Here is a 249,805-nt window from a genome sequence, read left to right as displayed (position 1 = left end):
CAACCTCTTCACACATGCTTAACATATTCTTGGCTGGGGATACAGGTACCTCCTTACTCTGCCTGTGACACAGGTAGCATGTGAGAGAAGTTTCTCTGTTCTCAAACACATAAAAAGTAGAATAAGAAGCACACAGTTGCAAGAACACCTGTAGGCATTCATGCTTATGACTACAGAGAAAGACATCCTCATGTCCCTTGACAATGACTTGGTCATAGACAGAGTTGCAGAAAAAAGCGACCTGTTGAAGAAAATACTTATCCCCCAACATTGAGTAAGGTGAGTATTCAAGTTAACCTGCATACTAAAACCTCTTTACTTTGTGATTTATCATAACTCATACCGTACTATGTGTTGTGTGTTTCAGATAACTGTTTTGTATTGGTTCAGCCAGAGGGACTGCAGTATGTTGAGACCTCCATTTCTATATGAGTATTCAAGTTAATCTAGCATAATATTCTTTTAATACAACAACACTTTGGTGACAGTGGGAAGGAAAAACTCCCTTTTAACAGGAAGAAACCTCCGGCAGAACTAGGCTCATGGAGGGGCGGGGCCATCTGCCATGACAGGATAAAAGACATGCTGTGGAAGAGAGACAAATATTAATAACAGGTATGATTCAATGCAGAGATGTCTATTAACACATAGTGAGTGAGAAAGGTGACTGCAAAGGAAAAACTCAATGCATCATGGGAATCCCCGGCAGCCTATGTCTATTGCAGCATAACTAAGGGAGGATTCAGGGTCACCTGGTCCAGCCCTAACTATATGCTTTAGCAAAAGGGAGGCTCTGCCTCCCATTCTACTTTTTAAATACTCTAGGAACAACAAGTAAGCCTGCAGAGTGAGAGCGAAGTGCTCTAATAGGGTGATATGGTACTACAAGGTTATTAAGATAAGATGGGGCCTGATTATTTAAGACCTTGAATGTGAGGAGCAGGATTTTGAATTCAATTCTGGATTTAACAGGAAGCCAATGAAGGGAAGCCAAAACAGGAGAAATCTGCTCTCTCTTTCTAGTCCCTGTCAGGACTCTGCAGCATTTTGGATTAACTGAAGGCTTTTCAGGGAGTTTTTAGGACATCCTGATAATAATGAATTGCAGTTGTCCAGCCTGGAAGTAATAAATGCATGAACTAATTTTTCAGCATCATTCTGAGACAGGATATTTCTAATTTTAGAGATGTTGTGCAAATGGAAGAAAGCAGTCTTACATATTTGTTTAATATGTGCATTGAAGGACATGTCCTGGTCAAAAATGACTCCAAGGTTCCTCACAGCGTTACTGGAGGCCAAGGTAATGCCATCCAGAGTAAGAATCTGGTTAGATACCATATTTCTAAGATTTTCAGGGCCGAGTACAATAACCTCAGTTTGATCTGAATTAAGAAGCAGAAAGTTAGCGGCCATCCAGCTCTTTATGTCTTTAAGACATTCCTGCAGTTTAACTAATTGGTGTGTGTTATTTGGCTTCATGGATAGAGTTGGGTGTCATCAGCATAGCAGTGAAAATGTATACTATGTCTTCTAATGATACTGCCTAAGGGAAGCATGTATAGTGTAAACAGAATTGGTCCTAGCACTGAACCCTGTGGAACTCCATAATTAACCTCAGTGTGTGAAGAGGATTCTCCATTTACATGCACAAATTGGAGTCTCTTAGATAGATATGATACAAACCACTGCAGCGCAGTACCTGTAATACCTACAGCATGTTCTAATCGCTCTAATAGGATATTATGGTCAACAGTATCGAACGCTGCACTGAGGTCTAGCAGGACAAGCACAGAGACGAGTCCACTGTCAGAGGCCATAAGAAGATCATTTGTAACCTTCACTAAAGCTGTTTCCGTGCTGTGATGAGCTCTGAAACCTGACTGAAACTCTTCAAATAAGCCATTCCTCTGCAGATGATCTGTTAGCTGTTTGACAACTACTCTTTCAAGGATTTTTGATATGAAAGGAAGGTTGGAGATTGGCCTATAATTAGCAAAGACAGCTGGGTCTAGAGATGGCTTATTAAGTAAAGGTTTAACTACTGCCAGCTTGAAGGCCTGTTGTACATAGCCAATTATTAGAGAAAGGTTGATCGTATTTAAGATTGAAGCATTAATTAATGACAGGACTTCTTTGAGCAGTTTTGTAGGAATGGGGTCTAAAAGACACGTTGATGGTTTGGAGTCCACGATTTTAGAGTGGCAGTTAGTACAGTATTGCACACAGTAAGGGTTTTTATTTTTATTTAAATACTAATAAAAATGGGGTGACCAATGCAGAGTGTAGTATGTACCTGTGAAACTGTAGGACAGCTTCTGTGTGCATCCTGTGGTGTGTGTGTTTAAGGGTTGTGGTTGAGGTGTCCAATGGCTTGGTGGTAAAAACTGCTTTTAAGTCTTTTAGTCCAAGCAGACAGACTCCTATAACGTCTCCCAGATGTTAACAAAGAGAACAATCAATGTGCTGGGTGGCTGTGGTCCTTGATGATGCTGTGTGCTTTACGGAGGCACTGTTGAAGATAGATGTCCTGAAAGCCTCATGCCAGTGATGTGCTCTGCTGCTTTCACCACCCTCTGTAGTGATTTATGGCTGCTGGCAGAGCAGCTTCCATAAAAACTGTGATACAGCTCGTCAGCAAACTCTTGATCACACACCTGTAGAAATTTGAGGTGATGTTGGCATTCATGCCAAAGTTCCTCAGCCTCCTCAGAAAGTAGAGTTGCTGGTGAGCACTGATTCCAGTGTCTCTGTGAACTTATTAGCAAGGTACTGGCAGGTGCTTAACCCTTTCACGCACAGTGGTCACTACAATGGACAGCTATTCAAAGGCTGTTTCCTTGTATTTGTGTCAGGGTTGATGGTATACTTGCACATAAACCACTACATTGGACACTGATGTGTCACTTCATACGCATCAGTTGTCCACCTAAGTGGACATGTAAAAAACTCTTTGGAAAGTACATGCTTTTTAAAAAAAATTAAGTTAAAAAAATCTTTTTTTCATGCCTAAAGATTAATAAAAATACTTAAGAAAAAAATCAAGATTGAGGTTGTCATAATTCATGCATGAAAGGGTTAATTCATCATAAAGCATTATTCCTCCTTAGTATGTCATTTTATAAATACATATATATGAATATGACTATGATTATGACTATTACTGGCAGTGATAGCTGTACATGTTGTAACAGTAACAGATGGATAAACATATCTGTGTTTGTAAATGACATACTAAGGAGAAACAATGACACATGCATGATGAATTAAGCACTTGCTAATACCTTACTAATAGTGTGACATTAGTGACATGACAGAACTTTCCTTTCTGACAAGGCATATAGTTGGGGCTGGATAAGCTGACCCTTAGTTATAACACAGTCGACCAGGCTACTGGGGGCTTTCCATGATGCACTGAGTCTTTCTTATTCACTCAACTTTTTTTCACTCATATGTGTTCATACACCACTCTACATTTAATCACTAGGTCTTATTAACCGCTGACTCTCTTTTGCAGCATGTCTTTGTCCCGTCTTCCTCCCCTCAGGCAACTGAGTTGCCCGCCTCTCCCTAAACGTCGTTCTTCCTGTTAAAACTGAGCTTTTCCTTCCCACTGTCACCAACGAACTTGCTCATAGGGGGTCATTTGATTTTGGGGGTTTTCTCTGTTTTCTTTTTATTATTGTAGAGTCTTTGGCTTAAAATACAAAGCACCTAGTGGCAATTTATGTTGTGATTTGTCTCTATATGAATAAAATTGAATTTAACTTATTTAATTCAGTCACCATGGTCACAAAGTTGTTTAAATGTTGTTATTAGTTGGTTGAAATCTTGATCCTAGCAATTAACTAATTTCAAGCTGTAAAATAGTCAAACCAGAGTAACCAGGTAAACCATAATACATGACCTGTATATTGTTTTTTATTGTTATTTTTGTAGTATTCAGCTCCTGCACCTGCAGTAGGTGTATTACTATCTCAAACCTTCGAATCTTCAAATACTGTGTACAATGTGCAAAAACCAGCGAAACCCTAAATAATTCAGAGGAGTTTCCCTGTGAAAAGCGTGAACCTTATCGACAACCACGTCAGTGGTAAGAGGCAACACCCCCACACATCACGGCCCCTCTTTAACATTAACATTTTTATGAAAGTTCCCGTTTAAGAAATTCCTAGTCACACATCTTCTAGTGACACATCTAAGCGACACAGAAACTGTGAGGTCACCGAAAAATGCTGAGGAATAGTCTGACATAAATATACACATATGTATTATTTGTGTGTGTGTGTGTGTGTGTGTGTGTGTGTGTGTGTGTGTGTGTGTGTGTGTGTGTGTGTGTGTGTGTGTGTGTGTTAAAACTGTGATGACAGGAGCTAAAGAGAGAAGAAAAAAGGAGGGGTGCCCATATCAGTTTCTCTGACTCTTCAAGCATGTACTTCCTTTTACTTGATGAAACCTGCTATATCTGTATATAACTCTCTCAGTCTCTCTCTCTCTTTCTCTCTCTCTCTCTCTCTCTCTCTCTCTCTCTCTCTCTCTCTCTATATATATATATATATATATATATATATATATATATATATATGTATAGACACATTATTTCCTGTCTCTGCCAAGTGGGACACCACATCACAGTTCCATCCTACCACGTATATATTTTGGTGTCATTTGCAGTCATCTTATTGGTTACATTTGTTTTTGTCAAAAGACCACCTGCACCAACCAGTGGAATTTAAAATGTAGTAACCCTCTGACACAGAGAAACAACGCATGCATTTGATTTCTCACTATGATGTCAGCTTTCTGCATATGAGGGCTGTGAAAGAAATGATAATAAAGCTGGTTCTTTATACTGGTTATTTATAGATAAATTGCATCACCTCCAGACCACATGCAATACACTGTACCAAGCCTGTGAAGACAGCTATGCTCATTTTGCATTACACAAGTTGTAGCTTTTTACTCGCTAAACCAAATACAAGTAAATTCATAAAGTAAATGTATTTACTTCATGAATTTATTGTTTGCAAAAGTTGAAAGATAACAATCTGTCTGCAATACTGAGACAGAAGTGAAACTTTGGGGCGCTATTTTGAAAAAAAAAAACCAAAAAAACTTTTGACATACAGTAATCTTTTTTTAAACGGTCGCATCTCTATGAAAAAAAAGAAAAGTAATTTTACGTAGGTGTGTATGGGGTTTCTTCCGCTTTCCTCCTATAAAACGCATGGGCAGAGGTGCTGATCACATCAGTGTTACAGCTGAACGACGCTACTGAGGAAGAGAGAGAGAAGCTGCTGCAGTATGATGAAGTGCGTCCTTGTTCTCGCCTTGTTGCATTTCTGTGTCAGTGTTAAGTCAGACACTAACTTGATTACTGAGATCATACATGGACTCGAAAGTCTCAGCAAAGTCAACTTCACATATGTAAGTACTCGAAATGTTTATCGCAACTTGTTATTTCACTCGCAGCACTATGTTACAAAGTGTACCGTGGCTTCACTGATGTTTATTACAATGTTATAATATTCAGTTCATAATGCAATTAACTGATTTATTTTTCTGTTTCTTCAGAATGGTAGTGCGACCATTAAAGTCCCTGCAGGATGGTCATTAAAAAGGCCTGTAAGTTAGGCACATTATCACCTCCTCAGATGATAGATGCATTATGTTTGTTATGATAAATGAACTATGCCTTATCATTTTACCATTGCAGCACAATTGTTCAGGTGTGGTCATTAAAGAACTGGAGAAACTTCTCAGCAACGTGACTGTGCAAGAAGAGGACAAACACTATATACAAGAACTTCTGCGAAACTTGAATATTCTGCTAGATCGTCACAATGATGCCAACGTAAGACAACCAGAACAACTCTTAACAAGATCTGTTTAGATCTGCTTGTTTATGTCAACATCTCCATCCAGATGACATGCAATGTAATAGCTTCTTTTTTCCTTTTCCAGAATCCCAGTTGCTGTATGAAATCTGCAAGCATGTCCAATCAAACCTTTCGTCTCTACAAAAGCTTCTTCAAGAAACTGAACACCAGAAAAATCTAAACCTGATTTCGCTTACATGCAGGTCAACTTTTAACATAAAATTATGGCAACTTGGAATATATCTGAAATATAGTCTAAACTATCCAAAAACACCAAGGTACTTTCAAATAATATTAAAATCTTGAAAAGCACAACAACAGCACCTCAAGTGAAGGTAGCTTGAGTCCAGGAAGTTTTCCTTCCTAACCCTTGACGTATTAACTTTCCAAATTTCAAATTCTGAATATTTAAAAAAAGCTCTTCCATATATTTATGTATTTATTTCATCATATTTATATCTATTTATTTAAAATTCACTGTTTTGTATGCAACTGACGACCTTACCTCCCAGTGATACTGTTGTAATATTCACCATGTGAAAATAGTATAGAGAAAGGACTGCACTGCTGTCTTCAGTAAATTAACTTGTCTATACTTTATTGTCTATTTATTTATTTATTTATTTATTCAACTAATTAGTTTGTTTAAAAGCCTTTATTTAAAACATGGTAACAGTTGACTATGTAACACTGTTTGCTGTTTTGCCTTTTCTTGTCTTTTTTTTTAAGCACTGAGGTCTGTGGTTTTCCTTGAACTAATAGTGAAAATTTTGTGGAATAAAGAGTTTAGAAACAAAGAGTTGTCTTTCTGAGATTTACCGCCTCCAGCTGAGAGCGTTTACGAATAGAAAATTTCTGAAAACTTTGCAGTGGCCGTCTCTTCTTTTATAAAAGGAATTATTGAGAGAAATAATACTGTGGGTGAACACTGACATGTATGCTGCAGTGTCTAGTTTGACATCATGATGCCAGAGCTGTTATAAGCCTTAAAAAGTCACAACGATATAGAGGTAGTTCTAACTGGTTTGGTTTGGTTTTAACTTGACATTGTACTTTTTAATGATAACACTTAAACTAAAGATCGGCCATAGACTACCTAAAACCTGGTTGTTAATGCATCACAATGAAAGTCCAGTTTGGAGTGCATATCACACAGCATACTCATTGCCATGATATTAGTCATTGAAGTGTAAGGTCATTGTTCGAATGACAGTGTTACCTGTCAAGAAGTCTGGTAACGAAATCCAAAGAGATGTGGGACCATGGCCGCCTAGGAGCAGGTAAAGGTTTTAGGAGTGCTGCAGATGGATTGTGGGCAGTCTTATTCTGGGCGCACATGGTGCACTCACCGATGTACTCCCAGAAGTCTCTAGATTAGGCCATAAGTGCCACTGCAAAAAAACGAATGGTCTGCTGGACCCCAGACAATTATGTGGACCTCCTCTGGGATCAGGTTTGTTTTTTCTGTGCATATTGGATGAGGGTCTCGATCTCCCAGGTAAGAGACCCAATGACACATGAGGAAAGTAAGATCACGTCATCTTCCAAAGGGGCATCTAGAGGAGCAAAGTGCCGGAGTCTTGTTTGTTACTGTGATCTGATTTAAACTGCGGTAATCTATGCAGGCATGGAGTGTTCTATCTTTTTTCTCTACAAAGAGTAGTGGCCAAAGGAGAAGAAGATGGCCAAATGATACCTGCTTTTGTGGAAGTATTTCTCCATTGTTGTAAAGACAACCAGTGGGGGGAGGAACACCAGGTAAGGCATCTATGGCACAGTTGTATGATCTGGGGGGAGGCAAAGAAAGAGCAAGGTCTTTGCATAAAACATTTGCATTTAGGTTTTTCAGACTGAGAGCAGATCAAGTTACTAACTAACAGCATCTCTCCTCAGCCAGTATCCAGAAATTCACTGAATAATCAGCCACACTAAGTTTACAGATTGAGCTGCATCAGCGCTGGTTCCCTTAACAAAAATACATTTCAATTTATTCAGTAATTCAGTAAGTTAACTCTTCTCTTGCCTGTTCCCATAATAAAGCTCTGCCTTGCTTCAGATTAGTTACAAGCGCAATCTAATCAGAGGCATACATTCTAATGAACTGTTTATATACCAGCATAGTGTTAGAAAGCCCTAGGCCTTTACTAACTCATTCGTGAAAGGCTCTGGTGGGGATAATGCTCATTCCGGAGGCTCAGGGGGCTGTGAGGTGTCAACGGAGAGGTTGGTGAAGTGGGCAGAGAGAATGAGGGGCCCTTCTCAGGAAAGAGCAGAGGTCAATGGTGTAGAAGCAACAACGGCAGTGGTGAGAGGAACTGAAACAAGTGGATTCTGACCAAACAACAAGGAAAAGCATCCAGTCAAAATTAAAATGCCTTCTGCTGTGGTGACCCATTGGGATCATTAGTAATACTACATCTGTAGGTATGAGTCAAACTATACACACAGTACAGTTTTTATGATCACTATGTTTTATGTATTGTACACTATAGCAGTTACGTTCTGATGGCATCTGCATGTATAACATTTAAGACACAATTTTACACTTTTTAAAAATTAATTAATGATTAAAAGAATTCTGGTGTAATTTATTTTGTAAAAACTCTTAATGCTATTTACTTAGCATTTCGTATTACAAAGGTGTAATAAAGGTTTATTGCTGATCAGTGAGCCAGTTCACATGGCCAGGTCCTTAGATAATACCACTCTGTCAAAGGCTACTGGTTTGTCACAGAAACCCACAGCCCGTATCACTGATCCTATGACGCATGCATAGGTTCAAATGTGTAGTCTTGCTTATCATATTATAATTTAAGCACAATCATTTCCAAAACCTAACCCAGTTCTTTTGGTGTAACTCAACCACTAACAAAGTGAAACCACTGATTCAACCTTTTTATAACAACTGAAATAATGAATATAGATGCATCATAGAGTACATTTTTACCATATAAACCTGGAACGTGTTGGTTTAACCCTGTCAATGTTAAGCCAGTTGTTAAACAATCAGTAAAGCTACTTTAGGCTACTTTGCTGCAAAGAGTTGCCACATTTATTAATAAAATTTTATCTATTCTCATCTTATAATCAGTCTCATAATCCCTCTTGTAAAATAAGTGTAAGAAAAAAAATATTGCAAGTATAGATGATAAAAGACTGTAATTAAGAAGAGTGGGAAGGGATGTGTTGGAGGATAGAATATGCAGAAAGTTCCCCACCCCCATTTAACTCGGTGAAAGGCATAGTGGGAAAAGCATGACAGAAGTGCCTCTTTTTTTAACTTCCCTTAGAGAAGTAAAAGTTAACAAGCTTGCATGGCAGGGCACAAAACACGCACGCACAGGCATGAAGTTGCACAGACAGGCATGTCTGATAAACACGCAGGGCTGTATCACACATGCACTCACACTAACACACAGGAGTGTGATAAGAGGGCTGGGGTTTTTTTGGCTTCCTAAAACGGCAGTTTTTTTGTTTTTTTTTTGCTCTTAGCCATCTTACTTATCGCTTTTGCATATTTTGTGGGTCATCACCAAGCAAAAAAAAAAAGAAGAAAGAAACAAAACACTCTGGAGCCTTCTCACGACTTCAAAAAAAAAAGCTCACAACTTTAAAAAGACTTTAACCCAAGATCTCATGATTGATAACTACATTTCCTTAGGTTCCCACAAGAGCACATCAAGATTGCGAAAAGGAGATCTACAGATGACTTCTGCTAATCTAGTCTCACACATTTTTAGTCACATCAGGTTTTCTGAAGAGTAACTTAGTGACTCATTATATTGCTAGAAAAGATAAGTAAGATAAAGAGGTTATCGTGGCACTTGTCACGTGTGGGAAATCACACAGTACAGACAGCAGCAACCTTGGAGTGGCATCCATGTCTTTGAAGTATACATGAGTTAGACGAGTAGCAGGTGCACCTTTGAACACAGAAAACCAACAGAGGAGGATGCAGTGAGAGAGAAATGTAGGCAACAGTGCACCTCAACTTGTCTATTTATTCTCTGACCCTTTCAACTCTTACCCCTGCCTGTTGTGTCTTTAATTTCCTGGCAGCCAGGCAGAGAGCCTGAGCCTCAAAAGAGATGAGAAAGGAACAAAGGAATACACTTAAAATATCCTAATCTAAATGATTTGTTTTTAAATTAACCACCTGTGAACTAATACTAATATATGGATAATCATAGATAATAGAGAAAAGAAAGGACCTCAGAATTTGATTTATCTACATCGATTTGGGGTCAGTTTAAACAAAAATGGATATACTTTAAAAGCAAATACACAACTAACATACTTCTTTATCTTAATGTGACGAAAGAATGCAGAAAAAAATCCTTATCAGGATGCTGCGCCCGCATTTCTTTTCTTTCTCCAACAGGTGGCCTCAGCGACCCAATGTACTTGAACGGACCTTGCAATGATTTTATAATCTACCTCTTCATTTGAATAAACTTCACCAGATTTAAATAAGACTCTGGAAAATAACTACAGCAAGGCTTAACGGGGAACGGGATGCGTGATGATTTTCTCGTGAAACCTGTTGTGTCATAAAGCAGTGACCGAGATCGGTCGCCAAAGGGCCACAGTCACGCGCTTTCATTCCCATCGCACTTTCTCCTGAATGGGACAACGTCAGAGCGCCGGTGTGGAAGCGAGCCAGAGGTCTTCGGGATCTGGCCGCAGATGCGCACTGTGGCTGCAGGAGGACGCAGCGAGAGCGCTGAGTGACATTTGAATCCGGTGGTGTGTACTATTAAATCACAGCAACAGTCAGCGAGCTGGCTTCCAGGGAGGACACAGGACTGTGCATTTATTTGTGTTTGCAGGAAATAGGGTCTGGATGCTCCTTGGAGGGACTTTACACTGGGAAGTTCGGATGGAAGCGGTGGGACGTTTGTTTTTAGATGTGGTATCAAGCTGCAGCTGACCGCACACTTTATCTGTAAGTAAGAAGTGAATTTGGTGCTAAAACAGTAAAATAGAGAAACCGCAAACACAGTTTGTATATATGTAGGAGGATGTGACTCTTGTTTTGAGTCACGTCTTAATAATTACAGCCCGCTCACGGGAAAATCCTGCTCTCACAGCTCCAGCCAGACAGTGTGTTATTCTAAATCGGATCATTGGCAATACAAATTACAGCTGTACGAGGGTTTATTGGGGCCATTGCAAAAATAATAATAATAATAATAAAGTAATAAATTTAGTGAACACACAGGAAGATTGGAATAGTAATTAGAACACTGATTAAATAATAGTAAATAATACTTTACAATTATATTTATGCAAATAGGTCTTTCCTTGATTCAGCCCGGATTTACCACATTATGAGAGGTATCCGAATTCTACAAATACATAACTATAACTGGAAACTATTCAAAAGGAGACTGATTTTGATGAGGTGAAATTTGGGGCATCAGGAGCTACAAAGAGATATGCAAAGGTATGATTGGTTATTATTGTCCAAACTGTGCTCTATCATGGGCCATTTAATGGTGCTTGGGGTGTGATGAGGCTGAATGAGCCCCTTCCCCCCAAATCTTTTTACCTTTTACTTACAACAGCCCTGATATTCTTTTGCGTAATCAGCTATATTAACAATCAGAGCTATTATATAAACCACAACACAACAAAAAGATATATAACATTTAGAAAATCATGCATATTTATGATTACTTTTATCTTACACAATATTGAATTTTTCTAGACTAATTCATTTCTTTTAATCCCCAGGGCTACTGATGTGTTCTGTAAGCAGACAGAGGATTCCTGCGATTACATTGGGTTTGGGGCTAAAACAGAACAAGCAGAAGAGAATCAGTGACTACACCACTGCACTGAGGAATTAAGGTACAACTACCTCTCCATCAGTGCAGCTCAGATGATGTCAAATCTATTTTACAGGGTCAGAGGGCAAATGTCTGTCCCAGAGAGCATTTGCCTGAAATGTCTCATCTTTCGTCATTTATCAGACGATAAATTGATGGAGACTTTTTGCAGTAATGGAGAACAGGAGCCTCATAGAAACTAGTGGATAAAATGTAGCAAGACTCTTCAGTATGACATAAGCAAAGAACCCCCTCCTCCCCAAGCACACACTCACTTTCAGGGATGGATCCCATGAACTTTACAACTGTCATCGACAATGGGTTTTTGGATGAGGCGCCATCGAGTCGTGTCCTAACTGGCTGTTTTCTCTCGCTGCTCATCCTCACCACCTTGCTGGGAAACACTCTGGTTTGCGCGGCCGTCACCAAGTTTCGCAATCTGCGTTCTAAAGTGACCAACTTTTTTGTGATCTCGCTGGCCGTGTCCGACCTATTGGTTGCCATCTTGGTGATGCCCTGGAAAGCAGTGACGGAGATCGCCGGATTCTGGCCGTTTGGCTCTTTCTGCGATACCTGGGTAGCTTTTGACATTATGTGCTCCACGGCCTCAATTTTGAACCTTTGCGTCATAAGCCTGGACCGCTATTGGGCCATCTCCAGTCCTTTCCGCTATGAGAGGAAGATGACACCCACAGTGGCCTATATTATGATCAGTGTGGCCTGGACGCTGTCTGTCCTCATTTCCTTCATTCCAGTGCAGCTCAACTGGCATAAAGCCCAAACCAAATCTTACACTGCTCTTACTGGGTCCTCTGTTTCACTGGCATCAAACGCTACATCTTACCCAGAGAACTGTGACTCAAGCCTGAATAGGACCTACGCCATCTCCACCTCTCTTATAAGCTTTTACATCCCTGTGGTCATCATGGTGGCCACCTACACACAGATTTACCGCATTGCCCACAGACAAATCAGGAGGATCTCTGCTCTAGAGCGGGCAGCCGAAAGTGCCAAAAACAGACACGACAGCATGGGCAGAGGCTCCAGCATCGCAGACTCAGAGAGCTCCTTCAGGTTGACATTCAAGAGGGAGACAAAGGTGCTGAAGACGCTGTCAGTGATAATGGGGGTGTTTGTGTGTTGCTGGCTCCCATTTTTCATCCTCAACTGCATGGTGCCCTTCTGCGAGCAGTCGAGCGGAGGGGAAGCTTTCCCCTGCATCAGCCCCACCACGTTTGATGTGTTCGTGTGGTTCGGCTGGGCTAATTCCTCCCTAAACCCCATCATCTATGCCTTCAATGCGGATTTCCGGAAGGCCTTCTCCATCCTGCTGGGATGCCACAGACTGTATCCAGGAGGCCACGACATAGAGACGGCCAGTCTAAACAAGAAATGACTCACAACTCTCTCACAGCACTGACTCATCCCTTAATTCTTAAAACAGTCCAAGAGTTCCTGTTGTAGCCAGTCTGATTGACTTGAAATGCAAAGACTGCTTTCGTGCGCTAACTCTTATTTTGACTGAAGGGTACGACGACCCCACATGCATCCATGTTTGCATTAGGTGAATGGTCTGCCTTTGCGATGTCTACCATAGCGGGCTTGCTGTGCTCGCCATTGTCTCTACACTGTCTTCAGATGGGAGAAGCTCCTGATAGAGGAGAGAGGATTTGGGATTGAGATTAAAATCCGCCGCTGTTGCACCAGGGATCTGGGAGAGCAGCGGTGCTGACAAGCTCTTGGGATAGATAATCCCATGACTGGGCAGCACACACCCTAATGATGTCAGACACTGCTCTCTTCTATATCATCAAACACACACACACAAACAAACACTGTCAAAACATGCTCCCCGAAATACCATGTAGCACCCAGCATGCACACTACAACAACAAATTCCATGACAGCACACAGAAACACTGTTAGTCTTTACACTGACATTTCAGGACCTGCAAAGACTCCAGCAGTAAAGCATCAAGCCAAATTATGTTGAACATATGTACAGGTAAAGTACATCCACAAGTGACTTAATATTACAGCTAGAATGAAAAGTGAATAAATTCAAGTGTAAAAGGAAATCCCTAAGAAGTGGAGACGTAAAAATGTGATCTGAATCCGTATAGGATGCAGAGATGGGGAAAAACAAGCCGACTGCCTCGTTACTGGTTGAAATGTTATTTATAAATCATCGACATTTGGAATCATTATAACTTTAAACCAAATTTACAAACTTGTGACCTCCGAAATGACACCAGTCAGCAGCAACATTAAAACCATTTGCCTAATATTGTGTAACACTTTGGGCCCTGTAGGGTTGTGAGGTGGGGCAACGGTGGATTGCATCCTGGAGATGCTCAACTGAAGATCTGCTAAGTTCGGAGGCCAGGTCAGTGCCTCGGGCTCTTCTTGTGTCGAGTCATCCATGAGCAGTTTTTGCAGGGTGGAGGGGTGCCTTGACCTGCTGTATTCAGGGAATAAGTTGCCACTGGGTTGTGTTTGTTCTGCCGCTATGTTCATGTGGGTGGAATATGTCAAAGTAACATCTAGATAAGTGTTTGAGCCCAAAGTTTCCCTGCAGAGCATTCCATTTTTACCAGATAAAGAATGTTATTCATTTTACCTGTTTGTGGTTTTAATGTTGTATCAAATTGCCTGATTTGTCCAGTGCTTGAAAGTGTTTTATTGGCAGAAGACAGTATTGTACCTGCTATGGATGGGATTATTATGGGATTATGGGTTCTTTATGTGAAAACTGAAATGGGTTGGTGTAATGTTGTTTTATGTGTTGGAAATTTAACAGAAATACAGTGTCAACTGGTGACACACTTCCTTTGTGCAATAAATTGCATAGTGAAAGCACATCTAAATGACAATTGTGTCATTTTTTGTGACCGTTATTTACCATGGGTCTTGTTCTCACTGATTTCGTCACAGTTCTTATTGGTTTGGATACATTACTGAATTTCTCTGTGAACTCCAACAAGGCAATGAACACAAGATGCCAGACAATCAGCCAGCCTACAGTTTCGAGCATTAAAACTACTGCTTTTCTGAGTTAAACCTAACAAGATGGACAATGCAAAAAAGCAACTTGTAGCACAAGAAAACCGCATGACAGGCAACGGGACTCTCGTACAAAATATAAGTTAGAAGGAAACAGAGGGACACCATAATTTGTAAGAATTAATTAAAAACCACACAACTCTATTGGGAAATAAAAGTCCACTTATCAGCTGTTTTACTTCACTTGAAACATAAATGAATTTTGGTGTAATAAAGATGTTTTTTAAAAAACGTATTACATCACATCATTCAAGTTGCTAGTTTGACATGAAATGCATTAGACCACAGTTTAAATTATGCTTTAGACTGATTTTTACATTTATTTACTGCTGTACTTAAACTGCAAATTTAATAATATGTTTTCTATATCAAATGCATCTTTTCATTTCCACTAAAGCCCCCCAAAATAAAAAATCAGTAATCGTCAGAAGAATTTTGCTCATCAAAGATGAATAAAAAAGACAAATCTTAATTATTATTATCTTTATTATTTTAGTGAGGCCACTATGTTCCCATATAATGAATAAAAAATGGCTCATGTTTTGGAAAATTATCTGTCTGTTCTGGTTTCCTGTCTGGAAATCTTTCATAAGTAGCAGAACCCCAGGAAGTAATGAAATAGTCCTGCACGTGTTGCAATGTAATATAAACACTTTTTATACCGCAAATCAGAATTAATTTTAGAGGTGCTGGTAAATGTTCTTTTTAGCTTTGGAGAAAGTTAGCATTTGTCACTGCTTCCAATCTTTTGCTAAGTGAATTTTTCTCTTTGTGTAGGCTAAAGCTGACTTAGTTTGCTAATGAGCTTTAGCTTCTTCTTCTTCTTCTTTTTCTTTTTTTTTTTTTTTTTTTTGAAAATTACCTGTAGAAGTATTAGTAAACTTTGATTTTAGCTTTGGAAAAAAAAAACTTTAAACAAAGCCAATTAGCATTTTTACTGCTTCCAATCACTGTGCTAATAATTCTGTTTCTGTAGGCTTTAGCCACCATTGCATTCAACATTACCTTAATTTTTCAGGCCCAGGGGTTCATCTGACAGACATGAGTGGTGTTGACCATCAAATCTAAATCTTGGCAGAATCAATCATGACTGATAGATGTTGTGGCCAAAACTGTGAAAATAAGACCCAGCAAATATCAGAGACATAACAAGATAAAGAACATCATCATTAAGATCTACTGCTAATCTGTTAGCCAGAGTGAGAATTCACGACAAGCAAAAGCTGTAAGTGTGTTGTGAGTGAATATGCAGGTGTTATATTGGTTTTACTACTGTATACATGTTATGTTACATTCAGAAGTGTATAAAGCCATCAGAAGAAACAGCTGTGCAGTGTCTGCTTGTGCATGTGGAAGCATCAGTGCACATGTTTATAAATGTATATTTGTCCATTTTCATGAAATCCACAGGGTGTGTGTGTGTGTGTGTGTGTGTGTGTGAGAGAGAGAGATAAAGAGACAGAGTGGCTGCACAGCCTTGACCTCCACACATCAAATTACCTAAAGCCAATTTCACACCAGCATCCAAAGAGCAAAACCTAATGGGATCAGCTGCGCTTCACATCTAACATTTCACTCTCACATAACCCTGGTGTTCATGTGTTTGTTCAGTCCGGTGATGTATTGCCATCATTTGTAAAGTGAAGCGCCTAATCAGAAGTTGTGAATAGCCTGGCATAATAAAGGAGTGCAACCATTGTGGCACCTCTTTATCCCCACTGTTGGCTTTGTTTCTTTCTTTGATTGCATTACAACATTTCCCACTCTATCAATTTTTAAACAATACCAAACGGCTAAACAAGAACTTTGATTCCGATGCACCTTTGTCGCCTCCGTGTTTCAGTTCCTTGTTAAAAGAAGAGGATAAGGAGGATTGTAGATTTTAGTTTGCGGTGGTTCCGCTGTTATGGATTTACCTGTGACAAGAACCTAATCCACTCAGATGCTTCAATGGGGAGTACGAGGGAAATTGAAGTAGTTGAAGTGTGAAAAGACAGCAGAGCAACGACAAGGACGAAATAAATTATATTTGGCAAGACCCAGTTACACACTCTGTTCCACATTAGCCTGCTGCGTCGTCTTAAAAGATAAATCACACTCAAAGATGGTTTGACATGAAGTTCATGTTCGGTAATGTTAATGAATATCTCTGTAGATGCGTCGTAAAAATCAGAACTTGATTAATTTTTCTGTAGAACTGTTGCTTCGTCTTGCAGGTCAAGCATTTTAAAATAATTACGGGGCAATAAATCCCTCTCAATAAGCAGCAAGTCTAAGAAGTGACATCGTTCAGTTGAATTAAGTTAATGCTCATTATAAATATGTAAAAAACTATATACTGTGAGAGAAACTCTTCCTCTCATGGGCTAACACACAGACACACACGCACGCAGAGCTGTCCTTTAAAGGCCGCTTTCTCTTGGCTCTGGACTGTCCTTGCCTCTAAGAAACCTCCTCAAGCGTGCCACGAGAAGGGAACAGCAATTAATTTGAGTGACATCATTCAGAGTGATGGCTGAGGTGGCAACAAGACAGTGTGTTTGTGTGTGTGTGTGCGAGGGAATGTGTGTCTATGATGCAGTGCTACGACTGCTAGCTCCAGTGCCCAACCCAGAGTCCTTGCAATGTCATGTGCACTCGGCGAACACAGAAAATTTCTGTTTGCTGCCCTTTCTTTCCCTCCTGTGGAACTTGTGATATTCTCAGAGCAATCCTGCCTTTTTGGATTGGCACTTCAGAAAATGGATGTTAGATGTGGTAACTTTAGATGATGCTAATGACTGGCCTTAGGGAAATGATTTACTGAGACAGAGAGCGAGAGAAAAAAGGGACAAGGAGACAGACAGTCTTATGTAAGAATCAAGCAATGGCAACTTAAAAAAAGAGACACAGCGGATGCTGTGTAAATATCACATAACCCACCAGAAAGTGTCATCAGTCTGACTGCCGTCACATATATAATGAAGGACCCTGTAGTCACATACTGTTTGCTTCAATAAAGATACACCTGGTGGATTTTTAATGTCATTAATGATTCCTCTGTCACCTCCCCTCCTCAGGGGAGGTGATGGAGAATTAAAATGCTATTAAACAGTTTGCCATAATCTGTATCACTCTCCATTAAATATGTATTATTCAAAACTGTCAGAGCTCTTATAATTGCACTAGAGCCTAATGCATTTTTAATACCTCGCACAACACCAGGATAAGCAAAATTGAGAGCGAATGTGTTGGTGGCTGCAGCCAAAGTGCATCAACACAGTTACATGCTGAAAGTCATGAATACACTTTGCATGTTAAAAAACGCTTTTTAACTTTTTTTTGTCTGCGTCTGGTCTCGCTGGTGAAATCACCAATGTTCTATGATGATTTTCGATTAGTTTGAGGTGAAAGAGCATCAGCACAATCACAACACACACCCAGCCACTCAAATTCTCTTTGTGTCGGGGTCGATGGAGGCTCTCTTTGCAAATGGCACAGCAGATTCAAAAAGCTTGTCTGATTTTGGCAAAAGGCTGCTCTTCAAAAATAGATACATAAGCTTAAGCCAAAGGTTGCCCCGCAAATCTTTTGACCTTTAGTGCCCGTTCTTTGCGGCAAGCCTTTCATTCATCTTTCTGATTTTGCTCTTGCTCACCATTTCTCTTTCTTATCACACTCCTCCGCTCTCTTCCTCCACCCTCGCACTGTTTACTGTTCGTGCTACAAACCCGCTGGCATTACTGCGTTACCATTCGTCACTCTAACTGGCTCCAGTGGAAAGGACATGCCCTCTGACCCCACCACTGGGAAAGGACCAAGGGAACAAAGAGAAAGGAATGCTCACACAGAGAACTTCAGAGAGATAAGAGAAAAAAATATTTATGCGAGGGAGGGGTGCACAATAAAAGACTGGTTTAATCTTAGCAAACAACCAGCTTACCAAGAGTTTGGTCTACTAGTTTGGTTAAACATAGTACAGTATACTTTTGCACAATACTGTACAAAAGCCTCAAGCTGTGTATTCTTTATATTTTTATAATTATATTTTGCAATTTATAAAAAAAACATGCAAACATAAATCAAACAGTATATAAGGCCAAAACAGGGCTTTTTACAATTCCAACAATATTTGATATGACCATGTTTAATTCTTCAGTACAGCCTTAACTCTCTTTGGGAAGCTTTCTTCTAATCTCTTTTTAAGTAAAATTCAGGAATAGTTCTCTAGCCTTCTTGAAAGACATTCAGACCTCTTCTTTGGATATCTGCTGCCTTTTGTTCTGTTTTCTGTCAAGATATTGTTGTAATATGACTTCACCTCAAGCTACACTACATGAGCCCTTTCTCCCTTTCTTAAGAATGGCTTCTTGACAGACTCCTTTCCACTGAGATCATTTCTGCTGAGACTTCAATGAACAGTAGATGGATCCGCTGAAGTGCCAGTTGCATCTCTCTGGTCCTGTGTCGGGTCTTTGGTGGAGTTTTTCCTATTTCTTAAGCCCTTTCCACACCAAACATGTAGACACAACACTGGTTCATGCCTTGAGTTATGTGCATTTTTATGCGTGAGTGGTTATCATGTCAGTATTAAGTAGATCAGGGGTGTCAAACTCAAATACACAGTGGGCCAAAATTCAAAACTGGAACAAAGTCGCGGGCTAACGTTAATATTTTTTGAAATATATTTATTCCTCCAGATATGAGAATGAATCTTTTCTTATGGACTCAAACACGTTTTGCTGAAAAACTGAATATGGAACAAGCAAAGCTTAATACTAAACAATATATATATTAGCTGTATAATACCAGTAGGCCAGCTCTAATAGTAATTTGGTATGGCTTCGCGGGCCAAATGTAATTAGGCTGCGGGCCAAATTTGGCCCGCGGGCCAGAGTTTGACACCTATGAAGTAGATCAACAAAAAAAATATCCTAAGGTACAAAGACTGGTCTGAAAATGAGTGAAAATTTACAATTATCCAAGGCAAAGAAATGTGTTGCGTCACGAATGGCAGAAAATTTTAAACAGACCACAGTGGAAGACAAAGTGAGTAAAATCTGGCAGATGGCAAATAAAGGTTGTGTTTTTGTGGCTCAGGACCATGTTCATGCTGTTTGCACCATAGAATGTTACACTAGGACACTTCGTGACTTTCTTACCCTGGTCGATGAATTCACACACACAAAAAAAGCCTAAAAACTTGCAAAAGCATGTTTGGTTGTTTTTGTTTGTTTGCTTGTTTGTTTGTTTTTAGCAAAAAAAACCCAAACAAAATATTGGTGTGCACAAATATGCTGTCAAGTATCACAAAGAAACTGAACATGAGTACTTAGAAGTCCTGCTGATTTTCTGCTGCTCATGTATGTCTGAGTAGTGATGTGCAGAACAATGTTAAGTATGTAAAAGTGTGGAATTCTCCGTTTCTGTATCCCATCTGAGCTTATTCTAAAACCTAGCCAGAGATTAGTTGATGCTGCTGATGGTGAAGAGGTGTATACTTTAGGTAATCCAGATTCTAGTAAAATGCTTTCCGCAAAATGCCATCACCACGGCTTTGTAGTCGCATCAATCACATATAAATCTGTGATGTCAAAGCAAGTTTTAAGATATTAAACTGTCAGATAACAGAAGAAAATAGTCATACTCATTTCTTTCTCTATTTGGCTTCTTTCTAGCAATCTCTCTTCAGGCCTTAGTAAATAAAAGGAGTACAAACACTCTTACCATTTAATTTTCATATTTTTCAAAAGTGCATGAGAGCAGCACAAGCATGACTCAGCACATGCAGTCATCAGCTCCAAAGCTCTCACATTCAGCACTGCTCACTGTTTAGCTCATTTAGGCCAGACAAACAGCAGCCATCATTAAGCCCATGAAGCAGGGCAACTATCTCCCAGTTCCCAGTAGATTTGGCAGTAATCACTCAGTTGCTCTGTGTCTGGCAGCTCATTCAGCTGATGATGTTTTTTAAAAAGACATCTTCTCCCGCACAAGCTAGCTGATTAGCATTAGCATCACCACAATTCACCTCTGGGGCATCCTACCAGCAAGAACATCAACATTAGCATCATTAATAGCATTTTCTCCACTTAGAGCTGTCTCTGCCAGACAGCACCTCTTCTCTCCCCAACTAAGCTGCAGAGCGTGGCTGGAGTGGACAACATCCCTGCTGAGAACACTGTTCACCCTCCAAACTCATTTGCACCCAGCTTATTATTCAGTGTATAATTTGATTAGCTTCCACTGCTTTGGCTTGTTACTCATTTAATATGCTTCAGCGATGTTTCCTTCTCCACCTTAATGACAGTTTGTGATATGCTACCAAGGCAATATAAGCCATTTTTTAGCCAACATTAAATCTGCTTTCTATAGTGGATTGGGTCAGGACAAATCAGGTCAGTTTATTTTTTTAGCTCATGTCCCCTGGAGGTCACTCCATGAGACAAAATGACCAACCACTGGTTTGTGAAGTTCCGATCTGGAACCTCAATGTTAGCAACATGGCTGCTTTTGCGCTGCCTTGCTAACACCAGAAGCGATTGTATTTGGAAGAAAAAGTGGAGTGCTAAATCCTCAGCTAATGATAGCAAGCTTGATTAACCGGGTGGTCTATGGAGATTAACTAGCTTTTGGAGTCCGCCTCAGGACTGCCTCACCTGGAAATGCCATTTTTGGCACCAGCCCCGGAGGTTGCTGCCTGAGTCAGATATGACGCTGAATAATAATACCATCCACAGTACCTCTGTATGTGACTGAATAAATGCTTAAGCCTTGATTAGACTTTGACTACATTTGGGGCGATCGTGGCTCAAAGAGTTGGCAGTTCGTCTTGTAACCGGAAGCCCCGGCTCGGACAGTCTCGGTCGTTGTGTCCTTGGGCAAGACACTTCACCTACCGCCTACTGGTGATGGCCAGAGGGGCCGATGGTGCGATATGGCAGCCTCGCTTCTGTCAGTCTGCCCCAGGGCAGCTGTGGCTACAACTGTAGCTTGCCTCCACCAGTGTGTGAATGTGAGAGTGAATGAATAGTGGAATTGTACAGCGCTTTGAGGGTCTCGAAATGCGCTATATAAATGCAATCCATTATTATTATTTATTGGGGTTAGGTTAATTGGTGATTCTAAATTGCACACAGGTGTGAATGGTTGTCTGTCCCTCTCTATGTTAGCCCTGTGATCCTTGTAATCTGTACAGGGTTTACCCTGCCTCTTACCCTATAGTAGCTGGGTTAGGCTCCAGTAAGCTGGATAGACTTTCTGCATCTGTAAGTACGCTAGGGTCCACTTGTGTCCGAACGATGGAAATTTTGTCATCGGATGAGTATGTGAGGGTCTGTATGGATATGGGTGTGCTGCTAATTTTTCTTTGTTTTTGTTGTTTTTTTCTGAACGCGTGGACTTGACTGACCACAAAGAAGTTACATTGTAATGCACCAACTACAGTGCATGCCAAGTGGTGAACATTAAGCACACTTCAAGCGCTTTACTCATCTTAACGTTTTCAGTTAAAAGTAAAAAACACCACAAAAAAAACAACCCAAAACTAAACGAAAGCATTAAGCAACCTGATGGATACAAATGCACAGACAATGCTGTGCAAGTTAATGTTACATAAGATGTAGCTCAAAATGTAGTTTCTAAAGTCAACTAGATAACAATCACTTCTGATTTTGCTTGTAAAATGAGCTGTTTTTTGCTAGTAACCACTGAGTCATTTGCTATGTCTACATGACAAAGAAACCACGTGTTTTGCTTTTGCAAAAGGAAAAGATGTTTCACAGATGGGTAATGTGTTACTCTTGCACATAAGTGAAACATATGAGGTGGTGAGAAATGCACTCTCATTTGAAAGCAACTAGTTTCTGCTTTCATTCACAGTTTCTCTAATCTGGCAACACGAAAAAAGCAGTGAAAGCATAGTTTGACATTTTCATCAATTGTACCAGTTTCTTGTGAACTTTTTCATTTCTCTAGACCCATACCATTCTTATTTATAGTTTTCAGATTTTCGCTGGCAATTAAAGGGGTTCTCCACTATTTCACACATTTAGTTCAGTTTACTCATTACTAAGGTCACTGTTACAGCAGCTGTAATAGTAACCTTAAGGAGAAGTGGAGGGGCAGTCAGCTTTGATTTTAAAATTTTTGTATTAAACTTTATTAACCTTAACCTTAATAATAACCTTATTATTCATCATAATTAAGTATGTATAAAGGAAAGAAAGCCTATAATGAAGCTCTATAATGAACTGCACAAAGCAAAGGGAAAAGCTTATTTAAACTGTTTTCAAGAGTCAATGTATTACCTGATAAAATGTGAAATATGAATGACAATTTTTTAAAGGAATGACTGAATTAATGGCTGAGCAAAAAAAGTTATTATGATAATTATATAAATATGAGTGTTGTATATATATTATATATATTGTCATGCATGTGACACAAAAAACGAATAGCGAGGTAAGGGGATGAAAAACAACAACCCGAATGAATGTAATGCCAGGCATAAATTTTAAGTCCTGCTCTATGCATGTGAAAAGGAGATTAACAGAGCGGGAGGACAGTACAGGCGACCACTCAGCAACAGACATCCCACTCGAGCGATGGCACTGTGACAAGCTGAACAAACATCCCCAAGAGAGAGACAGAAAGAACAGGAAGGAGGAGTACGGGGGGAGGGAGATAAGGACAACGAGATGAAAAGACGGTTTGAGAATTAAAGAAGAAACTGGGAGCAGATTGAGGCAAGGTCTATAATAAGAGAGAAAATTACAGGGCTAAAGAAGTAAAGAGTTAATCGTAGAAAGAAAATAAGTGGCTTTTATTGTATCTGTGTTAACTTAGTTGATCCGGATCCATATGCTGGTCAGGGTAAACGAGGAGTCGTTTACGCTTTAGTACAATACTGCCACCATAAAATGTTATCGTCTTCACTAATACAGTGGTGTATAGACAGAGGGGTGAGATAATATTGAACTTGTGCAAATATTTTCTTCTTTAACCTCCATAACTGGAGCAAATGTGTTCTATTTGATCACAGGGTTCTTTTTTTCAATCATTTAATTGGAGTTTGAAAATGCAGGTTTTACTCATCGCTACTTGGCAATATATATATATTATCCATCCTTCTTTTCACCATAACACCTGACGCAGACCTTGTTGATCGGGCGATAGCCGGCATATATATCTCCCGCTATTCGGTAGCTCTATATGTCTATAGGACCCTTACTGGAACGCCCATCAGATCTTGCTCCGGGTTCCAAAGGCGTTAGTCTAACCACTAGCTATACTGTGGTTAGAGGAACACGGAGCTGGAGGGGCTGCAATCGGAGGATAGGTCGTTGGCCCGTGTATCGATATCGATCCCAACTAGGCGAGTGGCTCAGCAATAAACATTAGCTTTGTCGGAGCGCAGTCTGGACAGCTGATACTCGCGGACCCTCATACCCAGGCCTCTGGTAGAGGGATCTTTATCGAACAAGGGCGTACGGGTTTTTTTTTTTTTTTCTATATTATTATATTTTTAGGGGTGCAATTCGATACTTATCGATATCGAAATACAGTTTTCGTTCGGTACGCATTCGAACAATACAAAATTTAAATTATTTATCAACTTTCTTGTGCTGTGTGTTGAGAGCTCAGTGGATCTGGTTTGACTACTCCGGCCTAGGCTGCACTGTCTAGCGCAGATCCACTGAGCGCAGCGCAAGCTAGCGAGACAGAAGCTAAGCTCGTTGCAACATGGCAAATTGAACCTCCCCCACCCTCATTCATATCTGGCATTTGGAACTATTTTGGTCTTCATGTGAAGTATGACCCTGAAGGTAAGTGCGTCATGGACAAAAGTAAAACAGTATGTCGGATGTGCCACGCAATGCTCAATTACATGGGTGGGAACTACTGCGTTAGCGCAGTTAGCTCGTTAACGTGTTGACACCGTCCAGCCCCACGCACGGGGCGATCCACGGTAGCTCATTAAAGGAGATTTGCCGTGTTGTGGCGTTAATGTCATTTCAGATTAACGCTGACAGCACTAGTGGGAACACAATGAATATGACTGCACATTTACGCTGACATCATCCTAGTGCAAAGACAAGTGGAAGCAGACAAAAACAACAAGCACGCATGCTACAAACTTTACCCGAGTCATTTAGACAGCCGTTAGCACATGATTCTCCTCATGAGAATATACCCCAGAAGAAGTGTATAGTATAGCTTTTATTTTGGAAAGAGACATTTCTCTGTAATAAACTCTCTTTTCCAAAGATGAGTGATTTCTCGATCCGATAGATTTATTATTTTATCCCCTTGTTGTTTCAGCAAAATTAAATTTAAAAACTGTACGTTTGAGTTAAAATATATATTTATAATTTTAATAAATGACAAATTAAAAAAGCATGAACATTTTTTGTATCGAAAAAATATCGAACCGTGACACCAAAGTATCGAACCGAACCGAACCGTGAATTTTGTGTATCGTTGCACCCCTAATATCTATCTATCTATCTATCTATATATATATATATATATATATATATATATATATATATGTGTGTGTGTGTGTGTATGTGTGTGTGTGTATGTTACAATGTTTCTGTAGTAGTATTTTTAAAACACACAATATTTTATGCAGTGACTGAATCAAGACACCAGGATTAATAATGAACTGAGTACAAGATATGACCAAAGAGAAGAGTCAGGAAAACACAGTCTCGCTCAGATGGGCCAGAAATAGAAGCATGTCAAACATTTATTTTTGCAGTGTGATGGTACGATGGCTGTGCAACTGTGCTTTTTTTTTTTTTTTAATTCCATAGGAGGGAAGCAGACAGCGGACACAATTTTGTCTATTTTAAGAAAGGACTTGTCAAGCGCAGCAGGAGGCTCTTTTACCCTGGAAAGTTCAGATGGGACCACACGAGCATAAACAAATGTGCGCACACACATAAAGAGAGCGGCACAGCTGGGGGATTGTGGGAACAACGATTGCAGAGCCTTCTTTTGGTCCTATCCGAGTACCATAAAATGCTTTAACCCTTTCACGTAAATATTTAATGGCACATTGCACTCCAGCCCCCTGAAAACTCAGGATATTCTCTCACCTTCATTTACCTTATTACAAGATAAATTTAGACAGGAGAGGACGGCTAACAGGATGTCGATGGCATCTACCAAAGAGCATGATTTTATTATTACTAAGAAGTGAAATGAAGTTCCCATAGGAGAGACTACCTCAGCCATCTGTTCTGTGATTCAGCAGCAACATGACAGAGAATAAAGTAGAAAATCCCAAACAATTCACCAGCTCACCAAATGGGGCTTTAACCCATATACCTGCTGTAAGCCACGTCAGGGCTTACTGTGTAAATAAGAATGTAATAAGACTCCTATACGGAAAGAAATCCAACTGCTCCACCACAAAGAGGTCAAAGGTTGGGGTCAGTAATAGAACAGCCACTTTCTTCTATTACAATGTGTTGCTCAAGGACAGGAAGGTGAGTACTTCAAACCTCTTCCCTTTCCTGATCACATCACTGTGCTGCCATTTTTACTCTACTGTAGGTTTCTGGTAAAGCTGCTTCACCCACTGGTTTGCTGCTTTTCAGCGGACTGATTTCTTTTAAGATGTTTGTCACTACAGAATCACTTCAGGTCCTTTATTCGTGGCTAACAAGGTGTTTAAATGAACAGAGGTTGAACTGTAACCCTTTTTTTTAAACAAAGCATCTGTATTCAAATGGTTTGTATGAACACCGGGGAGAGGAAGTGGAGATGAATGGTTTTTCTGTGGACTGCATCGGTCGTCTTTAATTGTCCCAGATTGAAGTCTCCCCTCCTGTTTAGACCACCTACTGTCCATCAATAATTCAATATGTGAATCCCCAACCATGCTTGCCTCATTATATGAATTACCAGACTGACCAGTGACCTGACTACAGCTAGCATATGTGTACATTTTTAATAATAATTGTAGATAAAAAAAACAAGGACACACTACTCACAGTCCTTTCGTGATGTTTTACTACTGCCCACATGGTCCAAATTACTCTAAGTTGGATTTTGAAGTCTGCCAAGTTTCCATAAAACCATTACATCAGAGACATGGCTGTGGCAGCCTTATCTCCTTATCTTTACTTCTCCTGCCATCTAAGGCTTGCAGAATGACTCATGAATGACTTTTGAATCTGTATTTATTTTTTTAATGTAAGTCTACAAAACATTTTAGTTAATTATTTTAGGCCACGCACTCAAATTGAATTCTACATTTTTCACTTTTTTCTCTATCCTTTTAAACCTTTTACTCTTAACGCCTAAATTACATATTGCGTCTCAGTTGAAAATCTTTACCAGGTACGCTGTGTAATTTGTTGAGAAAAAAATGGTGACAGTGGAAACCCAAATTATCAACTCTTTGATTGATTGATTAATTGATTGAATCTTTATTTTGAACATGTTGAAAAAGTACAACAACATAGAATTAAAAGAGACAAACAAACAAAGCAAAACAAAAGGAAAATGAGCAAACACAACTACAAATAACTTTTATGTTCAAAAAGGAGCAAGAAGAAGCGTAAGCTTATTTAATCCCACCCCCTTTCCACTATCTAGTAATCAATAGACTACAGAAATACCTCATTGCAATTACAATGTTACATTTGCAATTGCAATTATATGTTACATGTTTTTTTTTAATTTATTAATTATACATATATATATATATATATATTACCAAAAATCAAAGTCAGATTTGTTCATGTGAACCCTTACATTAGTGAACATTATGTACATTTAAAAGCCTGATTTAATTTCGTTGTTATCTAGTTGAGAAATATGTTTTAACCATAAGGGCTTATTCTTTCTGGCCCATAAGCCAGAATTGGCACGCCAAAGACTCCAACCCAGCCCACTGGAAAATATGAAGGAGGACATAGATTTTGGACATATTTTCATAAGCTTCAAAGAGCTTTTCCTACTGATAAAGACTCCCCAATTCCCATTCATATTGCACAAAAGTAACTAATTAACAGATTAATATCTAAATGATGATCTAATATAGAAATGTCTATTTTTTACTGTTGGTCCACAGAAACTGAATAAAAAGCTTTGCTACCAGAACATTTTTACACATACAGTTTAAGCTCAAAGAGCCACAGTAATAGATTCCATTTATTTACTACAGCTGCATTTCTCCATCATGTAAAAAACTGCTGTTGTAATTGCTAAAATATTTTTCTTCTGTGTAGATATCTGATGACTCACAGAAAGAGGAGTCAAAGAGGTCACGGTTGGCCATATGCGCATCCCTGCTTTAATCAAAAGTCAAAACAGAGTAAAAAGTTATTACCTAGCTCGCCCTTATCCATAATTACCATTAAATACATATAAACCAGCCTTTGTGTTTCTGTGTATGTCATGACACCTAGTGCGTTACTAAGTTATCACAAAGAGATGGGCAACTAGGCCTCCTTTAGTACAATAGAGCCCGTGGGGAAGATTTATGAGTCACAGGATCTCAGGAGACAGCAAGGAGAGACAGATCTGTGAGGAAACACAGACAATGGTGAAGGCTAAAGATGTCACTGCTCTAAAAAGGCTCAGACACGGGGTATAAACCTCCCACGGGGCAATGTATGGATGTCACTGGGAGATGCTAATTCAGTTGACATTAGTGTGTCCTATCTGCAAGAGTTACTTCAGAGGAAACAAAATAATCTAATCTTAGACGCACAGCATGTTGTAGGCTTACAGTGAAACAAATGAGGAGAAAAACACTTTGTAATCTATGTGCGAATACGATACAAAACTGTAACAAACGCGAAAGGTTGTGCTGTTCTTTCTTTACAAAGGTCAACAACTGTAGTGCTGATTCCAGCTTTGTTCACCTCAGTGCTTCAAAAGCGAGCTGGGGCTTGAAAGCAGAAGACCTACACGAAACAGTGTCAGGACACAAAACATCAGGCTGCTGCTTTATAAGGAGGGAAAGAGCAACGATAACCTGGGAAAAAAAATGCACAGCAGCAGAGAAAAAAAGCTCCAAGGTGAAAAAAGGAATAGGTTTAAGGTTAAGTTGAATATATATAAAAAGAATATCCTAGAGGTTTTTTTTGTCTCATTTTTAATTACTTTTTAGGTTGTCTTGTTGTATGCCCCAGATCGTCACAAAAACAGTCATAACCCATGAGAAGCTTTCTGTCTTATAACCTTAAAGCCAAAGCTTTTAGGTGTTCCTTTATGTTTAAATAGGTCATCCTGTTTGGCCAAACCTGCTTGGGGGCGATATCTCTTGAAAACCAGCTGAAAGAACGAAACAAAAGACACAAAGTGCTAGAGGTGGAATTACTGGAAGGATAGGACAAGGTCTGCCTCTGTGCGTGTTTGTGTGCATGTGTGTTTTAGTTAAGATCAAGTTCCACTGATAAAGAACTTCTGAACTTGTTAGTTTATCTAAGCCACAGTTTGTGCAAGTGAATGGGAGTCTAATTACACAATGACTGCATCATCGTACACCAGGACTGAAAAAGAAAAGGAGGCAGTAAAGCAGAGGACACAAAAGTGTTCAGAGACGCAGATGAGAACCTAAGAGTGAACGGCAAAGATGAAGGATAGAGCGGGGTTGTTCAGGGAAACACCTGCCTGCAAGCTTTGAAGACAAGATAAAAGCATGCCATGTCTTTCACTGCACTTTGAACAATACAAGTGCCAGTGTGCGGTGACTCTGAGTGCATGCACCCCAACTTTTAAAGAAAACCGATAAAAATACACAAAACAGGATCAAAAATATTCAGGGATTTGACAACACCCGCAAAGTATTCAAGTGAAACAACACAACCAGATATAGGAATGCACTGAAAATACAGAAAGACATCATGTGATCAGTGTCAGTAGCTGCATGAGTCACCGACAGTCATGCCTTAACCGTGTCCGTCTCTGTTTAGTGTCAGTCTGCACTACACTGTGCTATCTCTATTTTCTTTTTAAATGCTCCACGTGTTGTCAAATTGGTGAAATGTTTTCTTGGTTTGCTTGTGTTTTTTTTCACATGAAGCGTACTGAGCTCTTAGGGACACCAAGCTATGCTTTTAACTCCCCTGACCTGCAAAGTTTGTACCAAAATCAAAAATTATCACCACACTCTCTCCCCTCCATCCCACCCCTCTTATGTTTGTCATAGCTCACATTTCTGCTTCCCTCCTGAGAAGTGATCCTTACATTTGTGTGTTTTTCTCGTGTGCAGTGAAGCAAGCACTGTATACCAGGATTGAGTGCGCAGCTGAATCTTAAAATGTTGATCTTGGATTTCAGTTTGCCATACAGGCAAAGACAGCAGAGGAGAGATGCAGGGAGAAATGCCAAATTAAGGTTTCTTTTTTTTTTAAGGAATGGATCTTACTGCTTCATTTAGCCTAAAACAGATTTTTACCAAATTTGCAGCCATGTTTAATACAGTACTGTGCCAAAGTCTTTAGCTACCCCTCATTTCTTTATATTTTTCTAGAAAAAATGGGAAATAGGTGCAGCAATTTACTGAAACATGCAAACATAAATTGATATATAATAAGGCAAAAACATGCATACATTATACAATTCTAACAATATTTGGTGTGACCACCTTTATTCTTTAACACATCCTGAAGTCTCTTAGGCCACTTCCATCTAATTTCTTTAGTTAGTCTTTAGGAATAGTTCTCTGGGCTTCTTGAAAGCTCTTCTTTGGATGTCTGCTACCTTTTGTTCCATTCTCTGTCATGAGATTGTTGTAATATACCTTCCTTTTATATTACTTATACTACTACCTCAGCCTTTTCTCCCTGTTTCCCTTCCTTTAGAATGGCTTCTTGACAGCCACCAAGACCTTTTCTGATGAGCCTTCTGCAAACAATGGATGGATCAACTGAAGGTCTACATGCATCTCTTGGGTTCTGTGTCAAGTCTTTGCTGGATTTTTCCTATTTCTTAAGGATATAAGTAACAGATACTGTTCTTTTGCTATATATAGCTCTTTAGGCCTGCCACTTCTGTTTCTGTCCTCCCCTTTCCGGTTTTCAAAATCTTTTGAGCACACACTGCAGACACTGCCAAGATATGGCAAGGTTTCAGCTAATAGCTTTTTGAGGATCATCTTTTTGGTATTTTGTGCCTGTCAAACTGTTATTGTTGGCATTTTTCTTAGATTCAGCTAAATAAATGCACACATTATGTGTTTTTCTTTTTTGACAGATTGCTGGTAAAAAAACGATTTTACAAAATCAGATTGGTTCTTTGCTAAGTCGTCTTTGCTAAGTCATCTCCTATGTGCAGACACAACAGTTAGGTGCCTTTTTATGCATGAATCATTCATAGGGTAGTGCTAAGTGGCTTAAACAAACAAATACGTTCCTCTGAAAATGGTCAGTTACAAAGAAAAATCAGCCGAAAGTCCAAACAGTTTTAAAGACCTTCAGAAATCCTAAAGAACTGCTGATAAAGACCTTTGAATTATTATTATTATTATTTTTAAAAATACCTCCTTAGTAACAAAAGTTAAAGAAGTGATGGATGGCTAAAGACTTTTTGCACAGTACTGGACCTGCTTAATAGGTATAATTAGACAAATGCCTATTACTGCTTATATCTGTCAAAATAAAAGTGTGGAGGGGAAGGCCACTTATTCTCAATCAAATTAAATCTCACTCTGTGTGAGCAGATCCAATTCAACAGTGATGCAGTTAAAAGGATTGCCACACTGAACTCTAGAAATCCCCAAAGCCCAAACTTGTGCATTTTACTAAAGACACAGTGGAACAACACAGAAGAGTTTCATCTTTTATTTACCAGGTTACTCATGATGAATTAAAAATACATTATCTAACAGCAGTTACATAACGTGCCATTTTCTATCCAAGAAGATTTGTCATCAACCAAAACTATTAAAAATTATCCTAAATGCCGAGAATGAATTTACTGATATTGTTATTAGAATCAGAAGGACTGTTTGGTGTTGTTGGTTTCAATGAGCAGCAATAGATGGAAAGCTGCTACACCTAGTGGATTTCTGGCAGAGCTGCAAAAATATTAGGTTCAAGTAACAACACCTATTGTATGCAGTGACTTGCTGACACAGTCAAGGTGTTGTTTGTTGATAGTCCTAAGGTTTTACTTAATCGTGATCAATCATTTAGATCTTACCAGGATCTAAACTTCTTAAATACAACCTCAGATGAGAAATAACACATGGCACACCACACTATGTCATTACTTCTTATGAAAGATTAAGCCAAAGTTCAGAAGCAGCATGATTTAATAACATGTAGAACCACCTTTGGCAGCATTACCTTGGAGTAAGTGTTTTCTGTGTGACTTTATCAGTCTCTCACATCACCGTGGAGATATTTGGGTCCATTACTCCATAAATCGCTGTTTCAGTTCATTGATGTTTGTGGGCAGGTTTATGCAAAGCTCTCTTAGAGTAGTGCCACACAATTTCAGTCAGGCTGAGGTCTGGACTTTCACTGGGCCATTGCAACACCCTGATTCTTCTCTGGTTCAGCCATTTCAGCCATGCAGTAGAATTCTTCCTGTGCTTGAGCTCATCAAATCAGCTCGCGCTTCATCAGCTATCAGACAGATGGCCTCACATTTGACTCTAGAACACTTTGGTATACAAAGGAGCTCATGGTTGACTCAATAACTGTAAGGTACGGAGATCCTGTGGCAGTAAGACAAGATCAAAGAATTACCGGCCCCCAAAGTCTGACAGTTGATACGAGATGTTTGTGCTGATATGCTTTGTTTGGGTTTTGCCACACATGGCGCTGTGCATTATGGCCAAACATGTACACTTTAGTCTAATCTGTCCAAACATTGCTTGAACATTTTTTTCAGAAGTCTTGCCATTTGTTTTTCCCCCCACCACGAAAGGCTTTCTTCTGGCAATCCTTCCAAACGAGCCATACTTCTTAAAGATCATTGCTGAGGTTCTCTATGGAAGCTGTATTAACTGTTTCCCAAACCGCTTCTGCGTTTTGGCTTAATTTTATATGTCCTGATATGTAAAATAATTGAAATTGAAAGACAAATTCAAAGAGGTTCTTTCAATTTAACTTGTTTTGTTAAACTGAAAGAACATAGTGTTAAACATAGTGAATATACTGGGTCTCAGGGGGATGTTGACCAATAGATTTTACTTCACAAAAATATTAAGTAATTAAAAGCAATATGCAGACCTTTAGAGGTTATAGTCTTGTTTGTCTACCAGTGCATCATCAGAGTTATTGGTTGTTTGGTTGTCAGATGTGTCCCTTGTATTCATATTCTCTTATTCATACCGACTCTAAAAAAAGGTCTTCCAAACACACTTAAATGTAAACTATGAAGGGTAAAACTGACAGCGGTGGGTTAAAGCAATTGTAAATGTAGGTTCCTTTAAATTTCTAATACAAAAAAAAGAGTATTTCAGTGAAAAGTTCAATGCATATATAAATATGTGAGTATTGTTTTAACATGTGAAGTGTTTGACCCTTTGCTCTCTTGGCTGAGGATATTAGAAAGACTGTATGACCCGAGCCCTCGCTAATTACCCAAGAAACTCAAATTAGCTTTGTAAGAATGTAAATAACCCTCAAGGCACATTTCCATGAAAATAACATCATGCTTTGTCAAATTTGCACATCTATCTTGTGGCGATTTTCATTTACATTTGGTGTTTATAATGATTACTGTTAATGTATCTATTCATTATAAAACATAACGTCTCTGTTTCTTTATCCGATCTCAAATGGGCTGTGATAATTTCTTCTGCCTAAGTTTCACGCTGAAAACATTTGAAACTGGAGACTGTGGCCAGTCAACGCTATTAAGGGCCTTCCTATCAGCTTAATGCCGGGTTTAATTTCAAAATGGAGGGAAGCAAATGGACTGTGAAATATGTGCTAATGGTAACAAGACTTCTCCAAGTTTGGTGAAGGAAAGAGGCACAGAGACAGAGAGACCATGTAATGCCCCGTTCTGTTATCACTGAGTCTGCACATATAATTTCACAGAGTTTTGGAGTCAGAACTCTGAGACAAGCACAATTAAACTACAGGCTGCAAAGGGACAGCCTGCTATAATGCTGTGTTAGAAAGTTCACAGAGAGAGTTCATTTAAAGTATACAGTTTAAAAATAAGGCTCACATCAAGCAAATAAATCTCTACCTCTGTGAGATCCAAGAGCAATATGAAAACACATGTTTACAATTAAGACAATGTGAGACGTGCTATTTGCTGAAAGCATTCATTTCTGTTTATATAATTTCTCATCTTTAGGGGGAAATTTGGCTGAATAAATATTCATTAAAGAGTGCAACACCTCTTCCCTTGGACCACCCCGCTGTATATCCACCCATGTATAGAAATTGCTACTTCATTATTCTTAATGCTAGAGATTAGCTGGCAGCTGTAGTTTTTATGCCGTGCTTTCATTTTTGAAGTGCAAATCCCTGAAGCACATTGGTAAAGTGAATAGCTTGAGTAGTTTGTTTGATTGGTCACACACAAGTTTCTTATATCAAAGAGTCCGTGAAAAATAAATGCAGAAATTCAAGATATTGTTAAAAAAAATAAAAAGCATATTTTTCCTTGCATAATAGTTTGGAGCCCAAACAGCAAAAGAGCACAAGACATAACACATTTTAGGGATTTAAGATTACAGCGCTGCTTTTAGGCCCAAATAAAGACGCTAAATGCTCCAAATTCTTGCCAAAAGTTGAAGTTTATGATGCCTCTCTATAGCAATAAAGCAGCTAGGATCACTTTCATCCAGAATGGAACTGAACCATTTATGATCAAAAGTTAAAATCTCTCGTGACGCATTGATCTTTTTACAAGATAATTTACACCCAAAACAGCATAAGTGAGAAAAAGAAATAATGATATAATGACGACTTTCTGGGAAACAAAGACAGTATTAGTTAGATGGTAGAGCTCACAATGCATTCAGAATAGGGGAAGGAAATCAGCGAGGGAAATGTTATTTTTGTGTAATTGCAGTTGAAATATGTTATATTTTGCACTGACCTTAACATTTCTGTAGAAGAAAGCATATGAGGCGTGTTAAACGAGATGAGAAGAAAAGAGCCTCTTCCTGCATGTGTGGTAAACAAAAGGAGGCCACTGAATTTCAGAAGCAGATGGGCCACCAAACAAAGAACTAAACACAATTTGGGTACGAACAGAAGACCACATCAAAAGAAGCAGACAACTGCATTAAAGTAACCGCACCAAGTTACCAATTCTACCTTGTGTTGTATGCAGGCCACAAATAAAGACAGCAAACGAGGGGGCGTGCTAAGGATCTCAATTTAATATCATATACATAAAATATTAACTAATGAAAATGAAGATATGTAACATCAAGTATGTGACTCTAAAACTATTACAAATAAATATGTGTGACTTGAGTATTCAATGATTTAAAGGTGCAGTGAAATATCCCTGCATGTTGAAGGGTAACAAGTGAGAAACACTTTAGAAAAAGGGCAGAAAAGACAATCTGAACAATATGTATTCTGGTATTATGTTTGCAAATGGCAAAGAGGGACCTTCGGGATGCTGTATCCTTCCATAGTCTTTTGCAAATAGCAGAACACTTGTAAATCCTTCTTAAGACAAACAATGAAGCTTAAAGTCCACTTCAGGTCACATGCAAACAAGTTTTGCATAAGGTGCATGATTTAATGATACACTCTTGTCATCCCTTTTAGCACAATCTGTCTGTATATTTCTTTTTCGTCTCAGGAGAGGTGGAAAAGGCTGTAGCCGACCTGTGAGGCGTACATAGCCAGATGTGCAGCAGGGAGAACAGGGGTGCGGCCGTATGAGTAGCCCAGTCCATAGAGCCCTGCCGAACCAGCGTGCAGGGGAAAACCCAAGGATGAGTATCCTGGGTAGAAGACAGCTTTGGAGCCTACACCAGCTGCTAGTTTGAGTTTCTCTACTTCAGCCTCCTGAAGCCTCTTGGCTTTGGCCCGTCGATTCTGAAACCAGATCTTGACTTGGGTCTCGGACAGGGACAGTGAGGAGGAGAACTCGGCCCGCTCGGCGATGGACAGGTACTGCTTCTGACGAAATTTCCTCTCCAGGGCCAGAAGCTGCATTGTGGTAAAGGGAGTACGAGGCTTACGGTTGGTTTTGTGCTTCCTCAATGAGCAGACTGTCGGACTAAGCTGCCCTACAGGATATATGGAAAACATGAAACTAAATCAGCTGTCAAAGCAAACAGACCTTTAATTCTTTCCTTTTCAGTGGTTTAACACCAAATGACTAAACAGGAAAAGTAATGATCAGAAAATTAATACTGATGGAAAAGCCACGCTTCTCCTGTATCCTGCTTCTTAGAGTATTTACTACTATCTAAAATTTTAAATAATGCAAGATGATTATCTTTAAACAATGTGAAACTGGTGAGTAGAAAAATCATTATGCAAAATTCTTAAAAACAAATAAATATATTTCTCTTTTTATTACTCCTTCTTGTTCTGTCAAAAATGTTTGATTTGTCTATTGATTCAGTATTAATTATGCATAAAAACTGTTTCTTAAAATTATGAACTTGAAGCCAGCTGTGGGACTTTTCCTCCAACTTTACACATTTGCATTACAAAAGCTTAAACTGGATGACTTACAGTACTCGAAGACCCTGATTTAAAAAAAAAAAAAAACCCTGATTCAAAACTGAACCACTAACTAGTAATAAAACTGGATTGGAAAATGACTTACGTGGGGGAGTAGACATCTTAATGGAGCTGGATATCCAAGAGGGAAATTCATGTTGTTCCAGTGGCTCTGATTTAATAGATATTAAGTTTTGTGTGCACTCATCTGTCCGCTGCGCCTCATCCTCCTTCAAATCATAATTTCCCTTTTCTTTGCTGGTCACAGCCAGCGGCCTCGTCTCCGACATGAGAGCTTCAACGCTGAAGGGAAGACAGGATGTTTGTGCCATGCGCCCGAGCTTCAGCTGCGTTGATCCTGCATCCTCTTCTGTGGAAAACTCATTTCTTGAGTCCCCAGACGCAGACATTTTTTCTTCTCTTTCTTTTCAGTATTAGAATTTAAGTACAATCCATAAGACACTTTTCTGGTCCCAGAATGAGACCGGTCAGAGAGGAATCTGGAGTAGCTTCTCTTAAGCTGTCACAAAGCTGACAGAGTTAGTGCTGGAAAAAGTCTGGCGTGCATTTGGGACTTTCAGCCAATGATGAGTCTTGATCCCAGGGTTTGGGGGAAGACTTGTGATTGGACGTTGTGTTTAGGGCACTCTGCCACACCCCTAACCAGACAGCAGGTCAGCTTCGCATCAGCCTCATTTAGCAGTAATTACCATGGTGGAAGATTGTTTCCTGGCTGTATTTCTTTCACTCTGCAAACTGCATACCCTTAGTTAACATTGAAAAAGCTTGCACATAGTCATGCTTGATGTCTTGAATTAATGCAGAATCATTTTAAATGAGACAGAGGCCGAATACAAAACCTTACTAATATATGTAAATCGATTCCCTGCCTGCTAAGCTCTGTCCCGTACAGCAATTAGGCTGGTAGATTGGCTTGCCGTGTCTTCAAGCATCAGCGTCTGTCTGTAGAGCTGCATTTCCATTTGACAAAAGCTGACGACGCTCCTAATTCAAGCCCCAACGCGCAGACCCTGCCACACCGACTGTTGGAGTAATCACAATGGCAATCAATAACAATCATGGTGCTTTCAAAATTCAGACATCACACAGCAGTTACACACTTAAATGTGAGAGTCAGTTGGGCGATGGATTATGGTTTTGGGCAGGCTTTAAAATGACTGTCATTACATTGTTATTATTAACACCTTGTAATTAGGCCTGTGGAATCCGGTTCTTTTAAGCAGGATTTAACGGTAATGATGGAAAATTGCTACCTTCCTGAGGTGTGTGGCGCCCGCTGCGATTAGTCCCAGTCTCTGCTGTGTGGATGGAGACAGAGGTGTCTCGTGCCTGTTTGAAGCTCATACCTGTAGGGCTCCAGAGTATTAGGAAACATCACGAGAAGTAACGGCGTTCCTAAATGCAGCCTCTAGCCACTCAGTGAAGAATACCAGCGCAGTGCATGGGTTTTACAAGTGACACAAAAAAGTGACACACACCTAACTTCATGCAAGATGAATGTGCTTGCTGCATACTCTAGCTCTCTCTGTCTGTCTCTCCCTCACAGACACATGTCCGCACATCGCAAAGACCTCCTGTGAAGTGACTGGTGTGTGCTGCTGTGTCCAGTGCTCTGTGATCAGCCCTCACAGAGAATGTGTGCTCTCTGTAATCATCAGGATTACAGTGGCATCAGGGTCTCAGCTCCCCAGCTCCACAACACAGTTACTCTCCATGTGAAGCAAAGTGCTCACACAGCACGAGCTTAGTCTCCTGTAATACGCACGTGCATCTTAACAAAGGAGCCTCTCTGTCATTACAGTGCTTTTCTACCGATTCCCTACCTACAGGTTTATAATGTGCACGGGTAACTGGGTGTGAGCTTATATTTGAAAATCAAACAGAACTGTTAGACTTTTGGGAATCAAGAAGGGTATAGGTGAATAATGGTGAGAAACATCATCACATACCATCATATTTTATATTAAAAGCGGGACACATAAAACTGATAAAACTACAATAGTGTTTAAAATTCTAAATGATTAAAAAATAAGCATTCGCACGCATGTTTCTAATAAATAATAAGAAAGGAGGACAGAGGGCCATGCACTTTAAGGCGGGACAACAGCCCTGTTAGGCTAATATATGTAATTGAAGGAGCATTTGATAGCCAACTGCTGGCATATCCTATGTGAACACTTCGCAACTTCAATTAAACCATACACAAAAATCATCTAGAGTATTTTAGTTACAATTACAGAAATAGTAATAACAGCATCAGCTGTAACCCACAGAAGTTTAATGCATTCAACACACAGTGGGAAATGTTTTAAAAAAGGTACCACCGTATTGACTTAGAAGCAACAAAATAACTAAACCAGGTTCAAGGACAATGCATGCAAACACATGTAAACACATGTAAAACCCAGATTTTCGTGAAAAGAGCTTATCTTGAGGTCAATCTCAAAATTATATCATTGCCCTCAGTACTTTATTTTTCCAACATACATAATGCCTAAATAAATTAGGACATAACCCAGGTATACCATAAAAAGAATACTTTTATCCTGAGTATCAAAGAGTTGAGAGCTTAACTAGAGGAAAAGAAATATCACAGCTCCATCTTACAAAGAAACATTTGATAGTTAACCTTCATTTGCTTTAGTCGTTTTTTGTTTTGTTTTTTTTGTCTAAAAAAGAAAAATTCTTAAAATACAGATAAATGCCCTATACAACATGTCACCGAAACACATACAGAAATTTAATTCTGTATGTGTTTCTTCAAGTGATGAAGCCCATGTTACTGACGGTGCCACAGACAGTATATAAGAGAGTCTGTTAGGGAAAACCCGTTTTAAAAGCCTCAAACTGAGTGTTTCATTCTCACCATCACCACCAGCAAAATAACTGCTTACACTTTAACAACAACTGAAGTAACTTAACCATTTTCTCTTTTTTGTTTTTAATTTACTTGAGCTGCATTCGTTTTGCTGCAAGTTTCGGGTATAGATGCACTCAGACTCAGATATTTGCCCTTTCCTCGTCTTACAAACAACCACAGCTCTATAGTAATGAGTAATAGCTTTCTGAAGTCACCACAGCAACACCGACACATGTAAGCTGTACCACACGCCAGCATCTCACAGTGACGAAATAAGACAGACGACAGCTCACCTTTACTTCAGTCAAAATAGAAAAACTGTAAAGCTACATGCTTTTTTTTTAGCAGTAACACAATTTCCAGGACTTGTAGCATAATGTTTAACGGCTTTATAGTTAAACACACTAACTACAATCCACAGACATTAGTCAAACCAAATGAATATTCCAAATTAGGGTAAGAAAAAAAAACCCTCAGAAAACAACTGTTCGATTTCTGCACCGACATTTGAATGATAGCCTCAACTGCATCACAGACTAGAGCCATACTACCTATATCAAGATGGTAGTGTTTCTGGGGGCACAGTCTGGGAATCATTGTACCAACTAAGAACAGCCTTTATGGCCACAGTGTACCCATTTCCTGAAGGCTGTTTCCAACAGGATAATATACCATGTCACAAAGTTTAAATCACACCAAACATGACAGCGAACTCATTGCCACAATAATGATTCCATAAATTTTTCTGTAGTTAACTTGTAGCCATGGAAAACATCAATAAATAAAATCCCCTGAGTAATTAAAAAAATCCCCATCTCACCACAAGTTACAGCTTCCCTATATGCTAATGTGCATGTGACACTCTAAGTCTTACAGGAAGTCAGCCTTTAACCCACATGTGCTGCTAAATCAAACCACAACAAGCATTCAGTAAAAGTATCTCACGAATTTCACCACAAATCCATGATGCACCATAGTCTTAAAAGGTATGATTCTTCTGAACACGGTAGCAGATGGGAAACATCAGCTTTTAGTGTGATCACGATCGCAAGTGGCAGAAATATTACGTGAAAGAAATAGTAGAAGCGAGTGTGCCGATGTGTTAAACTTAGCACTGCATATTACAAACAGCAATGAAGTCAACTTTCATGTTCATCATGTATGTAGCAATTCCTACAATACCCACCAACTACAAATATATTTCATAAACCTGATTTACGTTTCCCATTGTTTTATTTGGGGCTGCTTCAACTTGGTATGATTATTGACTCATTTACCATTTATTTATTTACTTTTTTACTAAACTTTAAGAACAAATGAAAAAAAATTACTACAAAATGTATTTGATATGGAACAAAATGGTTTATCACTTTAGTGTACAACTGTATGGGCTTTATGGTACCTATGGCATGGCATTGCTAGCAACTCCAGGCAGCACAATTTGTGAGGTCATTTTTATTTATAATTGACCATAATCACACTGTATATTGTCAACAATATATAGATATAATGAACAAAAGCACATCTTTGCTGCAGTATGGGGTAACATTAGGATCGTGGATTATACTAAGGACTTTTAAGGGAAACGACAGAGATAAGAGTGGACTGCAGCACTGTAATAAAGCTGTAGATGATGATCACTGACTTTCTGTTGCATTACAAAAGGACTTAAATGGCTACCCTGGGTCTGTGTTTTAGGCTGATAGCAAATTAACGCGCAATACTTTAAAGTGATGGTGTGACATTTAAGCATGGTTCTGTCTGATGGCCAAGTTAAGAGCAAGCAGTCACAGTACCCCAAATGCCAAAAGCACACAGCTGCAATTTACCATCTTGTCAGTGCGGTTGTAACTTCTGCTATCCCAATTACAAGCTAGCCATTGCATAATTTTTCTACTGTCAGTGCAAATAAAAGCAGGAGAAACCTAGAAGATATGTAGTTAAGTGATCTAATGGTCAGGCGCCCACCAGAAAGTCCCCAGAGCTATTTGGTCCCAAATACCTTCATCTGTTAAATTTTCCACCCACGTACCCCTACATATTTGAGAATCATTGGCCAACAACAAAGAAATCCAGCAGCAAAATATCAATCTAATCTTCAAAAATGTAAAAAGGAAAAAACAACAACTTTAACCCACTTTGGTCTTATCTTTCTTGCCACACAGTCAGTGCTCAAATTTGCTGACAGTGTCAGGCGCTTTTTCTCACATTAAGCTGTCTCAGTCAGGATGTGGCATAGAAGGTGTTAAAAAGTAATGAATCATCCAACATCACGAAAAAGTAGAAACACCACTGCAATGCCATCAAGGGTAATAAGACTTTGCATTTTATAGAAACTAACACAGGTTTATTTTAAGATAAGCATGAATTTAAAGGCCAAAGAGTACATATCGCCAGTTCCTGCTAATAGTGCAGCGGATAACTGAAACAATCTACAAGCACCAACATTTGCATATTTTTCCTCCTTTAGCCAATAATTTTAAAAAAGAAAATCACTTTAGCCCCTTGAATTTTCAAAATGTCAAAACTTCCCAATTCAGTCGTCATCTCTATCTTAGAAAGCAATTGTTTGACTTATAGAAGTTTGTACTCTTGATTTATATGCTTCTGATCAAAAGTAACCATAATCTATAACTATAAAATCTCTCTGCATGTATCTGAGTGTCTTAGTTTCAGGTAAAACAAAATGATTGAAATGAAAAGATTTTCCCTTCCCCCACTTTTGTAGCACTATGATGCATACAGCTAGGTTCAGACATTCACCCAGCGCCAAATTCTTCCATCTATTTCAATGAATTTCATGTATTCAATGCATAAAGGTTGATTGCTCAGCTTTCTTATGTTCACTCTCACTTCATGAGAGGTTATCCCAGACATTAGGTATGAAGTGGGGTTCAAAGCTTCTTCTTATGAGGTTACTGTTCAACTAATCTAACTACACCATCAGATTTTCATGCAAGTGTCTGCTAAACTTTTAGAACTTTAGTGTTTGCTTTATTCTTCAGTCTACTATTTTAATCTATGGTAAATGCACTTATGCAAACACAAGCTTTTGGGTTCAGTATCTTGCCCAAGACATGCACTGCAGGAGTCAGAGATCAAACGAAAAACCTTCTGAAATCCCTCTAAAGCTGCATCCACACTACAGGTGATTTGCAGCAGTGTGGCGACCTCAGCCTATAAAAGATTAATGACATTTGTGTCTTAAATCGACCACATTAAAAACCCCAGGGGGTAATCCCAAGATTCACTTTTCTCAACACTGAGGAGAGAGGCTGATGTAACTATCAGTGAGAAGCAGAACGCCATTGACTGACATATGATCAGTAGTGAATATATCAGAAAATACCCAGTTAAGCAGAGCCTGAAATGTCCACTAGCGACCAGTTACCAAACAAAGCAACACGTGACCAGCTTCCTGTGTGGATGCAGTTTAAATCCTATGTCACTATACACAGCAAGCTATTGGGGGGCCACGGGTAAGACAGGGGTAACTATTGAGGAGTGTAACAGGCCCACCAAGTAGATGCGAGTGAAGCAAAAAGTATAACTTGTACTACTACAGCCCACTCCCCTGCTAGCAAACTATTATGAAAAAAGGCAAACTTCTGAATAATATCAGACTTCCAAACTCAACTTCCACATGGTAAAGTATATGAATTGGCTAAAATCATTAAAAATGGCAACTCTAGTTTACATTATCTGAAGAATAAATAAATAAATAAAGCCATGTTGAAAATGCCCACTATCTTGAGTTTTCAGGAGACTAAAGGATAGTCATCATAGTAAATATGCCACTTTGGGCACTTGTATCCACTTGTGAATGATTTCCCTGTAATGTTTTTAGCTGTACTCAACTACATTATTTCCTGAAATAAAAGAAAAGCGCTGGTTTTAAAGTGGACTGACATTCCAACGCCTCTGACCATGTAAACAATGCGACTAACCAGTGATCAACAGGCTTGGCAACACCGTCTGAAGGTACAGCTGCCAGTCTGCCGGTCTCCTCGCAGACCGCAGCTCTGATTGTTTGAAGGCCTCTATACCACCCCAACGCACATTTATCCTCCATGCTTTAAGAACACCCTCAATAAACTGCCTGTTTACTATGTTCAAAACCACACGCCCTATTTGCTACAGAGCACATCAAATTATGAACAGAGGTTATTCAGATTCAGATTCAGAAGACTTTATTTATCCCCAAGGGGCAATTAAGAGAGTAACTTTGCCGATCGTACATACAATACACAAACATCACATGGGGGAGACAGGTCAGGCTAGGTAGCTGGCCGGTCAGCTGCACAAGCAGCGACCCGGAACCGAACAATGGAAAAATGCACAACATCGGGAAGGACAAGGAGAAAAAAGAACTCCCTCCAAACTGAGCATAACTGAGATATGTGAACAAAGTTAGGCCTCTTTTTGTAGACTTGTATTGACATTGTGCCTAAATCGTGTTTTCAAGCTACATTCTTTTAAACCTGACACAGTTATGATCCTGTCAATTGGGACTCTAATGTACAAAAACTTGTGCAATTTTTGTTGTGGGGTCTTCAGAAAAAAAGCGTTTACTTTTAAAGGGCTACCTTGTCATCAGACTTGTTTAAAATGACAGGCTGCTGGTCTAAGAGACACATGTTTGAATGCATGTGTTCTATAGTTTGGCGGCTGAGAGGTGATTGAATGTATACCAGTTTAACCCACCGATGAGCACTTTGCATTCAGACCTTCACCATTTAATTTCAAGGTTATACAGCAACATAGCTAACAATCTACTGTGTAAAAATTTGTGTCACACGCAACATCATGTTAAGACATTAAGAGCTGTATTTTTTAGCGCACACTATGGTCGCAGAGACACAACTTTGCTGAACTCTTGCTGAGATTGCTGACACGGCTGCCCTGATATGTGTGGAGGGAAAAAGGGTAAAACAAGTGACCTCTGAACACAGAGGCAATGAGGCTCATCAATCAAAACATTAAGAAACTGCGGAACAATTTAAATTAAATTGTGCGACTCCATGGTTTAACAGCAATTATATTACACTTAAAATAATCACTGCCACATGCCTCTCAAGTTGATATACTAATATCAATCCTGTCAAAGAGAATCAACTTGAAACGTTTGGTTCTAAGTTCAACATTGAAACCTGTGGGGAACCAGAAGAGGTCAATACAATTAATAAAATTCTTATTTTTTCCTATTTCTACTAATGAAAAAATGTTACTTTAAACTAGTGAATCAATCAATGAATACAGTGAATACAATTTAAAATTTTTACTTTTGACTTTTTTGTTTTTTTTGATAAAACAATCACAAACTATCTTCTTTCTCAAAATGTAAAATAACAGGCGCCGAATGTGCTCTAAAATTTGAAGCTTTTATTAAACATTACAAGCAAATTCTTAGTCTGAGCAAAACAACTCTCTCAAGCAAAGCACAAGCCCGTAGCCCAACAAAATGGTAACAGAAAGCCATTTATTAACGTGGAAATCCTTTCTATGATTATTTTAAGTTCACACATTAGAATTAAAAAGAGTTATTTTTTGGAGTGTTTGACAAAGTCTAGATTCTACTTAACATGAAACTTGTCATATGCATCTTTTTTTTCCTCGAGTTGAATAGATTTATAACAAATTTCACAAAGTTGTCACTCCACTGATCTCTCCCGCTTGTCATTTTCTCTCATTAACTCCGGGGTGTTGTAGGACGACAGGCGGGGTACACCCTGGACAGGGCACTTGTCCTTAAACAGGTTAAACCACAATAAATAGCAATAGCATACATGTGGTGTGTGTACGCTTTTCTGCCTCAGTGATTTTCCTGCAGTTTGAAATCTTGTAAGATCGTGTGATATCACGAAACCAGGCAACTAACCACTCTTGCTAGATTGTATCATGTCATTTCAACAAGAATATATTTGACAAGTGTTACGTTGTTGAATTGCATGCACATCATACATGATTTAATTGCATTCACCATGTTTATATATTCTGATTTTGTTCAAATTACAAGTTAGACTCTTATAAATTTAATAACCACCCAATTTCTCTTTTTTGAGTGTTCCTAATACAAGCAACTTAAACATTTATAAGGTTTCCTGTTTTGGTTATAAAATTGTTGCTGCTGAATAACTGAAAACCAAAAGACCAACAAAAAATAATATGAGAGGCAGTGGTGCCCTCTGGTGGATAAAGGTAATTCCTGCAACATCCTGGACCATGGATGAAGTCGGGATCATCAACTTTGATATCTCTTTTAAAGAAAAAAAAAGCAAACATGTAAAACTGTGGGGTTAAGCGATGCGGCTGAAAAATTTGGTTGCACCTAAGAAAATCAGTGCAACCGTGGAAAAAGGTTAGTCTAGAGCCCTGTTAAAGGCGCTGTCATGTTATGTAGACTCAGTTAACATCTAGTCAATAAAATATATATAATTTGAAGAAGACTTCTGCACAATTATTTCACTGACCCATTTAATAAGATAACAGTTTCAGCTAAACACAGTAAACGGTGGTTCTCTCTGAGAAATGCATTTCTATGCAAACTGCTTCAAGATCCAGCAACCTGACCTTTAACAACACTTCTAACACACACCCAATGCTTAACAAAGTAAATGTGGCAACCGATGAGAACAAAGATTTAAAGAAACACTTGTGCTGAGTACTAGCAAGTTGCCTACTATGTTTGTGGGCCACTATGATCCTCGCAGACTCATTTGGTCTTAGTGAGAGCATCCAGTCGCTGTCTGATAAGCTGATTCTCCTCCAACATCTTGGAGATGGTCCTAAGGACAAATTGCTTCGCCTATCCAGTGAAGGGGAAAAAATCAGAGGAAAGGGAAAAGAGAAATGGTGTAAATAGATCTTGCCTTATTCGTGGGTCTAGAGGACACAAAATACACATATAACTTTTGGTACATAAATATGACCCAAAACATCAGATTTCTGAATTAATTTCTGTGACAAGCAGAAATTAACATGACCCTCAAATACTGACTGTAAATTTGGAAGTACATTAAAGGCAGGTGTCCTATCAACAGGACCACAACCGTGTGTAAATTATTTTATTTGAATAACATAGACATTAAGTGATCTCCACAACTCACATTTGACGAAAAGAATAATTTTTTTTGGTTGGTTTTTACATGCTGTAATGTTTTCAGTCATATTTTTGCAACAAGAGAGAAAAATTCAAAGGGTTCACAAACTTTTTACTGTAACTGCATGACTGTTTAGAAGTCCTGATGCACAGTTTGAGCCTTTATTTAACTTTTGAAAGTTAGAGTTTAAGGAAAGATCAGTCACGCTAAAGTTAAATTACAAAGTAAAACATAAAGAGGTTTTCAATATACAGTGAGCCTGATAGAAGACAATTTTTTGTTTGCCATTAAACCCCAAGCTATTTAAAATTACACTAATTTTAACTATATAAACTTGTTTGGTACACATTGTTACCATTTTTCTGCTGCACACTTTGCACACCACCTACCTTTTCTTTCTCGTTTGTTGCTTTGCCAGTGGATCTTTGGGAGAAAAAGAAAACATCTCCATCTGCAGTGTCAGCACCTGACCGCAACAATGACAAACAGGATGAATATTAGGCTTTTTTTTCCTTTTATAATAATAAGGGATCGCATTTATATAGCGCATTTCGAGACCCTCAAAGCACTTTACAATTCCACTATTCATTCACTCTCACATTCCTACACTGGTGGAGGCAGCTACAGTTGTAGCCACAGCTGCCCTGGAACAGATTGACAGAAGTGAGGCTGCCATATCGCACCATCGGCCCCTCTGGCCATCACCAGTAGGTGCCCGAGGACACAACGACCGAGACTGCCCGAGCCGGGGCTCGAACCGGCAACCTTCTGATTACAAGACGAACTGCCAACTCCTGAGCCACGATTGCCCACTTTCTATTTCTTCTTACAGCTACTCTCTTTAGAAATCACCACTACAGATCATCTGCATGCATCTCACCCTATCTCACACATCCTCCCCTGTGAAATTAACTCTCTGCATATCCTTCTTCACTACATCCATGAACCTGGTCTGAGTTCTCTTTTCCTCCTGCCAGGCAGCTCCATATTCAACCTCCTTTGTCCAGTATATCCACTATCCCTCCTCTGCATATGTCCAAGTCATCTCAGCCTCGCCTCTCTCTTTGTCTCCAAACTGCTCAACCTGAGGTGTCCTCCCTATGTACTCATTTCCACCGTCTACAAACCGTCTCACTACCATCTTGCACACCTTCCCTTTCACTCTTTCTGCTATCCTTCTGTCACAAATCACTGACACCTATCTCCAATTGCTCTACCCTGCCTGCACTCGCTTCCTCACCTCACTTGTGAACTGTCCCTTACTTTAGATGGTTGATCCCATTTAAACTCATCCACCATCACTTCCACATATGATCATCATATTTGACTTGGCCATGATTTGACGTCAGATGCCCCTCCTGATGCAACAATCCCCATTTATCCAGGCTAGGGCCTGACACTAAAAGAACACTGGCTTTGTGTTAGACTTTTACTTTCAGTCTAGGTTTATAGTTTCACCAGCTTGATATTAAGGAGGCCAATGTGAAATGAGCTGGCCCTGGGGGTGGACATAACAGCAAAAAGCTTAATACAGTTATGTAAACAACACTAACACTCAAACACAGTCAAAGACAAACTTCATACAAAACACTTAGTAATGGAAGCGGCTAACAGAACAATACTAAAAATTACTGAAATCATTCTGTAAAAAATACAGTTTTAAGTTGTTTTTTGTGTTAAGGAACACTGATTAATACTGGTGAAAGCCAAAAACAACTATAAATATACTGCACATATATTTCTTTTGCTATTCACTCATCCCTCAGTGCTGTCTTTTACATATTTTTAAACTGTATTTTGAATAATAGGACATCGCATGAATTAGGACATTTAGAGAGCACAAGACATAAACACAGCCGCTAAAGAAAAGAGGGGTGAATGTGAGAGTGAGCGCTCTTATTTCTGTTCAGTCCGGAGCAGTATCAGTATTATGCACAGGTCTTGGAGGTCCAGGCCCATGCAGTCAAGTCACTGTGGCCCTTAGCTAAATTGTACTGAAACTTTCAACTGTAAGTTACACTAATTCATACAATTTGGCACTGAAAAATACAAACCACATCACCGACAGGCTTTTGCAGTGCAAACTCAAATTAGGTATTTGGTTTACAGTAGTTAAGTGTTTCTGCAGCAACTGAGTGAAGAGGACACTGAAATGGATGGGCAGGCCGGACTTTGGGAAGATCATTCATCAGCTTGCGCAGCTAGTTTTAAAGCATAGCCCTACTTGAAAATTGCAAAACAAATGTTACACACGGCACACTTACACTCAATTGTCCTAGTGTGCGGTGAGCTCACTGATCTACTTCTGCATCCAAAGCAAATTTTCTCTATGAGTTAACTATGCATGCATGGTTGTAAATATATGTGTTTTATATGTAACCTATTTACTTGTATTGGTAAATAGGCTGTAGTCAACATTATTTACACATTGGTACTGTATATCTGTCTATATATACATAAACACACAGACGTACATTACGTGTTTTGTACGTATCTTTATGACTGCATTATTGTACTTGTACTGTGTATTGTGACAGGAATATTCTTTCTGGCTCCAAATTATTTACCATCATTATTATTCATGAAAGACATTTTTCATAGATTATAGGCCAACAAGTCATTTATACCTTGTTTTTATTTTTATACTAATTTTGGGGAGCATATACCGGAAATCACAAGACCTGTGCTCTTTTTTAAGCTAGCAACAGCTCACTTAACTGTTCAGCCTTAATAAAGCTACATAGTTAGCTTATTAGCTAAAGTTACCCAAAATACTACACTGCCTTTCTCCTCCTTGGTTCATTGCTGCCTTGGTATCATTTACTGCAGGCTCCAACATCGACCTTGCCGGCGTTTTGTTGTCCTTTGTCACTTTTCCGAGCAAACTGTGGCTGGTGAGTCTGGGTATTTTTACTTTCAAGATGGACCGAGGCTTTGCGCGTTTGTCTTTGCGGCGCTTGTTCCCAGTCTTCTCCCTCGGGGTCTGAGAAAGGGACTCTGTCTTATCCGATTCAGTTCTTTGACTCGAGCTCTGCTGTGACCCAAACTGGGGGACATACACAGTCTTGACTCGCCGCATCTCTCTTTTTCACACCTTCTCACACTTGACGGATGACACTTTGTGCTTACTCTGCCTTTTCCTGTATTGTGCTTGTAACGACCAGCAGGTGGCAGTGTTATTCGAAAAATGTGGATGCCGAAAATAGCCAGAATACTATCTCTTGAATTAACCTTTAGATGTATCCACACAAGAATGATTCTAATGTTTGAAGTATTTTGTATTTTTAACTTCTTTTTTTTTTAACATTTTTAAAATGGGAAAAGGAAAAAAAAATACACAACAGCAACAGAACGATGTCAAAATTCGTTTTGTGTGTTTGTGTGAGACAGTATATACATGTGTGTGTAATTGTCCAGACAATTCCTCTCTCTTTTCTAGCCTTTTCCGTCACTGAATGTAGTTGTGACAACCACCTGTTTCAGGCTGTAATCCCTACACACAGGTACGTTGCATTTCCCACACAGACATCTGACTTTACAATCTTCATTACTTGAAATTTTGTTCTCTTGGCTTGCCCTATCTGCTTCTTCTCCTGTGGCCAAGTTGTGGTTTTTCTCATGCCACAGCTTCCCATTGCTTCAGTTATCGATGTTTGCAGTTGGGAACAACCATCCAGTCGACTTCTCATATGTGGTGTGGCAAGCTCCTTTGAGAGCTCGGTGAAAAAGACCCGTCATGGATTTACAATACCATTCTTGAATTTGGGGCACTAAGCCATGGAAAAGGTGTAGGCATTCAGGGCGGCAGCGTCAAGTTGTACAACAGCACCATGGGCCACCTCTAGGTTCTACACTGGCAGATATATGTGCCATCTGGTCCATAGTATCTACACCTCCTTTGGTCTTGTAGAATATGATCAATTGTGTCCCCCCCCCCCCTTTCTGGTATTTTTATTCACAATTTAATTTTGATACAATGTGCTCAGGAGTACAACACCCATTCCTTTCCTGTTGACATAGCTGACCATAGTAAGTTTGAATCCTAACACTGTGCCAGGACTCTGAAGGCTTCATCAGAGGAACGATGTCTGCCTTAGGCACACTGGTGAGAAAGTTAACTGTGGTGATGTTGCATCGTGTGTTTCTGAATCTACTGGACAATGTTTTCCTTCAGATTCTATTGAATTTGCCTCCCTGTAAACCATTCCAAATACTGCAAAGAGGATCCTTGCATCACAAACCCAGAAAATCTTCTGGTCATACTTGACAAGCTTGTTTGGCATGTGCAGTAGACATTTGAAACCTCCCCCTGTAATGCACAATCACTTCTGATGAATTACTGTCTGAATGCTGAATGAATGCTGTCTGTCATTTGTAAAATAATCTTAAGGACCACAAAGAGTGTGGTCCCCCCCCAATTCTTTTTGTTTATATAGATATCTCGATCTATAGATCTCTCTAGATCTGACAGTTACAAATCATAAGTTCCCATGAAATTCCATAAGAAATGAATGCAGGTCATTATTGACCCACTTATGGACGTTTGGAGTATTATTTAAAAAAAAAAAAAAAAAAAAAAAGTACATAAAAAGGTTAGAGGAATAGCTGGAACATGAAACTTAATTAGATGTTGCAAGATAATAACTACAGGTTTAGCCCAAGGACAAAAATCATTACAGTCTGGAAATAATTTGTCTAGATTTGCAGTTTGCACTAACAATCTTCTATGCACCCATACTGTCTGCAAATTTTCCACTTGAATAAATTTAAAAGGAAAACAAATGCAGCTACACAGGCAAAGATTTTCAGGACAGAAGACTAAACAAGCAACAGTTTTTAAATACTGCTTAATCTGAGCAGATTTAACCCATGGCTGTGTCCCCAAAAAAAAAAAAAAAAAAAAAAAAAAAAAAAAAAAAAAAAAAAAAACACAACAACACCCCACACACACACACACACACACACCCTATCACAACAATGGCAATAGATGCGCGGTTCCAGTTTAGAGAATTTCCCGTTAACACACAGGACAGATTCTTCCTCACAGCGTTTTTTTATTCGTTCAACATCTCACATTACAAATACTTCAAATGTATGCATACAGTTACAAACAGTTGGCAGCAAATGAATATATGACATTAGATCTTTGTTTTACTTCAGTACTACAAACCAACTATAAAAACTGACGTCTGTATTGTAGCGCAAATTAATCAAGAAAATATAAAAATTGGAACTTACATATAAATGTGAAATGACTTTTAAAAAAAAATCAAAATGATATCAGGTAAAAAAAAAAAAAAAAAGTTAATAAATATAACCTTCCCATCATTTAATTAAAAACTATTGAAATTTTGCAATCAAGTAATACTAACAGACATAATCATTTTTTCCCATGTGAAAATGTGGAGCACAGATACAGCAATTAGAAAAACTAGACACGTCAACGAGTTGAACACATCACCCCAAAAAAAAATATGACAAAGAAAAAGAAAAAAAAAAAAAAAAAAAAAAAAAAAACTGATCAAAATGATAGTAATTCATTTCAACTGAAAATATAGCAAACGGTAAATACATTATCGACCTATTATATACACAATGTTTTCAATCACAGTAGCATGGTTGTAGCAAAATATGTTAATAAGCACAAAACTAATGTTTAAAAATAAATTCAGGTATAAATTATTTTTTTCCTTTTGCAGACATCAGCATGAACAATAGGAAACAAAGGTGTGTAAATGACTGCATGGTTTATATGGACTGAATGACTTACACTGCAGAGAACTGTTTCTGGAAAGAATAAGTATTGCACATAATGGCTCAAAGTTAACTTGCAACATTAAATCACATTCAGGTTATGTCCCAAAGCATGCCACATCACAAAGGGGGTCAAAGTGATCAAGTCTCCTCACCTATGTCCTACTGAGTGTCCTCTATGTTACAAAAAAAACAGACCTAAAGTGTTGTCACCGTGTAGATTGCATAAACATCACGTCTGTGTAAAGGAAGGCAGACTCCATCATGTAAAGAGAGGCTACAAGAGAGGCAATCTCAAAGAGAAATAAAGAAAGTCAAAGAGAGAGAGAGAGAGAAAAAAAAAAAAAGGAGATCTAGTGCATTACATTAGGTCCTGCATTATCACTAGTCATTTTATTTCTTATGCATGCCAAGAATAAGTAGAACTCACAGGCAGTCCCAGAAAGAGGATCTAAATATTCAAACAGCTGATATCCACTCCGGTGATAGAAGGGAAGATTTCACATTGATCAAAGCCAAAACATTTACCCTAATGATAATCTTAGTGACTACACCTAGGAGCAAAATATCAGATTATATGCATTTTCAAGACTATCAAAATCAGTTTAGAAAGGTCTTGCCATGCCTTAGGATCCTGTAATGATGTTTATTAGGACAGAGGAGAATCCATATATGACTGGCTAATGATAGCTTTATATATTTTTTGTTGTTTTGTTTTTTTAAATCTACAGAATCACACCAATGCACCAGACAATTTTCAGATTTACCAGCACTTAAATATATAAAAGCTAATTGAAAATTATATTAATATCATTCTTTTTTTGTTAAATTAAGTTTACCATAAATGCAGATCTCTTAGTAACAAAGGTACAAAATTATTTTTCACCAAGTGAAAAAAATGAGGTATTGCAAAAGGAGTTCTCCCATCTGTGAAAAATGTGCCTAAAATGACTATTGAAAAAAATATTTAGAAAAGTAGTGCATAATAAATGTATATATGTTCATGACAAAATAATCAGCTATAAAACACTGTACAAAAATCAGCAGGCCATGTATAAAATAATATCTTTATCTCTGTGACAGCAAATTCTAGCTACTACCATATCCAACCACAACACTTGTGAGAGAAGCTCCAGTCACGGTAGAGCGTGCAGTGGTACACCATGAGGACAACTCAGGGAGACTGGACTGTGCATTCCCATTAGTTTGTACTACATTAGCATGTTAGCTTCCAGTGCTAATATCCCTGACAATATAAAGTGAGTAAATACTACTGCCAATACCTGAGCCCTGAGGGCTGTGTCTTTGTTAGCTGAAACTCACAAACCAAAACTCCAGCCATTCCTTCACTGTACGAGAACGTTATCCTGATTACCCTCAGATCAATGACTGTTTTAGGTGATGTGTTTAGGCCAATCTTTGGTTTGCCCTTTCTGGTTACAAAGTGTTGACTTTTAAACCAAGACCTGAAAACTCATGCTGACAATCTTAAACATGTGTACTGAACTGAGGGGGAGATTTTTTTTTTTTGTCTTTTGTGACGTGGCCAGATGCTATACGCTGAGCTGCTTGGAAAACTCAATCATCCATCCATCCATCTGAAACAGAGTTCCACCACTGTTCACCTCAACCATTTACATTAAACCTTTGGTAAATTGTACAGTTGTTCTCCAATCCTGCAAGCAAAAAGTAAGAAAATGCACCCTTCCTAAACTCCCATAGTTAGTATACTGATTTAGGTGTGATGAACCTCACTTAAATTTTATGTTACTCTCATCAACAAATGTAAGCAGCTTTGCCAGCTAATATGAAAAAAAAAAAAAAAAAAAAAAAAAAAAAAGATAGTCAAGTCAACAAGAAACACAAATCCAAATATAATGCATCCATATGCTCATGCACACTGAAAGTCAAAACATAAATGGGATTTCACTCTTCTTAGCATTTACTTTTTGTGGGCCCAAGTTTAAAAAAATAAAAAAATAAAAATAAATTATCAATATTACCATTTTTTTTCTCAACTTAAAAGAAAAGTGCATTTATTTTTCATCATAGCCCATACCCCGCCCTTAACTACCCCTTTCTCTCAGTCCCTCCCAGGTCTCTTGTCTCAGTTCCAGCGGAAGGAGATGTGTCGTGGTCGGTCCCCTCCTTCCTTCACCAGCGGCTTGTGGAACTCGCGGCCGGCCCGGGAGTGGATTGCTGCCCAGCAGTACTCACAGTAGTACTGCAGACAGGTCACATTGGCGCAGAAGAAAGGAGCAAACTTCCCTCCGCAGCGAGTCCCCTGGCACTCATCGCACAGCTGGTCATCCAGGACGTATGGCTTCACTTCCACCTGGGACGAGAGAGAGAGAGTGTAAAATGTGGTTAAATGGAGTCTGAGAACGATTAGAATTCATGCGACATGTCTGGTAAGTGGGAAATTTATATTTTTGAAACATACCATCTACATTTTCAGGATATGAATATGGAACTAGAATCGGATCAACTCACCCGTTTATCAATCTCCCCGTGCTGCAGTTGAACAAATCGGGCACTAATGGCTGCAATGTAGCTTTGCTGATTGGAGAAGGCCACTCGCCCTGCCCCTTTTGGATACTTCAGTTCAGGATCTGTGTCGATCCCAGCATAACACACTCCCCCATACAGACGGTCCATGATCATGGCAAGCTCAACTGGAATAGCAATGAAACTTAGAGTGATTTTAACAGTTTGAATCTCAGAAGCTTGATACATTTATTAGTCACTTCAAATGTATACCTGCACGCAGGGGACGAGGGACACCTCCTACAAAGATAGTCTTCCTTGGGTCCAATGGCTGAGAACCATCCATTACAAAGTCACTATCATTTAAATTCCAGGGCCGGATCTGGACCTACAAAATTTAAAATGCATAATAATTTCCCCAGTGTCCTACTTGTTTCTGACCAAGATACATTTAGAACTGATAATTTTAAGGCCTTTGTGCTCATGTAATATAGATTATAACAGTCTGAATAGTCTTGTCGGTTGCGGCAGGGGCTTTCTACAAGAAGCCTCTTGTGTGCTGCATTTAGCATACAGCAGAATGCAAAACATTTGTAATGAGGATAGACAAAAAAAGCCCACTGCATCTACGCTGGAAGTGATTCGCTTGTTTCACAACTTTGAAGTTGCTGGCTGGTCATTTGCAGGCTCTTATTGCAGAGTTAACCCCTCTAATGTATTTACTACTGTTAATATTCCAGTCAGTAATATTCTTCAGTCTGGAAGTTGAGGAAAGATTGTTAGGTCCTGCACGTTTGGCAACGACATATGTGCGATCCACATGATTGCAAGTCACTTCTGGTGTGGATGCAGCTTTAATGCTAAAACTCACCGGTTTGTCTTTGATGGTGGGGCTGGAGACACACAGGTAAAGCTTGCCATCCTCCTGAATGCAGGCATCAATCAGGGCCTGAACAGAGCTCTCATCTTGAAACAGCAGGAATGCATATCCTGGAAATATTGGGCATTCGGAACAATGAGTGCTCATCAGAAAATAACAAATTTTAATCTGAACGGCACAAAATATCAAATTAAACTTTTCTGATGCACCTTTGGGTGGAAAATAGGACTTGCTTTCTGCCTTATGGGGCCAGTCCACGAAAAGATGACCAAACCGACGGAAACTGGCAGTGATTTCATCTAGAAAACAAAAAAAGAACAGTAGTCAACAAGCACATCAGCAAACCTATTTAAAATGGCACTGCATATCACTACCATGCCACAGGACACCATTGATACAGTAGCTGAAATATAACTTGTAAATATATAACTTAAATCTAGAAATGCCATAAAACACGTGAAAACACAAAAAAAGTTGTTTATATTTCATTATTGTAAAAACTGCAGTTAGTCAAGGACCCCCTTCAGGTTTAACATGACTCACCTTCATCTATGTCTGGGGGCAGCCCTCCAACAAACACCTTGCGCGAATATCGCTCCACACGTTCACCATTAAGGGATGCAAAGCAGTGGCCTGGACCGAGGCCAGCAAGCCCCTGGTCACCTGACTCATCATCTCCAAAAGAGCGCTCATCCTCCATGGGGAACAAAGACGAATGACCTAATCGAGAGAAGGATCTAATTAACACAGTTTAACTTCCAATCAGAATTAATCCAAATAAGTTCAATCACAAGAAATAAAAAAGGACAATTGCCACTTCTTATCCCACAATAAAATTAGGATTACTATTAATACTAGTTCTTGATGGACAGCCTGCAAAGGTGTAAACTCCCTGAAGAGGAAAAAAAGATCTCAAGCAGTGAAGACAGAATAATCAGTGATGCAGACAAAAATCAAGCAGACAAACAGAGGCAAAAACAAAGCAATCATGTCAGAGGCAACTGATGCTCTTTAAATCACATCAAAGAAATCAAAATGACAGACATATGACATTAACAAGCTTTACCTCGTCTTCTCCCATAACTTCTTGCTGCATGTAAAACAAAACAAGACACTTAAATTGTTTTTAGAAAAACATCACAAGATAAAACACAAATATATAGAAAATTTCTATCAACCATTTACAATTAGTTGTGAAGGTCTGGACTCCAATTTTAAGAAACATTTTTTTTTTAATCTTAGGACACTGTTGTCTGCTATGCTGACTTCAGCTGAAGTATTGCATATCATTCAATGGTAGAGGTGAATGTCCGCCCTAGTGAAAGAAGCTGAAGTTTACTGAATGACACACAAAAAAAAAAAAAAAAAAAAAAAAAAAAAAAAAAAAAAAACCCACACAACAGGAGCAGCTTCACAAAACTGAGAGATGAAATGATGCCCAAATGGAGTAGGAATTCTATTAATTCCCTTCTCTCATGTCTAAATAGCTGAAATGATGAGGGGGGGGTTCTTCATGTACAGGAAAAGGAAAATGACAGCATTTAGTAAAAAAAAAAAAAAAAAAAAAAAAAAAAAAAATTTAGAAAAGGCCACAAATGCAACTCACATTGTCAGTACAAGTAAACTAAATGTGCATCTTGGTGCAATATACATTAAAATGAGGCCAAAAATGTGTGTTAAACCACTTCGTTTCACCTCTGTGAATATGACCACAGGAATATGATTTTGATTACTGAGAAGCCAAGAGAGATGGAAAAAAAATTAAGAGATGGAAAACATCCTCATTTAAAATGGCATGTATGACTGTATAAAAGATCAAAGACCAGGTTTTTAAAAAAAGGTACGTGCATCCACGCTCTCGAATTAGCATTAACAGAACTGGCTGTGATGCAAAATGGCTCCCTTCTGACTGATGGTGACAAAAGGTAGATGTTTTATTAATAAGGGAGTCTGCGTCGAGATCAAACAAATGCCAGTGGAAAAATGCTGCATATGATTGGTTTCATAACTTAATAGAAGATGGGTAATGTTCTGCACTGAGAGACTGAAGACTGCGTTGGCCTCATTCACAGTGTACGTGGTTAGATTTTAATGCATGTTTGGGGGAAACCACCAAGGCATTTATGTGGCTTTGTAAAAAAGTAAAAAAAAAAAAAAAAAAAAAAAATCATATTTGACTTTGTGCCCTAGTGTTAATTTATGGTTATCTAATTCACTTAGTCTAAGCCGGTCTTCGTAGCCCACAATAACTGCACAAAGGAATTACCAAAATGGCTGCCGGGGAGCCATGGAATTGTTTTGGTGCTGAAAGGTTGCAGTCAAATAGTCTTTTACTGGTTGGAATTTTCACAACTTTAAGGAAAGGTGCTGCTCCTAGAGTTTAACACCCCCCCCTTCTCAAAAAAAAAAGATAAACAAATAAATGAATGAATCTAAATAAATCATGGAACAATCTATAACAAAAGAAAGAGATAATGCTCCGAGGGTTCATGAAAACACCCGATCGATATGACCAACGAGTAAAGCTGGGGTAGTTTTAGTGGATAGAAAAATCATGAGCAACACCTGTAAATCAGTGTTAAATTTCTTGCAGCAGCTCCACCCACAGCAAGCAGTGGTTCCACCTTTGACCCCAAATTATTTAAACTGGGTTTTTATACGTAGGGTGGACAACCTACACGAAATGACACGGTGTCACATAAGGTGAAGCATCTTCAGATATGGGTTTTTGTAGGCCACCTTTTTTAGGAAGATTTTAGCTTCACAATAGAAAAACCACATTGACAACATTAAGGTTGCATAATTGCACAGCTAGTCTAAAGTGCACTCTGATTATCTTGGCACCGTGGTTGTCCTTAAGAATTTTCCTTCACATCCTGCCTTGACCTGATGTTTTCCATTAAGGTTGTTGGAAAGTGTTCAGGGAAAGCTACATTAACTTTTTGGGGGGTTTTGACTGTCTGACTGCAACCCAAGAATTGAAAATGATATAGGCATCCATATTGGAAAGGTCAATAATATCCAAACCTACTAATGCAACGGTTTGCCTGCAGTAAGCACGAATTTAATAAAGCTGAATAATATTTGTGGGTAGTCCCATTAACATCAAAGCACAATGCTGCAAGAGAAACATTCAAACATAACATATGCAATTACATATGCATTTTGCTACTCAAGTCCTGCAGGGGATATGGAAAAAAATTCCTACGTGTCGAATAAACACAGATTTCTGAATACATTTATTTACAGCCAGCAATGAGAAAATCTAGCTAGGTCTCACTGTTGTTAGTGTGGGAACCAACCTTTTAAGGAATCCTGCTCAGCCCTCATAATGTCAATCAGAGAGTTCTCCAGAGATTGCATACTGAAACCATCAAAGGACCGTGTTCTCTCCTGCTGAAAGGAGGGGAAAACAACAATTAGCTTCCTCACTTCCCAAAATCACCATCTAAAGCAGTATAAGCTGTGAGATACCCATGATGCTAATAAGTATTAAAAGGAGAAATAAAAATTCATTTTTCCCCTGTGGTGACATCCAGCACAGAGCACTAAACAGAAAATGGAGACAAACAAAGTATGTTACAAAGTCATCTGCATTCGCTTGTAATGTGACATCTTTCCACTGAATCTGATAGCATCTGATAGGAAGATACACTGCATAAAATGAGCCGGTGAGAAAAAAAAAAAAAGAAAAAAAAAAAAAGCTACTTTCGGTTTTACCACATTGCAATCAATACAAATTCTAACCAAAACTGAGGAGAGTTGGATTTTTAAAAATTCTAAAAACAAAGAAAATCTGTGAGCAACACACAACTGGTGATAAAGACTACATAAGTAAAAGTGTGTCACTTTATATAAAAGCATATCGAGTGTGTTTAAAGCTGCAGCAGAGCGTAAGACAACTCGAATCAGGACAGTAGGAAACCCATGTGATCAACCAGATGATGAGACAGCTCTCTTTTAACCAAATGATCTAGATAAGATCTCAGTACACAATAAGTTTGAAGTCATCCGTTTAGCTGGCTTGCCTGTCACGTCTCCCGTTTTGCTCAATGGTTCATTTGTTACATTTGATACAGTTGAGCAAGTATGACAGGATTATATACTTAATTAGTCTGTTAAAAATACACAAAGCACATATACAATCACAGTCCATATCTGTTCATCATTTCTCACAATACCTACTGAACTTAATTTAGATATTGAGTAATTCCCTTAACAACAGCCTGTGTTTTATTTTAGCCTGTATGCCTACCTGGAAAGGATAAACACTGTCATTGCGGCTCATGCTGTCCTCCACCCAGCCCTTGTGGTTAATGCCAGAGCTATTTCTGGGGAACTTTTGCAAAGGAACCTGGAGAAAATGTTAATAATTGTATGACAAGTCTCTTTTATATCAGCAAATGCAAATATCTACTATGAATATACATAGTATGAGATTAACCATGACAGCCCCGTCTACCTGATTGTTAGGGAAGGACTTCTTCAGTGGCGAAATAGAGTTCAGGCCTGACATCCCGCCGCCGACACCCCGTCGGTAATCCCGAATCCCCTGTGTACCTCCCCAGCCACCATACCCACCTGGGCTCCACGAGGTGGATGTGGGAGTGGAAGGGCTCTGGTAGCTTCCCCAAGGGGAGGGAGGTTTGTTCTGGGTAGGAGCAAGGTGGGGCAGCTGTGTAAATGGTCCAGTGCGATGGGGATGTGGAGGGAAGGAAGGCTGGGGTTGATGAGGGCTAGCTGGGGAGCGCCTGTGCTGCTGTGGAACCCCTTGTCCCTGGGGATGGTAGTGCTGAGGGTGAGGTGTGGGAGGGTGATGCTGGGAGACTGGCCCAATCTGTGGGGAGAAACTACCTCCTGCTCCAAAGCCAGGGCCAGCATGGTGGGAGAAGTTGTGGAACAGCAAATGTGGTCCATTAGCATTGGAGCCAGCGGGACCAAAGAAACCTCCAACGTCTTCCCCAACCACAGGAGACTGGGTAGATGGGACAGCAGGAGACCAGTTGTTGAAGCTGGTCAGAGAAGATGAGGAAGAAGTGGATTGTGCACAGCTTGTACCCATTCCCAGGGTGTCCTGGTAGTCAAAGCCACTTAGCACCGGAGACTCCATCCTCAGCTTCTCCTTGCCAGCACTGCTCTCCAAAGTACCCTTCTCCAGGGAGCCGTCGTCAGGTAGAGCTCCCTCAAGCTCTCCTAAGCCTCCACCGGCCTCCTGCTGGCCTGGAGACAGGGCCTGAGGCTGGGCCTGGACCTGAGATTTCTCCTGCATATCCTGGAGGTCCAAGGCCTTGGACTTTTCTGACTCCAGAATCTCATCTTGCATGTTAGTGTGCGGGGTTACTGCAGGGAACAGCCAAGCACTTCCCCCATTGGTGGAGCAGGTGTTGTTTACAAAGGAAGGGGGGCTGGGGGGGTTGGAAGGGTGGTGAGAGTGCTGGGGTTGCAGGTGAGGAGGGATCCTTACAGGGAAAGTAGATTTGTTGCCACTGCCGTTCTTCACCAGAACTCCAAACCCGTAGTCCCCCATTTAGGACACCCAGTAAATCTTAAGCTCACTTTTGACTTACTCCGTCTTCTTTATCCTAAAATGTGGTAGAAAATGTATGACAAAATTTCAAAAGATTGTTAGAGTTGGCACCTACAAAATATGAAAAAACACACACACAGCCTTGCAAACGCAGTAGATGTGCTTGGGCTGCACCCTGCCTGGTCTTGTGATGCAATCAATGAGATTAAATCATTGACTCGCTTGGCTATGGGAGGCCTCAGATGAAATATAACACTAAAGCAGGAAGGCAACCACGGAAAAACAAGCGCAGGCAGCTAACAGTCTAAGCTTGTGAAGCTGACGTCTCCAAAAGGTCGTTACGCAGCTAGCAGCAAGCTAACAGCTGCTCCGCCACCTTCCATGTGCCCCATTAATCATGCAGTCACTTTTAAAGTACGTTTATGCATTGCAGGCTAACCACGAACGCTCAAGAGTCACGGTGACCAACACCACGAACACCTACCGAATGATCTCCCTTTTCCAAGCAATGACCTCCCCATAAGCAACCACTTAAATACAGGAAAATGTTGATGACGTCTCCAGTCTGTTCTGAATGTAGGGTAGTTCCCTTCACCGAGCCGCTAGGCTAGGATAATAGCCGATAACCGCAGAGACGTTGTAGCATACTGGCACAGCAGCCAGAAAGCAATAAACCAGTTCAGTCGCTGCAACGTCTCCTCGAATTTCCGTTAGCGTCAAAAACCTCAGAGTTTTTCGCGACGTGACATGTTGGAACCGGTGTGTGGCTCTTTAAACGACCTCGTCTGTTTCGTGTCCTGTATGTTCAATGTCACACAGCCTACCAATCCTTGTCATCATTTCTACATCCCGAAATACCGTGACGCAATTTCGACACCTACTCCAACGTAACGACAGACGTGTGTAAGCGTCGACATGTCGGGCATAGCTACCTTTAGTTCGGCGTCATGACCTTATCGTTTAGATGTTGCCATATTTTAGCGTTTTTTCCTTTTTCTGCATTTCCTATGCAGCCGGTGTAAATGGTCTCCACTCTCTTCTAGATGACAGCTGGACCAGTCGGAAGACACTTCCGTCTACAAGCCCTGCCCCCAGCTCCAACAGCTAGCCAGTGTGTGTCAGGATTTCCCTCCGTAGCCCCGCCCAAACAACCCTAGCTCTATTAGCTGATTGGCTAATTGCTAAGAGGAACCACCCATCATACGCCTTCTCGATGAATGGCAGATACACCCAAGACGCTCTAGTCCCAAATAAGGATGTCTTGAAATTGTAGGGAAAAGTATTTTATATAAGGAAAATTATCTGTATATTTTTTTCTGTCTAAACCACAATGGAAGAGTTAAAAAAACATATTAATAATTTCAGTGACTTTTAGGCTTTTAGAGTAAAAAGCCAATATTTGCAACCACCTTTTTCAAATGCAGATGAGATTATTTGGCTAAGCAAATGTTTGTAGTATTATATTGGCCCTGAAAAGCAGCGTACTTTGGTAGCAATAGATAGATAGTAGGGAGATTTTATTGATCTGCTGCAATCCCTATCCACAGCATAGTCCCGCATAGCAATCTCGTTAAAATAAGCTGCTGCTATTTTCAGAATGTAATCGAGCTTGAGAGGTTCATTCATTTCACTTTGGCCAGTTGTCCTCTGATCATGCCATCATATCATACCTTCACTTACTAGATCACATTTTTACACAAGAATGTCATCTTCTACACCCATTATCCTCCTGCAAACCAAAAGTTTACATAGGTGTTTAATTTCCCTCTGGAGAAGCTGATTCATTAACAATGTAAATGGCCATTCAACAAGAGATGAAAGGTTGTCCTGTTCAAAAGGAGTGCACTTGTTTGCACAGCGTATACATTACTCTTGTGGTAGTAAAATTACTTTTGTTTAGGCTAAACCTACTCAAGAAAAACAGGGCTTGTTTTTTTAAGAACACGTGCGCTTACATTCATAACCTTAATGGTTTTTATAATAGTATCCAAACAAGCAGACATAACTACTCCATTTCACTTCCTTTCCAACCAGATTACAAGTTAATGTTTGCCTTTACAGTGTTCCTAAACCCCCAAGGCAGACCCACCCTTCATTTGTAAGTGCTAACAGTAGTGACACACATCACTTCTTCCCAACCATGTCCTGCAGGGCCTGTTGGGTTGGTTTAACAACACTGCATTGTGTGTTGAGCTTTTGGAGTCTTGTGAAAAATAACAGGCAGCTGATCCGAGTGTTACTAGTTCAGTATTATATTAATGTTATATTATTTGTGTGTTTTAATGTATGCTGCACATTTTGTGCAACCATCTGCTACGCCATTGTGCCCATCAAGAGGTCAAGCAATATAAATGGTATCATTTTTTCTGTCTGGAGAGCAACATGCTCTGTATTGACAGTATAAGAAGAGGTGGAGCCTTCAGCTATGAGGCACCTCTGATTAGGCTTAGAGCTGTGTTATTTGGTAAACATTATAGTTTAGGTCGGCTCAGATGACCCTGGATGATCCCTTAGGTATGCTGGTATAACTCAGGCCTCATATGCTATTTCCACATTACTATTACATGCAGTTATCTTTGTGTCCTCTCTTGTTGGTCCTTGTCCTCTCTATCCTTTCTTTCCCTGGGACTTTTTCAGGTATTTCTGGCTCATTTCCGTCCTGGCCCGACCAGCCTGCCGAATGTTTATTAGTAAAGCATGTATTTTCTTCAAAGTTAAGGCCAGCGACCACAATTTCTAACTGCCTCAAGATAACTGTTGTTCTGAATTACTGTTATATAAAAAAACTGACCTGAATTAAATTTAGGTAAAGTGAATTGCATCGAATTGAAAGTGTATTGAATATTTCCAAATGAGAGTAGGCCTTGCTGCAGAGGTTTCATGTGTTTCATGCAGCTCAGAAAATAGATTGGTTTGTTTGACAGCTGTAGCACACACATACAGGACATCTGTCTTTTTAAACCCAACAGTAGAAGGAGGTGGTGTGCACACTTTAACCCCAGATGGTTCTTAAATGATTCATCCATGAAACTTGGGCACCCAGTCATTTATTCATTAGTTCACATTGGAGCACACAGGGCAGACGTTCACAAAGCGCCTGGAACCAGCTTTCTCAGGTTTCGCAGCTCGGAGGCACATCCTCTCTTGCTTCTGTTCAGTCTTGTCTGAGATATGACTGTCGCTTCCATATTGACAGAGCTCAGTTGCCATACCAACCATGAAAGCTGGGAGATTTCTGGTCCAGTCAACAGCCCATTGTTTGTCCAGGAGGTCATCCATCTCTGACTCAAAGCATGGTTGTAAAAAGCTTAGCGTGGCACCGCATAATCTCTCTCATGCTCTCTAATCCTGTTTGACGCCACACCGTACAGTTAATGCTAGCAGAAATGTTTTATACGCCACATAAATATAAAATCAAAAGTAGGGAATATGCTCACTGTACATACTGATATGTGACAAATGAAAGAAAAAACACAAACCCCCTTGATCCCTACTAACTTGATTTGGGTCCACTTGTCCCCTTAGAACAGGGATGGGCAATTACTCTTCCCGAGGGGTCACATGAGAAACTGGGTCTGTTTTTGGAGGGCCGCACCAATAAGCTGAAATGCTCAATATAAATTATTTATAAGCTTAGTGGTGTGGCCCTCCACAACAGTCCAAGTTTTCCATGTGGCTCCTTGGGAAAATGAATTTCCCTCCCCTGCCTTTGAAGAAATCCTCACTGCAAGTCAGTTAAAAGAAATCTTTTGAATGACAGTCTTTATACTATGATGAAACATTTCTGTTATTACGGGAGTTATCGCTTCTGGAATCATTTTCTTTTAATCTGAATGATAAGAGGTTTCAACATATAGTTTGATAAGTATGAAGAAAATGGCGCAATGGCCTTTGGAGTCACGATTATGGACTGACACATTAGTCAGCATGCTCTACCATCAATATTATCACTGGCAAAAAACAAAGTGTGTAAACTGTCCACATCTTACTTGGATAAGCAGTTAAGAAAATGGAAAAATAGAAAACTGGAAAAATAGAAGTCTGGCAGAATTAATACCACAGTGCATTAGACCTGTTCTTGAAACACACTGTGGCACAGCATCTTACCTCTTGGGTGTGGTATGAACTACATATGAACATATGGAGAAGTTTAACATATAACATGCAATGATCTGAAGGTGACTCTTCTTTCTAAAGAAGGGACATTTTATGATTTGCAATGAAACCTATATTAAAAAAACGAAAGACACATACCTATTTGAATAAAAAATAAATAAAGTGCAAAAACAAGATACATCAATGAGGTTGGTATCAGACATACACAAACTCACGATGGTTTAAATCCATGTTTTAAGTCAGAAATTAACTTAAAGCTAATGAAGAGGTTAAAGCTGTATTCACATTCTTGACATTTAGACTCTAATCCTGGCCTTATGACGACTTCTCTGTATGCTGCCGATGTCAAAGTAAAATGTAAACCTGGAAATATTTTGTCTTTATTTCTTTCATCTATAAAACAATTTGTAGTTTCCTTTCAGAATCTCAACTTTTAATAATCAATCACCTGCTTCCTCCAGTTATTTCTGTGTCAATAAGCAGAGATGTCGCCACCCAGTGGTTAATCCCTATCACTACCAACTGAGAAATGCAGCAGTGCACAGTGTGCAAAGCAGAATCACACAGAACTGCAGAGTGTCCATATCTGAATTAAGCCAAATTATATAGTATCACAGACATGCTGCTGCCTTTCTCCCCTGCCACACAGTAAGACAAATGGAAAAATAGAATACAGGATTTGTGTGACTACCACCTTTGTGTATGACCTACAAGTGACTTTAGAATGATTTTGAGCACCTGAATAAAAGGTGAAAGTCTACCTTTCAAATCAGAGCACTGTCTAAATGTTTGGTGAGGCAATGTACACTGTTGGGCCTTCTCATAAAAACTGACACCCTAAACCCAGCCCCGGCATTGCATACAATCCAGAGCTGCTGACGTAAATGTTTGGGCCCTTTCAAAAGAGAGGATATTTCCAGTCCTTGAAACTTTAAACACAGTCCGTATTTCACTGTCAGAAAGGAGGCAGCAAGTCAAATGAGAATAGGGTGTCTTTTAACCTGTGGGTACACCTGAGACGTCAAGGCCTTCTCTGCTAACTTACTTAGAGCTGAGTAAATGGTTTGCCTCTGGTTTCTGTTTGCAGTTTTATGCAACTTTAACATTGATAAAAAGAAAGAAAATTGCCTGGAAGAACACAAAATGCAGACAAAAATATTTTAATGAACAATGTTCATCTGACTTAAAGAGTCCAAAGATACTTCAAGGGTTATAAACCCAACATCACCCAAGTAAGTTACAAGTCTCTAGATGATGTCCTGTAGTTTGAAGCAGTGAAAGCAGAGACTTTGTGCTTAACAGAGGAAAACCTGTGATGTAGTTATGGAGCACTAAGAATACAGGAAACCTGGTTAGTTTTATTTTCCTCTGAACACATACAGGGCAAAAAAAGCCATTCAAGCCACTATAGTATTACAAAAAGCCATATCAAACCTAATGACAGAGCGCTTAACAGATTGTCACGTTACAAACATACAGTACATTCTCATAGGATTAGCTTATGTCTTATGCTGGGATGTCACAGGAATCCCAACTTCCACAAAAAAATAATAATAATGATAGTAATACTAATAATGATTAAAAAAAAGCCTCAAAGTTGCAATTAAGATCGTGTCTAAATGAGTGGGAGAATAAATCTTTATCTTTAGTATGTAGTAAAAGGAGAAAAAACTGTGAAAAAGCTTTAACTGAGCCACAAAATCTGAACATGTCTTATTTTTATTTTTGCACAAAGCACTCCTCAGCATGTGGTGAAATGTGTTCATAAACTGCACTTCCACAACTGAAGCATGTGACTGGCCTGAAATGGTCAAAAATCTGCATGTCTGTGCCCTAAAGGAGGAAAAGAAGAGTCCTCGGAGAAGGAAAGACAGAGTGAATCATCACATTTAAGAAAGAAAGAAAGAACATTGGGCTCGTCTCACTCCTTGCTCCACTCGTCTCTGCCTCTCTGTTTTGCTGGCTCTTGGCTGTGACCCAGAGGAATTCTCTGGTGGCCTCTGTAAATATAACATTTAGAATAACAGCGCCAGAGCCCCCGTGTGTGGACTTAACCCAGTTCCTGGGTCCTCGCTGTGTTGCTTGCGGCTCTAACGGGTAGAATAACAGGCCTTCATGTCTGACCTAGGTATGGGACCAGAGATGAATAAGGACTAATTTATAGGGGCCAGGAGATCTGGAGGGTTTCTGTCAAGCCTCTTTCCTACCCACTGGGACACCGAGGAAGGGCAACATGGCTCGACCTGGTTCAGTGAGGATGCAGGCCTTTTTGGTGCCGTCGTCGAGAGGAAATCCAGGCTGCTTAAAGGAAACGGTCTCTGGCTAGAGGGTGACTACTGAGCTAATGTGGTCTTATTTCTCAAGCTGCACTGGTCAAACACAAACCGACAATGCAAAATCCGAGACTTTGTGGCTCAACACCTTCGCAAAATAGCTTTAACATTAAAACCTCCCTCATGACACAGTATCATCATTCAATTAAAATCACAGAGAAGCGGTCACGGTGGACATTAATGACTTTAGGCACGCTGATTTTTGTGATTGGGTTTTTTTTTTTTTGGGGGGGGGGGGGGGGGGGGGGGGGGCATTTGAAATCGAACATCCTCTTTGCCGCTGATAGCTGACAGTCACACATTTGACATTTCAGCTGCTGTTTGTGAACATGAGTGACGGCTCCTGAAACCAAACACACTGACACCGATCTGCAATGTCTCTGACACACAGTTTCCAGAGCTCTATTAACAATGAATGAGAGTGGTGTGATACTTGCATTTAAAGTAAGACACGTGAATAGAATATATCTAATACTCGTGAAGCATACAGATCCCCATTGACTGCTGCCCAGAGAGCGGTGCCAGGGTGACATCGACGAAGCATCTCTGCGCTCTTATTTCTAGCTTTGCGAGAGACTTATCGATACATACAAGTGTGAACTAACTGCTCATATTTGTAGCATTACGTTTGCATTCTCTTCCGAGTGGACTTACACTTTGAAGAATGCACACATTTAATGGCCGTCATGCACTACAATTCATATGTGCCAGAACTGGACTTAAATCCTGTACAATTTGTATTAATCATCAAGTATCTATAGTTATAATACATATCTCCACTTTGAAAACAGCAAATAGTGTATGTTACATATCTACAGACCTTTGTGTGATGGGTGCAATACTGTGAAGAGAATGACAGACAGCACACCATATACTATGTCACCTATAGTATATCAGTATTGCATATTGTAACTATATTTATACATGTTCATATAAATATAGATATTCTATGTACATATTGATATTTCAACTTTGCATAAAGAATAAAATAAATAATACAAATATAATCAAATCTTACAGTAAGTATGATTTGAGAAAATGCTATATTAGAGCCAAAATAGTCCTAACAGCTGAAATAGTCAACAATTGTTATTCATTTTTAAAATAATAATAATAATGATAATAATAATAATAATAATAATGATAATGTGGCCTACAGTCTGGCATGAGCTACACCATGATTACCCTGCACATTTACCATGTGGGACTGCTGGAATGACTAGAAAGGGCGGAATAAGGATAGGAAAAGTCGGGGCTTGTTTCCTTCAGCTCAGTCTATGGGAATTTGTGTGTGTGTGTTGAAAGGTGTGTGAATATGTGTGTGTTTGTAGTTGTGTGAAGGTGTACACAAGTCTGCAAGTGTGGCTTTTAAATGGTGTAGGAGGTCAAAAGTCCATTTCCTGAGCTTTCACCTCCGGATGTCGGTGGCCTTGGGGTCTTCCTCCTCAGCCACCACTCCAGCTTCCGGACTATGACGGCGGGGTCCCTGGCTGCGGTTACGTGGGTGAGAGCTGAAGCCTGCCTTACCAGCTTTCTCCTTTTCACCTTGCCGCGGCAGGCGAGGGTGCTCCGGTTCAGGCTGTGAAGGCATGGGGTGGCGGCGGTTTTCGACTGGGGTGCTGGCAGGAGACGGGGCCATTGAGGTGCAGAGGCTCAAGCTGTCGCAGAGGGCCCCCCAGTTCTGCTCACACTGTAGTCGGACGCTGCGTGACAGCGCCTCCTTCACTTCCTCTCCACAACTCAGGAGAATATTCACCAGCTCTACATATGGACTGAGCAGAGAGAGGCACATTAGGTTTGGAAGTACAATAAGCGTCTAGCAAATGGATAGACTTCACTGAGATGCATCTTTACAATCAACAGAAGAACAAATAAAAATATCCACAGAATCGTAATTTCTTTTTAAAAAAAAGATCTGGGATTAAAGAGAAGGGACGGCTTAGAGAAAATACCGCTCTAAACCTGGTCCAGATCAGTCCCTTACCCTTTGGGGAATAGATCTTGGAAAATGGATCATCTCCACCATGACGGCCACGTTCTCCTTAGCGGCAGAGCACAGGTTGTGTTTGATGTAGCACTCTCTCTGGAGCTGGAACACCATCTCCTTAATGGACACACACTTTCTGCTGATGCAGCCGAACTTGTGTCGCAGACCATGCGCCATACATTTCAAAGCATCCTTGATGAAGGACTTCCCCTATGTACACATAAAGACGGGTTCCCTTTAAGTTCCTAGAAAATCAGCTATAGAGCAAGCTCATGTGGTGTTCCTTCTCTCTTGCATGTATAGTACTTACACAGATAGCTTTGGCATTTTGTGGGTACCGTACATCTATTTTAGTAGTTTTGGAGTGTATTTTTGGTTGTGTTCTATAAATGGTAACTACACTTTATTCACAAGGAAAATGGACATGTAATTCTGTAATCAGTAGTCAAATACCGCTGTTCTTCTACTGAAATCTTCTGAAATGTAAGTTCCTAGTATGTGACCCTATAGGCATATTAACACCCCAGTCAAGCCTGGGTTGGCAGGGTTTCAACCTCTGCTATGTATGAAAAGGGAGCTCACTGGGCTTCTAGCCAGCTGGCTCATGACGCTTAGTCCTAACTGTACACACATCACTCCGCTGAAAGGCATGTGAACTTGTCAAGAAAGGGAAAAAGAAATACATGATTAGTTCAGGGCATGTATGATCGCACTTCTAAAAAGAAAATTGATGATTCAGAAGCAATGGACTAATAAAAAGGAAAGCTGCCTCTTGTTTTACCATTTTCTTTTTTGCAAACAGACAGATTAGTTTAGTACCTGAGAGTCAAATTTGCCGGCGTTGTGCAGGAACGTCATGCAGATTTCCTGTAGCCCTCGTATCTCGCAGGAGTTGTTCTCAAAGCACTCAAACACACCGCAGCCGACATCCCCTGCACTCACCAGGCAGTGCTGAATCTCAGCTGGAAACAGAGAACAGGTTAGAGGAGGGACCTTATCATCTGCTCTCAGCATAGAAAGCACGCAGCCCGTTACAAGCGTGCTGGCAACGAAGACCATACAGCTTGGAGGCACAACTCCACTTCAGCACCGATTGCTGCACAAATCATAAAGCTGATGTGGCGTATAACTATTTCCACAGATGCTGTTTGTGTGCGTTCTCTCTAATAGAGAGAGAAAGAATGCAGGGGAGGGTGTGTGCAGGGATGAGAGGAAGTCTTAATTTCCCCAAGCTGAGGGGTTCCTGCAGAGGAACACTTGGTGACAGATATTACTGTGTCATTCTGCACCACAATCCATCTGCACTGCCTAGCATTGAGATAGGATGGTGCATTGCAGATACAGCCTTAACTACTTGTGGAGGAAACACAAGCAGCCATTTCAGTGTCCCCCCTAAATGTGCATCAACAAGTCTTGCACTCTTATATTTGCAGAGCCAATCAAGTGCATACTGAAAATGCAACAGCAGTGATGCAAGCACAAAAAAGAGAACTTTTCACATTTACATCAAAGGCTTGTCTCTTTCCCCCTTTCTTTCGTTTTAACTGCAGGCATCAGATACAAGTATCAAAAAAACAAAAAAAAGGGCAGAATCACATCACAAATCACAGTGGGACCCCGTATCAATTTTAGATTAATGTGGCAGATGGCAAGTTACCTCGTGAGGCAACAGAGCATTTACAGTTCAGTCTGGCTCTGACAACCGTTAACTGTTAACTTAAGTAATACATCATTACACAGGTGATAAGTTTTGGAGCTGGTAACTGATGGGCGTGAGAACAGTTTTTGTCTCACAGTCAGAGTTGCGCCCTGTTTGCAAGAAAAGGAGACTCTGTCTCGACCACAGCAAATAAAGGATTAAGTGTGACTTATTAGAAATCCCGCTTGTCAACAAAGAGCCTCTTTTTTTCGTGGTAGTGGTGGTGGTGAGGCTGTGTGTGTGTGTGTGTGTGTTTGGAGGACAGAGGGGCGGGGGCTGCTACGGGGGTTTTGTAGGCACTGAGTTGAACTTTAGTGCGCAGGAAAAGTGAGCCGCTGTCAGCAGTGCTTGTTTTGGCATCACGGGAATGTGCTTGGATCGTACGAGCTTGGCCGCAGCTTGCATTGAATTACACAGTGGTGTTACCAGGGTCTCTGCAGAGAGAGAGAGACCTGCATTGGAGTTTGTCCCCATTTTTTTTTCAGCGTGGAGGAAAGATAACAACTAGGCTCTAATATTTTGACACAGGTTCACATGGTCGGTCTCGACCAAGACTTGGGGTCTGTGAGGGTAAAAATCACCCAATGTAAAGTGCAAGTTCCAGGGAAAGAGCAGCAGTCCGAGAAGGTGATGGTGGTGGTGGTATTGGTGTTGGGGCTTTGTGTTAATTGGGTGAAGCATACTTCCCCCTTTTTTTTAATGGTATTTAATAAGCACTACTGCCTCAGAGGATTGGTTCAGTAAATTAACTCCAGCTTGCCTTCAGCGCAGACCAAGCACCGCACTAGTGCACTCATTACCGCTCTACTAACCTGCACACCTCACCCAGCACTGATATCAGGAGACAGCCTACACAGCGCAGACATACATATTTACATGTATTTTTTTAAGCAGCTAACCACTGAAATAATCAGCTGTGGCACGCGCGCACACATTAACAAGCGCGCACGCACACCCAGATGCGCTGCCGTATACGTTGCCTATTACCTTGCGCCGTTCTATTAATAGTTTACTAACATACTGAATTTCTATCTGAGTATTTACAAAATATCGTCTTTCGCAGGTATCGAAAAACGTCTCTCGAGTGAAACGTCGGGATTTAAGTTAAAATAAATACATAAAAATAAAACATTTTTTTTTTAAACGGATTTGCCAAAACCGACTGAACGTGCCTCCTGCATGATTTAATTGTGCAGCCACGAGAAACACGTGTCCGGTCAAACCCCACGACTCTTACCTCTATTGCCACTCATTTCTTACCTGTGTTCTGCAGCGAGAGGCGTCCTTTCTGGCTCGCAGGTTTCTCCGGGGGGGTGTCATAAATGTCAATATTATCCGTTCCCACTACTTGCTCCAGTATTGACAAAACCAGCAGCAGCAGCACGGCCAGTTTGACAAACATTGCTTCTCCGACAATGAGCTTCTATCCCCACTGCAAAGATCCGGCGAGTGCGAGTGTCTCTGCGTGGGTGAGGGTGCACCTTGGATCGACGGAGCTGCTGCTCGGTGGCTTATGGGGCAGCTGTTGGACTGAATGCACGAGCTGGAAGTGATGCTGCCTATATTTCTGAGAGCCCCGGGTGTCAATTTGGATGAAGGAGTTAAGCAGGTGTTGTCGGTCGGGGCTTTACAACCAATCAGAGACGCAGAAATCCACGTCCAAGGTTTTAGGGGAGTGTCCAGCGAAAAGTCCCCTTTTTGCCATAAAAACTGGCCCTCTAAGGCAATATTCATGAGTAAGCTGACTTGAATTCTACAATCAGCATAACCCTCAGACATCCAATATCCCAACCAGACGTTTAATAGTCTTTATCTAGTTGATTTGATCTAAGATAAGCTGCAGTTCCTGCTTTTTATTGCAGCAATGAAAAGTAAACAGAAAGTCTGCTTATGCCATGGAAACACTTACATAGGATACACAGAGCAGTGGGAGATTCAAGACGCATTACGCTTACCAATATGCTGGAAAAAGTAACATGTGTAATGTCCAAACACTCTGCAATAAAAAAGCAATCTGATGTCAGTGGATCTGCAGCTTACTACTCATTATTCCAAGGCAGCTTTTAAATTAAGCGCAGTGTCGACAACATGTGTGAGAACACTGCTTCCACAGAAGGTGGGTGCAAAGTTTGCTGTGACAGAAACGCTTAATGAAATTTAACTGCCTGGCAATTGCACACCAGCCTATTAATAATATACACTGATTTTAAGGTCAGATTATAATAACTTTTATGACTGACTGCTGACTGCTATAAATAGAATTCCTTAACTTTTTTTTATGGGGAACTACATACAGAGAGCTCTGTTACACAATTCCCAGTTTAGTCTGTGACAATGAGTTCCTACTCACTACTACAGGGAGTGATCTAAGAATAGAGGACAAACACTGGCAAGGTTGCGCATTTGGAGACGCTTGAGGAATCTTTTTCAAGAGCAACACTTGAGGATGCCATGTGGAATGACTGCAAGCTCACTGCAGAAGGAACATTAAGTCTCCATATTCTGAATTTTTCCAGTGACCTAATGGCATTGCTGCTTTTCAGGTAAAGCCCTCTATAGGAGTCGGTAGAGTGATGCAAGCATGGGTGCATGGCTTGGGATGCCAGAGGGCTGCTACATGTGGAAAAAAGAAATGGCAAGGACAGCAGGAAATGACCATCAAGGTGCAGCATGTGGGAAATGCATTTATATCTGAAGCCTCCAGGGGGCCCACTGATACTAATTGTCTGTTCCTTTTCATTTTTAATTACAGCACAGCACTAGGGCGACCATTCTGCAATGAACCCAGCTGTCTACACTCACACACAGGAGGATGAACACACTCACATCCACAACCTGAGCAACTCTCCTCTTTGCCTAACGTGCAAGGAAAGGAGACCTCCTCAAACCACAGGCATCGGTTGACTATTAAAACCCAGAGGTGTGTAACAAACTACGTTGGGGGTGGAAGGGTGGGTGGTAACGGCCCATCCATCTACGACCAGAACCCAAGGTAAATACATTACGCCACTGCTCAGATGCCCCATAAACTATTGGAAGTTGTGTGCATGTGTGTGCATGTGTGTGGGAGAGTGAAGGACAGACAGAGGAAGAGACAGACAAGCATGCATCTGATTGTGGCAGCCCAAATTTCATAGATCTGTAACTTTGAAATCTGTTTATCATAACATTTAATTTATTTTCAGGGAAAGAAAAAATCATTTTCCTGGGAAGCTCTGGCTTTGACTGTTGGAAAAAACTAAAAGGAAAAAAAGGAAACTAAAAGAAAAAAAGAACCTAGCCTATATTTAGACCATCAATGAAATTAGCCTAGAGTGGGAACTGGACTCCCGCTTTAACCTAAACCAAAATGATGATCACTTATAGCTCTAAATATAGATAATTATTGTCTCGAGACTGCAGTATCTATCGTTTTAATTGAGGTTTTTAGTCAGTGGAATGAGTTTTGGAGAAGTCACCACAGCTGAGAAATGGGAGGTATTTTGGCTAGGAGATGATGCAGCACAGAAAACCTCAGCATTTCAATATTCCCATTATATTCCTCTGGTGGATGTGGTAGACTTTTTTTTTCTGCCATGAATTTATGACAATCTTGCCCCACTCTGTCTTCTCTACTTGTCGTAATACTCGATTTTTTTTGAATATGCTATTAATATTCAATTCAAACACACAGCTATATAGACTGTACAGTGATACATAGTATCAGAAATTGGCTTAAGCTTGATGTGCACGGAATGGAAATTGCAACGCTCCAGTATTTTAAAAGTCCAGCCGACTTCCATCACGTCCACGCAGGAGGGTGTATAGCGCGCAGTGGCACGTGTCTGGAGACGAGCTTGATCAGTTTCCAGTTGTGTCTGTACCACAAAGTGAAGTCTCCTGCTCAATTCACGTCTGTTAAAAACTGCCCACGCTGTCCACACACCCTCGATTTGGCCCAATCAGGGCACTGAAGTGGACCACAGGCTCGTAATAGCGTGTGCATCACCGCTGCCTACTGATGCTGCATTCAGGCCGTATGGGAAAAATAACCCCTGGAGAGTTTAGGCACAAAAACCTAACGACCTTTCTGCTGTGATCATTGGCATTTTAACAGCCGCAGTCACTTTCAGCAAAAGTGTCACTCGTGGCACGTGCACTTGCTTCTTTCTGCAGCTTTTTCACAGGAATACCTGAGTCCTCAGCGAGTCAGTGCACATCAGCAGTTTGCAAACTTCTTCTGGCATGCCTCGCTTTGGAAGCAGAAACAACTTCACTTCGTTCACCATCCACCACATTAAAAAAATCAGTCGTTAAGAATAAAAAAAAGGATCAAAGTTGAATAAAGTGAAATATTTAGGCAAATACAATAGCATCAACATTTGTTTCACTTAGTTTCACTGTGTACACTCCATTTGCAGTGGCTCTATGTGGAGCCTAGTTGGGCCTGTCATACAGTTTCAGAAACACAGACAACAGAGAAATCACCAGCTGATGGACACCTACACATGTAATTTTTTTTCATTTATTTCTTTTACCTACAAGATAAATGCAGTTGATGCTAATATCGCAACTCAAGAGATGGTTCACAGGTTTTGTGGCATTTTCATCCTTTTCATATAATTGTGCATCCCAGTATTTACAGATAAGATAACATAAGACTTTATTGATCCCACGACAGGGACATTTTTGCATTACCTCAGCTCAGGTACAGATATCTGAAGGAAATACAAAAATACAAATAAGTACAACCAATGAAAAAAAAAGTTACTTGGTGAATGGTGGAGAGACGAGGACCTCTATCGCGCAATGCATATTTAATGTTTTACTTGAATGCAACACAAAACACCAAGCATTGGCACAGAGAGCCAGAACATTCAGCGGTTTGACAAACCAAATGAATGACATGACTTAAAATGTTGTGCACAAGGTTAAAGATAATCTTATGCTATGATCAGACATTGTCCAGCTGCAGTATAGTTTCAAAACACAGCTGTAAATTTGACTGAAAAATCTCACATAAACTTCCATTTAGTGACTAATCTGCACCTTTAGTCCAATCGCTTTGTCAGTAGCAGGTTAGGTTTACTGCTTGGTACCCGCTACAGAGGTTAACATACTATGTTTTAAGTAATGTCTTCCCATCTATAAAGTCTACAGTGCTGATTTGAGCTATTTTCACATTTTGGGGATGTGACAGTGATGCTGCGCATCAGCCTCCAAGCACTTGTCATTTACATCTTGACTGCACACTTGTATATCTACATGCATGCATGCAGAGCAGTGACGGTGTGTGGATGAGAGACATCTAAAGTGTGAGCATCATTGTGGTCTGGTTCACGTGGCAGCTAAAGCTGTTATTTTTACTTTTTAACTGTGTTTTGTTTTTGGTGTATTAAGAATATTTTTCATGTTTACATTGCACAAAGGCATTGTCTTCTTGCGGTGACAGCGTCCAGAAAAGAGACAAGTGTGCTTTGACAGCCGTAACGTTCATTCACTTTGACTGCTGTACTGTAAACATACAGAAAGCGGACATGTGTTCTGAGTTGGGACCCCTGGGGCCCTGGCAAGTGACCGACCAATGAAACCACAACAGAGAGGCCAAGCTGGGGTGTGTGTGCAAGTGTGTGCGTATTTGTGTGTGAATTAGGGGGACGCTTCACTGCGAGAGAGGCTTCTGTGACAGCAATTAATGTTACTAGTTTACAGACTCTTTACGATGCTTTACGGGAAGCATGTGTGTGTAATTTGGTTACAAGTTCAGGCTTTGTTGTGGAAAACTGCCGGACAATAACTCCTGAGTGACCCCACCGAGGATTGATTCGAAACCTTACGGTATCCCGTGCTGTCAAAACAGTAACTTTAAAAAAAAAAGTCACCTCAGGTGGTATTATTTCTGAACGTGCAACTTGTGTCTTTTTTTTTCTTTTTAATCTACACGTAAAGTGCAGTTTTATGCTGACAAAACGAGGTTCCCCCGAGAGCGTAATACAAGACTATCTCACTGTTTTTCTTTCTTTGTGCTAAGTACAGACATGTGCACAAGTGGTGCCAGTCTTCTCAAATAACTCCCAGCAAGAGAGATAAAAAGTAAACTATGCCTTTAAAACCAAAATATATGCTAATAAAACTGCTATATAACAGTTTTTAATACTGAGTTAGTCGCTTGTGCAAACCAACCCAACCAGTGAGCCGCTGGAACTGTGTGATGACATATGACCTCTATATCACTGACATAATTCTACTCAAGCATACCACGTCTTTACTTGCTACGTTGTCTGAGGGCTGTTAAATAAAGCCACAAAAAAACCTTAATAAAAACGATGCTGTAAAAAAAAAATCTAAGCAGTAAATCAAAGCAGAATCTTAAACTTTGCTGTGTCAACATAACTCAGTAACTCTCTCAGAATAGAAAGCGCACGAGAAAGCAGGAGTGCTGGGCTGTGAGAAGAAGAAGCTGTGAAATATCACATACCAAAGTCTTCGAGGAACCTGAATATGATATCTTAGTTTCTAAATCTGGCTCAGTTTATGGCTGTGTGCATTTGTGTGTGTGTGTGTGTGTGTGTGTGTGTGCGTGCATGAGATGTTGCCTCCTCTCCTTGCATCTCCCAAACCCTGACCAGATTCAAAACTTATTTTATAAGACCATTCCGAATTTAGCGGGATGACAGTGCAGTTTTTTTCTTTAACCACGAGATCATTTAGGTGTGTTTAGATTAAACTTTTTTTGTGAGTGTGCATAAAAATTCGCAGTATTTCAGCAGCAAGCTGCAAAGCTTTTCCCGGTCTCTTGGTGTGTTAACTCACCTGACTCGTGAAAAGAGAGGTTTTACTGGCCCAGCTCAGCAGGCCAGCTCTGGGCTGTGACTCCAAGTGGTGTGAAAGCACCACATCACAGACCATCACTTAACTTGCCTCAAACAATGTGCTATTATAGAGTTTGCTCTGTATGGGTTATATTGCTACAGTGCTGGCAGATTACAAAGTGCCCCGTCTCATTACTGTCCATATAAGCCCACAGGCCTCGCCAGCACAAAGGAGTTATTGAGTGATAAGGGGAAAGAGATGGACTGTAGCTGCCTGTGAGAGCCCTCACCTTGGATGCTCTAACCTCGATTAGGTCAGAGGTGATGTCATCATGGCTAGAGACACAGGTGGGCATGCTGGGACAAAACGAGAGCAGCTGGGACACAAAGGCCCCGTTTAATGAGAGTGAGACATGAGGCCAGAGTGGACTACGTGGGTGGCACATAGTGTCATAGCTGCTGAAAAGACTGGTGAGCAATTAATCATCTGATTCAAGAATTGGGCAAAGTGCTTATTATGTAAGGTCAGCTTTGACATCATCGTCGAAGCAGAGGAAGTCTTTCTGGGTTACACTTCTGTTTGATTGCACTGATCGCCCAAAATGTCCTTGATCCCATAATATTGGAGAGATGCTATATTTATCGTGTTGGTCAGGTCCAACAATTGTGCAACATAATATGACACACTTACCCCTCATTAGAAATGAAGGGTCCTTTGTGGCAGCCTGACAATCATTAAAACTTCTCCTCTGGCTTGGCTTGTTTACTCTCTGGTAATTACAAGGTGATTGTGTAGCCTGTGACCCATATTCAGAGTCAGGTCAGCCAAGACATGGGGGATATTCAGAGAAGTGCACGTAGAGAAAGAGTGTTAGAGTGGATAGTCATTTGGTGCTGCCTCATTAGACTGTGTTAGAAGACAAGCTGGCTCACAGTATTCTTGCATTGGAACACTGTAAGACTAAAATGCTGGTCCTGGCATATAAATGTGTTTGAGAGGGCATATGGCAACCTCATTTATCAATTTATTCACTTGCTGGTAATATGGAAGCTACGTGAATGAGCTGACTGTGTGACGTATGCATATATATTTGAGGTGAAATCATATTGACTTAATTTAGTTTCTGAAGGATTTTTCAACCACACAGCTTCTTCCGTGTCATTCATTTCATCTGTCACCACATCTCCTGGCAGCACGCCTACCATGACAGATCACTGCCCTTTAATAAAAATGTGCACACAAAAAATACACACACAAACCTACACAAACATAAACTTCTTGCAGTCCGTGATCCTGTGGCATATCTTGCTTCGGTACAATTAGATTTTTGCTGTCATTACATCATTATTGTAGAGTCTTTAACTTGAGGTGACTGTTGTTGTTATTTGGCACTATATAAATAAAATAGAACTGAATGTAATTGAATTACAGAGGCCTTTGTTCAGTGGCTGAAACCTCACCTTGATGGATTTATAAATAGGGTTTTGTATTAATGCTGAAATACGTTTTACACTTTTCAGTATGTTTATTGTGTAATTATCATCACATAGTAACACCAGCCTACACGGAGGCCAGTGAAACCTGATGTTAGGCCAACCTGTGAAAAACTAATAGGTTGGATGTCTCCAGCATCACTAAGGCTGGCAAACTAAATTGAATTTGGCCGTGTGTTTGGATTTTTTACACATAAGGGCACTGTGAGGTCTTGGGCACTGGGTGTCAATCCAGGGCTATTAAAAGGTATCCAAATGTGAAGGGACATTTAAATCAATTTCATTACTCAAAACACAAAGGAAACAACTCAACAGAGCCCTAAACACAAGGCTCAAACAAGATATTCCAAGAAATGGCACTTGATCAACTGCTGATCAGCGGCAGTTAAATAATTGGCAACCAAATGTAAAGATACATGCATTTCTCCCAGTGCAAATACTCTCGCGTTACACGACCTTTGGACAAACTGACATGTCAGAAATGTCAGTACACCTTAAAAACAAACCTATTAGTCATCCATCCGTCCATCCATTCTCTTCCGCTTATCCTTTTCAGGGTCGCGGGGGGGGGCTGGAGCCTATACCAGCTGTCTTATAGCGAGAGGCAGGGTACACCCTGGACAGGTCGCCAGTCTATCGCAGGGCTAACACATAGAGACAGACAACCATTCACACCCACATACACACCTATGGGCAATTTAGAGTTACCACTTGTCATGTTAGGTGTAAAGCAATATTTGCTGCTATAATTTACAATAACGCTAAAACCAGAATCCAAAAACAAATAAATCTAAAATTGCTTAAATACGTATTACTCTTATTATTATTGTTTTTTTGTCTTTTTATAGTAGCACCAGGTGTATTAGTATCAGTAATTCTGGTGATATCAAACGAACCCTCTGTTGTTCCATTTCTAACCAGAGTCCAAAAATCACAATACAAGTACTTCATGGCAGAATGAAGCAAAAAAATTTAGTTAACCTCACGATAACCAGCAGGATAATTTTAGGCTTTTCACCAAAGCCCCATTTAAGTTGAAAATCAGCAGCCAAAATTGTCTAGAAAAGCTACCTCACTCTTGGTGTGTACTGCCAAACCTCAAAGTAAAAAATTGTGAATTTTGCCGAATTCTCAGCTTAGTTTTATGTGGGTTTGAAGAATCGCTGGTATATAAGCAGTTACTTTCTGTAGGAGGAGTAGCCACACTTTTATTTGGGTCGTTGATTAGCTTATGCTTTTCAGATACATCTTGGACGCAACATCCGTGAGCAATAATAACCCTGGTAGGCAGCTCATTAGAAAAGTGTTGTTTGACATGGCTTGATTGGAAAGCATTGTTTCTATTCTGGCGCCGGCATATGCAGAAAGCATTTGACTGTTATTGTGTTCATATAACCGGCTTATATATGAGTACCTGTCTTTAAGGAAAGCATTTTATTGTATTGCTGAGGATGCATTTACCACTTTTTTTCTTGTTTGGAAAACAAAAACACCAAGTAAGGAACTATTTTCTTATAGTGGTACAAATAAAGCACACGATATATTTAGAATAGTTGAGGTTAATTAGCCAGCTCATGAATTAGTGGTTGGGTCCAGATCAAACCAGCATGTCACAGATGTTTGTGAACCTCAGTGCCATGAGGTTACAATTGTAGGATGTTTTGGGATATTTGTTGTTTACGATGTGTTTTCTACAGTTAGGGGTAATTGATTGCCGTGATGGTGTGTGTTGGAACATGTTGTATTTTTCCATAAGGCCAGAGGCTGAGAGGGGGCAGGGCTGATGCAGCAGATGAAAAGCCTTCTAGGACCGTGTAGCCTTCTCAGGAATTCACAGAATTCCAGTTCCTAATTATGACATCCGTAGAGCAGAAGTCCAACAACCCCACCACCACCACCACCAGCACTACAACACAGATTACACACAAAGATTTGTGCAAATACATGCAAAAGTGCACTTATACTAATTACCACCCTTCTAGCATCATCACCGAGGAGAGATTGAAAATGGCATTGTACAAGAAAGGAAAGGATGCAAAGGAAGGCAAAGGAAGAGCAACTGGTCTTCAAAGGTCTCCTTGTTAAGTGTTGACTTATGAACTCTCAGATAATAATACTTCCAGGTCCAAGCCTCCTCTGTTTAGCTGGACTCTTGTCCCAACATGCCACAGTTCCCTCATCTTGTTGTTTAAAAGATATAATACCTAAAAAAAAAATCTTTTTTTCATTCAACCCTTCACAGCTTTTTATTAGCACTATGTGTGCTTAAGCTCAATTTATAAAACTTCACAAAAACAGGAAGCATTTTGTTCAAAAGAGCATCTGGGGTCAGGGTCTAGGACACTAATATTTTAACCCAATGGCCAACTAAGAATTCATAATGAATGTTAAGCTTACCCGTGTCTTTTTGTAGAATATATGTCCAACCATGTGGCATTGATGCCATCTTGGTACTAGTCTGTCAGAACTTTCAAAATGCTGTGCTGACTGGACCTCAGTGTGTAGTGTACTGTTATTTAGAACTATTTAAGCCTCACCCTAAAAAGGCATTACCTGTGGTGATACATAGGTATTTTTAACCTAAACAGTCCCCCTGTAGCTAGCGACATGGTGGCAGATCATTACATGCCATCTAGCTTAATTTCACCAACTCACCAGACTGGACTGTTATAAGTTAGCTAATTATTGTTAGTTATTGCAACTGAGAGAATTATGACACTTTTTACATCTGCGTAGTGTACCCATGAAAAGCTAATTACATGCTAATTCTATTTCTGCTTTTCTATCTCTCCATGATTTTTAACAGTTCTGGAGGTATGTTTGAGAAAAACCTTATTATGGGTATTTGTTTATATAACGATATACTTATTATATCTGACAGTTTAATGTGTATACAAACCATTTGTGTTATTTATATTATTTTTTATATTTATATTTATATTATTAGGACCTATTATATTTAAAAAAAAGATTTCATATAAATTACTTAGAATTAAAATATACTTTGTTTTAGTCATTCATCATTTAGAAATATAAACTATGTTCTCTAATAAAGCAGAGCTGCTCACTGAACTACTGAGCTAAGCTAACATTAGCTGTCAATCCTTGCTACATAGAATTTAAATGACAACTACATTTTTACTTTTCTTTCTTTTACTTGAATTAAGCCTGTAATGTCTGACTATTTTGGCCACATGGTGGCAATAAACTTTAAACAAAAAGCAAATGATCACTTTTTACCTTGACATGGTGCACTTTTTAGATAACTGTAAAAAAAAAACATCTGAAATGTTCAGTTTTCATTTGAGCAATTATTCACATAAATCATGCAAACCAAAGTCCAGTATCTATCTATCATCAGGAATCGCTGCGTGACAGGCAGGAAAAAGACCCCAATGCAGGACTGGCGAGACAAACTTCAACTCCAGGCGGCTTTATTGCTAAAATAAAGAAAACAAAATACAAAATAATTCTGAGAAGGAAGAAGCCGGGATTCATGAACTAGACTCAAATGGATCACACAGCAAAAGGGAGATTGCGACGAGGAACAGCAAGAGACTCAGACAATATATAAATGCAGAGAACAACATGGAACAGGCCACAGATGCGAAGACATCTAACACTAATCAGACTGAGGAGACAGTGGAAGCAAAACTGAACATAATACACGTGGAACACAGGGTACCAAAATAAAACAGGAAGTAACAGAACACGGGAGCAGAAACCCAGACTTGACTCTGAAGGCGAACAAATACAGAGAATAAGACATGGAGATAACAGAAGATAAACATGGAGACATGACTAACACGTAGACCCAGACAAAGATGCTTGAGACAAAGATGCAGACAGAAGGAAAACAGAGATGAGGCCAGGATGGACGGGACACAGAAAAGAATTATCATCTAAAGAGAAATCTAGAACTAGAGCCCAAGATGACAAACTCAGAAGCACTACTATCATACACAGGGAGCATGAATATAATTACTATCACAAATCCCAAAGAATAAATCTTGAATCCATAAAACTCAAAACTTTGGGTCACCAACCCACGGACCATGACACTATCCTTTCGCTCAGCTTTTTGGAGGAAAAAAGCCCAGGCTTTTCAATTAGATGTGCTAAAAATGAGGTCGTTTAAAGTCGTTTGAAGTCGTTTGAAGTTTTACTTCAAAGCTTAAAACTGCAAGTGTGCATGATGGACAGAGGAACGTGGCAAAGCTTTTAAAAAAATACTGGCTTTATTTCTTAGTTTGTTTGTTTTTAATGGATACAAGTACACACTTACTGCTTCCATTGGAATTAAGAGGGTAAGTATCAGCCAGGGGCTGCAAAGCAAATGCATTTGATTAATTGATCATCAGCATATATGTCCAGCTCCATAAAAGCAGAAGTTTGAGCAGTTTGCTGATCTGCAGCATTGAAGTGTGTTTTAACACAATGCTACAATCTTTCCAGGAGTGGATGCCTCAGCAAATTCATCACATGCAATGCACAGATCAACTACAAAAAGCCTAAGAGCTATAACTCAAACTCTACAGACTTATTTAATAGGGGTGGGGGAAAAAATCGATACTGTGTAGTATCGTGATATTTTGTTTGCTAATAATGTATCGATACAGGGACAGCAGAAATCGATATTTTGTTACAAAAAAGGTTTTTGTGCTCTGACTTCAGAGCATGTTGATCCTTTTTCTGAGCAAGAATCCTGACATTCCTTCACTGTCCAAATGTGTTTAACTTTTTTTTGGCAGCAATAAACATGACAGTTTACTTATTTTACTTTAAGACATGTATTATTTTAATTAAGTTTAAAACTTTTTTATTTAATGTAAAATTATATTTTGTTTTTATTTACTTTCAAATTCTTCAGTTGCTGAATGGGCTGCATAGTTTTCATAAATTGCATAGTTCAGAATAGCTATAATTGTACCAGATGGTTGCATTCAGTTAAGTTGGACTAGACTGTAATACAAACCGTTCAGTTTGTCAACAATAAAACTGACTGAAATGAGAGAAAGACTGAGTGCGAGACTTTGTTATTAGATAAAATGAATATTGATAAAGTTTACCTTTATGTACAGAATCTGAATATCGCAAAATATTTTTAAAAATTGCAAGAAGACATCTGAGGCAAGAAGAGGCAAGAAGAGGGGTCCCTATTTGCCTCCAACTCTCTCAACAACACCAACGACCAGGACCAGGATCTTCCCCAGTCCCCCAAACCCCTGACAGGCCATCACCCCCATCACCCTCCTCCCCCTCCCTTTCTCCCTCCTCCCCACACCTGAAATTCACTGAAGAGATGATGGAGCGGGTCAATGCTGGGCTCAGATCTACCCCCTGGCCCAATCCCTCTTTGTCCCCCATAAACCCCCCACCAAAGGTTCGCCACCGAGCCCCACCCTCAACAGAGCAATCGAAGTCACATTGCCCAGCCTCGCCCCCCTTAGTTCCTCCTTACCACCTTCATGCTTTGTCTCCGCAGTCTGATGTGTGATGTGTGGAGGGTCCGGGCTGCGAGGACTATGGCAGTGGTGACTTTTCCCAGGAGAAGCTGGGACCCTGTTTACTAGAAGGTTTTAAAATCTCTGTACTTTTAGGTGACAGAAGGAGACATGTGGCCTGGTCAAAACACAGAGAGCTGCACTCTAAAATATCTTTAAATATAGTAAACATACCTTGTGTGCCACAGACTGCTCCCAAACACGAGGGGACAAGTAATACCTCTAAAACACTTAAGTTGGCTTTATTAAACGTTAGATCTTTAGCTGGGAAAACATTTTTAATTAATGATTTAATCACTGAGCACAGCCTTGATTTTATGTTTTTAACTGAAACTTGGTTGGACCAAAATAACAGTGGAGCTGTTCTCATCGAGACGACCCCTCCTAACTACAGTTTTATCAGTGAGGCCAGGGTGAGCAGGAGAGGAGGAGGGGTTGCTGTCTTATTTAATGAATCATTTCAATGTAAGCAGCTATCTCCTGGAAGTTTTCAGTCTTTTGAATATGTGGCTTTACAGCTGAAGGCCCCATCCAAAGTTGTGTTTCTTAATGTTTACAGGCCTCCCAAATACTGCACAGACTTTTTTAATGACCTCAGTGAACTGCTGTCTGTGATCTGTGTTGATTTCGACTGTGTAATTATTGTTGGGGATTTTAACATCCATGTGGACAACCCTCAAGACAAAGGGACTAAAGACCTGAGTAACACTCTGGGCAACTTTGGGCTGACTCAGCATGTAACAGAGGCCACACATAATAGAGGACACACTCTCGACCTACTGATCTCCAAGAGCCTGAGCATTTCAAACATTACTGTGTCTGATGTGGGCTTATCTGATCATTACTGTGTTTTCTTTGAAAGTAAAATCTCAGCCCACACAAATATATCAACAGCAGTGATCACAAAACGGTGTATAACTGAACACAGTAGTGCAATTTTTAACCAGGTCTTCCCATTAACACCTGACCTGTCCAAAGGTTCAGTCAATGAGCTCGTCAATAGCTTTAATGCAAAAATGTTAAATGTAATGGATACTATTGCCCCCATTAAGGTGAAGGTTATCTCTGGAAGGAAAAAGTCTCCATGGAGAAACTCCACACTAGTGAAAAATGAAAAAAGAGAGTGTAGGAAAGCTGAGCGCAGATGGAGAAAAACAAACCTCCAGGTTCATTATGACATCTATAAAGAGAAACTTCACAATTATAATTTACAACTGAGGAGTGCAAGAAGGTCCTACTTCTCTGACATCATCACTAAAAACAGCCATAATGCTCGGGTCTTATTTTCTACAGTTGACAGGCTAACAAACCCTCCTGTGCCAGTGGCAGCTGAACTTCATTCAACCATGGCCTGCAATGACTTTGCCAAATTCTTCACAGACAAAATCCAAAAGATTAGACAAGCAGTTGGTACATCAACAGCAGATCCAGGATATGTACTGTGTCCACCGAAAAACTGTTTAAACACCATCAAACAGTTTCACCCGATTAACAGCAAAGACCTGGAGGACATCTTAGGTCAACTGAACTCCTCCTCTTGCTGTTTAGATGTCCTGCCAACAAGTTTTTTTCAAAAAGGTCTCAAAGACTTTAGAGTCAGACCTGTTACAGATCGTCAACTTTTCCTTAATGTCAGGTTTGTTTCCAGAATCACTAAAAACTGCTGTAATCAAGCCTATACTGAAAAAGGACAATCTTGACAAGACACAAATGAAAAACTACAGGCCGATCTCAAATCTCCCATTTTTAAGTAAGATCATTGAAAAAGCAGTTTCTCAACAGCTCAATTACTTCTTAAAACAGAATAACTGCTACGATGCCTTCCAGTCAGGTTTTAGACAGAACCACAGCACTGAAACCGCTCTGACAAAAGTGTTTAATGACATATGTCTGAACACAGACAGTGGAAAAATGTCAGTCCTAGTTTTACTGGATCTCAGTGCAGCATTTGATACAGTTGACCACAACATATTACTCAAACAACTGGAGAACTGGGCAGGTCTTTCAGGAACTGTACTAAACTGGTTCAAAACATACTTAGAAAACAGGAAATACTTTGTATCAATAGGTAACTTCACATCCGAACAGACAAGTATCACATGTGGAGTTCCCCAAGGTTCCATCTTGGGACCCCCTCTGTTTAACATTTACATGCTCCCACTGGCACAGATTATAAAGAACAACAAAATAAACTACCACAGCTATGCAGATGACACACAAATATATATCACAATGTCACCAGGAGACCGAGGCCCTGTACAGGCTCTTGGTAAATGCATTGAGGAAATTAATGACTGGTTGTGCCACAATTTTCTCCAACTAAACAAAAACAAAACTGAAGTAATAGTCTTTGGCGCCAAAGAAAAACGATTACAGGTCACCAGAGAACTTCAATCTATACATCTAAAAACCACAAACCAGGCGAGAAATTTGGGTGTAGTGATGGATGCAGACCTAAACTTAGAAAAACACATTAAGACAATAACAAAATCAGCCTACTATCACCTCAAGAATATTTCAAGGATAAAAGATCTTATGTCTCAACAGGACCTGGAAAAACTAGTCCATGCATTCATTTTTAGTAGGCTTGATTACTGTAACAGCATCTTTACAGGTCTACCTAAAAAATCAGTCAGACAACTACAGCTCATTCAGAACTCTGCTGCTCGAGTCCTCACTAAGACCAAAAAAGTGGACCACATCAGTCCAGCTCTGAGGTCTTTACACTGGCTGCCTGTCCGTCAGAGGATAGACTTTAAAGTTCTGATGCTGGCCTATAAAGCTCTGAATGGCTTAGGACCAAAATACATCAGTGACCTCCTGACCCAGTATGAACCTTCCAGATCCCTAAGGTCATCTGGATCCGGTCTTTTATCAGTTCCCAGAGTCAGAACCAGACACGGAGAAGCTGCATTCAGCTTTTATGCTCCTTATATCTGGAACAAACTCCCAGAAAGCCTCAGATCAGCTGAAACACTCAGTTTATTTAAATCCAGGTTGAAGACTCACCTATTCTCAGCTGCATTTGAATAAAGCACCAAATCCACACTTTTAAGCTTAAATTTCAAAACTTACACTAACTACTGATCTTATCTATTTCTGATTTTATCTGTTTTGATTTTATATACTGTTTTGTTTGTTTGTTAAGCTTAAATTTCAAAACTTACATTAACTACTGATTTTATCTACTGTTCTGATTTTATCTGTTTTGATTTTATATACTGTTTTGTTTGTTTGTTTGTTTGTTTGTTAAGTGGGTTTAGAGCTCTGGGTAGCTCCCCAGCTGGGTCTAGACTGGGTCTAGAGAGTATTTTAAATTCAGGGAATTTAAAATAGAAAGTAGCTCGTCCACAGAAGGACTGGTAGCTCCCCTTACGATAAGGGTTCAGATCGCGCGAACAGGTGTGAAATGTGTGTGTTTAGTTAGTTTGTTTGTTTGCTTGTTTTAATCAATTTTAAATCATGCTTTTTATTTGTTTTGGTTTCTAATGTCTCTGTAAAGCACTTTGAATCACCTTGCTGTTGAATTGTGCTATACAAATAAATTTGCCTTGCCTTGCCTTGCCTTGCCTTGCCTAATATCGTATCGTGAGTTAAGTATTGTGATAATATCGTATCGTGGGATGTATGGTGATTCCCACCTCTATTATTTAACATGTTAACTGTTAAACTGCATGACAGTACTATCAGGAAAATGCTCAACAAGTATGGTTGCCAGAAAAAATCCTCCTATCTCTAAAAATAACATAGCAGCACAACTTAGGTTTGTAGATTTGAAACTCAACAGACCACAAGACTTCTGGATCAATGTCATTTGGACAGAAAATACCAATGTGGAGATGTTTGGCCATAATGCTCAACATCAACCAAACACAGCATATCAGGACAAACAAATTGTAGTAACTGTCAAGCATGGTGGCGGTGGGGTGATCATTTGGGCTTGTTTTGCAACCACATGACCTTGTTTTCATTGACATTGGGTCAGCCATGAATTCCTTTGTATTCCAAAGTGTTGTGAAGTCAAATGTGAAGTCATCTGTCTGACAACTAGAGCTTGGTAATATGTGGATTGTGCAATAGAACAATGATCCCAAGTACAGCAGCAACTCTACAACAGAATGGCTGAGAAAGAAAAATTGAAAAAGAAATTAATCAAAATGTTGCAATGGCCCAGTCAGAGTCCAGATGACAACCCTGACTGTGCTGGTACCTTAAGAGAACTGTGTACAGATGAATACCTGCGAACCTCAATGAACCAAGGCAACACTGAAAAGAAGTAAGGACCATAATTTCTCTACAATGACATGATGGATGTATAAAGTTATACAGAAAACAATTCAAGTTAATGCTGCTAATGATGGTTCTACAAGCTACTGAATTATAGGGTGTCTTTAGAAAAAGACACGCATGTAATTAGGTTCAACAGGACAGCAAAAGAAATAGCCGGGATGGAGCTTCTGCTCATAACTGGGGTGCTGTCTCTTCTTGAAAAGTCCAACCCTATCAGAAAAATGCACCTGCACCTGGATAGGAGCAAATGTGAAGCCTTTTAATGGGAGCAGTAACAGTCAATCAGACAGTTGAAATGCTAAAAAAAAATAACCTAAAAGTTGCCAAAACACAGATGATAAATTGCAGATTTTGCTAATGGCTTTCAGTGGTTTCACTAAGGGAAGATCCCAAGTTTTCTAGTCATGTGATCTGTTGTTACTAAAGAAATGTTAATCGACCACCCTAAGGAGGCAAAGTAATGTAGTCTCTTCAAAAAAATATTTTCTAGCTCCAACATTTCTCATTCACTTCAACCAGTGTATGGCTTATTAACTGTGTTGTAGGCTTGGCTCCACATACAGCCTCTTCATTTCATGTGCCAGAAATGCTTTTGGACTCAAATTCTCTGGTGTGAATCGTGGGAGGTATGAACTGAGCATGGGTGTTTCTGTTTGCTCTGTACATTTTGTTCCTTGGGGAAATCTCACTGATTAAGTGCTACTATTTTGACAATATGTCAACTCACAGGGAGCAAAGATGAATTTATGTGCTTGGCAGTTCTGTAAACAGCATTACTGACCAACATGTTTCCAACCTCATTCCAATGCTGTCTGAAAAAAGGGTCAGAAGACTGCCTATTTTAGTGCTTTTGTCAGACTATAAAGTTTTAATGAATCACTTAAATTGAGAAATGAGGTTCCACTTTTGAAATAAAATTCTTCAAAATGAATATAACAACCGATGAGTATGCATGAATTCTCCATGACCAAAATATACCAGTGCCTAAAATGCATATGTATGTTTCTTTATTTTTAGGATTGAGGCCTTGGCCAGACCACTCAGTGAGTCGCTGTGGGAATAAAAGGGCCCTTTATTAGAGATGGCACAGAGGAGTCCTTCATGAGGCCCACATGGGCACTTTATAACATCTGACATAAGCATTTGGTAGTGTGATTACCAGTGCTTGTGGTTCCATCACTGATGGTTCATGGCTGATAGAGTCCAGTCTTACGTGGTTGGAAGGCAGACTCGCTTTCTCTCTCTACCAGAGAAACATATGGAGAGAGAAGGAAAGAGACAGAATAAACCCAGAACTAAAGGACAGAGAAAGAAAGGGAAGGCAAATTCTAGATATACTGGACCAAGATCATACAGAAGTAGTTGGATAAATATCTTAAACTTCTTATAAAAGTTCTGAGCACCGCTTTTGGATGAAAAAAATCAAGCTACTAATTATTCTAAGCCAGTGCTATATTAGCCTACATCAGAAGTTTTGGGTGATTTATTGCTTGTTATGCAATCCAACTCTAAAATTACTGATAATGGTGTTTACTGATTCCATGCCCTTTTTGGTAGTATGGCAACTTTTGTATTGCCTTTCAAAATGCACATGGCCATATCATAATGATCTCCCTCTGTCACTCACTGGATATTTTCACTTTTTCAGACCATTCTCTATAAACCCTAGAGATGTCTGTGTGGGAAAATACAACAGATCAGCAGTTTCCGGAATACTCATATGAGCACATTTAGCGCCAACAATTCAAACAATTCAAGCCACATTCAAAGTCACTCGAATCACCTTTCTTCTCTATTCTGATGCTCGCTTTGAACTTCAACAGGTCATCTTCACCATGTCTGCATCCCTAAATGTACAGAGTTGCTGCCATATGATTGGCTGGCTAGATATTTATGCTAACAAGGAGTTGAATGGGTGTACCAAGGTATACAAAAAATCATCTCTAAATGCACAACATGTTGAACCTTGAAGCAGATGAACTGCAGCAGCATAAGATCACACTGTCTGCCATTCCTGTCAGCTAAGGACAGGAAACCGAAGGTAGGTCTGCCAAATCTTGATTTCTGCTGCAAATTTGATAGGGTCAGAATTTTGCATTAGTACCATCCGAGCATTTTTTAGATGCCATGGCCTATCTGAGTCTTGTGGCTGACCATTATCCATCCCTTTATGACCACACTACCCATCTTCTAATGCCTGCTTCCAATAGGATAAAGTGCCATGTCACAAAATACAAATCATCTCAAACTGGTTTCTTGAACGGGACACTGAGTTCGCTGTACTCAATTAGGCTTCTGAGTCACCCAATCTCAGTCCAATAGATACTGTTTGATGTGGTGAAATGATGAGATTTTCTTCACAAATGCGCAGCCATGAAATTTGCAGCAACTGTCTGATGCTATCATGTCAATATGGGCCAATATCGCTGAAGAACATTTCCAGCACCTTGTTGAATCTGTACCATGAAGAGTTAAGGCAAAACCATATTAGCAAAGAGTGCCTACTAAAGTGGCAGCTGAATATATGTGTTATTCTCATTTGGAAGCATAAGGAATCACACATAGTACCCCAGGACCAAGAAAAAATGTTTGTTTGTGTTTTTTAAATTACATAATGTAGTTCACCTAAAGTTAAACATCGTGTTTTTCAAAGTAAAATTGCAGAGAATTTGTGGTTTCTCAATAGACAATTTATGGTATCTTTTCATCCAGAAATGCAACTTAAAACTCTAAAATGCAGAGAAAGAAAACCCACATATAAATAAGATGTATTAATGCTGTCACTTTCTCTCTCTCGCTCTCTCTAGCCTGAGGCAAATTCGGATGATGAATCTACCTGATATATCAAACTTCTAAATTCTTTCTGCAAATCATGAGCACCACAGCTTCAGTGATAAAGAGGAAGGGAACTATCATTTATCAGCACAGAGCACAAACGCTCTGGCAAAAATAAGGGTGCATTAGTGCCTGTGGCATGGGTAAGTCTAGGAATAATCTAGGAATGCACCATTAGTACAGATCAATATATACAGTTTTTAAGGCAGCATATGTGGCTATATATATCTTTTTTAAGGAAGGTGTTACAAACTTCAGCAGGACAATGCCAAAACACATTCCTTGCATATAAACTGGGTTAAACTTGCTTGTACAAAATAGTTTGGAAGTTTGTTGAAATATATGAATGACTAGAGCCAGCATGGCATGGTGTTTTTGTTAAAGTTAGAAAAAGGGTATGGTTTGATAAAAATAATAATTAAAGGATATTAAAGGATCAACGTCACGGTGCTGAGAGCTGGTAGTGAATAGAACGTAAACAACAGCCCTGGTGTCTCCCAGATTTCTTCCATAAGAAGTTTTTTTTTTTTTTGTGGTCCATTAACAACATCACACAGCTTCCACCTTCGCTTCTGACAGACAACAGTCATAATTCGCACAGCCACACGAGATCCTTCTCAGAAAAATCATAAACATAAGTCACTTAAGGCATTCGAACAAACAACCGGTGCTCTAGTTTTTTTCTGGTGAGGTCAAATCTCCAAATTTAGCCATGCCGTTCAGGTCAGGAATGTTTGATAACCTTCTACCAGTTTTAAAGCCACGCCTGTTGAGTGTTTGTGTTTGTATCTGTATGTGTGAACATTCCTGGCATGGGCACGCATCGGAGCTGAGTGCACGGAGAGGAGGGGCCAGTGGAGGACTTGTAGACCAACTCAGTGAACCCTGGAAGGCCAGTTCATCCTTCATCATTACTTTGTGCTGAAAGATCACAGTAAGACAGAGGGATCAGGCTGCTTTTAGTTGTTTGTGCACACACAGAGCACACTTTTATCCTGCTCACAATCCTTTATCTATCCCTTAAACCCATTCTTTTCCATTGCCTGTAAGCAACTTTTACTGAGTCATGAAATAAATCTGTTTTGTGTGTGGTTGGAAATAAAAGGCTGTTATTTCTTACATTTGGATAAAGGTTTTTGAAACTTTTTGACCCAGTTTTCAGGTCCTGAAATCCTGTATGTCGGAATTCTGTTTTTTGATTTTTTTGGTTCTTTTGGTTTTTAAGAGTAAAGTGGAATCTCCTAAAAAGATCCCTTGAGTGTTTGGATTTATTCAGAACTTCTTGTTTTTCATCTAAATATATCAGATGTTTATGTATCAATTTGACAAATCTCTTGCAACCGTGTTTGCAAATTAAACAACCAGAAATAGCATCTTGACCCCACGGCTCAGAACTCTGGTGTAAACATTTACAGCTCTGTTGCTCTTGTGCAACAAATTGAAATAAACTGGACCAACGAGTACTTGTTGCAACGCTAATGTCCTCCTCCTCCAGTGCGGACCTCTTTTTTGCCTCTGGGAGACCACATAGCAGAGCAAGACATTTTTAAAATCCAGGGAGCCTCAGGGAGGTGCAGCTTAGTTTTCATGACAGTGTAATGGTGGGCGCCACTCATCCTCATGGTTTCAACCCCCCCCCCCAAATCTAATGATCACTGTCTCGGCCATTCAGGATTGTACAGTCATACCTGTGGGTTGGGTGGGAGATGCAGACAGCTAGTGAATTGAATTTGAGCGTTTATGGTGTGAGAAGCAGCTCTGGGTTTAAGCGTGGTTTTAGTGGAGTCTGTCATGGTAGGTTTGGTGAGAGAAACAGACAATGGCTCCTCTGGTGCTTCTGTGGTTAGTGAGAGCTGATCTCAGCTGCAGTACCACATGATTCAAGTTAGGTTAAACCTATATGTCTTTGGGCTAGTGCCTTTAGTTAATAGCTAGCCAGTCTATATGCGCAGTGGGTAAAGCTGAGCTGATAATTGGAAGCCAGGCTTTGTTTATGAGATCTAAGCTGGATGACTTTGCTGTGTGGGCTACTTGCTGGTTGAATGTGCGCTGTTGGTTTGGGTTAGAGGGAGTTGGCCTGAGGAGCTGAGGATGTAGCAGACATGCACAGTGGTGGGAAGTATGTGGTAATTATTGTGTTCAGCACTGCAATCTGTCAACTCTCCTTCTAGATATTTACTGGACCTTCATTCCTGCTGCTGGGTTGATGGCTATGATGCACTTTATATGTGTGTGTGTGCTCGCACACATGCGTGTGTGTGGTAAATGCATGCATTCAGTACTCAAAGTGTTGCATATGGTGTGTACCACCACATTCAAAGCCTTGGGCCATCTTCCATTGTAATGCCTAATTGTCCAAGTGCTCTCCCTTTCTCTCTCACTTCTTTATTTTCTCATGGTTTATATCCGCTGTACAGATTCAGTTTATCTTTTTGAGTTATTTACATTTTTCAGCGACTGAGTTATTTGCTGAATATACAAATATAGCTCAGTCTGTTTATATGTTGTGTGTATGTTAGATTCCAAACATTCTCCTTGTAATGATGTGCAAAGCCTTAGGTGCATTAGTTGTGCCTGTCTCCAGAGAGGATGAATTCTTTTCATTAGGAAAAAAGTGCTTTTTCGCATCTCTTGTTTGCACACTTTCCAGATAAGCAAAGATAGCAACATCTGCTTGGCTGACATTGCTGGTATGGGTTTGAAGTGTACCTGTTATGAAATGAGCTAGCATCACGCTCCATAAATACCTTCCAAATATCAGTCATGTGAAAAAGACAGTTTTCACAAGACTCTGTGAATGAAAAGGTAAGTACACCCATACTGCTTTCATAGGAATCGAGAGGGCAAGTAGCAAGCAGATACTGATGATCAAATGCACTTGGTTAATTGGTCATCAGCAAATGAGAGCACCTCTGGAGCCTGGAGCATTCGAGTGTGTTAATATAATGCCACGATCTTCTCAGGAGTGGATGTCCTCGCAAATTCACCTGATATTCATACTGTGTGATGCTCAGAGAAACTGTAAAAAGCCAGAGTTATGTCTCACACTCTACAGATCTCAGTTAGTATGTTAAACCTTAAAGCTGTTGCATATGTATGTTGCATTAAGTTTGCAAACCTAATGCAAACCAATTTTGCATAAGGTTTGCAAAATTGCATTTGAAAGAACGAGACTTCTTAAACAATGTCCTTTGGACATGTTTAAAAAGTCAAGAAGTCATGTTTATGGACAAATCTGAATGTTTGTCTATAATGCACAATGCAATATTTGGCAATACCCAAAAAGAAAAAAAGCTGCGAATACACAAATCCAAAATCCTCTAAAATGATGTGAGAAACTGATAAAGTCACATAGAAAATGATTATTTCATAATAATGGTGATTCTACAAACTACTGAATCATGTTAGCTTTTCACAGGACTGTAAATGAGCAGAGATCTTAGCTATGCAAGTGAAAAATCCAAAGAGAACTTGTGCACCCATGCACATGGCCCCATGATCGGAAGGTCGGGGGTTCGAATCCACTGAACGGTTACCCTGAGGTACCCCTCAGCAAGGTACCGTCCCTACACACTGCTCCCCGGGCGCCTGCTTAGGGGCTGCCCACTGCTTCACTGAGTGAATGGTTCACATGCAGAGAAAAACAAGTAATTTCCCCACGGGGATCAATAAAGTATACATTATTATCATTATTGCATGATGAATAAGTAATAGAGACCAGCAAATAAAGACTTTGCAGCTGCTTTATCTCTCAGCGATTATTATAATCCAGTCAGCTAACAATGATATTCCTTTACTAAGAGTTAAGGAAGGTTTTGAGGCTTCTAAGATCCAAAAGAGTGTAATTTACAGTAACAAAACTGTACATAGGACAGAATGCTGATGGAGACAGGCTGAAGGTTTTACAGGGACATACCAAGCCTCCTCTTCTTCTCCAGAAACCAGAGGTTTGCATGCATTGCTTTAGTCTGATGTGCCTGATCCCATCTGCCGGTGGATCACTGACTTCCTGACGGACAGGAAGCAGCATGTGAGGCTGGGAAAGAATGTCTCGGACTCCCGGACCATCAGCACCGGCTCCCCTCAGGGCTGTGTTCTTTCTCCTCTGCTCTTCTCCCTGTACACCAACTGCTGCACCTCCACCCACCAGTCTGTCAAGCTAATCAAGTTTGCAGATGACACCACCGTTATCGGACTCATCTCGGACAGGGATGAGTCTGCCTACAGGAGGGAGGTTGAACGTCTGGTGTCCTGGTGCAGCCACAACAACCTGGTGCTGAATGCCCAGAAGACAGTGGAGATTACTGTGGACTTCAGGAAGCACACAGCTCCACTCCCCCCCATCATCCTGACTGACACCCCCATCACCTCTGTGGACTCGTTCCGCTTCCTGGGTACCACCATCACCCAGGACCTGAAGTGGGAGCCCACCATCACTTCCGTCATTAAAAAAGCCCAGCAGAGGATGTACTTCCTGAGGCAGCTGAAGAAATTCAACCTGCCAACACGGACGATGATGCAGTTCTACACTGCAATCATCGAGTCCATCCTCACCTCCTCCATCACTGTGTGGTACGCTGGAGCCACTATCAGGGACAAACAGAGACTGCAGCGTGTTGTGCGCTCTGCTGAGAAGGTGATTGGCTGCAGACTCCCATCTCTGCAGGACCTGTACACCTCCAGGACACTGCGGCGTGCAGCTCGGATCTCAGCTGACCCTTCTCACCCTGGACACAGTCTGTTTGACCTGCTCCCCTCAGGCAGGAGGCTCCGGTCCATTCGCACCAGAACCTCTCGCCATAAGAACAGTTTCTTCCCCTCTGCTGTCGGACACATGAACAATAACCATATGACTGTTCCCACCACTAACACATGACCCTACGCTGTGTTCACTGCATCATTCCATGTTTGGCACTGATCACCACCTGCACTCATGTATATATCATGTATATATCTATCCACTTAGCACTTTTAATTCTTATTCTTATTTTTATATTTTTATGACAGTATGTTGCACTGAAGCACCGCAGCAATTTCCTAATGTTGTAAACCCCTCAACATCTGGCAATAAACCCTTTCTGATTCTGATTCTGATTCTGATCATAGTTTCTTGTAGCTTCACACAGCACTACCATCCATCCTTCCCAGGCTGCAACGTGCAGTGATGTCTGAAAGCCTGCTCCTGTCAAATGACCAGACAGGTTGGTTGGTAAACACAGCACAGGTCCCCTGTAGAGTGTTTGATGTTCAAGGTCCAAGCAGTGGTCATGGCTGTCACAGTGGGACCCTTGAAGAATGTGTTGTTACAGGAAGGGTCCCAAGCCACGGCATTAGCTCTTATTCCCCACAGCCACTCATGACAAACCAGCTGGCTTCAGATGTGGCTTTTTTGCACACACATGAGCAGAGTGGTTCAGACTAATATTTTATAGACCTATAAAAACAGCACCATAAACAGAGGCTTCACTGAGTAACACATGGGGGTCTCGTCCTGTAAACCAACAACTCATCAAGGCAATGGTTTTACTATATCTGCTTGTATGTGTGTGTGCTGCCTTTAAAATTCGGTTGTAACACAGAGAGTTTAACCCTAATCTATAAAATCAGGTGTGTGATTGTGTATACAGGATCACAGCAGTTAATAGGACCTGACAAGAGATGCTGCATATCTGTAGTCTTTTTAGCACTGTGTCAGCAAACTCCTTATTGACATCTCAGCTTTTCCTTGAATGCCTGGGTTTCTCATGGTAATAAACTTTATGTGTTGGCTGGCTCTCCCACTGGCTTGACTTTCAAAATCACAGGTCCCTGAATCAAAAATTCCGGTGAAGTATAGTTCTCAGAAATACTGCATGGTGAAGTGTTCCCAGAATTCCTTGCTCCTAGAAAACTGGGTGCAAAATCTCTGGAATGCCTCAAAAACCAAAATGGTTTCTACGAAAGTCAAACTTGGGATCGGACTAACACAAAGACATTTTGGGCTATCTCAATAGAGAACTTTATAGTTGCAAATGAGATGATATGGGGTTGTGGTTGGGTCTTATTACTTGTGATATGGAGCACTGAGATGACTGATCAACTGAGTGAGCATTCTTCTTTGGTAACCTTGATGGACTAGTTGGTGGGCACTGAGGCCTGCATTGTTTTCGAAGTCACACGCATGCACACATGCACACACACGCACGGTGATTGCCCAGAGCCAAGCCTGAGTGCCACCACACATGAATGGAGATAAATGCAGTGAGTGCCTGAGGTTTCCAGCGTGGCTGTGTTATATGAGTAAATGATTAATCCGCATAGTTGGACCCTGTCTCCTGTCTGCAGCGGCATACTCCAAGGCCACACAGCTGGTACCAATTTGCATTCCCCCGCCACATCGTGATCCAACTGCATGTGTAGGAATCATGGCTTATCGCGGCAGTAATTCACTCCTTCCTTTCATGCCAAGGCTATTCTTGGCCTTGCTGCCTCTTTATTTTTAGTCAGGGCTGCTTCTCTGGGTCATTTAAATGGCCTTGATGTGGTGTGTTAGTTCAAAACGACAGATCCTAAACTGTCATGAATCACCTTTAGGGATGCATTCTTCCCCACAGTCACAACCTTTCCGACCAACACAAAAAGGAGCTCTGTTTTGCTTTTAAAAGCCGCAGATGTGACCACTCACCTGGATCTGTTGGGAAACAAGAATGTGTCTGTCTTTTAGCTCTTCCGTGTGACGGCTCATGTTTGGGTGTGCGTTTACAAGAAGGCGTGTGTGTTTGATTTCGCCCCTCACTCCATCAGGTTTAAATGGTATCATGCACTGAAAAATCTGAAGCTCATTAAAGTTTTGGCAAATGACAACACAATAAAAATAGACAGTCTGCTAAATATTCATTTGAGCATGACAAAGCATCTAAGCGGTCACTCATAGGACGTGCATTGTATTTTTGGACCTTGAGTGACCTCACACAAGCACAGATGCCCCCAGGCTCCTCGTTTCGCGACCTCATTCACCGATAAGCGAGGAAATAAACTTCTCTGTGTCTTGGCTCGTCTGTAGGTTCCTGTGTAGACTAAGAGCCACAGGGAACATGGAGTGCATCCCAGATTAACATAATGGAGTTAATTGATCAACTAAAGTTCAGCCAGGGGACAGTTCTTGAATGCTCTCACTCCTTTTCTGTTTGTTACCCATTGAGGTCCAAGATGACCTCACTCCATTCACTGCCTCATACCTGAATCTGAGGTCTCAGCAATGACAGCAGCTTTTGTCTCTCTCTATTACCTTTTCATTATTCAGCTGGACAGCGGAGCCAGATGGATAGCTACCATCAATTCCTGAAGTGGATGCAGGTTACGTTTTTCCAAAGATACTAAAAAATCAGCTCGATAGTTTGAGAAACGGCTATAATTCTTGTGCCAAGAGTTAGGTGATAAATTTAATGCACCTCTTTTGGTCTTCATGCCAAATATGAGGCTGCAGGCCAGAGATAATTAGCTTGGCATAAAAATGAACTAGTAATTGTCCACATATAGTTCCAGGTGTCTTGTCATTACAAACGGCGGAGTTTCACAATCCAAGAGCACGGAAAAATGCAGCCGATTTCAAAGTAGATGTTCTTGGATAAAGAGGGCACGTGTTTTAAATTCTGACTTGACAGAAATATCATCATGTTAACATGCCCATCACATGTCCTGGTACTTTATTTTTTTCTTTGCTTTTTCATCTGGATCCTCGTTAGATGGCAAGATCATGACTGAATCCAGCCTACTAGCCTGCAAGATATATGTATGGAGGCAAACCACAGTGAGTTCAGACCAACCTGTACTCTGGCTGGAACAGGAGTGTTTTTTGGTGTGACAACAGGCCAATGATTAATCCAAATGCTTGCCAAGTATTTTGTGAGAGCCTGTGAATGCCTTTTAGAGATAAATTTTCCTTACAATGATGGCTGTAATCACTGACAGCCTTTAAAGCTCCTTAAGCAGCTTGTTTTTCTGTGTGTCTTGCGGTTTGTTTATCTGATTGGTTGAAATTAGGCCGTGGTAGGTGCTGATAGATAGATGGCTCGTGCAATCAACAGCCAAGCACTTTTTGAAAGTGCCAACTCTTTCCCAGTTTACAAGGATGACTTTGCAGATGGTTCTGTGTTATGGATATGTGAGGGTATTTGTGTGTGTTTGTCTACTTGCAAAATTCCTTCATTTTCAGTCTTCTTCTCTTAATGTGTATGCTTTCGCTCATGTATGTGTTTTATCCTCAAGGGCAACCAGAGCATAATGAAGACTTCCCAGCCTCAAAACTACTTTGACATAAAGAGATGGCAAAATAATTATAAAGGCCATGAGCACAAAGCCACAGTTTTCATTTTGCCTGTTAAAATTATACTGGGACTGAAGAGAAGCCTGTTGTTAGCTTTGTCTTGTAATTCTGAGTTGTTAGACTCCTTCTTAGCTTCTTTAAACTTTCCCCAAAACTCACAAACCAATATCTCTGGGGTAATTGCATTGATAAATTCTTTCTCAAGTGTCTCAGATTATTCAATTAACTGGTCGAAATCAACAGTTCTTCTGATTAATTGCTCCTTCCATAGTTCTTCTCCTTCCCCACTGCAATGTGGAAATATAAAATATTTAGGTATTAATGTCTCTCCTAAACTTTCAGAATTAACTAAATTAAACCACATCCCACTTTTAAAGACAGTAGAAGGCGACCTGGCTAGATGGAAATCTTTACCCATATCACTCATGGGAAGGGTCGCCGCTATAAAAATGATGGTCTTGCCAAAAATAAACTATTTATTTTCAATGATCCCAAATAAGCCATCACAAGATTGGTTCAGATCTCTAGACTCGTATATTTCTAAATTCCTTTGGAAAGATAAACCCCCACGTATCAGCTTAAAAACACTACAAAGGACCAAGGATAAAGGAGGATTAGATCTGCCTAACTTTAATCACTATTTTTTAGCCAACAGGCTTCAGTTCATCTCTAGATGGTTTAAACACACCCTCTTAGATGAACCTTGGATAGATGTAGAACAGGCACTATGTAATAACCTAGAAATTTCAGACCTACCATTTATCAGCTCAAACATCAAACGACATGAATGCTTTAAAAGCATCAATATTAGCTCTTCTCTGACAGCATGGTGGGAGTTTCTAAAAATGACAGAGTCTTCATTAATCCCATGCAAACGTACACCTATCTGGAACAATCCGGACATATTACAAAACAATAATATGATAAACTTTCCAGATTGGAGTTGCAAAGGAATTAAATACTTGGAACATATGTTGGAAGGAACAGACTTTATTTCGTTTGACAGACTAGTTACACAATATGGGATCAACAAGAAACGATTTTTGGAATATCAACAAATTAAATCCATAATAAAAAAGAAATTTAATCCCAGTGAAGCTGAATTACAAACACCACCAAGTGTGGTAAAATTTTTTAGTCTAAAACCCCCCAAATTATTGTCTAAAATATACAGAACACTTTCTAAAATAGATGAATCAATATCCCTTCCTATTGCAAAATGGGAAGCAGATTTATCAATCAACTTAGACCCAAACCTTTGGTCTCAGATATGCTTAAAAACCTTTCAATGGATCAGAAATCCCAGTTTACAATTAATACAATACAAAATATTACACAGAGTGCACTATACTGGTCATAGGATGTTCAAGATGGGCTATACGCCTTCCAACAACTGCTCACACTGCACAGCAAATACACCGGACAATTACATCCACGCTCTTTGGTTCTGTCCACCAGTTCAGAAATTTTGGCGTGAGATATGTGAAGACTTATCAAAGTGTCTGAAATGTAACATTCCAGCCTCCCCTTTAGTGTGCTTGCTGGGCAACTTGGATGAGGTCACTGCAGAAATAAACACAGCCCACATTGTTTTTACGGCCCTATGCATTGCCAAGAAAATGGTCCTCATTAACTGGAAAAATAAAAATAATCTTAATTCTAACCAATATAAAAACCATCTAATAGATCATATTAGTCTTGATACAACCTCTGCCATCACATTTGATCAATCCCTTTGGGCCCCTTTGATCGGCTTCATCACCTAGTGGGGGTGGGGGGTCATGGTTTGGTCCTGCCTTCGCTATTGTGGTTGATATGGGGGTAGGGACGGCCTTAGGGCGTCTGGGGAGTCCCTAGGGACGTTTCCCTAGAGGGCCTAACCTGGGGGATGTGGCCATGACCTGGTTAGGAGCTCTGGGGCTCTGGGATGGTGTTTTCCTTGTGGCTGCGTACAGCGGAGATGGGGGAGGGTCTGTGCTGGCGGACGTTGGTTACTGGCCTGGTAGCCTGGCTGCCCCTGGGAGGGTCCGGGACGGGCGTGGAGGCTAGGGGGTCTGGGAGTGCTCCGCCCCCCGGTCTGGGGTGCTGGCCGGGCCTTGGGGGCTTGGGTCCTGGCTGTTGTGTCGCCGGAGCAGTGGGCGGGTGGGTGCAGGGGGGCTCAGCCCCAGTGCAGGGGACCTCTGGTGCATCGGCCCAACTAGGGGGCTCTCTAACTGGTGGGGAGGTTGTTATATCTTTGCAGGTGGTCTCCTCACTACAGGAGCTCACTCTGCAGGTGGGGGGAGAGATATAGGAGAGGTGGAGAATGAACTCAACCTGGGTGTCTATTGTCTTGTGTAGTTTGGGAGATGATTGGATGATGGGGTGGATGCAGTTTTCTCTGGGGTGGAGTCGGGTGGGCTGCCCCGGACTCTGTGGGGCTGGGCGGTGCTGCTGCTGCAGGACCCGGTCCGGATGGGCCTGGGCCCCCTTGCCCTGGTGGGTTCCAGAGTGTGGGGGTGCCTACTGGGGTCAGCGGGGGAGCTGGCCCCAGGGAGGGGCCGCTTGCCCCTCCCTTTCTTCCCTCCCCATCCTCAGCTGCCTCCCTATTCCCGCTCTACCACACCCACCCACACATGCAGGGCTTGGGGTGCAGGTATGTCACCAGGGTGCAGGGGAGGCACTCCCCCTCTGTCCCCTTCTGGCCGCCTGTGCCTCAATTTTATTCTGCAACCTAGACATCCACATTACTCACACTCTCACATAACACATACATATAGGGTCTTGGGGGTGGGCACGTTTTACAGCATCCAATCCAGAGGATGGTCGGTGTACTCCAACCCACCTCTGGCGCTGGTGCCCTACCCTCAATTTTAAATGCATTTAGACACTAAGGGTTTTTGGGAGGAGCCGTGCTGCTCTCTGAGAGGAAGCTAGTACCATGCTCTCCTGAGTTTTAAATGCACTTTAGAACAGCACACAGCAACACTACATATGAGCGGGCATAGGGAGGTTTGAGGTCTTCACTCACCCCGGTTCTGTTAGCCGTCAGGGCTGGGGGGCTGGGAGGAGGTGCTGGGCGTCAGACTGGGGTCTGGGATGCGGGGCCTCCCTGCTACTGCAGATAAGGAAGTGGTCCGCTTGCCTCCACCCCAGAGAGAAGGGTTACATCTCCTGGGTCTAGGTGCCCCTCTGAGGGCGGGGGTACATGGACCTGGGATATAGAGTATGTTTGGGGAGTGTGACTGCCTGTGCAGTGTCTATTTGTGTCTGTCTACACGTTGGGTGAGTGCCGAGTATTTGGTTGTGCATATGGGGTGGCAATGCACGTTTGTGTCCGCGTGTGCCTGTTCGTCTGTGTCTATATGTCAGGTTGGGTCTTAGACTCAACCTCTCTGGGTACATCTCAGGCCCTCTAAAGTACGGAGGCCTATCTCCCCTCACCACACTCCCTGCCGGTGGCTGATGCCCTCAGTCGTTGGTGTGTTGGTGGTCCTTGTCATCTGGGGCTGGGCGCTCATGTATGTACCGGCTCACTCCTGGTGGCCGATTGGCGGGGCCGGGCGCCTGTGGCCCGGCTGGGCCCCTTCCGGGGGGGGGAGTGCCCTCAGGCCTCTGGCCTCTGGGCCTGAGGCTCGGTCCTCTCTGGCACAGCTGGCTGCCGGCAGAGCCCGCGGGCACGCCACTGCAACCCCCTCTGGCCTCTGCTCCGTAGCTGCGGGGTGACGTCTCGTTTGGGGCTCTACTCAGCTCTTCCCAGGAGGGTGGCACGGTTCCCCCCCCTTTGGTGGTCCTCCTCGGGTCCTTGTACTCTGGGGCCTCTGGATATCTGGGGCCTGGATCTCCTCCATACCTGCTTCATACCCTGGTGGACGGGGCTATGGCTCCCCACACTCCCTAGCAGATCGTTACATGGAGAAACCTTTGGAATACAAGCATGCTGATCCGCACAGGTATGCACACAGGTGTACACACGGGTGTTCACAGACGCGGACTACACCTTTCTTGGCTGCTGCCTCAAAGCACATTGTGCGCTGTCTATCTTGCGTGCTGCACAATATCGTTTATTATTTAGTATCTACTGTTATCTACTGCTAGCTAGTTTATTGTGATGGTGCTGTTTTTTTTATTATGTTGCTCTTTGTTGTTTGCTTTCTCTTCTGTTTTTTTTCTCCATACAGGTGATCCAGGTGTTTTGTTTGTTTGTTTGTTTGTTTTTCTTTCTTCCCCCCTTTCTCACCGTCTCTTCTCCCCTTTGGTTTTCTTTCTCTCCCTCTCTTTCTTTCATTCTTTCTCCCTGTCCTATCCCCCAGTCATGTCTGTCCCGTTTGTAGCAACCGAAAATAAAATAAATTCATAATTATAATAAAGGTCAATCAAATGGACCAATATGGCAAGGCCATGATGATCCACTTGGTAAAATAAATCCGCTTGGCATCTTTCTTGGCCTTAAGACAACAATTCTGATGGTTAAAGATCCAAACGGGACACACACAAAAAAAACAAAAAAAAACAACTTCCAAACCATTTTATAGAACCAATGCAGTTGTAATACAGAGTTTAGCACAGCAAATGGAGAATTCTGGTGCAATCAACAAAGCTTTTGCTGCTAACTTACTGTGATTATATAGATTTTTATTAGTTTCAATACTTGTCAAAGTACTTAAATTAATTGTTATTTGTTTGGGTTGCTCACATTGTTTGGTTACTATCCAGAGAAGGACTAAGACAGTCATTCAAGCTGGGAATCTGACATTATCCCTGGCAGCTGGGATAATTTTGCTGTTTAGGACTGTCACAATACCAGGTTTTTGCTGCACAATTGTTATAACCAAAAGAATGGTCTTTAATGATGTTATTGCGATATCTATAGAGAATTTGTGGTAAGTAAAGGTGTTATTAGTCAAATTTATTTTTATTAGAAAGTGAATTACAGATTTAAAAAAAGGGGGGGGGGGGTGGAGGAGGAGGCAGTCTGTAACCATAGTTGTACAAGAGCTATAGAAAAGGTACAATTGCTATTAGGATGTTGTGTGTTTTGATAAGAAGAGATATGGCTATTATCAATTCTGGTATAGAGACACATCAAACATTCAAATTTGTCCACTATTATTGTGGTAAGGGGAACGTGAACCACATTACAAATGCAAAACATCGGGATTAACAGACACATGCAAGTTAGAAAGAAGAAGGTTTCAAGGTCTGTCATGTCGGTGGGTGCAAGGTCTGAAATTATCTAGGAGTACACCAGTCACAGCATGTAATGTAGAAGGCCAGTGTATAAGCCAGTCAGAGAGCGCTTTAAAACAACTTTGCATTCAAGCATCAAGCAAGAGTACGAAAAACATTTCACCCACGTTGACTGAAACTGATCATCAACAATATAAAACAGGCAGTGTTTTAGAAAGACCAGATTCCTGACTGGCACTTATTTTCACCATCGTTGCATGCCTTCTCTCTCCCTTTCCTCCAGCATTCTTTTTCTTCTTCACCAGACGACTTGTCTAACATTACCTGTAGATAAGCAAGTTCACATGCATTTATGTCCATATTATGAGTGTGCACTTGCAATTTATGGCAATTGCAGTGATAGAGAAAGAGCCTGAAGTTTGTGGCTGAGAGAATATTGCCTTATTTTTTTATATAATGCAATATTTATTTGCTTTTAGAACAAAGGGAAACTGTCTTATACAGCCCACAACAAACATACAACTTATTGGGTTTCCTGAGAACATAACCTCAAACTCAAACCCTACAAGTCCCTTTCCTCCCCCTCCCCACCCCCGCCCTTCCTACCAACACATATCACCTTTGCAGTATAACCATAACATTCCAATGACACTACAGGTTAACATAATGAACAAGGAGAAATGTACAGTAGGTCAGTGATTTAAGACAAAAAGAGAATTACATGTATTAACTCCCTATTGCATATTCCTGAGTAACCTTTTGGTCTCTCTAATTCCCTTTAGCCAGTTTTGGACTGTTGAGGGGTTTGCATGATTAACCCTAGCTGAGGATAGTTCTAAGTACAAGATATCTAAGAAGGCATGTAACCAGTGTTTCACCGAGAGATCATGTGGTGGTACCCACCTCTGAACCACTCGCTTTTTGGCCGCAGTTATGCCTGCCAGCTTTCATTGTCATTGGAAGCCTAGAGTCATCAAGCAGAAGATGTAGTAATGGGTCAACAGGAAGACTGATATTTGTCAGTGATGACAGTAACTTTATTACCTTGCCCCAGAATAAGAACATATCAGGACAGTCCCATAGAGAATGCATTAAGGTTCCAACAGTAGCAGTCGACCAGAATGTGCAGTAAGGATGAGAGGTTATTTTCAACTGGAATCTCTTCTGAGGAGTTAAGTACGTTCGAGGACATATCTTATAATGGATAAATTGGTGGCCGGGATTCTTTGATGAACTGATGACATTGGCCCAGATTGTGGTCCTGGCTATCTTCTCCTGTTGGTCGGCCAGGTCTTTTTGCCATTCTTTAATAGAAAAATCTTGGGATTTTAACCGCTTTAATAGATTCACGTAGATAAATGAAACTATTCTCTTAGGTGAGTTTTGTACTAGCTCTACAACTGAGAGTTTTAAATTGTCTCCCCACTGAATATTATGCGATTTGAGGGCCGAGTGTAATCTAAAATAATGAAATAGCGACTGCTTTGGGACTCTATAACGAGTAACCAGCTCCTGGAAACTGAGCATGGAATTTGTACCATTTAAACCTTCTAACACCTGGATAGGGCTTTGAGCCCATGGGCCTTTAGCGAAGGTTTTGGACCCAGTTAGCAAGTGATAGTTTTGCCATAAAGGGGTGCGCTTGTGCCACTTTGTCACTCTACCTAAGAACTTTTCCGCAAGTCTTCAATAAATAAAGATTCTCATAATTTCAATAATTATTGAAATTATGAGAATAATGCCTTATGTATAGATTGAGGGTGATCTGGGGCCAGTCAGTCACTGTCAGGCCCCAGTTGCACAGAGCAGTCAGACCCTGACAACTCTGTGTCTCGAGAGAAAAATGTGTATTCTCAGACTTCTTGCTAGAGGTTTCTGAGAGTCACTGGGTAAAACTGCAAAGAGGTATATGGTGCTGCCTCCTTGCGATTTCTTTGGTCCCTAGCAAGTTGCCGGATTCCTTGCAAACACACAAGAGCTACTGGCCGAGCGGTGGTGAAACTATGAAAAGTGGAGCGCGAACCAGAAATAGACTGCTCGCCTTCAAAGTAAAAGCTGTGCCTTTGAAATATGTTGAGAGCTGCGGTAAGGCGTGCCTTTTACTTTGAAGGCAAATGTTCTCCATTTTCTTTTTGTGACACACTCTTTCAAGTTTCAACTACTACTCGATGAATAGTTGAGGAAGTTGGCATCTTCCCTGCAAAGTACCACTGGAATCTGTGATACCAAAGCAATCACAAGGAGGTTTTTGGTGCTGTGCCCTGTTTGCAACTGCCAGAAACCACTCACCAACCAGTTGGGAATTCCCCCGTTATTTCCTAGCAACCACAGGGGTTTCCAGGTGGCAGGCATCTGGTCTCCATATCTGTGTGACTGAGGCCTTACTGTCCCTTCTGTAAATGACATGAGGGTTGTGGTTTTACATTTCTTACCTGTTCACTTATTCGGTGGGTTGGAGGTGTTATGGCCCTGGCCATAATCTGTTTTGGTGGCTGTTTCTTTGTCTGTGTCTTTAAGTCTTTGCAGGTCCCTGAGTGGATGAGCTGACGGCTGCTGATTGGTCCCCTGGTCATGTGGTCTCATTCAAAATCCCTCACCAGCAGTTGTCCTGGGGCAGCTACTGACAGCAGCAGCAGACCTGACTTCCAAAACCTGTGACATTTGTGACTTTCTGAGTTCTGTATATAGTGTGTACATTAGTTTTCATTGTAAATAGCACTGGAACAGAAGGGGTGAGCTGCCTTATTGTTTTCCCTTGCACTGTTTTCTCCTGTTTATCTCAGTTAGGGAGTTAGGTGTAGCGCTTGTCTTTTGTTTGATTTTTGATTTCACATAGGGTTTTAGATAGCACCTCCTCCTCACTTAGCTTGTTTTGTTTGTTATTTTCGCCTTCGTTCACCCCGGAGCTTCATTTTGCAGTGTAGAAAAATAAACCACCGTTCACTAAGAAATTGGTTTTCCCTCTGTATGGTTTTGGGGATCAGGGCGGGGCAATCTTTTCAAACTTATGTTGCGTTCCTGTACCCCTAGACTGGGGCGTAACAGAGGCAAAGAAGGTGAGTAGGGCTCCAAAATGTTCTGCTGACCGTCACTTTTTTCTTTAGTTTATCCAGTGAAACTATTGCTTGACAGTGTTTTAATAAATGGCAGCAAACTGCTCTAGACCCTAGCATGGATTTTTGCAAATCCATTGCAGCTATAAGCCTCTTTAGCCTCCTAGTGGTTGATTACATAGTTATTTGTTTCAAAACAGCAAACTGATACACTTTGTGAAATTAGCAGATCTAATTAGAGCTAAATAAAACAAGTGGTTTCAGTAGCAGGATATCTAATTAACAAACGTCAGCAAAGGACTGGGGTTAGTCTGATGTGCTGCAACTCTAATTTGCAGCTAACGAGACATAAAAAAATCTGCTGCTAACATCATAACACCAGATACTTCAGGGCACCTTCAGGGTCCATGCCTTGGCAGGTTTGAGTTGTTCTGCTGGCACTGACAAGGAAAACGGCATATTAGGTGGAATTGGTCACAATGTTTTGGCTCATCAGTGTCTCAAACTGTGAAAAGGCTTCTGTACTCAAGCTTGGGATAAACGTACACCATTCTGGAGTCCAAAACTATTTTTAAAAGCCTCAAGTGACAATGGTCAGTCAGAAAACCCGAGGTCATACTTAGGGATGGGTACTGGTATCCGGTGCCATGATGGCACCAGTTCTGACATAAACGGTAGTAACCAGACCGAAAAGCAGCGCACATTTCGGTGCGTTATTTCGGTGCTTTTTTTTTCCTGAGCTGTGATACACTTTAGATTCTAGCCAATCATTTTACATTTCCGAGAATAATAGGTGGGTCCAGGTACGTACGTTCTTTTAGAGCAGAGCTACAGATTAAAAATGACCAAGGAGAAGCGGTCAAAAGTCTGGCTGTACTTCACAGAAAAATATGCAAACTCAGCAGCCTGCAACAAGTGCTTTAAGCTGATACTGTGATACTGTCAAAGGAGGTAACACCTCAAATCCGATGAAACACCTGGTGACGCATAGCGGTTTTTTTTTTTAAAAGCCAAGAAATGCGCCGTATTTGATAGCTTGCTGCGAGACCTCACACTGAGCACATCTACTGCGGGTGTGGTGCCTGTTATCGGACCCGGAGTTAGCAACATCCCCCAAGAACCCGAAGAGGAGAGTCCTGGCCCCTAGTGTAGCAGAAATGATGACTGATGATGATGGCAGCAGCAGCACCCGTTCTTCTCTGCGTGAGTAGCTTAATGTTGTTCGTGTGTAATTTACGTTGAGTAGGCTAACCACGTTGTTACATTAATGCATGTAAGGTGAACTAGCAAACATCATCATAGCTACATGCGGCTGTCTTCTTGTTTGATGGCAGATACTCCCTTCACCCTGGCCAAAAAGGCTAAAATGACCAAAGGAAAAAGTGGAAAACAGTTCAACATGAGAGGTTTTTGGACAAAGTTTGTGTTTTTTCCATTGTTTAAGCACTGCTTCCAGCCAAGAGTGATACCATATATGCCCCATAGCTGCAGAAAAGGCTAACATTGTTATCTTTTTACAAAAAAAAACAGCTGAACATGAGAGGTTTTTGGACCAATTTTGTGTTCTCCAGTCTTTAAGCACCGGTTTGAGCACCGTTTAAGCACCGGCACCGTTTCAAAAGTACCTGTTTGGCACCGGTATTGGATAAAACCTAAACGATACCCATCCCTAGTCATACTGAATATCCATGTCTACTGCCAGAACACTTTTGTTGGAATGACACACACACGGTACCAAGTTTGCACCTCTGCGCACACACATGTGAAGGTATGTGCATATTCACACACATTCCACCATGACAGTGAATTGATGCTTTAAAGATTCTCACACTGAGAGGGTGTTGTATGGCTGGTGGTGAAAATTATGCTACTCTTTGGCTTGTCACAAAACATTAGCTGGGAGACTGATGTTGATGTTTGAGTCGACTCCAGAACTGTCATTAGGCTAGTTTTATATGGTCCAGGCAGAAGTACCGGCAAGGGGTACTTTTGCTCGCTGACTTGCATGAATGAGCCAAAAAGCTGTCATTCTTCTGCATTGATGAAACTCTAATAGATAGGGGGGGAGACGAATACAGGTTGAGGATCAGAAAACAGAGCAGAAAACTAAATGGCACAAAAAGAAAAACAAAGTAAATGACATATTTCTGTAGCCATGAAAAATACAGAGGGAAAGGGAGAAAAAGATGCGTGAGCTGAGAAATTAGTGGAAGCATGAGGGATGAACTGAGGTAACGTCTAATGCCCTCCTGCTTATTGGCTTATGTAGATCAGAGTTCCCTCATTAAAATATCACCACGGGATGTACCGTGTGCACAGCTTAAAGGGAGCAAGACACTCTCTTTAAAGCTCCAAATTAGCTTAATAATGTGCGCGCAACCATGGAGGAGTGAGTGTTTTTGCAGCTGCAGGGAAACGTGTGTGAAAATCTGTACACAAGTGAGACAAGCTGAGAGAGGGTTAGTCAAGGTAGCTCCTGTTGTGACAGATAAGCTGCCACTGGCTATTCAGGGATTTGCCCACCGATATCAACTCTCATTATCAGACTCGCTGCTAATTACAGAGGGAGAAAAATACTGAAGGAATGTGGAATTTGGAAGGTGGGTGCAGCTGATATGCATACTTATGAAATTCATTTTTGAATATCAAGCTCAGTGGTCATGTGTAACTTCTCTAATGAGTTTTAAGTTAGAACTTATGGCTGAAACAATATGAATAACAAATTAAGGATTCTAAAGATGCATGACAATTACTTTTCCATTTAGGTTTGGCTTTGATTTATGCTAGCATCAAAACAGGATCTGAGCCAAGATCTATTCAATACCAGCTTTTACACTATGTACCAAACTATCAAGTATGTGTTTGACCTGGCAGAGATGGCACAAGGTGTTGGCCTTGACACAACATTAGACTCCAAGAGATAATTGTACTCTTTTAGAGAGCAATAAAGTCTAAATTACAAGGTTGGTTGTGGAGTAAGTTACAAGTTTGATGGCCATGACGCTGATGTTCATGTCTTGTGTAGTAGTTTTGTGTTTTGCATTTGATTTCAGTTTATTTTCCCTCCCTGTTTTGCTTTTCTTTCCCTCACTCTTTACTTTCACTGCTTGGTTAGCAAACCGCATGAGTGCATCACACATACACAGATAGCTCCTAGTTAGTGCTAATTATCAGACCAAAAGAAGCAACTACATTTAGCAAAACTGAAGCTCAGACATCTTGGATAGACTGTTAGTAAATACATTACAAATGTTCCAAACAAATGCCACAAATATGGCTGAGAGGGTAGAGTTCAGAAGCCTAGCAGACAGCTCTTAGCAACTGCCCCCTTTTATGGCAATGACGTATGAAATGGCAAGGAAGCTTTGCTCCTTATAAGCAAAAACTTAAAAACAAAAACTTTCCAGTAAGTCAGAGACTTTTTGTTAAAGTGGTCTTGAGTAACAGTTCTCCAGCCTCTTTTGACAAACTTTCAATGTTTTTTTTTTTTTTTTTTTTTTTTTTTTTTTTTTGTACTCATTTTCAATCAAGTTCTTGTACCTGACCATTTTTAGAGGAATTTTTTTTGTTTGTTTGTTTGTAAAGCCACTTGACACCAGCCAGTCAGTCATTCAAGCACTAAAAAAAGGCACCTAGCTCAAGTGATGATTCAGAGTTGCCTCCACATATTGGACAACAAAGACATGATACAGGACCTGAGAGATTCAACTGATCCGTCAGTTGATGCATTTACTGTAAACTGTTCAAGCCTCATCAGAAATGGTTTCAGTTGAAGGTTGGCTGTCAAGAAGCCATTAAGAGAATTGGGGACAAACAATTCTGAGCTATGCCTAATAACACAAGAACTGGACTGATAATTAGTGGCAACATGTCTTCTGGAGTGATGAAATTTGACATTTTTAGTTCAAATCATCGTCAATATGTACTATAGGTGCAACAGCGAGTGTCTCCACCCATCTATAAAACACAGTAGATGCTCTGTAATGTTCAGAGCTGCATTTGAGCCAGTGGTATCAGGGATCTTGCCTAATTTGACTGAATTATGATCATCTTGACAGACAAGGAGCAAACGACAGCCATCATCCAAAGAAGAGCGCTGAATGTCCTTCAAAAAGCTGAGAATGAAGAAGTCCATAAAGGGGCCAAGACATTTATCCTGCCTGTGTTGTTGTTTTTTTTTTGTTTTGTTTTTTTCCTTTGGAGTGAGCCTCAAGTGGTCATTTTATGAAGTGCAGTTTATGAAATTTCCCAGGTGTCTTTAAGTCGTCGCATAACTAGCCATTGTGGTGAATGTGAATACGCATATTTAACAAAACCGTCAACTATTTATTTAATGTACTGTTTTTATCTCTCACTAAAGCCATGTAGGTACGTCATTATTGTGTGTGTGCATGTGTCTGCGTGCTTTTGCTAGCCTGGATTTCAATGTGGTCACCACATCAGCCTGCAAATGATCCATAAACAACCTAAGTCAGACAGAAGCACAATTAAAACCTAATTTGGGTCTTAAACCATTGCACCTGTTTGTGACAGGCTCTCTGGTTATTGTGTGTATGTGTGGGTGAAGCTTTGCCTGCTGCCATCACTTGAGTTTTTCCTACATCTGGCCAAAGATAACATTGGCACAGCAACAAAATGGCCATAAATAGGGCAGGGCCATCCAACAGGAGAATGCCAAGCTGAAGCGGCAAAAATCAAGTCTACGCAGGAAAAGGTCACACCCTCACCTCTGCTGCACACTGCAAGCTGCCACAAAACAGTCTTCAATGACAGATTAGCATCTCACTTTAAAACCCATCAACACACCACTGCTTGCATAATACATCTTAACTTCATGGTCATATTTTCCGATGTAAGCCTTCAAGGAAAATGTAAGCTTCTGTTTAAAGGTAGCTAAATGTATATCATGAAGAGCAGAGATCCATGTCCACAGACTTCACAGACTTTGTCTCTCACTGAGCATTAATCAAACTCAAGCACTGAAATCCTTCCTGTATGTTATAATGGAATTTGTACATGTCTGCTGGTCGGGCTGTAAATATTTAACTGTTTTGTGGGAAAAAACGGAGCACTGATAGATATTATTTGTCAAGTCCAGTTTTTCCACCATTAATCACAGGGATTGGAGTAATTGTGGAGGGTACAACATATGGAACATTCCACCGAGGGAGGAATGTTGGGGGGGTGGATAGATTCAGCATCTCCCCTGTGTTGGATGGAGCCTTCGAATTGTCCTCCATTAAGGCATGTGCTCTGATGAGTGATTCAGTGTGTCTATATTCAGCAGGAACTCAAAACAGTGACATGAAAATGCAGTTGGCAGTGGCTTCACAAATCCCACATCAGGCCCTGGGAAACCATAATCACCACTTTCATTTTTCAGCCTTGTTTATTTCAGAGGCTGGGGTTACAATTAAGACCATTTGCCTTGCAATTACTGTGTTAAAAATAATAAAACAATTTCGGCCTACCTAAAATACCTGCATTTTGTGTAATGATTCAGGGCGTGCAAATTGAAATTGCAATGTTTGGACATTGTCGGAGAGCCTTGTGAAGTCGCCAGAGTGATAGAACTATGTTTATCTGGATGTTTGTCTGCTTTTGGATTGCTAGCACTTTGTCAGAATGCAGCCAAACCCTGGTCACAATTTTCTGCCTGACCTTCGCTGGATAATTTTAGGTGTGTGGATGTATAATGTCATGATTTACAGCGAGGATTAGTTTTTCAACAGCCACAGCGTAACTGAGGAACGTCTCCCGAAGGCCAGTAAGTAAATTCCGCTGTCAGTAACTCACCCCCGCCCACATGCTCCCCACCACACCACTTACCCTAATTTTCCCAATAAAGTCACACAACTAAGCCAGCGTCTAGCCAGGGAAGTACACAGACGCTGTGGGGGACAGTGGATTGGTTCAAAACACGTCTCCAGCCTGCACACACCTTTCCATTGTACTGTCCTGATTCCTCATCCTGGCTTTGGTAATACCATCGTGTTAAACATTTAAAAACCCAGAGTTTCATGCTAATTAAAGTTTATCACATGCTTGTGGCAGTCCTGTTCAGTACAAGATCACTGTGTGCAAATAAAAACAACTGTTGAGCTCACATCTGTTGAGACAATGTGAAGTCCTTTAAAAAGGTTTCTGATAATGAGGTCACTTGATAAGTAATTCCTTACTACATAAGTTTAAAAAAAAAGAAGCTATTTTTACACGTTTTAAAAAAGCTTTTCTACTTTTGAATGAGAAGGCTTATTACAACTGTGAAAGACAAAAACAAAGTAAAAATTCTGAAATTAAAGTCAGAAATCTTTGATAAAAAAAAAAGCCTGAATTCTGAAAAGTACAGCACAGCGCGACTGTGTCGGCCAGGGAACACTTGTGCACACTTGATGCGGTGTGACGTACAGTGGGCATATATACAACACATGGAGACCATTAGTGGCCACAAAATGACGTAGTAGAGGCACCGTGCAGCGGTCTGCTCAACACAAATTCTGGGCCGTTCGCTCAAACTAGCGGTGAACGCGGTGCATGCCACTTCCTGTGTGAAAGGGCCTTAATATAATCATCAGAGGCACAGAGCTCTGAAACCTTCTATTTGTGAGGGGCAGCCAATCAGAAGAAAGTTGACTTAAAGGGAGAGAAGCTTAAAAAACTCGATGAAGATAGTGTACACTGCTCAAAAAAAATTAAAGAAACACTTTGGAAACACATCAGATCTTAATTTAATAGAAATCATGCTGGATCTCTATAATGAAATGAAAGGGGAACACATTGCTTAATGGAAATTGAACATTATCCACTTACAAATTATTGAAATCAAAGTGAAAAAAATGATGTAGCAGGCTAGTCCATTTTGATGAAATTTCACTGCAGCAATTCAAATTGGTCCTCAGCTGTTTTTATTGCCTACATGTCCTTGTATGCATGCCTGAAAATATCAGGGCATGCTTCTAATGAAATGAAGCGTGGTGTCCTGGAGGATCTCCTCCCAGATCTGGGTCAGGACATCACTGAGCTACGGAACAGTCTGAGGTAAAAACCCAACACCATCGGTGGACCAAAACATTGTGTCCCAGAGGTCTTCTATTGGATTTAGGTGAGCATGGGGGCCAGTCAGCCGTATCAATTCCTTCATCCTCCAGGAACTGTCAGATGCTCTCGCCAAACTGCCTGCAGAGTCTTACCACATGAGGCTGACCCAGGACCTACTGAATCAGTGTAAGGTCAGGCAATGGGTCCAAGGATTTCATTGCAGTGTCTAAGAGGTACTGGGATGAAATCGCAACAGCCCAGCCTGTAAAGCTCTGTGTGTGCCTCCATGGATATGCCTCCTCAAATCATCACTGCCCCGCCACCTAACCTGTCATGCTGAACGATGTGTCTGCAGGTAACATTCACGGATTCTCCAGACCCTTTCACATCTGTCATATGTACAGATGTCAACCTGTTCTCACCTGTGAAAAGCACAGGCGGCCAGTTCACAGGGCCCACTAGAGGATGTTAGACTCTGTTTCTGACTGTTTGCTCCAAGATATTCACACCAGTGGCCTCCTGGAGGTTGTTTTGTAGCCCTGGTAGTGCTCATCCTGTCCCTCCTTGCACAAAGAAGCAGATACCTGTCTTTCTGCTGGGTTAAGGACCTTTTACAGCCTTGTCCAGCTCTCCTACAGTAACTGCCTGTCTCCTGGAATCTCCTTCATGCTCTTGAAACTGTGCTGGGAGACACAGCAAACTTTCTGTCAATGGCAGAAAATTGACGTGCCATCCTGGACTACCTGTGCAAGCTCTTTAGGGTCCAGGCATCACCTCATGCTACCAGTAGTGACAGTGACCCTAACCAAATGCAAAACTAGAGGAGGGAAAAATGTCAGAGGCCTCCACCTCCAACCCCTCAGCTACTTAACTGACCAGATCACTATCACAGAAGTTTAACTGACTGATTCTATGCTCTGACTAACAAGTTTTTCTATTGTTTTTTTTAGCAGTATATGAACTGAGGAGCTGCAGCCTGGGTCTGTTTAAGATAAATAAAAGTTATTTAGAATACCAAATCATGCAAAGCTAAACCAGCAGGGTCCAAGAATAAAATGACAGAGATGCAAATTAGCATAACTCTCTCCTTTATGATTTTGTGATGAAAATGTTAGCAACATTTTTCTTATGTACGCATCCAGCATGCGTCATCTGGAGTCATGTTTGTATCCACCCGAATCTAAGTCTAACATTCAGTCTCTGCCAACTTCTGACAAACAGTTCTCACTGTCATCATAACAGCGGTAAGACTGAGGCAAAGCAGTAACAATTTGGATCATAAAACTAAAACAATGCACTGAGGGACACAAAACAGCTCTGAATTACTGAGAACAGCTGAGTTGCAGAAGTTTTCTGTGCATTTGTCAGCACAAAAATCTGATTATGAATTATTAAAACTAACTGCAAAAATACCAACAAGTGGAGCTTTAAGGATGTGTTTTCCTGAAAATAAACATAAATAATCTATCCTAACAGATAAAAGCATTAAGTTCTTAGGTATTGTTCCATTCTCATTTAAAGAAATCCACACCTATGTTACTCAGAGCTTCGCAGCTTTCCCCCCCTGCAGTCTTAAAGTTTATTTTACAATGTGTGCATTGTACAGTGACATATCATATGAACTTTTCCCCACAAATCCCCTTCCTTGCAGCCCTCTGTTGTCTTTTAAAAGTTTAAATCCACCCACTCTTGTAAGCTTTGGAAGACGTTTAGCACTGATGAGCACCGTGATGTGTGTGCGAGGGCGGCACGGATACGGCTGTCCGTGTTTCATGTTTTTGATCCAGTTGTTGTGGAATCTTATTCAGACTGTGACACATGTGCTGTTAAGATGAGAAATAGAGAGCCCATAAAACTTGTGCGTCACATCCCACGCAATACATGCTGTATAGGCACGAGGTCTGGTTGTGCCGTGCAGGGGAGAGCTTGCAGTGCACGGAAAGCTCATGTCTCACAACAAGCTCTGTGCTGCAGGCCCCACAAACACTAATTAGACCTGATATACAGCCTGATGTGAGCTGATTGAAAGCAGGCTCATCTAACTCAGGACAGAGTCCTGCTGCACTGCTGTGGAACGCCGGAGGGTGTCATTTTGTTTCCAGGCACTAGTCTAAGGTCAGTTTCACAGTCTCGAGACAAATGTCTATGGTAGTGATTTAGAGAGGGTAAACTGATGCAGATCCTATGGACATTATGCATTCAAAGTAATGTTGTAAAAAGGATGTGGCTGTTTGTGGGGCTGCACAGGCACAGCCAGCTGTCCATGTGGCGACAGCTTCAGCTTCACGCAGAAATGAGTGGCATGCACCAGGCAGCACAGGCCACGGCACTGTGCCAACCGTGCCAGGCACTCCTCAAAACGTCTTCCAGTATGCGCCTTATGTTGGAAGTGCTAGACTATAGTATCTGTATCTTTCTTTTCTATGTGACTTAGTCTTGCAGTTTTTGTCTAACTTGAATGAGAAATGCTTGGAGGAAAACGGTCCGATGCCTAATTTTTTTTTTCCAGGATTCTGTCTTCTCTATCCTCTCTTTCTCTCACAAAATGGATCACTTGGGAGGTAGAGAGATGGCAGGATAATTATCCAAAAAAGTTGTTTTCACTGGAACTGCAATCAAGCACCTGGAAAACCTAGCCATCTACAATCAAGCGCTTAGCCAAAGCTTTACTATTTCCTATTGAAGCCGTTTATAGATTCATTATTATAAAGCTGTTTATTTGATTAGTGTAGATTCCAGTGGCCTTATATGAGGTTGATGCATGGATCTGTATTTACAGTGGATATGCAGTGAGAATGCTCTCAATGACCTCCAGCAGTTTCACTTTAATTATATAAAGAATAAAGAAAGAAAGTGCTGGGACATTTTTGGCAGCTCATGCCAACAGCATTTAAAAAAGGGCCACACTTGTGATTTTACAGCTGGTTTGCAATTGCAGAGTAATTAGAGATTAAGAAAACATGACTTATGTCAATGAAATAATGGCAAGCCATTGACAAAAGTGCCTTTAGCAGCCCAACAACTGGTGAAAGACCAATTGTTAGCCCTAACTGCATGCCAGCTTGAAAAAAAAACACAGCGGGTTCATTTTTCCAACATTAGTTCTTGTAATGAACCAACATTTTTTCTTTTGGACCTGCCATTTGTATCATGCTTAAACAAATTATGTTCCAATAACTTTTTCAATCACCCAGAGGTGATTTGATTTTCCTTCAACTCACACATTATTAGTCAAAATATTACATTTCCATCTGCGAGGACTGCATGTACAATCACAGTGTCCAGTTGAGTTGGTGACTTGATTGATGGCAGCCTTGACTTAACAGTCCACAGAGTTTTTGCTTTTTTTTGGCCCTATTACATTCTAAACACAGGACTAGTTAATCTGTGTGGCTATGAAAGTGGGGAATCTCAAACAGAAAGGTCTTCAAGCAATAGTGCACGTGCTTTCAAATGACCAGTGATATTTTTTTTACTTGGCAGAGCATGCTTTCTTTTATTTTTTTTAAGGGCTTTTAAGACCTTCCACCATTCTTTGACTGATGTTGTAGTCTTTGACATTGCATTTATCCCCTTTTTGTATAGCAACATGTAATATCACAGTGTGACAGTGGTTGTAACTTTCCTGTAGTAACACATACTTCTTCTGATGTGTCGTTTAACAGCAAACGTATTGCCATATCCCAGTAAGTATGAATTATCACGCGTTATTTAGTTAAAAAGTAGTTGAATAAATCATAAAATCATTAAGTCATTTTCATTATTTAACAAATTGTTATACTGACTAGCCCTCATTCTTGTACATGTAGCATGTAGAAATAAGTTGGAACAAGCTAACTTAATTTAAAATATAGGGAAATTAATGTCCAGGCTCTTTTCAGAGATAACTGCATCTGCCAGCGAAAGTTTACCAAAAAGCACATTATCAAAATAAAAGTCAGACAGAAAGCAAATAACCACATGTTAAAAATTTTATCTATTCTTATATGGACTTGTATGGTCCACGCAGGGACTAGGCTTGTCCAGTTTGTGAATTCTACTGACATATTCTAACAACCATAAGTACAAATTAGTAATATAGACATTTACACTGGCAAAAAGTCATTACAGTAACAGCCTAGCTCGTGTTAATTTAGCTAACTGTAGCATAATGCCTCTGACAAAACTAGCATTACTGAGGAAACTGATCCCACTGGGGATAGGTGGCTGATTGAAATCACATCTAGACTGATGATTTTGTAGCGTTTGAGCCAAAACAAGTCAGGTTTGCTCATGTCCCTTATGTCTATTTGGAACTACGAAGAAGTCATTCATCAGTTTGTGCGGCTAGCTTTAAAGTATGAGCTCACTGAAAATGGCAAAACAAATGGAAATCTGCTGAGGAGATCCTGCCCTCAAATTTGGCAACTCCAGCTGTCCCAGTGTGTGGTGAGTTCACTAATCCACTTGTGCACCTTGAGATAGTGTCTCTCCTGCTTTGTACAGTGTGCTCCCCAAGACTTTTGAAAATGTGGCTACACTGACATTTTCCTGATATTTGTTCTTAATATTCTTGAATTTGTTATGTTGTATATAAAGGTGCACCAGTGCATTACTTTATTAATTGCAGAATTCGTTTTAAAATGAAATCTTACTCTTTTCATACTGTGCATCCTCTGATTTGTGTGTTCAAATACAAACACAGTTGTGCACATACTGTATGTAACAACTTCTCAATCATAGTTTATCCCTTTCTGAATCGGTTATCTAAAGGCCCCCACTGTCTCAAATGTTTGCCTGTCCAGTCCTTTTGTCGCATCCCTGCACCACAATAAAATGATAAAGGGCAGAACTGTGCAAAAGCCTTGAGCCACCCCTCATCTCTTTATATTATGCTTCCAAGGAGTTTTACTGTCTTGTAGTTATTGGTGATCTGAGCAGTAGTTCTCCAGGCTCTCTGAAGCTCTTTTGAAGTTTTTCTTTGCACACCTGCTGCTTTTTCAGTCATTTTCAGTCCACTCCTTATACCTGACTATTTTCAGACAAATGTTTTTTTGGTTTCTGTGCGTCTGTTAAACCACTTAACACTGACGAATAAATCACTCATGTACAAAAAAAAAAATCCACTCAACTCAAGGTCATGTGTCAGGTCTTTGCTTGAATTTTTTCCTATTTCTTAAGGAAATGACATGATACTGTTCATGTGCCACTCAACTGGTGTTGTCTTTACACATTGCAGACAACTTAGCAAAGATCTAATTGTGTCTTTAAGTACTTTGAGTACTGTCTCCAAAACACACAATTTTGTTCCCATTTCTTTACCAGATTATGAAAAGATGACACAGTTTGACTGAGTATTTTTGCACCAATAAGTTGATTCCAGTGAGCTATTAGGAAACATGGCTGAGAATGGTATGCAGTCTGTCCTTGAAAATTTGAAGAAACTGGACAACTGAAGGACAAAAAAAGAATTGGCAAGCCTCGTCAGAAATGGTCTCAGTAGAAGAGTGGCTTTCAAGAAGTTATTCTTAAGAAAGGGAAACAGTAAGAAAATGCTGATGTATGCCAAATTACACAAGAGCTGGACTGAAAATCACCGGCAACAGATCTGATGGAGTGATGAATCCAAATATGAAACTTTTAGCCCAACTCATCATCATCATAATCGTCACGTTCTGAGGAGGTCAGGAGAGAGGTACAACAAGAAGTATCTAAAACCATCTGTAAACATGATGGAGACTCTTTCCTGGTTTGGTGCTGCATTTCATCATGTGGTGATCTTGTCAGAATTGATGGAATTATGTATGCAGAAAAGTCCGATTTTGATCCATTGTGCAATACCATCTGGAAAGAATCGGATTAGCAATATTTTCATTTATTTTTCAGCATTACAATGATCCCAAACACATTCCCATTTCAGCAAAAATTATACATGTATAGCGGAACACTGTGTTCATCCAGCATCCAGAGCTTTGGACTATCTCTGGAGAACTATTCCTGAAATTTTCTTATAGAAATTACAAGAAAGCCTGTCTAAGAATACATATCACTCCATCTATTTCCCATCTTTTCTAGCAAAATATCAAGAAATATGGGTGACACACTACTTTTGCACAGACTTGCACGGTACTATAACACAGGGAGGGCATCTTGGAGTGGTAGTTAGAATAACCTCACAGGTAGTGTCCTGAGTTCAAATCTTTGGCCACCTGAGGCCTTTCTGTGTGGATGTGTACCCATGTTTAGGGTTCTTGCCAGGTACTCCAGTTTCTTCCCACAGACATGCATGTAAGGCTAATTGGTGATTCTAAATTGGCTGGAGGTGTGAATGTTAGCCTTATGATAGATTGGCAACCTCTGCAGGGTGCACCCTGCCTTTTGCCATATGAGTGCTGAGATAGGCTCTACGATTATGAATTGAATGGGCAGAAGAAGATCGATGGATAGATAACTGACAATTAATACTGTATAAGTGTTTAAATTTTAACTAACTGTGTGTTATCCATTTGTTTTGAGCCATTAACAGGCTGTGTTAAATCCACAGCTGAACTATGACCATAATGATGTAATAAAATCTGAATCTTCAGATTTTTTCCTTGTTTAATATATAGATTTATTTTTGAAAATGATCTAGAAATAAGGATCGTGAGCTTTATTTAACCAAAGTAAATTTAAGGTTAGCGTGATTCTGTTTGCATTTGCTATGCTCCAAGTTTTATCTTGCTGCATTGTTAGCATTTAGGATAATCATTAAAAAAGGTCTTTTTTTTCATGTATTTAGGCACAAAAATGATGTGTGTTCATGACTGTCTCACACATGGCTGACATGTTACTTTTTGACCTTTTATAAGAACGTCCGTATTTCAATTGGTGTATTGGATTGTGTAATAATAGCCTAAATGACGATTTGAAATTATCTAATGATGTCAGGGCTCTGTGTGCAGGCAGATGGAGAGGAGGATCCAAATGCGAGACTCTGAGACTGAATTGAAACTGAGAACCTTAGCTTTATTGCTGGTGATAAACGAAAACATGAACTGAACAATGACACTGAGAACTGAACACACAGGCATAATTCTGAGGGTACGACGCGACACTGAGCACAGGAAAACACAGGGCTAATATACACAGGGTGGTAATCAGGGAATGGGCAACAGGAGGGAGACACAGCTGGGAGAAATTGGACTAACATAGACATAGACTTTCACAATAAAACAGGAAATAAGACACAAGGGCGCAGACTAAGAAACACAGACTTAACACGGGCAGAACTAAAAATAAACCAGAATAAGCTGGAACATAGAACATCATCTTAATCATCATCATCATCACAAGCACTAAGAGAATAAGGAAACAATCAAACACACCAAAGTAACTTGAAACGCAGATTCATCATAAAACCCAACAAAGCACCAGAGAAACATAAAGAACAATCCATCATTCAAAAATAAACCAAAACATAACTCAAAATACTGGGTCAAACTGACCCAGAACCGTGACAAATGAACTTTTCTTTTCTCTAAGAATACAGGAAAAAACAAAAAGTGTATAAACGCAGCTGGGTATGACACAGTCCTACTTCATATATAGCACACACAGGCACCCATCATAATTGTCCCCACCACAAATTATATTTTCATCTCATTATCCATGCACTTCAAAATTAAACTTCTTTCAAATACCAGACATTGTAGGGAATAACATAGCTATGAGCCAACGCAGAGACACAAGTCTGGTGTCTGAAAATGCTGACTCGGCCATACTTCACTATGCTGTGTTTGAAAAAGAGCAGGGTCTGTTACAGATGACAGAGGATAAATGCAGGAGAGATGCTTTATGGGGGATATGGTTTGTCCTGTGATTTAGCTACCAGTTGGAAGGTCTCACAGCGGCACTGATTCACTTATACAAGTCATTTCAGTAGCGTCAGCTGAAGCCAACAGTAATGGTGAGTACAACCCCTGCAGTACAACCACATGGCTTACTAGCAGCCTCCTCAGACCTCATACTGTCTGCACAGAGATACACCTTACTATTGATGTTTTATGCTTTAATTATCAAGATTTGTGGGCAATGGACCCCTCGTTCTTAAATGGAAAGACACGGACGTGCTATAACTTTGAATCCAGGTTAATAAACTTGAAAGCCAAGGCCGTCGTGTCGCTTTGCTTTCCGTTCGTTTCTCCTTCTTTTTCATCTTGTCTATCTACTCATCTTCATCCATCGCTTTTCTGTCTCCCACTTTAAAGCCTCCTATACTCTCCTGTTGACAGCTTTGCTTGGCTGAAGAAAAAAAAGCAGTAGAATTACTGAGTAAAAGGGAAAAAGAGAGCAAATAACAGCTCTTAGAATGTTTGGATTGTGAAACCAGAACATTAGTACAAACCATAATGGCTGGCCCAAAGAGCCCAGTGCCTCTCCAGAACTTAACTCTCACAGGCAATGATGTAACGCCAGCCATTTCATATGAAGCATTCGCTTGTTGCACTCAAAGTCTATTTATACTTTCTCCGTCTACTCAAAATAAAGCAGCCTATGTTAGACTGATGCTCTTTAAATAGCCTGTTAGTTTAAGCTAAGGGAATTAGAATACAACTCCATGGTGGCGATCGCTCGCTATAATTATTATACTCTAACTTTAATTTGCTTAAAGCCTGAAAAGTAGAAAAAGATGTGAGCAATTCGTCATACAATGATGAAAAGAGGAACACTTTAATGCTTGTTTGTGATGGTGTCCTGCACTCAGATATCCACAAATGACTGAATTATTGGACATAAAACACAAGTGAGTCACTCAACTGGCAGGTACAACCTGTTCAGAATAGATACTTTTTACTACTACAAAGCAGTGTGTGTGAGTGCGTGTGTCTGTGTGTGTGTGGCACGTGTGTTTGTGGTGCCAACCAGGCCTCAGTGTATACTATGCAGCAGAATAAACAAGTCTGTCTGTGTTCACAGCCTGTAATTAAAGCCGTATAAAAGTGCACACGCATGCAGTAACACAGCACACGTCATGGCCCTGAGAGGCTCTGTTTCCCTCAGCCCTCAGCATGGGTTTGACAACAGCTGACCTAAACCACCTATGGCTAACGTCTCTGCAAAGACATATAGGACAACTAAAAACATAACATGAGGAAAGCTGCGTAGGCCAGACGTGCAGCATACAGTAAAATGCTGTTTAACAACATACTGCCATTGCACACAGCAGCCCTGTGCAGCCTTGCTTCATCAAAACTGGGTTCTCAGTGCAGCACTCTGTATCAACCACTGCAGACAGCTTTGACTGTGTTGGCTTTTTTGAAGGGTAATCAGACCTCCCAGTGGTTTCACCACCACCTCGGCCATAAAAATAACCTAGACATGAGAAAAGACTGCATCGTGCTGAATCCTGCCAAAATTTGGCCTAAACGTAAGCATACCACAGGCCATAATCTGCCATGAGCTGAGCTAATAGACTGGAGCCCTAGCAGCTCAAACATGACAGTTGTGCAGATGTTAGTGGATTTAATTGCTGGGTCAGTTTATTAAGCCAGCGCTGGACTATTTCATGTGATAACACTGCTCAGCGAGATTGCTAGAAATCTAGATTGACTGTATACATTTTAACATTGGTATATGTAAAAGGGCTGCTGACATTTTAAAGCCATCTATGCACCTACGTTTGAGAATATGTGTGTTTCTGTGCCGTTTGCACGTGAGCTCCAGAGACACTACATTAAGGTTTCTGACCAGATTTTGCCCCCTGGTGGTAAAATTTAGGCAGCACTGGTTTTGCCTCCCACCCACCTGAGTGAAAAGGACATTTGTGTACTGTGTATGAGTGATGAGTTTAAATGATTAAAGAAATGTAAGGCTCCAAAAGAAAACCATTGCAGGCGAGTAGCTTAGATGAAAAGTGATTGCCTTGCTGTTAACTCAATTGTGTTTATCTTTGTGTGTCCTTGTATTACTAATGTTGCGGGGACATAAACTTATTTCCACAACAGGGTCCTTACTCCTCTTACGGGGACAAAAAGCAATTCCCATTTGAGGTGGATAATTCTAATAAAAAAAGACTAAATCTGAGGTCTGGATGAGGGTAAGCCAATATAATGTCATTTGATGACTTGTTTCCATACATATATGTGCATCAGTTACCAAACAGATCCCCATCATTGGTGCCAACGATGGACCATAAGTCCCACGCATTTCCCATGCTCACTCACACCAAGCAGAGAGTTCCACCTCACTCTCTCCTCTCTCTCTCTCTCATTTCACCCTGTATGTCCTCTTCTTTTCATTCGCTCGCTTCCTTCATCACCGCTGCCATTATCATCCCACTTTGTTTTTAGCTGATTTTCAGCCTGACCTCATCTCTGGAGGAGGATAATTACCAAATGGGGACACTGTGTTTTAACAGTGATTTTTGAGGTCAGCAACTCGCTCACGTTTGCTAGCCTTTTTTGTTCCGGGCTGTCAGTAGGGAACTTGCCAATGTTCCCGTTCTCCCCAATAGTCTCTCTTTCTGACCCCCATGCATACATCGGTCCACACTGGGACTGGTTCAGGAATCAGGAGTAAACACTGTTATCTTTCACTGTTGCAGGACTTGGCAGGGCACTTTCTGTACACTGCGTCTTGGTACATTGTGTTCATGCAGTGTTAGATGTTAAAGAGTGGTGATTGCAGAGAATGTGGCATGGTTTTGCAGAATGCCAGCTTAATAAGTTCAGCCACGCCAAGAGCTATATTTGCATTCCAAACGCTCTGCTGCTCTACAATCCAAGGCACTGTACATTGTTTTCCCATGTCTGGAATATTAAAATGAAAAACTGCATATCGACTTCATAAACATCTGAGTTGCAACTCAGAGTCATTTGCAGCATGGGCGATTGCTAAGCGGGTTTTATCGGTGTGACCTGGATTGTCCTGAAGCAGGTGGCCAGTTATGCAAAGACGTAGGTACCCTGAGTGAGTAAAACGCTGGGCTAACAGAGCTGCGCTGGTATTCCACTCACCTTGAGCATGTAAAACACTATCCCTGTGGAAGCACGAGGCAGGCATGAGGGAAGGGGTCAAACTTTCTTCCCTGACTAGACATAGATCACATAACTGGGCCAGCATGGGTCTAAGTCGGCTTCAGCTGTGGAGGTAAACCTCTTGATAAAGGAAAGGGGGGGGAAAGAAACTTGCCAATCAGTGTAAGTTCAGTGCTGCGTGTAAATCAAAACTAGAATGAAGACATTTCTGTGGCTGAAAGTCAAGCCTTATTACACAAATTCAGAACAACATGACAAGAGAGAGTGGACAAATCAATTTAGTGTCTGTTTAATGGACACATGCCTGAATTCGAACCCATCTATTTATTTCCCAGTAACAGTCATCACTGGCTCTACGTGTCAGTTTGAACGTGCAGCATTCAAGGAATGTAACTCCTGTCGTACGTGCCTCGAGGTTGCCACAGAAATTAAGCACATAGGTGTAAAGAAATGCCAGCCAGCCTCTCCATGGCTCCTTCAGTCCAGCTCCTGGCAGTGTGCTGGCAAGGTCCAGGCCCAGGAATGCTGTGCCCATCTGTCAACACAGAGCCGCCTTCCCTGGCAGATGCCACAGAGAGGATTTTTGTAACCTGGCCCTGGGTGGATTTCATAACCTGGCCTGGCAGTAGCAGAGAGCCTTAGGGCTGCGAGAAGATTATATGTTAAGATAATATAGAGCTGCATGGATCCCTGTGTCTATGTGTGTGCATCCCAAGAAGGTTTTGCTCACCAGAGTGGTGAATAAGGGCATTCAAAAGCTTAAGTAGAATTCATTGGGCTTATAATGTGACAGATAACTTTTACCTGTGCTACATGCTCACCTCTGCTCATCTTTCTGTCCTGTACTCTCTTCCATCGCCTTCTCCTCCCCCTCTCATGTCTCTCCTAACCACTCCTCCTCTGCTCTGAAATTTATAATGAATGGTGTTCTCTATGTGGGGCCTGAATATGTGTGGTGGACTCAAGGGATCACCACCTGAGTGATGAGTCTGTCTGCCCAAGTCTCTCTAGCTACCTCTCGCTCTCTCACTCTCTCTCTCTCTCTCTCTCTCTCGTTCACACACACACACACACACACACACACACACACACACACACATGCTTGACCTGCTGGGAACACAGGGTCTTGCTGTATCAGGCCTGTGTGGCAGGGGCAATTAGAAAGGTCCAGACGGAGCACAAGCTCTCTTCTCATACTGTCCCCATTAAAGAGGGAGAGACAGGCAGTGAGGGAAGACAGGAGGAGGATACACAATAACAGTCTCTCTCTCCCACTTATAAACACACAGTGGCCGTACAGTAACCTTATACAGACATATGCTTACTAAGGTAGTAAGCATGGTGTCTCAGAAGCACCAACAGTACAGTACAGTATGTTATAGTAAGCACTGAAAAAAAAAAGTGTTTTTTTTAGCCTGCTTAAAAGACGCCCTATTCATTGGGTCAAGCTATCACATGGGTTTCCCAGAAGTCCACTGTCAAATACTGAAAATAATAGGCCAGAGTTGGATGAATCAGTGTCCAGACCTGCCCGGCAGGATCTGTTTGCCAAGATAACAACACAATGATCGAACCCCTCAACGCTGCAGAACCTGCCACACAATTAGAGGTGATGAAAATTGATTCAGAGCAAGTGAATGACGTGTTTATGTGTTTTTCCACAGGAAGCAGTCATGAAGATGCCAACGACGTGATAGCTTCTGGAGGAATATGTTACAGCTGACAGTATCGTGTGTGTGTGTGTGTGTGTGTGTTTATGTGCATATCAGGATCTGATGGGTGGCAGATCACTCATCCGTGAAGAGAGATCGGCGCTCTTTGTCTCCACATGAATTTTCATGCATTTAGCCATGTGTGTAACTCAAGCTATACCAACAAGACTTATTCTAATGTTGGTCATTTAGCCTATTAGCAATGCTCTTACCTCATTTCTTGGTGAACTCCAGTGGTGTGAAAAACAGACTACTCAACATGTGAACTTGGCTCGGTAAACTCTGGGTAATTTAAGGACCATAAAGCAATGGCAGCTGATGCAGCGCAAATGGGCTGGCAGTGAGACCCTACAAACCTCGGGGCACGTAGTCGGTCCCAGTTCACTTGAGGACCCATGAGCTGAGGATCAAGAAAACTAATATTTAAAGAAGGGAGAACACAGAATTCATATATATTTATAAATAGGTAAACATTAGGGGAGTAATACAGCTCCTAATACATAATTTACGCAGAATTCAGATAAGACAAATACATTTTTATACAGAACCCCATATTTTACACAGCACAGAGGGAGATTTTAAGGAACAGGGCTGTAGATGTTTATCTACCCTGCATTCAGAAATTTCCAACAATTTGGGTTTAAAAAAAATCTGTCATTTAAATTTGACTGATGTATAAGATAAAATATGTCATGGTGTTTATTTAGATAAACAATATGATGTTGATGTGTGACAGTTAGTAAGTACTATGTGATGCTGCCCCCCTGTGGCCAGTTTTCATGATAACAATAAATAAGTAATTCAAACTGATGAGGTCAGGGAATAGTGTTTATTTTATTTTATTTTATTTTATTTTATTTTATTTTATTTTATTTAAGACATTTTTAGACAAGAAGTGCTTTACTATGAAATGTAAAATCTTGTGTTACTAAGAAATCTCTTTTTGGTTACAAAAAAGAAAACAGATTTATTTAGACTAATTATAGCAGGCAGTTTTTATAGCCTGCAACCTCCTGTGTCACTGGGTCGCTGAACAGTCTCAACAGTTGGTGAAGGCAACATAGGCTGTCAGGCAGTCAGGACGGGAGGAAGGGTAAGGGAGAATCCAGAAGACAAAGCAATCACATGAACACCAGGAAAGGACTGCAAACCTGGTGGGTGGGTGCAAGCAAAATACACTAGCAAGAAAGAAAGAAAAAAAACTGTGATGGCAGGTAAACACAGTGCAGGAAATCACCCGTGGTCAGAATGGACATGAAATAAGACAAGTGAAAAAGAGAAACAAATAAACAAGCAAAAAAAAACCAACAACCAAACAAGTGTGACAAGATCAGAATCAGAATCAGAATCAGAAAGGGTTTTATTGCCAAATGTTGAGCGGGTTTACAACATTAGGAAATTGCTGCGGTGCTAAGATAAGGCTTTTTATGACTCTGGAGGGAACTTGTGTAACAGATGTGTAATAAAATGTAAAGAAAATATGAGGGATGTTAAAAAGGACTTGGTTGCAGAGATAAGTGCATAAGTTTAGGAGTGGCTCCTAAACTGTTCTACTGCTCATAAGTCTCCTAAATTTATGGAAGTGCAGTACTAAACTACTGGATTACCCCCATTAAAATCACTGTAGCATGTACAATCTGTATATGTCAGCAAAGCACAATCTGCCCATTTAAAATCCATTCATCAGCTCATAAGCTACAACACAGTATCCCACTACTGACCTCAAACATCAGCTGTGAAGGGCCGTAGACAAAACTAAATTAGGCGCAGAGTTAGATCCATCCTCTTATGTCCCCTGGGGGCTCGAACATCACCTTGAACCCAGCAAAAGATTGTGTGAAGCCTTGCCAAGCTTATGAACATGACCTGGGGAGTGTGTATGAGGGATGGGGGAGGAGGGTGAGAGGATGGAGGGTAGATAAAGGGGATGCTGCTCTCTCCATCACAAAAAAAGATAAATGATCCACAGACAGATGGCACTCAACATCACTGCCATATTCAGATAGTTTCCAGTTACAACAACCTGAATCTGGATCAGCGGATGCTTATGGTTACACTTGTGTCGCTTGATGAATGAGACAGTGTTGACCCCTGAATGATCCCTGCAACAGCATGACTTCTATTGCTTTAATTCACTAATAAAAACCCACTTCATCACGACAGCAAGCACTTTTTTTTGTTTCTTGTAGGAACCACATGGAAGTCTTAGAGCTTAAAATTAAGAGATAGATTTAGATTTGACTTATTGATCAGTAAACCACACCAGTATTAGCTACATAATAATCAGGTCCCCTTCTCTTACTTATGTTGTGAGAAACATCCAGGGTGCAGCGTGGATGGAGACACAGCATGAGAGTGCAGTTGCCAAGACCTGACCTTGAACTGGAAGCAAATTGGACTGTATAACCCATTATGGTTTATACATGGGGGGAAGAAGAAAGTACACAAGGAAACATAATATGTAATGAAGTCTTGAAAACAAGGATGGAAAAACAGGTGGTGATATGAATTTCAGCTGCATCTGACACTGTAGGTCTTCTGGGCCACACAAGAACTGTGATGTGTTATATTAAGACCGGGAGAAGAAAATACTTTAGGGCTCATCTGTAATTTGAATTTTAAGGAGATACATATTTTATACACAGAAAAAACTGTGCACACAGTTCTGAAAATGGAAACTCATTTAACAACACTTTAACCCTAAGCACAATTCCACTGGTCTCACTCAAATAACATTGTGGAGGTTTTGCAAATCTCCAAACACAAACTGCATCATTTAGTACACTTTGTTCACCTAGAGACACAGGCATACAACACCCTGATTACCAATTAGTTTCACTCATGTTGCATCCGTTCATCTCAATTGGAAGAACCATTCAATTGTGTATGGATGTAAATATGTAGCATAGCCACATGAAGCTAAAACATAGATCAAATGATCACGTCAGTGTTTATTATGATACTCTATAAGACAGACATATAATTGCTGTGCATAGGCTGTTGTTTTGATGCAAGAAATTTGTTTCGAGAAGAGAGAGCACACCGTTGAGTGCTGTGTTTCATTTGTTAAGAGGTGTGTGGATTTTTGACAAACTCTTTAAGCCTTTTCAGTCTGTGTTTGGAGTATTGAAAAACTGAGCCACAGTTTCTGGAGATGTGTTTAAATGTTTTGGAAAAAACTGCAATTTGAAATCCAGTTGTAAGTTACAATGAATTACCTTAAAACGTGACATATAAGTTCAGGGTGGAGCAGCCTAAGTGGTATCTGCATAAAAAGGTTACACTACAGTTATGCTGAACTAGGATACAGGATACAGAATTTCAATTTAACTACTACTCTCTCTGAGTCTTGGGACTTTGAAGATATTCAGTTAAATGTTTTTTAATGGTTCACAAATTTGAACTAACTGCTGTTCATGTGAAATTGATGGATTTTTGCTGAAAATATTCTCCTTTGGAGCAGTATAACATGCTGTTGTATGCTTAGATGGTTGGTTGGATTAGTTTGATTTTGACTTAGTGTATCACAGTAGGAGATATGTCTTGTTCCTATGGGACAAGTCACTCATTGTTTTCATTTCTGTAACAGTAGGAAAATGTAACTGTAATGAAAATGTTAATGATTGGAAAATATAGCAACAGACTATGACAAATTTACATTCCAAATTTTCTGAAGGAGCTTTTTTGTAATTAAATAAATAATTCTCAAGCAGTGCTTCTTTTTCTTTTTTTTCTTCATGTAAATTATTGTTTCACATTTAAATTTACATCAGATATCCCCTAATTAAATGGCAACTTTCAAAGAAGTTTAGAGCTGTTACAGAGTTCGGCATCATCCATTCCTTACCTCTGTATGAACTCGGGTGTGTTGCTGTTCTGACTGCCGGTTATACTTTGGTAGAGCCTTCATGTTAAAAGTCACCACACTAATTCACTTTTCTCTGCCTTTATTTCTAGCAAGTAAGACAAAAGTTTGATTTGATTTCAGTCCCTCACAAAGATTTGCATTTATGTGTATCTAGTGTGTAAACTTGGGTGTGTTGCTATGTAAATGTTTCATACTCTACATGTATAATTAGGATGCATTTAAAAATAATAACATTAACATTTTGTATTTATTAATAAACATCATATAATCACATAAAGCTTAATAATAAACTACATAACATGGATTAAAAAAAATTAAACTGATGCAGTGTCACAAACCTTTCCCTTGAAGAAAAAAGAAGGACTCATTTCTCCTAAAGAGTGTCTTCAAAGGTTTTCGGTAAGCAGGTTATCCCAAGCAGTTTGGAAAGCTTTGCCACAATTTCTCATTGTCTTCAGTCTCTTCACATAATCCCAGACTGACTATGATGTTGAGATCTGGCCTCTGCAGGGAGCGGACCAAATCTCCCGCAGGCATTGTTCTCCTGTATGTTTGGGGCTGCTGTCTTCCAACAGACTTTGTGTGACTGATCAGACTCTGACATAAACCTTTGCACAGTAATACAGTTTTCGTATATATTTGCTTTCTATTTTTTAAATAAGTCTTTCAATAAGCACTATTCAGAACTGACCACATATTTGTGTTTTAGTGTATATATGCCATAATTGTTTATGTGCATGCTTACCTGCATATTTACATGTATTAACAGTAGTTTCTGTGGGTTTTTTGTTTTGGTTCCTTTTTTTGTTTTTTACTTAACCACTGGAATAACAGACAAATTATAGAATATAATATAGCTGGTATAATATATCATGTATATAATGTAGATTATACTATTTCTTTGTTCTTCCCAACATTAATGGATAAAAGTCTTTGGACTCACAAATTTCAATAAAATGTTGAATTTTATTTTATTTGAAGAATTCCTAGAAATGTCCTTTGTTTTCATCACTGACTGGTAAAGTTATTTACATTAGTACATTCAGCGTTCGCAAAATAAACCTGACTTTATATACATGCACGCACAGCTAAGGTCAGCTGAAGGACAATTTTTAATTGTATCGGTCTACTCTGTCCACCACTGCAATATTCTGACATTTGAAACAATAAAGTTAACGGGGAAAGTGTAATCTAATTGTTAACTATTATATAGCAAAACGCAAATAATCAGCCAGTTAGAGGATTTAAATTATCCAAAAGCCTCGAGGCCAGAGAGCACCAGCCAACGGTCTAAGACCCCACAAAATCCTGCTATCTTTCTTTCTCTTTCTCTCTCATACACACACGCAGTGAGCCTCCCTCTAACACACAACCCTCAAAATACCCACACGTTCCTGCAGCGGAAGTTTTTAAGCAACCTTATCTGAAGCTTTATCTGAGCTGGAGATGTGCTGCAGAAAGACAGGTCAAAGGGGACCGCGGGGCTTCTGCAGGACGAAGCATTAGGGATATGAAACACATGCCAGACCTGTCATGTCCAATTTACAGTTGACAGAATAAGTTAGTATCCAGTAGGACTGGGAGTTTCACTTAATTCTGCATGCATGTTCATAATATGGCTCCTTTCTTTAAATCTCTTTTTGCAATTAATGCTATAAAAAATATGGAAACGTTCATTCTGACTGCGCATGGGCAGCCTAAATTAATCATGTCGAAAACGTTTCCATCACGTTCTGAGCCTCCCCGAAGCGCGTTTACTTTATTTAACCAATTATTACGACAAGAGCCGGGCCAGTGTTGACTCTCGCTGGGCCCGAGAAAGATTTTATGGCCATTCATCAGCTCGCGAGGCGCACAAATAGTCTTTAAAACTATAAACACAATCGCTGGATCGGGGACGGGGGGACCCATTTACCCCGTGGCTGCGCTAAACGCTTAAGATAAAACAAACGATAATACTGTCTGTCTCCTGTGACCGTCTCCACAGGCATTAATAGGAGGTTTAGTGCCAATGGTGCGAGGGGGAACCCATGTAGGTTACGCGTCATTACGCACAGCTGTCTCTATTTCACTGCTGACAGCTGAAGTCATATTGCCCAAATTATCATTGTTAAATTAAGAACTAAATGATTGTATGCTTAATTGATATCTCAGTGCGCCTGTATTTAACAGGACAGAGAAGATGCACAGAAAATTTAAACCCGGCTGAACGAATTGGGACTTTCTGACTGCCATAAGACAAAAGTGTCACACATGACACTTTTTTAGGATAACCCGGCCTGCAGCTTGGGTGGGAGCTTGTTGTCATCTGTTATCACGTCCCGATAAGACAGACAGCGTCTCCAAAAATCTCTTAGAGGCAGACAGCAGAGTGTGTCAATCCTGGTTTCAGGTTCCTTGTTCAGGGACCCAACCTGTTGTCTGCTTCCCTCCTTCTTGACGCTTGTCTGCTCTGTTTCCCCTCAGAAGAGCCACGGGCCGACACCCAAAGCACACACGCGCAGACGACCATCTAGGCGCATTAATGGATTTTGATTCCACCCAGAAAGTTAAACAATGCAAGTCAGTGGTCGCTAATGCAAGTTTTTGATGTGTATGTCAGATAAATTATTTATTTGGTACTTGAAGACCTGTATAAACATCCGGAGCTTGTATTGTGCGTAATGGACTACAGCAGTGCTAAACACTATCCGGCGAGATGGATACTTCATTTAGAAGCTTTATAAACCAGTGACATCCTCAATCAAAGCACAATAAGATGTGTTTCTCCAACAGGATGAAAGGATGTACTGATTTAGTGGGATATTTACAGCAATCCTATTTGCTCTGGGCAGAGTATAAAGGCTGGTTAAGCAGGCTACTTTGCTGCAAATTAAGAAATAGGCCTATGACCAACATCAGGCCTAACATGCAACCTACCAGACATCACTTTACGTCAGTAAATGGGAGTACCAGAGCTCAAGGTCCCACTGGATCCCCCGTCCCTCCCTCATTCTCTGCGTCACTGAAAGGAGGGAGAGAGAGGGGCCAAGAAAAAAGTTTGGAGTCAGAGTTGACATTCGAAATGCACACTTCACTCAAGAACAGTCCGGTATACCAAACTTATACGTAAATCCATTACACACTGTCAAGAAGGAAAGGTGGGTTTTTTTGTTTGGGGTTTTTTTTTTTTTTTTGGTGACTTCTTTTTGGCCTCCATGTGACAGATTAACAGATTATTTTTCTTTTTCTGGTTTTTGACAATGTTTCCCAGCCCTAGCACGTCCACTCCCTTCTCTGTTAAGGATATATTAAACTTGGAGCAGACTCATGACGTTCTGGCGTCTTCTTTGGACGATTGTTCTCGCATGGACTGCTGCACCGTGGCGACATCCTCCTCCTCCTCTTGTATGCTGGGCCGAATGAAGCAGGAGCCTCTCCGGGACATCTCGTCCACCGCCGCCTCGCTTCTTGTAGAGGACACACACGACTCCAGAGCCGGCAGAGGCAATGCACTTAACTTTGCTTCTACCTTTTATGGCAAATCCCTCATGGAGATGGAAATAGATAAGGATGGAAAATCTGATGCGTTTGAGGGGAAAAGAAGAAAAGGTGAGCTGAAGAAAGAATTGTCTTTAGTTTGGAGGCCCATTAAACCTAGGCCTGGATACACATGTGCTTGATTTGAATAATGGCAGATTCTCTGAATGTTATCTGCACTAAAGCAATAAGTACCACAAGAAAGTATACAAGAAAAACGGGGGCTGCTGGACAAAGGCCCTAAAATGAAACCTTTGAAATTTAAACATAAATGAAAGTTGGTGAACTTTAATACTGATTTGAAAATTAATTTGAAAAATGTAATAAAATCCAAACTATCATTGACGTCTTTGGTATGAAATGACAAATCATAGCGTTGTGCGTAAATCATATTAGGAATGATTGGTCGCACGGATGGCCGGGCAATCTGCCCGAACCTGTGCCAATTATTATGATCGTTATAACAGCGCAAAATAAAAAATATGAATATAAATTCTAAAATCGTGAAGAATTCTAATCTAATTCAGTTATTTCTCTGTGCTTTTTCTGTCTGTGTTTGCCTTAATCAGGCGAATTCAGTGTTCCGTCAGAGTCTGTGGAGGACATAAAGGCCGATGATCAGGACCGGCCCAAGCCTCGGAGGCGCAGGAAGCCCCGGGTCCTCTTCTCCCAGGCACAGGTGTACGAGCTGGAGCGCCGCTTCAAACAGCAGCGGTACCTTTCGGCCCCGGAGAGAGATCACCTCGCCGGTGTTCTCAAACTCACCCCGACGCAGGTGAAGATCTGGTTCCAGAACAGGAGGTACAAGTGCAAGCGGCAGAAGCAGGACCAGAGCCTGGAGATGGTGTCCCTGCCGCCGCCCAGGAGGGTGTCGGTGCCAGTGCTGGTGAGGGATGGGAAGCCCTGTCTCGCGAGTGACGCGACCAGCTACAATCCTTCCTACAGTATGGGTCACATTAACCATTTTAGTTATAACAACTACACAGCCTTCAGCAACTACACCGGCTCCAGCTGCAACACGAACTATGCGTGCAATTACCCCGCAGCCGCAATGCAGACTATGCAAGGTACCTCCAGCAACGGCAATTACATGAACTTTGGGGTAGGGGATTTCAGTAACGTCCAAAACACATACTCCTCCAGTAACGGGGTGTCTTCCTTACACGGCATTAGGACGTGGTAAACAAGAGAAGAAGAAGAAAAAAAGATGTTAATTTACCTTAATAGTATTTTATGACTGCATGCGTGTATACCAACGAATTAAAACATTGAGGAGTTTGTGTAATTTACTTATATTTGATGAATTATTTCTCGTAGTTTCCGTTTGAGTTCAGCACCAGTTTTTCTCTAAACGTGTTACATTTTAAGTTATTTTCAGCGCACATTTAATTTGAGCGAAAAACAAAATAATAAATGCCATTTTTTAATTTTAAAAATTGCCAGATTTCACTTTCTATTTTTCCATACCTTCCTTAAGGTGGTTATTACATATTTCTTTTTACGAAAAGTATTTTCGGTGGAAAACAAAACAACTTACAACTTAATTATATGATATAATTGTATATGTATTCTATATTATTATTGTTACTACCATTATTATTATTATCATTAAAATTTTTAGCATACAACCACGTCCTCATCGTGTCTGTTTTGGCTCTGTTATCTAACTGTACATCACAAACCCCCCACAAGAATTCAACTAAATCATCCAATAAAAAAACGATAATTTTAACAGCACATATAATGCACACCTGTGGGTTATATACTGGTAAACATGCATAAAAATAAAATAAAAAATCTGACATCTATCAAACCACCCCATGGTTTGTTTCTGGTTAAACTGCTCAAGTACCTATTAGAAAGCTTCATTCAGTAGGCTTCAACAAGGTAAAAGGTTGTTAAATGTTTACACTATTTTTACAACCCACTGTCAGCCGCATGTACTTTTTTACACACGTTTATAAGGTTGCTTTGACTAGCCGTGACCTTGACCTTTTAAAACGTTTCAAACTGGGTTCCAATACGGAAAACCTGAAACGAATGATCAGTTTTTTATGTAGATAAATTTTATATGAATTATTTCTTCATCTTCTCTTTGTTCCTGAAAGTCAATAGTCTTATTCCCTGAACTTGGAAACATGGTGGCAAATACAAGGTGTGACCAGATCAAAGATATGTAACTTTTTATGGACAGTACACTGGATTACTGAAAATTACTGTAATATAACCTTTCGCTTTTTATTGTAACACAACTGTTACTCTCCAACTGAACATACACCCAGTATCAAAATGATGTATTAAATACTAACACTACCAAAGCTCTATAAAGTCAAATTTACTAAATGAATGTGAAGTTGCCGAGGTCTCCCATTAGCCACCCGATCCCCGTGTTTACACCATCAGTGTGGTGTCGTGTACACTTCAGAGACCTCTGCCCACTTATCCAGATACAAACCCAAACACTCAATTGTCAGTATCTTGGTGCTAAATGCAAGAATGGCCCAATTTGCTTGACAGAGAGCCAAAGGCTTTGTCTAAGTGTGCGGCTATACGAACAGGCTGGAAATTGGCTCTGTCCAACTGCCGCCACTTTACACAAGTAAGAGATGCTTAGGCATCTCTCAGGTCTCTTCACACATACTCTATTGTCTGCTATCTTACTGTAAACAATACAGTGACAAATGCACATTTGAGACACACTAAAGAAGACGGGAGCCACTGTGTTTATTAATAATTAGCGATGACATTTACAAATAATAAAAATGAAACAGCAATGCCAGGCAATTGCCCAAAGGGTGGCAAGGTCATGTGGCTTCTCTGGCCACCCTCTCCTCTGTAGTGTTGAAAAGGGAACGTCAGATAACAGCGCCACACAAACCTAAAAATATCCCTCACCCTCCACTCACGCTGGAAAGGGAGAGGGAAACAGGTTGGAATAATCTGCTTTTCCAGGTCTTATCTGAAGAAAGGCAGGGCTGCATGCTGTCCTATCTCTGCCAGTGTGAACACTGCTGGTGCTTTTCGGAGCTTTTCTGCTCTGCTGCAGAGCCACGCCGGCAGAGACGGAGCAGACTGCATCCAGTCTTACACTTAATAAAGGGTTTTTTTTTTTACTTTGATTTGCATGCCAAGTGAATAAACATAGGGACAGTTAGAAGTGTATATACAGCCTACAAGAGCTGTTCAAGTAGGAAAACACAGTGAGGAGTGAGTGCAATTGAGCCTGAATAATAATAAAGTTAAAAAGTACTTAAATATTCTTTTCACATAAACAACATTAATTCATCATTACGGTGTACAGTAATGTAAGTTGCACAGTGCATTCCGACAAATAGCATTTACATATAAAGCTGGAACGTTATCAACAGTAATTGTGGGAAACTGGATTGTGGTAAATGGCTTGGTTTCCACTGGTGATGCAAAAACATGTACAGGCCTTGTTTTGATCCCAAATATATATGTCTGTAATATAATGTCATTACATAGCATTTTTTGCCTTGAATTAACAGTAATTAATAGCATTGCATGCTACTTTAATAGTTCAGTGATTGACTTGCCAATAAAAAAAACTGTTGAAGCTAAAAATGACTTTTCTTTTTTCCAAATGAAACCATGATATTACTCATACTGTACCATATTTCATGTTTCATAATAATCAGCAAACAAGTTTCCCTCACACAAAGACACGTTTTACATCCTGAAGCCAAAATATTTTTTTTCCTTTAGTCTGCCTCTGAGCTGCAGGCCTGTAGGTTGCTCTCCCTCTGCATGGACAATATTTCACTCTCAGCAGCGTCTCAGTTCAGTCAAGTAAGCAGTTCGCATTCCGCCGTGCAGACGCCGTAATGCGTCTAGCATAGCACGCAGCATTCAGAGTTGTTTAAATCATTCCCACTGACTATGGAAAGTACCATTCATGCTCACGGGAGAACCCTTCTGGTCTACAGGAAGGGGAACAGTCTCTTCTTTAGGATGTAGAGCACTGTTGCGAGAAACAGAGCTAACGCCAGGAAGATGAGCAGCTTGTCGGTGAGCTCCCTCCGGTTGTACTTGGTGATGAGTTTTCTCCCAATCTGAATGGTCCCTGTCATGGTCTTAAACTCATCATTTGTCTCTTGGATCGTTCTGGAGGAGGTTGCTTTAAACAGAAAAGAAAAAAAATGTGGGGCTACACATTTGTCACTGATATAAATAGACATTTTATTCCGAGCGTGTGCATTAACACAGTGTAACCTGTTAAATTACTCTCAGTAAACAAGAATGCTTTAATGCCATTTAAAATTAAACAAGTATATCAAAACAACAGGATACTGTTCATTCACCAACCTAGTGACGTTATGGTCTCCTCGCTCTGCTGAACTTGCTGGGCCATCATTCGGCTGATGCTCATAAGATTTTCGGTGATGTCGCTGGTGGTCTGGGCCAGACCCTCTTTGGTCATCTTCCTGATTTAAAAAGAATGCATGCAAACAGAATGCATCACATAATAATAATAATAATAATAATAATAATAATATTTTTATCTCTTTATTTGAAAATAAAGAGATAAATAAATAAAAGCGATACACAGCAATACAAGTTAAAAACACAATAACAAGTTAAAAACATAATAAAAGTTAAAAACAATAAAAAAAATTTAAAACTAAATGGCATAGAATTAAGACATTTAGGATAGGGTGAACAAGTGGGTCTTCAACTTAGCTTTAAAAACCTCCACCGAGCATGCCTGCCTAATATCTTGAGGGAGATTGTGCCACAAAAATGGGGCACGTAAAGAAAAAGCACGCTCCCCGATAGTCTTTTTTCTTTGCATTTAAGCAAACGTTGCTTAAGTGCAAAGCTGAGATTTAGTGGTCTTTAAATATTAGGACAATCTTCAGCTCACCTCTGTCTCACAGAATCATCAGCTCCATTAAGAAGGGCCTGCTTTTCCATGTTGTCGATTGTAAGTTTGCTGGCCAGGTTGGCTTTCCTCCAGGTTGTCTGGTTACTGCAAAAAATACAAAAAACAAAATTAATAAACTTTTATTAAGTAGGCTTTTAAAGTGTTAAAGTGGGCTAAAGGCATTACCTGAGCATCTGTTTTCTGTGGCCTTCTACCTGAGTCATCAAGGCTTGCTTGTCTGACTCTTTGTCCTGCTCCATTGCCATCTGCTCCAAGTCCTAACATGGAAGCAAAACAACCACAAGGGCTTACAATTAAAAGAAAAAAAAAGTTCAAGCAACCAATGCACAGCCTATTAATTGGGAAAAATCTCTCACCTGAATCCGTAGTCTTAAGCTGAGGAAGTTCTTTTTCACTTCTCCATTTAATTCTGTCAGCTTGCTTTGAGGGCCTGTGCACTCACTGATATCCTGGTAAAATGTTGAACCAAGGATAAAAGTCATGACATTTCATTGCTACACTGCTGTTACTGTTCACATGTTGAAACGACAGCTGTTCTGCATATTAACACTGCTTTCTCAAGCTGAACTGTGGAATTCGCACTGTTTTAGACCTCCTCCTCACCTTTTAACTATTTTCACTTTTTCCTGCAAAGCGGATTTTCTTTTAATGTGTTTATTTATCGGCACTTCCCCCCAAATTAACCAGGTTTCTAATATTTTTTGACAAGTTTTGCAGAATAGAGTTTAACTTACCCATTTATATTTAAATATGCTCTAAAATCATTTTAAAATATGAATAGTTTCTACCAAATATGGTCCTACACTGCCTTGTGCTTACTAGTGTTGCAAAAGTGAGACACTTGATCCGGTACATGTTTGGAAAATAATGCTTGATTTTCCAGCGTGCCTTTTATTGAATTGCTTTTCTGTCCATTGACTACTTGAAAAAGATTAACGAAGGTACATTTTTATTTAGGTCCATAAGTTACATTAATCCTTCGTTTAAATGAAAACATCTAAATACCTGCTGCCAGAAAGATTTTTTTTTTTACACCGATAAACAGGTTGTAGTCAACAGGAATTAAAAACATAGAGAATAAAGAAATAAGAAACATTGCAAATATTTCTTAGCCTCTTGGCCACATCTCTCCTACAAAAAGGAGCTGTTTAATCTCAATCTCAATTTTCTGAATCTAAATAGTTTTCTATTATTCATGATAGAAATATTTAACACATTAGAGCTTTAAGTTATTTTAAACAGTTTAAATACAGGTGATGTACCAAAAAGTGATCTCAGATGTGTTTTTATGGCAAGTATTCGTTTTGCTTATAATGTAAACGGGCTGCAGTCAACGGGATTTATGAAGGGGTTATATATAAAATAAAGAAGTGACCTGTTTTGGGAGGATCATCATTTGGTATATACCGGAAATCACTAGTTAGCGCAACACAACACCGGCTGGTTATCTACATTATTATTACAACATCTTGTTCATAAAATCTTGGCTGAAAATATTCTTTTTTTACAGCCTCTTTGTAACTTTGATAGAAAATGTTCCGGTGCAGGCTTTCGGAGACGGTCGCTACACCTCATAAAATCAGGCCAAGTTAATACAACTCCGCTATGTGACACGCTCAAAAAATAACGTGTCCCGTCGCAGCACTAAGCAGTCTTACCAAAGAAATATTCGCACCTGGATGAGAGCTTTAATTTCCAAGTCATATTTGAGTATTTCTTGTTCGCATATTCGGACGTGGACATCTGACGACGCCATGTTGCCAACGTAGCCGGCTGGAGCTACGGAAAGCAAAGAGGCCAATTTGAAGTCCGTACGTCAACGTCGCTGTTTGACGTGTTTTGTTACGCAAAAAACGTCGTTATCAATAATGACTGCATGAAAAATGTTTTATGGGGTCATTTTTTTCAGATAAACTACAAAAAAAACAACAGCATTTTCTATGCCCTATGAAAATATTATTGTGACATAAATGTGTTTAATGTGTAGATGACTTTCAACATAATTATGTAGAAAGGAACACTTATATATTTGAAAAAATATATAATTACAAACAATTATGGATGAATGATTTGTTTATTAATTTATTAATTATCTGATGAACCAGCTGACACAAACTTCACACATACACACACACACTCACACAACAACTGCTATCCATGCTAACAATATTGTTGAACACAATGTACATAATATATAAACAAAACTGCAACAAGGAAATGTTACTTTAATTTAGGTCACAGCACATCCACACAGATCTCACAGCCCTTTGGGAGTCATTATATACACAAGGCACTGGTGCCACTCAATAATCATACAGGGTTCAGAGTTTTAAGGCAATTGGGGACAACTGATCTCTGCAATGGCAAACATCCACTGGTGTGCAGCACTGCAAGGTCGTCCTGCTGCTGAGAGAATAATAACACAACATTAGACGAGAGGCATCCAAGTATTAATATATTATGTAAAAGTAGCATGTAGATATAGTCTTAAGCTTACCTTAAGGGTTGGGAGCCCTAGCGAAGGCAAATTAAGGCCAGTGATAGCGCAGGTACCAAATAACATCAGTGGACAGGCTAGGCCCAAACAGCGGGTTCAACTGGGCCAGAATGGCTATCAACCAGCTGGGTGAACAGAGAGGACACCATCAAGATCACAAACAAAACACTCACTTCATGTTCTCTAACAAAAATGTCATCTTGAATGAACACCACGGTTTGTCACAACACTGCAACCAGCTCCTGGGTTTATTATAACAGCATCAAGCTTGGGGGGCATTTGGGAGATTAACCTCACATGGCTGCAACGCTACTGTGACTATACTGCCCCCTTTTGTCTGCCAGCATGCAACATAACACCAGATGCATTCAAAACTGTGAATGTAAATAATTTATGACTTAAATAAGATACGCATAGTCTGCTTTATTTTCAAGCAACGTGCATCCGTTAACTTGGAGCAACAGAAGAGGACCAATTTGTAATTATCCAAATGCATTAATCACCTATCAAGAAGATAGTTCTCCTCTTATATTTAACTGACTGCTCACTTCAGCCATTTATATTATAGGCCTGATTCATTGCAGGCTTCCTCTATTGTTTTTAGATATATATAGTACCACTGTGTGTGTGTGCCTGTCTGTGGAAAAAAAAAAAAAGGAATCCGGATGGTGAATACTTACAAAAGGTAACAGCAGACTGCAGTTAGCACCAGCATCGTCACTATCACACTGTGGGAAAAAATAATATAATTTTTAAATATATACACAGCACATCTAATATTTAATGTCTGCGAGTTTTTGGATTTAAAACACATCCAGCCATTCATCCACATTCACGAGCTGGACCTCGTGATGCAACTGAAAATCAGACAAATAAAGGAAGTTGTACTAACTTTGGCATTTTTTCCAAACATCGAATCCATTAATGGTCGTATTATGTACTGAAATACAAGAGCAGGATTCACTGCCAAGGGATGTGAGGAACTTTAGCACGAAGCCAGAGTAAAATTAGCTTTAGTTAGCTAACTCTTAAGTTTTAGTAACTAGAGTAGCTAACAGGGTTTAAAGGTGATATGTAAGTGTAATAAACAGCTTTACACAACGCCAACAGTAAATTTAGCTCACGCACACTTCACCTGTTTGTATAAAAACTAAGAAAATAATACAACGTTGACATAAAAACCTTCCGTAAACTCCTTATAGCCAGCCGGAGCTAAGCTAACCAACTTACCCTCTGTTTGGTCCTTTGGGGATAAACCAAGGCACAATTCCTCCAACAATACCCCAGAACACAGTCATCACGGAAATCGCGATCGCAAACGAAGTTATTGCCATTGTGAGTTTAGTCTAAAAACACAAGACTTCAGAGGTATAAACTTTCAACTAAATGTATGCTGCCCAGCCGACGACGACACGCAGAAGGCAACACGTATCACATGACTGTGAACCAGAGAAAGAGGAAGTGGAGGGACTGCACTGCAAATTTCAAAGTGCTTGTGTTGTGAAACGTTTTCATTAATTCTTAAATTAAATAAATGGCGAAAAGTATTTGCGTTTTAACCCAACTTTTATTTGTGGTTATATTCCATATGCATAAAATGAAGCGGGCAAACTGGAAGACAAACTGTGCCATATTTATGTTTATTTCTACTACATTTCTCTCATTAACGTGAAAAATAGTATATGAATATTACACATTGTTATACAGGTGAAACTCGAAAAAATAGAATATCGTGCACATGTTCATTTATTTCAGCAATTCTACTTAAAAGGTGAACCTATATTAGGTTCACCTTTTAGATATTTCAAGCCTTTATTTATTACAATTTTGTTGATCGTGGCTTACAGCTTATGAAAAACCTAAATTCAAAAGCTCAGAAAATTTGAATATTGCATGAAACCAATAAAATAAGGATTTTAAATAGAGAAATGTCAGACCTCTGAAAAGTATAATCATGCATATGTACTCAGTACTTGGTTTGGGCCCTTTTGCATGAATTACTGCATCAATGCAGCGTGGCATGGATGCTATCAGCTGAGGTGTTATGGAAGACTAGGATGCTTCAATAGCAGCCTTCAGCTCTTCTGCATTGTTCGGTCTCACGACTCTCATCTTTATCTTGGCAATGCCCCATAGAGAATCTATTGAACCAGGTTTTAGTACGTTTGTAGGTGTGGGCAGGTGCCAGGTCCTGCTGGAAAATGAAGTCAGCTTCAGCTTCAACAGCTGCCTTGACTCTGGACTTAATAAAGCACAGTGGACCAACACCTGCATGCCTCCCCAAATTAACACAGACTGTGGAAACTTAACACTGGACTTCAAGCATCCTGGATTGTGTGCCTCTCCATTCTCCCTCCAGACTCTGGGACCTTGGTTTCCAAATGAGATGCAAAATTTTCTCTCATTACAAAAGAGGACTTTGGACCACTGAGCAACAGACCAGTTCTTTTTTTCTTTATCCAAGGTGAGACACTTCTGACATTATTGTTCAGGAGCGGCTTGACAAGAGGAATATGACATTTGAAGCCCAAATCCAGGATCCGTCTGTGTGTGGTGGCTCTTGATGCACCAACTCCAGCCTCAGTCCACTCCTTGTGAAGGTCCCACACACTTTTGAATGACCTTTCCCTGACAATGCTCTCCAGGCTCTGGTCATCCCTGCTGCTTGTGCACCTTTTTCTTCCAAACCATTCCCTTCCACATAACTTTTTATTAATGTGCATTGATGCAGAACTTTGGGAACATCCAACTTCTTTTGCAATTATCTTTTGAGGCTTTCATTCCTTATGAAGGGTGTCAATTATGGTTTTCTGCACAGCTGTCAGATCAGCAGTCTTCCCCATAATTGTGATTCCTACTGAACCAGACTGTGAAACCATTTAAAGGCTCAAGAACTCTTTGGAGATGTTTTGGATTAATTAGTTAATCAGAGTGGGACACTTTGAGCCTACAACTGGACCTTTTCACAATATTCAAATTTTCTGAGCTTTTGAATTTGGGGTTTTCACAAGCTGTCAGCCACGATCAACAAAATTTTAACAAATAAAGGCTTGAATTACCTCACTTTGCATGTAATGAGTCTTTATTATATATGTTTCACTTTTTCAGTAGAATTACTGAAATAAATGAACTTTTGCACGATATTCAAATTTTTTTGAGTTTCACCTGTATATCTTTTTTTCATTCAATAGTTAGCCTCTCCTCCTATGATGTTTTATTTTCGCTAAATTTAATGTAAAATTTCTTGCAAAATCTATTTTTTTCTTCTTCCCTCTCAAACACTGTCAGAGATGGCAGCAGGAACCCAGAGGCATTCAGTGAGGAGCAAGAGGTCACTGAATTACCTGCTGTCCATCACGGTCATCACAGTCCTCTCTGCAGAGCTCATTCATCAGCTCGTTTAAAACCAAATTGGTTTCCTACTGTTCTCTATAAAACAGCTCTTCTTCTGTGACAGGTGAACACTCCTGTCAGGATATAAGATTTCATTTTTATCCTTTATCCTGCTGCCTTAAAAGCAATTTCCTTTGCAGGATCCATAAAGTATATTAATCTGGATCTGTTAGAGCAAATGCTGGGTTTCCATATTTCTGCTTAAATGCTTTGAAATATTTTTTCGTTTCTTGCACAGTATTTTGGATTTTCACCTCATCATTTCATAGTGAAATCAATTAACATAGAAGCTGAGGTGGTGTGTAGTCAGTCACACAAATTTCCTTGCCTGTAACAAAACTACACTCATATTTGCAGTTAATTGTGCAATTAAAGAACATTTCTTTGTGTAGTTCACTTTTAACATCTTTAAACAATAAAATTATGCAATTTTGGCCACAGCTTGTTTTTAATTAAGCAGCAGCACTAGCCAATTCATTACTTTCCTTATAATATAGTGTGCTGTTTAGAGATATGAACATGACTTTGAAGGCATACAGTATACCCAAGTGTTAATTTCCATAAAAAAGACAAGCATGTTCAAAATAAAACATTAAAAAACATTCCCGAGTTTAGGGCGTTACAATGAAAATATGACAGACAACATGAGGTCCATTTACAGAGTTTATTGATAGCAAAAGATCATTTTCACTCCTGCATCTTCTCAATGGTCTCCTCCTTGTATTTGCCCTTCTCCTTTCCATCAGCGCGAGACTTGGCCTTGCGCTCCAGGATCTTCTTGCGGTCTTTGTCCAGCTTTAGCCTGGTGATGACCACCTGCAGACACAAAAACATCTTGGTAAACAAACATGTATTCTCTCATGGATACATCAGCAATATGTCTGAAATTACCTCTTTAATAAAATTAAACAAAAAGACATTGCTTAATAATTGAAACATTTCCCCACTGTTTTTGTAACCAAGGATTATCTTTTAATCTACAAGGAAAATCTTGCTTTTCCAGTTTACGTTAAAAAAATAAATAAAAAATTGAATCAAAAGGGACATGCTGAAATTCAAATATAATCTTAATTCTTCTTAAATTACCAATGTTCCGCATCTAAAATGTCACATGCTCTCCCATTAGCTCTGTACTTGCTTCAGCTATCCACCACCAGTGTTTACAGATTTACAGAACTGACAGAAAGAGGTTTTTTTTTTTTTTTTTATAAATACGCTGCCCCTGCTTCCTGGAATAATCTGCAGAAGGAACTGAAATTATCAGAATTGGTTACCTTGGGAGAGTTTAAGTCTGTCTTAAAGGAACGAGAGAACAGCTCTTTTACTCGGTGTGATTGTTTTTAATGATCTGTTATTGTATATTTTACACATGTTGGTATGGGATATTGTATTTGTTTTAAATGTTATATACCTATGTGGTATGTGATTTTTGTTGCCATGATGCCAGGTCTCTCTTGGAAATGAGATTTTTAAATCTCAATGAGATTTTTTACCTGGATGAATAAACGACTAATAATAAAAAAAAAAATTGGAAGTTTAATGCATTACACTGCAATTTAAAACTGAACAGCATCAGCAAATTAAAAAAAAAAAAAAAAGAAAAGAAAAAAAAATCTATAATCCAGCTAAACCAGAGCAACTGCACTTCACAAAATGTTATTTGGTCACTTTGATTTTTCAATTTCAGTGCACAAAATACCAAGTGTCAGAGTATGATGAAACACTGTTTCAAATACCAAGTGAAATTTCTCTCAGTCTACCTGTAATCAGAATTTAGGGTGTGCACCCGGGAGCAGGATTAAGACATCATAATTAGTTAATAATAATAATAAATTTTATTTATGAGCGCCTTTCAAGTCACCCAAGGACACTTTACAATAGGATAAAACACTTAGTAAAACAATGGCAGAATAAGAACAATAAAACAAAAGCACAAGATAAAATTAACAAACAGTGGATTCACAGTGAATATGCAGATTTGAACAGATGGGTTTTGAGTTGGGATTTAAACTGGGGGAGAGAACCAATGTTTCTTATTTCGGGGGGCAGAGAGTTCCACAGCCTGGGAGCAGAGCAGCTGAAAGCTCTGCTTCCCATGGTGGTGAGGGGGAAGGAAGGTACAGCAAGCTGGATAGAAGAAGAAGAACGAAGTGAACGGGCAGAACAGGTGGTGGTTAACAGGTCAGAAAGGTAAGGAGGAGCGAGGTTATGAATGGCCTTGAAGGTGAGCAGAAGTAGTTTGAAAATTATCCGGAATTTCACAGGGAGCCAGTGAAGTTCCTGAAGAACAGGGGTGATGTGCTGGTAGGAGGGGGCTCTGGTGATAATGCAAGCAGCAGAGTTAGAAGTTAGAAGCAAATCTTAGCCCAACAGGCAGCTTTACACACGTGTAATATAGAAACCTTAAGTCTGGCTTAGATATGGCATCTTCTTATATCTAGTAATCCTAGACTGTCCACAAAGGAAGTCCTTAGTGAGTTGCTGGTGCATAGTGAGCTTTGGTGTCATTTGGGTTCGTTGTAAAGCTTCCTTTTTTTTCCTTTTTTTTTTTTTTGAAAACACTGCAGCCTCACTGGAGACGTGAGTTGGTCCCTTGATAAATTAACTTCAGGAACATAGGGATTTCCCAATAGCACAGTGGGATACTACCGCAGCAGTTGAAAAATTCTCCATAATAAAAATGTTTACTTGTTTTGACTTCTTCTTTACCAGCACTAATGCAGTGATTGAGTCTTGAAAACGTATCAATTTAGCAGCAGACTACAGCGACTGGACAACACCCAGTATCCAGATTTAAATGGGTCTAAGGTGGCATTGAAGTGCAATGAGCAGAATAAGATACATCAGAGTCACCCTTATTTGGTTTGTGCATAACAAGTAAGGAATTTGACTCCACTTTACTTTGCTCTCTGCATACATGTGCAGAGAGTATGCCAACGACATCAACCATAACACCAGCTTACAATGTCCAGATCACAACACACACCACCTTTGGCAACTACCGTCCCACACAACAACAACTAGTAAAGTAGTCTGTCCGACTGCAGGATGAGAGAGTCAAGAACCTGAATGCTATTGAAGATTACAACAGTAGTGACTGGGGCCCTACTCATGGAAGCAGATTTAGCAAACATCCCTCAGTTTGTTAATCCAGACATGAGGAAAATGCTGGAATCCCATGATCCTATGATTCTGGGTGTCAGAGCTCCACTGATGGCTTCCTTTACATTTTTTCTACTCATGCATGTGCTTAACTCAAGGTGAACACTCAAGTTCAATGAAGATATTCTGATCAGCTGTTCTGGAACCAAAATCTTTAGCAGTTAACAGCAATCTGGTAAGCAGACAACAAAAAGTGAATGATATTTGTCGACTTTGAGTGATGTAACTGTTATCAATGTGAAGTAGGTGGGACCCCTCACACTTTCAGACCAGTGACTGAAAAGACTACCACAGAATGAAGAATACTGCTAAAAGGCACAACGCGACAATTGTTTTCAGTGTGGACACAGCTTAAGAGTTGCAGATCTTAGACTTAAACTCAAAGTTTATATATAAATTGTATTTGTTGAACATGCTTCTTGGAACAGGGCTCTGAGCCAGCTGTTAGGAAAAGAAACAAACATCAAGAGCTAAAATACCTCAACTTTCAGAATTACAATAGATAAAACACACTAAGAACCCAAAAATACCCAAGAAATACTTATATAGCTACACTCCACATTGAATTTGTGTTGATCAGTTTAAGAGCTTGTGACATGAAAAGCTCAAGACTACATCTCTAAGGTCCACTTCCTGACACAAACAAACAGATATGAAGCCAGTAAGCGCCATGTGTGACTATACCACGGAACAAGTCTACTCACACAAACTCAGTATCTATTCAATTACGTCTCACCTTGCTGGGGTGGATGCCGACATGGACTGTTGTTCCATTGGCCTTCTCTCTCTGCACACGCTCGATGTAGATGACATACTTTTTCCTGTAGACCTGGACTACTTTGCCAATCTGCTGGCCTTTGTAGTGTCCACGGACAACCTGTATGTAAATACACAAGCAGGTCAGACTAATCCGCCTAACATGTTGCACATTAGGTATGAAAAAGAACCCCTCACAAAACAAACCACATTACCTGGACTTCGTCATCTTTGCGGATGGGCATGGACCTCACGTTGTATTTCTGGCGGAGCTCCTTAGACAGGGGGGAAGACATGATCTTCCTCCTGATGTGTGAGGGGGCATTGAAGTGCCTCTTACGGTTCTTGCGACGGGAGGATGTTACAAAGGGATTGAGCTTCATGATGCTGTAAAGAAACAAGTAATGGCACATTGACAAACCCAGGGGATAAAGGCTGCACTTGCTTGCAAAACAGTCCACTCAAATTGTGGATCAGGATCGACAGTTTTAAGAAAATATAAGAATGTAGGGTTAAAGTACACACTACCATCTTTCGACACCACATAAAGCAACTGAGAACCCAAACCTAGAATGTCCACTATGTGTGTTATTTTGCTGTACTAGGTACCTGGCTAGGTTGTGCTACGTTTTAAAGGCGACTATTAAGCTAGCTCAAGTAGTTAGCATAAGATAGCCGTCAGACCGAAGCGGGATTTTTCTGCAACATAAACTCGGTACAGTGGTTGAACAAACTACACACTTCCAAAAAAATGTTTTTAAAAGCCCATTACAGTTACAGAATGTAAAATAGGTCAAATATTAAAGGCTAGCACCAGGAGTAGAGCTGCTTCACTATCGCTAACCGACATGCGGATACTGAAGGACCTAACAGGGAGACCAACTACTGACAGCGTTTATTTAGTAATCCATCGTCAACACGAAGCCAATATTCGATGATTTTTAATTGTACTGAAGTATATGTGGGGTTTACACTTGTATACGGACACACAGTGGTATTAAAAGCAGGATGGATAACGATAACTTTGGCGAATTCATCTGCCGGGAATTCTTACCCTGCCTTTGCTCCTCTATGGCCGGCGGAAAAGAGACTCGCAAACTACTTCCGCTGGCATTAGTTCACACTCAAGTCTCGCGAGAAGTCAGTGTTTAAAATGATAACACAGATAAACGCAAGCGTAAACACAGAGGGGTCTGGCAAAGATGACACAATTTCGTCGTACTGAAACTTGTTTTAGTGCTGCGTGTGCTGCGAGGAGTTAAATTCGACTAAAAGAAGGTGACCGTTAAGATTTTTGTTCACCATAACAAATTTATTTTTTAAATAATGCCACGTAATAATTTTTAGTTGATAAAATTGCAGGGGCGTTTTTAGTAAACATGCACAACGATGTTTACTAGGTTTGTTTTTTGTGACGTTATAACTTGTGTTTTCTAGCTACATTAAATATTTCCACAAGATGGCGCTAAACTTAGTTAATCGGTAACCTGGTCTACAAACAAGTTTTGTCTATGATTCATCAAGTTCTGGGCTCTGTGCACCACACAACCCTCTTTTAGGCATCAGGGATAAGTGTGAGTAGCATCAATAGATCGGCAAAACACATGTTCTATCGGTAATACACACCCCAAAAAACATTCAGTGTAATTTCCAATCAAAGTATTTGCCCTTAGCTACATTTAATATAAAACAGACTACCAAATTTATAAGGCAAAACTTCCTGGCTCTCGCAGATGTAATTGCGCTTTTCCTGCTCTTTTTTTTTATTTTATTTAAACCCAAATACACTGAGAAATAAACACGAGGAGGGTGTTCACACCAGCAGACCACACATACATTGACCTCCCATGATAAGAGGACAGAAGCGACCCCCTGTCCTGCTCAGACAAACTCGCCCACATACACGGAGAGACCTGCCGAAGCGGAGACGCGCTGACACCGTGCGCTATTCGCTCCCCGGGTGAAGCGCAGATCTACCGGAGCTTACTGCCTGCCTGCCTCCCTGCCTGCCTGTGAAAAAGTGATGCTGTCATAGCCCCCCTGCACCGCGGACAGAGCCTATTTCACTCCCCCCTCCTCCTCTCCGAACCTCCCCGGATCCTCTGTGGCTGGCTGTCGGTGGCAGCAGTGCGGATGTGGAGCCCGCAACGCAGCGCTCTACACCCGTTAGCAAGCACCGGAGAAGAAGATGAAATGTTTTTCCCGTTATCTCCCGTATCTCTTCCGCCCTCCGAGCACCATCCTGTCCTCCACTTGCCACACCGAAGGTAGGGTGGGACGCTTAACCGGGGGTGGCTTTCACGGGTCTGTGAGTTGCTTAGTTTGTGCCTTGTGACATCAATGTTTTTATGCTGCTGCACATATGATACACATGTGCAGAAGTTAGGCTGGCCACTTGAAGGGCTAAGGCTTAACCAGTAGTTAACCCAGACCAATGCAGATTTGACACTATGCATGAAGTTGAAGGAGCCCTTTCTCAATTTCTGATGCAAATTATAGAAAGTGTTCCAAGGCTGTGTGTGTGTGTGTGTGTGTGTGTGTGTGTGTGTGTGTGACTGTGTCTTGTAAACAGCATCACTCCATTCGCATTTTGCTCCCTTTAAAGGTGTCAACACACAGGCCTACAGGATGCCAAGAGAGAAAGTCAGTTTGTGGAGTTGCATGACAAGTACCCACATTGCTCCTTACTCATGGTTCTCTCATTCATTCCACCAGCTCACACTGCCTAGATCACTTAATTCAAGAGCATCTAGGCATCTCCACATATCGCCCAAACCTCTCACATTCACCCATTCCAGTTATTCCTCTGGAGTCCCTGAAGTTAAAATGGTGAATTGACATGCCGTTAGACCGAGAAATGACTTCATAATCCTGTTGATTGTGCTGTCAGACACAGCCCAAGAGGGTCTGAGTGTTTGTATAACCAACCACTTACTAGGTCATAATGTGGAGACTGAGGCATTGCATTATTTAGCTTTGCATGGTTGCCCTCTTTCCTGTGTGCGCTCTGCCCTCAGCCTTCTGGTAGAAGGGAAGATAGTGTGATACACTGTACATCCCAGTATGTTGTGGGCATCAACAAGGTCTTTCACAGCATGTAGAGCTGACCTATATACTGTATATATTCACCAAAGAAGAAGAAGCACTTGAGGCTACCTACTCTTGCACTTTTTACATGTCTTCTCTATTTCATCACAGATCTTTCCCAGTCCTAAATTTCATTTTTCTCCCCCCCATCCTTCTGGCTAATTTAATCTTGATTAGCCATTAAAAGTATGAATATCAAACATTAATTACAGCACTTAAAGCGGCGTCAGATGTGAAATTATGGCTAACAGTTTGCCTCATAGCCAGTGCCAGTTTATTTTGTTTTTTGTTAGCTCTGATTGTGCAGTGGAAGTAAATCTGAGTGCATTTTGAACATATACCTGTTTCAAAGTCATTTAGATCTCCATCACACAGCTTTTGAACATTTAATCAGCACAAAAGTGACACAACACGTCAGATAAACATCAGTATCTGACGTCAATAAACTTCATCTTATTTATATCGGACACACTAATGTTGAATCTGTATAAAATCCAAGGTCCAAGGTTTAAAGTGTGTTTATCTAATACTGGATGCAGGGTATTAATGAGATCAGGAGCAATGCATTGCACAAAATGTGAATCACAACAAAATAACTTACAAAAAAGGTTTTTAACAAATGAGTTTGGAAAACATTTCTTTTATACTCAGAGTGTACATATGTGGATTTTAATAATTTTGTTATATTTATCTTGTAAAATATAAATTGACCTGCTTGTCCTGTAGCCTAGTTTCTCACCATGATCACATGGCGTAAATATGATAGAAATGTTTATCATTACTGCATTCGATCGCAAATACAACCCAGTTTGAGCTCCCTGATGTTAAGAGGTGCGGCCAACATACAAAATGTTTTTCACTGCCTTCACTCCAAGCTTGTTTACTCACTTTCTGAGTCTCCATCCCTCCGCCTGACATGAGAGAGTGGTATAATAGAGGAAGTGATAGATCAAGAAGAAGAAGAAAAAAACCACGGCTGCCTTGTTCAGCCTCAGTAATATGATACACGATCCTGTGCTGCTCCCTGTGTGAAGAAATATGAAACAGTTGTATGGAGAAAGCAGGAGTGAGAGATGTTGAATCTCATGTGCTGGAGGCCAGCAGAGTGAGATGACACAGCAGATCACCTTAGAAATATGATGTGTTAAAAACAAAAGAAAGAAAAAGAGAGATAAATACCTCTGCACACTATGTGTTTGGGTGTGTTTTAAAAAGTAAGAGAAGGTAGATGTTTTTGTGCTAGAATCTATGCATGCGCTTGCGTTGCGTAAAAGCTTTTGCTCGCGTGTCCCGTTTTGACCTTGTTGGCATTTATTGCCCCTTATTCAGACATGCTGGTCTGAAGGAAGCTGGGTGGTGCATCACTGTAGTTCTCCTTCATGTCCGCTCCAGCTGAGCGGAGTTCACCGCAGGGAAGATGAGTGTGCAGTTACCATGTTAGTGGAAAATATATTATATAAGCACTGCACTGACCATGGTGTGTGTGTCGGTGTGTGTGTGTGTTCTCTTTGTTTATCTGGGCCATTGTAGAGAGCAATGTGCCAGCATCATTCGGATTCACCTGGGTCCAGTCTCTGAGGGATACACTGCAAGCTTTTGTCTGCCTCCCTGTATAAGTTTATACGTTTGCATTGGTCTCTCTGTGGCTTTTATCTGTCTTTTTTTGTCCCCTGGTGTTCACTTTTCTCCTTTTTTCATGAGTCTGTCAGTAGGGGTGTGATGGATTAAGTCTTCAAGTTTTCTGAAGGGACTGCATATGTGTGTCTCTCTTTGCTGATACTTTGTGTTTGAGTCAGGAAAAAAAGAAAAAGTGCAACCCCCAACTGACATCTCACCACATCTCAAACTGCCATCAATCAGCAGAGCAAGTCCTGCATCAGCTTCCTCGTCTATTGGCTGTAGTGTCTAAGGGGAAACCTGTGGTACATTATTATGCTTGGGGGGGGGGGGCTGAAAAGGGAAGTGATTTTTAATTAATTAATTAAACTTTTGAAGATTAGATCTGTGTCAAGTCTCTGTGATTATTAGGTATAGCTGACACGTGTCTCGTGCCACGCATGTGCATTTGTGTATTTTTGCTATATCGTGGTTATTTTATTTGTAAGAGCTTTTCGTGGCATTGCCGGAGGGGAACTTCTGTCGACAGTCTGACAAAGCATGACACTGAGTTGGAGTTTTTTGTTTGAAGAACACAGCGTGTATTTGTGTCTGAGGAACATCGCATATGCTTGTGTGTGTGTGTTCATTCCCTTATCTTACATCCTGCTCTGTTGTTGTTACCCTGGCAGACACCCAGTTCACGGCTCAAAACACACTTGTCGTAATCATCCTGCCCTTGCATGCCGTTGGGGACAAACACCCTACATACCAAACTCACATAATTCACACACTTACAAGTGTGACTGTTCTGTTTCAGCTTGTCAAAAAGGAGACAGCCCTTGAAGGGATAAGATACTCCTGCAGTTAGTATCGCATGTCCATTAGCTCGCTTTTTAACTCGTTAATTAAATAGTATCCAAGCTGAGATGGGAAAGATCAAATGGGGTTATTTCCACATATTCTAGAAAGCTTATCTAAAACAGAGAAGACAACTAATAGGAGGTTTCAAAGACTGAATAGTACCCTAATGACAAGTAAAGTAAACTTGAAAAGGTTTTCTTCCCACCTGGATTGCTCCTCTGACGTCCCATGCTGTATCTCCCCTAGAGCAAGACACTTTTCTGGCTTCTTGCCTGCAGGTGCTCTCATGACATAGGCCTAGTGGTGTAAATGTAAGAAAAAAAGAAGTGTGGCTGCATGCAAAGGATTAGAATGACAAAGTAGCAGATTTGTTTCGGTTTTAGCAAACGAATGACCAAAGCTGTAGTCATGCATCCATTCTTTTTTCCCAGCTGTGTAAAGATTAAAGTTGTACTAAATAAAAATGTATTTTAACATGGGGCCGAGCAACTCCAAGTAACTAAACAATTATGCGGATCCCTTTAGTGTCATTCAGTGCACTGTTTATGTTTTATGACCTGTATTGCTTTGGTTCACTGTCACTGTTCTTAACCAGTAGATGGACTGGCCCGTCCTAAATGGGAGATAAATTAGGTGGTTTGTCAAACGAGTGGCAGCCTAGGCCTAAGCTTAGAAATATGTATCTTAGTCTGGTTCTTGACAGCTTCTGCCCTTGCTCCACAGGCAGTTTACAGTAACATGAAAACAAAACTGTTCTGTTCTGTTTAATGCCACTTTAGAGCTACAACCATCTCGGGTTGCTCTATATTGCAAGGTAAAGAATTTACAATAATTGAGAGAAGACCTTAGGAGGAAAATTCCCTATAATCAGTCACCTCGGAATATTGGGGAACTTTAACAGGACGAGACCTCAAGCAGAACCTGGCTCAAAGAGGGGCAGCCATCTGCTGCAACCTGATGGATGTGAGAGGAAAGAAAGAGCAACAAAAGGAGAGCCTAGATAGACAATGGCGAGGAATATGAAGTATACAAGAATTATTTAAATACTAAATTAAATAAAGCAAGACAAGTTGGGTGCTTGTAACAGAAGAAAATAAATAGCAGATAATACACTATCTGGAAAAAGCAGAGGATCTCAGGAGCCACTGACAACTGAAAGGAACATGACGTTCTCTTGCACAGTGAGACAAAAACACCATAACATATCAGTGTCCTCCTCACACAGGATTTTCCCGTAATCTCACTTTACAGCAAACACTTCCTGCTAAGTTTCCGCAGCAAATCTGCAGGAAAACAAGAAAAGAAGCGCACATTTACAGTATGAGTGAGACTCTGTGCCTCACAGGGGTTAGTGTATTATTACAGCAAACACAGTGACACAGGTCTCTTTGTCCTGTTTCTTTATCGCTGTTTCGTCATATGTGGAAGTAGAATAAACATTATGTTACATCCTTTGGCCTGCAACTTAACGGTGAGACGACCCTCCCCCCCCCCCCCTTTCATTTTTGTGATGCCCCAACCGGGGCACATCGACTGTGCCCCGGTTGGGAGCCAGACAAAGGGGCTCCTTTGCAAGCTTGACTGCTGGGCTTGTGCTCCAGCTGACAGGCTGCAGCAGAGACACAACTACTATTGGGACTGAGGTATATATAGAACATCAGGATGGGCTTCCTCTGCCCTCTCTCCGCCCATCTGCCTCTGTGGTTTTATAAAAGAGATGTTGAATGAGGCAGGTTATTGTGAACATGCTCACAGTGGTGCAATAAAAATCAATTCATTAAACCCTTGGCATGACAGTGCTCCTGTATCTTGTATTATTATTAGGCCCTGGAAAAAAAAAGATAAGGCAGTCAGTGCAATATATAGTCTTGGATGTGCTAAACAAGCTTATAGAGGAAGTATTCGTTTGATACTGTTGTGGTGTAATTAAAATAGTTTTGATACCTAGCTCTCATCTTTAATTCCTATTTTGGTGATTTTCATTATGACGCGCACACAATACGATTAAAATTAGACTTCCCGGAGTGGAAGGCATAACAAGTGTTCAGCATGCCAAGGTGACACACACAGACTTCTCTTGTTTGCGCTGCAGCCTTTTAAAGCTTTGTGAATTTAGACTGGAAGAATAGACTAGCTTGGATGAAACTTTAATGAGACTGTGCTGCGGCTGTGACAAGAATATACAGCCGATTAGAAGCACAAATGGTACAAGAGATGACAAAACAAAGCGACCGCGCGTATTTGAAACAATGCAGCCCAAAATGGAAGAAACCAGGTTTTTCACTTTAAGCAGACGTACCGATTGTGTGGGTGTTGTTGTATTTGTTGTGTAAGGGTTGAGGTACACACTGGCACTTGTAGTTCAGTGGGGGGTTTTGTACAGTTCAGATGTAGGGGTTGAGCTAATGTGGAAAAAAATAGAACTTTAGGAGTGCAACAGAAACATGTAGCACAAATGCAAACCAAACTACTGACACTTTTAGCAATGTCCAATTTTATTACAGTTAATAGTCTTAAAGTAGCTATAAATAATGTATCTGTATTAATGGATCATAACTGGATGCTTATCAGAGGGATTATAATAATAAAACCACAAAGAGCTATAAGGTTTATGGCTTCATAGCCTACAACATTATTTTTCGGTCCAGTCTCAGCAATGGATCCATATGAATAAAGACACACTGGAGAAAATTCACATGTTACAGCAGCACAAGGCTCAATGAGAAAAAGTGAATTATTAGAAATATTAGATATTAGAAAAAAATGGAAAAATAAATAAATAATGGTTTACAAAAATAGTTGCTATATACAGTAAATAGAGTCACAGATATTTTTTTCATATGTATACTGAGTGCAGTGGGGATGATAACATATATATGTGTATACTGGGGCAGGTATCTATTTTTCTTGATACTGCATAGTTTGCAACACTTAAAATACAAAGTTAAGGCTAGCTGGTGAGGCCAGAATAGTTAAGCTAGAGTTAATATTGATACCTGTTTATTCACATGTAGTTTCCGCTGCCCCCAAGTGGCTAAAAATCTTTTTATTTAGGTTTCGAAAATATACAGAAAATAATTTAAACTAACAATATAACTGCATGAAAATTGTAGTTTTACTGTACTATAGTTCTTTTTTGGGAATAGTGGAAATAAAATAGAATAATGCTGTTTTCACATGAATCCTACCAAAAAGCTGCAGGAAAACAGTGAAGGAGAGGTGACAATGTCATCTGCTGTGAGGATAGTAAGCATTCAGTTTAAGGAGCAGACATGACTTGGTGTTCCTTTCAGCTGCCTGTAGAAACCCAAACCCAACCGCACCCATAGCAGCAATAGCTGTGATCCAATTAGATCTTGGTTTAGGTGCCCGTTTTATGGTTTCCCAGCATAGTTTTTCCTATATCCTTCTGAAAATAGCCATCCACCGTTGCAGAGTCATCGCACTTCTGATTGTACAAAACAACCTGAGCATTAGGGTCGATAAGAGGCAGGAATCAAAACCAAAACATTGTCTGGAGCAGAGACAGCTTTAGATAGCAGGATGTTTATGAGTCATCTGTTATGTTTTCTATCTGTCAGAACCACAGAGTATAGTGTTGCATGTGTGTGTGTGTGTGTGAGGGAGAAGGGAAGAGGGAGGAATGCTTCATCACTGCTCGCGCCATACTGCAGTGAAAGCTTTTACTGTCCTATCTGAATGGTGTTATACACTGAAGACATGGCACTGGATAAATAATGTAACCAGATGTTACAGTATGAAGCAGCAGACAACAGCAGTACACGGAGTACCAGTCAACCTCTCCCTGCTGTCTCTTTTCACTCACTGTGCTACCCCACAACCCCCGAGTCCTGCACATGGAAGCGCACACAGAGTACAGAACATCCAGCTCTCCAACACATGATGTCACATGAAAACCAGAACTCAGTCTTTTTATATTTTTGTTCACCTATAAGTCACGTCTGATATTGACGACTTGTGATAAACAGCAGCTATCTGCCGCACACTTAAAGTGAGCAATTTAGTATTTATGATTGCTTATATGTTTCTTGGGTGTAATAAAAGATTTGAAGTTGAAGGTGTAGAGTGATGTCAACAATCCATTACACTTTAGCTTAAATCCACCAAGGTCTTCAGGGTCAAGCTAATGATTTATGCTATACGGGGCTATTAAAACTATGTTTCTTACTGCCATTGTTTGTACTGACAACATATAAGTATATGGTGGATGATATATGAGCAGAGATGGGCAGTAACGCGTTGTAATCCGATTACTTTTTTCAAGTAACGAGTAAAGTAAGGGATTACTATTGCAAAAACTGTAATTAGATTACCATTACTTTCACGTAGGAACGGTGCGTTACTGCGTTACTAAAACCGTGATTTTTTTTGCGAGAATGTCTCATGACAGTGACGTAAGCAAGTGCAACATTCGTGAAAACAGCTGTGTGCAGATCAACAATCGATAATATATCGAGTGCGGGAGAGAGTATGAGCTTGCAGCGTTTAAAGCGTGGAAGTACTGACCTTACTTTAAGTTTGATTCCATAAAAAGTGACAAAAACATTAGCGTCCGTTGTGCGTGGGAAGAAAACTTCTTTTTACAGCGAAAAAAACCCCTAAACTTCCAAGCAAGCACCGAGAGCGCTACGACGTAATGGGAAACTCACAGAGAAACTCGCGGATTCTTCCACTGACCGCTGCGGCACACCTGCACCAGGGTAAACCTCCGCCTACCCCCAGTCCTGCTTTACAGGTGAAAACAGAGCAAAAGGGCCGCTGAGTCTTTGATTTTATTTATTTTCTGCTGTGTTTTACTTGCATCTATTTGAAAGAGTGAGTGTAAACACACAAAAAAAACCCCAATTATTTTATGTGCTGGAATGTGCAGAAAATAGGTTTAAATATTAAACAAATTTCTTCCAGTCAGAAATGTTGCATATAATTAAATTTTTGCTTGATGCATAAAGTTAAAAGATTAAAACTAATAAAACAAGTTTTAAAAAAGGAGACTTTTCCATTTGATTACATTTTGTATGATGGATTGTGCAGAAAAAGTAGAATTGGGCTGAAAGATCTATCGCTTTATCACCTATTCAGGTTGTAAATCGTGTTTTTAAAAAGTAACTAAGTAACTAAGTAAGTAATTACTATTGAAAATAAGTAATCAGTAAAGTAACGGGATTACTTTTTGGGGGAAGTAATCAGTAATTAGTTACTGATTACTTTTTTTAAGTAACTTGACCAACACTGTATATGAGGACTCTAAATATCGCTTTGCTTTGTTGTGACTTTGTTATGTACATTACAGTACCAGGTAATAACAGCTTAAATTTTGAATACATTCTGAATATGCTTTGATTTGTTTCTAGAAGAAAAATATCAAATCAAAAATATTTGTGCTAGATATTTATTACATAACATTTAAACTAATTTTACAAAAGAATGAAATGAATGCAACACATGTACTATATCCACATGCTTAAAAAATAATTTAAAAAGTAAAGGATGTCAGGCATATTAAAACAGGTTTTAACTGGATGAATATTTTTCAGGAGTTCTGCTTTTTAAATAACTCTTAGCCAAGTGTTCTGTTGACCACCTTTGTCTCACTGCAACCAGATTTTAAATCCCACCATGACACCAGCACCATACTCTGGGATTATGCAGACGTGACTGGATGACAGTCTGTCAGTTCAGCACTTGTTATCTCATTTGCTTAGGCGCCATCTCTCGAGCCTGCTGAGGCTCAACAGAAACTGATTTGAGTCAGAAGGCAATGAGTCCAAAAAGGAGGAAAGAAAAAAGCTTAACTCAAATTAAATTAGACAATGCGATTTCCCAAATCACATTACTGATTAAATCTCAGTCTAATCTGCCCATATTATTAAACCCCAATTTACATAATTGCTTGTAAAGAAGAAATTTTCAAAAACATTTTAAAGCTCAAACATTGCATTTCTTACATATAAAATTGTGCTAGAGAATTAAAGACAAACAGGCAGTTATTAATCTTCCAGCAACTGTAGTCTGACTTTAACTCAGACTACAGTGGGTTTGTACCCACTCTGTTACGATGTTCGTTTCCTTCTTAACCGTGGCTTCCTGTGATTAGTTCACATTGTTCTGACCAAATGCCTCTGTGACCCACGTAGCACAAAAGGTGTTTGGCGGCCCGGCGGGTGACAAAGCACAATACTGAGGCTAAATTAAGTTTCCCTCCAGCAGCCAATTTTACGCTTGATAGTAAATATTTTTGAAGGCCAAGACCCAACATGCTCTGACTGATCTAACATGAGAGGTATTGCTTTTTTTCCCTTTAATGAGCCACACATTAACTCATACTGTTAGACCTGCTCACAGTGATCCAGTGCCAAGCTGGTTTTGCAGCAGCCACTTTAGCAAAACTGTACTTGGAAGTAAAGCAGCTCAGGAGGCCGGTAGCATTACAGTGATGTCGATGGCAGCAGACAGTGGGGTGTACTGAGCCCATCTGGTCTGTTTGGAAGTGTGGCTGAGTAAAAGGAGAGGCGGTCGGGCTGTGGAATGGAGTGTGTGATGGATAGGGTGATGCATGCAGGAGGAGGGGTAGAAGATGAGAGTGCAGATTTTTTTTTTTTTTTTTTTTGGTGGGGGGAAGGAGCTCTCTTCCGGCAGAGTTAAATCTCAGGCTTGGCTGCCGCACACTGCTCTGCCTGTTTTCATACCAAGCACTCGCCTCTGGCTCCAAACCAGCTTCAACCAACCATTGCCTCCAAACCCCGCAACTCACCCTTTCCCCCTCTTTCTCTTTCCTTCTTTCAGGCAATTGGCTCACCCTTGATTTCACCCGTCTTCATTTTACTGAATCTCATTCACTAGCTTCCATCCTTTAGCGCTCTCTGTTTTTGATTTTCCTTACCTTCGCTTTCATTTTATTTCCCCAGTTGGGCTTCTTTTTCTTGCAGCCTTCCGGTAGTACACAGGGGTGTGGGACAGACCTAGGGCCTCCAGGTTTCCATAGTGATACTTTGTGTCCTGATGTCATTAGTATTGACAGTGTGCCGTTAGACCAAGCTGTCCTGGCGCACAGGGCTGTTTACTGTTTACCTCAAACTTAAGCCATTAGCTGTGAGATTAGTACGTGTGCCCCGCAGATGTGTGTGACATATTTCAGTGTGTCTGATTGCTGCTATTTTACATTCACATAGCACTTGAGTGGAAAAGCAACAGTTTGAACATGTAACATGTGATTGTCTGAGCGTACTGGTTTTCACTGTAAGCAGCAGGGTCAGGTTCCAGGAGCTAGATTTGCCAGGAAGAACCTCCGCATGGAGGAAATGGCTGTTTCACAAAGAAACATCCTATCTGTCTGCCTCCTTGCTGTGTGATTACTGAAGCATGTCTGTAAGGCAAAACTCCCAGCCCGACTCCCCGCCTCGTTTCACATTCTCTCGGCGGCTTCACTCACTCGTCTGTCAGGGGAGATGGAGGTCCTCTTAGCGCCACTGCCCTTAAAAATCCGTATGAATGTGTTTATCTGCATACTTGTGCAGCCAAGTGTATGGCCTCTAACATCTGTGGTGAACACTCAGAAATCACAGATCACAGGGCCGCTTCCACACGTCGACCTCTCGCAGCTAGTTCAGCTCAAAGCTCTCCTCCAGGCCCTCAGCTGGCAGCTTGTGCCCTCTGTGTCACCAGAGTAATTAGCTATGCTTTGTTTCTGAGGCCAGGGGTGAGCAAATTATGGATTCCATATTGATGCTGTCACATCACATGCAGGGAGAGCAGTACACATGCACACATGCACGAACCTGGCATGACCATGAAAAATGTGTAATCTTATACTCACATGTACTTCTTTTAATTCTTTGTACATGATGATACAGTATATGATAACTGTTCCTACTGACATGTGACCCACATCTTATACACATGCAAAGACACACACACACACACACACACACACACACACACACACACACACACACACACATTTATGTATAATTCATATCACATGGCAGTAGGGTGACCAGATCCCAACAAACTAAAACTAAATCTGAAGCAAAGAGTGTGTTTGTCTGAGACACTAAAGCTGAAAGTGAGTCCACATTGTGTATTCTCCATTTGTGAAATTGAAAAATAACACAGTCACCTTCCACCAGCTTCAAGTCCTAAGCAAATTCCCAGTGTTTGTTGTGGCTGGTCCATCAAATTGTGGCCGAATCAGTGTACCTGGTGACTTTTTGAGGGTGGCCTTGGAAGCAAGTAGACTTTAGAAAAGTTCCTGTCCCTAGGGTTGAGTCCATAAAAATTATGGGACATTTTCTCAATGTGGAACAAAGAATGAGAAGTTAAAATGCTGATACGCCTGATCAAAGTATATATATCTATATCTCTAGATAGATAGATAGATATTAGGGGTGCAACGATACACAAAATTCACGGTTCGGTTCGGTTCGATACTTTGGTGTCACGGTTCGATATTTTTTCGATACAAAAAAAAATGTTCATGCCTTTTTAATTTGTCATTTATTAAAATTATAAATATATATTTTAACTCAAAAGTACAGTTTTTAAATGTAATGTTGCTGAAACAAAAAAGGAATAAAAAAAAATATATATATATCTCAGGGCTCTCAAAATTTCAAAATCCCTGGTAGCCCTTCGGGCAGGAACTCCTCAGTTTTTAGTAGCCCAAAATAAATTTAAGTAGCCCAAATAAAAAAGAGAGCAAGTTTTTGATTGATGTTTTGTTTCCTTTACAATATTATACATTAAAGTATAATACTCACTTGCTCATCATATCTTGAGGCTTTATAACACAGCCTCACAAACCAAAGAGAGATTCATTAATGGCTACAGCCATCTTTTATATGCAATCTATATTTTATCAGAGAAAACTACTATTAACGTCTGCTGTCCTGGCAACAATTGCATCTCAAATCGTCATGAATCTATTAAAAAAAATCCACAAACTTTCTTGGGATTCAAGGATAAAATGATTAGATTTCAGTTTTAACCTCACAAAGCAAGTTCTTAGGAAATAACTCAAGAATCAGTGTGCTGGAAATAATAAACACATTTTTCAGAGAATTATGAATTGATGACGTGTTATATATTGAAAGAGTCAACGGTGAATTTCACTTTTATCTTAATTTGGCTTACTATATTTGACTGTAAATATATTTTATTTGTGTGTGTGTTTAATTAATTTGGTTCATTCACAGTAGAACAATAAAAAGGACACCTTTTTGTTTAATCATTTATAAATAACTGTTAATGCCCGCTTCAATGTCTGAACTGTGTTATGACCCATTATACTGGAACATTCACAAAATTACTTGTTAAAATGACATCCATTACGTTATATGTTTATGACATTTTTCTTTTTCGTGCTAATATTGGTATATTTCTCTGAATTCTAATATGGTTAAGGTCTGCTTTTTGTTATCTTTGACTAATTTATTCTACAAAATATATTCAAAACAAGGGATGCACTATAAAATTTAGTGTTTGAAAAAATGCATTTGCCTGCCAGCTGGTTACAAAATCAATAGCAAGATGGTTTTTTGTATTGTTTTGATTATTATTTATGCCTTTTTGCACCATATAGACAAGTGTCAAATAAATAAAGTAATTACATCTTTGAATGTTGAACACAAATTCACCCCCCCCCCCCCCCCAAAACACACACACACATACAATCAATGTGCCACGACTTTCAACCAGTCAATAGGTCTCTTCCAGTGAATGACCTTCTCTAAGCTTAGCATCACATGGAAACACTTTAGTAAATGAATAGTGAATACAAAAGGGCGAATAAGATGGGTGCATCCCTGCTCAACAATGCACATGCACATCCTGCTCTTCTGGTCTTAACAAAGACAGGACCCAGCCTCATTTATCTTTAACAATGTAGGCACACTTATGTCCAAAAAAATAAATAAATATGTGAATGTAATAGTAAACAAACCCAAATTACACAGATGCATAACTGTGGTACTGTAAACTGTACAGGCTGACAAACAGCTTTTAGGGATCATGGCCGGAGTTAAAATAAGCTAAATCAATCTTAAATCGTTGCCCAGGTTCAAGCATGTAATACTAATTTTTTACCAGTTGGTGGTGCTATAAGATTATCTCCTTTAATGCTGGAGCCTCGAGCACATGACATGCTGTCATTGTATGTTTAATCTTATTTTGTATACATTTGTGGATGCTGTGATGGGTGGATATAGTTTGTTGTTGTTTTTTATTAGATCTGTAATGCATATGAAAGATTTAGAATGATTTTAATATTTTATTTTATTATCCAAGTCTCATTTCACATCAACAGAGAAAGTGTTTTTGACAGCCAGCCAGCACGATAAGCAGACAGATGGACGGACCACTTTTGCCAGAAAGTCTCCTCACATCATGCTACATCAAAAATGGCAAATCCCTGCAGCTACGTTGCAACATAGATCCCACTCATAACAAATCAATAAATTAAATAACAAAGCAAAGCCCTGTTTAAATGAGAAAAAGCCTGTTTGAGCTTATTGACACCTACCTATTAGAGTGGCAAATGGCAAGAATTTACCATCACAGTGGTAGGGCCTGATCCCATCTTAAGCTCATCTTTAGGTGTGCGTGTCGGTTTCGGGGGTGGGTGGGTGGTTGGCGACTCTACTTGATAGAAAAGTGTGGATGGACAGCTTGCTACCCTGTGGGCACCACAACTACAGTCTATCTGTGATCCACGCTGGCAGCTGCTCTGCCAAATGGGATTTTCCTGGAGATTACAGCCTCTAAGTGTGACATGCTTGCATGTGTTTGTCTTTGTTGTTGACGGAGTGCGTGTGTGTGGACTATTGTAATAAAGCAATGTGCATTTGCGTGTGTGAGCTTGAGTCTGTGTGTGTGTGGGTGGGGGACTCTTGAACCGAGGTGCACAGAGAACATGTTCTGTTGTCACATGGGGCTGGTTGAAACATGACTGAATGGCTGCAGGGAACCCTCTCTGGCAAGCTGTAGCAAAAAAAAAGAAGAAAAAAATGTTCAGATGTGGGGTCAGGCTATTTCCACACTGCTGCTTTTCTTGTTAGTAACAGGAGTTCTTCTTGAATAGACACTCCCTGTCCAACAAGCGTGATTACCTACATGCTGGCACATAACAGTGCTTCAGCATGGTACTACAGCACACACAGTAGGCATGTACATTACAACAGCCTATAATTGTGTGAAAGCTGGAAAAGAATTCCATTTGCAGAAAAGAGTTTCTTTGTTTTGCTATTCTTAGTTTTTGATTGTTAGTTTGATACAGAGAAAATATTTGAAGACACAAAAGGCTGTGAGAACTTGTGATAGTCATTTTTTATTATACTGACTAGTTAATTCATATTAGAAGCAGCTCCTGAACTAACTCCACTAGCTTTTCTCTCTGATTTGTTCAAATGAAAGCCGAGCTATACGACATCTGAGAAACATTTTGTATTTCCCCTTTAGGCCTTTTTCACTTTCTGCTAGCTTCAGCACAGTGCAGAACTGTCCACGGTCCTGAACATAAGCTGCGCATTGATCCCTAGTTGTGTATGGGTAGGTGGCTTTGTAGGCACTCACTAACCTGCTTAACCTACTTTCTACCAGTCGGTCTTTCATGCGTCCACACATAGAGGAAAGTCCTGTAGGTTAAATATAGCACACTTGACAACACACGGTGTTTATCCAGTCTTTCAGGGCCGCATAGAAAGACTTTGTTTTTGCTGTTTTCTCCCAATAAAGCGCTGATCATTTTCACTAATGAAAGCCAGCTTTCCTCCGAACATGAGCCCTCTGTGTTCTTCCCATTAACCCAACTAGTACAAAATGTGTTGGGACGTGCTTGAGCCTTTATAGAGATGAATATAACCAAAATAATGACATTTTAAGATCTTAATTGTCCAATTATGTGGACAGCTGTTGTGTTGCATTGCAATGCCAGTTCAATTGCAGTTACCTAGCAACCGTAGCAGCGCAATGCAATGATTTTCTGTTAAGTGGCACCATTTCCTCTCAGCAAGACTAGACCGTGTAGTCAGAAAACAAATCAAAATGTGTAGCAGCGTTGTAGGATTCTTCACCTGTCGGCCAATTTGTATGTTGCTTTATTGCTCGTAACATTTTAACGCAACAAAGGCTATTGTAAGTGTGTATATGTGTGTGTTTTGTGATTAGGGTACCTGCTTTATATAGATGCCAATGAGGGTCATGCATCCATGCCTCTGTTCTTGAGGTGTGTACATGCAAACACAATCATTTCACTTGATTAATGTTCAACCAAGATGCTACGTCCTGCGCTAATCATTGTACATGCATTCTTTTCAATTAATTTATTATCAAGGGAGGCAGAGAGAGAGCGAAGGAGGGAGAGATAGAGAGCTAAAGGGGGGGAGGTTGGGGGAGGGGACTAGAGAGTCAGGGGGAAACAGAAAATCCAATCCTGCTGGTCTGAAGTCTCGGAGCAATGGAGCATTAGTCTCATCCTGATGTAATTGGAATGACACCAAGAGTAAAGCCTACTGATTTAGGGACAGCCTCTAGGCTTGATTTAATGCCCTCAACCAAAACTATACATCCATCTTTTTATCTTTCTCCCCTTCCTTCTTCCAGGCCCTGAGTTCTCCTCTGTTATCCCTCCCCCACCCTGACTCAATTCATTTGCCGACTACATGTATCTCCATCTGTAGTCTATTAACAGAAGAGTAGCAGCATTTTATATTACTTAAAGCCAGGAGGTTATAAACTCCCACTAGAGACTGTATTTTCCAGCTTTTTACCTTTTCTTTCTGGCATTTATGTGCTTGAATGGCATTGTTTTAGTTTCACAGAGGTTACATTTAAAAACCGTATAAATATTTCCGTAGTAGACCGCAAAGAAAGGGCAGAATGAGAGAGCGTATCCGGGCCAGGTACTTGTTCCTTGGGGTTTGCCGCTACTCAGTCCCCTGACAGATGGACTGCCAGGCCAATCCTATTACCCCCGTGTGTTTAGCTGCTCTTAATGCCAGGGTGGGTTGCATGGATAATGGCAGGCAATGAATGTTTGGAGAGGGAATTTAATGCCATTGAATGATTATCATCCTGATTTGTTGGGTAACACAGAAAAAATCTAAAACCGGTGAACAGACATTAAAAATTATGACCATAACAACTTTGTAGCTCAGCATGTTGTGCTCTGATACAGCTTGTCCCACTGAGGCATGTCATACGAAATCAGCTCAACTACTAAATAGGCTTTACTGTATATATTTTGAATTACAGCTTTACCTTTCTACCTTAAAGAGGAAGAAAATGGCCTTTTTTAGTGTTTTTAATGTATTTTGTTTTATTTTGCATTTTGTGCTTTCAAACCTCTGGACTATTATAATATAATAATACAGTCCTTTCTTATGTTCATCCTGGTCAAATGATGGCAGTTTTTAGGAACAGCTGTTTTGTGAGAATACCTGCTTCATAATTCTACAATAAATCTTGAAACAAAGTAGGTCAAACATTGCCTGGGGTTAAATCTTAATTCTGTAACATGTTTCTCAGACCACAGCTTTCCTGAGTAAAATAATCCATAGTTTTCAATTTGCATGATTGTATGACTTCAGGCAGTTTAGATTTGCTTTCCATCACAGATTTTGTTGTGCTGTTCAAGGGACGGCAGCTATTCATTTAAAATATCTGAATGTATTAAAGCATTGTGGGTAGTGCTGTAAATCAATTAGCAATTATGGCAATATTGGATTTGAAGCTGCAGCAGCGAGCAGTTTTAGGCAGCCTCAGTCGGTCGGTCCACCACTTGTTCCAAGTGTCAAATAAATTGTCAAGAAATTTTGAACATGTCATGCTGTGAAATCTTTTATAGATATTATTATTGCTCAGCAGCTCAATCTTAATGCTCCGTTCATCATTAATCAAATGTCACGTGAACATGTTTCTTCATATTTGAATGAGTGCCCTGGTCATGTTGCATCCAGTTAAATGAACAGGTAAGACTATAACACTTGTGTTCTGCCTTCTGACATGGGCATGTTTCAGTGAAGCTGTGATGAACATGAACATAAAATGAATGATAGAAATTACTTGTGTGGAAAAAAAGCTGACTTTTAGTCTTATTCTGCCAGCACATCAGAGTTTCGACATCTGATGAAATATATGATAAACCAGCTCGATGGCCCGGGGCACAGTTTTTTGCGTCTTCATTTATGTTTCCAAATGGCGTGTCCCTATGACTGATCATCTCTTGACATTTCCCTCTGTGAAACCACGAGGTTCTCTGTTGAAACGCCTCCAACAGCTACTCAATGATATTCCATGAAATGTGGCACAGATGTTGTTTTTCCCCTCTGGAATAATTGTAATAACTTTAGTTACCTCTTCCTCTTGCACCATCAATTGAAAATGTCATGTTTGTAGGCAATTTGATTTATGAATCACAAACCCTGCAAAACATTCCAGTCTCGTGTATACTGGTAGTTGAAGAACGATAGCATGTCAGTACATTGAAATAAATAGTGAACATGCTAAAAAGCATCACTAGATTACTTCACTTCCAGCCACACTGGACCAACAGGTCAACAGCGGTTCTTATAAACGCCGTGTCCATGCTGCAATGACTCACCTTCAACACCTGGGGACATATGCAGGATTGTTGTTTGTAGACCTCAGCTCTGCGTTTGATATAATCATGACCAAACTGCTAAATCTAGCTATCGGTGATGACACATGCAGGTGGATCAAGGACTTAACAAATCACTCAGAGAGATGATCGAGATTTTGTGGTATAGCCGTACAATAACAAATAAAGGTATTCTAGTAGCATTGTGTCTAAGATTTGACATGAACAATTTACAATCAAGATAACTGGTGTAAAATAAACTATTGCATTTTCAGCCCAAACTATGGTTACCTTGCGTGCCGTATATGCTTTGGGATTTATTTACCACAACCTCCTATTTATTGGATTAACTGATGACAATAGTCAATATCTTCGCCTATTTAAACCTGACATTATCCACCGATCAATGCACTATTGACTGAAGTTCTGAGATATGAGGTAATTGCAATGAAGGTGTAGAAGTATAGGGAACTGTGCCGAACAGCTGCGGTGTTCTCAAGTATCTATATGTAAAAGCGTATGCATGCGTTTTTTTGGTATGCAGACGGCATCTTTGCCTCCTGTAGCCCTTCACCGGAATCCCCGGGTCAAGCAATTACAACACATCAAGGAAAGCAATTGGCCATGACTAAAATATCATTGCCACGTGATTGTGTCCCTATGTTTGGTGCTGCTGGAGTCTAATTTAACCCACTTTGTCCACACGATCGAGGAGAATTGAGGACACGCTCTCCAATTCTGGCCGCCCCCCAGAGCATTTCCTACAAGTCTGACACGCAGCAGCTGGGCTGTAGACGCTCAGTCACTAGTGTCTTACCCAGTGGAGTGGGAGATGGGGTGTAATGAGCGAGAGAGCTGAGGTAGCGGAGGAGAACAAGTAGCTTGGTGTTCTGAGGAGGAGGACAGCATCAATTGAGCCGTGAGGTGAAGAAACTTGGGGCCTTTTGAGTGAAGGCTTTGAGAATATGAGTGTATCAACCTGTAATCACTTTCTTAGTCACATTATGAAGTGCTGGAGGGGAATGGAATGCAGGTAAGGACTTGTATGCACAGCGAATGGGACAAAGGCAGGAAGAGAGGATATTGTATGGATGTTGTAGCATTGATCCCAGGCTCTGGCTCCAAGCAGCAGTCTCCACTTATTCCTTCATTATACAGTCAAATATCTGTGCTTTAACCATGTTTCTGCCTCATAATTTCCCCCCCTCAACTCCCAACAAAATCTGACAAAACTGAACCTCTCATCCATGTGGCTTCATTTTATAAAACCCTTTTGTCTCGCCGATTCCATTTCAGTTTATTCGGCCTGCTCAGCTGTGACTTAGCCAAAGTCTTTGTTGAAGAGGAGGGCTTTGTGTTTCTTTTGTCCCCGTATATCCTGTTTAAATATTGATAGAGGTGGGAAATGCTATTGACCACTCAGTTAAATCTAAGAGGGTCAAGGATGGCAGCATTTCTCTGCTGATTTCATTAAAGGTGTGGAGGACTGTAAATATGGAAACGTGAACCACAAGTCCTCACGGATGCTCCAGCAGCCTTCATTATCCCCCTGCATGGATAATGCCCCGTAATGTATTCTGATGGAGATGGAGTTTGGAGGTTGATGGGGTGTAAAACAGCATGTGTAGTAGGCCTCTGTTTTTTTGCTATGTGCAGCATGCCTCCCTCACAGCCAGATCCCCATTAGTAGAGGAGAAGAGGATTGGATGTGCAAATGGTCCTGTGGATTAGAGAGCTAATGCATTTAGTAGAGGGGGCTCCACAATCTCTGCTGATGCTATGTGCGCTGAGGCTTGTGCAGGGGAGATACCCAGTCCCTTTGTGGTACCAAAGAGATTTAGCGTAAAGTGAGTAGATAGAGCTGAGATACATTGCACTCTGATGCAGCACACACACACACTCATTAAAGATTATGATTTGACCAGAAGAAGCCTCGTTTTGTGCGTCGTCATTAAACTCAGTAGTGAAATCAGATCTTTCCAGAAAGAGCCGCAGATGGTGACCTTACTAATCTAATTAATCAGCCTCTGGTTATTTTTTCTTATTCTTTCTAGTCACCTCTGTTCTCTAGTTTAAGTTCACCTTTCCTTCTCTCTGTCTCGGTCTTTCTGCTTTGTGACCCCTCTCTGCCTTTAATTTCTGAATCCTCTGTCATGTGTTTGGACAGAAATGTGAAATGTCATGCACCTCATAACACATCCATCCAAACCTCAGTGTTGTGGCTTGAATAGCTGTTTGTAGGGTCCTAATTAGAAGAAAAGTAACACAAGCCACTGCAGTGCATAGATGCCTCTGAAGCAGAATGGAGGAATGGTAGTTTAAGAGCAACCTGCTACCAGTGACTTTACACCCACACACACACAAACCTCGGTGGTACAAAAAATCTGTGAACAGATTTTGAAGTCTTTACTAGTCCTGGTGGTTCAACTGAGCGTCACGTTTGCTGCTTGTAGGTTTTTAAAGAGCCAGCCGTCAAGCAGCAGGGAGGGGCCCCTGCTGAAGCGCAGCAGCAGAGTGGGCAGCTACAGTGAAGCTCTGCGCTATCCGGCACAGTGAGTCAGCTGAGCTGCAGGGATCGCAGGCGCCGGGCCGTTTCGATCAATGAATGAATGAGAAAGAGCGAGGAGACCATGCAGAATCTGGAGCCAGAAAAAGTGAAGATGCATCGCTGTAGGCTATGACATGGAAATGCGGAGGTGATCGGAGCAAGCTTGTTGACGCATAATCCCGCCCGCCCCGCTGGCACTGGGAGGGGAAAATCTCGCCTGCCTAAACTCCAATCCTCCAGAACAGATTTACGGAGTGCGCCCGTGCTGCTGCTGCTACTTCAGGTTCAACCTTCAAGAACACGTTTATTGAAATCATCATCAGCTCTAAGCTGCAGGTTTTCCGTGCTGACATTTTTGGGAGATACGCGTTTGAAGAGTTCCCTGAGGCAGACGCACCTATGACGCGCTGCAATAATTAGGCTATTAAATCCACTGTTGGAGTCGACACTGTCACTGCGTTGCGGACGGTCGGTCTGTTGGATGCCACCCGAGGTGTGGACAGGACCTGCCCCGTGCACCGTCGTCATCACAGGTATTTGATCGCGATTGTGTTGATTACACCGGAGATCTGGAGCCATGACAGGCCCCCCGCTGGTCCCACAGCCCGCCTGCTGACGGTACCGGGCAGGATGGGAGCAGGTCTGCCGCTTTCAGGATTTCGAATCAGCCGATTTTTCAATGGAGGAGGAGAGTGACACCCGGAAAATCAACAACAGCTTCCTTCGCGACCACAACTATGCAACCGAAGGTATTTTGATGTTGAAAAGAAACACAGTTTAAAGGTGTTTGACAGTAAATAACCTGCGGCTGTAGCTAAAGGGATGCTAATATCACAGCAAGAAATTGGTCAATCTAATTATTAAGTAGCCCGTAAATGACAGCAGGTTACACATAAGATGGCATAAATAGATGATAAAAATAAATATCCTCATGTTAGGCTATATAATGATGCTGTGCGGGGACTATTAAATGCATAAAGGTGGGATCACTTAAAGCTCGTTTAATCACCTTAGTCACAGAATAAGCTGGGGTTATTACGGGAACATTCTGGTCATTTGTGGTGAAGATCCAGTGAGAATGTAATAACTGGGCAGGATGGGGTGGTTTCCCATCACCGGTTAGCGCTATAATAAGCATCTTGATCAGGGTAATCAGGGGTTTTTTAATCTGTTTGGATTCTTCCTTGTAGAGGCACCAGTACAGAATGTTTTATTCCCTAGTTTCTGAGTTTAAAGAGAATGTGTGAAGTAGTGAAAAAAATGTATTTTTTTCCCTTCTGTGTGCACTTGTTGAAAAAAAAAAAAAAAGGAGCAGGCAAGGTGCCCTAATTCAAGGAGACAACACAATGAAATATGGATCCATCTCTCTCTCTCTAGCACACATGCATCCACAGACACACGTTTTCACTGTATGCAATGCACATGACCTTTTTTTTCCCCACCCTGCAGCTACAAATGTTGCTCTGTTCCATGCATGTGTTTCTCCTCATTGACCACAGACATCAGCCTTTTGAGTTCCAACCTGTTAAAAGTGATGTTTAATACTTCCCTTATGTTCTGCCAATTAGCTCCAGCTTTTCTCTATGAGCTCCTTGGATCGCTAATGAACATAAAACACTGATTTATAGGTGAAAATGGTGGTTGATCTCATTATGCAATTATGCAGATTGCTCATAGACATTATCTGCTGCACTGATAGCATTGAGATTACAAAAACATTGAGGTCTGATGGCCTTTTGTTTTAAAATTATTGCAGTACAATCAAACTTCATAGAGGCTAAATGCCCTTCTGTACTGTATTTGTTGTAAATGCCAAGGGCCACATATGAATAACTTTATATTTTTAACCACAGATTAAGCTCAATTTTCAATTCCTTAATAAGTGGACATCTCCCATCTTCAGCTTAATTGTCCTATTCTGTTGAGTGGTTTTTATTGTTCAGTTTGATGCAGTGTTTCAGTGGAAGGCTTGCCAATTGTATAAATAGTTACTGCAGAACTGGGAAATCCTTTAGTTTTTTTCACACCAGACACATTTTGCCACCCACTTACCATAAGATTGGGTGAGGAACAAAATCAGTGAAAAGAGGAATGTAATTTCAAATATTATGGAGCTCCACATGGGATAAGATATTTATGGACACACTCTACACAACTGAACAGGATGGATGTTGTTGGAGGTTATGAGTGGCTGCAGGGTGGGTCAGAGCCACCACAGAGCTTCTGTGGGGCTCAGGTTACAGATGCCATTGCAGGCTGGAGGAGAAACAAAGTCAGGGCTCAGAAGACATACGTATGTTCTCATTCTTGCACGCTTTTGTGCCGTTTCCCCTCGTCCCTTTTCCTTCCTTTTCTTCATTCAAATGGAGAGCACCATTATTTGCCTAGGGCTTAGATGATTCTCTTTCACAGCTAAACTTACTGCCACCGGTTCGCAGCGAGTGCGCGAGAGGGTGCGATGAATATCTTTGTTTGATGTGTGCGCTGAGATTTAAAAACGGCAGGGAATCTTCATCTCCCTGTCGCTCCTTCTCTGTCTCTCCCACTCTTCCATCTACCATCTCATTCATTCAGCACGAGGACTGTCAAATATGTCCTCCCAAAGCAAAGGACCATCCAGTCTGAAGCCCATCTGTGCTTTTCAGATGTCTGCTTTTGTTATGTTTTATTGCTGTAATTTATGACTGATCATCACACTTCATATATCATGAATTACTGTGTGTGTGTGTGTGTGTGTGTGTGTGTGTGTGTGTGTGTGTGTGTGTGTGTGTGTGTGTGTGTGTGTGTGTGTGTGTGTGTGTGTGTGTGTGTGTGTCCTTTCAACCTCTAAATCCTTGTCACCCTTAAGTGCTATAAAGTCAGTCTGCAGCCTTGCGGGCTAGTGTTGGTGTCTGCTGCCCATCTCTATGAATTCCCCAAACTGCACATTTTTTATCAGACCCAGTATGTTCAGACCACACACACACACACACTTTCTCTTTCTCTCTCTCTCTCTCTCTCTCTCTCTCTCTCTCTCTCTCTCTCTCTCACACTCACACACACACACACACACACACACACACACACACACACACACACACACACACACACACACACACACACACAATGGTTCTGATGAGCAGCAGTGAGTTGGTTGGGTTTCCCCTCAGGCAATCCTTGTCCACAAAAGCAGGACACTCTAATGATGTCACTCACGCTGACCTTTGTCTTGCACCAATCCCACCCCTCAGTGCTTGGTGGGTCTGTGGGTGGTTATACTGACTCTGTTGAACACGCTGTAGTCATTCGTAGTCAGGCATGAAATTTCAAAGTCTCCTCAATCTTAAAGTGAAGTTTCCAGAGTCATCATTATTATCTAGAGGGGAGAAAATTGTATTACACTCTGATTTGCATTCGGCAACCGCCTGCAGATGACACGTTGCTAATGGTGACAGAATGGATGATTTCTCACTGTGGCTGTGTATACGTGTGTTGAGTCAGTGGACTGTGGTGCTCCTACAACAGTTCATTTTCAGCCACCTCCTCCTTGGATGTTGTGATAATGGATGAAATAGCACCACATTGGGTTTAAAAATGCAAATGGCTTTCTGGCTGTGAGGCAGGACCTAACATAACGCCTGCTTTAGTATTGATTTCTGGTCCTTTACAATTTTGTTAGTGGAACAATGACTTAAAGAACAACTGGTCGGACATGTAATCCCTTCCTCTTTCTCTCCCCTGCCCCCCCTCTTCTTCACATTCTACCTCTTGCTCTTTGCTTTGCTGTTATACATCTGTCTGATACAAGCTTGTGTGTGATGTGACCTCTCTAGCCCCACTGAATACTGATGCAGTCCCACTACAGAGGGCTCACAGCCTTTATTGCTGCCGCCGCTGCTGCTGAGAACAGAGCCAGAGCTCTGTCGGCTGTGCCAAGGCAAACGGCCTGGGGCCACACTTTAGGACCCCGGCATAAAAAGACTTAGCCCACCATACCCTCAGGTCCCATCCATTATTTACTATGAAGCACTCAAAACGCCTCGCCCCGCCTCGCCACATAGTGCAAGAAAGACTGTGCATGTGCATGTATGGAGATGGTGCGGGGGGTAGCGGAGGCTTAATGGCAAGCTGTGAAGTTGGGGCGAGTCGCACTCCTTATTCAGCAGCTGCTTTCATCCCCTGATTAGCTTCTTATTAAGTCTGAAGCACCATGAAAATTTAATGAGAATTTATTAAAGAATACCCGTGGTGTTGCTACTGTAGGACGATGACAAAAATGTCCTATTTTTCTACTGTGATATGGCTTCCTGGTCAGTAGATGAGTTAGCACTGGGATAGACGTACTGTGTGTGAGTCATTCGGGGTGCAGCTAGCCTCAAGGCTAAGCAGTTCTTGACCTTTCTGGGATTTTATAATGGGATATATTTGTAAGTTTTGATAGCTAATTCCCGTGTCCTGTCGAGGAAGCAGCGCCACTCAGAATGCTACATGTGCTGGTGATAAGGTCACTAATAAATGTGAGGTTTTAGTCTGTACAGCAGCCATCTAATCTTTGATTCAGCCTTGAAAACAGGAAGATGAAAGGGATTTCACCAAAGCATCGCAGGCAGACAGATCGAGCGTGAGTGTCAGCTTTTGTTTTTGGTGGGGGATTATAATACTGCGTATCCTCGCTTTCCTACCATCCCCCCTGCTCTGTATTTTCAATTTCTAAAAGAATACCAAATAACAAGAATTTGAAATCACTCTTCTTGGTATTCAGCTTAGGGCCTGCAGGGGATGAATGCTGGTTCATCTATCCCCTCTTCCTCTGCTCCATTTTTTGCCCCGTGTTGTGTCTATAGTCAGATGTGTACCACGGCGATGTGTTAATGAAGTGTGAGAAGAGAAGCAGTATCACGTCTTGCCCATTTCACCCTCAACTCCCTGGAGTGTGGGGATACAAAAAAAAATCACACATGCACACACACAAAGATACATGCACAAAAGAATCCACACACACACATGCAAGAAAAAGGAACACAAAATACACACACCCTGTCTCAGTCTCATGGGGCTGATCCTGGAGAAACCAGGTTAATTAGCTTGTTCACTCCAGATCTTACAAAGAGTCATTCTCTTCTGATGAGGAGACCTGCATTGTGCTCTGTTGCTTTATGTGAAGGTAATCGAGTTGAATAAACCCTTAATCATCTGACGGGGTACCGGACCAGTAGGTAGTGGGGTTTATTCAAAAATGTGATTGATCTCTATTGTTGGTGGTGTGAATTGAAGTTATTATCAGCTGCTTGTTCAGCACATGAATGGTCTCCATTTCCAGAGCATGTAATACTAGCATGTGTTTATTCATTCCCTAAGAAGAATGGCACTAAAGACACATTTGTTAATTGTCATTGAGGGAACAAGACTGGCAGGTGAAAGGGAGTGTGAGAACAGACTTGAATTATCCTCCGGCTTGATCCTTTGACGCAGGCAGCTCAGCACAAGTGCTGTAATCCTTTCCCCTCTACCTCTAACAAAGCTTTTGCACAGCACCAGGTTGCTCAAGTCCCTCCTTCTACCTGGAAATACTGCACACCCCTTATGCAACTTGCTTTCTATTCAGGCACACCTTTTTCAAGTCTTTGTGTCTTACACAACTCCGCAGTGCCACGAGATCAACCTCAATTTGCTTTCTTGTTGCCTTAGCTCCTGACAGGATTATGCGTTGTCTAGAGGTTAGGCAGGGCACTCTTATTTTTGGTCTCTGCCGGTGTCTGTGCCAGTGAATCTTGCTGTACAAGCTTTTATTGAGCTATTTTGAGAAACCGACTTCTCTCCCCAGACTTTTCCTTTCTCTGTGATTGCATTTAGTGGCACCTCTCTCTTTTGGGTGGTGTGCTGTGCACAGGCCTCTATAAATAAACTCAATATTCTCCCTCCCTTCCTGGTTTTCCTGTGTCTCTGGCTCTTCGTACGGGGTTTTCATTCCAGAATCGATGCATATCTATGTTTCCATCCAGCTGGTCTGATTGCCAATTCTATATTGCACAGTGAAGGGGTTATTGGGGGTCAGATTGTTGGATAGAAGCAGATAAGAACTGTGCCATGCCTGTTTTAATTCAGTCTTCCATGTAGACATCTGAGCAGCAGGCCAGCAGGCTCGTCTGAGTTATTACTGGTGATGGATGTGTGTTATCTCAAGCATCCCTCTGATGCATCAGGAAGCGCTGACCTGTCTTTGTCAGACCTGGCTGGCCACAGGATTTATAGGCTTCATCTGGTTATGGTCTGCTGATGAAGGTGTGTGTGTGTGTGTGTGTGTGTGTGTGTGTGTGTGTGTGTGTGTGTGTGTGTGTGTGTGTGTGTGTGTGTGTGTGTGTGTCCATCCAAGTAAGCATTTGATCAGTCCAGTGTCTGGCTTCCCTCTAATTCAAGTCCATCTTGGTCATGTAATAAAAATCCCATCTGACAACAGCAGAAATCATTTGAGACACCCTGCCCACCTGTGACAGTGCTGCGAATTTATTTTTCTATTGTCATAAAGTTTCATTTGAAGAAGATGTTTGCCATTCACAAACACAATTACGAAGCCGCGTGTCATGTCTGGTCTGAAATCATTTGCATGAAAGAAAAAAAAAACTCATTTAAGGGAGCATTCCATCACGTTAGCGTGTGTTTCAGCTCCACTGGCTCTGCCTGGTTGATCATTCAAAGAGATGATTGAAGGATGTATTCGTGTGTAAACTTGTTAAATAGCATCCATCAATTACTGTTTCCCCTCAGTGACTTAATGTGTGGATGATGATGATGAGGGAAGGGAAAAGAAGAGAGGCAGTGGGGGGGATGGGGAGGGGGCAGAAATGGAGAGGAGAAGGGCAAAAAAGGGCGAAACCAGCTTTGATTAAAGAATGCTGAATGCTAAGCCGATTCCATTCGATTCACATGAGTGACTTTGGCCTGGTGGTACTGGAAGACATTAGAGTGTGTGTGTGTGTGTGTGTGTGTGTGTGTGTGTGTGTGTGTGTGAGAGAGAGAGAGAGACACCTCATACATGCACTACATGTATGAGGTGTACAAATGCATTTACAGAGCGCCTTTAGCATGTGTTGCTACAGTACATGCAACACCAGCATGGTGCATTGAAGGGTTCTCCCAGGCTGCAATTAGGTCAGACTTTGTCTTCCCTGTGAAAGGTCATTATTTCTTCATTCAAATATAATTAGTTTTGCCCTCCCACATCATGTCATTATCAACACGTGCTCGTAAGAATCCCTCTGGCCTCATCTGTGACTTTCTCTAACATTTAAATTAAAACTGGAGGAGGACAGAGCCAGATTCACAGTATACATACAGACAGGATGCATGGTCATTTCCACCACGCACGGCAGGTTTTTGTGAAGCGACAATAGAGTCCGTCTACGGGGACTCTATTGTCTGAACTTGTGTGCTGCATTGAACTGAACTCGTTCCCCCAGATGCAGTAGCAGGTTTTCACTCTATTGCAGCTCTCTCGCTCTCTCTCTCGCTCTCTCTCTCGCTGTCTGCTGAATTACAGCTAGCATCAGCAACTAAGTCAGAGAGCTATTGACACACACATACACTCTCTCTCTCTCTCTCTGACTGCCGCTAGAGATGGAAACGGTCTCCATAGCAACATTCCCCTCTCCTGTTCAGAGCTCCACCAGCAGCAGGTCCACAGAGGGCGTGGGGGTACAAAACAACAAGCGCTCTCTCTCTTTCTCTCTGTCTAATATTATTGTCACTGTTTAAAAGCGGGCTAGCCTCTGGTGTGTGTGTGTGTGTGTGTGTGTGTGTGTGAGAAACAGCCTTTATGATATGACAATTTATCCCTGGGCTGTATAATAATTACAGTCACCATTAGCCTTTCCTAAATTCAGGCAGTTGTATGTCTTTGAGGAGAGGAAAACCTACCTTAAGGGCAGGTGTCTGATATTTACTTTCTGGTGAACCTGTAGCTATGCAGAGATGCTTCAAAATGTAAAATACAGGCAACTGATAACTGATGTTGCTAAAACACATTAAAGCTTTTTGAATGTGTTTTGTGATGAGCAAGAGTGCGGCGGCAGAGTCCTCTAATAAGCAGAAGTGCAATTAAATGACACAGATTGGCTCACTTCAATCAGACAAGAGTCTCAATTATCATGCAGTGACTCATCCAGTGGTTTCTCCTAACCTATATTTCCTCCAAACTGGGCTGTCTGAACCGAGGAGTCCTCTGTGGGACTGTCATGAGATTCCCCTCCCTTTTCTCCTGAAGTGTTTTCTAGAAGATCCCATTGAAAAGTGTTTCCTTTTTTCTGTCAGATACTTGACAGGTTTGTTCACACTGACATTTTCTCCCCCTGTCTGCTCTGCTTCCTGTGTTGCAGCTGACATTATCTCAACGGTGGAGTTTAACTCATCGGGGGAGCTGTTGGCCACTGGGGATAAAGGAGGCAGAGTGGTTGTCTTCCAAAGGGAGCAGGAGGTAGGAAATGCCAACAATGCAGTGATAATTATGCTGTCCTTCAGCTGAAAAGGATTTGACAGCCTTAAAGCATTAACATTGGATTGTTTGTTTTTTAGATAACTAGCAAGCAAGAGGATGTATTTCAAAAGGACAGCTGTAAATATGCTAAAAAACAAAAAGCTTTTGTTGGACCAACATTATGAAGACATGTAACAATGTGGCACAAAAGTACTGTTGAAAGCCCCAATTCGAAAATCTAGTCTGTTCTGTTACTCAACATATAATATTCCAGAATCTGTGTAAATATATCATAGACTGTGTAAAAAAAAAAATGGATGTGGCCACCATGACATCGCTCATTAATTTTTCCTGTGGTATTAACATTTTAATATTACTAAAAAAAAGTATAGCTTCCAGGTCTGGAAATGAAGTCTTCGCGGAAGTTCCTTAAACCTATCCTGTATACTGTCTGAGGGCCACCAAATGCCAATGGCTGTGGTTGCATAAAAGACTTCTGATCCTATATTTTCCCATTTTCCTACATATGGGAAATGCTAAACACTTACCTGCTGCGTTTATGGTTCATATTATGGGTCATACGGAATAAAAAATTAAGTCTTTTTTGTAAATTATTTTATCTGTGGTATTACCCGTTAGCTCATTGGCTAACAACTGTGGTTGTTTCAGTCACAAGTTGTTAGCCAGTGAATGACCTGCCCCTCCTGGTTATATCTCATTTTTCCAAACAAGATGGTGACACCCCCCCCCAAAAAAAAAACCCTTATCTCGCAGCCTCAGAACGGGATATCATGTCCATGTAACTTTTACTTTTCATCCGTGGAGGTAGGGGCTTGATGTAATTGTGTCAAACCAGAATTAGGAGAGGAGATCCCCAAATGCAAAGCTTGACTAAAGTGTTTTATTACGTTTTGTCATTGTTCTACTATGTGTTTTATTCTATTGTTAAGTGTCCTTGGGTGTCTTGAAAGGTGCTTTTAAATAACATGCATTATTATTATTAGTAGTAGTAAGCTTCCTAAGGGGGGATTTAAGATAAATTAAAGATAAATTACATCTTTTCCAAAATGCTAGATCTAATATTGAATCATTTACACCTGTCTTATAATCACGGGAATCTAATGAAACTTTCACCAAAAAAACCCCAACGTCTACCTGTGCTTCACTTTCTATTTTTTCTTCCTCTGCAGAGTAAGAGTCAGCCCCAGCGTCGTGGGGAGTACAATGTTTACAGCACATTCCAGAGCCATGAGCCAGAGTTTGACTACCTGAAGAGTTTGGAGATTGAGGAGAAGATCAACAAGATCAAATGGCTTCCTCAGCAGAATGCAGCATATTTCCTGCTTTCCACCAACGGTCAGTACACCTAAGGTGCTGTAAGAGCAGCACAACTATCAGAATGGTCAAAAGAACCAATAATCTATCACTGGAGTAGGGGTGGGCGATATAAACGATATACGATAGAAACGATATAAATTTGGCCAATGATAGAGATTTTGACTACACCGCTCTATCGCGATAGCGCATGTTGATGACGTCATCAAGCAGCGCCTGTTTTGGTCGAAAGCATCGCAGCTATTGCATTTGTCCCTACCACCAGAATCCCTCACGTTAACTTTTATCGAATGGAAAAAAGTTGGCGTTCATTCCCCAGCTTCACTGCGCTAATGTTATGCTAACATAGCTGTGTCGCTAGCAATCACGTAGCACAACATTGTATACCAGGTAGTCCAACTTCAGTAACCCTGCAAACGCCACTGCTGTTTAGTTTTCTGTCTTCATTTATGTTGGAAGTGGTAGCAGAGCTGTACGTTTGAATTAGTTTCAAAAATCTCTCAGTCAGAACATGGTATGTCATGTTTAGGTGGAAACTAGCGAGCTAACTTCCTGTTAACTTGAAAGAATTTAGACCGTTTTTAACTCTCAATGTTCCTTTGACTTTGGGACCTGAAGCGGACAGAGTTTTGGACCCAGATTACTCCACGAAGCTCCTCACTACGGCAGCCGTAATGCTCTGACAATCCATCAAGCATTGCGGCCTACCAAAGTTGTACTAAAACATTTTTTTAACAGATTTCTGTACGCCAAAATCGGTTCGAGGTCAGTAAGCACAACCAGAATTCATACATAAGGCACACTCTCGATTTTTGAGAAAATTAAAGGATTTTAAGTATGCCTTATAGTGTGGAAAATACCTTATACAGAAGAAAATAATATATCGCGATATATATCGTTACCGCACGTGCTTCAAATTATACCGCGATAGGAATTTTAGGCCATATCGCCCAGCCCTACACTGGAGTATGTTTACATGTGAGCTAGTGTTATTAGTCAGGTACTGTGCAAAATGATTCATTCGTCACTTTGCAGAATGCTCAGATTTGCAGTTGATGTAAAAAGAGGTGTGATGAATATCACTTGACCGTGTCTTTTTGACTTTTTGCGAGAACACAGTGTTGCTTGTTTTGCTTGGGTGAACAAGTGTCACCTGCAGAAGAGTTTCAGAGTAAGGGCTTCATGCATGGCTGTCACAGCAGGGCCACATATTAAGGCATGTGCCACCACACACGCCGTACATGTACGAGAGCCACAGCAGACAAGTACACACATCAGCTGAGAGACGTCTTGCAGATTGTGGGCTTCACGCATGGCTGCTACAGACGTGCTTGCGGTGGCTGGAGCAGATGGTGGAGAGTCCTGTGGCGATGGCCTCGCTGCTCTGACACCGGCATCGCAGCGGAAATTAAGAGGGGAGAGGAAAAAAAAAAAGCAGACAACCTGACTGCGGCTGCCATCCACTTCAGTAGACCGAGAAGATGAGATGTAACCGATGTTTATATGATGCAAAAATTGAAAAGCAACCCAGATGGCTTTTCCAGGGTGTGGGAGGGGAGGGGCGGGGGTATAAACAGCAGCAGGGAAATTAAGTCAACTTGTAGATTGATATCGGTGACATCAGAATCTACACAGGAGTCGCCATTCATCATCCTTGCTGGCTTCTGCCCAGCTACTTGCCAGATTGTATCCCCAGCCCCCCGCATCCATCTTGTATCTGAGATTCACTCTGCTGAGCCGTGATCTAACTGTATTTTGTGTATGTCTGTGCGCCTGTGTGACGTGTCCACCTCAGACAAGACAGTGAAGCTGTGGAAGATCAGTGAGAGGGATAAGCGCCCTGAAGGCTACAACCTGAAGGATGAGGACGGACGGATCCGAGACCCATGCACCATCACCACTCTACGGGTATGTGAAATTGTCGAGTGTCACAACACCCATGATGTCACATACACTGCGGTGAAAATAGGCTGCGACTAGATTACACTCACTTTATTAGACAGTGCACAACATTTGAATGGAATGAAAACATTGCATCGATGGCACTACTTTGAATTAGTCCACAATGAAATGGACTGCAATTTATGGACGTGAAAATTAGAGTCAGTGATGGCAGAGATTTTATTTTCTGTCACTAAAAACCACAGATTTTCTATTTGAGGGGAGGCTGGATGACCGAACGAGACTGCGATAAACCTGACAACAATGAAATATTTGAAGCCATGCATCAGTGGTCCGGGTGGCTTAAGACTGAAAAAACTACTATAGAAAAAAGTAAAACATGACAACTTACTGCCACTATATCCATAAATAACAAAAATGAAGAATATTTGTGCTCTGTGGAAGCTGAGATAGGCTCCAGCGCCCCCATGACCCAGATAACAGATAGAGGGTAGATGGATGGAGACCTATTTATTTATGCATGGATATCAGAAATATTTAAGAATATTTGTGGTGCTCAGTTTAAAAACGAAATTAAAAGCATCACCTAGCAGTAGCATCTTTCATTTAACCTTTTGGTAGATTCCTGTTTTACAGATCCCACAACTGCTGCTTGTAACCCAGGCTCACGTATTTTGAATGAACCTGCGTTTCTGGAAAGACTTGCACATGGAATCCAAGCAAGAAGAGTTCAGATAAGCTGATTAAGTCAAAATTTAGCATTCAGCCTTTTATGCTATGATAGCCTTTAATCCAGCATAAACTTCTTAGTGACACATGCTGCACGCCTGTGTGTGTCACAGTTGTTTTTTCATTTGTGATCAGTTTCAGTCCCGATAAATGAGAGTCTGACACCAACAAAGCAACCTGCTATCTTTGGACTCTTTTGAACTTCTGGCAGAAGAAATTGAGAATGAGCGATCAATATGTGCGCTGAGATGAACACCGTGAAGGGATCATCCTCTCTCTCTCTCTCGTTTTTATCACTCCGCTACCTATTTAATTTTCACACAAAAGAGGGCACACACAGACACACAGGACTGTGTCTGTGTGTGTCTGCCATTGCAGATTAGTGCTGTGTTCAGCGTGTCTGTCCCTCTTTGTCTGGCTGGCCAGGGGATCATAGCAACCTGGAGGACAGGCCGGGACTGTGGCAATCCTGTTTAGAGGCTGTGAAATCTCAGCAGGGGGAGAAAGCAGAGGAGGAGAGGGAGGAATTCACTAATATTCATCCTAGAATTCATACAATGATTTAAAGTTTATCATTCAGTATCTCATAACGACATATATAAAACATTATAACCTACTGATTTACTTTGAAGTATTATTTTTAAAGCAGAAATGTATAAATATATTGTGTTACAAAGACAAACTATCAGATCACAGCGAATCTGCAAGGGGCAAGCTGAACGGCACAACTGTCAGTGTTCGGGGGTTATGGGTTAATATGTTCTGTGTCTCTCTGGACAGCCAGTGAAAGACATGGAAATAAAGTGACATCCACGGAGATACAGCAGCCTGCTGGGCTGCCATGTCTCTGTCAGTGCCAGCAACGGACGAGAGAAAAAGGGAAGAAGCAGCCGATTTGTTCTCCTCGCTCCCTCCCCTCTCTTCTCTTTGTCTGGGTTTTATCTGGCCAACGGGGGGCTGCATGCAGACTGGTACTGGGCTTCTTTGAAGCCCGAGCAGCAATGTGCAACTGTGGGTTCTTGTGTGTCTGCGTGTGTGTGTGTGTGTGTGTGTGTGTGTGTGTGTCTGTGCAAGCTTGTCTTAATTCTGCAGAGTTCAGTTATCATTCCTCAGCAGGGCCTGCCGATGCCCTCGGGCCATGTCTTTTTTTTCCACCTCCTTCGATTTCTCTCCATTTTCTCTTTCTCCATGACACACACACACAAACAAGAAAGCAGGAGTGACTTGGAGAAAGAGAAGGAGGCGTGATTGCTGGGTAGCTGTGTAGCAGAGAGATATTTGCGGTCTGATTGAACCAACTCATCAAGCAGCCCTTGAGCTTCTGTGTCATTAAGATTTGCGGAGTAAATGTCAAATAAATCCCCGGAGTCATCCGATTGTGCCTCACACACAGACACACACAAAACTGCCCAAATGGTCCTCACTAAAATATCTGGACAATCACACACACCGACACAAGTATAGACACAGATACACTCACAGAAGGCCAGCCTAGTAATTACTACCCTCAAAAACCTCAAGCTGATTTTTCTATTCTTGCATATTTGTCTGCATTACTTTACATTTTCCCTTAAATGTTCACTCCAGGTGCCGGTGCTTCAGCCTATGGATTTGATGGTCGAGGCTACAGCCAGACGGGTGTTCAGCAACGCCCATACCTACCACATCAACTCCATCTCTGTCAACTCCGACCTTCAGACCTTCATCTCCACCGATGACCTTCGGATAAACCTGTGGAACCTGGAGATCACCGACCGCAGCTTCAGTATCCTCTTGTTCTGTTTTTTTTTTTTCCTATGATTATCATTGTTTTCATTTTTAAAAAAGACAAAAAAGAGAAGAAAAAAACACTCAAAATCACACTTAATTCTTTTTAATTAATAATGATAGGGTGATAAATAGATTTGAGGTTCTAAAAAAATCATTGTTATTAACAGTTTGTACATAAAATATGTATTTGTTTTTTTCCAGGGCTGCATTTCTGTAGTGGCACGATTTTCCATTTTACTCTGTGGGTTACATGTCCACTGTAGTCTTCTGTTCCTTAGCGGTTCTCTCTCAGACATTGTGGACATCAAACCAGCCAACATGGAGGAGCTGACGGAAGTAATCACCTCTGCAGAGTTCCACCCGCAGGAGTGTAACACCTTTGCCTACAGTAGCAGCAAAGGTTCAATACGCCTCTGTGACATGAGACAGGCCGCACTCTGCGACAAGCACTGCAAATGTGAGTACCAGAGCATCATGGGAGCAGATTTAATAAGTGTCTTAGTGTTCAGGTAGACCTACCAGAAACGTGGCTGTTTTTATCTAGCCACAATTCTTTAAAGGTTCACTGAAATACTGAACACCTTTGTTCTATTGTATTAATTTATTCCTTTAAGGCAGACAAAATTTAGATACTGGAGAACTGCAAAATTCACGGGACACAAAACGGCAAAAATTTCCATCGATGCCTTTATTGCCATTGAGGTGATGGTAGTCAACAAGGGAAATATAGCCCGATTCCAATATTCCACACCTTGGCTGTAAATTCACACTCAGCTCCACCTTTTTTTTTTCAGCTGTGACATGTGGGCTTCCCCTGCTCAATATGCCACGATTGATAACACACGAGTAAATCTTGTAGCGCGTCTCAAACAATGAATGGCCTTCTCCGAAGCTTGACATCACATGGATACACTTTAGCTGAATGAATAATGAATACATTGACATTTTCGCTGGGAAATCAATGGCTTAAGAGCAATCGCATTAGTCCCTCATGGACACACCCTGTTGTTCAATAATGTCACTCATTTCCTCAGACGTATTGATGGATCCACTGGACCCAGCACCAACACGGCCTGTTGAATTTCACATGAGCATCACATGAGAGCTGGAAAAAAAATGTTTACATTTGGAGACATTGGGCAGTTGAAGTTGTCGGCTTCATACTCTGATTGTTTGGCATGTGTGTGCCATTCCTAGACAGGTGCTTGCAGCAAACACACACAGGCAAAGCAGGCAGGTGCTCTTGTTAGCCTCAGGAGAGGTCTGTTAATACCAACCTACTGTCTCACTGCATTAACGTTTACGGCTCAGAGCGATGTAAAGCCTTCTCTCCTGCACTCACACACCACTCCTCCTTTTTGTGACACACACACAACACAAACTCACAATCATAGTGTATCTCCTTCTATATAGAAGGATGGATATAAATTGCTATCAGTCAGTTTTACAGGAAGGATGAATGGCCGCCGAGGATTGCCAGTGAGCTGAGCCCCAGGACAGATAGAGAGAGGGACCAAACAGCCCCCCTGCTGACTCCCTGGGGACCCTATTATCCACCCGTGGATCTGGATGGGAGGGAGGGCAGGGGCACACATAACACATGCATATATACATGCACACATTACACTTGCTCTTATTCGCACACATTCGCTGGCGCGCGCACATACAAATCCAGCAGGGCTCATATGGACCCAGCACTTTGACATTGATTTGTTTTTCTTATCCCTTCCTCATCCCCCCATTTTTTTTTCATCTCTCACGCTTCATCCCTAGTTAGACTCCCCACTGACACATCACAGAGCTATTCTCCAGGCCTCAGCTGAGGAGTGGGATTGAGTGGAGGTGGGGGGAGAATGGTGGGGGAATTTTTTTTTTTTTAAAAAAGAGAGAGAGAGAGGGTAGGAAGGGTGGGAGGAAAAGAGGAGGAGGAGGAACAATAACTTGACAGCTAACGATGGAATGCCTGGCTGTTATCCCCAGCGTGCTGGCCTACACACAGAACAGCAGCTGCCAAAATCAATATGAATCATAACCAATATTTACCCACCATGCTGACCCACAACTATCTCCCTAAACACACATGTAATTCTGTGAGGAGATGCAGCTGCTGCAGAAAACTCAGCATCCAGGCATTGTCGTGGCTGTCATTGTTTTCTAATAGCAGCCTCCACTGCCCAAACCGAATCTTCCTCCTTGAAGCGATTTAAAGTCTTTAAAGCAGCGAGCACCAACAGTGTAAAATCTTCTGTTGAAAGATAACTGCTTTATACATTTTCTTTTACATGTAGACTTTGAGGAGCCAGAGGATCCATCCACTCGCTCCTTCTTCTCTGAAATCATCTCATCCATCTCTGACGTGAAGTTCAGCCACAGCGGACGCTACCTGATGACAAGAGACTACCTCACTGTAAAGGTGTGGGACCTTCAAATGGAGAACAAGCCGCTCGAGACGTACCAGGTACGCTTTTCATTGTGCTCTCATGTGCCTTTTGGATAGCTTGAGGGCTCCAAAGAAAATGTTCCGCTGCTGAAGTTAGTAAATAACCGCTGTGCCCAGATCAAATCAAAACTTATTGATTTCAGGCTTATCACTCAATATAATCCTGTTTCACTGTCACCCTGCCAATCTGTAACCGTGTCATGTGTAGCAATTACCCCAGGAGGGCTTATTGAGCTGAATGTCCGTAAGAAGACGGATAGTATAGGCGCTGATGGAACCCGGAGGGCAGAACCTCCCACTGTGTGGTCACGGCAGTCACATCCACGCTGTCTGATCAGAAGAAGCCATCTTAGGGCAGATCATGATTGATAAGGCCATCAACCGGGCTCAAGGGATTCTCTGTCCAGTTCCACCTCAGCCTCCACCTGCTACCTAGCATCTTAGCACAGGTCACCAGGTCTTGAGGGATTACTGAAAGCAGAGCATATGGTGGTGCAGCTTATGGTTTCGGTGTGTTTTCCCACCAAAAGGCAATGCGAAGAACTCCAAAGGCCTATAAAGACTGATCCAAAAAGTACTGCAGATTGTCATGTTTTTGGTTTTGTTCTTCAGGTTCACGACTATTTACGGGGTAAGCTGTGTTCTCTGTACGAAAACGACTGCATCTTTGACAAGTTTGAGTGCGTCTGGAATGGATCAGACAGGTGAGACTTCTTTTCAGCGCCGCCATCGACCAGATCTACCAACCGCTCGGTCCATCCAGCCACCCCTCTCGATAACACCCCCTCTCTTCTTTTTTCCCTCCTCAGCGTCATAATGACCGGCTCTTACAACAATTTTTTCCGAATGTTCGACCGAAATACCAAACGCGATGTCACACTGGAAGCATCCAGAGAGAACAGCAAACCCAGAGCTATTCTGAAGCCTCGCAAGGTACCATCACCAACACAAGTTATCCTTTTTAAATTCAAAGACATCTGGTTTTAGTCTGATAATGCCTCACCGCAAGTGAGTTTCTAATGGAGAAATGCTAATTATTCACTGGTTCTCCAAAATTGTGATTCTTGCTGGATTGTGTGGATCTGTGACAGTTAATATCTTTTGATTTGTCAAGCAAAAGTATTCAATTTGTTAATTTGGGAACCTGTGATTGACATTATTTTCACTATTTTCTGACATGTTTTCACCAAAGTATCAGAGGCAATCATTGACAGACTCATTGATAATGTAATTAGTTCAGGGTTTAAACAATGATTGTCATAATCGATTAATTTGTCAATTATTTCCTAAGCCAAATGATTTATTGAATATCTATAAAAAGCTGGTCAATAGTGAAATTTCCTGCTGTAATTTTCACTGATTGAAAGTGGCACCTCCAGATGTCTTTGAGTTCATCTATGATATTCATTTATGACAAAAAAAAAAAGGATTAAGTAAATACCAGCAGTTTTTGTGACCAGTCGGTTTTGAGATTTTAAAGTAATGGTGTCACTAAAAACAATTCCCTCCCCCTCCTTATATTCTGTAACTTTGATAAAAATGTCCTCACTAGAAATCTGCTGTACGAGTCCAGAAATTCAATATCAAAACAGACCTGACTTAACAGTGACAATCATGAGTGAATACAACACACAAATAAACAAAAGAAATGTGTTTAGTATATGTACACAGTGCAGTCTTATGTTTCAAACTGCAGTAATCCGGTCTTTAAGTGATGACGTGATGAATACTGCTTCCGGGCCCAAAGTAGTCTGCATTTAATAAGGCTGTCATGTGTTTTAACATGTTTTAATGCTTTGTATCTTGTTCTATTTAATCTCAACAAGCCCCTAAAAACAGTCAGTGATCACTGTCAGCTTCTCTCGGTTTTTATTACTGCTAATCACTTTAAAGCTCAGTTTTTAAACCCTTACGATGTAACTACAGCCCAGCCCGTGCAGCAGTATATTAATGACTAACCTTGTATTGTGAATGGATTATCTAGGTGGTTCTCCTGACTGACGTTTGGTCAGTTTACAGTAATGTCTTCTGCCATGCAATTGCATTTGCCCCTAACCATTGGGAACCCTTATGTTAACTTTTATCGTGTGGAAAAAAGTCCTCCGTTTGTTAGCGTTTGCCCTCCAGCTTTACTGTTTATGTTATGTTAACATAGCTTTGTCATGCTAGCGATCACGTAGCACATCATTATATACCAGCTAGCCCAACTTCAGTAACAAATGTCGTTGCTGTTTAGTTTTCTGTCTTCATTTATGTTGGAAGTGATAGCAGAGCTGTACGTTTGAATTTGTTTCATAAATCGCTCAGTCAGAACATGGTATATCATATTTAGATGGAAGCTAGCAAGCTAACTCCATGCTAACTTCTAACTCTGTTAAATATCATAAATTCTGTTTTCATGGATGCCTGGACGTTAAACTTAATTGTTACACCTGGTAGAGCAGCCACATTGATCATTTTATTACAGATGAGAGAATTTAGACAGTTTTCAACTCTCAGTAATGCTGCAGTGATCATTTGACTTGGGGACTTGCAGCGGAGTTTGGGCTCAGACATGGCTAATGACGTCAGACTTAAAGACCGGATACATGTTTTCAATGGAGAGAAGAATCTTTTGTATACACAAAGCTGTAAAGAACAGCTTTAGGTTTAGGTTTTGAAGCACTTTAGGTTTTGCTTGCTCTCATCAAGGTTCTGTTTTCTGCCCATGAAAGATAACTTTAGATTTATGTTCTTTCATGTGTAAATATGGGGCTAGCTAATTTGCTAACTCAATCTTATATCAACTTTGTAAAGTGACCAAACCTGAAACAAATGTTGGTACCCTTTTTAAGTCCTATTATTAGCATTTTGGCTATCACCATTAGAGGTTTTTGAACCAAACTGACCATATCTGGAAGGGTGCAAAGCTATCAGCTAACACTAGCTTGGCTCGTTATCAAGATGCATTCATTTATATCTCGCAGACACAGATACCTAATAAATACAACCAGACTTTTAACTCACCAAAACTGGAGCATGGGCCTCTTAACGCTTAGCACCAACACGGTTTAGAGGTCCAGCTCAGTGACGCCATTGATGCCAGCTACAAGCCTAGTCAGCACCCCACCCACCCCGTCATCTTTCAAATGACTGACATCAGTGAAACGTGCGAGCTGCCACACTCCCACTTCTTAATGCCTCTTCATTTTTGTTGTTGTCCTCCAGGTGTGTGTAGGTGGGAAGCGGCGTAAGGATGAGATCAGCGTCGACAGCCTTGACTTCAGCAAGAAGATCCTTCACACGACGTGGCACCCACATGAAAACATCATTGCTGTAGCAGCCACCAACAACCTATACATCTTTCAGGACAAGGTCAACTAAAGGGCAGCCTGCCCCCTGCTGACCCCTGACCCTGCACCTGTAAGGGGCTGCTGTCTTGAATTCCCCGACTCTGCTGATGACGACCAGGGTAAAAGTATCCAGTGACTAAAGTGGGGGAAGTGGACAGCACATGTTTTAGGAAGCAACAACTTGATTCCTTGAAATCAAGAATGAACTTCTTCAATTTGACTTATAATTTAATTTATTTAGCCATGCGGACACCCGAAGAATTGTTTCCCATGCGTTTATGCAACAAGAGGATTGCTACCATCACATTATGACGTAGCAGCACTCTGGACCCTAAGGACAGAGGCAGATGTGGGCACACTGAACAGAAAATAGAGCACACTGACAGAAACCAGGCCTACGTGATGGTGGCTCACTGTCATGTAGCAACAGTGCCCCCTGTCTTTCGGTCTTCTCATGCTGCAATGCATGTGATCAACCCTGCAGCCTCTACGTGAGGCAAAATTCCTGAACAGCGCAATGTGCTGCAAAAGAGGAAAAGACTGTTAATCTCTGACCCGCAGAAACTGAGTTCTCGCTGCCTGTGACACAACACAGTCAGTCTTTCTAGTACCAATCTCGTGTCTCCTTGTGAGACTGCTGTAGTCTGTAATGTGAATGAAGCCCTTTCCAGGCTGTGTCATTGGGTTTTATTTAACGCTTTTGTTTTTGTTGAGTCCTTCTCTCGGTCAATGAGTCTGTTTAGAAGCTGTGGTGCCTTCTTTTGGTCTGTGGGGGTTCGATGTAGTGGAAGGGAGGGGAGGGTCGGGTGGGGAGGAGGGGTAATGGCTACAAGGAGGGAGTGTGTGAATGTTTCAAATGAAATGTTAACTTAGGATTTTTTTTGTTCTTTTTCTTTCTTTCTTTCTCTCTAAAGAAACAAACACACACAAAAAAAGCTCCACACAGGTCCCAAGTAGAAAAAGTGCTTGAATCAATGTAGTCACAATTCTACATTAGAGCACTGGTTTCATGCTTGTGAGCTCAGGGGAGAATGCTGTGATATGTACAAAGTAATTGTTGCTCTCGCCTTGCAAGTCAGTCTGATGTTGTCAGTTTGCAAGAGACACAAACAAAGTCACATTCATTTCTAAATTTCTTGCCACATTTTCTCTTTATTTGGATAGTACTAAAAATGATCTGTAGACTGTAGATTGGTCGACTCATCGTGTTGACATATTGAATTTAAAACTTGAGATTTTCTTGGCCTAACAATGCTAGCATAGCTTTTTTTTTTTTCTTTGCATGCGTTGGATCTGATTCTGATGAAGCTGACAGCCTGCGTATAGCTATATTTGTACATCTGCAGATCATCTGGGGCACTATTCAGTTTTTTTTAATATATATATTAGATTGCTGCAATGCCTTTCCATGTTTCTCATCAAGCTGAAAATGGGTAACATGGAACAGTAGCAGATTGTCTTTCAGCACTCGGCTCTTACCGGCCAACTCCCGTAAAGCAAAGCAGTCAAAGGTCTAAGTGAACTCTGTGAAATCAGGGAATAATTAAGTGTGATTCCTTTAAACAGTAATGTCTTCTAAACAACCTCCTTTGTGACACTCTAATTGAAAAAAAAAAAAAAGACTTTTATAGCTCAGAATGTATTGAAATGCAATGAAATACCATGCAGTCTTTATGCTTACTGGACTTTCTTTTGAATAAAAAAAAAAGAATAAAGATGTGCAAGTTCAAATCATGCACTGGTGGACTTTCTCTGTTAACACCTGCTGAATCAATTATCAAACTTTATATAAGATGTTTTATGGGCTAAGACAGTTTCTGCTTGTGGTGTTAGGGCGCCCTCATGTGGACAAAAATTAAGACAAATAAAGGCAGTCCAGCTGATGAAATGGGATTTTCCTCAACCTCCTAAGACCCGAACTCTTCCACAGCATGCATTTTTAATTTCTCTTTGATATTTGGGCTGATTGGGGCCTGATGAATTTAAAAACAAAGAATTACCAGATTTATTTATTTATTTTTTTTTTTTACCTTATTTTTGTTTTTAAGAAAAATAAGAGCCACATATAAGGATATTTGTTTAAAATTTTGATAGAACAGTAGCAGTATAATGTCATCGTAAGTGGATATCAGGCCTTAGGAGAGCAAAATGTTGGTCTTTGGTATTTTGGTCTAAATAACCCAAAATGTGATGTCCATATATGTGGACGCCAGGTCCTAGGAGGTTAAGCAAAGTTACAGCTAGGTCCATAAGTACTTGTAATATTGTGCCTGTATATCACTATGTTGGATTTTAAATCAATCAAGATGCAATTTTCAGCTTTAATTCACTACACATGAATTTCGGGACCACACCTCATACTACATATTCCTACATTTTAGGCTGTTTGTTGTCATTTCATCAGTATTTGCTATGACCATCTTTATTTTTCACCACAGTCTGAACATCCTGAGGCAAGCTTTCTGTAATTTCTTTGAGTAGTATAGACATTCAAAGCTCTTCTTTGGATGTTGGCTGCCTTTTGTCCTCAACTTGCCTATGAAGTTTTCCAGCTAATAGATCTTGTTGTTGCAAAACTATAATTGTATGCCTCTCAAACTTATCTTTGGCATGATTGTATGTCAAACTCTAACAAATTATGTCTTTTTGTGACAGGCTGATAGTAAGAAAATGCAACTAGAGCAACTAAAGGTGGCTGCAATGAAAGGTCTGGTAGGGAAACACAACATTTGGTGATAGACTTCAGGCACTCGTTGATTTAAAGGAATTTCACCCAAGTATTAAAACGTGTTAAAATTAAAATGTTACTCTGTGAAGTTACATTTGAGTCGCTGAAAATGAGGGGCTGTATTTCTTAAACAATTAATGCCATGAGTGTTTAACTTCAAATTCACTGTGGTGGTTTACAAAGACAAAATTATAAAAACTGTTCATCTGAGCACATTTACAAGAGACTTCTTCTGATTGGTTCTGGTTGGTTTATTCATATTATTATCCATCCATCCATCTTCTTCCGCTTTATCCGGGGCCGGGTCACGGGTCAGCAGCCTAAGCAGAGAAGCCCAGACCTCCCTCTCCCTAGCCACCTCCTCCAGCTTATCCGGGGGAACACCAAGGCGTTCCCAGGCCAGCCGAGAGATATAATCTCTCCAGCGTGTCCTGGGTCTGCCCCAGGGCCTCCTCCCGGTGGGACATGCCCAGAACACCTCACCCAGGAGGCATCCTTGTCAGATGCCCGAACCACCTCAGCTGGCTCCTTTCGATGTGGAGGAGCAGCGCCTCTACTCTGAGCCCCTCCCAGATGGCTGAACTTCTCACCCTATCTCTAAGGGAGAGGCCAGCCACCCGTCGGAGCTAGCTCCGACGGGTCTATCTATTGTTATTTATATATGATGAAATTTTGAAAAAAACAAAACAAAAGAAACATTTTAAATGAAGCTTGTGATTATGTCCCAACCACCTCATTGATAAATCACATACTCTGTCAGGATGTCTAGTGAATGCAGGTCACAGTTTATGGTAGTGCCTTGGGTAGGCACTGTTACCTTTAACTCTTATTTAAGGAATCTGATTACTGTTAAGACCATAACTTTAATGAACCATTTGCACCAATCCAGTATATTCATCTGTGCTGAGATTTTCCTAATTGGCCCCATGTGGGTGTAGTCTACACACATTTTGCCAGCTGGGGACAGCAGCTGTCAATCAAACAGCATCTTTATAACTTGCTCGAGATGCTGCATCATCGCATCTCAGGATAAACCAGAGGACTGTCAGGTGCTCTGTACACTGCGAAGTCATTGCTTCTCTGGTGCTTAAATTCGAACAGGTGTAAACTCCAAGATATATTGTCACATTGTTTTTGGACATTTTTTCCGCCCAGGGCATTTTCCCCTACATTTCCTGCCTGCCTTCGATTATTTTTTAAAATTCATTTATTATCTTCTTGTGACCAGATCAGCATCTTCTGGAAACAATGGATAAGCTTAGTGGGACCAATGGCACTGTGGTGAACAGCTCTGTAGACATGTGGTCATTTAGTGAACACGATTCCTTCCAGCACCTGGACACGACTGAGCTCAGGGTCCTGGTGCCAGCTATTCTGGGAGTCATTTGTATCCTGGGTGCGGCTTGCAATCTCACTGCAATGGTCATCCTGTTCTCTAATGCGCACAAAGGCAAACTGTCTCTCATCAACTCCCTCATTTTCAACCTGATGTTTGCAGATGGGCTGGTGCTGATGTTTACAGTGCCTTTCAGGGCTGCCTCATACTCCAAGACGAGCTGGAATCTAGGCTGGGTGGTGTGCAAGACAGCCGACTGGTTTCTCCAATCCTGCATGGTTGTCAAGAGCTTCACCGTGGCTATCATGGCCAAAGCCTGCTACCGCTACGTGTCAAATCCAAACAAGCAGGTGAGCATACACCTGGGCTCCATCCTAGTGGTGCTCTTCTTCATATGGCTGTCTGGCTGCACTGTCACCATCCCACACTGGCTGTTTGCTCGGCTGCAGAGAGAGATCCGTGGGCTGGTGTGCGTAATGACAGTTCCTCCTGAAGCCCAGGATTTCATGTCTGTGTATGTGAAAGCGTATCCTCTGGGGGTCTACTGTGCACCTCTGAGCATTGCCCTTATGTATTTCTGGAAGGCTTATGGCCAGTGCCAGCGCCGTTCCAGTAAGAGTCAGAATCTGCGTACGCAGATCAGATCCAGGAAGCTCACTTTAATGCTTTTCAGCCTCACTGTGGCCATGGCTGTCCTCTGGATTCCTCACTGGGTTGTGTGGCTTTGGGAGCGCCAGATTGCAGAAAAGGAAACTGAAGGAGCTCAGCCCCTTATTTCCTCTCCTCCCCTTCTCCTTATCCTTTCTGCTCAGCTGCTCACCTTCTCTCTGTCTTTGGTAAACCCTCTCATTGTCCTTTCTCTCTCCGAGGAGTTCAGAGAGGGTTACAGGGGGCTTTGGAGGCGCCTCACCCTGCGCAAGCAACTGCCACCTAAGCCTGGACCCCACAACCCCACCACTCTCCAGTCCCCTTGTCCTAGACCAGAGACCTCAGGTCAGCTGCGGGGGGAGAGAAGCCTTCAATCAGGCTGCAGCAAGGAAGCCACCAGGGAGGCTCAGCCTCAGCTGGAGCAAGTCGGAGCAGAAGGAGGAGGGAGGGAAGCGGACACCGTGAGTCTTAAAGATGGGAGCGTCTTGCCTGATGTGGAGCAGTTCTGGCACGAGAGGGAAGGTGGATCACTCACACAGGAAAACGACCCTGTGCCGTGGGAGAACCAAAGCATAGAGGAAAAAAAATAGCTACCACCTTTTCAGCCGATCATCACCTGACCGAAGCTGAGAGGACTGCAGAGTGCTGAACTGTAAATATCTGTAATTCTGTCAGGTGTGTTTATAGTATTATTCAAAGGTAAGAAGTGCAATCGGTGTGAATGTGGACTACATCTATATCTGTGTAAATGACCGAATTCACAATAATGTGTTAGCATTACTATATTTAGAGTAAGGTGATTTTTGGTGGCTGTACATAGAAGCTTCTGGCAATAATGATTATGTAAATTACACAGTAGAACAGATCTGTATATCCTGTATGTCCTGGTGTTTCTGTGGAATATTTGCCAGCTTATATTATTTGGACTTCATGCTGCTCTTTGAAAATATAAAAAATCATTTTTGCAGCTGTGCAATAACTGCGTGTAAATACTCTCTGAATGTTATAAAGTAATGCTAAAGTAGACCAGCTTTTTTGCACAAAAATGAAAAGATCTGTGGGGATTGTTTTGTGATCTAATAAAGAGTATTAAAATGTACCTCAAGTGTGGCTGTTTTTGTGGTGTCAAAAATATTCTTGTTATTGGTATAATCAGTGGCACTCACGCACATACAGTAGCATCCTAAAGGGATGCATCAAACATGTCTCAAGCTGATCGGGTCATTGAATGTATTTTCATAAGGGCATTCATTAGATTTGCTGAAGTTTTATAATTAGAGAGAAAGAGCTGTCGTCTGAACTCACATGCAGTTTTACTGGAATCTCACAAGGAATTCTCTCTTCACTGATTTAAACACACATAACAGGTATCACATTAAAAGGGATAAACATCACGAGTGGAAACTCTGCTGATCTGTAATCAATTTGTCTGTCTGCTGCTGTGATTAACACTCAAGCCCATTCTGAATAATCTTCCTCCTCCCTAATGAAAGACCTACATTCTTATTTTTTACGTGTAGTTAAATCTCAGGGTTTTACATCCTAAAATGAGGGTAAAAGGTTAAAAAAAAGAGAGAGCAGAGGAAAGTTTAGGTTCTAATCACCCTGTTTTCTCTTTCCCCTCCCTCATGACATTTTCCTCTCATTAATCATTTATATTGACCTTTTATTGCCAGAGGCAAAATACATCAATCACAGCAACACTTAACTATACAACCCACCATCAGTCCCTGGGGTAGTGACCCGACCATAAACACTGAAGGCAACAAAAAGCTAGACCCTCATTAGTGGACTGAAGTTTTCACCTCTGCTGTTTCAGCAGTGAAATAATGCAATGTTATTGCAAAACAAAAACAAACAGTAACTGAACATTAATCGTGGCTGTTGTACTATCTTTAACAAAAGTACACGGATGTTATTTACAGCCTTGGTTGTTGGCACCTCTGGCTGTAGCATTTAGTCTGGTAAATGAGCCAGTAAATCTGCAGTTGTGGGATTTTATCCAATTTCAACAGAAACCCCAGGAGCTGCTAATATCTGGCAGGCATCTCTCTTGCTCATTTGGCACAGTTACTGGCAGGTGAAGTGATTTCCAAAAAGCATGTGCACAACAATCAAACTGCAGGCTTGAACCCAAACCTTCAATTAAACTTCATAAGATTTTTTTTGTATTGTTCCAAGATTTGCATGCTACCATTAAATCATTTTATTTTCAGCCAAGAGGAGCCTGTGCACTTCCTCTACATGCTGTAATGTAGACCGAATATACAAAATATAGTATAGCTGTATATTTAATGGTGTCATGCGCACGTTTTTTTAGTGCGTGCATTAGAGTTTGTTTTACTTATTGTGCCTGATCAGACTGCACCTGCCCCAAGTAACAACTCCCTCCCGCTTCTGTGTGATTGCTCAAGACCACAGAGCTTACATACATCACTTGTCATATTGGAAATCATGCCCCCAGTCGGGTGTTTACTTCATAATAATAATAAAATAATCAATAAAAAAAATCTATGGAACAGATTAACTGATCTTTTTTTTCTTCCATGAGAGAATGGAGACACTTACTGCATGCAATTAAGAGACTGGCTGTAAACGCGTGCTGATGTGAAGTGACTGCCATTGTCATAGCACAAATTAGCCTCTCGGCGATAATAACCCACATTTCTGTTACACAATGGATAACCACAAAGAAACGGTTTGCGATGATATCAGTGTGCTGATCTACGGTCTTACACCGCATAAACCAAGAGGCAGCTCAACATTATGCTGCAGTGGGGGAAACTGCGATTGCCTCCCAGTGTCTGCTCCTTTATTTCACAAACTGTAATATTTGATAAACTCAGGTGTTACTAATGACATTAATAAAGATTCTCATCTAGGTATAGAGCCTTCATTAATTTGATTAGTAGTACCTGTGTTTGCCTGTTAGTGTATGCCATTTTTGGCATTAAATAGTTCATCCTGAATTCAGCTTATTTACTTTTGAAAGAAAGTAAGCAATAAAAAAGCATCGGTGTGTCAGTGTTGAATAATAAATGTGAAATAGCTTGATAACAGAGTCAGGACAAAGAGGAATTTTCAGGCCGACTGGTGAAAAAGTGAATTTTTGTGTGTGTTAAATGATCAACATGACAAGTGGCAAAACAACTTGGGTTTAATGAGGTCATTATACAAGGCAGGGGAGCATCCAGCAGGAGAGATCCTCTCTTTACTGGCCTCCTGGCTGTGTCCCTCTCCCACTGTGAGGGGAGGCGGGGGTGTCACCCCCGCGTTTCATCCCACAGCCAATCATCATCTCTAATAAATGAACCTCCACAGGAAGTGACATGGTAGCGAACACTAATTACGCTCAGCAGGGGGAGGCTGGCTGCAATTAAGCCACATGCTAAAACCTTTGCCTACCAATGCCTGTGGAAGATCACCTGGCTCTTCAGTCCACAGAGAGTCAACTACTGTGTATGTGTCTATATGTGTGTGCATGCGATAGGCTGTTTTTGTGTTGGAGATAGATTGGTTTGGGGGGTCTGGCCCTGGTATTTAACGGTCTTTTAATTAGAATAAATCAAAGTTCTTTCATCTCAGTGAATGATGCAGAGATCTAAAGGGCAGGTAGACACCTTTCAGCATTTCCAGCCCTACTAAGAGGGGATGCCATTTACACTTATACAAACACTGGTGACAGGTGAGTGACAGGAAAGCAGAGGGAAATGTACAAAAAACAGTTCAACTCCAATTTAGCACAGTGGATTGTCTCAGCACAGAACTAGTAAGGGAGACTGGGGTAAAAAGAGCCTTTTTCTTTTTTAACTCGTGATATCCAAGATACGGGAAAATGAGTAAGTTGTACAATGAAAATGTACTGCTGTACAATGTAAACTGGACTGTTGACTCAATTTGCCCCACAGCATTTGCCTCAAATTATCTCTAGATAACAAACATAAAAATATTTTAGACCTGGATACAGTTGCTTTGATGGAGCTGCCAAAAACAGTTAAAAAAAATAAGTTCATTATATTTCATGGCTGTCAGTGCACAGAACATGGATAAACGTAGCCACTGACTCATCTTATTCCACTCTGCTCCTACTACCAAGTTGTTTTCAGGAAGAACAGGATGTGATAAATCAAATATGGACGACTATTTTTAGTGTAATATGTTCAAAAAACATCCTTCTATGAGGAGAACACGCCACGACAGCATTGAGATTAGACTAAATGAGTTAACTGGTAGTCTGGTGGTCATCAGTTTCCCAAAGAAATACTAATGATGATCCCTTCACTGTAAGACTATAAGCCTTGGCTGTGAAGTGTTTCTATTTTGGTCATGTGATGATGTGTCAGTGTTGATTCCAGCATGTTGTGCTGCCACCTGGTGGCCAAAGTATGAATGTAAACGCTAAAATTAAGAGTTTATTTTTCTTCTGCAAATGCAGTCTGAACCACTTTAAAAGAATTGTGAACAGGGTGAATAAAGGTGTTTCCAGTTTACTGGAAGAATGCACAGGAAAATAATTTACAATCCCTCAGAGTTGCTATTTATTCAAGTTGTCTATGATGCAGTCATGTTCAAATCTATGATTTAAAAGTACCTCTAGAGCTGTTTTTGTAAATAGCACTTACAATGAAGGGGAAAAGTCAGATTATATGTTCATTACTGACACTTTTTACACACTTTTTGGTTTTATAAAAAAAAAGAGCCATTTTTTAAAAATCTAACATAGCAAGTATCTGAGCTCAAGAACTGCTGCTGGCAGCTGTATTGGCGAACGCTAGGAAGAAAAAGCTGAAAAAACAACAACCTGTTAAAATGTTCAATATTTTTTTATTTACCCATGTGTTCATTTGAATTTCAGTTTCAGACACAGTGTTACACAAGCCCTGTGTTTGCATAGGTCTGATAATGAGGTAAAACATGGGAGTTGGCATTCTGCATTTCCCTTTTACAGATTACAATTCCCCAAGCAGTCACAATATGACACAATATTTAGAAGCACCTAACAGTAATGCCAAATTATTACTGCTCCAAAGCCTGCGGTTACACGACCACCTTTTAAACCCTTCAGGGCATGAGAACTCAAAAAGACAATTAAAAAAAATTAAATTAAAGAAATTAAAAACTAAAGAAAAGGAAAAAAGTCCCTCACAGCTCCTGCTACATATCAGACATGCACTTTTCACCATAAGAATAAACTTACAGCACGCATGCAGGTCTTTCTCTGGTTACTATCAGTCCAGTTAAAACCCATTATTATTCACAGATAAGAACTTCATCACTGGCATCTTTTCTTAATATAAGACATCCCTTTATGGCTAATTCGCTTTGAGAGGCATCACGTTTGGTACAATGGTTTCTCTGTAAACATTCATTTCTCATTGATTTTGTGAATAAATACTCCTTCATTTATAATTCTACCAACATAAGTAAAAGAAACTAAACGCGGTTCAATTCAGAGCTCTAGCTTCAAAGTTGATAAAGCAGACACATGTAATACACAAAGCACTCATTGTTAAGCCTAAATCTTAGGCTTAAAACATCTCTACTTTATAACTTGCTGTAATTATATAATTTTCCACATATTGCACACCAGTGTACAGCGTCAAGTATTCCTCGCTTATCACCTTTTTTACGAGCTGGCACCGCACTGAAAAGATATTCTGAGGCAGTCTGTCACTGGATGTAAGCAGTGGTCCCCAATGCCTCCCTGAGCTTGTAGATTAGGCTCTAGAGAGAAGAAGTGCAAGAAAATTTTAATAAAATATAGGACGGTATTAAGATCTGTTTATTCCTACAGAGAGACATTTGGGAACACAAGACCACTTACCTGTTTGGCATTTTCTGTCCAGCAGATGGAGCCAAACCAGGTTTTCCTCGTTGCAAGGCATTGGTGGTAACCTGTGGGCCTTTCACAGGGTCCTGCAAGACAAGCGAGACGTTCAGCATTTATTTCACTGTTGCAAAAGTACACACTTTACTTATTAATGCAGAAGAGAAGGATTTACCCCTGATTGTTTTTTGATAGGGCAAGGCGGTGGAGGTCTGTTTGGGGGGTTTGGTCTATTTTTGGGTACTGCTGAAAGCTGTGACGAGTTTTTGGCATCCAGGGAGCGTAAAGGTGGAGGTCTTGTAGGCAGTGCAGAAGCCTGGTTGGGTTTCTGTCCTGGAGGGACAGGGGGAGTGCGGCCCTGAGGAGAGATCACTCTCTGGGGCTGTGGTGTCTGCTTTCGCTGCTCTCCTGCACACATTGGTACAGGGGGAGGCTTCCCTGCAGGATATACAATACCATTCCTGGGTAGAGGTGGGGCAGACGGGCTTGGATGCGGAGAAGGCTTCCCATGTGGAAAAGCACAAAGATGACAAGTATTTTCAACATTTTTTATGGTATTACATGACAGACATTACTTAGGTGGTCAAAGAGTGGGCTTATTTACCGAATTCTTTAGCAAGAATGTTGGGTTGGCATGACCGTTGGCACGACTTTCCGGATTAAGAGGCTTGACATCAGGTGGCTCGGAAGTGTGGATTTCATTCATTCTGGATGTTCGCACAACACAAAGGAAAAACGTTATCTGCAAAGTAAGTTTTTAGTGTTTAGCAACTTCAGAACTACATACTTTGGCACTGGTGGTGGAGCAGAAGGCTTCAGCGAGGGGAGCTTATGTCTGCCGAAGCGCCAAAAAGCAAAAACAGCCAAACCCACCAAGAGAAGCAGAAAGGAAGTAAGGAGGGCTGTACCAACGCTTCCTGTTGGAATATAAAATAGACAAGAGTCAGAAAATAAACAAACACCAAAAAAAATGTTTTAACTTTAATTAACTGCACATGAATGATTGGTGTATGGGTCTCACTGCGGTTGATGACAGGCCCGCTGTCCATACTGCCCCCTGATCCTTTCTGGTCGCAGAGAGGAGGAGCCCAGCCTGGATCACAGTGGCAGTTACGGTTGTTGTTGCACAGCTGGTAAGAGAATAAGTCACATTTTTTATGACTGAAGGAGAATCAGGGACAGGAAGTCAATGTTTGGTAACAAAATGTAGTAAAAAGGCTCTGCCGAAGAAAAATTGTATAGTTTATGGAACATTTTACAGAGGTGACCATATTGCTGCATAATACAGCCGTGGTTTCCCATAAGTAAGATGCCTGAATGCCAAACCCTTACTTGTTTATGATATGTTTTTTTTTTATATTGTTGTGTTGCTACTTTTAATTAAGCAAAGGATCTGGACCGTTCCTGCAGCGCTGCTTAGGGCTGCCAGCTTTCAGTAATTGTAGGCTAGCTGCCAAATCTTTCTCAGAAGTCCAGAGAAATCCATCAAACCAGCATCTCTTCTGCGACACACTGAAACTTACTCCGTGTCCGTGGCACTTGGCGTTGCATTCCCCCGCTCTGAGAAAAGATGCATTGCGGCATAATCCGTTAAAGCAAATCTGTTCAAACAAAAGAAGCGTGAGGAGGAACATTAGAGAAGCGCTTCGAGACAAGTTGCTTATCCCCTTTCAGGTGAAAACTGAAATCACAGATGATCCATTTTCTCTGTCTGATCGAAACAGTTTTGTCTGCTTTGTTTGTGACTTAAGATCGGGTGAAAAAAAAAAGTAGTACTGGTACATGCTCTTTACTACTACTGCAAACTCTGTTTAGTACATTTTCATAACTCTCACCAAGTCTTCGCCGCACTTGGTGCCCGTCATGACCAGACCTGGATCCAAAGTGTCACCCTGTGGCTCCTTTTCCTCCTTGTCAAGCTTGTACACATGTGTCCCCTTGCACATGATTCTTTTGTAGCCCTCAGTAACCGTGGTTTCTATGACAACCGCATTTTGCTCAATAGGCTTGGAGGCTGAAGCCAAACACTGGATTTTCCCACATTTAGCATTCCTGTCATGTAAACAGAACCCCCCACCCAAAACAACAAAGTTAGACTTCAGTTGAGGGAGAAGTAAATGAAAGTGTGATTACTTTGTTGCTGAACGTTTTGGTTTTCACCTGTCACTACAGCTCCTGTAATTCCCAGACTCATCTTTGCCACAATTCCCATACATATTGCCAGCTTCATTTACCCTCTTAAAGCACAGGTCAGGGGCCGGACGACCATCTGTGGTTTAACGAAAAACAACAACAAAAAAATGCACAGAAACATATTTAAAAGTGTGAGCTCACGCAAACACAATAACACACATGCAGACATACAGTCAGGTTGTGTTATTTGACCGTCTGATGAAGACCAGATGGCATCCCTTACTGTTCAATGTGGCTCCTGTGGTACTACAAAGGCTCTGTCGCCACATGAACATGGACACTGTCCAATAACAATCCCTAGTCCTGTGACCCATCAAGGACTCATCTTTAAATACACTGAGCCTGACTGGATATTTATCTCTTTAACATTCATTTCTTTAATTAAAAAAAAGTCCAGAAACTTGGTATGACTCAAACCCCTCAAAGCCCTACAGAAGAAAAGAAAAGAGATATTATTTGTGCAGTCACTTCCTTAAAAAGTAGTGAGCTATTGTTCCTGTGGTTTTGGTACTTAAAATAATACCAAGACCATTTTAAAGTTCAAAGCATGAGTGCATGCACCTTCAAGCCATGTACAGTTTGTAAAATTTGACTGTCTCAGTTTTATTATTGTTCATTTATCGTTCACTAAAAATACTGATTTAAAGTTAGTCTATAAAATATATGTATATAAACTTTAATAATCCTTTAATAATAAAGACCATTTTAGAAGCAAAACCACCTTTAGCAGAAATAAGTTGAAGTAGTTATTTTCAGTATGAGTTCATCAGTTTCAACATTTTGTGGAGGAGTTTTGGACGACTCTTTGTTACAATGTTGCTTCCGTTCACTGAGGTTTGTTTGAATTTGTTTATGTAAAATTCTCTTAAGTTCCCACCGCATTTCATTCGGACTGAGTTCTGGACTTTGCCTGGACTATTCCAACACCTTGATTACTTTCTTGATTGTAGGATTATGTTAAAACACACCTGCATGTTCCAGACCAGCAAACTGCCAAAACCTCTGCTTTTATGAGGTGCTCAGACTTGTTGATGATCAATTAACCAAGTGCGTTTAAGTGAGGATAAACAGCAGTTAGCTATAGATGGAGAGTCCGCTTTACCCACCTTTTCCCCAAAGTGAGCGACACTGCTGCTCAAGGGTCAGACACATGCCGGTGTAACAATAGGCCTTCCCGCCTGCACATGATGTGCCATCCACTAAATAAAAATCTGCAGGACAAGACTCTGTTTTGCCATCACAGAACTCAGGAAGGTCACATGACCCCGAGGGAGCACGGCACAGCACACCCGGGCTCTTCAGCTTCACAGTGAAAGACAAAAGAGTAATGACATAAATAAAGTTAGAAGAGTAGAACATTTATTCTGTACTAGTGAGAATAAGGGCTGGTGATTTCCCATTTAAATAGTATGTACACTAATAAATGTACCTTGCAGTTCTGACAGCAGACTCCGTGGGCACACTCAGCTCCAGCTTTCAGGGTACAGTTGTTGGCATTACAGCATGGACTTGTGCACTCCTGGGCAAAACGTGTTGTAGAGTTATGAAGCCTGGCAAAACCATCAAAAGAAAAACCCACAGTGCATACACAGAAACACCCACTGACCTCTTCTTCTCCACAGTCGCATTCTTCTCCGTCTTCCAGGTAACCGTTACCACAGCGATGCCCTCCATACATTGTCCTGGTGTTGGGCAGGTTAAAGAGACACTTTCCTCCTCCAGAGCTCAGGTAGCTCTTCAGCTCCTTCATGTTGCAATCATTAAACACTCGAGGAAAAGGATGCCTGAGCACGAGGTAAGGAAGAAATCAGGTTCGATTTTTTCTTTCATATTCTATCATTTATCCCCATTCTCCTGGTTTAATGAATGCAATTTCTTGTATTGTGGCAAGCTGAATTTCATACCCAGTAGCAGCAGCCATGATACAGCCTCCGTCTTCTGCTTTCGCCTGGCAACAACCTGGAATGTCGTGGCTCATACCAAAGTTGTGTCCCATCTCGTGCGCCATCGTGGCAGCAACGCCGACTGATAAATCTGAGTGGTCCTGTTCGACACAGCACGAGAATTTTAAGATCAGCAGAAATCAACGTGTGATTCTTTGACTTGATGCATGCTGATGTAGCATAGCATCATCAAATTTAAATCTAAACACACTCGTCCCTCACCATGTTTACTCCGCCGGACTGGTATTCGGAGCACATGGCTTTGAGAGGTGCCAGCCCGATGGTCGTGCCCCGGAATGACTTCCCCCTGGAGACAAAAGAGAGCACTTGAAATTAGTTCCAAGTCAAGAGCATCCCGCTGGACTGCAACCGGTGTTTATTACTGTCTTGCACAATGATTATGAAATGTACTAGAGTGAATGAGAAACACTGACGTGACCAACTGAGCATTGTCGTTGGGGAGACTGCGTAGCTGTTTCTGTCTCCAAGACAGGAACGCTGCCAGGGTGCTGTGCGGGTTATCGGAGACGCTGATCATGTCCTGGCTGGTCCACACCTCCAGGCCAATTAGTGCCACACGGATATTTAAAGCTTTGTAGTACTATCGGTGTCGGCATAAGGAATAAAAATAGGCATGTTAAACTCCAGTATCTGGGGGTTTTTTCTTTTTTTTTTTCTGGTTTCAAATCAGATGTTACCTTGTCAACTAGGTTGGCTGCTTCCACTAATTTCTGTTTCGTCTTATCAAGATCAGAGTTGTGCTTCTCAAACTGCAACGACCATAAACCACAATGAACACACAGAAATAGAAACTCAACGTCTACACATCTGTTAAAATATCTTTCCCATAAAGGGTACATCTCACACTTGAAATAAAACAGGAAGTGAACCTTTTTTTTTTTTTTGCAAGCGTTCTCCACAATTGGGTTTACCTGCAACTGCATGAAGTGGGAAGCTATACATGATGCAGACTTTACAGGTCATAAATGATAATGATGGCACACACCTAATCCCACATACGAAAAGCCACACTCCCCGCTACCACATCTTAATGGTTCACTGCAAAAACCCCCAGTGTGGTTGCAAAAGTCACCCAATATGAGTATACTGTTTTCTCACCTCAGTCTTGTCTGCAACTATGAGCAGCTCTACGTACTTCATATTCTGACTCACTTCCCTTTTTTCCTGACGAGAAAGACAACATAATCATGTTTTAGTAAATCTCAAAGAATGTCATCGATGAGGTTACTGCTACTGAGCTCACCCTCAAACCCTGTGGTGACATCATTCCCTTGATAAAGTCATTAAGCCCCTCCTCATGCTCCACTTTGCCATGGTGATGCTGGCAGTGACCCCCGGGGAGACGAACACTCTCGGCTCGGAACACAGCATGCCGATCAGCATCCGTAGAAACGGGAAGAGGCTCTATCAGGTAGCTGATGCTCGTGTTCAGGGAAATTAGTCCCCTAGGAGGGAAAAACAGTCATATTCAGAAAATCAGCGATGTCTTAATATTTGTGCGACAGAAGGTCACGCTTCTCTCTTTCTCCGTTGTTGTGTAAATAAAGATCAGCTGACATAAACAATCCTCTTCAAAAAGCCACTGATCACAACAGACACCTATACTCAAACACACACGAGTGCATGCAGAGCAGCGGGCCGTGCAGCTGCAGAAAACATCTGGAGAAGTCAGACGCCCACACGTCAACATCCCTTTATGCTGTATTTGCATTCCCTTGCAGAATCTACATTAGCAGGAAGATGTTATTCGCTCATCCTCCAGATGCAGAACATTAACCCAGAAAGAAATCACACACGCACGACTAAGATGTTTGTCAGCCCTCACTAGTTCCTCCTCTGCTGCCTGCCTCTCCTCTCTCTCTCTCTCTGAGTGTCTCCAGCAGGAAGCAGCAGCTGCTCTGGAGGTGCATCAGGAGAACACACAAGATCTCCAGTACCGAGCTGTACTCAATGAACCAGCACTGAAGCCAGTGACCTAATAAACTTGGAGACTACATCGGACAGTACACAGGGCTGTTTCCTGTAACATTATTTATTGAGGCACAGCTTGATCACAAGCTGAAGAAAGTCAAATTCATACATCTTTTACTCCCACTGCCCAGCTGTCGAATTCTCAGCACGTCTCTCAGCACGTATATAAAACAGAAATACGTACATGTTTTAGACAGGAAGTTTGAGAAACTTGTTTCTAGCAGTTTTTTTTAAAAGCAAGCAACTTATTGCTACTATAGATAAGCAAATGAATGAGCTGAGCGACCAGCTGATCAATATAATCTCTGCACAATCTAGTCGGTATCAAACAATTTCCTGTTTGTATAAGCACAGCTCTTTCCCCTGCCATCACGTCTTTTAGCTCTTACCTCTGCTTTTTCAGAAAATGTTGACTTTACAGAAACATCCTCTTTTTTGTCCTTTCAGCTCTTTTCCTTGCTGGATAAATTTAAAGATTTTATCTATGGATGGAACATGTAGCTTTAAATGCTGTTTTTTCAAACAAACTTGAGAAACTTTTCTCTTACTCTGAGCCATCTACATCCATCCATACTTGAGTTGGACTTAAATATATGTTACTGTAAAGTTTTATTATTTTTATATTCTAAAGGGATGGTATATGAACAAGCTTGTTCATATACCATCCCTGTTCGGATGCATGGTTTCCCCTGTCTTGAATCAACTTAATTTGACTTATATGGCGCCAAATCAGAACAATAAACACCTCAAAAATGCTGCCTTAATACAGAGCAAATTCCAACAATCAGATGACACTGTACGAGCAAGCACTTGGTGACAGTGGGAAGGAAAAACTCCCTTTTAACAGGAAGAAACCTCTGCTCGAACCAGAATCAGAGAGGGGAAAACAGAGATTAATTATAAATAATGATACCTAATGATTAAATGCACACGGAGTAAAAAGAGGTGACTGAAGAAGAAACAGTGCATCATGGGAAGCCGAACAGCGCAGGCCTGTTGGAGCATAACTAAGCAAGGGTTTAAAGTCACATGTTCCAGCCCTAACTATATGCTTTGTAAAAAAATGAAACTTTTAAGCCTAATCTTAAATATAGAGAGACTGTCTGTCTCCTGAATCCAAACTGGGAGCCAGTTCCACAGACAAGGGGCCTAAAAGCTGAAGGCTCTGGATCCCATTCTACTTTTTATTACCCTAAGAACCTCAAGTAAGCCTGCAGTCTGAGAGCAAAGTGCTCTAATTGGGTGATACGATACTATGAGTTCCTAAAGATAGGATGGGACTGATAATTCAAGACCAATGTAATTTAATGAAAGGCTTGCTCATTGGAGGGATTTAATGAATAATAAGAAATATTTTTTATTACCTGAGCCCTGAACAAGTGCTGACAGCAACGCTGGAGCCTTCCATGCCCTGAACCTCGCCATGGTAGAAACAGTGTCCCTGAAAAACAACATTTTCATTCATCACACACTGACCTTTTAATGTAAACAGAAGTAGTAGTATTTATGCCAAAACCTGTCACTAACTGTTTATTACCCTCCTCCCACTTGACTTGATCAACTACACTGATGTTTATCAGCTAAGACTCCCCTCCGCAGCCTAAGAGCATGAAACTATCTCGCAGACTCACAGTGCTGGGTCGAGAAGAGGACTTGCGCGCTCCATTGGGTGTGTACCATATTTCCTGATATCCAGGGGCCAACAGCTGCCTGGGTAAAAAACACAAATTCAGGGACAACAAAATATTCTGCATTTTGTGACAGTAATACAGTCTATGGAAACAACAATATTGTGAAAAGACGGTGAAATACAAAACTGCAGGAAGCTGAGAGGTTAGCAGAGGACAGACTCTCTGCAACAGCCCACAGCTCGTAAAACATTCACTCTAACACAGGCGCTCCCCAAAAAACAAAGTGCTTTAAAGATTTAAACAAAGAGCCTATTGGTGACAAGAGAGCGCACAGGAGAATGTGGGAAACTGTAATCAAAGCCATATGTACCGTCCCCCAGTGATCCTTTTTACTTCTTGGCGAGTACTAGTCTATTGCTGAAGCAAGAGATGATAACTTCCCTATGCTGACAGCTTCAGTTGTTGGCATGTCCTGACTGCATTTGTTTGACAGATGGATTATTTACAAGTGCTCTTGAGCTTCTTTGCTATTTTTCAGGCTGTGAAGCAGAAACATGCATATGCATGACACCGAAAGCTTTCTTTGGATAAAGTATCATAATCCTCTTATTTTCTATTTATCTGTATCAGCACAATTAAGTCCAATGTTTATTGCAAACCATTCTTCCTGTTTTCAGTCAACTTTAAACTTTAAGTCATCTTCATCTTCTCCTCAGGCCAACTCAGCAAATGGCTGTAACTGCAGAGAAACTCAAGCACATCTACTGATGTTGTTTCCTGTAGCATTAAACTGCAGGAGTTTGACTCAAACAGACCAAAGATCTTAAAGATTTCCTTATTATCATTGCTTCTTCATTTATTTTTTAATCTGGTGGCTTTTAAGGGAAATAGAAAAATAAAAATGTAATCTTCTTGTAAATATGCCTCAGCCAAATTTGATTTCTGAAGTTAAATGAGAAGATCCTTATCACTGCCATATATTTCAATGAGGAACAAATGATTAAACTGCTAGAAATTATGTTCTGCCCAAAGGCAGGAAAAGACCATCTACCTCCCAATCCAAAACCTTGGATAGGTATTGTACCTAAGGGATGTTTCTGAGTCACTTGATTTAGCCCTAACTATACCTATAAGCTTTATCGAGGATAAGAATGGCTTCTAATCTGACTATCTGACCAGGAAGGCAAATTAGCACAGATCCACCAGTGTTAAACTCATTGAAAGGATGATGCAAATTTTCTTTTTCATCCCTGTTAGATGCCAAGAAGGAAACAAGCCTCTTAAGACAATGACAGCCTGCTGATGAGAATTTGAAATAAAACAAGCAAAGACACAAAATGACTACTTTTAACAGATTAGGACTCACAAGAAGAAGGGGCTGGCTAACCACATAGACCAATAGGAACTCTAAAGGGGGACCTCAAAACGATCGGTGGGACGTATGATGTCAGCATGAACAGGGTCATGTTGTGATTTGAGATAAATGTCATTTATATCTGTAATTCCACAAGTTTTCCAGCTTCCCTAACTTCCTGAAGACATTTCCCATCATCCTCTGTGTCAACTGTAGGCCAATTTAGTGGCAATTAATGACATTAGATGACTGAACTTTAGCCTGCTGCTGTTCCACAGTCATTTCTTCCATGATGGAACCACACAAGTACTCCACTTCTGTTCTCCCTTATCCTTAACTTGACAGTCAGCTGCAGTTTCTGAGCTGAATCTTGCTATTCCTTGGGGACTCATTTTAATGAAAGTTTTAATGAAAAGTCTAATCCCAGCAATGTATTTGTAAGTTACTTTGGTATCGTTGATGGTAGTCTATTCTTAAGAAATAGAAAAGACTTAAAACATGGCAAAATAACAACTAAAAATCTCACAATATGCTGCACGGTAGACAGATTTAGGACCCAATATTCGTGATGTTACATCTGATGTTGAAGCCCCGAGGCCTGTGTCGAGCAAAGGGGGCGTGTCCAAATGAAGCCTGTGTCGAGGCCCGTATCGTTCTGCAGCACGTGACCATTATGGGTCCACAAATTTGGGGGCATTTTACATAATATCTACCAATAACAACATACATCTTCTCAAATCGATCTCAGAGCAGACGGTACAGAGGCTTCTGTGATATTACCTCTGCCTTTTGGTGAAGCAATTGGAAAGATTCAACACATTCATGGTGATTTATCACACCATCACTAACTACTGTGCAGGACTCCAGAGACAGTGGCTGAACTCAAAATAAGGAAATTCATCACTGGAATGCGCAAAAAAATTCAAAACAAAGCTGGGCTCCAGCCAAAAGGAAGTTAAATACACATGAGGTAATTAGGGAACCATTATACAGCTGAGGAAAATGAAACACGGGTGAACAGAATCTAAGTAACAAGACAAGGGGACCCAAAACTGAACACAATACACACAAGACTGGGACTGGCAAAATAAGACAGGAAGTAACAAAACATGAATACGCCTACACTGACGGAAACTTAGCTGGACACATGAGCACAGGGGAGGCTGATAAAAATAACAGGTGACAAAACCAAAATGCCCAAAATACTAATCGATAATACACTAGACTAGGACTTAATCATAACCACAAACATAGAACTCCAGAAATCTATAATTACAAGAACACTGAAAAACTCTTAACTGGGGACAAAAAACAATGAACTCAAAAGACAGAGTCAATGACTGAGCAATCGTGACATAAAAGTTGACTCTACAGCACTTCTAACTGTAAGATCTAAGGTGTGCATTGATGATGAGCTAGTTACAACCACAGAAACCAGAGAATAACAACCTGCGGGTGTGTCTGAGTTTCATTTCTAATCACCAACGTCTCCAGAAGTTGGAGCTCAGTGAGAGAAAGAAATGAAAATACTTTACAGGGTTCAAGTAAATGGACAACCTGCAGGGTGGTGAAACATATTAGAATAACTGAAATAGAAAGATAAATATCACTTAGTTAGTCATTTGTAATTGAAATGAAATGAAATACTGCAGATAATTAAAAACTTTTACACCCTTTATTAAATCAGTAATAATTTGGCCAGATATGCAATTTAATGGCACCACAAAGCCCTGAGTCAACTGCCGTGAAACTCTCCAGCAACACTTTTGGAATACCCCAAAGCTTTATGTATTCTGCTGAATACTGTGACAGCTTTCAAGTAGAGACTGGAATAAAAAAAAAAGCTTTGTCCAATGGCGGTCAGCAGCAGCGACTGGATGTCATCCAGCGCTTGGACAGATGCTGTGATTGAGGAGCCTGGCGATGCCTGAATCACGGCGGTCTGGCAGTGAAGCTGAGACAAAGGCCTGGTTCAGCCTCAAGAGGAGAAAGAAGGGATGGGGGAAGAGTAATGCTAATGTACTTGAGAGATAAAGAAGGGGGGAGCGAGAGGGAATTTGGGGTAATGCTTTAAGGGTCAGTGGGTCACATTCTCTCATAGTATCAGATGACATCACCACATAGAGCTGGAAGACGGGGAGGAGGGGGAAGGCTGATGCAAAGTCAAATTACCTCTCAGCAACAGATGATGAAGAGGCTTTTATTGCAGATGGAGGCTAACGTTCTGTGTGTGCGGAGCCTTGGTTGAACACACACACACAGGCTAACACAGAGGCCTAGATTAATGCATCTAAGCAAACAGGACGGCTGTGAAACTAAACATAGACACAAGGGAAACAAGGACAAGCAAATCCATGAACCCACTCTCTGTTCAACAGACCTGCAATCCATCAGATCTGCGCTTTCAAGTCATGTTTGTGTTCTTTTTGGGGGTGCACAAATGTGTCTGCGAGTGTCGTCTGTCTGCGTGTGGCCGCAGACGCCCAAGCCTGACCGCAGGGAACATGTGGGAATGTATATTTGGATTAAAGCCCTGGGGGGATATCAGACGAGGTGAGAGAAGGGGGGAGAGAAGGAGAAAGAACGGGGTGCACATTTTTTAAGTTGGCTAGTGGAAAGACATATAAGGTGTGGGCATGATGACAAGGGACAAGAGGGGAAAGGAAAGAGAGGAGAAACAGTATAGTGTGATCTTCCCATGAGAGTGCTTAATTCAGATTAATGCACTTAAGGGTGTGCAGGAAGGACATTAAAGAGGAGAACAGAGAAAGTCAGGCGGAGGAGGGAGCAAGAGTGTCGGCACATTCTGAACCAGAACTGACCAGAGAATCTGCTTTCCTCTTCTCATGACTTTCAACACCTCAAGCTCATCGTTCAGTTTCTTACTGTTTCCTGCCTCGCTCACTCTGTTTTTACATCCTTTTCCTGCTACCTGAGTCAGCACTCACTATGGCCCCTGCCTTGCTCTTAACTGAATTAACCCTCTGCTGGTGCACTACAGTCTTTCATTAAGATAAAAGCTCAGGCAGCCGCTTATACACAACCACACCAGTGAAGTATAAATGCTAAAGAGCCACACAGATACACACACATTCAAAAACATGACCAGGGAGGACAGAAATGGATTGAGTGTTGACTCGAGCCATGGGGAGGGGGCTGATGCCCACATAAACTCACAGTTATGCTTTCCCCTAAGATTTGAAGTGATTTAAGGAGGACAGCTGGAGCTCTCACATCGTTTTTTTTAAAAATTGAATTGAATTCTCGTCCGGTTTTAGGTGCAATGAGGACATAAGGGAGTAACCAGGACACAGGGTGGACGCTGGTAGCATTTTCTCTGGCTTGTCTCCAAAATCAGACATTAATCTCCCTTGGCATAAACTGCTTTCTGCCTTAGCCCTGACTCAAGTCTCACATTAGACCAGCAGAGGATAAACAGAAACAGGGTAGGCTAATCCAGAATAGCATTCTCTGTGGGGCAACAGAGTTGGTGGGCAACACTGCTGAGCCTCAGCTAAACAATGAATCTACAAAAGAAGCTGCAAGCTTTCTTTGAACCTGCAGCACCGCTCATGCAGCGCACTGTACAGGAAATATGAGCTGAGGTGAATTGAAGCCTCGTTTTTTGTTTGTTGTTTTAACGAATGTTAAACTGTCTTCTGACTTCAATACCTACATCCACATAAACAAAAACAGCAGAAAATGGTTGCCTGGATGCATGGATGGAATATTTGCATCATTTGTTCAGCTCAATATAGCTCTCAGACACAGTACATTAAAGAATCAAAACATTCGGTTTTATACTAAAGTGTGTGCATCACAGGATACACTGCTTCAGTAACTAAATCCAGCTTTTCAGAAAAAAGTAAATATCTTTACTGAAATCTCTGTAACTCTGACTGCGGCAGAAAAAAACTGTTATGAGTTAATCCATTCTCACAGCTTCTCTGTTGCACAAAAAATGAGAAGTTTCACAAAAGAACACAAGTTTCACAATATTTTTTCCTGTCCTGAGTACCGAGCGGGGATTGTAGTTCCTCTTTCTTAGGAAAAAATTGTAACATATTTTATTTGCACCATTCAACACCTTGTTGAAGGGTTTTGTGGCGTATCTTCTTCAGTTACTCTCTTACCACACATGCACAGGCGAAATACCTCACTCAGGAGGAAATGTAAGTGAGTGACCACCTGCTGGGTTTGGAGAACAGGGGGCAAGATCCCCTCAGGGGACAGTCAGTCAGACACGGTGGAGTCGGGGCTTGTTAGTATTTGTGTGCCTACGAGTCAATGAATGACAGAGACGGTATGCAATCGAGGGTAAAAACGGACTTCATTCCTAATATTCCTAAAAGCTTCCCGGTCCACTTGTGCGCTGGCTCGAATCCAAAAGTGATAAACCGCAGCTCCGTTGTTACCACTGATATCTCAATGTTGCAACCCCCCCAAGCTAGCACACAGTCTATTAAACAGATGAGACACCAAGCTCCCTTCCTATCACCAATCCATTGTTACTGGACAGGAACCGCTCCATCAGATTAGAGGGCGTTAGATGCAGAGGCACAATCCTCACTTCCTGATTGCCTCATCATGCCCTGGTTGAACGGATCGGGTGTCATCCCTCTAGTGTCCAAAAACCATCAGCCTGCTTTCCTCTGCTCATCCCCCTTCTCAGCACCCCCTCAAGGGGCGCTGACCTTATAAATGCGTCTATGTGACAGTTAACATCTGGCCAAATAAACAGAGGTATGGAAAGGGCATGTTGTGGAAGTCAAAGGAACAATGTCGATGAGTGATTTCATCGGCTCCTCTAAACTACTGCTTTACTGATTTTGCATGGAAAGATAAGGCTGGTGTTGAAAACTCAAGTTACTCACTCATTTTTCTCTAATAGTAGTCTGAGCTCCTGGCCCTCAGCTGTGATGAGAACCTGTGCCTCTGCTGGATGCTGGAAGCAAAACATTAAATGCATACTAATCAGTGAGAAGAAGTGACAGTGCCAAGGAAGTATTTCCCCTTTTCCTGATTTCTTAGTTGTTGGATTTTTGTTTTGTTTTTTTGCATATTTGTCACACTTGTATGTTTCAAATCATGAATTAATTGTGATTCAACACATGTTCTGGAAAGCTGAGTTCGATTTTATTAGCCACACTCTATATTACTGCTAGTACCTGTCTGAAAAAATGAAATAGGCTAAAAGATCTCAAAAAGCAACAAACTGTAATCTAAAGAAACAGAGTCACTGACATTTATCAGTCTGGAAAGGGTTGAAAAGCCATTTCTAAGGCTTTAGGACTCCAGTGAATCATGGTGAGAGACATTGTATGGATGAAATGGAGAAAACTTTGAAGTGGTGAACTTTCCCAGGAGTGACCAGCCTCCCGAATTTACCCCAAAAGCGCATACTTGACTCATCCAGGAGATCACAAAAGACCCCACAACAACATCTAAAGAACTGCAAGCCTCATTTTCCACAGTTAAGGTCAGCGATTATGATTTAACAATAAGAACTGGGTAAAACGGCACAATGGGGGAGTTCCAAACTGAAAACCACTGCCGACCACAAAGAACACAAAGGCTCGTCTTACTTTTGCCAAAGAATATTATAATGATCACCAAGACTTGTGGGAAAACATTCTGTGGACTGATGAGACAAAAGCAGAACTTTTTGGGAGGTTTGAGTCTGGTATGAAACTAACGCAGTACTTCATATTTCATAAAAAGAACATCACAGCAACCAGTCAAGCGTGGTGGTGGTAGTAGTGTGATGGTCTGGGGCTGCTTTGCTGCTTCGGGACTACTGCCCTCATTGATGGAACCATGAATTCTTTTCGCTACCAGAAAATCCTGAAGGAGGACGATCAGCCATCAGTTCGTGCCTTGAAGCTCAAACACACTCGAGTTATGCAGAAGGACAATGATCTATCTACAAAACACCAGCAAGTCCACCTCTGAATGCCTAAAACAACTAAATGGTGGTTTTGGCGTGGGCTAGTTAAAGTCTGGACTTAAATTAGATGGATATGCTTTGACATGACCCTCCAATCTGGCTGAAATACAACAATTCTGCAAAGTTGAGTGGGCAAAATTCCTCCACAGTGATGTTATTGCAAACGCTTGATTGCAGTTCTTGCAATCTGATGGTGCCACAACTAGTTATTAGTTTTAGGACCAGGTGGGCTTTGATAGCTTTTTCTCTCAATAAGCGATCGTTTAAAATCATTTAAAACCTGCTTTTTTATTTACTCTGGTTATCTTTGCCTGATCCCTTTGTTGGATCTGAAACATTTAAGAGTGAGAAATATGCAAAAATTATAAGAACTCAAGAAGGGGGCAAGCACTTTTTCACAGCAGTGGTTTACACAAAGGTTTTATATGAAAGCTGGATGTGTGTCAGTGCGTCTAAAGCATTTTGTTAGTCAGAAGGACAAAGAGCGAGACAAATTCACCTCTTTGTTGTCAGACCTCTTGTGTCTGAGAGGATGCAGCCATATGGGATAAGTAATCTCATAACTCTCCACGTTCTCAAGGATGCTTTCCAGCGAAGCCTGTTTGGTTTCTCCTGATTAGAAACACATGGAACGGAGGGAAAGGGTTGAAAATACCACAGAATAAGAGTTAGCGTCTTATCTTTGCTGCTAGTTAAGAAACAACACTGGAGATCCACGTTGTCGTCTACATAACCGACACACACCTGATGCAACCATTTAAACAGGAATGCATCCCTGCGCAAAACAACAGTCGTCTATTCAAAGCAGGCATCCAGATTCTAGTCGTGCCGGGGAACACTTGGACTCACCATTGTAAACAGCGGCTTCAGACACAGCAGCAGTGACGGCACAGTAGAGGACAACTATGAGGCAAACACACACACAGCACCGCGCGGCATAGGGAGGTGGTGATGGTGGTGGTGGAGGACGCGCTCCTGGACGCATTCTAAAAACAAACGGCTCCGGGTGAAGTCGCTCAGCAGAGGCATAAATGTGCGGTGATCCGGCCCGGTTGCTTCACATCACAGAGGCAAACGGCGAGATGCTGGCACACCATTTTGCCTAACCACTCCCCTTCGACAGACAGAGAGGACGATGAGCCGAGACGAGGCAGACGAGCAGTCAGGAACAGAAGGAAATCACGATCACAGCGCTTTTTTAAGTGAAAATCTATAAACGGGATTATTTAAAAAATCTATCAATTTAGCGCATTTAATTTATTCTAGAAGTCTTGAAATGATTATTTTAGCACTATTTGCACCACTTCAAAGGATATCCTACTGTACTTCCACAAATTTGAAAGACAAAGCAGTGGCAAAACTGACAGAAATACCAGATCATGTTTAATTCAACTCTGTTTGATTTATATAGCCCCAAATCACAATAACACTCGTCTTTATATTGTAAGGTTACCCTAAAATAGTACAGAAAAGACCCCGACAATCAGACGACCCCTACGAGTAAGCACTTGGCGACGGTGGGAAGGAAAAACTTCATTTTAACACGAAGAAACCTTTGCCAGAACCACGCCAGCCATCTGCGCCACCAGTTAAAGGTAAAAGGAGGAAGACAGGACAAGTCATTAATAAGAATGTACTTCCCATTATTTGACTACTATTTTCATTTCTCACTTTCTTTTCCACCAAAACAATTTTTAATGGAGGCTTTCTGTTGTTCTCTTTTTATAACATGCTTATCCATTGCAGTGTCTCTCAGAACAAGTTATGGACCTTTAATGCCACCATAGGCTAGACAACTGTTGCATTCATGTTATACATTGAAAATATATAAATGAAAAGATAAGTGTACATTAGCTGTGCTATATATGTTTTTCATAATTATTTAGAATAATTATGAACAATTATTATGAAATAATTAAAATTGGTAATGTACTTAGACTCCAATTTAAGACATTCCTGATGACATCACTAGGACATCTGCAGAGTCATGTTAGTTTCAAATGTAAAGCTTTTTGACAGCTGCTAAAGATTAAAAACTACTGTGTACAACAGGGCTGTCAAATGTAAGGCCCGGGGACCAGAATCTCTGGACTGCTTTGGAAAATGTAAAGGAGGGTATAAATTTTGAACTTTTAACTGTATTTTCATAAGTTTTACAGCTTTTCCTACTAATGAAGACCTCTCTGATTACCATTCATACTACACCAAAGTAATTAGGTAATAAATAAACCATTAAATGACAGAAAAGTTTAATTTTTTTCACTATGCAATACAGAAATTTCTTTTGTTTTTCAGTTAATTAAAAAAAAGCTTTCAGTGTTATAATTAAAGGATAGTCTGGACAATGAGCTACTAGACCTTTTGAAAAATGCCATAAAATACCCACATGGGTCCAGTGGCTGTGTGTTTTCCTTTTTAAATGACCTAATGACTGTGTTTTAAATTTAGTTGGCGTTATCACACACCATCTGGCCATTTTACCAGTAGCTTAGTAACCTTATCAGAACTGAAGGACTAACCAAAAAAATCAAATAAACACAAGCTTTAAATTTAGGTCACTCCTGAATTTATTGTCTAACTTAGTAGACCTGTGAGTAAATGTTTGGCATTGCATATGCTGTCTTTAAATAACTGCACCACTTGTTCTAACATGTTCTGCTATCTGAACTTTCTAGGCCACACGCTGAACCACTGGACGGACTGTTTGCCAATGACTCAGGCATGCAGATTATATATGTTATTAAAGTAACATACAGTATAACATAGTATATGCTGATATTTTAATTACTATATAACTGTATCTGTATATAATTGTTCATGAAGTCATTCTAGATAATGACCGCTGTATATTTGAAACAAAAAGGCCTCCGTATTAGAATTTGCTCCACATCTGTGCTTAGAAAGTTAAATTCTAATTACATAAAATACAGTACAGCTAAATGCTTTTAACAAGGTCACAGAACCAAAAATATCAACTGTAACTGAGTCCACCTAAAGTAACAACATACAGTAGGCTCCTACTAGTTTAGGCTTCCAGCAGCCATTCATACTGAGCCGGTCATTTATAAGTGTGATGATAACTACCCCACAGTGCACATGTCAAGGATAAAGTGTATGCAGGGTGTGTGAGGTATTCTTAGCTCCGATGACAGTGCAGCCCATTCACGTCTCTAAATGGTAAGCTGGCTTCAAGACAAGGCCGTGAGTTCCTGTCAAGGTATTGATTTCTGCTTTACTCTGCTTATTTCTTTTCTTACTGGACACTGCAAGGGAATGCTTTGCAGAAGTAGTATTAAAACTCAAGGATTAGAATTTTAAGGTAGAATAGATTTGACACATGCTGAATACCCCTGAGTAATAAGAGCAGGAGGCCAAGAGAAAATATGTCAAATGTACTGAAAGATCAAGTGTTGGTAGTATTCTAAATGTCATTCATGGTATCAGATGAGGGCATATTTTGGGAAAGGCAACCTTAGGAGAGTCACATGCAGGAGTAAATAGATATCACACTATTAAAACACTCACATCTGCTTTTCTTTAAACATGACAGATATCATTATGCAGTCAAAGAAGGGAAGTTCCAACATCTTAGGAACATTTTTATATATGAAAGTAAGAATACATTGGATCTTCATGGGTAACATGTCATTTGACACAAAGTCAATATAAAGCTGTAGCTCTGGAGTGGCTGCTTAAAAGGGTCCGCTTCCACCTCCGAGGTCAGATGCGTTCAGAGTTGTTCTCCTTCAACAGGAAAAGTTCGGTTAGCAGTTGTCATCCTCCAGGATGTCTGGGTGCTCCTCCCAGAACTGCTCTCCTATAAGGTCACAATGGTAGGCCTCTACCCTCCTCCTGCTACGTGTGACGGGCATGTCCTTTTCTTCCCCATTTGGCAGCTTTGTGCGTTTAATGACAGTCTCATCTCGCTAGATAAGACAAATGAGAAAATTGATTAATATAAGTAGTTCAACATTTGGAGAATAGATAAGCAGTACATAAGCAATTAGTCCGGTACCTAAACCCTGTAAAATTATTTTGTGGGATTTGGTTTTGAGTGCATTTAAAAAAAAAAAAAAAAAAAAAAACCTCAGAGGAGCTGGTGCAGTGTGATGCAACCTAACTTAAATTTCTATGAAACCAGCATTTCCTGCAGTTAGTGTCAGGTCTACATCCGGTGCCACAGCAAGTGGCAGCCTGACACACTACACATTATAGTGATCTATACTTTGTTATTTATTTATACATTTGATCCTATGAAAATCTCTTCTTTCCTTTTCTTTGTTTTTGTGTGAGTTTAAATTTCCCTTTCACAACCAAGGAGCATCTAACTGCATAAATAAATGTCCTATTAAAGGAAATGCTACTATTACATGAAAAAGAAATTTCTAAAAATGGCTTCTTGTTATGTTAGTGGCAGAACTCTTTTCTCTTACACTCCATCCACAATGTGAGGTCATGTGCAATAAAAAAAGTGTATGCAGCTGCTGACATTTCTCTTTCATGTACAACAACAGAAATACCAATAAAAGGGAAAAAAGGCAGTGTGGTGATTTTAATGTTTCAATCTCAGACTTCACTGCTTCTAACAAGAAGAAAAACAGACACCATTTGAAAAAGCGAGCCGTTAGTGTGCTTAAACATGCAAAAACAACCACAGACTATATAAAATATGGTCACACCCATGACCTGGTTTGTGGACGACTCTTTTGAGTTTGGGAGAGAGGCATTTTGACTGGTGTTATAAATCCTGATCTGACTAGCGAGGGGTGGATGTGACGGAGAAGAAAACTGATGTTGCACCATACAATAGCAATCTATCAACCACAAGGCAGCCATTCTAAAATACATACCCTGCTTTAACATCTATTTCACAGCAAATTTGGGAATAACTTAAATAAATAAATAAATAAAACCATGTGTTATGTTAAGGTAGGACTTTCAAAGTTTCAAAAGGTGCGACTTTTACTTTGAAGGCTAATCTTCCCCCTATCCAATTTGCGTCACACTTTCTCAAGTTATTACTGTTACGCTAGTAGTTAGCAAAAGCTTGTGGACAAACAGGAAGAACTGCAGGCAACCTTGGAAACCTGCTAGCAACCAAAGCAATCACTATGAGCTTTTGGGTGCAGCATCTTCTTTGCAAATATTTCACCAAGGAAGATCCAGCAACCTCCAGGTACTCCACTGCCAACCAGTAGAAGAATACACGTTTCCCTACTGGTCCAATATGGCAGACAAATCTTAAGCAATGTCTACGTGATGTGAATGAGAAACCTCATAACAAGGGAATTGATTTATGCAAGCACAAGAGTTGATCCTGCTGGCTATTTAAAAGAATTCAGGTTTTTAGGCATTTTTTTTAAACCTTGGATTCAATTTCTGGACAACAACAAACTTCTATGTACAGGTTCTGACGTCACCTCAAACTGTTAAAAGGTTTTGCCCTAACTTTTTGACACAGAATTTGGTGCATTGCCGCAGGTGGAGCAATTCGTCTGGTTAATTCCAACAAAAAACTCTGACATATTAACTAGGTACTGAACCCCCATGCAGACTGAGTCCAATTTCTTACAGGGACAAGTGGCGTTCATGCACATTAGATTAAGCAATAATAGATTTCGTGCCATGGATGTCCAGGGCTGCACATGTACCGCACTGATTGGATCAGCGTGTCCCTGCACTTCACTGAGAGGCATACCTAACCTGATGAATGGAGGTGGGCGGACTGATCAAAATATCAATAGTATTGACACAAAATGCCTGTATCGGTATCGGACTGATAATTGCGTGATAGGATCTATACTTTGTTTCTATCCTTTGAGTTTAGTAGATAGCCCACAGAATAGGGGAATAGATTTAAAACCCTTCTTGAGCACCTCACCTTTTCCCAGATGAGGGTGGTACCTTTCTTGTGGACGGCAGATTCATTGTTGTAGTTGATACCAAATTCTGTGAAGAGGATCTCATTTTTATCTCCAGCCAATGTTCCCTGAAAAAGGCAGAAATACTGTGAGACATCCAAACTTAGGTGTGTAGCTACACAATCCCTCACATGGTCTTTAGATAGTACAGTTTTATAAACAGCTACAACAAAAGCATGACAGGAACACCACCGCCCACCAAACCGCTGGTTATATATAGTGGCTGTTTCTTTTACTTTGGAATTAAAACTAGAAGAAAATCAACAAGAAATAAATAGTAAACCACTCTGTCATTTTTTTGTTATTATTTGTTGTTGTGATTATTACGTAGGAATTATGAACCATGAATGTTGGATAAGGTATAAATAAATAACTCATGCTGCCTAAACATCCACCCAAAACCCATCAGCTGGTTCCAGACAGCCCCCACAAGAATGAGGTGATTTCCAGAGGACAGCTGCGTCAGTCTGTAGCAGCTGTCATAGCTAGTGACAGACCTGTTCTTGTACACACTATTTTAATGCACAGTAATAAATTGTTCACAATGACGTAGCTGAAAGCTTACATCTTTTAAATAACCTCTTTGTTTACTCGGATGAAATATCAGAAATAGTACCTTGAAACTTATCAGCCCCTAAAGCCAAGTGTTGTGTAAGTATATAAGTGATATTATTAAATGGAGAAGATGTTTGTTTTGTTTTTAAACTGAAATTATACTGATAGATGAATTTTTACAATTAAGACATTCTTAGCTAACGAATCAACCAATTTATTCATTTTCACAGTCCGGGTAGGTAAACTTATATATTTGGGTTTATTACTTTTTGCCAGGTCATGTAAGTTTGTGTTGATGGATAGCTCTACTTGTTTGTTATTGTGGTCTTGGCTCACTCATTTTATACTCTGATTTTTGGGAAATCTGTTGTTCAATAAATATAACACTAATACATAACTAAGAAGTTGTTCTTATGGCTACTTGGGACTCAGGGGAAGGGGATGCCTTTTTCATATTGTGCCAACTGGGGGCTCATCGCCTGTTTCCTCGCTTTTTGGTGGTCTGGTGAGTTATTTGTTTCTGGTTGGCAGTTTTCTATAGCGTGTGGGGAAATAATGGAAATAATCCCTTTCCTAATAGTTTTGGGACCTCACCTTCCTTCTAGGAAATGTTAAAAGGGCAGATTTGCTTACTGTGGCTAATTCACAATATTCAATACCCTAAATTAACCTTTTAATTTACAAGTAATAGATAATACATAACTATATCAGCACCAGCCATCACTGCCACTAGCTTGTTCCTGATGCTGTTTAGGAGTCCAGATACTCGTAGTTGAAAAGCTTTATACCTACCATAACGTATCTGTAGCCAGAAAGAAAAAAATCACCAAGTATGGCAATCAATTATCCTTTATATGACACATTTTGAGAGATGTGAGCATTCACTGTTGTTTTTTTCTGACACATGATCAGCTGATATGGATCTACAAAACATGCTGCTGGAATCTATTGGTAGGTAGAAGCCAGTGTGTCTTCATTTGGGACATGGTACACTTTGAATACTGTGTGGATGACCTTGACTATAAGTGACAGTCTTTAACATATCGATGCTTACAACATTAAATATGTGGGCATTACCTTAATATGATTTTTTGATGATACCTTTTTCAAATACTTATATCTGTTAATAAGCACTTGCAGCTGCCAGTTTACACTCAAACATACATTAATCAATTGTGTTTCACCTTTAAGCGATCCTCTGCCTGTGTTGTGCTGAGTCCTTTTCTTTGCACTAACATCCAAAACACTGTGTTGTACAAATTATTTATGTGACCTGAAAGAAACAGAGACACAATGTGACATATTTCCACCACACCAAATGTGTGATTTACCATTCAGAGCATCATTTGCACTTACAGTCTGCCTGCCTCCAGCTAAGGTAGTCTCTAAGGTTACGATTGCTAGGATATAGGACCACCCGTCCGTCAAATCCCGGAGGGTACAGGAGGGGCTGATTCTCAAAAAACTCCTTCCAGTAAAACACGTACGAGGAGGAGAACTGGGAGGCCACGTGGGTCATGAGCTTACTGTAAGGAAAAGAGGGGACAAAATGAAGTCAGATAAAATGCTAGAGGATGTCTGTGTGAAAATGATGTTATTCAACATTATGTAAAACATCAGCACCTGGCTCTTCTTTTGAACCAGGTAGAAGACCGGTTGAAAACAAAGCTGAACTCATCACTTTGGCCATAGGCAACAACAATATCCTCCAGTTCTTCCATGACAGAGCGTGCACTCCTTGTCATCAGCCCCAAGGCCCTGTCGTCATTGGGCTTTGCAAACTTGTGCTGCTCTGCAAACCTGAAACACATAATGCATTAAGACGCCAAAACAACAATTTGGATTCAAATAGCTCCTGGTGTTTTAGCACAAATGAAGAATACTCACTTGTGAAAATTGCGACCATCCAGTCTCACGACAATGTAGCAGTTCCGCAGACAGGTGTCATCTGTTTCGAAGTTGCGCACATACTCAAACTTACTTTTGGCCATGTTACTGGATCTGGAGAAAAGACGGACCGAAGGTGTAAGAGAACAGCACGAAACACCAAATCTGCTCGCTGTACTAATTAGCATTGGGATGATCCTGAAGAGAAAGCACAAGGAGCGAAAATTATATGTCAACAGTGGGAAAATATTCAGTCAAAACGGACAACAACTACTATGATATAAAAAACTAAATTCAATAACTTCAAATGATGGAAAGTGTTATTATTAAAATGATCTGTGTTATACGTATGTCAGTTCTCTATTTAGAGAATATATAAACTAAATATATCTAAATAATAAGAATAATTCTCTTCCGCACATTCAAACACGTTGGTTTGTATACGGTCCGCCCAGAAATTGTGTCGTAGCGGAACTACAATCACCCGGAACACAAATTTTCGGAGCTACGGTAGACTTAAAATAAAACGCAAATAATTTCCCGTTTCTTCAGCCACCTTAAAAATAATGCTTCAATTTTCAATTTTTTTGGATGCTTTGCGGAATTTTTTTTTTAAGTTTTAAAGATTTTACGAAAAGTAATTTGCTTTCTAGCGCCATCTTGTGCCTAAATAGAAACTAAACTAGATACTGTACATCTAGGTGGCTATGGGACTTGTAGTCCAGTTGATAAACACGACAAAATACCCAGAATTCCTCGGTTGTTTTGAACATGGAGGAGAGGGAAAAAAGAAGTGTAAATACAGACAGTAAGGAGACGTTGTCAGCACCCTGCTCCAGCCCGGCCTCAGCGCCGGAGGCTGGCAGTAAAGCCGAGGACGATGGCGCAGATAAACTGGACGTCTGCTCGGATAAATTTGATCCACTCTTGGCCTTGTACTCACCGACAGTGCAGCTTCCCATCCCAAACATCAAGTGCTTCAACAACGTGGCCGAGTACGAGAGCTTTCTGAAGGGCGGCCGCGGGAGAGCTAAACCGGAGAACGTGGAGAAAAGGCAGCGTAAGGCGATGAAAGGCGTGGTTGACCTGGAGCGCATCGAGAGGCTGAAGAAACTCATGGTGAACAACCCGGTATCTGAGTCAGAGGAGGGAGAAAGCAGCAGCGGCACGACGCGGAGGAAGAGGAGGCAGAAACCTGTGAAAAATGTCTTGACGAGAATGCCCCGTAGGTTCAACACTCATCATGTAATGTGTTGGAGACCTAGTCCCGCCTGGGCAGTTTCACTGAGCCGCTTTAAACTTTAGGAGGGACTAGAATACGATATTTGTATTTATTAGAATACACTAAGAACTGACAGACTACCCCAAATAAACCGACAAATAAAATAAAAAATAAAATGTCCCAGTAAAATAGGACTACTGGAGTAATAAAAGACGCAGAATGGCTTCAGTATTGGTTGGCAGGTTCCTAGCTGTGGTTTACGTATACCCGGAACCCCTTTGCCCCCAATAAAATGAAAACTACATTACAACATTACACACACACACACACACACACACACATATATATATATATATATATATGTGTGTGTGTGTGTGTGTGTGTGTGTGTGTGTGTATTTTTTTTTAAATATTTTATTCATAATTTTAGCATTACTTGTTACTTTAAAGAAGCATCAGTTTTAGCTGAATTCCCTGTATCATTTATCATAATAGGCAGAAGCAGCTGTGCGACCTGCTTGTCTTGTGTTTTCAGTGTGTAAAGGCAGTCCTCTGGGGGAGCTGTACCGCTGCGTGGAGGAGAGGATAAGAGTCAAAGTTCACGTCAGGACTTTCAAAGGTCTGAGGGGAGTGTGCTCTGGCTTTGTCGTGGCCTTCGACAAGTTCTGGAACATGGTCAGTGATCTCATGTGGCATTGTTGAACTACGCAAATTTCGTATCTTAATCGTTGGTTATCTCTCGCTGTCAGGCGATGGTGGATGTGGATGAAACGTACAGAGAGCCTCTGTTTGGAGAGGCTTTCTATCATGAGAAAGCCCTCACCACTACACGGGTAATGGATGAGTTTTCATTCTATCTATCTATCTGTCTATCTATCTATCTATCTATCTGTCTGTCTGTATTAGGGGTGCAACGATACACAAAATTCACGGTTCGGTTCGATACTTTGGTGTCACGGTTCGATATTTTTTCGATACAAAAAAATTGTTCATGCCTTTTTAATTTGTCATTTATTAAAATTATAAATATATATTTTAACTCAAAAGTACAGTTTTTAAATTTAATGTTGCTGAAACAAAAGTAATTAAAAAAAGAAATATATCTCAGGGCTCTCAAAATTTCAAAATCCCTGGTAGCCCTTCGGGCAGGGACTCTTCAGTTTTTGGTAGCCCAAAATAAATGTAAGTAGCCCGAATAAAAAAAGAGAGCAATTTTTTGATTGATGTTTTGTTTCCTGTTTTGTTTCCTTTACAATATTCTACATTAAAGTATAATATTGTAAAGGAAACAAAACATTAATCAAAAAATTGTTGAAAAACAAATTACAACATTGTATAAAAATTACAATCATCAACTCAAATACTTGGTTCTAATTGAACAGAAATTTCTATGAACTTGTAAGAACTGTGTAGGACATGAATCAGTCTGTGTCAGATCCTGAATTTGAAATTTCCGCTGAAGTCACGGGTAAGAGACAAGTGGAACCAAGATCGAGGCCATTTGCTTTTTGAAGTTTGCAAAGACTGCTAAATTTTGCCAGTGGTAGTTCACTCTTTGCAACATAGTACGCTGTTCTAAACAGATTTTTCAGGTTTATTTTTAGTATGTTATTTGCAATTGGTGTTTGTTCTGGGAAAGATATTGCAGACTGAGCAATAATGCATTTCTTGCATTTCTCATGGGTTCTAATGGGGGCCTTTCTTAAAATGACTGGTCCCAGTAACAAAGGCGCTTGTCGACTCAGAAATCGAGAGAAAACCAACAACACACCCGGCAGAACATTATGTTATTTACACGGGTGCACATAAGTGGTCTGCATGTGCGCATTCGCTGTCAAAATAAAAGACGCGCACCAGATAAGAAGTTGCAACGCACGTTTGCGTCCATATAAAAAGCACTGTTTTTGTCCGCTAGAGTGGGATTTTCACGGCACATTCCGCACCACATCTCTGTGCGTTCATCATTTGTTTGAAGCCAGCTCACCTCCTGCAACCACTTTTCCGAGCTTCTTTTGTGGTTCGGACTCCTTCTGACATTTCTTTGGAGGTAGAGGAACACCAAAGTAATTGCTTAAAGGAGCTTCTTCGACATCTTTAAGAGTTTTAAACAAATGTCTGTCCTCCTCCAGAAAATCTTATGTATGCAAACACGCGTTGCAACTTCATATCTTGTGCGCGTTTTTTTTTTTTTTTTTTTTTTTTTTTGACAGCGAATGCGCACCTGCGGACCACTTATGTGCAGCCCCGGTTATATAGCTCGTCATATTGCAGCCACAGAAATTCTTTTGTCCATGAAACCATAAAGCTGCACTTTCTTTTTGCCTTATAGTCTGATTTGTCATAACTTTTCCGTTTTGTATTAAGCTTTTCTTTGGCTGTCACTTCTTCACCCTGACCTCTCTTATTTGGCTCAGCAGAACTAAAATATATATCCTGCTGCTTTTACACACACACACACACACACACATAACGGTCAGCGATTCCCTGCGCGATCAACCTCTCATATGTTTAAGCTTGCTGCGGGAGATTTCACTTGTCATGTTTGCATAGTAAGCTAACGATTGATAAGACGATGTCAGAGGAATTGGTGCGCAAATTATCATCACTCACCAATCAGTACTGTCGCTCTCTATACACAGTTCACGCGATTGCAAAGTGAAAGCAAAAAACAAGCGCAAATTCAAACGCGATCTCAATATGTCACATATTGACAGTGGCTCACCGATGCCAATGACATAATTACCCAGCTACATTTCCGAAAGAATGCAAAAGCATTGACATATATTTTTCCTTCCTACAATAGCCCGACGGGCAGGGCAGAGATAGATTTTGGTAGCCCGACTGGGGTTGCAAAATCGCTAGCCCGACGTCCCGGGGCTAGCGATTTTGCAAGCCCTGTATCTGATTGAGGAATCACTCATCTTTGGAAAAGAGAGTTTATTACAGAGAAATGGCTCTTTCCAAAATAAAAGCTATACTATACGCTTCTTCTGGGCTATATTCTCAGCAGCATATTGTAGCGGGTCAGGGCTGTTCGGGGTTCTGTTTGTACAGTTATGTTTTGTTTATGTTGCCATAGTGACGGGTGACGCCCTCTCGCTGCGACGGTGTGTCCTTCCGGGGTCAGAGGGCGCCCTGTGTGTTGTTGTTGTTGTTGTTGCTGTGCGGTTGCTGCGCTGAGCAGTTAGCTAGCGGCAGTGTTCTTCTGCAGATGTCAATAAACGGCTGTGCTCCCTGGCTAGCTCACGGGAAGCAAGACCAAACGATACCTCCGTCTCCTCCTTGTCTGAGCTCGCCACAATATTAAACATATCAGGTCCCCATAAGGAGAATCATGTGCTAACGGCTGTCTAAATGACTCGAGTAAAGTTTGTAGCATGCATGCTTGTTGTTTTTGTCTGCTTCCACTTGTCTTTGCACTAGGATGATGTCGGCGTAAATGTGCAGTCATATTCGTTGTGTTCCCACTAGTGCTGTCAGCGTTAATCTCGTTGAAATGACGTTAACGCCACAACACGGAGAGCTACCCCTGCGTGGGGCTAGACGGCCAACACGTTAACGAGCTAACTGCGCTAACACACTAGTTCACACCCATGTAATTGAGCATTGCGTGGCACATCCAACATACTGTTTTACTTTAGTCCATGACGCGCTTACCTTCAGGGTCATACGTCACATGAAAACCAAAATAATTCCAAACGCCAGATCTGAATGAGGGTGGAGGAGGTTCAATTTGCCATGTTGCAAGGAGAGCTTAACTTCTGTCTCGCTAGCTTGCCCTGCGCTCTTCCTTCTGACGATGCTGTCTGTGTTGAACGCTCAGTGGCTCTGCGCTTGACAGTGCAGCCTAGGCGGAGTAGTCGAATGCAGATTCACTGAGCGCTCAACATAGACAGCATCGTCAGAAGGAAAGTTGATAAAATAAATTACAAATTTCGTATTGTTTGATACATATGCGTACCGAACCGAAAGCACTGTATCGAACGGTTCAATATCGATACGAGTATCGTTGCACCCCTAATATATATATATATATATATATATACACACACACACACACACACACACACACACACACACACACACACACACACACACACACACACACACGAGTAAAATTTTGTCCTTCGATTTTCTAAGGAAAGCTAGAAACATTTAGAAGTTTCTAATGACTACTTCATAATAACAGCTATCTGTGCTTTGCTGATTAAATGCTTGCAAGCGAGCTGACAGTAATATTGCTGGCTTAAATTGTAAAGGTCTTTTTACATATACATATAGAGCACACGGAGCGCTTTTATGTGGTTCAGTTGGATGAAAATCTTAAGAATGATCAAATCTTTGTATCTGCAGCTTTTTGAGAAGCTAAGTCTCCAGGAAACCTCTGAATGTGCTGAGTCGGTGAAGAAGCAGCCTGCAGATTCTCCCAAAGAGACTCCAGAAAGTTGTTCTTCTTCTCCTGCCGTTGGTGTGAGAAGAGACAGCAGGACAGCAGACTCAGATCTGTCAGGAGCTGCTGAAACCGAAAAGGTTGCACACAAAACACTGCTCGTGGTCCAAAGTCCACAGGCTCGCCAGAAGAAAGAAACCAAGACGTACGGCAAGGTCCATACGCGCCACATCAACCAGCTGTTCATCCGTGGTGAGAATGTCATCCTGGTTAACCCCCAGCCGCTCTGATTTTCACTCTTACATTGATCCTGGGCAACAAAGCAGGGTTTTTGGAGCATCTGCGCTAACTAGTACTGACAAATTCTAGAGATTCAGATGGATCACAGACTGATGATTTATATCATATTGATATGGAGGTTTGTCTTTGCCCACCAGAGAAATGATTTTGCTTTTGATAAATAAAAGCTTTCCAGTTGTAATTACGGAAAAGTGTGTTTGTGTGTGTTTTGTTTTTGCCTGTTTAGTTTATTTGACACCCTGTAAAGGAAACCCAGTGAAATGGCTGTCTCCCAGCAGGTGGCACCATAAACACACCAGAGCCATCGAACACGCCATTGTCATCTCAAAGAGCTTGTCCCTTTATGTTGCATTTCCCCACTAGTTTGAATGGGAATGACAGCGCAGTCTCAGCGGACTTCATAAATGCATTATGAATAATTGAGTTTGTGAAGCTCGAGATTGCAGATGGCACTCAAAAGCTGTCATTTGTCTTGACGTCTTAGATTGCTTTTACTCTTTAATGGGCACATTACCCATAAAAGCACGATTTACTGCATCTCTTAGAAGTTGTAAAGATGTTGCATTTTTTTTTTCCTTTTTAAATGACAGAGGTTAGTTTTGGATGATGAGTGGCACAGAACGACCGTCGCTGCAATGTTTCTGGGTCTGCGTCAGATTTCTTTCTGCATTTCAGCGTCTCTTAATTTGTTTAGAGACTGACCCTCTTTCCATATATTTTATGTCATAAGTGGGGCATGTTCTATGAGTAAGGTGAGCTTTTATTCATTTACTGTATATAACGTTACTTTTCATATAATGTATCAGAATATTATTAGTGTAGCCCATTTAAAAGGCCTCTCCAGAGAGGGAAAAAATGGGGTCAATTGTTTAATGCAAGCTGTGTTTGTCACAAAAGTGTGTTCCAACAATCCTTGATGCAGTGTGAGCAGAGCACAGTACTGATTGTGTGGTCTAATTGTGGCAACAACTGCAACATCTGTCTCTTGTGTGTGTTATACCAGAGTAATGAGGCCATCACTTGCACTGGGAGAGACTATAAATTTGACAAATAAAAGAATCCAGCGCTTCCCTAACTGTAACACCAAAAGGATTTTGTTGCATTCCTTAAGTCCCGATAGTCTGAAAGTGCAAAAGGTTCAAAGCATGTGTTGAGCTCAGGAGCTGCAGCTGGCTCGTTGCTTTCTTGATTTATTCTCTTGTGTTCTATAATCAGTGTTTTTTCAGCCTGGGCTACCTTTGCAGGACCCGGCGGGTAAATTGGAATTAGCTCAACTTATCAGAAAACACAGAAGTACAGTTAATTAAAGACCTACGTGGACCACAACTGGTTTCACAAGAAAAGTTACTTAATCAGCAATAATGGACAAGCTGAATGATCAAAAAGTGATAAACTCACTGGCTAAAATTAGAGCTAGAGTTATAACTGTTAAGTTTGGATTAACAATTGAAATACAGTCCTGTGCAAAGGTCTTTTCTTTATATATTGCTAAGAAACCTGGAAACAGGTTTATTCAAACATGCAAACATACAGGGTTACAATATGCAAGGCAAATCAGAGTTTGCACAATTATAACAAGCGTTAAGGTAAATATTTGGTATGACCACTTCTACGCTTCAGAGGACTGCTTGCATAAGAGTTCAGACTTCTTTAGTTTTTAAGGACATGACTTTCAGATACTGTTAATCTCTAGTTTAGTTCCACCCCTTTTGTCCTCCACTTGAGCAGTTTTCTCATTTTAAAATTTTGAAGGACACACTATGCTGCGATATGTCAGGTTTTCACCTATAGATCTGTGAAAATCACCTTGTTGGTGCAAAAAATTAATTCTCAAACTGTGTTTAAAAATTTAATTTTATACTGATTATTTGTGAAGTTGCTTGTTGACCACAAGAGGCAAAAATAACATTCCTCTGAAAATGGTCAGGTACTGGACTAAAAAGGAGTTGAAAAGCAGACAAGTGTCCAGAGAAAAACTTTGAAAGACCTTTTTAAACATTATATCAGTGTTATAAGAGATCCATAATAAAGATTTGAAGTGGTACAGGAGTCCTTGTGACTGGCCGACAAAAAGATAAAATGCTGGGGGATCTACCTGAGCTATAATGCATCTGGTAGCGCGTAACTTTTCTTTGATTTACAGACGGCCTTTTGAACACCGTCTCGTTACTAGCACAAATTAAACTCCCATCAAGTAAATGTAATTTCCAAGCCAAGTGCAGATGCTTCACTTTTGCTGCTTGAAGCAGTTTTGAATGAGGCTAATGACACAACACACCAAATAACACACACCATTAGCAAATTTCAATCAACTGTTTAATGTTGTAGATAAAGAATCTTGATGTGTAAATCAAATCAAAATGGGAATAATGCAAAATTTCATTTTCTAGAAGGATTTCCATGATCTTACATTTGCATATACTAGTGTTTCAACAATCCCATTTTTGAGAGGACCAAGAGGATTTAAAGTAGAAAAGAAAATGCGTAAAACAAACCTCTACGGATATATATATGTATATAATAGGAAAAAAAAACAAAACAAAAAACAGCAAACAGATTTTGGTCATTTTAATGCTTCAGACACCGATGCAAGGCTACTATGTGTTAGTGTGCTCAGCCTTATGAGCCCTTGAGAGGAGGGTTGTGAGTAGAAAAACACAACTTAAATCCTCCTGAGGCTGCAGAATCCACCGCCTTCTCCTCTGGTCAGTGAATTATTTATCTCAGCGTCGACACACCAAAAATGTCAGGCAGTCAAGATTCAATTTTGATTATCTATCAGTCATCACAAGGATCAGGAGGCAACCACCGGCAGGCACTTGAACCACTGAAGTGCAATGTTGTGTACATCTATAGCATAACGAAACTGGCATACAGCTGGATGGGACTGTTCATGATGTGCTACCCGATGACACAAATGCAATCCAACCAACATGCTGATCTGAAACATGGCAGGTTAGTGCTTCCTCTCACACAATCGTCTGTACCTGATAAGTCACTAAACACACAGACTCGGACTGATGGTGGCTATGACAGAAAATCTTTTCAGGACTCCTGCTCCTGCTTTAATGTGCAACATTAATCAACATGGAAGGTGTCGTGTACCAAAATGCACTGATGAACATCTAACAGACAGCTGCATTTTACAATCTTAACAGTCTGAATCAACACTTGAGGTTTGAATGAATTTATCTTGGTGTCTTGTAGCTCTGAAGTTCTCACTGGCCTTAATAGATTGAAAACAAAAACAAACAAACAAGAAAAAAAAAATGAATCAGATGAACAAACAGAACTGGTGAAACAACTGCATCTGCCATCTGTACAGACAGTACACTTGGCTTGAGGCACAGGCATATTTGTACCAAGCACAAAAACTCCATCCTCGCAGCCATTTTCAACACTGCAGTCACATTGTCGCCTTCAAAGAGGTTGACTGAAGAGAAAAGGCAAAGGTCTTTCAGGCACTCTACTCCTGTATAAGGCTTTTCTACCTACTGATTATCTCATTTGGATGCTAACTGATTATAATTATCAGAAGAAAAATATAGCTATATACCAATAAGAAAGGCAAATTCATGGTCTTGCAGGTGCAACTCCTCAAATTCAATTGATAGCGTTCACTGCAAATAATTAATTACTCCAGCTGCAGGCACATTTGAAGTCTGGATACTTATGTACAAAGAGAAGGTGTCAATGTGCTTTGTTATAGTTCTTAATTCATATCAGATTTGGTCTACATGATACAATTCTTCACATTGTCACTGCCTCTCATATATGAGCTTCATAACTTATTGTTAGGGCTTCAGATTTCTATTTACACGTTGAAGGAAGAACGATGACATTAAAGAAAAAAAGAAAGAGGTAACCTGACATCCTTCAATGTTTGTTAGGAAGTTAAAATGGCAGATCAAGCTATCGAAATTCATGATTCATCAAGTTATCGACATTATATAGCAAAAGGAAAAAAGGAAAACAAACGCAGCTAGTCGTGTTTTTTTGCAATTCTGGTGATTTCATTTGATTGAGGTTATAAAGCAAATCCCCCTGACATTCTCTCAGTGGCACTTTCTTCTTTCTGCTCACTGATATACAACTAACCTACAAGGCACACCATCATCAGAGTGCCTGACCATGAATCCAGACCTGACAGATCATTCGTTCAAACGCACGCACACACTCATTCACTTAGATCCAAATCATATTACTATAAAAAAAGAGATTGCAGGGTGTTGGTATTATGATAGTTGACATTATTGACATTCAAGTACTCTTTGTTTGCAGCTCTTAACAATCCTTCACCAGTGGACGGAGAGGGAGACTGCCACTGCTCCTCTTATAATCTTTGCTCTCCAGTTCCATCACTTTCCAAAATTTCCAAAGTCAGCAAAAGCATCTTGTTTGGGCTGCTGGGCCATCGCAGGGTTCATCCCCATCCCCATCCCACCAGGCATCCCCATGGTCATACCTCCCTGTGGCATCCCCATGTTCATCCCACCTTGATGCATCCCCATGTTCATCCCACCTTGATGCATCCCCATGTTCATCCCCATTCCCATCATGCCCTGATTGGGGGCCATGCCCATTCCCATCCCCATCCCCATGCCAGCACCAGGGTGCATCATGGGATTAACAGGAGGTCGGGCAGCTGTAGGTCCCAGACTCATATTGGAAAATCCCTGGGAGAGCATGTTGCCGGGTGCCTGGTTGCCTGGAAATAACAAAAGAGAAATTCAAATTTTAAAAAGACTTAAGCCAGAACCTGGACTGTGAGGTTGTTGCCATTCATGTCAGATCTGAAGTACTAATCCTCTCACCTTGTTGGAGAGTGTTGAGACTGGGCTGGGCTGGTTTGGGGGGCTGCATTCCAGGGCCTAGGAAGTCCAGGCTGATGTTAACAGAGTGATCTGACCAGGTGGATGGAAGGGATGCTTTGGCTCCTGCACCTTGAGATGACACTCCCTGCTGAACAGGCTGGAGAGACTGCATGGGCTGTGGTTGAAGAGGACCCCCCATTGTCTGGAGGGGCTGGCACAGATAAACAAGCAGGCAAAATGTTAGAAAAAGAGCTCATTTGTGCCAAATTCATAAAAAAAATTAAGAGATGCAGTTTTTACTTCATTATTCAAGCCTCTAAACCTTTAGCATGACCCACTTAACCTCGACAGAGGGAAATCTACCCGAGCCTCTTTCTTAACTCAATAAAAACATATCATTTAAAATAAATAGAGGAAATGGAAGAGGTGAATGTCCTCCCCCCTTTAAAGTAGGTCAACACCCTTTTTACATGAAGATACAGTCAACATATGTGAACTTTCCTTGGACTTTTAATGTTTTTGTGACTCAAATCTCATTTTTCTCATTCGGTGTCAGTAAAATGAGGAGTGGGTGGTTATGGAAAGGTCTCAGGGGAAGATGAGCATCTGGAGTGGCTGCACATTAACTCTCCACCATCCCGCTTGTCCTTTGTCTTTCAATCACATGAAGTATGTCTCCATCACACAAGGAGGTCAAGGTGCAATGTTAAAAAGTGGGAGTAAGAGGATAAATGGAAGTATTTGACCCTTAGTGATAATAGTTATCTAGCTTGTCACATCTGGAATTAATCTATTATAAACAGCATGTGAAAGAAATTTTGCACAGCATTTGAATTTGTAGGCCAAGAGCAAACAAGCATGTGGTACGATAAAAGGTACACATTTTGAATTCACAAAAACATGCTTAATTCAGATTCGGCATTGACAAGATCTAAAAATATTGCTGAGGAAAATCCAGATCTAACCACTCGAACTTACTATTGGAGCTAGCAATGTCTCATATCTCATGCTATGCTTTATATACACCACACACTAATCCATATCTCTAGCGCTGTATCCATGAAGCCTAAGAGTCTGTGACCCAAGAGATTTTGATTCCACCTGTATTCTATTTACACCCGATAGGAGTCTTGTAATGATATGTAGAACAATCAATAATTTAACAAGGATGTGTGTATGAATGAGTGCAATCATGCATACCTGTGACTTAGACTGGGGTAGGACCGTGGTGCTCACACTCTGTGTGTTGCTCATGCTAAAGCTGAGGCTCTGAGAGGAGGTGAGAGACTGTGTTGGCCCCATCAAGTCAAACAGGTTTGCTGAGGCAAGACCAGAGCCTGAAGCTGGGGCCGGGGCAGCAGCTGGGGTGGCAACAGAAGGACCTGCATTCATGGGTGCAAAAAGGTCATTTCCACTCATGTTGCCAGTCTGAGCAGATGCTGGCATCTGACCTCCAGGAAAAGCATTCCATTCTCCAAAGTCTCCATTGGGGTTAGAGGGTTGTGCTGCTGCAACAAGGAAGGCAGAAAAACAACAAAAACAAAAAACAGACAGCTGCATGAGTGTCTTTATTTGCCATCGAAACAGTGATATTTGTACTGTGAGCCGTGCAAATATATGATTCAGCAAAATCACAAATCTGAGCCTGACAGTAAACAATAGAAAGCTAAATCTTAACTAAGAGGTTATGTTTTTGAGGACATTCTCAGTGACCACTGATAGCTCTTTTTAAATTTTTATTGAACTGGCCTGGCCTAATGTCTCTCTCCCTCTCTCAGTCTCTCTCATCTTTCTCCACCCCCACCAACTTCTTCCTCTGTCCCCATCTCCTTGTCATCCATAACAGGAGTTGATGTGTGTCTGTTCTTATTATGCAGAGCAGGTAGCAGGCTCCATATGGCCAGGGCTCCCTCCCAGAATCCCTCTGAATATTCTAGTGGTATGGTTGCAACAGGACAGCATAGACATGCACACACACACCAACAACACACACACACACACACCAACACACACACACACACACACACCAAAAACTTTTAAAACCAACCCGAGGACAGTCCAGCAGAGGCAGCAGGTGAGGAGAAGTCGGCAAATCCACCGATCAGGCCTGCATTGAGAAACAGAAATAAATTTAAAACAAGTGAGCTCCAGGTGTCATTCCACCATAGTTAGCATTCCCTTAGTGTCAGAAGTGTAGGAGGGAGGGGAGGGGGAAGCAGTGAATAGGTGGAGGGGACCAAACATCTGTTCAGTGCTTCTGCCCTCTCCATTCCCTAGGGACTCCTCCAAAAACATCTGGTGCACTTAGTTCCTATACATCAACTCCCTCCTCCTGCTGTCCCCAAAAAATGGGAAGCTGCTATCAGCAGCTGGGCACCACACTTTCAGTAGAGTCTAGTGTGTTCGTGCAGCTACTCTGGAGTTTTTTTCTTTGTGGTACTGTAACGCTGAACTAAAACGGTTAGTCCTGGATTTACTGGTATGTCACAATTGCAGTGACTGGAAGGTATTTTTCATTTTGGGCAGAGACCATCAGTTTCTTTAAGGATCCTGTCCAATTTGTCTACTGGAAAATTTTTATTTATTTTTTTTACTGATAATAGTCTCATCAATCTTCTCATAAGACGGGTTATAAGTGTGCTTCACAAAAGGTTTCTCAAACTTAGTGACATTATACCTGTGGCAGCAGGCTGACTAGGTGTTGTGTCCACCATCAGTAGATCAGCAAGGGCAGCATTGGTTGGCTGAGGGGCTGCGGCTGGCTGCATCTGGAATTAAAACAAACAACCAAAAAATAAAATAAGAAAGCTAAAAACTCAGAGTAAAGACTCAGAGTAAACATAACCAGCCTCATATCAATAAAATCTTCTCTCATTTCATTTGTTGAAGAGCGCTATTGCTACCTGTTTGGCGGTGGTATCTGGGCTCTTGTCTCCTGTGTAATGGGCTGCGGCCCCAAGGTCTACTTTCTTGGATGGCAGCCCTCCTCTCTTCCGTGTTGCTGTCGTCTCTGTTGCTTGGACAATCTGTAGACTTTTTGTGGTAACAGTCTCCTCTTCATCTTTGAACTCTTTTCTTTGCTGGCCATTGTGAGATGATCGACCCCTGTCCTCCTCGTTGTCACTAGGGACAAAAACAACATGAGAGGTAAGGTGACCAGACACAATCATTGTACACATTCAAGAAACCCATCAAGAAACACACAAAGCTCTGTGATCACATCTTCAAATGTCTTTGTCCTAAATAGCAACAAGAAACTTTCCTTTTGTGTTTAGTTTCCTTGCATCAGATCGGAGGCTGTATCCTACCTGAATCGATCTGGTGAGTCGTCTCTGTCCTTCTTTCTAAACTTGTTTATGGTGTCATCAATGGTGGTGCCAATTTTGTCACTGATTTCCCCCAGCTTATCACTGAAGGGGAATGGCCCTTTTTTCTCCCAGTCATCATCCCACTTTCTATCACCAGAGTCATACCTGTCCCCCGCTATTAGTGGAAAAAGAGAAGCAAACATGAGTTGGACATCATAGGATATCAGGTTATACTTCCACACCAAAAAGTAATCACATCAGTTCCAGCTGCTCTTTTCCCAACACCTCTATTTACAATATGTGCACATCTGTGGACTTACAGTAGCCTCTGTGTCCCATGCTGTCAGAGGATACACCAATGTATTTGTCTTTATTCTTCTTTGCCTTTTTCCGTTCTTCCCTAAGCCTGTCATCATCCTGAACAAACTCCACCATCTCCTTCACCTTCTGACGTACATTCACACCTTGGTCCTTCCCATTCTCATCTAAGGGTAGCAATTTAAGGAGAAAGAATAACAAAACTGATTAAATTACAACAGTAATACACAAAATCCAGACACAGACAAAGAATAATAATTATTGTGTCCTTCCTTCTAAACAAAGTCTAAAATACACACATGGTTTGGGCCACTGAAAGCAGCTTTACAGTAGTATGCGCTAAGAGTTTCTGGACTAAGCACTGCTTAGGGCCTCCTTCCTCCTTCCATTCATTGCAGCCCACATTAAAGCTGTTGTTGATACAGAACTTTTCACCTCATTACAACAACATTCAGCAAACAAAATGTCTAGCCATCTAAGATCTAAATTAAAAAAAGAAAAAAAAAAAAAGACCAGAATGATACCTTACCTACAAAATGGTAGCTTTCTAGTGATCTCAAGTCATACAGATGTTCTCTGGCACTAGTCACAACCCTTTCAGACCCGTTCCTGATGAGATGGGCTAACAGTAATAGAGACTGAAGGGAGGGGGGAAGAAAAAAATGAAATTGGAAATTAAAAAAAAAAGATTTAAGATTTTATTTTTAACTTCAAGTTTGGAGTTAACCCAGTTTGTTCAAGTTGTGATTCTTGTGTCAGACTTTCGTTTACTCTCAATCACAGTGTTTCAAACAATGTGGTTTGTCTTCACATCTCTTGCTGAGTGAAATCCATCAGTAGGTTATTTGTAAAAAAGCTTAACCCAATCTTAAAGTTCTTGCTGATACCCGATTATTGCTAAAAGTAAGGAGAAAGGCCTTTAAAGTTAAATCAAATCTATTAATTTTAGTTTAGCAAGTCCAAAGTGTTCCACATAATGAAAAATGTTCTCAGCACTTAGGTCTTCAAGCTTTGTTTCACAATTAATGCAAGAACATGCGTTTGTGTCATGTTACAACAGCACTGAGGCAGACCTTGTAGACTCTCCTCCAGTTCTTTTTGTTGTCCCGCAGCATGCGGGCCCACAGCATGTTCATCACCTCTGGGAACTGTTCATACATGAAGGTGGCTCTGTTTATAAAAAACAAAACAAAACGGGGGGGTGGGGGGGAATTAGACTTTTTACTTTCATGTTAAAAAAAAAAAGAAAAAAGAAAAAAAGAAGCATATCTGCAATTAAGCATATCTGTGTATGCATAGTTGCATAACAAGAAAGCATGAACAGTAAAAGCCAGATGAACTCAAACACTGATGTCCACTTTGAATATGATAAATAATCAACAATGAACACTTGGGGGTTTAATATTCTCATTGTTTGCAGTTCTGTGCAGGAAAAGACTTGAGGTCAAACGGGACGCTTGAACATCAAAAAACATTTTTTGTAAAAATAGCTTCTAAATGAGTCATTAGAAACTTCTGTGTCACTCATAACTTCGGGGCTCATACGTTTTTGACAAAGCTTTCTGCACTTAAAGAAAGTCACGTAAGACACATCAGAGGTAGTTCACGGGAGTTCTTAGACATTCAGATGCAGGCAATTTACAGCTTAACTTTTAAACTATAATTGTTTATGGTTGTTTATTCAGAAACGTTCTGCTGACTTTCAAAGAAGCCCTGTTTCCTGTTTTGATGAGCGAGGAGGCTTAAAATCCAGTAAGAGCTGGATTTGTCATAGAAGCCTGATCTTTAAAAATAATGTTCATGGAAATGCAGATAAAGGGATGTAAGGTTTTCTTTTTATTTACAGTGGGTGCTTTTCAGTAAAACATAAATGAAATAAACAATAAACCTTACCTAGAAATTTCACTCATCAGCTGTCCTGATGGTCCCCAGGGGTCATCATTGGTGGCTTCTCTCACCTTAGACTCCACCTCGGAGTAGTTCATCACCACATTGGTTCTATAATAACAAACAAAAACAAACTTCAATTATAATACATTTTATTTGTCATTTCTGCTCAAAGTATGCACCTGCACCTCAGCCCAGCAAGACCAACATGAATGACGGTACAAAAATCATATAAAATCAGAGACTTAAAGATGCTTAAGCCAACCACAAGTGCCCTTTTAAAGGCTAAAAGAACAAAAGGATCACATGTTTTCATAACTCCTTGTCAAAACCTAAAACAGCTGACCACACAGGCAAATGCACAATGCGTTCAGTGTAAACACATACATGCAGGCTAAAATGGCGATGAATAAAACAAGAGTTGCTGACTGATTTTGAGCTCTAGTTAGAAACTAGTACAACAGGAATCAGAGACTCAAATGGGAAGAAATCAAAACAATTAATCTCTCTAAGCATTTCAGGCTAAAATCTGTGTTCCAAATATATAGGACTTCATATATTATAAAAGACTAAAGAAGTAAAAAACGCAATCACAATCAGTACAGAACTAACAAAGGCTAATCAAACTCTGCCTTATATTTATCCAGGATTAGAGTCTACAAATCTTGTTTCTACTTAAAAATATAGCCAGCATTCTGTAAGGGAAAGAAAAAAATATCACGTCTTAGCTTCAGTGTGTATAAGGGTTCCACCAAGATCTTGAAAAAAGCAAAGGACTTTATAAGTTCTTCTTTACCTTTTTTTATAAAGTTCATTTCTGCTTCTGTAATTTCTATTTACATCACCTGCTGTGCATTATTTGACAATGGTGTACTTGTGTTTTTTAATTGAGATTTTGCATCTTTATTTGACTAATCGCCGTTCGTGTAAGGGGATTTAATTTAACATGTCATTTGGCATCTAGTCAGTCATAACTGGATAAACTGGTTATCTAGACAATTCCTGCAGTGTTTGCATTAAGGGAAGCAGTATAGCCACTATCCCAAATTGTATATGCAACGTAAAACTGAGCCACAACCTGAGACCTTATTCAGATTTAGAGTATTAACTTAAATAAACTTGTTTGTTACAGAACCGCAGAACTATGATCAATAATCATACAGGCATCGTCTTTAAAATAAGTAAGCAGGCCCTGCAGCAGCTTTAGCAATAAAATGTGGCAAGGCAAATAAGCAATTTGAAATTTCTACAACCTCCTCCTTCACTACTGCCACATCAGCAATAAACAGCACAGCACCTGACAGAGCAACACTGATTTGATGCCATATTGTTAACAAGGATACACCCTCTCTGTGGTTTTCAGGCAGACTGCATTGCTAAAAGTTGCAGGGTATGGTTACAACTCTGACAACATACTCTCTTTTGTAAAATGTGGCTTAAGCCATGAAAAGTATTTGAAAATTACCACGCCAGAGTCCTTTCACAGCTAATTAAAATAAGCCTCTGGGCCCAACCATGGATCACAGTCAACATTTGCTGAGAAGTCCCAGACAGACATTCAAACATTCTATATCCAAGAGTTTTCAAAGGATTCTGGTTACTCCATGTGTAGTTATAACTTTATATATCCAGAATTTCTCTAGCTAGTTAGGGAAAATGCTAACCTGCCATGCATGAATGACAGACAAAAAATAAAAGGCACTGATGCAACTGCTTATCTTCACACAGAGGTTGCTGCTGTTCTAGATATCAGCTAGATAAAACGGAAGCTGTGATACTCTCAGTGACACACAATCACACATATTTCCGCTGCTATACTGCTGAAGCATTTCCCTTGCTCTTCATTGCAACTGCACTTTAGTTCTTATATTAGTGTTAACTTTACTCATTACAAAAGTTAAAAAAAAAAAAGAAAACAAATCAGCATTTTACTCATTATATTTAACAAAAAAAAAAAATGCACATAAAACCCTCTGATTAATCAGAGGAAGAATGCAACAATCAGTCTTAATGACTCAGCATTTATTGACACTTTATGAAAACAAGTCAACAAGTTCCCAATTTCAAAGGTCTCAAGACACGAGCTCTTACACCACCCAGTATTTCAAATAAAGCCAGATTAGAATGACGGCGCACTCATTCAGGCATAAAAATAATCTCTCTTTTAGTCTGTCAATTCAAATTGCTTTATATTATAAGTTAAAATAAAAATGGTGCAGATGCATCAGAAAATAAATATATGCAACAATATACAGTATTTATACAATACTGCAGGATAGTGTGATCTATATAACATTAAGTTTAGTAAATAATTTACATGCTTCTGGGTGTGTGTGTGTGTGTAGATGAATGAATGTCTGGCACGTCATGACCACTGTTTTTACAAGTTGCGGCATCTTTATACATCTATGCCTCGTCTCCTTTATCTCAATTGAGACTTAAGTTCTTTCAAATGTGGAATTACTGAGTTAAATTTTGTAAAGTAAATATTTCCTTCTTTGTCTGACTCGCTCCAACAAAAGCAAAACATGCTGCAAAAGGTCACACACAGAGGGGAGTCAAGTGCATCCACAGGATTGCATTCTTGGATAGACTTAACACACTATTGTCTGACTGTGCACAATAAGCCACTAAGCCCTTGAAAGAACAAAAAATAAAAATACATTTTTAAGAAAATCGTGCAATAGCCTACAAAAGCTTCAGAGTACAGTCATCAGCTGAAAATAAACCAGCAGCCAAAGGAGAACAAATGTGCTGAACAAAGGTGTTGGCTTGCTCTTTGATAAAGCTAGGTAATAAATTACTGCCATGGAAGCTTTGACCAACACTCCCATCAAACTATGCAAAAATGCACCGGAAGCAAACAAAAGAGAGAGAGGGAGAAAGCTTGACATCCACCAACAAGTTACAAAACCCAGCAGATGACTGGTCACTCATTAATAAATACTCTGTAGTGGCTCTTTTAAGTAGAAAAATAAATAAAAACATAAAGCACCCTCAATAACAGTAAAGCCAACTCAAATAACAACTGTCGTAAGTTGTGGTCAAACTTCTTAACACACACTTACGTTTACTGGGAACTAGTTGCCACCAACATGATTGTAAGCCAAAAGTGTAAAGGTAGTTGTTTTTTTAGGGTGTGTTTTTATTTTAATACACACTCTGCTCTTCCTGCCCCGAAAAACATCCCTCATTGTTTTATTGACTTTATCACCATCATTATTATTATTAATATACAACAACTTAACTAATAACTTAAAATTAAACATTTTCAATACATGTTGAAATAAGGGCACACACGAAGATAATGGAATCTAAACTAAAGATAAAAGGGGGAAAAACTAACACGATGTGTTAATTTATGTATTTATGTGTATGCTAGCGTGACGCTGGTGGAAAATCTACAACAATCTAGACAATTGTTATATTGTAACTTAACGACGAACAATTTAACTTACAACTCAAGGGCTCTCGTGCAACTACCACAACGTCGTGTGTAACTTAGCTACAAGTGTCAAGACGATCGTAAAGCACTTCTACCTTAAATTAATTAATTAAAATGTATTTCCAGGCAGTAGCAGCTAAACAGGGGTTGGACGACAAGTCTGTTTCACATAACTCCAAAAACACCCATTGTTTAATTATTCAGCCTGGGAGCTGTCAAACTAGCTTAGCTGGCTAGCCTGGTCAGCTAGCTACCCACCCAGTCAACAGGCTACATAATTAGCTTGTTAGCCAAGCAGGTTAGCATGCGCTTTCGGAGAAAACGAACAAATGACAAGCGCAGTCACACCATATCCTTTTAGTTACAGTTTAGCTGAACGACAAGGCAAGAAGAACTGTAAGAAAAACAAGACACCCACACTTAAAACAAGAAGTATGGTGTTTGTAAAAGTCAGTTAACTAATTCGCTAGTAGCATACAGGCTAGCTAACTTGTAAAGAATGACGTGACGTCAAAGTTTTGGGTACGTGTCTCTTTCAAACAGGTAAACTACAAGCACAAATAACTCGTTACAGCCGTACTGTGATAAGAAGATACTCACGCTTTGTCAACCAACTCCCTAACTTTCCACATGTTCAGCATGTTGGCTCTGAGAAAGGGGGCTTAACGCCTCGGCAAAAGCCTTTACTCCAAACGAACACCGACACCAAACCTTGAACTCTGGAAAGTAAACTATTCTTCACCTCGCTTTCAAGACAGGAGGCGCAAACGCACCAGCAAGCAGACAGGAAAGGTTACTATGGGAAATGCCCGTGCAACGTCATCAAAACTGCGTAAAGCAGGATTGGAGTTGTAGTTTATAGCATATATTCGGACACCACCTTGATACATGATTACATTAACCTTTATATAAAGTTAGAGAAAGAGCTTTCGCAAATTATTCACATCTATTAATGACTATGGGGATATTTAAATAATGGGAAAAACGTTCTAGGACGTAAACATATTTTTAGAATAAGGACCTCTCACTGAATTTGAGAAATTGTTAAATTAAACAGTAAAGTTAAAAAACAAAACATAACAAGTAAAACACACTAAGACCCCATATAAAGTACTTATAGTAATTCTGATTTAAGCAATAGATTAGTGATGTCAAACATAAGGTCCAGGGGCCAGAATTGGGCCAACAAATCAGCCGGAATTCTGCTGATATTCTCTTTGAAAAAAGAGAATATATATAGATATACATTTTAGACTTTTAACTGTATTTTTACAACTTTTACAGCTTTTTCTACTAATAAAGACCTACCCCATAATCACCATTCATACTACACCAAAGTAATTAAGTAACAGAAAAACAATTAAATAACAATTCTTACCCATCAGCTGTAACAAGCCTGACAGGGTATTGTTGTCAGCCAGGTGGGTGGAGTGGATGCCAAAATTTGTGAATGCGATAACTTGAGAACAAGGTGATGTAGAAATTCATACCATAGGCGCATCTAATAAAGCTTGCGGACAAGTTTGACTCCCAGTGAAGGTCAGAGATCAGGTTTTCTGAAAAATTTCTGAATGCCATAACTCAAGAAGGAAGTCACCTAGGATTTTCACATTCATACCATAGGTGCATCTACTAAAAGTCTTCGGCAAATTTGAATCCCTACGGTGGCCCTGAGAGGCCAAACGGACTGCAACTTCAGAAAGCACTTGCAAAAAGAAAAATGCTGCAAAAAGAAAAACACTTGCAAAAAGAAAAATGCTGCAAAAAGAAAAATGCTGCAAAAGAAAAACACTTGCAAAAAGAAAAATGCTGCAAAAAGAAAAACGCAGCAAAATCACACAAAGCACAACGGAAATAGGAAAAAAGACAACGGAAATAGGAAAAAAGACAACGGAAATGTTTCTGGGGAGACAATAACCGGACGGACCAGTTGCACGAACCAAAACATGCTAACAAGTGCACTGGGACTGGGAGACACTTCAAAGAAGTGGAGCGGCCAAAGAGTAAACTTTCAAAAGTAAGTTCTGAATATTATGTCACTTATTTATGTGCAAATGTTAGCCGTTAGATAGTCGACCTTAATCTTACAGAGAATGTGATGATTTTGTGGATAATTAAAGTCAGTCATATATCCACAAACACAACAGGCTGAAAGTCAGTGATGCTGCTCAGTTTGCAGTCCTGAATATCACGGCACAAGCAGGATTCACTGCACTGTTAATGTTCGCTATGTTATATTGCTGCCTCTGTTCGGTGGTGTCGAGCCAAACGGACTTTAATGTGTGTTTGAACGAGCTGACGGTTCACTCGTTAAGCTGAAAGAAAGATGCTTTAATCACAGCAGTCACACATGTGTCCACTGTACCATCTGGGAACTCTTCTTGTTTAGCACTCGTAATAACACAAACACTAAATCCTCCTTCTCTTGTGCTGTTTTGTAGCAGTGTATACACCTGAGACTGTCACCTGTCTGTCTGTCCTGCACTGTCTCTCTGTTTCTTTCTCTCTGATTGTGGAATAAAAGTATGAACATGTGTTTATAAGTTACACTTGTGTTTGAATCCTGCAGCTTATCACACATTTGATTTCCATGTGTGACAACTGCAAGTGTCCAGAGTGAGGACAGACTGAGGGACCCACTGCTGCACATCATGTGTGAGGCTTTGCACCCCTGATGATCCACCAGGACAAACTCAGCAGTGTGTGAGGAAGAGGAGGAGGAAGAGCCAGCAGCAGCTGACAGATGGAGAGAATAGACAGACTGTTCCCTGTTTGTGAAGGACTGCTAGGAAAGTTTAACATAACTGTCTGTGCTGAATCAGTCTTATTAGGTAATGTTCAAATAATGTTATCATCCCAGTGTTTTCAGTGTGGGAGAAAGTACTCAGGACCTTCAAGTTACACACTATGAAAGGCAGCAACAAGTTTAATGTTCAGAAACCTAAAGTATGTATCAGCAGCAGAATGGAGCTAAAAATAAATGTTTGTTTCAGTTCTATGAAGCTTTGAGTATTTTGGATCAGTAGCACTGCTGTGTTTGTTGAATCATATTGCTGTAATTGT

General features: G+C 40.7%; 14 protein-coding genes and 1 long non-coding RNA gene across 27 annotated transcripts; 5 read left to right on the top strand and 10 right to left on the bottom strand.

The window, feature by feature from the left end:
- The first annotated feature begins 10,172 nt into the window (after positions 1 to 10,172).
- Positions 10,173 to 19,402, top strand: LOC120724376 (D(1) dopamine receptor-like). The gene is made up of 2 exons (XM_040016557.1): positions 10,173 to 10,821; positions 11,613 to 19,402. The coding sequence occupies exon 2, from the start codon at positions 11,991 to 11,993 to the stop codon at positions 13,101 to 13,103; it is 1,113 nt and encodes a 370-aa protein (XP_039872491.1). The 5' UTR covers positions 10,173 to 10,821; positions 11,613 to 11,990; the 3' UTR covers positions 13,104 to 19,402.
- A 6,934-nt stretch (positions 19,403 to 26,336) lies between these two features.
- Positions 26,337 to 44,544, bottom strand: LOC120724251. Its single transcript, XR_005693873.1, has 3 exons — positions 43,516 to 44,544; positions 43,387 to 43,389; positions 26,337 to 26,347 (listed from the first exon to the last, which is right to left on the bottom strand). It is a non-coding gene; the product is annotated as an uncharacterized LOC120724251 (long non-coding RNA).
- Positions 35,500 to 38,058, bottom strand: LOC120724250 (homeobox protein MSX-2-like). Its single transcript, XM_040016352.1, has 2 exons — positions 36,488 to 38,058; positions 35,500 to 35,939 (listed from the first exon to the last, which is right to left on the bottom strand). Exons 1-2 carry the CDS (start codon positions 36,789 to 36,791, stop codon positions 35,503 to 35,505), a joined length of 741 nt encoding a protein of 246 aa, XP_039872286.1. The 5' UTR covers positions 36,792 to 38,058; the 3' UTR covers positions 35,500 to 35,502.
- Positions 44,545 to 51,399: 6,855 nt separating the features above from the next.
- On the bottom strand, positions 51,400 to 62,086 carry LOC120723921 (cytoplasmic polyadenylation element-binding protein 4-like). Of its 5 annotated transcripts, none has more exons than XM_040015759.1 (11): positions 61,943 to 62,086; positions 59,946 to 61,065; positions 59,739 to 59,837; positions 58,786 to 58,879; positions 56,550 to 56,573; positions 56,027 to 56,203; positions 55,693 to 55,782; positions 55,475 to 55,593; positions 54,877 to 54,991; positions 54,610 to 54,791; positions 51,400 to 54,451 (listed from the first exon to the last, which is right to left on the bottom strand). In XM_040015759.1, exons 2-11 carry the CDS (start codon positions 61,008 to 61,010, stop codon positions 54,224 to 54,226), a joined length of 2,193 nt encoding a protein of 730 aa, XP_039871693.1. In that variant the 5' UTR covers positions 61,011 to 61,065; positions 61,943 to 62,086; the 3' UTR covers positions 51,400 to 54,223. The 5 variants fall into 5 exon arrangements, with proteins under 5 accessions (XP_039871693.1, XP_039871695.1, XP_039871694.1 ...); XM_040015761.1 differs by having other exon boundaries at positions 58,786 to 58,876; XM_040015760.1 differs by lacking the exon at positions 61,943 to 62,086 and adding an exon at positions 61,495 to 61,929.
- A 4,768-nt stretch (positions 62,087 to 66,854) lies between these two features.
- On the bottom strand, positions 66,855 to 72,843 carry LOC120723922 (stanniocalcin-2-like). Its single transcript, XM_040015765.1, is given in 5 exon segments — positions 66,855 to 69,231; positions 69,444 to 69,466; positions 69,468 to 69,656; positions 70,266 to 70,408; positions 72,406 to 72,843. Coding segments are annotated over 5 exon segments (861 nt in total). The 5' UTR covers positions 72,548 to 72,843; the 3' UTR covers positions 66,855 to 68,867.
- Positions 72,844 to 135,272: 62,429 nt separating this feature from the next.
- nkx2.5 (NK2 homeobox 5) lies at positions 135,273 to 138,298 on the top strand. The gene is made up of 2 exons (XM_040015440.1): positions 135,273 to 135,792; positions 136,290 to 138,298. Exons 1-2 carry the CDS (start codon positions 135,444 to 135,446, stop codon positions 136,901 to 136,903), a joined length of 963 nt encoding a protein of 320 aa, XP_039871374.1. The 5' UTR covers positions 135,273 to 135,443; the 3' UTR covers positions 136,904 to 138,298.
- A 129-nt stretch (positions 138,299 to 138,427) lies between these two features.
- bnip1a (BCL2 interacting protein 1a) lies at positions 138,428 to 142,484 on the bottom strand. Its single transcript, XM_040015441.1, has 6 exons — positions 142,302 to 142,484; positions 140,983 to 141,075; positions 140,792 to 140,883; positions 140,606 to 140,710; positions 140,047 to 140,165; positions 138,428 to 139,858 (listed from the first exon to the last, which is right to left on the bottom strand). The coding sequence occupies exons 1-6, from the start codon at positions 142,380 to 142,382 to the stop codon at positions 139,662 to 139,664; spliced, it is 687 nt and encodes a 228-aa protein (XP_039871375.1). The 5' UTR covers positions 142,383 to 142,484; the 3' UTR covers positions 138,428 to 139,661.
- Positions 142,485 to 142,681: 197 nt separating this feature from the next.
- Positions 142,682 to 144,576, bottom strand: atp6v0e1 (ATPase H+ transporting V0 subunit e1). 2 transcript variants are annotated; one of them, XM_040015445.1, is made up of 4 exons: positions 144,354 to 144,576; positions 143,804 to 143,851; positions 143,124 to 143,248; positions 142,682 to 143,029 (listed from the first exon to the last, which is right to left on the bottom strand). In XM_040015445.1, the coding sequence occupies exons 1-3, from the start codon at positions 144,455 to 144,457 to the stop codon at positions 143,155 to 143,157; spliced, it is 246 nt and encodes an 81-aa protein (XP_039871379.1). In that variant the 5' UTR covers positions 144,458 to 144,576; the 3' UTR covers positions 142,682 to 143,029; positions 143,124 to 143,154. The 2 variants fall into 2 exon arrangements, with proteins under 2 accessions (XP_039871379.1, XP_039871378.1); XM_040015444.1 differs by having other exon boundaries at positions 142,682 to 143,032; positions 144,354 to 144,574.
- A 2,590-nt stretch (positions 144,577 to 147,166) lies between these two features.
- On the bottom strand, positions 147,167 to 151,600 carry rpl26 (ribosomal protein L26). Its single transcript, XM_040015443.1, has 4 exons — positions 151,489 to 151,600; positions 150,650 to 150,821; positions 150,415 to 150,555; positions 147,167 to 147,332 (listed from the first exon to the last, which is right to left on the bottom strand). The coding sequence occupies exons 2-4, from the start codon at positions 150,815 to 150,817 to the stop codon at positions 147,204 to 147,206; spliced, it is 438 nt and encodes a 145-aa protein (XP_039871377.1). The 5' UTR covers positions 150,818 to 150,821; positions 151,489 to 151,600; the 3' UTR covers positions 147,167 to 147,203.
- Positions 151,601 to 151,723: 123 nt separating this feature from the next.
- Positions 151,724 to 194,833, top strand: ppp2r2ba (protein phosphatase 2, regulatory subunit B, beta a). 2 transcript variants are annotated; one of them, XM_040015438.1, is made up of 10 exons: positions 151,724 to 152,701; positions 181,492 to 181,589; positions 182,780 to 182,945; positions 184,720 to 184,832; positions 187,143 to 187,320; positions 187,618 to 187,782; positions 189,614 to 189,783; positions 190,378 to 190,469; positions 190,575 to 190,698; positions 192,973 to 194,833. In XM_040015438.1, exons 1-10 carry the CDS (start codon positions 152,623 to 152,625, stop codon positions 193,126 to 193,128), a joined length of 1,341 nt encoding a protein of 446 aa, XP_039871372.1. In that variant the 5' UTR covers positions 151,724 to 152,622; the 3' UTR covers positions 193,129 to 194,833. The 2 variants fall into 2 exon arrangements, with proteins under 2 accessions (XP_039871372.1, XP_039871373.1); XM_040015439.1 differs by lacking the exon at positions 151,724 to 152,701 and adding an exon at positions 169,337 to 173,889.
- A 1,628-nt stretch (positions 194,834 to 196,461) lies between these two features.
- On the top strand, positions 196,462 to 199,599 carry gpr151 (G protein-coupled receptor 151). The gene has a single exon (XM_040015513.1). The coding sequence runs from the start codon at positions 197,074 to 197,076 to the stop codon at positions 198,397 to 198,399; it is 1,326 nt and encodes a 441-aa protein (XP_039871447.1). The 5' UTR covers positions 196,462 to 197,073; the 3' UTR covers positions 198,400 to 199,599.
- Positions 199,600 to 202,613: 3,014 nt separating this feature from the next.
- adam19b (ADAM metallopeptidase domain 19b) lies at positions 202,614 to 220,368 on the bottom strand. Its single transcript, XM_040015510.1, has 23 exons — positions 219,546 to 220,368; positions 219,196 to 219,308; positions 217,624 to 217,694; positions 211,396 to 211,474; positions 211,129 to 211,205; positions 209,037 to 209,238; positions 208,892 to 208,957; positions 208,471 to 208,542; positions 208,207 to 208,373; positions 207,995 to 208,079; positions 207,734 to 207,873; positions 207,436 to 207,613; positions 207,259 to 207,348; positions 206,936 to 207,131; positions 205,797 to 205,905; positions 205,472 to 205,688; positions 205,160 to 205,237; positions 204,658 to 204,766; positions 204,424 to 204,553; positions 204,241 to 204,343; positions 203,812 to 204,138; positions 203,634 to 203,725; positions 202,614 to 203,533 (listed from the first exon to the last, which is right to left on the bottom strand). Exons 1-23 carry the CDS (start codon positions 219,679 to 219,681, stop codon positions 203,527 to 203,529), a joined length of 2,844 nt encoding a protein of 947 aa, XP_039871444.1. The 5' UTR covers positions 219,682 to 220,368; the 3' UTR covers positions 202,614 to 203,526.
- An 875-nt stretch (positions 220,369 to 221,243) lies between these two features.
- thg1l (tRNA-histidine guanylyltransferase 1-like) lies at positions 221,244 to 228,110 on the bottom strand. 5 transcript variants are annotated; one of them, XM_040015516.1, is made up of 7 exons: positions 227,480 to 227,542; positions 227,060 to 227,257; positions 226,796 to 226,972; positions 226,529 to 226,698; positions 226,357 to 226,445; positions 224,578 to 224,685; positions 221,244 to 222,622 (listed from the first exon to the last, which is right to left on the bottom strand). In XM_040015516.1, coding segments are annotated over exons 1-7 (906 nt in total). In that variant the 5' UTR covers positions 227,482 to 227,542; the 3' UTR covers positions 221,244 to 222,460. The 5 variants fall into 5 exon arrangements, with proteins under 5 accessions (XP_039871450.1, XP_039871455.1, XP_039871451.1 ...); XM_040015521.1 differs by having other exon boundaries at positions 227,060 to 227,173; positions 227,480 to 227,527; XM_040015518.1 differs by lacking the exon at positions 227,480 to 227,542 and adding an exon at positions 228,003 to 228,110 and having other exon boundaries at positions 221,246 to 222,622.
- lsm11 (LSM11, U7 small nuclear RNA associated) lies at positions 227,758 to 233,161 on the top strand. 2 transcript variants are annotated; one of them, XM_040015514.1, is made up of 4 exons: positions 227,767 to 228,284; positions 228,816 to 228,955; positions 229,030 to 229,113; positions 232,634 to 233,161. In XM_040015514.1, exons 1-4 carry the CDS (start codon positions 227,831 to 227,833, stop codon positions 232,958 to 232,960), a joined length of 1,005 nt encoding a protein of 334 aa, XP_039871448.1. In that variant the 5' UTR covers positions 227,767 to 227,830; the 3' UTR covers positions 232,961 to 233,161. The 2 variants fall into 2 exon arrangements, with proteins under 2 accessions (XP_039871449.1, XP_039871448.1); XM_040015515.1 differs by lacking the exon at positions 229,030 to 229,113 and having other exon boundaries at positions 227,758 to 228,284.
- A 2,108-nt stretch (positions 233,162 to 235,269) lies between these two features.
- clint1a (clathrin interactor 1a) lies at positions 235,270 to 247,553 on the bottom strand. 2 transcript variants are annotated; one of them, XM_040015512.1, is made up of 12 exons: positions 247,343 to 247,553; positions 243,304 to 243,408; positions 242,484 to 242,580; positions 241,940 to 242,048; positions 241,413 to 241,577; positions 241,093 to 241,267; positions 240,688 to 240,907; positions 240,462 to 240,552; positions 239,832 to 239,891; positions 238,985 to 239,289; positions 237,785 to 237,995; positions 235,270 to 237,678 (listed from the first exon to the last, which is right to left on the bottom strand). In XM_040015512.1, exons 1-12 carry the CDS (start codon positions 247,381 to 247,383, stop codon positions 237,329 to 237,331), a joined length of 1,929 nt encoding a protein of 642 aa, XP_039871446.1. In that variant the 5' UTR covers positions 247,384 to 247,553; the 3' UTR covers positions 235,270 to 237,328. The 2 variants fall into 2 exon arrangements, with proteins under 2 accessions (XP_039871446.1, XP_039871445.1); XM_040015511.1 differs by having other exon boundaries at positions 238,985 to 239,292; positions 247,343 to 247,552.
- Between the last annotated feature and the right edge of the window lie 2,252 nt (positions 247,554 to 249,805).

This window comes from Simochromis diagramma, unplaced genomic scaffold, assembly GCF_900408965.1.
Source record: "Simochromis diagramma unplaced genomic scaffold, fSimDia1.1 OVJJ01000685.1, whole genome shotgun sequence".
NCBI lineage: Eukaryota > Metazoa > Chordata > Actinopteri > Cichliformes > Cichlidae > Simochromis > Simochromis diagramma.
The sequence above is the reverse complement of the archived record's forward strand: the minus strand, read 5'-3'. Positions and strand labels throughout refer to the sequence as shown.

What these genes read in the sequence shown, in the direction of transcription:
- LOC120724376 (XM_040016557.1), top strand. Translation starts at nt 11,991, where the DNA reads ATGGATCCCATGAACTTTACAACTGTCATCGACAATGGGTTTTTGGAT.
- LOC120724250 (XM_040016352.1), bottom strand. Translation starts at nt 36,791, where the DNA reads ATGTCTGCGTCTGGGGACTCAAGAAATGAGTTTTCCACAGAAGAGGAT. An exon ending in TAAGATGTCTACTCCCCCAC is followed by an intron (nt 35,940 to 36,487) that starts GTAAGTCATTTT and finishes TATATCCTGTAG; the next exon opens with GGCAGCTTAGTCCGACAGTC.
- LOC120723921 (XM_040015759.1), bottom strand. Translation starts at nt 61,010, where the DNA reads ATGGGGGACTACGGGTTTGGAGTTCTGGTGAAGAACGGCAGTGGCAAC. An exon ending in AAGTTATGGGAGAAGACGAG is followed by an intron (nt 56,204 to 56,549) that starts GTAAAGCTTGTT and finishes TCTCTCGATTAG; the next exon opens with GTCATTCGTCTTTGTTCCCC. An exon ending in GCCCCCAGACATAGATGAAG is followed by an intron (nt 55,783 to 56,026) that starts GTGAGTCATGTT and finishes TTTGTTTTCTAG; the next exon opens with ATGAAATCACTGCCAGTTTC.
- nkx2.5 (XM_040015440.1), top strand. Translation starts at nt 135,444, where the DNA reads ATGTTTCCCAGCCCTAGCACGTCCACTCCCTTCTCTGTTAAGGATATA. An exon ending in TGAGGGGAAAAGAAGAAAAG is followed by an intron (nt 135,793 to 136,289) that starts GTGAGCTGAAGA and finishes TGCCTTAATCAG; the next exon opens with GCGAATTCAGTGTTCCGTCA.
- bnip1a (XM_040015441.1), bottom strand. Translation starts at nt 142,382, where the DNA reads ATGGCGTCGTCAGATGTCCACGTCCGAATATGCGAACAAGAAATACTC. An exon ending in AAATTAAAGCTCTCATCCAG is followed by an intron (nt 141,076 to 142,301) that starts GTGCGAATATTT and finishes ACATTTTACCAG; the next exon opens with GATATCAGTGAGTGCACAGG. An exon ending in CACAGAAAACAGATGCTCAG is followed by an intron (nt 140,711 to 140,791) that starts GTAATGCCTTTA and finishes TATTTTTTGCAG; the next exon opens with TAACCAGACAACCTGGAGGA.
- atp6v0e1 (XM_040015445.1), bottom strand. Translation starts at nt 144,457, where the DNA reads ATGGCAATAACTTCGTTTGCGATCGCGATTTCCGTGATGACTGTGTTC. An exon ending in CCCAAAGGACCAAACAGAGG is followed by an intron (nt 143,852 to 144,353) that starts GTAAGTTGGTTA and finishes TTTTTCCCACAG; the next exon opens with TGTGATAGTGACGATGCTGG. An exon ending in GCAGTCTGCTGTTACCTTTT is followed by an intron (nt 143,249 to 143,803) that starts GTAAGTATTCAC and finishes CTGTTCACCCAG; the next exon opens with CTGGTTGATAGCCATTCTGG.
- rpl26 (XM_040015443.1), bottom strand. Translation starts at nt 150,817, where the DNA reads ATGAAGCTCAATCCCTTTGTAACATCCTCCCGTCGCAAGAACCGTAAG. An exon ending in GCAAAGATGACGAAGTCCAG is followed by an intron (nt 150,556 to 150,649) that starts GTAATGTGGTTT and finishes ATTTACATACAG; the next exon opens with GTTGTCCGTGGACACTACAA. An exon ending in TCGGCATCCACCCCAGCAAG is followed by an intron (nt 147,333 to 150,414) that starts GTGAGACGTAAT and finishes TTGTGTCTGCAG; the next exon opens with GTGGTCATCACCAGGCTAAA.
- ppp2r2ba (XM_040015438.1), top strand. Translation starts at nt 152,623, where the DNA reads ATGAAATGTTTTTCCCGTTATCTCCCGTATCTCTTCCGCCCTCCGAGC. An exon ending in CTGCGACAAGCACTGCAAAT is followed by an intron (nt 187,783 to 189,613) that starts GTGAGTACCAGA and finishes TTTTACATGTAG; the next exon opens with ACTTTGAGGAGCCAGAGGAT. An exon ending in GTCTGGAATGGATCAGACAG is followed by an intron (nt 190,470 to 190,574) that starts GTGAGACTTCTT and finishes TTCCCTCCTCAG; the next exon opens with CGTCATAATGACCGGCTCTT.
- gpr151 (XM_040015513.1), top strand. Translation starts at nt 197,074, where the DNA reads ATGGATAAGCTTAGTGGGACCAATGGCACTGTGGTGAACAGCTCTGTA.
- adam19b (XM_040015510.1), bottom strand. Translation starts at nt 219,681, where the DNA reads ATGCGTCCAGGAGCGCGTCCTCCACCACCACCATCACCACCTCCCTAT. An exon ending in TGAAGCCGCTGTTTACAATG is followed by an intron (nt 219,309 to 219,545) that starts GTGAGTCCAAGT and finishes GTTTCTAATCAG; the next exon opens with GAGAAACCAAACAGGCTTCG. An exon ending in TACAGGAGCTGTAGTGACAG is followed by an intron (nt 205,689 to 205,796) that starts GTGAAAACCAAA and finishes TTTACATGACAG; the next exon opens with GAATGCTAAATGTGGGAAAA.
- thg1l (XM_040015516.1), bottom strand. An exon ending in TAGCTGGAGGCAGGCAGACT is followed by an intron (nt 226,446 to 226,528) that starts GTAAGTGCAAAT and finishes TGTTTCTTTCAG; the next exon opens with GTCACATAAATAATTTGTAC. An exon ending in AGGCAGAGGATCGCTTAAAG is followed by an intron (nt 224,686 to 226,356) that starts GTGAAACACAAT and finishes TGCCTTTTTCAG; the next exon opens with GGAACATTGGCTGGAGATAA.
- lsm11 (XM_040015514.1), top strand. Translation starts at nt 227,831, where the DNA reads ATGGAGGAGAGGGAAAAAAGAAGTGTAAATACAGACAGTAAGGAGACG. An exon ending in TGTCTTGACGAGAATGCCCC is followed by an intron (nt 228,285 to 228,815) that starts GTAGGTTCAACA and finishes TTGTGTTTTCAG; the next exon opens with TGTGTAAAGGCAGTCCTCTG. An exon ending in TCGACAAGTTCTGGAACATG is followed by an intron (nt 228,956 to 229,029) that starts GTCAGTGATCTC and finishes TCTCGCTGTCAG; the next exon opens with GCGATGGTGGATGTGGATGA.
- clint1a (XM_040015511.1), bottom strand. Translation starts at nt 247,383, where the DNA reads ATGCTGAACATGTGGAAAGTTAGGGAGTTGGTTGACAAAGC. An exon ending in AGAAAGCTACCATTTTGTAG is followed by an intron (nt 241,578 to 241,939) that starts GTAAGGTATCAT and finishes TGCTACCCTTAG; the next exon opens with ATGAGAATGGGAAGGACCAA. An exon ending in CAGATACCACCGCCAAACAG is followed by an intron (nt 240,553 to 240,687) that starts GTAGCAATAGCG and finishes TTTTAATTCCAG; the next exon opens with ATGCAGCCAGCCGCAGCCCC.